The sequence below is a fragment of the Mesoplodon densirostris genome, chromosome 11, assembly GCF_025265405.1.
Source record: "Mesoplodon densirostris isolate mMesDen1 chromosome 11, mMesDen1 primary haplotype, whole genome shotgun sequence".
NCBI lineage: Eukaryota > Metazoa > Chordata > Mammalia > Artiodactyla > Ziphiidae > Mesoplodon > Mesoplodon densirostris.
The window spans coordinates 14,174,254-14,462,611 of NC_082671.1; the positions used below are offsets into that span (position 1 = coordinate 14,174,254).

General features: G+C 39.5%; 2 protein-coding genes, 1 long non-coding RNA gene, 2 other non-coding genes and 1 pseudogene across 6 annotated transcripts; 4 read left to right on the plus strand and 2 right to left on the minus strand.

Moving 5' to 3' along the window:
* Nucleotides 1-21,769: 21,769 nt before the first annotated feature.
* Nucleotides 21,770-37,895, minus strand: LOC132499273 (uncharacterized). The gene is made up of 3 exons (XR_009533835.1): nucleotides 37,654-37,895; nucleotides 24,328-24,506; nucleotides 21,770-21,963 (listed from the first exon to the last, which is right to left on the minus strand). It is a non-coding gene; the product is annotated as an uncharacterized LOC132499273 (long non-coding RNA).
* On the plus strand, nucleotides 37,852-57,301 carry STRAP (serine/threonine kinase receptor associated protein). 2 transcript variants are annotated; one of them, XM_060113764.1, is made up of 9 exons: nucleotides 37,852-38,289; nucleotides 39,016-39,151; nucleotides 45,625-45,706; nucleotides 46,514-46,586; nucleotides 49,216-49,312; nucleotides 49,981-50,118; nucleotides 53,424-53,560; nucleotides 55,221-55,370; nucleotides 56,683-57,301. In XM_060113764.1, the coding sequence occupies exons 1-9, from the start codon at nucleotides 38,178-38,180 to the stop codon at nucleotides 56,805-56,807; spliced, it is 1,050 nt and encodes a 349-aa protein (XP_059969747.1). In that variant the 5' UTR covers nucleotides 37,852-38,177; the 3' UTR covers nucleotides 56,808-57,301. The 2 variants fall into 2 exon arrangements, with proteins under 2 accessions (XP_059969747.1, XP_059969746.1); XM_060113763.1 differs by having other exon boundaries at nucleotides 37,853-38,289; nucleotides 56,680-57,301.
* Nucleotides 48,254-48,438, plus strand: LOC132499634 (small nucleolar RNA SNORA23). Its single transcript, XR_009533872.1, has one exon. It is a non-coding gene; the product is annotated as a small nucleolar RNA SNORA23 (small nucleolar RNA).
* Nucleotides 57,302-67,023: 9,722 nt separating the features above from the next.
* On the plus strand, nucleotides 67,024-180,621 carry DERA (deoxyribose-phosphate aldolase). The gene is made up of 9 exons (XM_060112765.1): nucleotides 67,024-67,120; nucleotides 99,642-99,739; nucleotides 100,869-101,016; nucleotides 104,508-104,603; nucleotides 106,820-106,954; nucleotides 123,912-124,040; nucleotides 174,661-174,773; nucleotides 179,261-179,410; nucleotides 179,717-180,621. Exons 1-9 carry the CDS (start codon nucleotides 67,090-67,092, stop codon nucleotides 179,771-179,773), a joined length of 957 nt encoding a protein of 318 aa, XP_059968748.1. The 5' UTR covers nucleotides 67,024-67,089; the 3' UTR covers nucleotides 179,774-180,621.
* LOC132499708 (U6 spliceosomal RNA) lies at nucleotides 102,900-103,003 on the plus strand. The gene has a single exon (XR_009533935.1). It is a non-coding gene; the product is annotated as a U6 spliceosomal RNA (small nuclear RNA).
* Nucleotides 180,622-229,710: 49,089 nt separating the features above from the next.
* Nucleotides 229,711-236,976, minus strand: LOC132499466 (large ribosomal subunit protein eL18-like; annotated as a pseudogene).
* Nucleotides 236,977-288,358: the final 51,382 nt, after the last annotated feature.

Below are 288,358 nucleotides of genomic sequence, written 5' to 3' on the forward strand. Positions count from 1 at the left end.
ATAGGCACATAGATTGCTAAACCAACTGAGAACTGGATTTAACCCCACTTGCCCCCTTAGTAGGTACCCTTGGGTAGTGCACACACACACACAAAAAGCCAGGCAACCCTCAGTTTCTAGCTACATTTAAAGTGAATTTGGGAGGCTCCATTCCTCTTTGCTGCCTGACTTAGAAATAGATAGACACTTCAAATGACAATTAGCCTATTTTCTGGCACAAGACATAAACCTGGATTCCCCACTCCCACGCCTATTTTTCCTGCTCTTTCTCTTTGAGATTGCATTACTTGTAGTCTTTAGTGTTGAAAAGGGAAGATCAAACCCGTTTATTTAATGTCACAATTAATATTGATCCCAGGTCTATCTACTGGAATAGACTCTCTGTAGGCAGTGCTTACTGGGGCTCTCAGGAGTTCAGGGAGAATTTATGAGCACAAATCTTTTTTCAGTTAGAGAAGAAGCAGATTCAAGATGTACTAAAATAGCTGACAAGACGTGTAGTGCCCTACTTTATGAGCACAAGATGAGCCAGTATTTACTAGACAAAGAATTTATAGCTGGGAGAAGTAGATTTCAGCTTATAGGAATTTCTAACTGTCTTTCTCCTTGCTCCAATAGCTCATTGTAGAAAACTGGTTTCTGAGAGACTCTGAAAAATGATAAGGTCATAAACAATTGGATAATAACATTCAATTACTAGCTTTCTCAACGAATAATATTGCCTTATGGTTTAGTGCAATTGCAATTTATAAATAGCCACTTAAACTACATTCTTCTATTACATACAGTGAAATATAACTTTTTAGATAGGTTATTACAGTAGAAAGTAGCTACCTATAAACCATGCTTTCTTTTGAAAGATTTGTTGTAGGAATCTAAAGAAAGTGTGGACTGGAAAGTACTTTTTCAACTTACATAATTGTAAGACAAGATGAAGCATTTTATACTTTATGAGATCTTTTAATTAGATGAGAAATTAATACCCTGTTTTGTTGTCTCTGGTATTCATTTGCAATTACATGCAAGGCTAGCCACCTTTTTTTTAAGTTATAAAATATGGAAAAGATTCACAGTAGGGTTTTCTGTTTCAAACAACAAAGAAACTAGACAACTGAATCCTACCTTAACATCCTGTAGTATGACATTGAGCATGTCACTTCACATTTTGGCATTTTCATGTTTCAAATAGGTGTTTTAACTCCCATTACCCTAAGGTCTACTGTCACAAAATAAGAACAATGATCACCTCATAAAGATTAGATAGAGTAAAAACTCTGCTGCTCTCTCCCTAACATAAATCCCTATTCTGCTCTCCTTGTTGTCTTGTAAGAGATAAGGGTCAGTTCTAACGGCAAACTAGTGCTCAAAATATCTCCCATCCCTGAAGGTGTGTTTCATTATTTTCTACCTCTCCAAATTCTACTTATAATCCAAATCCTCTCTAGCAAGCTCTCTCTAATCCATCCTCCCTCCATTGAGACCTGGCATCACTTATACTCATATACTCATCTATCTAATTTTAATGTAATCCTATGCCATCTTACAGTATGTCTGTCTAATATGCATGAGCTTTGTTTCCCTAGCAACACTGTAAGCCTCAGAATAGAAAACAAGGTTTATCTCATTTTTGTTCTTGTATAGAGCTTGGTGTAGAGCTGAGCACAGAACTAGTGCTACTCAATTTAATTCAGTAAAATTGATTCAGCTTCCCTCCAACATACAGACTGTGTAAATTCCCAGGATGTTTGTTTTTGTGATCAATGATCACCCCCATATATATCTCCTCACCCACCACTACAAATTGTATATAATATATATATATATATATTTTAACGACCAACACTCACCAGATTTAATCACCATTTAACCATAGTCTACCACTGAATCTCATCTAAAGAACAAGACACATAAAATTAAAATATGTCAAAGGAAATTTACATTAAGATTCACTTCCCTCAAGAGACTTATTAATAGTTTGAAAATTAAAAGTGTTTGAGAAAACATAATCAGCATCATAATATGTGAACAGAGAATGAATGTGGATTACCTCACCAAATGCATGAAAAGAAGTAAAGAGGAACTCTTAAAGTTGAAAAGACTGAATAAGGATATATCAAGAACAATACATAGGGGACTTTCCTGGTGGCACAGTTGTTAAGAATCTGCCTGCCAATGCAGGGGATACAGGTTCGATTCCTGGTCTGGGAATGCTGTGGAGCAACTAAGCCAGTGTGCCATAACTACTGAGCCTGCGAGCCACAACTACTGAAGCCTGCCCATCTAGTGGCCATGCTCTGCAACAAGAGAAGCCACCGCAATGAGAAGCCCATGCACCGCAATGAAGAGTAGCCCCCATTCGCCACAACTAGAGAAAGCCTGTGCACAGAAATGAAGACCCAACACAGCCAAACATTTAAAAAGTCAAATAAAATAAAAATTAAAAAAAAGAAAGTTCTGTTTAAAAAAAATAAAGATCAAAAAAAAGAACAATACGTAGGTTTAAGAATAGATTTAGATAAATTCATGAATGAAAGATGCAATATAATCATCCAGAGGGAGAGCAGGAATATAAAATAATGTCTAATACTTACTGAGCACTTGCTGTATATCAGGATCCATTTTAAATGATGTCTCCTTAATCCTCATAATGATCCTTGGTGGGCGGCGGGGGGGGTGTACTGTCATCTTCATTTTGTAGAGGAAGAAACTGAGGCACAGAGAGGTAAAGTTGCACAGTTAATCCATGGAAGAACTGGGATTCAAACAGAAAATCTGATATCAGGTCTGGAGTTTGAAAACAGGATACCCATTTAACCATGTGGTTACATCTGATGGCAACTACTGCACATTCAGCAAGGCCCTGTTCTCTAAAAACCTGGAAGCCACTTTGATCTGAACTCCTTCCAAAGTTGCTCTGAGCACAGACTATTTGTGGCAGATACAATGTAAGGTGACCCTCAGTGAGTCATATAACCTTGTATAATTTCTTTCCTTTGACTGCAGGATGGAAACTGCAACTTGCTCTAACTAAAAGACTATGGCAACGATAATAGGATGTCACTCCCATGATTAGATTACATCATATAAAATTCTGTCTTAGTAGACTAGACAAAGATACTCTCTTACTGGTCTTCAAGAAGCAAATAGCCATGTTGTGAACTGCCTATGGAGATGGCTACATGGCAGGGAGCTGTGGGTCACTGCTGGGACCAGTGAGTGACTGTCAGCCAACAACCAACAAAAATCCAAGGTCTTCAATCACACAGTTACAAGTATATGAATTCTGCCAACAACCTGAATCAACTTGGAAGCACTTACTTCCCCAATCAAGCGTCCAGATGAGAGCACAGCCTAGCTGACATTTTGATTACAGACTTGTGAGACTGATAAGCAGAATTCTAAGATTGTCCCCAAGACTCCCTACCCACTGGTGTACACACATCTTCCCCCAGTTATTCAATCAAACATTAAGCTAAGTGCTATTGTGAAGGGATTTTGCAGATGCAGTTAAGATCTGAAATCAGGTGACCTTAAAATAGGGAGATTATCCAAGTTTGGCCTAACCTAATTAAGTGAGGCTAAAAGAGGGACTAGGTCCGTCCTTGACAGATTTGAAGTGTGAGGAGTATTCGACACAAGGGAGATCCTCCATTGGTGGCTTTGAAGAAGGAGAGGGCCACGTGGCAAAGAATGTAGGAGGTCTCTATGAGCTAAGAGAAGCTCCCTCCTGACAGCCAGCAAGGAAGTGCAAGCCTCATTTCTACAGCCACAGGAACTGAATTCTGCTTGGAAAAAGGATCATGACATCCAGTTGAGAACACAGCCTGGCCAACACCTTGATTTTAGCCATGCGAGACTCTAAGCAGAGAATCCAGGCACACCATGCCCAGACTGTCCAGACTTCGACACAACAATAAGCTAATAAATGGGTGGTATTTGTCATAATTTGCTTAATTTGTTGCACAGCAATAGAAAACTAATATACTTCTCATACTTAGAGTTGACATAAATTGAATTCATAAAATGAATTTCATAAAATGAAACTGAGTCATTTGAATTAAGCAAAAATGAAAATAGCCAGTAAAATTGCCTGGAACATAGAAGATGCTAAGCATTTGTGGGACTTCTTTTCCTAACAAGCCTCTGAAATAGAGAATTTCTTCTATCATTGTCAAAGTGACCAGTAATGTTTGTAAGAAAAAAATGTTCACCATTCAGAAAAAGTGAAAAATACTATGCAATAGTCTATGGAAACACAGTGTAGCCAAACTATCCTTTGGACATCTGTGCTTACCCAGGAATGAAAACCAAGAGAATAAAGTCACTAAACTTTACTTGCACATCTCAGAATTGGAATTCAAAGAATTCAAGTTATTATCCTGGTATTTGAAAGGTAGAATTTTAGGGGGAATTCCCTGGTGGTCTAATGGGTAAGACTCAGCGCTCCCAATGCAGGGGGCCCGGGTTCGATCCTTGGTCGGGGAATTAGATCCCACATGTATGCCACAACTGAGAATCCATGGGCTGCAACTAAACATGCCGCATTGAAGATCCCGCATGCCGCATCTAAGACCCTGCACAGCCAAAATAAGTAAGTAAGTAAGTAAATAAATAAATATTTTTTAAAAATAGTAGAATTTTAATATTTCATATTTTAAATTATTCCACCACTTACTGTTTCTCCAACTTCCCAGCTTTTCACAGTAAAGTCCAAGGATACTGAGATCATGCAGAAAGTTTCAATAAATTATCTCCTGACTGAATCATAAAACTTGGCGGCTGTGAATTTGTTTGTCATCTACATAAGATGATCTCTGTGCTGAGAATTCAAGTGCTTAAATTCTGGCCTATGTGTCATAGATAATTTGAGTATCGGTTCCAAGGTCTTGGAATACATTCCAATGTAAGTCTGTGTTGTCTGAAATTTGGAAATTCTCCTGCAGCTGAAAGCTTCTCACTTTCTGCTTTAAGAGAAATTACGCACCAATTTAGTTCTATCCGAGACTATGTGGCCTAGAGGTGATTTCATGTCACTGGTAAAAATCAATGATTCTCACATACATGTTTGTTGGCCATTTTAGCCCCTTGGGTTTTGAAACCTGTAAGTGATCTTGACCATTTCAGGATCCCAAGTATTAAGACTGAAATGAGGGCATCTAAATTTTATTCTTTAATAAGCAAGAAAGATTCAGCATGTTGCATGATGACTTCAGGAGGGTTATGATTGATATTTGAGCACTACAGAAAGGTGCCTTGTAAAAGAGTTCTTTTTCATTAGAAACAAGTTTGAATAAGGAACAAGGTACTTTTCAAGTTAGTGCTGGTAAGGGACAGGATTGGGTGCAATCTCCTGAAATTTTTACTCATGTAAAAAATGTATGACCCCCATAAAGATAAATTTATCCTTTAGAAGATAAAGTAAATTTCTTGAGACCGTGAGCTGCTTTATGTTGGTTGTGAGTTTATCATACGTAATACTTCTCTTTTTTCTGCAGGCACATTTGCTTTTGTGTGTGTGTGTGGTGCACTGCTTGTAGAATCTTAGTTCCCTAATCAGGGATTGAACCCCTGGCCCCAGCAGTGAAAGTGTCAAGTCCTAACCACTAGACTGCCAGGGAATTCCCACATTTGCTTTTGAATGGAGAAACAGGTCAATATTCAGTTAAGTAAGAATATTTTCTTTCTTTCTTTCTTTCTTTTTTTACTTTAAACATCAACTAAATTTGCTATCCAAACCTCTAGTCCTGTCCTTAGAAATAACTCTCTGTTGTGAAAGATAATGTACTGCTTTAGAAATGTAGAGGTTCATTGTTTTTTTCTTTTTTAGGGAGCATGGTGGCATCTTTTGCTTATGAAAATACTATCTTCAGAGATTCTGACTGGTACTTAGGAATTCACAAATTCAATTTTACAAAGCTTTATACTCATGCTCACCAAAAACGCTGGTTCACGATTTGATACCAAAAAAATATAGGAAAAGTGCTACCCATGAAGTATTCTGGAATGTCCAAGATGTTCTCAATACATGTTGAAAAATAATCTCCTGTTAGAATGACCTAGTGGCCTACCAGGTTTTAATCTAAATTTTATCCTTGGGGTAAAAGGGATGGGGACGGGCTCTATAAGATAAGTGAAATACATGAAACATACACCAGGTCAAGGAGCCTTACATATGGGAAAAAATAGAGGATTCTGAAAGCAATCTTCTATACAGAATATGAATATTAAGAGATTCTGGAAGCCTGAAAAAATTATTAGAAGGGAAGAATGATGGCCCAAGGTATGGAAAGATAAAGCACAGTTAAGTGCAATGTAATAATCAGCGCTCTCTCGGCTCTCTAGCTATCTCTTTTTTTTGCAGTACGCGGGCCTCTCACTGTTGTGGCCTGTCTCCCACCGCCGAGCACAGGCTCCGGACGCGCAGGCTCAGCGGCCATGGCTCACGGGCCCAGCCACTCCGCGGCACGTGGGATCTTCCCGGACCAGGGCACGAACCCGTGTTCCCTGCATCGGCAGGCGGACTCTCAATCACTGCACCACCAGGGAAGCCCTCAAGCTATCTCTTGAATCACATTTCTTCGATTTGCTTATGAGTCCCAACTCAGGTCCCAAAGCAGAATTCATTATCTTTCCTAAAACACTGCTCTCATGGATGGCACCACCACCAAATATCTAAGACTCATCCTCCTACTCTTTCACGGCCTGTGTACAGTCAATTAAAAAGTCCCTTTGCTTAAAGCTTCTAGATACTTATCAGATTCCTTCCACTGCTTCATTCCCATTGCTTTGGCTTTAAGACAAACCCTAACCGTGTCTTGTCTGAAATATTGTAATAGCCTCCTCCTAACTGGTCTCCCTGTCCCCACTGTCACCATGTCTATCCCTTCCCCACACTCCCAGCCAACCTCTGCTCTGCCAGAAAGATCTGTCTAAAAATCTTATCTTTCCATTTCCTTGTATGATCTCCCTTGGCCTAAAGAATACAGTCCAAACTCTTCAGTGTGACATGGGAAGTTTTTGTGATTCGGCTTCTACTTGTTCAGCTGCTTTTCTCACGGTACCTCCATATACTGAGTTTCCTGCTCACACGAGGAGGCCTTCCCCACGTGCTCTTCTCAGCCTGTGATTCCCTTTTCTCCCTCGTCTGTCTGATCAACCTCTACTTGTCCTTCTATTTCTTCTGACTACCTATCAGGCGATCTCATTTCTTTCATTCATCCATGAGCAAATAACTGTGAAGATATAAAGTTGAATTAGCACAGAGCCTACCCTCAAGAATCCTAGTCCAGTAGAGTTCAGTGTAAATACAGTAGCAGGTTGAAATGGACCCATGTACCGAGAGATGCCTGGCGCTGTGCTGTGAGGGTTCAGAAGAGGGAAACAAACAACGGTTTTTGCATTTGCATCCTATTGTCATCTTTCTTAGCAAAAATTTAAAACCACAGACTGCAGGCTGATCCAATATAGTGTCTCAGTTATTCCCCAAACATTACATATTTAAATTTATTCCTAGCATAAGCCATAGCTAAATGCAGTAATGGTGTTGCTGTAATATCATGTACAAGTGAATGTATTTCCTTTTTTTACTGTTTTTTGCTAGGTACTAATATTCAACAAACATTTCACGTATAAACACGATATTGAAGTTCGTTCAGCTGTATTATTGTGGTTTATCTTTTGTTCTGGTTCATAATCAATGATTTTTTCCTAAATGTACTTCAGCTATCTGTATAATAATTCAGCCACATTTACTTTATATTGTGGCTTGGTATTAGTTAAAGTACTTGCTGAAATACTGTAGTGGCATTTGCTCTACTGTATGATGTGATCTCCAGTTACCAGTAAACTTGCTGTGTGGCTGCCTGCTATATGCCAGTATTCCAGGAAATCAAAGCATTTCTTTTGAAATTTGCAAGTGCCATCTTTTAGGGTTAAGAGTTCTGCATACCCAGAATTGATGCCTTCCTGCTGGATTACAGTATTGGTATTTGCGTGAACCAAATAATACATTTTTCCTCACAAAATCAATTTCAATACATGTTTGATAATGTGCACTCATCCCCACATCCCATAACACAAATTTCATTACAAACTGGAGGCATATTTTATATACCAGCAAATGTCAGCAAATAGAGCACTTCCAGTTAAGGGATTTGGGGAAAGATCTGTAGAGGAAGTAACATTTCAGCTGGGCTGTGATGGATGGTTTTGTAGCAACACAGGACTTACTGAGAAAATAAAAGCAAGTCTAGGAGGAAAATTCATGAAGGTAGGAAAGTTCAGGGTATAATTGTGGCCCTGCTGTAACTCAGGAAGACTATGATTAGTGTGTATAAAAGGAAGTTTAGGAGGAAATATTGAAAAGCTAGATCGTGGAGCCAGATCATGGAGGCCCTGAATGAAAGGCTGTGAGTATAGAAGTTCATTCTGTAAGAAATTGGGAGCCATTTAAGGGGTTTTTGTTTTGTGTTCATTGAACTTTAATTGAAATATAACATCGTGTAAGTTTGAGGTGTACAGTGTGTTGGTTTGATAATTTATATATTGCAGTATGATTACCACCATCATGTTAGTTAACACCTTTATCATGTCAAATACTTATTATTATTTTTTGTGTGTTGAAAACAGTTAAGATTTAGCCCCTTATCAACGCTGAAGTTTATAATACAGTATTGTTGACTATAATCACTATGCTGTGCATTAGATCGCCAGGATTTATTTATCTACTTGTTTTGGGTTTGTACACTTAAATATCTCCCTACCCCTGGGCCCTGGTAACCAGCATTCTACTCTCTGTTTTTACAAGTTCAGTTTTCTCCTGTTCCGCATATGTGAGATCATACAGTATTTATCTTTCTCTGTCTGACATCTCACGTAGCGTAATGTCCTCAAGGTCCATCCATGTTGTTGCACTTGGCAGGATTCCCTTCTTTCTCATGGCTGATTAATATTCCACATCTTCTTTATCCATTCATCTGCTAATGGACACTTAGGTTGCTTCCATATCTTGGCTCTTGTGAATAATGCTGCAGTGAACATGGGTGTGCAGATATCTCTGAAGGGTTTTTATTTTAAGAATGGAAATAGTATAATAGCTGCCCTTTGAAAGAGATTAACCTGGCAGCAGCACTTTAAATGGATTAAAGAGGAGCTCTGGGAGGTGGGGGACACCTGTAGAGAGGCCAGCAGTGCATATAATGTACCATAAATATGATGAAGGTCTAAACCTGAGCAGTAACACTGGGAGCCTGCAGAAAAAAGAAGAGAAAGAAAAATAAGGTAGAGGTTGGATTGAGAGAATTCATTAGTTTTTTGGATGTGGAAGGCAAAGAAAAGAAGAGGTAAAGTTTGCTGTTGGTACTTGGGAGAATGGTGGTATGAGTTAGGACAGCACTAAATGTACACTTTGGAATGCACTGAATCACTGAATTTGAGATGTCAGAGGTCTTTCAGATGGAGCTTTCCAGTAGACAGTTCACAATTTAGGAGCAGGAAAGAGGCCAGATTTGGAGATGCCGATTTGGTGGCTGTGTCAGCCACCAGTGTCAGGAATGTGCCTGACAAATGTCCTACTGTAGGGAAAGTAATTAACTGAAGGTCCCAGCTATTGGACTGTAAACTCACCTCAGTATCTGAGCTGAGGACATGCATCTCACAGGTGACTTCGAGACAATGAGTAGGTGCAGTAGCAATACTAAGGCAGACCAGCTCAAGAAGACAAAGCATTCCATGTAAATTTGTGCAGCTGCTATGGAAAGCAGTAGGGAGTTTCCTTGAAAAACTAAGAATAGAGTTACCATATGATCCAGCAATCCCGCTCCTGCGTAGATATCTGGAAAAGATGAAAACCATAATTCGGAAAGATATATGCACTCCAATATTAATAGCACCACTATTTACAAAAGCCAGGACACGGGAGCAGCCTAAGCATCCACTGAAACATGAATGGATAAAGATGTGGTACATATATACAATGGAATATTACTCAGTTGTAAAAAAGAATGAAATAATGCCATTTGTAGCAACATGGATGAAGCTAGAGATTATCACACTAAGTGAAGTAAGCCAGACAGAGAAAGAAAAATATTATATGATATCACTTATATGTGGAAACTAAAAAATAATATAAATGAATTTATTTACAAGATAGAAATAGACTCACAGGCACAGAAAAAAAACTTATGGTTACCAAAGGGGAAAGAGAGGGGTAGGGGTGAATTACAAGTATGGGATTAAGATACACACCACTATATATAAAATAGAGAAACAACAAGGATTTACTGCATAGCATAGGGAACTATACTCAATGTCTTGTAATAACCTATAATGGAAAAGAATTGGAAAAAATATGTATATGTATATAACTGAATCACTTCGCTGTACACCTGAAACTAACACAATATTATAAATCAACTACACTTCAATTTTAAAAAATAAGAGAAAAAGAAAGAAAGAAAGAAAGAAAGAAAGGAAAAGAAAGAAAGAAAGAAAGGAAGGAAGAAAGGAAGGGAGAAAGAAAGGGAGAAAGAAAGAAAGACAAAGCATCCCAATGTCAGCCAACTTTGGTTCAAGGACTCACCCATAGCTTTGCTGAACCTTCCACTGACTGTAGTGAAGTCTACAAGGTCCCAACCAAACTTCCTTCTTCCCATCTTCTTCTCTCTTCCTCATTTGGGATCAGACTTGCATCAGGGTCTGACTTGTCTCCCAACCATATCTGACCTCTCCCCATTGTTTTTTAGCACAAGCATTTTACGCTGGCCATAATTTCCTTATTTAACCCTGTCTTGGCATCTGCTTCTCAGAGCACCTAGATTAACACAATAGTTATTTGAAAGAGATGATATATATTCCATATGCCATTTTGTTCAATTAGAATCAATGTTCAAAATAGTGATCTTAAAATTTTCTAAGATCTTGAATCATTAAAGCAATATAAAAGTATCAGATTTAACTCGTAAGTTATAAAATTATATTTAGTAGGTTATAGCTTTATGTGAGGATATTATGCATTTATATTTAAAAGATTACTTTAAATGGAAAGGGGGGGTCATTATAAGAAATTCGAGCAGCTGATTGTATTAACCTCCAGTAAATATTCCAGCATTATAAATCATTGAGTTGGAGTCACAGATAAGAGTGATCTTTGAGGCAATGCAGTACCCCAGGTAATTAAAATCTTTATTTTCCAGCTACTCAGAAAGATGAGGATCCATTTATGTTGTTCTTTGGAACCCTTTTCCAACTTTTTAAAACTTTTGAGCAACATTGCTGCTTCTAATATTAAAAAATAAATTCTGATAATAGATGTATTTTATGAATAAGATGGATAAATACATTAAAAAACTATCTGACTAACCAATCACTATAGCATATTACAATAAGTTTAGCAAACACTGTATGTCTTTTTGATTGCAGGCAGCAAATAATCTAATGTTTCTCTTACACCACTGTTTCAAAAGAAATCCATACTCTCTAAAAAGGAATTACTTAGAATCAATCAAAACAAATGATTTAATCAATATAATAATTAGGTTAGCAATTGAATTATTCAAGCAGTTATGGTGTTCAGGTTTGTTGATGTGAGTATTCTAAAGGCCAGTGTAATTTGGGAATTATAGCTTTGCTAGAGAATGGTAGTGTATCTCTTTACAGTTTAGAATTTGACTTTGAAGAAAATGTCGTTGGATAAGCCTTTACTTGAAGGACTTGTGCTTCTTCACATTCTTAGGAATTGTTTACTTTCTTTTTTGCATTAAGCTGTGGTTCAGAAATCAAGTTTGCTGTTAATTCTATCTCTGTTGGATGGTGTTTGACTCAGGAGACTAACAGACTCCTAAATGTTAGCAGGAACATCAGTTGATCTTTTGAAAGGTAACCAATGAATTTGGAGTTTTCTTGGCCAGACAAGTCAGGGGATCACAGCCCAGTCCTGAGCTAACCTTAAGGACAATAAGATTAGTTCTGATATCTAGAAAAAGAATGGAACGTATGGGATAATGCTAGAAAACTTAATATTTGCTGATTTTTCTCCACAGTTAAAATGAATGGAAAGTTAGAAAGGCTAGAAACGTTGTAAAAACTTATATATGCACAATTAAAGAGTTGAATAATTATGTGGAAAGTTTGGATTATATAAAATTTTGCTATGAAAAAAAGACCCAATACAGATCTTTTTTTTTAACATGTTGATTGGAGTTTAATTGCTTTACAATGGTGTGTTACTTTCTGCTTTATAACAAAGTGAATCAGTTATACATATACATATGTTCCCATATCTCTTCCCTCTTGTGTCTCCCTCCTTCCCACCCTCCCTATCCCACCCCTCTAGGTGGTCACAAAGCACCGAGCTGATCTCCCTGTGGCTATGTGGCTGCTTCCCACTAGCTATCTATTTTACGTTTGGTAGTGTATATATGTCCATGCCACTCTCTCACTTTGTGACAGCTTACCCTTCCCCCTCCCTGTGTCCTCAAGTCCATTCTCTAGTAGGTCTGTGTCTTTATTCCCATCTTGCCCCTAGGTTCTTCAGAACCATTTTTTTTTCTTAGATTCCATATATATGTTAGCATACAGTATTTGTCTTTCTCTTTCTGAGTTACTTCACTCTGTATGACAGACTCTAGGTCCATCCACCTCACTACAAATAGCTCAATTTCGTTCCTTTTTATGGCTGAGTAATATTCCATTATATATATGTGCCACATCTTCTTTATCCATTCATCCGATGATGGACACTTAGGTTGCTTCCATCTCCTGGCTATTGTAAATAGAGCTGCAATGAACATTGTGGTACATGACTCTTTTTGAATTATGGTTTTCTCAGGGTATATGCCCAGTAGTGGGATTGCTGGGTCATATGACAGTTCTATTTGTAGTTTTTTAAGGAACCTCCATAATATTCTCCATAGTGGCTATACCAATTCACATTCCCACTAGCCATGCAAGAAAGTTCCCTTTTCTCCACACCCTCTCCGGCATTTATTTTTTCTAGATTTTTTGTTGATGGCAATTCTGACCGGTGTGAGATGATATCTCATTGTGGTTTTGATTTGCATTTCTCTAATGATTAATGATGTTGAGCATTCTTTCATGTGTTTGTTGGCAGTCTGTATATCTTCTTTGGAGCAATGTCTATTTAGGTCTTCTGCCCATTTTTGGATTGGGTTGTTTGTTTTTTTGTTATTGAGCTGCATCAGCTGCTAGTAAATTTGGAGAATAATCCTTTGTCAGTTGCTTCATTTGCAAATATTTTCTCCCATTCTGAGGGTTGTCTTTTGGTCTTGTTTATGGTTTCCTTTGCTGTGCAAAAACTTTGAAGTTTCATTAGGTCCCATTTGTTTATTTTTGTTTTTATTTCCATTTCTCTAGGAGGTGGGTCCAAAAGGATCTTGCTGTGATTTATGTCATAGAGTGTTCTGCCTATGTTTTCCTCTAAGAGTTTGATAGTTTCTGGCCTTACATTTAGGTCTTTAATCCATTTTGAGCTTATTTTTGTGTATGGTATTAGGGAGTGTTCTAATCTCATACGTTTACATGTACCTGTCCAATTTTCCCAGCACCAGTTATTGAAGAGGCTGTCCTTTCTCCACTGTACATTCCTGCCTCCTTTATCAAAGATAAGGTGACCATATGTGCGTGGGTTTATCTCTGGGCTTTCTATCCTGTTCCATTGATCTATATTTCTGTTTTTGTGCCAGTACCATACTGTCTTGATTACTGTCACTTTGTAGTATAGTCTGAAGTCAGGGAAACTGATTCCTCCAGCTCCATTTTTCGTTCTCAGGATTGCTTTGGCTATTCGGGGTCTTTTGTGTTTCCATACAAATTGTGAAATTTTTTGTTCTAGTTCTGTGAAAAATGCCAGTGGTAGTTTGATAGGGATTGCACTGAATCTGTAGATTGCTTTGGGTAGTAGAGTCATTTTCACAATATTGAGTCTTCCAATCCAAGAACATGGTATATCTCTCCATCTATTTGTATCATCTTTAATTTCTTTCATCAGTGTCTTATAATTTTCTGCATACAGGTCTTTTTCTCCTTAGGTAGGTTTATTCCTAGATATTTTATTCTTTTTGTTGCAAAGGTAAATGTGAGTGTTTTCTTGATTTCACTTTCAGATTTTTCATCATTAGTATATAGGAATGCCAGAGATTTCTGTGCATTAATTTTGTATCCTGCTACTTTACCAAATTCATTGATTAGCTCTAGTAGTTTTCTGGTAGCATCTTTAGGATTCTCTATGTATAGTATCATGTCATCTGCAAACAGTGACAGCTTTACTTCTTCTTTTCTGAGTTGTGTTCCATTTATTTCATTTTCTTCTCTGATTGCTGTGGCTAAAACTTCCAAAACTATGTTGAATAAGAATGGTGAGAGTGGGCAACCTTGTCTTTTTCCTGATCTTAGTGGAAATGGTTTCAGTTTTTCACCATTGAGGATGATGTTGGCTGTGGGTTTGTCATATATGGCCTTTATTATCTTGAGGAAAGTTCCCTCTATGCCTACTTTCTGCAGGGTTTTTATTATAAATGGGTGTTGAATTTTGGCGAAGGCTTTCTCTGCATCTATTGAGATGATCATATGGTTTTTCTCCTTCAATTTGTTAATATGGTGTATCACGATGATTGATTTGCATATATTGAAGAATCCTTGCATTCCTGGAATAATCCCCACTTGATCATGGTGTATGATCCTTTTAATGTGATGCTGGATTCTGTTTGCTAGTATTTTGTTGAGGATTTTTGCACCTATGTTCATCAGTGAAATTGACCTGTAGTTTTCTTTCTTTATGACATCCTTGTCCTGTTTTGGTATCAGGGTGATGGTGGCCTCATAGAATGAGTTCAGGAGTGTTCCTCTCTCTGCTATATTTTGGAAGAATTTGAGAAGGATAGGTGTTAGCTCTTCTCTAAATGTTTGATAGAATTCGCCTGTGAAGCCATCTGGTCCTGGCTTTTGTTTGTTGGAAGATTTTTAATCACAGTTTCAATTTCACTGCTTGTGATTGGTCTATTCATATTTTCTATTTCTTCCTGATTCAGTCTTGGCAGGTTGTGCATTTCTAAGAATTTGTCCATTTCTTCCAGGTTGTCCATTTTATTGGCATAGAGTTGTTTGTAGTAATCTCTCATGATCTTTTGTATTTCTTCAGTGTCAGTTGTTACTTCTCCTTTTTCATTTCTAATTCTGTTGATTTGAGTCTTCTCCCTTTTTTTCTTGATGAGTCTGGCTAATGGTTTATCAATTTTGTTTATCTTCTCAAATAACCAGCTTTTAGTTTTATTGATCTTTGCTATCGTTTCCTTCATTTCTTTTTCATTTATTTCTGATCTGATCTTTATGATTTCTTTCCTTCTGCTAGCTTTAGGGGTTTTTGTTCTTCTTTCTCTAATTGCTTTAGGTGCAAGGTCAGGTTGTTTGCTCGAGATGTTTCCTGTTTCTTAAGGTGGGATTGTATTGCTATAAACTTCCCCCTTAGAACTGCTTTTGCTGTGTCCCATAGGTTTTGGGTCGTCGTGTCTCCATTGTCATTTGTTTCTAGGTATTTTTTTATTTCCTCTTTGATTTCTTCAGTGATCGCTTCGTTACTAAGTAGTGTATTGTTTAGCCTCCATGTGTTTGTATTTTTTACAGATCTTTTCCTGTAATTGATATCTAGTCTCATAGCACTGTGGTCAGAAAAGATACTTGATACAATTTCAATTTTCTTAAATTTACCAAGGCTTGATTTGTGACCCAAGATATGATCTATCCTGGAGAATGTTCCATGAGCACTTGAGAAAAATGTGTATCCTGTTGCTTTTGGATGGAATGTCCTATAAATATCAATTAAGTCCATCTTGTTTAATGTATCATTTAAAGCTCGTGTTTCCTTATTTATTTTCATTTTGGATGATCTGTCCATTGGTGAGAGTGGGGTGTTAAAGTCCCCTACTATCAATGTGTTAGTGTCGATTTCCCCTTTTATGGCTGTTAGTATTTGCCTTATGTATTGAGGTGCTCCTATGTTGGGTGCATAAATATTTACAATTGTTGTATCTCCTTCTTGGATCGATCCCTTGATCATTATGTAGTGTCCTTCTTTGTCTCTTCTAATAGTCTTTATTTTAAAGTTTATTTTGTCTGATATGAGAATTGCTACTCCAGCTTTCTTTTGGTTTCCATTTGTATGGAATATCTTTTTCCATCCCCTCACTTTCATTCTGTATGTGTCCCTAGGTCTGAAGTGCCTCTCTTGTAGACAGCATATACATGGGTCTTGTTTTTGTATCCATTCAGCCAGTCTGTTTCTTTTGGTGGGAGCATTTAGTCCATTTACATTTAAGGTAATTATCGATATGTATGTTTCTATTCCCATTTTCTTAATTGTTTTGGGTTTGTTATTGTAGGTCTTTTCCTTCTCTTGTGTTTCTTGCCTAGAGAAGTTTTTTTTAGCATTTGTTGTAAAGCTGGTTTGGTGGTGCTGAACTCTCTCAGCTTTTGCTTGTCTGTAAAGCGTTTAATTTCTCCATCAAATTTGAATGAGATCCTTGCTGGGTAGAGTATTCTTGGTTGTAGGTTTTTGTCCTTCATCACTTTAATTATGTCCTGCCAGTCCCTTCTGGCTTGCAGAGTTTCTGCTGAAAGATCAGCTGTTATACTTATGGGGATTCCCTTGTGTGTTATTTGTTGTTTTTCCCTTGCAGCTTTTAATATGTTTTCTTTGTATTTAATTTTTGACAGTTTGATTAGTATGTATCTTGGCATGTTTCTCCTTGGATTTATCCTGTATGGGACTCTCTGTGCTTCCTGGACTTGACTATCTATTTCCTTTCCCATATTAGGGAAGTTTTCAACTATAATCTCTTCAAATATTTTCTCAGTCCCTTTCTTTTACTCTTCTTCTTCTGGGACCCCTATAATTGGAATGTTGGTGTATTTAATGTTGTCCGAGAGGTCTCTGAGACTGTCCTCAATTCTTTTCATTCTTTTTTCTTTATTCTGCTCTGCAGTAGTTTTTTCCATTCTTTTATCTTCCAGGTCACTTATTCGTTCTTCTGCCTCACTTATTCTGCTATTGATCCCTTCTTGAGAATTTTAAATTTCATTTATTGTGTTGTTCATCACTGTTTGTTTGTTCTTTAGTTCTTCTAGGTCCTTGTTAAATGGTTCCTGTATTTTCTCCATTCTATTTCCAAGATTTTGGGTCATCTTTACTATCACTATTCTGAATTATTTTTCAGGTAGACTGCCTATTTCCTCTTCATTTTTTAGGTATGGTGGGTTTTTGCCTTGCTTTTTCATCTGCTGTGTGCTTCTCTATCTTCTCATTTTGCTTAATGTACTGTGTTTGGGGTCTCCTTTTCGCAGGCTGCAGGTTCGTAGTTTCCGTTGTTTTTGGTGTCTGTCCCCAGTGGCTAAGGTTGGTTCAGTGCGTTATGTAGGCTTCCTGGTGGAGGGGACTGGTGCCTGTGTTCTGGTGGGTGAGGCTGGATCTTGTCTTTCTGGTGGGCAGGTCCACGTCTGGTGGTGTGTTTTGGGGTGTCTCTGGCCTTATAATGATTTTAGGCAGCCTCTGTGCTAATGGATGGGGTTGTGTTCCTGTCTTGCTGTTGTTTGACATAGGGTGTCCAGCACTGTAGCTTGCTGGTCATTGAGTGGAGCTGGGTTTTGGCGCTGAGATGGAGATCTCTGGGAGGTTTTTGCTGTTTGACATTACATGGAGCTGGGGGTCTCTTGTGGACCGGTGTCCTGAACTTGGCTCTCCCACCTCAGTGGCACAGCCCTGACGCCTGGCTGGAGCACCAAGAGCCTGTCATCCACACGGCTCAGAATAAAAGGGAGAAAAAAAAGAGAGAAAGAAGAAGATAAAATAAAATAAAGTAAAATAAAATAAAGTTATTAAAAAAAATTATAAGAAAAAAAATTTTAAGTAATAATAATAATAATAAAAGTATAGATAGGACCCTAGGACAAATTATAAAAGCAAAGCTATACAGACAAAATCACACACAGAAGCATACACATACACACTCACAAAAAGAGAAAAAGGAAAAAATATATATATCGTTGCTCCCAAAATCCACTGCCTCAATTTGGGATGATTCGTTGTCTGTTCAGGTATTCCACCGATGCAGGTACATTAGGTTGATTGTGGAGATTTAATCCGCTCCTTCTGAGGCTGCTGGGAGAGATTTCCCTTTCTCTTCTTTGTTCACACAGCTCCCAGGGTTTAGCTTTGGATTTGGCCCCGCCTCTGCATGTAGGTTGCCTGAGGGCGTCTGTTCTTCTCTCAGACAGGATGGGGTTAAAGGAGCAGCTGATTCAGGGGCTCTGGCTCACTCAGGCCAGGGGGAGGGAGGGGTACTGATGCGGGGTGAGCCTGTGGTGGCAGAGGCTGGCGTGACGTTGCACCAGCCCGAGGTGTTCTCCCCGGGAAGTTGTCCTTGGATCCCGGGACCCTGGCAGTGGCGGGCTGCACAGGCTCCCGGGAGGGGCAGCGTGGATAGTGAGCTGTGCTCGCACACAGGCTTCTTGGTGGTGGCAGCAGCAGCCTTAGCGTCTCATGCCCGTCTCTAGGGACTGCGCTGTTAGCCGCAGCACGTGCCCTTCTCTGGAGCTCCTTTAAGCGGTGCTATGAATCCCCTCTCCTCACGCACCAGGAAACAAAGAGGCAAGAAAAAGTCTCTTGTCTCTTCGGCAGCTCCAGACTTTTTCCCGGACTCCCTCCTGGCCAGCTGTGGCGCACTAACCCCTTCAGGCTGTGTTCATGCCGCCAACCCTAGTCCTCTCCCTGCGCTCCGACCGAAGCCCGAGCCTCACCTCCCAGCACCCCTGCCCCAGCGGGTGAGCATATGAGCCTTTCGGGCTGGTGAGTGCCGTCAGCACCGATCCTCTGTGCAGGAATCTCTCCGCTTTGCCCTCCGCACCCCTGTGGCTGTGCTCTCCTCCATGGCTCTGAAGCTTCCCCCTACGCTACCCCCTTTCCACCCCTGTGGAGACCGTTCATCCTTCACAGCTCCCTCCCACTGGTGCGTGTCCTGTCCCTATTCTTTTGTCTCTGTTTTTCCTTTTTTTCTTTTGCCCCACCCAGCTACGTGGGGAGTTTCTTGACTTTTGGGAGGTCTGACGTCTTCTGCCAGCGTTCAGTAAGTGTTCTATAGGAGCAGTTCCACGTGTAGATGTATTTCTGATTTATTTGTGAGTAGGAAGGTGATCTCCGCGTCTTACTCTTCCGCCATCTTAAAGCTCCTCCACCGTGGAGGTTTTAAAATACAGCTGCAAATTCTTTAACACTTCAACACTGTCACATTATTGGGATTCCAATAATGTTACCTGCATAGGAAATACTTAAATCCTTGATATTCACTGGCTACCACTTTCAGGGATCAAAGCAGAGCTATTTTCCAAAATCATGTTCTAATGTAACTTTTAGGTCACTACATCAGTTATCTAATGCCCCATGACAAACCTTACTAAACCATAGTGACGACAGTCATTTAGTTTGCTCACATATCTGCACACTGGAAAGGGCTCAGCCAGGTGGTTCATCTCTTCTCCATGTGGTGTCAGCTGGGCTGGCATGACACGAGGCTGGAGGGTCCAGTTTCAATGTGGTTCAATCAAAAGTTGGTGCTGGCTGTCAGCTAGGAGCTCACCTGTGGCCAGGGGCCTCCGTTCCTCTTCACATGGGTCCCTTCATGGTTTTCTTGGGCCCCTTCATAGCACAGTTGTTGCTCCAATAGTGAGAATCCCAAGGAGACAGGTGGAGATGGAAGGCATGTTTATGACCTTACTTTGCTTGAAACAGTCACAATGGCTTTCCCAGGTTCACAGGGAAGAGACTTACACATTTTGGGTAGTGGCAAGGGTCTTGAAGAGCATATGGATAAGAGATACTATTGTAATTGTCTTTAAAAAATCACAGTCTGCTACAGTGACAAAAGTGCCAAGTGACTATACGTAAGATAATTCTGGATCATTCACATAATACAAATGCCAACCCATATGCCTCTCCAATTCTGATTAGTGCAACTATTTTCTATCTCTCCCCAAATGTTTGAAGGTAGTAGGAATCATACAATCCAGCTATTTCACTTCTGGGTATTTATCCAAAGAATAAGAAAACACTAATTCAAAAGGATATATGCACTCCAGGGCCTTCCCTGGTGGCGCAGTGGTTAAGAATCCACCTGTCAGTGCAGGGGACATGGGTTCGAGCCCTGGCCTGCCATGGAGCAACTAATCCCATCCCCACAACTACTGAAGCCCAAGTGCCCTAGAGCCACGTGCCGCAACTACTGAGCCTGTGTGCTGCAACTACTGAAGCTTATGTGCCTAGAGCCCATGCTCTGCAACAAGAGAAGCCACCACAATGAGAAGCCCATGCACCACAATGGAGAGTAACCCCCGCTCACCACAACCAGAGAAAGCCCTCAGGCAACAACAAAGACACAATGCAGCCCCCCCCCAAAAAAAGATATATGCACTCCACTGTTCATAGTCGCATAATTTACAATTGCCAACATATGGAAATAGTTAACCTAGGTCTCCATCTTTGGATGAATGGGTAAAGAAGATGTGGTATATGTACACAATGGAATACTACTCAGCCATAATAAAGAATGAAATCTTGCCATTTGCAACAACATGGATGGACACTGAAGGTATTATGGTAAGTGAAATAAGTCAGAAGGTGAAAGACAAAAACTGTATGATTTCACTCATATGTGTAATTTAAAAAAACAAAAACAGAAATGAATGAACAAACAAAATAATACTCATAAACCCAGAGAACAGATTGGTGATTACCAGAGAGGAAGGGGATTGAGAGGTAGGCAAAATGGCTAAAGGGGGGTCAAGTATATGGTGATGAATAGTACCTAGACTTTTGGTGATGATCAGTGTGTAATGAACACCAACGTCAAATCATGGTATTGTATGCCTGAAACTTACATAATGGTATATACCAGTTTTACCTCAACCTAAAAAAGAGAGATAGTAGGAAATTGCTTTTATGTATTAAAATACCAAATCATTATACATTATATCATATATTATAATAATAATGTATTATTTTATATAATATATGATATACATTAATATGCATTATATTAAATATTATATGTGTATTACATATAACATATAATTATCACACTTTATAAGGTAACAGTGCATAACATGCATATAATTTCATGTATTACCATATCACATTAGATCCCATAGCAGTATCTAGGTTGAATGCTGATTGATTGTCAAATCTATATTCTGTCAATGTATCATCTTTTTTTCCCAGCTTTTGAAGAGGGAAGAAAAACAAGCAAACAAAAATAATCCCCCAACATGTCTTCAAAGAATGTTTCACAAAAGTGAGACAGTCAAATTGACAATCTTATTCAGTTTATATCCTCTCTGCTGAGATGGCCAATTTTTAGAAATAGGCATCAATTTCCTAGAATACAAACTGTGCTCCTCAATTTATTATGCTAGAACATAAGTTGTAAAGGGCTGGGAAAAATCACAGCCAGCACCTAGGTAAACTTAAATCAGAGACCCTCAAAATTAATACTCAATGCCTTCTGTTCAAATTTCATAGTCTTATCTTTAACTCAGCGTCACTACCTAGAATATAGCAGAATGTAACTTTTAAGATCATCCATCATCTATCACAGGCAGAAAATAACAAATAAATCAACGTGTGACAATTTTACATCTCCAGGGTCACAAAAATATTATTGTTTCATAAAAGACAAAAGAAAAGAAATAGATAATATAATATGTGCCAGAGTAATTTTATTTCCTTCCAAATACAAACTATATAAACTACCGTCTTGTTTTCCCAAGAAAGCATAACGCAAGTCTAAAGACCACACATTAGGTTTCCAGTAAGAGTCCCATTTCTATCCACTGGCATCCTACTCAGGTTATGGATCTTTTGCTGGCTTTGTGGGTTTACAGAATTGCTGTTTGTAGCTTGATGGTCTGCAGAAAGAATTTAAAAAGTGATTAACTTCCATTTTTGTTTACACATAAGCATTTACTTTAAACATCAATTTCAGGTGAAATAAATAAAATTAAACTCTGTTTAGAAAACGGTAAACCAAGACATTTGTGATGCACTTTATCCTAATAACTTGTGCATTCTTCAGTTTGGGGAGCTATCAACTCTGCCTCATTGCATGAAATGTTTTTATTATGTTCATGTATCTTGGGAATGATACTATGACTCAGAATTATGTGGTAAGAATTGTTTAGATGATACACAACACCAAAAGAATAAGTTAAAAAGCGAAAACACTGCTAACCAACTGATTATCTTATTTAGGTGCATAGTATCTGTATAAGAATGAGCTATACACTTAGACGAACTGGGTTCAAACCCCATTTCATGTATTTATTGTGAAATGAGGCTGATTAATAGTATCTACCTTTTAGGGTTAGTGAGATTAAGTGGGAGAATTCCTGTAAATCCCATTAGCATAGGGGCTGACACATAGCCAGGGCTTGATGACTATGAGCTATATTGTTATTGCCAAGCTCAGCTGTCACCTCATCTGTGAAGCTCATCTCCCAAATCCTCCAAATACTTTAATGAGAACTATCCCTTTCTTTCTGTACTACTTTGGCATTTTGTTTACATCTCTCGTATAGCACTTCTACTGTGAATTATGGTTATTAACATATACTATACCGGTCTTCTGCATTAGATATTAGGCTCCAGATGGCAAGGAGCATGTCTTCTTCATCTTTATATTTTAATCTCAGTACCCCTTTCCCAAGACCTAATACCAGGTTTATGCACACTGGACTTTAAATGACTGTATATTAAGTTAACATGACATGTTCCTTGGCACCCTTCGGGTCTCATATCAAATGTCATCTCTCTGTTGACTGATTCCAAGAAGCCTCCCCAGCCCTACCCACCCCCTAACCAAAGTACCTCTACTACATCGCACTGTTTATTTCTTTCACAGTCCTTATCATTTGGGGAAATAATGTAATTAACATATATACTTGTTTGTTGCTTGTCTCTCCTCACAGAATGTAAGCACCATGATAGTGGAGCTCTTGTTCACACTGAATCCTTAGCCCCAGGACAGTCAAGAGTCAATTTAAGTACTCGGAAAGTACTTCTTAAATGAATCATACCTCTTCTGAGGGCCAAGGTATGACAGTGGCAGTAGAAGTGATGTGTCCCAGTGCCCCTCGTTTAAAGAGCTAGTAAAGTTGCTGATGGCTTTTGAATGTTTAAAAAGGTGATATTCAGGAACAACTGTGATAAGGCACCAGTCCCTACCTCACTCCCTTTGTCTTTGCCATCCCCAGCCCCCTCTGATCACAGAGAGGCCCCACCTGCAGGCTTAAGCCCCAATGAATTCCCAAACCAATAATGGCCTGAGGAAGGAAAGCCTCAAACAGCTGTTGGAGCCATGACTGAAAGAGTTAATGAGGCCCCAGTCATTCCTGCACGGTTTAGACGAGGTTTGTCTACATGCGAGGGTCTGCCAGACAGTACTCCCCAGACAAGCATTGTCTCTTCGTATAGGTAATGCAAAACTCTGGTTCACTAGAGTCTGGAACATTGCACCATTTGAATGATGCAACCAAAGTTTTGAATTACTTTTATTAAATGTAGTAGATGAACATGGTCTTCCACTTGGCTCATTCCCAAATTTGTATCGGGGTCTGGTGAATGACCTGGGGACTTGAGAACAAATCCAAAAGATCTGGTAGGATCTTCCATAGAAATAGTGGTGGAGCCTGATCGTCATTACAGAACAAGGCCTTTTTGTTCTTTTTCTGATTGAAGAATACAGGAGTCTTAACCAATTATACAGAGTGTTTCATATATTATGGCTTGGAAAGAAAATAAACCCTTTTTGGCAGAATCTGTGACCTTGGTTTTTTTGTTTTGTTTTGTTTTTTATTTTTGGCTGCGTCAGGTCTTCGTTGTGGCGTTCGGGATCTTTTTTTTGTTGTTGCCGCACACAAGCTCTTTGTTGCAGTGCTCAGGCTTCTCTCTAGCTATGCGTGTGGGTTTTCTCTCTCTAGTTGTGGTGCGCAGGCTCCAGGGTGCTGGGCTCTGTGGTCTGCGACAGGCGGGCTCTCTCGTTGAGGCACGTGGGCTCAGTAGTTGAAGCACACAGGCTTAGTTGCCCCGTGGCATGTGGAATCCTCGTTTTCCGACCAGCGATCGAACCCGCATATCCTGCATTGGAAGGCGGATTCTTTACCACTGGACCACCAGGGAAGTCCCTGTGACCTTGGTTTTAAAGAAATTACATGAGCTATGCCATAGTATAAAATTATCAACTCAGCTTCTCATTAACTAAAAAATGATATTACCTGGACCAGAAATCTTGACTCTGGAGATTCCAGGTTGGTGACCACGTGGAGGTGCTAGGATAGTGACACTCCCAGAGAGGACAGAGAAGCACCACATTCCTTCCCACACACCTTGCCCTGTGCATCTCTTTTGCCAGTTGTTCCTGAGTTATATCCTTTTATAATGAACCAGAAGTAATCTAAAACACAAGACACACAGACAGAACATCACATGGGGACAGAGGCAAGGACTGGAGTGATGCATTTACAGGCAAGGAACACTGAGGATTGCTGGGAACACCAGAAGCTAAGGAAATAAAACAGATTCTTCCCTAGAACTTTGAGAGAGAGCACAGCCCTGCCAACACCTTGATTTTGGATGTCTGGCCTCCAGAATTGTGAGAGAATAAATTTCTGTTATTCTAAGCTACCCAGTTTGTGGTACTTCGTTTTGGCGGCCCAGAGAAACTAATACGGGCTCCTCTACAAGCTGCCATGCCCATCTATGGATTAACCAAATAGTAACAAAATTTTCCTCTGAGCAAAGCATTCACTACATAGGGAAAGAAGCACAAAAATTGTTTGCTTCTCAGAGGGTTTATTATAGTGTCTAGGTTGTTGCTTACTGGAGAAGGATTGAATACATTTTCAGTTGTGATGGATTCCTGTAATAAGATTAAAGGGTACATGTTCTCTTCTGTGAAAATTGTAGAAATAGGCATGAAAAGAGGAGACCTCAATGTTCATTATATAATGCTGGGTATTAATGAGAAGAGAATTGGTTTATTTGCTTTCCAGAGATAATTTGATGAGTCAGGATTTTAAATTATATTGTCTTTTCAGACAAAATTTAGATCCCCATGTGCTCAATTGTATTCCATTGGAATTGCAAAGTTTTGCTGTAGGAAGGAGGACTTAGCAGGACAAATGAGTGATAAAACCATAAGAAATTCGGTTTTAGAAAAATGAAAACTAACTTCTGGGAAGTTGCTGGAATAACACTGGTCAAAGAATAATGCAAGTTGTATTTTACACAACAGAATAGGGGCATTTCATACATGTTAATATGTCTCTTTTTCATTTTTGGCCACACTGCATGGCTTGCGGGGATCCTGACTAGGGATGGAACCTGTGCCCCCTGAAATGGAAGCATGGAGTCCTAACTACTGGAGCACCAGGGAATTCCCAATATGTCTTTATTAAAAAACAAAACTTGACTCTCTCTCACAGCCTCCATCCAATCCATCAGCATATTTTGGCTATGTGTCCTTCAAAGCATATCTAGACTCTGACCATCTCTTCTCACCCTCACTGCTCCCACTCTAGTACAAGTTTCCATCCTTTTTCCTGGGGGTTATTGCACTATGCTCCTAATTTGTGTCCCTGTGTTACCCTAGATCTTCTCACTCTTTCATTCAAAACTCTCCAGTGGGCTACTCAATTCATTCTAAGTGATGGCCAAAGTCCTTACAATGCTCACAAAGACCTACATGGCCTCCCCCTGTGCCTCTGCCAGCAACCCGCTACCTCCCTTATGGTTACCTGCTACCGTCTCCACCTTGATCACTCCACTCAAGCCTCGGTGGCCTCCTTGCCCCTCCCATCCTCTGAAATGCTCTTCATGCAGGTAGCCACAGGGCTACTCCTTAATTTCCCTCAGGACTTTGCTAAAATGTGACTTAATCAATGACCCTCCCTCTATCCCACTGTTTTTCTCCATATCTCTCATCACCACGTGCCCCATCATACATGTTATTTGATTAGTCTGCCTCTCCGTACCCGCAAGGTTCTGCATCTGCAGATTCAACCAACCTTGGACGGAAAACATTTGAAAAACAAAATTCCGGGAAAGTTCCAAAAGCAAAACTTAAATTTGCGTCGCACCAGCAACTATTTACACAACGTTTACACTGGATTTACAACTATTTATATAGCACAAAAATACCGTGCTATTTTATAAAAGGGACTTGAGCATCTGCCGATTTTCGTATCTGTGGTGGGTCTGGGAACCCATCCCCTGCTGACACCAAGGGACCCCTGTATTTACCTACTCTCTGTCTGCCCCCGCTGAAACGTAAGTGCAGTGAAAGCAGAATGTTTGTATGTCTTGTTCACTGCTCTACCCCCAATCTTTAAGACAAACCCTGGACCACAGCAGCACTAAACAGATATTTTTTGATACCTTTCACTCTACATTTTTCTGACTCCTTCATTAGACTCTAAGTAAAGACTGTGTTTTATTCACCTATCTCTGTGCTCCACATATGTTCTTTGAATGAATTATTATAAAACGTTTTGAAAGAAATTTATAGCTCCATTTATTTTGAAATTCACTTTACACTTACAGCAAATAGAAACTAATAGGCACAGATGGTGTTACTTTTAGGTTTATTTGTTTGAATAAAAGAGGAAAATAATTGAAAGCAACCAATGTTCATTTTGAATATTGATTTCTAATCTTCTTATTTTAAAATTCAAATTATGCTCTGAAATGTCCTAAAGAATTGAAGCAGACATTTTCAATTCCATGGACATTGAATCCATATTTCTTAGGTTGATGCAAAACTGAGGCTCCCTGTTCTCTTATTTTAATTCTCTCTCTTTTATTCCCCATTTCTATACACAGGGGATAAAGGGAAACATTCATCCTCGCAGAATGGCATGGCACGCAGAAGTGATGAGGGTTGCACTCTAAGAGGATTAAGCACACAAAGAAGATAATTAACTTGCTGAGGCCCTACAGAAAATTGTGGAATAGTAAGAACAGCATTCAGAGTTTCTGTTATCCTAAGAAAGATCGATTCAAATAGCTACAGTGCATGCCTCAGAGTTCATTTGTAAGCCCCAAGTGTTAATATAAATGAGAAGAATATTTAACCTTAAACGTAAGGCAGAGAAAATAAAATGTTAATAATTTAAAAGTGGCTTGCTTTTAAATATAGGCTGACATCTAGTTTAAAACCAAAACAGACTATATTTTTGTTACTGTCTTTAAAATCATTCACAAGAGCAATAGAACTCCACGTAATAAAATTTCACTAGGGAAAAATGATGAGAATGCAGAGATACTAGACTTACTTCTCTAAATGCAAACCCTTATAGGTGGTTTAAATAGCCTCTTATAGGGTACTTTCCCTGGCTGGGGAAATTATGAGCAATTTTAATTTTCCTTCTTTGAGCTTTTAGAGTCTTTCAAAAATTTTATAAAGAACGTATAGTTTTTAATCAGAAAAAATTATGACAATTATAATGTGCTTAGATATTTTTTCTAATACATATAATGCTCAGCCTTTAAATGTAGACATTAGAAGTGTACCTCATGTGTTCGAAAGCAAAACGCCCAGTTGATTGGGCAGAAAAACAGCTCCAAGGCTACCGAATTTGACTCATTCCCTGAGTGCTGTTTATTGGAAATTGAAAATGTAGTGCCAGGCAGATAAGTCATCATCTAAGGAAAGTGAGTCAGAGAGCGGAACCATTTTTGACAGGCAATTGGACTTCGGAAAGAAAGGGCTAGAGAAAGAGAAACTAACTGGAAAGAATCGGATATTTCTTTGATGCCTGTAATACCCTACATGCAAACATCAGTGAGAAATGGGCAACAGTTAATGTTTTAGATTTTGCCTAATGATCTATTATCCTCTAAAATCTTGGGAATATTCATTAATACTCTTGAATATATTATTTCAGACAAGATTTAAAATCATTCTGACACAGATATGTGCCTTCAGGACATTCCCCACAGGAATATCTTTTCTCCTTCCACTCTCTGGCTTTGGGAAGTTTGGTTCAATTTGACCCAACTCTTAGGTCTCTGCCAATGCAGAGTTGCTATACGCAGAAGGTTGGTGGCGGTCTCTTAGTCTTGATAATACCAGCTAGACTAAGTAATTCCTCTGGGTATCATCTGCAAGCCTAAAGGTGGAAATCAAGGGAAAAAGCAAAAGGAATTCAAGGGTGAAGGGAATTTCTGCCACCTTTTAAGTAGTGAGATGGGGCTAACTGCAGCAGAATTGGTTGGGACAATACAAATAAATGTAAGGTGTTTATAAGGAAATTGATGTAAATTTTAGATAATTAAAAACCACAATTTTCTTAGTGTGTAATCAAATATCTTATAAATACAAACAATATATTATAATGTGTCAGTTTAAAAATAAAAATATTTATGTAAACCATGCACAATCCCTTCAAAGTTTCTTCAGCATTATAAATGGGCAATACATGGGAAGAGTGTGCCATCTAGTGGATAAAGGAAAAATACATTTTTGTGTAGGAAGTGGGGGGCAGGGTTAGAACTCTTTAAGCAAAGGTTAGCATTCCTCATTATACTATTTTATTAATCAAACACTTGTTTCTTAATTCAGAATCAAGTAGATTCAGATATTTTGATATATACAGTGCTTTAAAACACATAAATGATTTTGCCAATACATTCTATTACTTTTTTTCTGTTTAAAAGTGTAACACATGCCATTGTAGAAAATTTCTAAACTACAGAAAGGTACAGAGAAGAAAGTAAAATCTATAACCCTGCTGCCTAGAGACAACACAGTTAACATTTTAATGAATTTCTTTCAACTCATTTTCTACGTATTCACAAATGTTCATATAACTGACATCTCAGAAAGTAATGTTTGAAGGGTGCTTTAAAACATTAAAGTTACACTATGTGTTTTTAACCATGTGATTAAAACTTGCTATTGTTCGGGGAGGTTCCTTTCCTGGAGGGAATAAACTATGCATTGCATGGATAAATGAGAGAATATCTTATGTTTAGGAAATTGCAAGTGGCTCAATACTGTTGGAAAGTGAAGTTAGAAGTTTAACTTCAGTGAGAAGAATGAACAGGAGTTGGAGAGGTATGTGGAAACTGGGCCAAGAAGAACCATGGGTATGCCAGTTGGGTATGTTGTCTGTTGATAGGGATAACTATTGAGGAATTTGGGGTAATGGACTGATGTTATTGGGTTTGGATAGCACACAATAATAAAAACAAGTAATGTGATACTAATATGGAGAGCAGACTGAAATAATGGTTCTCCAAGCTTGCTGCACTTTATTATTTATTTATTTATTTATTTATTTATTTATTTTTGACTGCGTTGGGTCTTCATTGCTGTGTGTGGCCTTCTCATTGCAGTGGCTTCTCTTGTTGTGGAGCATGGACTCTAGGCTCGCGGGCTCAGTAGTTGTGGCTCACGGGCTATAGAGCACAGGCTCAGTAGTTGTGGCCCATGGGCTTAGTTGCTCCGCAGCATGTGGGATCTTCTCGGACCAGGGCTCGAACCCATGTCCCCTGCATTGGCAGGCGGATTCTTAACCACTGCGCCACCAGGGAAGCCCTGGCTGCACTTTAGAACTACCTAGGGAGCTTTAAAAATACTGATCCCCAACTCCAGTCCAAACCAATTAAATCAAGATCCTTGGGAATGAGATCTTTTAAATAGTTTCCCAGATGGTATTATTATACAGCTTGGGGTGAGAATCACTAGACTAAAGAGAGATGAAACCAGAGACAGAAAATACCACTAAGAAGGGAGTTGCATTAGGTCATGTGAAAAATTAGGTGTGCTTAAACTAGGTTAGTGACAGTACAGGCGTGGAGAAGTTGTGTAAGCGGTAGAATTGATGCGAGTTGATAATTAATTGAACACAAAGTATGAAAAACAAAAGAATCAAAGATTATTCTCTAATGGTATCTTGGTAGATGGTGTCAGTAGGAAATACAGCTGATTGGGTATGCGTGGGGGAATCAGAAAGTGTGTTTAGAAGCAGCTACAGGGACTTCCCTGGTGGCGCAGTGGTTGAGAATCCGCCTGCCAATGCAGGGGACACAGGTTCAAGCCCTGGTCCAGGAAGATCTCACATGCCGTGGAGCAACTAAGCCCTTGCACTACAACTACTGAGCCTGTGCTCTAGAGCCCGTGAGCCACAACTACTGAGCCCGCGTGCTGCAACTACTGAAGCCCACGTGCCTAGAGCCTGTGTTCTGCAACAAGAGAAGTCACCACAGTAAGAAGCCTGCGTAACTCAGCAAAGAGTAGCCCCAGCTCGCCACAACTAGAGAAAGTCCATGCGCAGCAACGAAGACCCAACACAGCCCAAAATAAATAAATAAAATTAATAAATTTATTAAAAAAAATAAAAGCAGCTACAATTTTCCTTTAGGTTCATCATCGATGACACAAAAACTTAGATACATTTTCTGTTTGCCTGTTGGGCCAGATAATGTCTCTCAGCTCCACCCCACCCTCTAATTGTCTCCTTTGGTGACCTTGGGACCCAGACTACAAATCACATCTTTCCTCCACCAGGCTCTTCCAGCAGGGGCATGAGAGGAAAACTGCAACACTGGTGAAGAAGAGGGATTTGCTCTTCCCCGTTTGCCTTTTTGGTGGCTTCCTGTCTGATAGGGGTTCTACCGAAAATCGCTTTGGCCACACGTTTTTCACCCCTGTAGACGTCATGCCTTATCTGTAGCCACCACTGACTCCAATTTGCAATTTTTTCAGCACTTGTAGAACCAGCCTCATCCTTACCCCACCCCCGCACAGAAACCAGCGGCCAACAATCCGGTGTCTCCTCCTCAGAGGTCTGGGTTTCAGCACCCCAGGGACCCCTCTATAAATTTCTAAGTTTTTCTCTCTGTTCCCTTTGCTCCTTCAGACCTAGGGATGGTACACGCTTCCAGAAGTTGCTATTTCCACGATTCCTTAGAGTTCTCTTTTTACTCATTTAGTTGTTATCACCTTTATATCTATATGACTATTCCTTATATTAAGTTCTTTCTACTCAAATAACTTGTATAGTTTCTATCTCTTGTGTAGTTTCTATCTCCTGACTTGACCCTAGAGGGGTTGGGTGAAAAAGTGCACCTTCAGCCCTAATTTGGCCTGACCCTCTTTCTAAGGGCCACCACTCTATATTCTAGACTAAATAAACACTGAGCTACAATGGCCGTTTCAGCAGCTCTTTTTAGAGAAGAGTTAAATAAGCATTTCCCAGCAGTACAAAGTATAAAAACCTAGAAGTTGTGGCTTTACCTAATTCTTTCTCTTGTGCCACACAAGGGAGAGAGGAAAAGGGAAAGCCTCAGGGCTTCAGATTGTTGTCCTTTGTTTCTGAACTCTATCTCCCCAAACTCTAACCCTCTTCCTGCAGACCTTGCTCAAGCCTCCACCATCAAGGGTCTCCACCCATTTTCTCAGGGAAATTCAACTTCTCGCCACTTGAGAAAGGAGCCACGTTCTTGTGTGTGGTTAACTACACAGGCTTTGTTCACAAGGTGACGGGGTTTTCCTGGGCCTGAGGTTTCCCAGAGGGACAGAGGAGCTCGCCTGTGGCCCTGCGGGCTCTGGCTTTGTGGGGTAAAGGTGATGAGTGCTCTGATTCCAGATTGGTCGCTTCGTCAGTGGGCACTCCTACCATTTTCCACTTGATTTATAAAAGAACAAAGACAACTCACTTCCATGAGTTTTCTTCCCAAGACAACACAATCTAGCATTATATGAGGAAGGTATAATCTTCATATTGATGTGACTTTTTTTTTTTTTTCGGTATGCAGGCCTCTCACTGTTGTGGCCTCTTCCGTTGCGGAGCACAGGCTCCAGACGCGCAGGCTCAGCGGCCATGGCTCACGGGCCCAGCCGCTCCGCAGCACGTGGGATCCTCCCGGACCAGGGCACGAACCCGTGTCCCCTGCATCGGCAGGCGGACTCTCAACCACTGCGCCACCAGGGAAGCCCTGATGTGACTTTGACTCTACTTTTTTGGGAAAACGTAACCTTTCAATTCCTAGATATGGATCTTCTGGCTTTTTCCTGAGCATGTCCATGTTACTAGAACCATCACTTTAGTTTGGAATTGCTCTGTATGAATCACTTAGGGAAAATGCCAGCTTCAAATGGATTCTTTCTAACAATGTAATATTTCCTCTCAGAAAAGTTTTAGTGATGGTGGAGGAAGGGGATCTTTTTTATTCCATCAAACTGTCTCTAACTCTATCTCTATCTCCATCACTTTCTATCTCTGTCTCCACCCACAAAACCACCACAGAGGGTGGGATAGGGAGGGTGCGAGGAAGACGCGAGAGGGAGGGGGTATGGGGATATATGTATACATATAGCTGATTCACTTTATTGTACAACAGAAACTAACACAACATTGTAAAGCAATTATACTCCAATAAAGATGTTATTAAAAAAAACCCCACCACAACTGATCTTTTGTCCAAAACACTAAGGTAGAAGCAATATCAAAATTATCCATATTGGGCCTCCCTGGTGGCGCAGTGGTTAAGAGTCCGCCTGCCGATGCAGGGGATACGGGTTCGTGCCCCGATCTGGGAGGATCCCATATGCCGCGGAGCGGCTGGGCCCGTGAGCCATGGCCGCTGGGCCTGCGCATCCGGAGCCTGTGCTCCGCAACGGGAGAGGCCACAACAGTGAGAGGCCCGCATACCGCAAAAAGAAAAAAAAAAAAAAAAAAAAATTATCCATATTAACTGCCTCCCTTCTCTTCACTTGGAATATAATTTGAGATTTCACACCCTACAAGCAGTGGATTTCATTCTAAAATCATAAACTAAAAAGCTTCTGCACAGTAAAAGAAATAACAAAATGAATGGGAGAAAATATTTGCAAACCATATATCTGATAAGGGGTTAATACCAAAATATATGAAGAACGCATACACCTCAATAGCAAAAACTCAAACAATCTAATTTTAAAATGTGCAGAGGAACTGAATAGACATTTTTCCAACAAAGACATACAATGCCCCACAGGTACATGAAAAGGTACTCAACATCACTAATCATCAAGGAAATGCAAATCAAAACCACAAGGAGATATCACTTTATACCTGTTAGAATGGCTACTATCAAAAAGAAGAGATAACAAGTGTTGGTGAAGGTGTGGAGAAAGGGGAACCCACGCGCACTGTTGTTGGGAATGTAAATTGGTGCAGTTACTATGGAAAACAGTTCGGAGGTTCCTCAAAAAATTAAAAATAGAACTACCATATCATCCAGCAGTCCCACTTCTGAGTATATATCCAAAGGAAATGAAATCAGTATTTCAAAGAGGTATCTGTCCTCCCATGTTTATTTAGCATTATTTACAAGTAGCCAACATATGGAAACAACCTAAGTGTCCACTGATGGATGCATGGATAAAGAAAATGTACCATATATACATATATATATATGTATATATATATATTATATATATATATATACATATATATATGTATATATATATAAAATGGAAAATTGTTCAGCCATAAAAAAGAATGAAATCCTGACATTTGTGACAACATAAGTGGACCTTGAGGGTATTATGCCAAATGAAATAAGTCAGATGGAGAAAGACACTGTATGCTTTCTCTTAAATGTGGAATATACATTTTTTAAAAAAAGCTCATAGATACTGAGAACAGATTGGTAGTTGCCAGAGACGAGGGATGGGGGCAAAAGGTACAAAATTCCACTTATAAAATAAATCAGTGTTGGGGATGTAATGTACAGCATGGTAACTATAGTTAATAATACTGTATTGCATATTTGAAAGTTGCTAAGAGAATACATCTTAGAAGTTCTCATCACAAGAAGAAATATCTGAACTTTGTATGGTGACTAATGTTCACTAGACTTATTAAGGTAATCATTGTACAATATATACAAATATCGAGTCATTATGTTGTACACTTGAAACTAATATAATGTTATACGTCAATTATACCTCAATACCTTAATTTTTAAAAATTAACAGCTTAAAACACCACACACACATCTGTTATCCCAGTTTTTCTGTGTGTCAGGAGTCTAGCGTGTTTTAACTGGACTTCTGCCCAGCATTTTACAAGGTTGAAATCAAGGTGCTGGCCAGCTGTGTCCTCATCTGGAAGCTTAAATAGGGAGATATCCACCTCCGAGCTCCCTCAGGAGCTTTACTGAAATTATTCTTTTCCAGCTGATCCACAGTGCAGCTTTGCCATTGATTGGATTTCTATCTATATGGACTATTATTTTGTCCCTTTTTTCTTTTCTAAGCCCTGTGCCATTGCCACAGTGTTTATTATAACATCAAAATATCTGTGATATCTAGCTAGAGAAGTCTTCTTTCCTTGTTTTTCTTCTTTTGGGGTGTGTCAGGTAGTTTTGGTCTTCTGCCATTCTATGTAACTATTAACATGAGCATGTAAAGTTTTAAACAGTTGGGGCTTTGGTTTGGAATTCTATTGAATCTGTATATCAGTTCGGGGATGTGTTAGTTTGCTAGAGCTGCCATAACAAAATACCACAGACTGGGTGGCTTAAGCAACAGAAATGTATTTCTCACTGTTCTGGAGGCTAGAAGTATAAGATCAAGGTGTTGCAGGGTTGAGAATTCCCTGGTGACCCAGTGATTAGGACTCCATGCTTCCATTGCAGGGGGCACAGTTTCGATCCCTGGTCAGGGAACTAAGATCCTTCAAGTCGTTTGGTGCGGCCAAAAAAAAAATGTGTTGCAGGTTTGGTTTCTTCTGAGGCCTCTCTCCTTGGCTTGCAGATGGCCGCCTGCTCACTGTGTCCTCATGTGGTCATCCAGTGGTCTGTATTGTCTGTGCCCTCTTCTAAGAAGGCACCAGTTATATTGGATTAGGGCCCACCCATACGATCTCATTTTGCCTTTATTGCCTCTCAAAAGGTCTTACCTCCAAAAACAGTCACATTCTGAGGTACTGGTGGTTAGTAATTGAACATATGAATCTGGTGGGGGACACAGGCCATAAGAGGAGAGCACTGACATTTTCCCAATATTGAATCTTCAAATACATGAACACAATATAGCCATCTCTTCATTTATTTTCATATTCTTAATGCCTTTCAACAAAATTTACCATGCTCCATAGAAGCCTCGAAAATTAATTGAATATTCTCACTTTACTTCACCAGATCCTCCCTTTTTCCTCTGCACTATGGTTCATGTCCCAGAAGGCTGACATTTCTGGACTCCATCAGAGGGCTCCCTTGCCTTCTGGCCTCTGAAAAGGTTTGGCCAATGGGAAGCATGGGCAGGAGATCTGAGTAGATACACGTTCCCTGCCTTCTTGTGCACCACACTGATGATGGTTGGCTGCAGCTATATTCCTCTCTGGAGCCTTGTAGCTCCTGACCATAGCCTTCCCCTGCAGCCAGAGTTCTGTTCCCTTTCAGTTGCCCATTCATATCTATGCTTAGTACTCTATTTTCTCCCTGGGTTTCCTCACCACTCCTTGTTGGTTGCTTTTGATCCTGACCACTTAGTAAATGATCCGTTCATTAAACTCTCCTCAACTCCCACCTTTAAGTGTGCCAGCTTTTTCCTGCTGGGATACATACTTTGTCAGACTTATTCTCAAGTACTTTTTATCTCTTGATGCTATTTTATATGGCATATTTTTAAATTACATTTTATGTTTGTTGCTAGTGTATAGAAATGCAATTGCTTTCACTGCACTTTTTAAAAAAGATCGGCAACCTTGCTAAACTCTCATTAATTCCAATAATTTATACTAGATCTTTTAAAAGGATCTAAATATAAAAATATGTATAGATTTTTCTTTATATGTAATTTCCATAAATAATCTTTAAATAATCACAGATTTGTAATTTTCTTTGCAATGTTTATGCCTTATTGGGTTACCTAAACATCTAGTTCAATGCTGTATTGGAGTGATAGTGGTAATCATTCTTATTTTGACCTGACCTAATAGAGAGTGATTAAGTGTTTCATCATTATGTGTGCTGCTTCTTTAGATATTCTATCAGGTTAAGGAGGGCCCTTCTAGTTCTGGTATCTAAGTTTTTATCATGAATGAATGCATATTAAATTCTGTCTAAAATTTTTTATACAATACAATGAAATACATATTGATATCATTTTTCTTTTTTAGTCTTTTAATGTGGTTAATCATATTAATTGCAGTAATCTGTCTTCTAATGTTAAACTGACTTTGAACCCCACACAGTTGATCATGATAATAATACTCTTAGAACTCAGAATCCAAATGAGTAGGAACTATATATTCTTTAGAGACAACGAAGTTTTCAGTTGTAAACTTACCTACACACAACAAGCAACAAATGGACATATATTAATATTTTACTGACTAGTTCTAACTTGAGTTGTGTCTTTATTTACCTCCATCAGTAATGCATCTATTTATTTAATAATCATTTGTTGAGCATTCACTAAATCTCATTCACTCTTCTGGTAATAAGAGTACAAAGATGACAAAGACATAACCTTTCCCATTAAGGAGCTCATAATTTAAATGTGAATGGAGTGTGTGTGTGGGCTGGACCACAGGGTGAGGTTGGCACAGAGAGAACAAAAGATAATGGAAAACATATACAGTAAGTGCTCTACTATAGATGAATGAACAAAATGCTAAGGAAATAAAATGGGGAAGTACTTCAAGTCTTCATTCAAGTAACTAGACCTGAATCTTGAATGAAGATACATGTTTATCACCAAAAGACGATGCAGAAGGAAACACTGAGAGACTTTTGTGTGGATAATAATGTGTTATATGCCAAGATATTATGGCCTGGGGGATAAAGCAGTGAATAGGCCACAAAAATCTCTGCTGTTTTCGATTGACTTTCTAACCAACATCAAAGGAAAGAAACAACTTGCCCAGAGAAAGGAACTTTCCCGCTCAGGACAGCTTTTGTATGAGCACTCCATCAACAGTTCTGGATGCCACACGACGCAGCGATATCCAAAGTGGGCAGCCTGCTGGAAGATAATACCAGTGTTTCTATTTATATTTAGTTTTTAGATTCTTCTAGTATTTCTATTTTTGTCTATGCACTAACATGTACGTAATTTACAAATTATTATCCATAGACTTGGAGTGCGGACTCAAGTTTTATTGATGTGGGTATTTCATCCAAAAATTTGAGGACCACTGCTCTAGAGTCCTCCGAAGTCCTCAAAACAAAAAGTAATTTGAATTTAACTGTCTTGAAAGTTACATAACACTTCTAGAACACTAGCAATGGAAGAATGTTACACAGCATTAGGGGTGGCTGGGGAAAGTACTTTTCTTAAGGACCTTGTAGACAATCCCGGAGGAGCTGCTTATATAATTGTTAACAAAGACTGAAGAAAAAGTTCTTAGTGTTTGCAGGTTGGGGCCGCCGCTGGAAACAACTCTGGTTGTTCAGCTTAAATGTTCTGATACTGAGCATAGTCCAACTGGTTGGACAGCTCGGTGCGTAATCCACATGGGCCGCCAGGTTTAGGGTCTGAGCGGAGAAGGACCCGCTTTCGCCCCCCGCGAACTCCGCCCGAGAACAGAAAGGCCGCCACTGACCGCTCAAAGTTGCTCGCCGGGACTTTTTGATCCAGAGCTTAAAGCGCCGCCAGGGGCCGTGCGTAGCGGGCACAGGGCCAGCGTCACGTGCTCAACGAACGCTGATCTCGCGCCAGCGCGCTGCCGTCCTTCTGGCTCCACTAAGCCTCTTCTCCCTGACAAACCCGCCTTCCCGCCGGATCGTCACTTCCGGCGGACGCTCAGCGTCTTGGTGTCGTCACTTCCTGCCGGTACCGGTGTGGACGGTGTGGGTTGTGGCCGCGGGTTTTGCGGTTCTCCCCCTCCCCTACTCTCCTCCCTCCCTCCCTTTCCCTCCCTCGACGGCGGTCGGTCGTCCGTCGCAGACTCCCTGACCCGTCCCTAACCCCTTTCTGACCTCGGGGCCACCGGATTGGCCTTTTCCCGTTTCCCGGCCCAACCCCAGAATCAGGGCTGGGGCCTTGAGGCGGAGGCGGTGCCACGGAGGAGAGAAAAGACCAGAAGACCCTCGGCTCCCCCGCCGGATCGCACGGCTCGCAGCCGCCATGGCAATGAGGCAGACGCCGCTCACCTGCTCGGGCCACACGCGGCCCGTGGTGGATCTGGCCTTCAGTGGCATCACGCCTTACGGCTATTTCCTGATCAGCGCTTGCAAAGGTGAGCAGGGCCGCTGATCGGGCCCCTGACGGCTGGGACTGGGCGGAAAGGGAGTGGGGCCGGCACTCCCCTTTGCCGAGCGGACTGCGGCTGTCGCAGCCTTTGAGGTTAGGGTCCACGCTGGGCTGTTGGGGAGAGGAGTAGTGTTAGGGTTTCCTCAGCTGACGCCGAGGGGCTTTGCTAAGTAATGCCCCTAACCAAGGTCTCTCATTTTAGCTTTATTGCTATTTCTGGAGAAGCTGAACTGTGCACTTACTTAGACGCCCCGGCCAGCAGATACCGTAAATAATCTTTCAAGGATTCGGGGAATGCAAAACTAGGCCAGGCCTTGTGTTACACCTTAGTTTACAAAGACTTGCTACTCCTGTTATCTCATAGGATATTGTTTTGTTGTATGGAATTTTTCATTTCCATTTTTCATTTTTAAAATGGAAGCTGAGACTTACTGTTAAGAAGTTTGTCCAAAATAAGACGCGAATCTAGATTGTTTTGACGCAGATCAGTAGTCTTCTCACCGAATTACAAATGCTTCCCAAAGGGTATGTCCAGCTCGGTTCTTCAGTTAATTTATTTCTGGACGTTCCTTAGTGATCCCTGTGAGTGAGAATAGTTAGACAACAAAAGCAGTTTTCCACCTTGTTTTTCAATATGATCATTTTATGTTTGAATCTTAGATTTTAAGTAATCTAAACTTGTAAATCACATGTCTTCTTAAATATCTTTTAGATGGTAAACCTATGCTACGCCAGGGAGATACAGGAGACTGGATTGGAACATTTTTGGGTCATAAGGGTGCTGTTTGGGGTGCAACATTAAATAACGACGCCACCAAAGCAGCTACAGCAGCTGCAGATTTCACAGCGTAAGTGCCGCCAAAAATGGCCACCTTTGGAGTTGTCTGTGGACTGTGTTCTGAAATGATCAAAACTTCAATACAAGTTATTCATGGAATTCTCACTGCCTGCCATATAGAACACATGGTGTTTGATCTCACCAAAATTCCACCCTGATCCTGCCTGCTTCTTTCTCTTAAATGGTTCTCAAAATGTTCAGAGACTTAAATGACTAAATTCTGCATGTCTGGATTGGGACCCAGGAATCTGCATTATTAACAGACACTTCAGATAATGAATGTTGGTGGTCATGCTTCCAAATACTGCCCCACATGTGCTGGCTGAGTGGTATCATTGACTCCTATGACTTCCTAGTGCTAATGACCCCACGTTTTTAGCCCAATTTCACTCTCATTTTTGTTAGACATATTTAAAACTCCCCAACTCAATTATTCTTCATATTTTAAGTTTTTTAAGGCTGAAATCTAAATCATTCTTGATTTTTCCCTTCCATCTAGATTATCATTTTTGTTGATTCTACCAGCAGAATGTTTCCTGACCACATTGTTTCTTATGCCTCGGCCACTGCCCTAGTAGTTTAGGTCCTACCACTTGTCCTTTCCCATCTGTTCATCCTCCCTGGTGCTGCCAGTTGTATTCGTGAACACAGATAAAGATGTCATCATGTCACTTCTCTATCTCATGATCTTCGTGTCTTCCCTGTGCTTTGTCAGTGGTCCATGATCTTGGGTGTACATTGGAAGCTTTTAAAATACTCAGATGCATGTGTCTAGAAATTTTGATTTAATTGGTCTGGGCGTGCAGTCCCGAACATCAGTTCTTTTCCTTTCTTGAAGTTCTAGGTGATTCTGATGTGCAGCCTTTAACCACTGGCCTAAAGGTTAAATTTCACTTGTTGGCTCTTGCAAATTTGGTCTCATCCTAGTTCATCATTATCATCATCTGGCACTGCACGCCGTATGCCCCACAGTCTAGTTATACTAATATTGTGGCCAGAATACATCTTACCTAGTCTGATTTTTGGCGTTTGCGTATGTTATTAAAGTGATTTGCAGTGACCCACTTTCCCCATCTGAGCATGTGTCGTATATAACCTTGGTACCTCTAGTTCCTAATTGTGTTTGTGATTTAGCAGGCACTTGAATGCTTAAACTAAGGAAGGCAGTGTCAAGGGCTATTACACATGTAATACTCTATTAAAAGATTTGAGGCTCTGGAGAGTAAGAGTGGTCTTGTTGATTTTTTTTTTTTAACAGAATTTCACACTAGGGAGCAATTGTAAATGTGTTTGTTGCTCCTTTGTATTAAGCAAATTAAACATACTAAGTTTATTATGAGAAATGAAGGCAGATTGATTGAGTGGTGGATACATGACTATTTATTTGTTGAAACTCATAGACCTCTATATCATGGAGTTAGTTTTACTATATGTAAGTTTTTAAAAATAAAATTTTTTTAAATGAGAGGGAGATATAATCCCATGCTTATGTGGGATTAAATTTGAGATGATGAGAGAGCAGTAAGAAAAGTTATAAATGTCAGTATGAACTTTTTTTCTGTGCCTTCAATGAATAGATGTTATTATGTTCATGAATAACCATTGTAAGGCTTTGCACGCTGCCCTATTGTGATTGTATGAAATTCTGATAAAATAAGGGACTGCTTGGTTTTATGTCAGTCCTTTAATGTCAACAGCTTCAGGTCAAATGTTGCTGTAGATGTCAGCATGTGTGCTTATAATGTGACAGAGACTCCTTTGATTGTTAATTATGGGAGGTGAAAAATAGGAAGTAAAAGTGATTCTCAGACAAGGAAGACTTGTGGAGTGTTGGAAGGTGAAGGTGCCCATTCCTTCTTTTTGCTCATACTGTTCCCTGTGTTAAACTTCTGGCTCTTACAGTACTTATTGACTTCAGTGTCATTGCTTTTTGAGGCCAGGGGCCATGTTTTATATTTTTTTGTATCCCTGGTTTGTTCAGTACTTTATGTTTGTCAAATAAATAACTTAAGGAATTTTTCTAAAGTAGAAGGATAAAGAATGGACGAATTATAGGTCTTGGTTTTGCTTCTAAGACATTTGTGTCTGCCATGAGTTCAGCTTTTTTTTTTTTTTACCCTTTATCTCCTCCAAAGTTTGTTTTTTGCTCAGTTCAGTAGGAACATTGTCATTGGGAATGAATGTCATTGTTTTTATAACAGAGATAGAAAATTGGAATTAAAAGCTCTAGATTTCAGATATTTGGTAAGTGGATTTAAAAAATGTCGTTATTGAAACTAGGTCCCAGTTTGGTGGTAAGTTAATAGTTAATAAAGTAGTATTTTAAGTTAAATATAATTAGGTAATAAATGTAACAAGATCTTAGACACTATAGACATTAGCATTAAAAGAGACAAGCTTCTGAATTGCAGTTCTGGACAAATATATTTCTGTTAGTCTCAGTTCTGTGTTATCTGGCCCTAACAATGTTAATTACATGAGCAAAATGCTTTCTCTCCTCCTGCTTGACGGACGGTCTTGTTCTGATCTTTAAGAGACCTGTGCAAAAGCTTGTTAGGAAGGATGCCCATCTCTGTAAAATCCGTGAAGACTCCTGGTTTGTACATTTAGCCAAATTGTAATGCCAGTCCTCTGGAAAAGAATAAAGCACATTAGATAGAAATTACTGTTCATGTGATAATTACTCTGAAATAGAGAGAGAAAAGTGTGTGAAAAATATGGCAGTTTAACTACTTAAGAGAGTTCTGAAAAGAGTATTCAGGATTTTATCTTGCTGCCAGAGGCACAGCTATCTTTGTTTAGGTCACTAACAGCATTAATGGCCCAAACCATTCATTTGAGGACTTGTCTGTGTGTGGGTATTCAGTGTCGCTTTTGTGCTTTCTTAACGTTTCAGGTCTCAGGGTCTATGTTTACAAGTGGTTATTAAAAGCATTAATTTTTTTTTTTTTTTTTTTTTTTTTTCTGTACGCGGGCCTCTCACTGCTGTGGCCTCTCCCGTTGCGGAGCACAGGCTCCGGACACACAGGCTCCGCGGCCATGGCTCGCGGGCCCAGCTGCTCCGCGGCATGTGGGATCTTCTGGGATCGGGGCACGAACCCGTGTCCCCTGCATCGGCAGGCGGACTCTCAACCACTGCGCCACCAGGGAAGCCCAAAAGCATTAATTTTAATGGGGCCATATTGTCTGTGTTTGAACCCAGGCACCATCCTTTAATAGCTCTGTGACCTTGTGAACTTTATTTAATCTCTTTTTTTTCAGTTTCATTATCTATAAAAATGAGAATAGTAATAGTGCCTACCTCTGGTTGTGAATATTAAATAAGTTGATATGTTTCTAACATTTAGAATATTGCCTAAAATCTAATAACTGTGTAAGTGTTACATGTGTAAGGTAACACTGGTAGCTACCAGCCCTACTAGACCAAAACCGTGTTATTTTGGAACTTCTGTGCTAAAGCCATGAAACCTTTTGTTTTCATGCAAGGAAGTTTGAGTAGATTTAAATGACAAGAGGGAATAGTTTTGGGTGTTTTCCCCCTCAGTTAAGGCTCTAAGGTGCCATCATATAGTGAGAAAGATGTAAGCATTTACATTAGCCAGGCCTGAGTTTATGTGCTAGCCATGCTGTGTATTTTCAGTTTGATCATGGGATGCTTCTTAAACTTCGGTTTTCACATCTGTAAAATGAGTGTAAGTCTGATTTTTGTGCAAATCAGAGAGATATTTCTCCAGTTACATGCCTGGAATCTAGCATAGTGTCTGTTACATAGTAGGTACTTGGTTAATGGATGCTGAGTCTTACCCTTCAATTGCTCTGTGTCTGTCTGTGAGGTGTGGGAGTGTGTGCATTCTTTGTTTATATTCTTCTCTTTTAATGACTTGTATGGGGTCTGCTGTTATGGAACTTGACCCAACTAAAGAGCTCCCCAGCTTACCTGATTAATCATAGTTGGTATAAATTATTTTTAGGTGATTGTTTTTGTTCCCTCATTCTTAGGTTTCTCAGAAAATTCATTAATTTCATGTTTATCTAAAGGATAATTTTGTTCCTATTTCTTGTGGAGAAAATATATTCAGCAGAGCCAGTCCGTGGGTCAGTTTAGAATGTTAACGAGGTAATTCGGGCAGTCGAGTCAGCTGATGTGTACACTGTCCCAGAAACACCATCCTCTTTATACCTTTTAATTCATAGAGCTAATGTTAGCACTACATCTCCTGATCCTCTTCTCAGTCCCTCTACGGTCTTCATCTGGAGAGTGCCAAAAGTAAAGAAGATGCCTGTGCTCTGTCCAGAGAGGGCTTAAGTAGATCTAGTACAAGTGACTAGAACATGCTCTGTCGAGAGTGCCGAGCTCAGTTTTACTAGTGTTTCTAAATAGGAGGAAAACAACTAGATACATGGGCCTTCTGGATGATGCGATTAGAGTCACTCCAGTGCCTTCCTCCTCACCAGTGAATGGACATGGTCTAAGCAGCGTATTAAGATTTTAAGGAGTTTGGGGAAGATGATTGAATATACTTGAAAGTAGTATTTCTAAGGACATTGCCCAGAGTTCCTTTGAGACATGGCATCATATGAACAGGATAGAGATTTCAGGTATATTTGATGTTTTCTTCACTTTTGACACCTTCTGTTATTGCAGCAGTCTAATCTTTGTGAACTCTTATCGCTGATTTCCCTGTGATTAATAGTAAGCATATGTAAACAAAAGTACAAGCAAAGCAAAATTAAACACAGTAATCAGTATAAGCTGAGCTCTGTGGAAAAAACAGAAAGGAATGGTTAATGGAGGCGAGATGAATAGAAGGTTTAGTGAAAAGATACCATTTGCGATGAACCCTGAGGATGAGTAGAACTGTGATAGCTGAGAATATAAAATACATGCTTAATAGAACAATATGAACAAAGACAGAGGAGCCTGGAAGAAAATACATTGCTTGTTTGAGGAATGGTCTATAACCTGGTGTGACTAGATTAAGAGAAATAATACAAAATGAAGTTGGGGAAGTAGGGTTGGACCAAGAGAGTTGAATTGGAAATGGGAGAGATTAGAACAGGTTTCCTGTGCAAAGAGAAATTAATATTTGAGAGTTTAGTAGCAGTACCACTCATAGTTGACATTGTTTCTCTCAGAACATATTTACTCAGCCACTCATGACTCAAGTATATAATTTGCAAGGTTTCTGTTGTATCATCAGCATTTATTCCTGTTAGATGGTTCATGTTTCTTTACCGTTGCACATGCTATTAATGCTTATCTACAATGGCCTTTCCCATTTTTTTCCCCTGGCATATTTCTCCGTGCTCTTTAAGGCTACAGGTTTTGATGCTTAGATTTTCTGGACTTTCTGGCATAATTAGTGGTGTGTTTTTTGTTTGTGTTTCTATAGTCATGTGTGTTTGTCATTTAATTATATTTCTTAAATGTATTATTTAATGGATATTTTTTTTCATCTCAGCTAAAGCTAATGCTCTACTAAGGCAGGAACTTTCTTTGGGATCATTTTTTTTCTCCCTTTTGTGCCCTAGTATTGAGTCTAGAGTGATATACTTGATATATGTATTGTGTGTTTAATGAGTAAATGAAGAAAAGATACTCCTTGCTTTTCTCTGTTTTTCTTTCTCCACTATTTCATTGTTCACTTTTTTCCTAAAAATAAATGTCAATTACATTAAAATGGAAATCTTTAGGGAGCATAGCTTGTTCCTCATAAGTTTCTTTTCCTGCGTGGAAAGTTTTCTTGTTTATTTTTCAATGACCTCTTCTGACCTAAAATGAATTGTTTTTTTTTCTTCTTCTTTACTGTTTAAGCTTTTTTATTTGGGGAACCCCTTACAGTATTTTTGTGAACTATTATTTCATCATTATCCCCCAACATATACACACACATATGTGTGTGTGTGTAATCACATATATATTTTGGGTTGGGTTAGGGGAAATAACAGATGAGAGATTTAAAATCATCTCAACATTAGCATTATATAATCAAAGGCTGTTACTTTGTGTAGAAGTTAATTGGACTAGGATTTGAGAATTTAAGAGTCAACTTTGAGGAAGAGATGGGGAGAATATTTTCTTCTCTGCTGTCCTGTTTTAAAATTTCATGTAACCTCTGTCAAGGCTTTTCATTCTCCTGTAAAATTCTTCTAAAGGACTTCTTGTTTTTCATTTCTTGTTTCTCGTGTACACGAGAGTAAAGAATAGAGGAAAAAAATTGGAAAGGTGAAACTGAACTGGTTAAAGTGTTTACAGTCTTGCTAAAAGGATATTATGGCTACAGGCTAAAATGAAAGTAAGGATGGATTGGTTCATGAAACTTGTTTATTTAAAATTTGATATTTTCCATTGTCAAAATTAGATTGTTATATTGTTTTTACCTTATCATGTAGTTATATAACATTTTAAATATCTTACTTATTCGGTAATTAATTGTCCAAATTACCACATGTTTATCTTTTAATTTTACTTTTTATTTTTAGCAAAGTGTGGGATGCTGTGTCAGGAGATGAATTGATGACCCTGGCTCATAAACACATTGTCAAGAGTGTGGATTTTACGCAGGTATCAGAAAATGGAATTTGTTTTAGGAAGTTAAATTGCTGTTATTATAGGATATGACAGTGGTTTTCTATTTGATTGGGTTGTATATTTGGTTTTCTGGGGGAATATGTGGTGTATATCGGCTTATATTTGATTTGACTGTAGATTAAACTGTACACCTTTACAGTTGACTCTTGAATAACACAGGTTTAAACTGTCTAGGTCCACTTAACATGGATTTTTTCGCTGATAAATACTGCATACTGCAGTATCACATGGTCCACAGTTGTGCAATCTGCACATGTGGAGGAACCACATGTGGGAGGAACCACATGTATAGAGGGCTGACTATAACTTATACGTGGATTTCGACTCTGGGGAGGGTGGGTCCCCTGATCCCTTCGTTGTTCAACTCAACTGTATTTCTTCTTAGTTGATCCTATGAGGCTTTTAAGAACCCTGGAACTCTTGTATCAATACTTCAACAATAGCAACAAACATCTGAAAAGCCCAAATAATGTTTCCCAGCCACTTTCAGAAGGGAGAGGATAAATTTGAGATGATCACAGATGTACTCCCCCGTAGGCAGCCAGATCAGGGCCGACTAAGAGAAGCCATGTGGAGGTGGTATGACATTTGAACTGGGAAGCTTACAGGGCTTTGGCTATTAAAAATGCTCTACAGTATTTTCTCAGGAGTAATTGGTCTGTATCATCTCCTTGTGACATCTGTGAGCCTTATTTGGATTCTGTTTTGTGTTGAAGTTTCAAAGAGATGTAGCTTTTAAAATGGTTAATCTAGTAAGATCTTACTTATGTGTGTTTTCAGGATAGTAATTACTTGTTAACCGGGGGACAGGATAAACTGTTACGCATATATGACATGAACAAACCTGAAGCAGGTAAGTGTAATTTATACATACTTGTGGTTTTGTTTTCTTTTAATTTAAGTAACTTTTCCTGATTAAAGGAATTCATATTTAGTACTCAAATTAGGAAAATAAAGATAGTCACAAAGAAAAAAATTAAAGTATAGTCCATCATCCAGTATTATTAATTGCTGATAACGTCTTTAGCTTTCGGTTCATGTTTTTCCAGTTCTTTTTTTTAATGCAGATATCTTTTGAAATATTGATTTATTTACTACATTGTGCTTGTATAGCCTTCCTACGATTTAAAAAATTATGGTAAATTTTTATTATGATACTGAGTCTAAAAAGGTGTATAACAGTGTTAACTACCTTTTGGTTAGAAGGAGTGGTTATTATCTGTAGAAGGTGAGAAGGGTAAGAATTCTCAGTGTGTATACATACTTAGACTTTTGAACCACATGGGTATATTAGCTATTCAGAAGAATTTTAAAAATCTGTAATAATAGTTTTTTCATGTCTTTAAATATTCTACTCATTCTTTCTAATGACTGTGTGGCTCTCTATTCTGTGGGTAAGTGAGCTAGCCAATCTCCTATTATGGCTTATTTGGTTATTTACAAATTTTAAAGATTATAAGCAGTGTTGTGCTCAGCATCCTTATAGTTGCATATACTTCCACGATTGTTTCTGTAGGATACCTACATAGAAATAGAATTGTTGGGACAAAAAGGAGGTACGCTTGGAAGCCATTGATAGATACTACCAAAGGGCCCTCCAGTGAAGTATAAAAATGTATCTATAGCTAACCTGTTCTAGCAAACACTGATAACTAGCTTTATCTTTGCCAATTTAATAGAAGAAAAATAATTCTGTCTTATTAATGTGCACTTGAAAAATTATTCACGAGATTAAAATACTGTTGAATACCATTTTAATGTACTTCTTTTGTGAACTAAGCACCTGTACATCTTTTTATTGCTCGTTTTAAAGTTTCTTTATTGTATTCTCATTAGTTATTTGCTTTTAAATTTTGTCAGTAAGGTTTATGGTATGCACATTTAAAAAAATTGGGTGGTAAAACCTATCATTTCCTTTATGAATTCTCTCATTGCACAGAAGTTGTAAGTTATACCTTTTCTTCCCTAGTCAGACATTCACCTCTATTTTGTAGTATTTCAGTGCTTTTCTAGTCACATACTATGTATTTTAAAAGCTACCAAAATATGACAAAAAGAATTTTGTTTTATTTATTATATATTAGTTAGGGTCTTAAATTTTGTATCTTGGGTACTACTGTTCATAAGTCAATAAACTTTAGAAGTTTGTAAGAAAGTCAAAGCTACATTGGAAATTAAACCGTTGTTCTTGAAATAGCTTTTCTAAAAGTACTTCTAAGGTGAGGAAACAAACTACCTTTGTGGATTATTTTCCTTTGGCACCTGGTAATTTTTCTTTTCATTCTCTCTAATAACTTTATGCCCAAACATAGCAAACTACTCTGACCTCACTGAATCAGTGTATCTGTCTGACTCAGCAAGATAGTTCAGGGCTCAGGTAGACAACTTTCGTCTTCTTTTACGTTTCTCAAAGCTGCCTTTTGAAAGTGGCTCTTCCACTGTCTTGCATTGGAAAGAAGAGCAATTAACTGAGCTTTTACTGTCTGTCAGAAACCTGATTAGAAACTTTAGATGATGGCTGCTGTAACGTGTGCGTGATTTTCATCTGTGTCTTGGTAGCAGTGTCTGTCTGTGTTTTGCATTCAGCTCTTGCTATCCACTCAAACATCATGCAGCCAAAGAGTAAGTTGGGATCATAGTACTGGTGTAGTGTTGTCTCTTTGGACATATCCACCACTGGCCAGCCTCCAAATTCCCACACACAGAACTTTGGGAATAGAAATATTGTCGCTTGGGGGAATTTAATGTGAAATACCTCTAGTAACTGTATTTTTTTTTTTAAGGAAAAAAAAGGGCAAAAAAAAAAAAAAGAAACTGTGAATGTATATTCTCATTTGATTCTTACACTCAAATTCAGGGTATAGTGACTATTGTTAATCCAGTTTCCAAGTGAAGAAATGTAGTCTTCAGAAGGTTGTGACTTGCCCAAAGTCAAAGTTGTGTTGAATGGTATTGCCTCCAACTTCTGCTTTTGCCCAGAGATAATAAGTGGTTTTGTTTTGTTTTTTAAGTCTTTGGAAAGTCTCGAACAGAGACAGGTTCCCACCTTTTTGATGCTTTTCTCTGCCAACAGTGGCTTGGAAGAGGGTCCTAGCATTAGTGATAGCACTAGAATTAGCTTAGGGTGTCTTGTTCCTGGGTCCATATTCTAATTAAATTATGTCACCTTAGTTATTCTTTTATTTCACTGAAGTACAACAGTTCTTTCAAAAGCAGAAAAGTAGGCTGGAGGGAGTGGTGTATTCAGTCCCATCTACATGTATAGTTCTTGGGTTCCTTGTCCCACAGGTAAATTTTTGTTTCAGTGTGGAAAAACTAAATGTATCCTAGGTAAACATCAAGTTTAAAATGTGGTGGGCTTTGAAAAGTTGCAGTCTAATTTAAAACATAGTTTTTCTTTTCTTTTTACATAGTTGTTCAAATATTGCTTAGTTTTAAAAATCAAATATTAACAAATGTATTTTAAATTGTTTTATCTTAAGAACCTAAGGAAATCAGTGGTCATACCTCTGGTATTAAAAAGGCTCTATGGTGCAGTGAGGATAAACAGATCCTTTCAGCTGATGATAAAACTGTTCGGTAAGTAATTCTTCTTTAATAATTTAAAGTTTGAAAGATATTTGACCTTAGAGCTTATATTTGAAAGTTTTTTATAACTACTATATAGGAAGAATTGTGTCTGAACATTACAACTTTGGCTGGGCAGGGGTCAGATTTTTCTGAAGCTATCCATTTACTGTTATAAACATAGAGCAGAATTCAGAAGACAATTAAGACTACGGACACCTTTATAAGCAGATGCTCTTAACCAGGGTCAGTGGGCAGGCTGGCCATAGGGTGTCCAGTAAACCCCTGAAATTCTATACATAGTTTTGTGAGCTGACACCTAATGTATTTTTCTGTGGAAAGATAACTATCAGACTCACAAAAATCAAGTGTAAGAACCATTATTTAGAGCAACGCTGAAATTGATTAGATTAGGAGTGTCTTAATAGCACAGTTTCGCTGAATCATTTGGGAAGTATATTTAAAGTATTAGTTTTGATTTCACCAACAAGCTACCAAATAATTTGATGTTTTATAGGATCTCCAAATTTCTCAGTATCATCTGTAATTTATGAGTTGGAGGTTGTTTTACAATTGTGGTTATTTCACTGGTTAATCTGCAGATGTAATTTAAGCTGTAAGCGTTTTTCTTAAATGAGTAAATACCTCCTTATTGTCCTCTTTTTCTTTTTTTTCTTCAGCCTTTGGGATCATGCTACTATGACAGAAGTGAAATCTCTAAATTTTAGTATGTCTGTTAGCAGTATGGAATATATTCCTGAGGGAGAGATATTGGTAATAACTTATGGACGATCTATTGCTTTTCACAGTGCAGTAAGGTATGTCTAAGAAATACCTTCATTTTCTTTTCTGGTAATACAGGGGCAGTTTAAGGAACTTAAAAATTGGAAGGCATATGCTAAGGTATTTAACTCTTTTAAAGGCAAATTTTGGCCTATATTATGTAATATGGAGGGAAGTGTTTCCATACCCGATAATAATGAGTTTTTTAAGAATTTGGTATACTTTAATCAGAGGAATTAATCAAATTAATTTCCAGATATTTAGGACATTTATTGGTAAAATTCACCAATTTTTAATCAGTATTTTTCTTAAAAGGATCACTAGACTGGTGCTGTAGTTTATATTGTTCATTACTCTATAAAACCTCTGTGATCTTGATTCTGCTATTTATTTCACTTTAAAATTTCAGAGAAATTAGTGATTTTTTTTTCTGCTTCCAAGTATGGTATAGACCTAATGATTTTTTAAAAAAGAGACTTAATTTTTGTGACTGTAAATATATTAAATGCTGATGTTGAAAATTTGGAAAATATAATTTTTAAAAACCTACAGTCCTACAGCCAGAAGGTTCGTGATAGCTATATTATTTGCTAGTCTTTTTTCTTCGTGTGTGTGTGTGTGTGTGTGTGTATTAGTGTGGGTTTTTTTCTTTAGTTACTAGTACCCTAATGAGTATAATTTTTATTTTTTTATTCTAAAATACTCTTAGCCATTAAAATTCTTTGCAAACAGTTTTACTAGGTGTTTTGCATCATAGGTTATACTAAATCGTGTATCAGTTCCCCTGTTTTAACACTGCAGTGAGATTTGTGGTACATCTCTTGAATGTTTCTTTACAAGAGAATCCTGTAAGTAGAATTACCAGTTCAAAGGTTAGGAATGTCATGGCTGGAGCAGTCTGCAGCCTGTGTGCTGCTTTGTCACCCTGCCTGCCACAGCCCTGGGTGGGTGCCTTCCACACGCTGTGCACTCTGCTCTCCAGTGGGTAGATTCACAGAGAAATGTGACAACAGAAAATGGTGTTGGAACAGTGGAGATCAGCAGTTTTTCACAGGAAGCTTTGGGAGATGTTGTTTACTGTAGTCTGCCTGAAGTTGGAACACAGTTGAACAAACAAGATGAGTTTGATGCTTTGGAAAGTGTGAAAACTGCTAGTGAACTCTGTTCTCCGCTATCAGGAGAAGTAAGTGAAATTAATGAAGCCCTTGCAGAAAAACCAGGACTTGTCAATAAATCTTGTTGTGAAGATCAAGAGGACACTGAGTAAACCCTTCAGAATTAGATGAACTAATGGGTGAAGAAGCATGTGAGAAATACAGAAAATCTATTGAGGAGTGAAAATGGAACCCCTAAATAAACTAGTTTGAAACAAACAAAACAAAGGGTGGCAATGTGTTTAAAGTTCTTAGTAAACATGCCACTTACTTGATTTCCATAAGGAATATACCACATTATACTCTGACCAGCAGTCCTAACCTTTCCTCTAAAGGACCATCTGCAGAGCTAAGCTTCACTGAATGGCAGAAGGAAAGAGAAGGCAGTCGTAATGGAGATGAGCAATTAAGAATGTAAAAGAGTTCATACACACACAGTGAATTGATGATAATAGTAATGTTATTGATAATAATGTTATTGCTCGGAACCATTAAATTGTACAACTGTGTTCATTACTTCTGGATTTGGGCAGCGTGCAGCCGTGCTGTAGAACGTTGCCTGAAATGGTGGTGGTGGAGGTTTGCTGGCCTGTTAAAATATTCTAACATTTAAGTCAGAAGTTGCTATTCAGTGATCCTGCGTAAGTCAGCCTTAATTTTCATGCTTTGTAGTGTGTGATGATGGGAATAGGATGGCAACATTTTGGAGCTGAAATACTCTAATGTTGTGTGTTGGAAGCCTTCCAGGATTTTTAGGGTTAGACTGGAAAAGAGCCGATGTCCAAACTCATTGATATTCAGGTGATGCTACTGTTAATGCATTGATTTTGGTTATGTAGCTGTAGTCTCAGATTTAGTTATTGTTTTATAGCCTGATAGTTAAAAACTGATCCATTTTTAGCAGTTCCATATTTCACAGTATTAAAGGTTTTTCCTGTTGCAGAAACTTATAAATTCTCAGCAGTTGAAAATAAGATACAAATAGTCCTTTATATTAATTACTTACTGTAAAAACTTTTCTGTTTACAAAGATAATGCACGCTTATCCTAGAAAAATTAGACAATGCAGAATTAAATTTTTTTCAAAGCAAAAATCCCAGTATATTAGCCCTACTGTTTTAATTAGCCAGCCCAGTCATTTTCAGGAAGGCATTCGCTGCACAAAATGTGGATATCCCTCTATGGAAGTATCTTTGTATTTTGCGGATGAACTTCACTTGGGCATAGTATCCTTCTGAATTTTTAATTTTTTTGCTAATATTATTTAGAGGGTTTTTTTTAGGTGTTTTTACTCTTATTTTTTAAAATTGAAGTGTAGTTGATTTACAAGGTTGCGTTAATTTCTGCTGTACAGCAAAGTGATTCAGTTATACATATACATACATTCTTTCTTTGTATTCTTTTCCATGATGGTTTATCACAGAATATTGAATATAGTCCCCTGTGCTCTACAGTAGGACCTTGTTGCTATCCATTCTCTGTATAATAATTTGCATTTGCTAATCCCAGACTCCCACTCCATCCCTTCCTCCCCGCCCTGCAACCACCAGTCTGTGTTGTGTCTGTGAGTCTTTCTGTTTTGTAATTTCATTTGTGTCATATTTTAGATTCCATATGTAAGTGATATCATATGGTATTTGTCTTTCTCTTTCTGACTTGCTTAGTATGATAATCTCTAGGTCCATCCATGTAGCTACAAATAGCATCATTTCATTCTTTTGTATGGCTGAGTAGTATTCCACTGTATGTATGTACCACATCTTCTTTATCCATTCATCTGTCGGTGGGCATTTAGGTTGTTTCCATGTCTTGGCTATTGTGAATAGTGCTGCTGTGAACATAGGGGTGCATGTAGCTTTTTGAATTATAGTTTTGTCTGGATATATGCCCAGGAGTGAGATTGCTGGATCATATGGCAACTGTATTTTTAGTTTTTTAAGTAATCTCCACACTGTTTTCCATAGTGACTGCACCAAGTTACATTCCCACCAACAGTGCAAGAGGGTTCCCTTTTTTGCACACCTAGAGGGTTTTTTTTTTTTTTTTAACATCACTGTGATTGACCAAATGAATATTGGATTATTCCTTGAGTTTCAGAGTTTAGGAACAGTTTAAATGTATAATTGTTTCCTTATATTATTTATTAAATATTAAAAATTTATAAATATTATCTAAATTTTTTCTAGTTTGGACCCAATTAAGTCTTTTGAAGCTCCTGCAACCATCAATTCTGCATCTCTTCATCCTGAGAAAGAATTTCTTGTTGCAGGGGGTGAAGATTTTAAACTTTATAAGTATGATTATAATAGTGGAGAAGAATTAGGTGAGTTGTCCTCTTTTTCTTAAAATGATGTAGGTACCTTGATCAAATGTTAGGTTTCAGTGATTAACACCTCAGCCAGTTTTTTAGCTGCTGCTTTGCTTTTAGCTGTCTTGCTTTACCGTCCAATGAACTTAAACTTGTTAGAATTATACACAAAGAATAAAAGACAATTTTATGTTTTGTTTCTTTGGGAAAACTGATGGATTTGGGTTGGGTAAATCAAACCTTGGTGAATAGACTAAATAGAATCTATTTTAATTGTTTATGGTTCATCCTTTATTGCTTGAATGTAAGTGACTTAAAAAATTTTTATTTATTTTTGGGTGCATTGGGTCTTCGTTGCTGTGTGTGGGCTTTCTCTAGTTGCAGTGAGCAGGGGCTACTCTTCGTTGTGCGTGGGCTTCTCATTGAGGTGGCTTTTCTTGTTGCGGAGCACGGGCTCAGTAGTTGCAGCGTGTAGGCTCTAGGGCACGCGGGCTTCAGTAGTTGTGGCACTTGAACTCAGTAGTTGTGGCTCATGGCTCTAGAGCGCAGGCTCAGTAGTTTTGGTGCACAGGCTTAGTTGCTCCACAGCATGTGGGATCTTCCCGGACCAGGGATTGAACCCGTGTGCCCTGCATTGCTAGGCGGATTCTTAACCACTGCGCCACCAGGGAAGTCCCTATAAGTGACTTTGAAATAAGAGATTCTTTTCCATTGTTTTTATTTAATGTCACTTTTCAAAGTTTTAGAATGTTTTGGCCACATGTTTTATGCTCTGAAAAAGAGAAGTAAATTATTTGCCTGGTATCTGAGGTCACAATTAGTGAATACTGAACCTTAGACCCAGACATTCTTACTCCAAAATCTCATATTCTTTCTATTCTCATGATAATTTTTTACACTCATGGTAACATGATCATGATGTTCTCTGGGGGAAGCTAGTGCGTGAGTGTCCTTGAGTTGAACAGACATGGAGACAGAACAGGATCACTGGTCTAGTAAACAGCTTTGAAAACTGATAAGGTGATAAGGCAATAGAAAGTAAATGAGAAAAGTTCATAACTAAGGATGTGCCTTAAACAGAACAACACCACTACTAATCTGAACATTTTCTCTTTAAACTCCATATAGGATCAGCACTGATCCTGTATCTTCATGTTCTGTGTGACAGAACGGCTAGTGGACTCTAGGTAGACGGCTGGGAAATGAAGAGGCAGTGTGTAAAAGAGCTCCATCTGGTGGCTCTCTATAGTCATAATAACAATTGGTTCCCTAGTAAACAGACAGTGAGTTTGGGGTTTGGAAATGGGGATTGAATTCACAGACTTTAGATCTGCTTTCTGTAGATTTTAGAGGGGTTTTCATTTACTCCCTTTCTTTATTTTTATTGGGACACGACGCCTCAGTTTTTTGTATATATATATATTTTTTAGAGACAGTCTGAAACCATAGTGTGTGCTAGGATTGCAAAGGAGTAATCTTTCAGAGATAGGGTAGACATGATGAACCAGTTTGTGATGAGAATCACTTTATTTTTAATTAGGTATAGTTCTTTGACTTTGCCCTCATGAATTTCACATCTTCCCAATAATGTAGACAATATTTTCTCTAGTATATCAATACTTAAATGTCATGTTTAAGTATTAAACTATCTAAAAGCCCTTCTCTTCTTTTTCAGAATCCTACAAAGGACACTTTGGTCCCATTCACTGTGTGAGGTTTAGTCCTGATGGAGAACTCTATGCTAGTGGTTCTGAAGATGGAACGTTGAGACTATGGCAGACTGTGGTAGGAAAAACGTACGGCCTTTGGAAATGTGTGCTTCCTGGTAAGAATTTTTATTCATGATTTTGTATCATTTTGCACTGTTAATTTTGTTTCAGTATTTCTTTTTTTCTTTTTTTTTTTTTTGCTGGGAAGAAATGACATTTTATTGTCATCATAATTTGCAAATAAACTCATTTACACTTTTATAAAATTTAATAGTTTTTTTTTACATCTTTATTGGAGTATAATTGCTTTACAATGGTGTGTTAGTTTCTGCTTTATAACAAAGTGAATCAGTTATACATATACATATGTTCCCATATCTCTTCCCTCTTGCATCTCCCTACCTCCCACCCTCCCTATCCCACCCCTCTAGGTGGTCACAAAGCACCGAGCTGATCTCCCTGTGCCATGCGGCTGCTTCCCACTAGCTACCTATTTTACGTTTGGTAGTGTATATATGTCCATGCCACTCTCTCGCTTTGTCACAGCTTACCCTTCCCCCTCCCCCTATCCTCGAGTCCATTCTCTAGTAGGTCAGTGTCTTTATTCCTGTCTTACCCCTAGATTTTTCATGACATTATTTTTTCTTAAATTCCATATATATGTGTTAGCATACGGTATTTGTCTTTCTCTTTCTGACTTCACTCTGTATGACAGACTCTAGGTCCATCCACCTCATTACAAATAGCTCAATTGCGTTTCTTTTTATGGCTGAGTAATATTCCATTGTATATATGTGCCACATCTTCTTTATCCATTCATCCGATGATGGACACTTAGGTTGTTTCTGTTTCAGTATTTCTGTCTTTATAGATTTTAAAGTATATAATATGGTTACAGCAAAGAGAAGCCCGTGACTAATAAATCATCCACTGTGTCTTTGGTTTAAATTTTTTTGTTGTACAATATATTCTGTTCCTAAATTTGTGTGTGTGTGTGTGTGTGTGTGTGTGTGTGTGTATGTGTATGTGTGTGGTTTTTTTTGTTGTTGTTCCTAAATTTTTACCCTAGATCATTTGGTGAATGGAATACTCCTAATGCAAAATTTGCTAGAGGACAGTATAAAGAACTTATAAGTAAATGTATTTAATCTCTGAATAATACTACTTAGTGATTCTTACTAGTAAAGCAGACATGTTTTTTAATAAAAATACTTAATGATCCCAGAGTAGTTGTAGTATGGATCTAAAAGTATGAATCTAAAAGACATACTTTTTTAGAATCACAATTATTAAGAAAGCTGTTCCTCTTATGTTTTGTAGCTCATCGCTTGGCATAGTCTCGGCGTACTCTTCTTGCTTGTTAAATGCTAGAAATTGCTAGTGATATTATAATTCACATAATCATCATTGGTTTTATTTTCATAGAAGAAGATAGTGGTGAGCTGGCAAAGCCGAAGATCAGTTTTCCAGAGACAGGGGAAGAGGAGCTAGAAGAAATTGCTTCAGAGAATTCAGATTCCATCTATAGTTCAACTCCTGAAGTTAAGGCCTGAGCATCAGGCAGATGTACACAACTTATGGACTAAAACAAACAGAGAAAAGCATCAGCCTCCAGAGTTACTCTCTGCGTAAGGCAAACATGAGCAGTAAATAATGAGGAATATGAATTAGCTCCAGTGCTGGAACTAACCAACTTGGTGATACCTGTAAGTGAAAATGAAAGAGTATCAGCTGAAGGCAGATGGAGTTATGCTCTTGTAGTACGATAGTCTGTTGTCTTTTTAATGAATATGTGCAAACCAACATCCAATTTCTCTTATTACAGGTAGATTTTTTGTAGCTGTTTATGTTATTATGAAGAGGGAAAATATATTGGCCTATTTTTCTGACTTTTCCCTTAAAGCAGAAAGCCATTTTTTTTGCTTTAGTTATAAAGAAGAGGGGGAATACATGATAAAGTAACTGGTTTGATTTCTCTCTCATTGTACACTGCTTCTGAACATCTAATTGTTTTTAGTTGTCTAAATAAAATGCCTCTAAAACAGAACTGTGTTTGTTTCTTGAAGCATTGATAGGTTTGAGTTTTATAAATGGAAATTGCCAGAAAGTTTTTCTACATCATAACTATATTGAAAGACAACCCGGTTAAAGATTCTGTAGTGAACATAAATTGTTTCCTGATTTTGAAATTCAGTTACTTGTACTGGATTTTTGAAATTTTTATGTGCTTTGGTAGGGTTGTATATACCTTTCTCCCTCCTAGATTGGATAGGGATACTTGACCTGCCTTTTAAAAAAAACTTTCAGAATAATAACTTATTTAAATGATACTTGCTGGTTAAAAGAAAAAAAAAAGTAATTCAGAAATAGCAGAAAGGTGTCAGAAAAATCACTCAAAATCCCACTACCCCAAAAAAATCTATTAAAATTGAGTGAACATTAACACACATGAGTGTACCTCTGAATGTGTATATGCAGATAGATAGGAAAGATTTTATAAAAATGGGGTAATTGTAGACCTGCAATGTTTGTTTTACTTTATCCTTTTAAGTTCAGGTGGTATTCAGAAAGCCTTTTTTTTTTTTTTTTTTTAACCAACCTTTTAATAAAATGAATCAACTGAGTTTAGATTTGTGATACATTTATTTTTTAATATGGAAGGAATATTGAACTAGTAGTTTGGAAATACTTTAGAGAAATGAATAACATCTCTGCCAAATTGCTTTTTCTCTATCTTGTGAATGACCCTTGATAACTTTCCTTAAAAGGAATAACCAAGCAAAAAATAAGTTTTTGAGGATTTCTGGTAAAGTGGCAGAAAGCACAGTAGGCTGTGACTGCCTTAGAGGGCCAAGAGAGGTGTGTCATGGGGAGAGCCAACTGATAATTCACACAGGGTCTCAGCGTGAGGGTATTTTCTTGTCAACTTGCTACATGCCTGGTTCTCTGCTTTGCAGCAGCAGTATTGTCAGTGTACCACAGACTCTAATCCTAGTCTGATTTATCTTAAATACAGTTGAGATTTACATGCACCAGATTGGCATTATGAAATTGCTTGGTATTTATGAAGTTTATGACCAAAGGAAGTTTCTTCTATTCAGGTTTCATAAAAGTCAAAAGAAAATACAGATGCATACTTACACCATCACTGGGTGGCATATAGCTTGAAATCTGTAAAAGTTGTTTTAAGTTTATGAGTTGAAGAATTTCAGGCCATGGAGCTCTGTCATACCATAGCTTATACTTGTGTGATTAGTGAGTTCATGTTGGTCAGATCTCTGGTTGACCATATTGTATTAATTGTCAAGTTCTTAGGTTTTTAGATTCTGGTTACCCAGTCAAGTCATTTTAGGTTTTGGCTTTTGCCGGATTAATAAGAGTTGCTTATGATCATTAGCTAAAATCAAGGTGTTGGCAGAGCTGCATTCCTTCTGGAAACTGTAGGAGAGAATCTGTTTCCTTTTTCCAGCTTCCAGAGGCCACTGGCATTCCTTGGCTTGTGGTCCCTTTCTCCGTCTTCAAAGCTGGCAACATAGCATCTTCAAATCTCTGAGTCTCCTGCCACCCTCTTTAACTTATTAAAAGGACATTTGTGATTACATTGGACCCACCTGGATAAACTCCTCAATTCAAGATCCTTAACTTACTACCATCTGTAAAGTCCCTTTTGCCATGTAAGGCAACATTAGCAGGTTCCAGGGATTAGGATATGGACATCTTTGGGGGGCCATTAGTCTGTTTACCAGACCTTCTAATGGTAGAATCCTATAGTAGAAATTTAACAAAAAGTTCAAGTATATATTTACGAAAATTGCATTTGTCAAAGTCTCAAGTGTCCTGCGTGTTTCTAACCCAGTGGTCACTTTTCTCATCTTACTAAACCTTCAGCAGCATCCAATAGTTGTCTACTTCCTTGTTTTTGAAATACTTTATTTTTTTCACTTCTCTGCAACTTCTATCACACTCCTGGTTTTACTTAAATCTTTGTGACTGCTTCTGAATTTGCCAGTTCCTCCTTTTCAGCTTCAGGTCTGGTCTATACTTTCTAGCTCTGCTCTCCAAAGGGAAAACTCACTGTGGGATTCATTGTTTTCTGAAATCTTTCAAATTCATAGATCCAGCCTGCTGCCCTGAGCACCAGAGTTTAATGGCATAGTTGATGTTCTACCTTAACCTTTAGTAAGCGTCTCAGACTTAGCTGTGGAAAACAGATCTTAATTTCTCAACCAAACCTATTTCCCCCTCAACTTGTTACCCATTCTGATGACGGGCACTGCCTAAACTGAAAGACCTAAAGTCCTTGAGTCTGTTCTCTTATCCCTATTTTTAGTCTATATGTAAGTCCTGTGGGTTCTCCTGAGTCTGTACTTGCCTCATGTCCACTGTTACCACCCTAGGCCAGACTCCCTCTATTTCTCACGTCACGTAGACGGCTGCAGTGCCTTCCTAACTGTTCCCTCTTGCCCCTACTCCCTCACCCTGCCCTCATACCATCCATTTTCTACACAGTAGGAAAGGTAATTGCTTTAGGACTTGAAGAGGCTGGGTGACTCTTGTTTAAATCCATAGTGTCTTCCTATTATACCATGTTTTTACTGTTTTCTGACTCTTGCTGCCTTTATGACTTTTTATTTTTCCCTTGCTTGTACTGCTCTAGCCTCAGTGGCTTCATTTCACAAGGCCTTTTCACTTGGCTTGCTATTTCTGCTACTTGAGCCACTCTTACTTAAATATATGCATGGCTGACCCTTTCTTGGGATTCAGGTCTCAAGTCCTGTGACCCTCTTGTCACTTGCTATTTTGCCCTGTTTTATTCAGAGTTCTTACCAGTCTGAAATTACCTTGTATATTTTTTGTCTTCACCAATATTGCTTTGCTTAGAAAGGTGGCTGGTACATCATAAGTGCTCAGTAGATGTTGAAACAAGTCCCTAAATGAGCACCAGATCTTACCAGACCAGTAAGATTATTTTTCAGTTATGCAGCAGACCATCCTCTCCACTGAAGACTCAGAGATGTGGCCGGAACCTACTCAAAGCACTTGCCTCTCCAGTGAATTCATGTACAGCTTCATCGGACTTGAGATCCAATAACCTAGGAGGACTTCAGCTTGTGTGATACAGTCTCCCCATCTCCACCCTGCTTCCCATTCCATTCTTGCTCTGGCGCTTCCTCTCTATGTCCTAACGTCATGGTAGCTCAAATCCTGCCTAAGTTTTAGTAATTTATCCTACGAATCATTGCATCTCTGTGTCATCTAGAGGTTTCTTCTAAGAAACCAGGATTGAGTGCAGTCAGTTCTCTTGAGAATTTTTCATGTCAGTAAAGTTCAACACATTCGTTTTAATGTCTACAAAATAGTAAAGATGTACCATAATAACTTAAAGGTTACATGTTTTCATAGTTAAATTCAGTGGAATTATTAACTTAGCTGCCTGTTTTTGAGACCAAGGTGGAGGCAGATGGATGTAACTGTTCAGGATGGAGCAACAGAACGGGGAATTGAAAATGCAGACCAAGGGAAAATATTTCTCTTGTAGGAACCTTTTGTTTTACACCTGAATATTATCAGACAAACAGTGATTCTGTCGAGTTACATGTGGGTCTCACACTAGGGGGATTCCTGAAGAAAAAGAATTACTGGAGCAAGAACATTCTCAGATAGGCTTAGCTTTGCTTAGCTATAGGGATGCACAATTGCCAGTGTGACAGTGTCAGCTAGATCAATGTGACTTTAAAATCAGCAGAGTTCTTGAAGAAACAAATGAGGCCTCTAACAAATTTACCTGTGGAAACAAGGCCGGAGTATGCATCTAAATGATAGCTAGTGAACAGTAACCATACTTTATAGGTTGAATCATTTTATATAATTAATGAGAGAATGGAACTTGGTCAAGTGGAAAATAACTGGTTAAAGTTTACAGATGTGTATAGAAATAGTATTTATTAAGTGCCTTATGTTAGATTTTCTGCTTGGTTTTAAAATACTGTTACTTTTTAATCTCTCCAATAACCCAGTGGAGATAGGTAGTATCTCCATTATACATATGGGAAACTATTTCAGAGGTTAAATGACTTGTCTAATGAGTTTGGCTTCAAAGAAATAGTTGGAACAGTAAGTGTGTGGTCTGTAGGTTATATTGCCTGGGTTTGAACAGATTTGGTGGGGAGGGATCAAATAATTGATGGAATGGGCTTAACTCATACGAAGCACTTATTAGCTAGTGTTATGTATTTATCAGTGATTCCCCAACTTTGGGATTTGGTGGAAAAATAGATTAAAAAGGCGGGGGGAGGGGTTAGGTGGGGGTCGGTAGCAAGACTGAGTGGTCTGCCTCTAATTTTGCCAAGTGAGGCTATGGAAACATCTACCAGCACAATATTCATGAAAGGTCATTTTAAAATCCAAGTTGGTAGTGAAGGGCATGGTGTCAGTACTGTTCTTTAAATTGAATAAAACGTCATAAAAGACTCAGTATAATTCTTATTTTTCTTATTTCACCATGAAGTAGGAACTAGATGTTCTAGAAGTCTCTCTGCAGTTCTGAAATATTTTGATTCTAATATTCATACTCTCCCCTAGTCCTCCCTGTTTCTACACTTTCCCCCATCCGATTTAGAAATACTGTCGACAGTCCATAATCTAAGTGAATTTTTACCTAAGGAACCTGTGAAGGACTGCTCTAAGAAATCATAAAGACTACAGTCGAATAAAATTGGACTTGTTAAAACAGTGGGCATTATAAGAAAGTAGCACAAACATTAATATACGATCATTCATCTAACAAATACTGTAGTAGGCCCTGGGCGTATGACCAAGCGAACACAAGTATTGGGTTGGCCAAAAAGTGCCTTCGGTTTTTAAGTAAAAATAAAAGACACAGCCTTCATTTTCACCAAGAACTTCATTGAACAACGTATTCACCCTTTTGTTCTACTACCTTCTGCCATTTTCCAGGCAACTTTGTAATTCCATCTTCCCAAAACTTCTTATCTTTTTGAGCAAAGAACTGTTCCAGGTGCCTTTTACAGTCTTCCAGGGAATTGGAGTCTTTTCCATTAAGAGAATTTTGTAAAGACCAAAATAAATGGAAATCCAAAGATGTAACATCTGGTGAATACGGCAGATGAATCAGAACTTCTCAGCCAAGCTGTAACAGTTTTTGCCTGATCATCAAAGAAACATGCAGTCTTGCATTATCCTGATGGAAGATTATGCGTTTTCTGTTGACTAATTCTGGACGCTTTTTGTCGAGTGCTGCTTTAAGTTGGTCTAACTGGAAGCAGTACTTGTTGGAATTAATCGTTTGGTTTTCCGGAAGCAACTCAGAGGGCTCCCTTCTAATCCCACCATATATGCAATATCACCTTTGGATGAAGACCAGCCTTTGGTGTGGTTGGTGGTGTTTCATTTCACTTGCCCCACGAGCTCTTCTGTTCTACATAATTGTACAGTATCCACTTTTCATCGCCTGTCACAATTTGTTTTAAAAATGGAACATTTTCATTACGTTTAAGTAGAGAATCGCATGCAGAAATATGGTCAAGAGGGTTTTTTTTTTTTGCTTAACTTACATGGAAACTAAGCATCAAAGCGATCAACATAACCAAGCTGGTGCAAACGATTTTCAGTGCTTGATATGGATATTTTGAGTATGCCAGCTATCTCCCACATGGTATAACGTTGATTGTTCTCAGTTAATGTCTCGATTTGATCACTATCAACTTCAACTGGTCTACCCGACTGTGGAACATAGACCAGGGAGAAATTCACAAACTACTTTTGACGCGTTCCATCAGTCACAGCACCTTCTCCACACACTGCACAAATCTTTTTTTTGCATTTCAGTTGCATTTTACCTTTCTTGAAATAATAAAGCATATTATGCCAAAAATGTTGCTTTTTTTCTTCCATCTTTAATATTAAAATAGGTATACAAAAATTCACCAATTTTGGAGCTTCCCTGGTGGCGTAGTGGTTGAGAATCTGCCTGCCAATGCAGGGGACACGGGTTCGAGCCCTGGTCTGGGAAGATCCCACATGCCGCGGAGCAACTAGGCCCATGAGCCACAACTACTGAGCCTGCGCATCTGGAGCTTGTGCTCCACAACAACAGAGGCCGCGATAGTGAGAGGCCTGCGCACCGCGATGAAGAGTGGTCTCTGCCTGCCACAACTAGGGGAAGCCCTTGTACAGGAATGAAGACCCAACACAGCAAAAATAAATACATTAATTAATAAAAATTCCTAGCCCCAACATCTTTAAAAAAAAAATTCACCAATTTTGATGTCTTTTTTTAAATGCATGCTGATAGGACAGCTGTCACATACAATCTAAAATGTGTTTTTTTAAAATTAATTAATTAATTTTGGCTGCATTGGGTCTTTGTTGCTGTGCGCAGGCTTTCTCTAGTTATGGCGAGCGGGGGTTACTCTTCGTTGCAGTGTGCAGGCTCTAGATGCGCAGGCTTCAGTAGTTGTGGCATGCGGGCTTAGTAGTTGTGGCTCACAGGCTCTAGAGCGCAGGCTCAGTAGTTGTGGCGCACGGGCTTATTTGCTCCACGGCATGTGGGATCTTCCCGGACCAGGGCTCGCACTCATGTCCCCTGCATTGGCAGGCGGATTCTTAACCACTGCGCCACCAGGGACGTCCCACAAAATTGTTTTGCATGAAGTTAAAGACAACTAAGTGCTACTAGAGCCATCTTATGGAAAAAACTGAATGAACATTTTGGCCAACCCAATAGTTCAGGCCCTTTGGCCTTTAACTTTTGGATTATTCCTGTCTCCCAGGCCAGGTATGTTCTTGAGGTTTCAAGATAAATATGACATATCCTTAGAGCTTTAGTTTTCACTGAAGGAGAAGCGGGGGTGGGAAGATAAGTAATTTATCCGGTAACTTTTTATTTAAAAACATATCCACAAAAAGGAATGGCATGCCAAATGGGTTAAAAGAATACAATAAAGACAATTTTACTCTTGTAAGAGCCAGTTTGGTCTTTAGCTCCAGATTGCATGCATAGTTTCTCTGCCTCTAGGTCGGTGATTCTTTGCATTTAGCTTGCATAAACATCATCTGAGGGAATCTGTTAAGAATACAGATTCCAAGGTCCTAGAGATTCTGATTCAGTAGGGCTGTGGTGAAGCCTAGAATCTGTTTCAGGAGAAAAACTTTTGGGTGATTCCAATGTAGTAGTGGTCCAAAGAGCTGAGAGGCCTTACCTTAAGGATGGCTACTTCAGAAGTTTCAGAAAGCAATAAATTTAAAAGGGAAGTCCACAAAGTGAAACTTAGCAACATTTCTTCATTAAAAAAACCCCTCACTTTTTGCATTCCATCCCTAGTGTCTCTGAATGCTGCCAATTTGACATACGTTCAAACTGTAGAGATTAATTCCAGATTAGTACTGTGCAACAGGCCAGTTTTAGAAAAAGTCCTTGAGAAATTCTTGTCAGATATATTGCAAAAATGTTTGCTAGAGGAGGCTGTCCTGATTCTGGTTTTCCAACTAAATTAGGATCTCACAGCTTTTTATAGTTTGTTTTAATACATTTACATTATCCATGAATGCATAATGAATGGCTTGGAATCTGGCTTAGAGTTGTTATCTGCCTCTAAAAAATAGAATTCCATTTATTGTCCTTGTATCTTTTAGGGATTTCAGGCCTCTCCAGCCAAAGATCACCAGGAATAAATTTGGGTTTACTGACTTGCTGCAATAAGGAAGAATACTCACCAGGGGAACTGTGAGATGTCTCAGAGGGTGTCAGAAATGACATAGGATTTGGGCTTGTGTTTGGTGATTTGGGGAAAGTTCAAGGAGGTGGGCCATTGCTCTGCACTGATGCTGGCAGGAAGGGGTGATAATTCCGACAGGGCATTTTAATTCTTATCTAAAATACAAGAAGAATGGGGTGAGGCTAAAACTGACAAGTAAAGAGGTGACAGTCACTTATAACAGCCAGGATTAGGGGGCTGTTTGGTCATTTTTGTGGTTTGGACAATGTTCATTTTTTGTGTTCAGACGTGATTACAAGGGGGCTTGTTTTTGTTGATTTATCAGGGGCACAATGGCCTTGGCTGATGTTGGTGTTCTGTGAAATTGTTTTACGTTCTACTGGGGAACACGGTGGTCTAGCTGTGAATGCTAGGCCAGCTCGGGGCTTTCAGGGTGAAGACAGAAATAGGTAAAATGCTATTATATAAATGAATGGGATGTAGACACTTCCAAAATGTTTGGCAATGGCTTTGTGCTGACAAGGCTGAGAGGCAGCTACGTGTTGGGGGAAAAGACTGGGATTACCTTTCCTATGTAGCCTATAATTGCTGTGTGAAGCTGACAGTAACATTCGTAGCTTCCATTTGTTGAGCACCTACTATGTGCCATGATGTGTGTTGTACTAGATGCTTTACACATGTACAGCACCTTTGCAAGTCAAATCTATTTTGAACATCCCCATTTTACAGGCAGTAACATTCCTGGAACCAGCTAGTCATTAGGTGGAATTGCTGGTGTATTGAGTTGGACCCGTTTAGAGTCTGTTCCATTACACCAGGATGCCTCTGTTCATAACTTTGGTGTCTGTAGGTAGAGCAATGGAGATACAGTACATACTTGGCAGGATTGTTCTGGGATTCGAATGCTATCATCTCTCTGAAAGTACCTAGCATAGTAACTGGCTCATGGTAAACAAGCCATAACTAAGAGATTTCCTTCTTTCAGCAGAGTGGAGCTGTCTCTGACCGTGAGTACAGAGTTGATTAGTAGCCTGTGTTGAGTGACTCCAGACAACTTTAACCTCCTGCTCACAAAAAAAGTCAGGCTGAAAAAATTCTTAGTATCACAGAATCAGAATTTTAGAGCTCCAAGATGTTGTCAAGGGACTTCCCTGGTGGCGCAGTGGTTAAGAATCCGCCTGCCAACACAGGGGACACAGGTTCGAGCCCTGATCAGGGAAGATCCCACATATCGCGGAGCAATTAAGCCCGTGAGCCATAACTACTGAGCCTGCGCTCTAGAGCCCGCGAGCCACAACTACTGAAGCACGCGCGCCTAGAGCCCGTGCTCCGCAACAAGAGAAGCCACCGCAACGAGAAGCCAGCGCACCGCAACGAAGCGCAGCCCCTGCTTGCCGGAACTAGAGAAAGCCCGCGCACAGCCACGAAGACCCAACGCAGCCAAAAATAAATAAATAATTTAAAAAATATGTTGTCAAGGTGCTTGCTTACAGATAAGGAAAATGAAGCTTAGAAGGGCAGTTGATGGCCCAGTGTCACACTTAATCGCTGCCAGCGCAAAGCTGAGACCCCAGTTCTTCCCACTCCTAGGCCCCCTGGTTTTTCAGGCCACAGAGTCTTCAGGAAGCCAAGCGTAGAAGTCACAGGGCACCGGGCCCCAGTTTGCTGATTGGCCGCCCTTACCAGGCTAAGGGATCACCGCTCCCGGTTCAGGTGTCGGGTCCTCGAGCTCTGGTCTCAGGCAGTAATTGGAAGGATCCTCTCCCTTCTTGTTCTGTAATCCTACTGTGAAAAGTCTCCAAATTCTTTTATTCAGTACAGTCAGCAACTTAAGGCTTTCACCACGAGTTCTGGCAGCATGATTTACGGGAGTTAGTATGCGAGCTCCGCACCTCGTGGAGAAGACCGAGGAATGCGCGCAACGGATTTTCCCGGCAGAGGAAAGGACCCGGGATCCCGCCTCCGCGGCCCGGCCGGGGGCTCCGCCCCCAGAGCGGAGAGGGCGGGGCGTGCAGCGCGCGCGTGCGCGCGGAAGCAGGAAGGGCAGAGCTAAAGCGGGCGGGCGCGCGGGAGCCGGCGGTGCAGTGGTGGCCCTGCCATGTCGGCGCAGCAGCGGGGCACGGAGCTCGGTAAGGGCCTGCGGTCGCTCCCTCCCCTCTCCGTTGCTCCCGGTCCCCTGTCTCTTCGAGCCTCGCGCCGCCCGGTGCCCTGGCCAGAGGTCCCCGGGGCGCGTGCTCCCCGGGGCGGGAGGCGCAGGCTCGGCGGCCGCACCTGGGAGACGCCGCACTTGGGAGACAGCCCCTGCGCACCTGGACCCCGCAAACCTTGACTCCCAAGCCTTATATTTATAAGCGGAAGGAATAGGAAAGGATTAGACTTTTATCTTCCAACTCATTGCGAAAACAAAACAAAAAACAAACAAAAAAAACCCCCAAAGACCCCCGGACAAACCAGATGAAAACCTCCCTTCCACGCTCCTAATAGAATTATCTTGTGCGATTTAATGCCGGGTTTCCATAGGTAATTGTTAACACAGCCGTATCCCCAGAGTGAGCGTGCTGTTGGAAAAGTTGTCTCTGGACTATATAACTTAATATAAATTGTATGATTTTTAGAAGTACAGCGACTTCTAAAAGTGCTTGGATTATTTCCTCATTTATTTCATTTCATTGATGTTCTAAAATATTTCTGGCAAGAAAACTTAGTTTTGATTTCCCCAAATGTGAAAAATTCGCAGTTCAAACATAGCAAAAGCATGATGGAGCCAAAGGTTAAGGATCTCAGATTAAGTATTATAGCTTCCATATCGGTATCCTGGATCTTCAGTTTAGCTCTGTGACATCGGGCAAATAACTTAATCACTCTGTGCTTAAATTTCTTAATCTGTAAAATGATTATAATAGTAGCACTTACCTCATAAATTGGTTTGGAGATTAAATGAGAGGATGTTAATTGTTTGGCACATTGTGAGTACGTAGTAAGTATATAATAGTATTATATATATATAGTAAGTATATAATAGTTTACTAGGTACTCACAATGTACCAGGTAAGTATGTACAGTAATAGTATTAAAAGGAGAATTCTGTTTTTAGGGGCCAGTTTTGAGAAAATTAGCTATAAATTGTATGTAAGTCATACGGGTACACTTTTTTCTTTAGAAGTGACTGTTCTAACTAGAGTCTAGGCTTCATGAGATGGTCCAGAACTTTTGTCGAATGGTAAGAGCTTGTCTTTATACAGGCAGGTGATTTCCTCACCGAACTGATTCTCCTTTACTCACTGCCCTTTAGCAGGTTATATTTTAAACTCTAGTTCTATCTTTGGAATATGGACTTTAGTAATAAAGGAGTTCCCTAGATTGGAAGATCCAGAAAGATGATGTATGGGGGATAGGGATGGGCTGTGAGTCTTAGTCACCTTGGTATCTTCAGGGTATGGCTGCGTGACTTTGTTTGCCATTTGATGCACTGTTATTTCCCCAAAACTTAGCAGTTTATTTTTCTTTCAAGAAACACAATCCTCTTTCTCTTTCTTATTGAGGTATAGTTGACATAGAACTTTTTAAACTTTATTTGCAAGAATTAGAATCACATCCATTCATTTGTTGAAAAGTAACAGTATAGACAAAAATCAATTGCTATGTAGAATAATAGTAAATGTGATTTTTATGCAGCTGTTTAAATGATCATAGTTTTGTTTTATTCTCTTTGTTTAAATAACATCAGATATATTTCAAGGGTGTTTTTCCTTCACTGGTATTAACCATTAATCCAGACAGATTTGGCCTAAAATAAATTATTTGAAATATTTATGTACTAGGAAAAAAAATCATTCAGTATTAATTTATGCAGTTTATTAGTTGATGCCTTTTATAGTTTTCTAATTAAAAGTTTTTTAAAATAAACACTTTTTTAAAGAAATAAACTTTTATTCCCTTATTACGAAGGAATTCATGTTTATTGTAAAAATTTTAGAAAATACAATTAGAACAAAAAACTAAAATTATTACTGATACAGTCACTAATTTATATTGTAGTGCATGTATATACTTCTAGTTAATAGACTTTTTTTTTAATAAATAGGTTCATTTGAGACTGAATCTGACCTTCATGATAAAACCTTCAAGGAAAACATTCTTTTATGGACTCATTGGACCTGAGAAAGAAAGAACAGACCCTCTAATGTTCATTTTTATGTCAGTGTTTAGTGATCAATCCTATGTTTAAGATATTTTCTACTTAAAACATTAATTTCTCATTTTCTCCAACTTATACATAAAGCTAAGAACCTCTTTGGGCAGTGTTTGCCGTTAAGTGGGTAGGTGACAGCTGTGTCCTCCTATGGAGAAGGCTTGACCAGTTTGGAATCAGAAGGAAAAAGAACCCTAAATCTGGTCTAGCTCCAGCCTGTGGCTTTGGCCAGGCTACTCGCTTTCTTTGAACAGTAGATCAGCGGTTCTCAGAGTGTGGTTCTGGGACCTACAGCATTAACATTAGGTGACAGCTCATTAGAAATGCAAATTCTCAGGCCACATTGATCTCTTAATGAGTCAGAAACTCTGGGGGTGGGGCCTGGCATTCTGGTGGTTTTAAAGTGGTTCTGAAATGCACTCAGATTTGAGAACCACTGGCTTAAAGATCTTTATGGCTCTATGGAGTGCTTCTGGCCCTTTGCATTCTATTAAAATGGACCGATGATGTTCTTTTCCTTATTCTGCTAGATGCCTGTTAAGTTTTCCTAAAATGTAGGTGCAGCAGGGGCAGCGATCTTTCTTTTCTTTATTGATGTATCCCAGGCAGTTAGGATAGTGTCCGGTACACGGAAGGCCCACAAACATGCCTGCTGAATGCAGGAGTGAATTTAGAACTACTCCTTGCTTGGGAGCATTGGGGTGTCCACCTGGGCCCTTGTGTGTGGACAGGTGCTGTGCAGTCTCTACCTTCTCCCTCTTTTCTGAATAACGTTACAATTCAATTTTGTTACTTCTGTCTTTAAAGAGATCTCAAGAGGCTTACGAAGCATGTTGGCAGTGTGGCTTCCTTTCAAATGTGATTTTCTTTGGAGGCATCTGGAAAATGGGAGTGTTGTATTAGGTGACTTCTAAGGGTCTCTGCTCTGTATCTGTCTGTATATCTGTAAGGTCTTGTGTTCAGAAAGGAAATTTACAAAGATATCTGAAAAACAGAAAAAACCTAATTGAAAACTGATTTTTTTTTTTTTTTTTTTTTTTTTTTTTTTTGCGGTATGTGGGCCTCTCACTGTTGTGGCCTCTCCCGTTGCGGAGCACAGGCTCCGGATGCGCAGGCCCAGCGGCCATGGCTCACGGGCCCAGCCGCTCCGCGGCATGTGGGATCCTCCCAGACCGGGGCACGAACCCGTATCCCCTGCATCGGCAGGCGGACTCTTAACCACTGCGCCACCAGGGAGGCCCGAAAACTGATTTTTAACTGGGACGGGATGGGGACAATTCTACGAGTTTCCTGTGTTGCAGTAAAAAGAGATTGTTTTAGGCATATATCCACAATTGGAATGATCAGGGACCAGGATTACTGAGGATTGTTTTGCTCTGTAGGGGCATTTTTTGTAATCCAAGTCAGAACAAACAGAAAGGGCAGTTTATTTGCTTAAAATACAGATAAACGAGATCAGTTTTGGATTAGTTGCCAAACCAAGAAGCAAAACGGGGATTTTGTATTTTACGAAAGCACTGTTACGCATCCAAAAAGTAGTTATTGAGTACCGATTGTGAACTGGATAGTATTACCCTGGGCTCTGGGGATACAAGATGGACAAGGGTAGTCCCTGCCTTCACAGAGCTAGGTCTGATCCCTAGCTGGGCATCGAGCCAAAACTACAATTAAAATAAGTGCAAATGTGATATGCAGTTACTTTGCATTTAGTGTTGTCTATTTAAGAAATTAGATAGTTGTGCCTAAACTGTACCTTAAATGAGTTGCCATAACAGAGTTCTGGCCCTCTTGGCCTTATAACTTTTATTTTCCCTTTAAGAACTTAGATGAGAATTAAAATGTAAGTAGCTCATTTCTGCCACTTGTGCTAAGGCATAACTTTGGTGTAGAATGCTTCTGATTTTGGTGGTGGTGATTTTTCCACTGCAAAGTTATCTTAGAAAAGTTAAAAAAAATTTTTTTTGACTGGAATCTTAAACTTTCAAGTTAGGCAAAGCATGGGTTGCTTGCACAATAATTCTTTATTTAACACTAGACACTATGCCTAGGTGCTGGGTATAATGATGGTGGTTACCATAGAGCTTTAGTTTTGTGCCAGGTACTATACTGAGTCCTTTTTGCATTATCTCATTTAGTCTTCACAACAGCCCTGTGAAGATTTTATTATGATCTCTGTTCTACAGATGTGCAAACTGAGGTATAGAGAGTTTGAAGTAACTTGCCAAAAGCCAGTTAGGCAGAGCTAATGTGGCAGAGCCAGAATTCACACCTAGATGGTTTGGTGCTAACACTACAATGCTTCCCCACTGCAATTGGTCTATTGGTGCTGCCTGGGGCACTTGATCTGTGATGTAAGAGAAGGCAAGTCGATAGCTAGTGAGTAATTTTACTGTGACTTTCTTAGCTTTGATTTGCCTGTGTCTATGTGAAAGATTTTTGTTTTATTACCATAACCTATATCTTTTTTTAAATTTTTAATTTGATATTGGAGTATAGTTGGTTAACAATGTTGTGTTAGTTTCAGGTGTATAGCAAAGTGATTCAGTTACATATATATATATATATATATATATATATATATATACACACACATGTATCTATTCTTTTTCAAATTCTTTTCCCATTTAGGTTGTTACATAATATTGAGCAGAGTTCCCTGTGCTATACAGTAGGTCTTGTTGCATAACCCACATCTTAACCATTGCAATTTGTTTGGGGGAAGATGAAGTTTATCCTGAGGGAGAATGGAAATATCCAAACTTTGGTGGATTATGAGAGTAAGCTTAGATGTAACTGAATAAGAAATTTTCTGGGGTGGCATCTTAAAGCCAGCCTTCCTCTGGGATTTCTTCAGGTAGGTGCGCTGATGTGCCTCAGAGCATCATGGGGTGGGGACCTGGGAGTGAGCTCCAAGTGGTCAGGGTTTTTTTTTATTGGTTGGATTGTTTTCTTTTTCTTGTCTCTTTGTATTTTTGAAAACCCCAGCTCTCATACTTATGAAATGCCTGCATTAGTACCTGTTTTCACTAACGGAAAGAAATTCAAAAGAATTTTTGCTTTTACGAAAAGTTATTAGACCTACTAATATAGGTCTTCCATAAAAGCGAAATGGCATAATGAGAACTTTCGGAAAGTGGGTGATACTTTTCACTTTGTGCCAGTTCGGCTGACCGAAGTTTTCCTAGGAGCCTTCTACTTTCAGATAGTAGGGGAAACCTGTATTGATTATAAACCTGAATAACAAAACTTTTTTGCTGTACTTTTTTTTTTTTTTTTTTGTCCATGGCTCATGGTCCTAACCGCTTCGTGGCATGTGGGATCTTCCCGGACCGGGGCACGAACCCGCGTCCCCTGCATCGGGAGGCGGACTCTCAACCACTGTGCCACCAGGGAAGCCCTTTTTTTTTTTTTAAACTTTAAAGCAATGTCAAACTTTTAGGAAAGTTGTAAGTGCAGTAGAAAGAACTTTTTCCTTTGAACCACCTGATGAACACGGTTGACTGACATGATGCATCACCACCCCTGGATACTTGAGTATTTCCTATGGGTAAGGACAGTTTCCTCAAAGGCTGCAACAACCCTGCAGTCCTCAAAGTGAGACCTTTAACATGGATACATTACTACCATCCAATCCACCAACTTCATTCACGTTTGGCCAGTTGTCCAAACAGTTTTTTATTTCAAAAAGATCCGTTTCACAATCATATGTTGCCTTTAATTGTTGTGTCTTTTTAGTCTTCGGGCTGAAATGATTGCTCAGTGTTTCACTGACTTTTGCAGCATACGGGCCAGTTAGTTTATAGGATGTTCCTCCGTTTCTGTTTGGAGTGTTTTTTTCGTGGTTAGATTCAGATTATGCATCTCTGGCAGGAATTTCACAGAAATGCTGCTGTGTTCTTCTCATTGCATCCTGTTAGGTAGCACATGATATTGATTTGTCTCATTATTGATGGTGTTCATGTTGATTATTCGATTAAGGTGCTGTCTCCTAGGCTTCACCACTGTAAAGTTACTTTTTAACCTTTGTAATTCACATGTATTTTGTGTGGTGGCACTTTGAAACTATTTAAGTACCCTGTTTCTCTGCAGATTTTCAATTTATTTATGTTTGTTTATATTAGTATATATTTGAGGTTTCCTATTTTTTCCAAATGGGTTGTTATTGTTACTATTATTATTTAATATTCAAATTGTTTAGATTTTGCTAAGGGGAGCCCCTTCATCCTAGCTTCTCTCGCTGTCTGATGTGTACCATTATTTTTGAAGTACTTCATTCTTTTTTGGATTAACAAGGTGTCCCAAGCTCATCTTATACTTTCCCTGCCCCAGCACTAGAGTCAGCTCTTTCTCCAAGGAAGGTTTCTTTCAGTGGATAATGGTATTTAGATGCCATGATCTGGGCGGTAGGTATGCGCATGGTGACTGGAATGTCTCTGCTCCGAATCCCCTGATTTGGTAGAGCTAGAGAATGTGTACACACACACACACACACACACACACACACACACATGTTTACTTCTGTAACTGTCTACTTACCATCTATCTATATCTCTCTATATAGTGAAAACCAGGAGTTCAGACTGATTCCTCCAATTCCAGTACAATACCACGGATTTGTTCCATTTTTCTCTCTTTGCATATTTGAAACCCTTCACATGCTGGGCTGTACATACTCCATGGCCAGTAGACATTCTTCTGGACTTGCTCAGGTTCTGACACTCTGAGCTGGCTACCTTCATCCAGCCTGGGCTCCAACTGCTTGCATCAGGCTGCTGCCCACATTGATAGCCCCCAGCAGGTCTATGGCTCTCTGGGCCAGGCTGCCCATCCATGTAGATAGCGTCCTTTTCCTGCTTGTCTCGACTTCCATGTCTGTCTCCCCCTTCCCTTTGTGCAGACACCCTCTGTGTTGCAATTGGACTCTGACCTACCCCCCGTGCTTAAGTGCCCCCCTAGCTTGTTGGGCTCCCATAGCCCACTGTGGGCCATAGTGAGTCCCCCTCCTGACCTGGCTCAAATGACTCCCACCCTCCCGGGGTGGGGGGTTAGGACAGTTGTTTAGGAGGGGAGGGGACCAGAATGCATTTAAAAAATTTATTCTTATGTATTATAAACTTATACACATTTAAAAAAAAAAACCCAAACAAAGTAGGGTTCCTGCTATTCCTGGCACTGGTTACTTGTTGCTCATGGTAATGGCTGGGATACCAGAGTGACCATAGCCTGGTCTCTGCTTTCCTGAAGCTCACAGTCAACGAAGGGACACTGTCATGTACATCATCACAGGAGGATACAGGTGACCATATAGAAGTAATCAGATTGGAAACTAATGGAGGAATTTACAGATAGTCCAGGGGAGGTTTTTGGAAAGGATGTTTTTGACAGGGAGTAGTTTCTGCAAAGGAACTTACCCAAAACAGCCTGGAATGTTTCATTAACTATAGGAACCCAATTTTCAGATTTCTGATGTAATCTCATTCTGTAATGGCTAACAGTGATATTTTAGTGAAGAAAGAAGAAAAAAACCCTTCGTATTCTATGTATGAAATTCATCCACAGAGTCAATATAACGATCATCTACACTTTTAGGTTTTAAATTGGGCATCCTTTTCTGAACTCAAACTTTGATTTTACCTTAGACGTCTTTTACCATTTGCTTATAAGCATGAGTGATGAGTCTGTGTTTTATTATTTTGATACTGTTTTGGTAAACAGAAAGAACTATAATCATTTGGGTTTGTTGTATAATTAAATAATTAAAAGTTTTCCATGGTGCTTGCTAATTAAAAAAAAAACAAACAAATTTTTTTAAAGCATCTGAGCTCTGTGGATTTTAATTGTTAGGAGGGAACACGAAGTTCAGGCGCTCATTTGAAATGGGATACCTCTGCCGGGAAAGAAAGATTAGTCAACGAGACAGCGGAGAGAGCCCTGGAGGATGCGATTTAGACGTGTCACTAGAAATTGTTTAAGTGGAGAGCGCTGGCCCCTTTAAAACGCTGCCTGTCACTGGAGGATTGGGTCACCTTGAAATGTGTTCATCTTTGAGTTAAAGGCATAAAAAGGCACTTTGAAATTTTTCAGTTAACTTTGGTGTGTGGTGTGTGTGCATCTGTGGATGTACCTCTCCTCTGCCTGCCTCAGCCATGAATAGTCATTTCCCTGGAAACCGAAGTGGTCGCACAAGAAGGATAAATGTTTCATCTCTGCTCCAGCAAACTATACAGATTTGTAAGTGTTGAGACTCTCCCGGGCTGCAACTTCTGTCTTTGTAGAGTCAGGCCTACTTCCCCTAAAGCAAAGTCTGAGATAAGAGCAGCCTCTGATAATTGCTTCCTAAAAAGGTGCCACTTAAGTGGTGCTTTGGTTCTCCTGGAATGTGGTTAATAATGTCAAGATTGTGGTGTTTAATGTCTGGTAAAAATATTCAAATTAACTGCTCTTGTAATTCAGATTCAGATAAGCTTTGCAACTGAACACCTAGTGGACACAACTCCTGCCCCATGGCCACAGCGTAGAGGTGTGTTTGTGTTTGTGTAAGTGTGTGATTTCATTCAGTGTCTAACATTTGGCATTGAACTAGGTGTCTGGCATGTTTAAGGTCTACAGACTATTATCTCTGATGTAGAGATCCTTGTATAAACATTACTTAGGAATATGTCAAACACTGTTTCCTAGGGAAATAAATAGTGTCCGCATTTATAAAGCTACCTTTTTTTTTTTTTTTTTTTTTTTTAAACATGTCACAGTTTCACAGCAGGAAGACATCTTAGGTATCAGTCTTTCAGATAATACCTTGTATTACAGACAAGTAAATGGGGACCTAAGGAAGGTAAAGCTATGGTCACAGGGCTGGTTAGAGACAGTACTGGACTTGAGACTCAGGCTCTGTCTTTGCTGATTTATTCCAATACATTTGCGTTACCTCCATTTACCGTTAGCTTTGTAGGAGCTCGGCTGGGCTCTGGCCCTGAATCAGGATCACCTGGGATGCTTGTTAAAAATGCAGATTCCTGAGCTCCACAATAGCTTGCGTTACCTGTATGAGAGGAGGAGCCCAGGAATCTACATTTCACAAGCTCCCCAGATGGTTCCCATGAACACTGCAGATTGAGAACCCTGCAGTAAGCCAGAGTGACCCAGATCAATTAGAGTTTCAGGGAATCTTCCGTTACTGTATTCAGTTGGCTTGTATCTGCGGGTTCCGCATCCCTAAAGGGCTGATTGTACTGTGCCATTTTCTGTAAGGTATTTGAACATCTATAGATTTTGGTATCCGTGGGACTCCCGGGACGAATCCTGTGGATACCGAGGGACGACTGGATTACTTTGTTGAGAAATCCTTTCTCTGTCACTTTTACCTTTACGTTAATATCTTTTATATGTCATAGTTTTTTTATATTTTGTTACCAAAGCTTCTGCAAGCAAATTTGGGGACAATTTAGCCTTTTATTTTCTAGTCGAAATATGTCACCAAACGTGCAAAGCATATTGTGAAGGCATATTGGAAAAATCAGGAGTGTAAGGCAGTTAAGTAGGTGTATATATCTGAAAAGTGCATTGTATCTGAAATGGAGCATATTTTATTCAAATAATGCCAGTAGCTAAATGGAAAAACATAGTCAAACAGTGGTCCTGATGATGATTTTGGAAACTTATCCGAGAGTATCTTCTCCATGGTCTCAGAGACTGGAGGGGGCAGACCCTGAAGATCCCAATGCCTGCAGATGTGATGTTGTCCACCGGAAAGAGTAACTTAGTTAGTTTTCCGGTGGGAGAAAACATATTCATATTTCCTTGGAGATTATTAAGTTTGTATTGTGGACTCGGGGAGGAAGGGCACAATCCTCTATATATTTGTATTTGGCAAAGTAGCTCCAGCTCTGTATATTTTGGCGTTTTGGGGGGAGATTTTTTTTCTTCAGTATTTAGGGAGAAACTGAAATGCTTATGATAATTTTCCAAAGAAACAAGAAATGTATTTTAGTCTTGTATCTTTATAAGCAGAGTTTATTTTCCTTTTTCAAAAAGTTTTGACTCTTCAGGAGGTAATTATTATTATACTCTCAAACCCTTCCATCCAGCACATATATGTAGAGTACCTAGTGTGTACCCGGCACTATCCAGACGAGGGCCACAGAAGTTGGGAGGCCCCGCCCTTGAGAAACTTCTCTTCATCAAACTTTGAAGTGTCACTGGGAAAGCACAGAGCTTTACTCTTGCCAAGGAAAGCAGACTTTGCTCATCCTTGGGATATGCAGTTGCCCTGTTTCAAACAATGAACCCGTCAACATTGTATTGATATTTATTACTAACATTTAAAAATACTGTGGGAAATCTCTTGCGTGAGGCAGAGATCTCGTATGGGTTTTATCAGTGAAAACACCTCATGGATCTGGCTACGGGAAGAAAAAAATCACAGTTTCATTCTGCAGATGAATATTGTTTGACTGGTTGTAATATTATGCCAGTAACTACATAAAATAGAGAAGCTGGTGAGACTTAGTGATTAGCATGTAGAGTCTAGACATTAGGCATTGGTGCTAATAATACGGAAGATGCCTCAGGGAAAAAACAGACTTCTCTCTGCTTCTGAAAGAGAGTTAAATTGTTTTGGTGCTGACAAGAGTACGTTTACAGGTCCAGTGAAATCAGGCATCCTGTGTAGTGAATGTCAGGGGATCTGTACTTGGCCATGTATGCTTCACCCAGTGCATTGTGGTTTATCAGGAGAGGATACAGGATTGGGACCCAGGCATTTTGGTCCTTTCTCTGACAGCATCTGGCCATGTGACCTTGGATAGGGGACTCCATTGCCCTGGCTTGTGCTTTCCAAATTGGTGAAACAGACATATGACTGTTCGTTGATCTGTTGTAACAGATGTATCAATGTTCGTTGATCTGTTGTAACAGATGTGCTACTCTGGAGGGGGACATGGATAATGGGGAGGGTATGCCTGTGTGGGGCGGGGGGTAAATGGGAAGTCTCTTCCACTCAGTTTTGCTGGGAACCTCTAGAGAATGAAGTCTATTGAGAAAACAAAACAAAATACAGACACATGATCTCTGAGAGTCCTTCTGGTTCTGAAGTTCTTTGAGTCTTCTGGTCATTACTTAGAGTTACCATTTTGTGGAACTGTAGGTCTGCGATGGTCGCTGTGCTTGGAATTCATACCTTTCCCTCCTTCTCTGGTCATCACAGTCCTCCCGGGCTTTCAAGGCTCTAAGTTCCAGTGATCAGTTTTTATCCCCTGCCCCCCGCATTCTGTGATGATTGGACATAATGAAATACATTATTATGTATTTTTTTTCTCTCTAGATGTTTCATGAATGTACATCTGGACTTCACAAGTCTTTCATGCAAGCAGAGCCTTTTATTTTGTATTCATTCCTCTGCATGGCAGAGTATTGATCATAGTCTTAGTGTTTCATTAATAAAAAGTACCTTGTAGATTCAACTCTTCCTCTTTTCTTCTGTTCCTACACTTCGCTCATTCTATCGCATATCTAAGTCATGACAGTGGTCTTTCTCATCTGCCCCAGGAAAATCCATATTTGATTAAACTTTTCTGTACAGTTTTTTGTTCAAATAGAACAAATTACGCTTATCTTCTCATATTTGCTATTTTGATTACTTGGCTCCTTTAAGATGTATTTCCATTTCATGAAAAATATAAAATCTGACTTAGTCACATTAATGTAATTGCGGTCTTTAGTAGAAAGGCATAATTGAATTGGGGGGACAATCAAATAGTGCTGTCACCTACTGTATGGCTCAGGGAACTCTGCTCAATATTATGTAACAACCTAAATGGGAAAAGAATTTGAAAAAGAATAGATACATGTATATGTATAACTGAATCACTTTGCCATACACCTGAAACTAACACAACATTGTTAATCAACTATACTCCAATATAAAATAAAAAGTTAAAAGAAAAGAATGAATCCTTTTAAGTAACTGAACCATATATTAAAAAAAAAAATAGTGCTGTCAGGAGGTGATGAATGGGTTTAGCCACATAGGAATTCTTACAAGACTGGAAGTGGAAATGTCTGTTAAAATCTGTTAAAGTTGCATGTCAAATAGTTGAATTAAGTAAATATACTTTTCACTAAAGATTTTATATATAGCATCATAGAAATAGCTTGAGTTTGGAATCATAGAGACCTGTTTGAATCTTAGCCCTGACATGTGCTGTGTGACCTTGGATAAGTACTTTAATCTCTGAGGTTCACTTTCCTCATCTATAAAATGGACCTGATGTCTTCGTGGCAGAATTAGTGTGAATATTCAATGAGAAATATAGTTACATCACGCTTAACTTGATGAGTGACCAATAAATGGTAGCCATTAATACAGGAATCTTCCGAAAATACAGCTTTCATTATTTCACCTCCTCTGTTAAAGGCTTGCTTCATTTCCTCTACTGTTCACTACTCATCTCCCGAGGTCCTTTGCCTTGTCTTATGGCACCTACTGATTTCTGTCCTGTGTTTGCATGTTGTAGTGATGCTTTACATAATAAGCTGCTCGAGGGTAGCATCTGTGTTTGTTGGGTCTCTGTGTCCCTCATATTACATAGAACAGTGGTTTTCATGGTGCCTGTAATTGTTTTTATTAATGTTTGTTAAGTGAATGAATAAAGACACATTAGTGCCTCTTCTAGCAACTTACAATGCCTGTTGTGTGAAGCCCAGACATTTTGCTCTCTCTCTTTGAGGATCCTGGATCATTTGGCCTGTTCCTGTTACCCACACCGTCCCACTTGGAGGTCAAGCTTAAATCCCTCCACTCTCCTGAAACCTTCTCTTATTCCTCTTGTTTAGTAGATGTCTTTTAAATTATTTTGATTTTTTTTTCTCTGTAACTTTGCTTCTCACCATGCTGATTACCTGTTCCTTAACACCAAAGATAACTCCTACATAAGAGGCATACCTAACTGAAAACTTTTTGGAAAATGAATCAGTGTGGAGGTTTTACTCTTTCAAAGTATGAATGAAAAATATTTAAAATTTATGCCATTTAGGATGAAATTTTCCTAAACTTAAGAATCTTTAAAAGATGTTTTTGTCTAATAGGTAGTATATAGTCATCATAGAAATTTAAAAAAACGTATAAATAGAATGAAATTAAACTTGCCCACTATCATACTGTGGAGAAGCAGAACTCTGAAGGTTTAGTCTCTGTGTGAAGTAGAGTGCACTGGGTAACATTTAATTGTTTTTTAGCGACTTGGAGGATCGTCATTACAAGCATGTTAAGTCCTTGTAAGTACTCTGTATCATAAGTACTCAGTAAATATTAACTTTTAGTAATAAAAGGTATAAATGGACTCCTGAGGCTTTTAGAGCCACTTTTCTCTAAAGTGCCTGGGCTGCTCTGCTTTTTTGGTTCACTGAGTATATCTATATATATATATTTTTTTTTGCGGTACGTGGGCCTCTCATTGTTGTGGCCTCTCCCGTTGCTGAGCACAGGCTCCGTACGTGCAGGCTCAACGGCCATGGCTCACGGGCCCAGCTGCTCCGTGGCAGGTGGGATCCTTCCGGACCGGGGCACGAACCCGTGTCCCCTGCATTGGCAGGCGGACTCTCAACCACTGAGCCACCAGAGAAGCCCTGAGTGTATTTCTAATAAAGTTTTTGATTCCTCTCGTGTGATCAGGACGTCACTCTTCTGCTATGGAGATCTCCACCTTCTGATTTGCTGTTTTGAATATGCACTAGGCTAGAAACAAGAGCATCGAGGTTTCTAGAATTGTGAGAAAACTAAGAGCAAGAGGGTTCTGAGTGGAGGTTCCAGCGGCCTTCCACAGTTGGGGTCTGCAAGAGAATTAAGCCTTAATGCCTAAGGCATCATGTATAATGAAACAGTTTTTCTCTGATGCATTTGGAAGGGTACTAGTTCTCTCCTGGGAAGAATGAGAGTCACTCAGATTTATTATTTGTTCTCTGGTTCAGATGAGGAACTGTGGTTAAGAAAGGCTAAGGCTCTCCAGTAAGTCGGGTGCATAAATGCCATCTGTGATGCTGTGAGATCTCTATTCACAGATCAGAGCCCTTCTCTTTACTTAGCCTGTGCTTCTTGGTGACATGCCAGAAAGGTACAGTTACTGCTTGCCTGATTTTTTTTTTTAAACAATAGTTAGTTTGTCTCATGGCACCAGTTCTGTGTTGAGCTCCTGGAGTGTTCTTAATAAATATCTGTTGACAAACCAATTGACTGTTTTTTACCTTTTTATTATGAAGGTTTTCAAACATTCGTAGAGATGGAGAGGTTGCGGTAATGAACCATATACCTATCCCCTAGATTCAACAGTCATAGTTTGCCGCACTTGCTTTACTAGTCCCCCTTTTTACTATAGTATTTGAAAGTAAATCCAAACTGACGTCATACCATTTTGCCCCTACTACTTTGATATTTATCTCTAGAACACCGTATTGTTACAGAACTACTTGATCATTATCATGCTGACAAAGTTAAACTTGATTTGCTTAGAATATTTTGAAAGGGAGATGCTCTTGCTTTCATGAAGATGGCACTATGAATACCATTACAATAAAAGTTAATATTGATTGAGTCCTTAAAATATACAAAGTCATATAGCTAAGTACATGCATTAGCCTGTACTTTCTTCCTCCCAACAATTTTATATAGTCAGTACCATTTTTATCCTGATTTTACAAAGTGAGGGGGCTGGGTTTTGAGAGGTAAGGCATCTTACCTATAATCGTATAGCTGGCAACAGTGGTGGGCTGGGACTCAGCCCTAGTCTGTGTGACTTGGGAGACTGCTCTTAACCTCAGAACTACCTTGCCTCTTTATATACTTATTTTTAATTTTTCATACTTATGTTTGTTATTCTTCATATAACCTCACATTCCATATATGACCAACTGCTAATTACCAGTCTTAATTGGAAACCAATGAAGGTAGACAGGAAATCTATAGATAATCTCCAAATGTTATTATTTATTTATTATTATTTTTTTGCGGACGCGGGCCTCTCACCATTGCGGCCTCTCCTGTTGCGGAGCACAGGCTCCGGACGCGCAGGCTCAGTGGCCATGGCTCACGGGCCCAGCCGCTCCGCGGCATGTGGGATCTTCCCGGAGCGGGACACGAACCCGTGTACCCTGCATCGGCAGGCGGACTCTCAACCACTGCGCCACCAGGGAAGCCCCGGGAAGCAGTGTTTTGAATCAGCACGTGGTGATTGCCACTCGAATTCAGTTTTGAACAGAGGTTCCCAGGCATTGTTGGCAGTCACGGTGCTCCATAATGTGATGGGGTTGGTTTGTTGGTTTTGGAAGGCTGTGTCAACTGGAGCCCTGTCTGCTTACAATCAGGGTGTTTTATTTTATTTTTTTAACATCTTTATTGGAGTATAGTTGCTTTACAATGGTGTGTTAGTTTCTGCTGTATAACAAAGTGAATCAGCTATACATATACATACATCCCCATATCTCCTCCTTCTTGCGTCTCCCTCCCACCCTCCCTATCCCACCCCTCTAGGTGGTCACAAAGCACTGAGCTGATCTCCCTGTGCTATGCAGCTGCTTCCCGCTAGCTATCTGTTTTACATTTGGTAGTGTATATGTGCCCATGCCACTCTCTCACTTCGTCCCAGCTTACCCTTTCCCCTCCCCGTGTCCTCAAGTCCATTCTCTAGTAGGTCTGCGTCTTTATTCCTGTCCTGCCCCTAGGTTCTTCAGAAGCTTTTTTTTTTTTCTTAAATTCCATATCTATGTGTTAGCATATGGTATTTGTTTTTCTCTTTCTGACTTACTTCACTCTGTATGACAGACTCTAGGTCCATCCACCTCACTACAAATAACTCAATTTCATTTCTTTTTATGACCGAATAATATTCCGTTATATATATGTGCTACATCTTCTTTATCCATATTTTAGCACATGTTAGATGCCTGCTGTTTTAGGGGTACACCTACATCCCAAGCTCCTCCTGCATGTGTTTAAATATATGTATTTAAACACAGATAAAGGCATTACTGGAGAGCGGGAGACTGTGGTATGCAGGAATGTGGAAAGCGTTTGATATTTTCTGTAAATAAGAAGGTAGTGAGAAGGTGATAGAAGGCATGTATGGTACGTACAGTAGCTATGCAATAAATGTTTATTTTTAAAATTTTTATTTTTCTTTCAAAACTTAGTTCACTTTGGGTTCAAAGGTTGATCTCTTGTCCCAGTTTGAGAATTTGGGTATGTAGTTCGAGACCACCCAGATTAAACCTTTCTGCAAATAAATATATATGTTGTGAAGTATAGCTTTTTATTTATTTTTAAAATTTTTTTCTGTCTGCGCCACATGACATGTGGGACCTTAGTTCCCCAACCAGTGATCAAACCTGGGCCCCCTGCAGTGGAAGTGTGGAGTCCTAACCACTGGACTGCTAGGGAAGTCCAGTATAGCCACTTTTTTGAAAGGAAATTGGCCTTTGAAGTCAGACTGCCTGGGATTCAAATCCTGATTCTTCTACCCATGATGTTTGAGTTTTCACACCTAAAAAAACATGGTGAATAAAAGCTAGGCCACAGGGTGAAGATTAAATGAGGCATTACATGTAGAGCAGCAGGCATGGTGCCTGGAACGTTGTGAGCTACAATAAGGATTACTTACCCTTCTCTTTACACAGGATATAATAGGAATGTTGGAAAGTTCTCACCTCAGCGCCGAAGAATAACTGATTGTGAACAAGGATATTTCCCAACTGGAATATAATGCCAGAATGCCAGAATGTCAGAATGCCAGTGTATGCTAGAGTGTAATGGGGTTGAAGTTTGTACTCAGTACTACCCTTATAGTGATTTGCTTCCCTTCATATGGAAACTTTAAAGGTAGTTATCATTAGGGGCTTTTCCCCCCAATGGGAATTTATCCATCCTAAGTTCTTTTATTTTTTAAATTTTTATTTATTTATTTATTTATTTATTTTGGTGATCAGCGTTTTTGAAAACTGATAAATAGCCAGACTGTAGTGTTTATTGGATAAGTCTCATTGGTGCCATCCTATGACTATTTTAGGTAACTAATCACAGACAAGTGCTCATACACTATTACTTGAGAATGGCGATATTTTTTGGTAAAAGTGGACATTGGTTTCAAAATCGAAATAAACAAACTTTAACAGCAAAATTGTAGTGATTCTCCAGAGGTCATTTAAAAAGTATTTGCCTAAAAGGTGAAGTGTCAGGAATAATATGAACTCATAAACTTCCATTAACATATTTATTCTTTCTTTTTTGGGGGGAGATTAACATACTTATTTAAATTTAAATGAAGTAGTTTTTATTATTATTTTTAGTTCTATCATGTAGCCTTTAAATTATGCTTATGATATTTTGATAGGATTAGTCGTGTGCAGGTCTGTTCTAGCATGTAAGGATACTTGCAGACTCTAGCTTGTGTGACTAGCACGACGTCCAGCATGGGTAGCAGCTTTATGAATAATGTTTTCTATTAAAAAAAAATGCCCAGAGCGTTTTGGGATGCTTTCAGATTTTAATTTAGGAAAGTCTGTAATCAAGTCTGTCATCGAGAGGAAAGAGTTAAATAGGTTTTCTCTGAGGCTCTTAGCTCCTAGAGTAATTAATCAGATCTTCTCAAAGGACTGAGAGATGGACCTTTACCAATAGGAGGCCAAAGTTTTCCAGCTGCTTGATGAATTTCTCTGAGGTCTAACGATTGCTTCTGAACATTAGGCACACTTAGGGGCTTGGAGAAACTGTTTAGAAGTTTTCTCAGAGTACATTGAATTGAAAGGCTAAGTATTTGGAAATCCAAATGTGGTTTAGTAAGTTTTATGATGTGTCTTTACGAGAGTGTACAGTAGAGTGGTAAAACCAAGATCTTGGCAATGAAGTGTCTTGTATTATGGGAAACTATTAACAAATTTATTTAAGATGTTAATTTGTCTGAAAAGCATGTGGTTTCCAAATTCGACAAGCATATATGAGCCCATGAAGGTTCCTAACTTGCTTTGCATGGAAAAGTAACAGGTATAGAGACTGAAGAACCAATGCTTGATTTAGGCTGATAGAGTGAATCTGTTTTATAAGGGCAAAAAATAGGCTAGGTAGAGTGTAAAAGAAAATGTAAAGGACTTTTTGTCTTCCTGCTTCTTAGATTTTTTTCTGCTATGCTTACAAAGCAAAGCGTCTGGGATATGGTGAAATGTCAGTTATATTATAAGTCCATATGTTAAGTCTGAGTCCAGAATGTAAGTTCTGGTGGTCTATAGAAGGGAGATGTTGCGCCTTTTAGGAGTATAATGGTATACTTTCTAATGACATTTCTGAAATAGAGGGAAAATGAAATACAGGAATGCCTTGTTTTATTGCACTTTAGTGTACTTGGCAGAAGTTGTGCTTTTTATAAATTGAAGGTTTGTGGCAACCCTGTGTTGAGCAAGTCTATCCTCACCATTTTCCAACAGCATTTGCTCATTTCTTGTCTCTCTGTCACGTTTTGGTAACCCTTGCAGTATTTCAAACTTTTTCATTGTTATTATATTTGTTATGGTAATCTGTGACTTGGGATCTTTGATGTTACTGTTGTAATTGTTTTTGGGCGCCACGAACCACACTCATATAAGATGGCAAACTTAATCAATAATCGTTGTGTGTGTTCTGACTGCTCTACCAACCTGCTGTTCCCCCATCTCTCTCCCTCTCCTCAGGCCTTCCTATTCCCTGTGGCTCAACAGTATTGAAATCAGGCCAATTAATAACTCTACAATGGCCTGTAAGTGTTCAAGTGAAAGGAAGAGTCGTGCATCTCTCATTTTAAATCAAAAGCTAGAAATGATTAAGCTTAGTGAGAGAGGAATGCTGATAGGCCTCTTGCACCAAACAATCAAGTTGTGAATGCCAAAGAAAAGTTCTTGAAGGAACTTAAAAGTGCTACTCCAGTGAATACACAAATGATAAGACAGCGAAGCAGCCTTTTGCTGATATGGAGAAGATTGTAGTGGTCTGGATAGAAGATCAAACCAGCCACAGCATTGCCTTAAGTGAAATTCTAATCCAGAACTAGGCCCTAGCTCTCTTCAATTCTGTGAAGGCTGAGAGAGGTGAGGAAGCTGCAGAAGAGAAGTTTGAAGCTAGCAAAGGTTGGTTCATGAGGTTTAAGGAAAGAATCCATCTCCAAAACATCAAAGTGCAAGGTGAAGCAGCAAGTGCTGATGTAGAAGCTGCAGCAAGTTATCCAGAAGGTCTAGTTCAAATAATGCAGGTGGCTACACTAAACAACAGATTTTCAGTGTAGATGAAATAGCTCTATCTTGGAAGAAGATGCCGTGTAGGACTTTCATAACTAGAGAGGAAAAGTCAGTGCCTGGCTTCAAAGCTTCAAAGGGCAGGCTAATTAACTGTCTTGTTAGGAGCTAATGCAGCTGGTGACTTTAGTTTGAAGCCAGTGCTATTTACCATTCTGAAATCCTGAGAATTATGCAAAATCTACTCTGCCTGAGTTCTATAAATGAAACAACAAAGCCTGGATGACAGCACATCTGTTTATAGTACGGTTTACTGACTATTTTAAATCCACAGTGAGACCTACTGCTCAGAAGAAGAAAATATTCCTTTCAAAATATTACTGCTCATTGACAATGCACCTGGTCACCCAAGGGCTTTGATGGAGGCGTACAATGAGATTAATGTTGTTTTCATGCCTGCTGACAACAACATCCATCCTGCAGCACATGGATTAAGGAGTAATTTTGATTTTCAATTCTTATTATTCAAGAAACACATTTTGTGAGGCTGCCATGTGATTCCTATGATGGATCTGGGCAAAGTAAATTGAAAACCTTCTGGAAAGTATTCACCATTCTAGATGTCACTAAGAACATTCATGATTCATGGGAAGAGGTCAAAATAACAACGTAAACAGGAGTTTGGAAGAAGATGATTCCAACCCCCATGGATGACTTTGAGGGATCTAAGACTTCAGCGGGGAGAAGTAACTGCAGATGTGGTGGAAACAGCAAGAGAACTAGAAGTGGAGCCTGAAGATGTGACTGAATTGCTGCAGTCTCATGATAAAACTTGAACGAATGAGGAGTTGCTTCTTATGGATGAGCAAAGACAGTGGTTTCTTGAGATGGAACCTACTCCTGGTGAATATACTGTGAAGAGTCTTGAAATGACAACAGAAGATCTAGAATATTACATAAGCTTAGTTGATGAAGGCGTGGCAGGGTTTAAGAAGATTGAGTCCAATTTTGAAAGAAGTTCTTCTGTGGGTCAAATGCTGTCAAACAGCATTGCACGCTACAGAGAAATCGTTGGTGAAAGGAAGAGTCAACTGATGCAGCAGACTTCATTGTGGTCTTATTTTAAGAAATTCCCACAGCCACTGCAACCTTCAGCAACCACGACCCTGATCAGTCAGCAGCCATCAGCTTCATGGCAGGACCCTTCACCAGCAAAAAACATTACGATTCACTAAAGGTTCAGATGATGGTTAGCATTTTTTAGCAATAGTTATTTTTTAATTAAGGCATATTCATTTTTTTAGAAATAGTGCTATTGCACGCTTAATAGATTACAGTACAGTATAAGCATAACTTTTATATACACTGGGAAACCAAAAAATTGTATGACTTTATCGCGATATTCACTTTATTGCAGTGGTCTGGAACTGCACCTGCAGGATCTCTGAGGTCGGCCTGTAACAGGATGGAACTTAGAGAATTACTAGAGAGAATTTAGTCTTATCTAAAGAGAGTTCTAGGGGCTTCCCTGGTGGCTCAGTGGTTGAGAGTCCGCCTGCCAATGCAGTGGACGCGGGTTCATGCCCCGGTCTGGGAGGATCCCACATGCCGTGGAGCGGCTGGGCCCGTGAGCCATGGCTGCTGAGCCTGCGCATCCGGAGCCTGTGCTCCGCAACGGGAGAGGCCACATCAGTGAGAGGCCCGTGTACCGCAAAAAAAAAAAAAAAAAAGAGAGAGTTCTAGTTTTTGCCTTTGGCTTTGGGAGGTAATCTCGAAGTCCTTGAAATGTCCTGCCTGATAAGAGCGGTTTGGGGCCACACCAGATGACCTAACAATGTGGTTCATGGTGAATGCTTTGGGTCATGGGTATCTGGGCACGGTAACCATATCTTTGTGACCAAACCCTCATAAAAACTCTGGATGCTGAGGCCCAGATGAGCTTCCTTGGTTGGCAGTACTCTGCATATTACCATGCATTGCTGCCAAGAGGAGTTAAAGCTGGTCATTATTCCACTGAGAGGGGACAGCTGGAGTCTCTGTGTTTGGAACTCTCCTGGACTCTGCCTCGTATGTCTCTTCCTTGGCTGATTTTAATCCATATTCTTTTGCTGTGATAAACCGTAACTGTGAGTATAATATTGACAGCTTTTTAGCTTTCAGTGAGTTCTAGAAGTCCTTTTGGTAAATTATCAAACCCGACGGTGGTCTTGGGGGCCTCCCCACCCCACTACTTATAATTGATGTGAGAAATGAGTGTTGTCCTTGGAAAATTCCTCTGATTTTTGTATCAGTAAAAAGCTCATTAGATGCTTTTTGGGCATGAGTGGGGCTTATCAACTATAGGATGATCCTGCTGGGACATTTCATGGAAAGACTCCCAGCTGTTCATTAACTTTGGGTCTTTCTTCTTGGCCTGGTCCATTTCTGCAGAGTTGAATCCTCCAGTCTTTTGCCTGGGGGAACAGAGGCTAGACTGCGCCTGTTCTGAGGGTAGAGGAAGGGAAGGGAGCTGGTGGTAGCTCTGGATTTCAACTGTCACTGTTCCTTCTGTTTTCTCTATGATAATCTTGACAGCAGAAGTAGTACAGGGTGTTGAGAGAGCATGTTATTAGGGGCACCTAATGTATATGGGGTGTCAGGGGAAGCTTCATAGAGAATGATTAAACTGATATCTGAAGGATAAGAAAGGAGCTTGCCACGTGAGAATGAGGGAGTAGTATTCTAGGCAGAGGGCTTATAAATTTGAGTAGATATATTAGTATTACTTGGGAAAGGGGAGCAAGTAAGTTGTCAATTTGTTAACAACCGTCTATATAATCAGAAAAATAGCACCAGGGATGTAATACCAAAGGCGATTTGTAGATTGAAGGGAATCCCTCTTTTGGTGGTTCGTTATATTAACTGATGAATACCGTGTCTTTTTCAGATATGTAAATAAAGGCAGTGAGGTTCTAAATGAAATTCTTGCTTAGGAGTCAGGATTTAAACTTACCACATTGGGTGTGAGAAGTTGGACTTTGTGAAGAGTTGAATGTTTACATTAGTCCTAAATTTTCTTGTTAATTTGTCTTAAGTTGCTTGTTGACTTTGTCTTCTAGATGTCACTTGAGGTTTGTTTGTTTTTTTTAGTGGTAATATGACCAATTAGAGTAGTTTTAAGTAGATGGTGAAATTTAGATTAGCTATTACTTGTACCTAACTATTCAGATGGCAAACTAATGGTTTGCAAGGACTTTTGAATTTGCCTTTAGAATCCTAGGGCAGATTATAATGACACTTCCCAGGTTTAAAACTTTGAAATGTCTCCCGTTTTTCTGTTGAGTTAGATATAATTGTCTCAGTCTACCAATCTTCATCTTTCAGGCTTTGTTTCTGTTTCTCTCTGATATGTACTTGATTCTTCAGAAAAGAAAGAAAAGTTTGATTTTTCCTGAACTAAATTTGAGTTCTTCCACCTTAGGGTCTTGCTTCAGATTCTGCTCTTTGCCTTCTCAGCTACCCGCCACCTCCATCGCTACCTCTTCATAGCCATTGGTGCAGTTCTTCCAATGTGACTTTTTTTTTAGTTCCCCCACCAGCAAACCCTCACTTTCTCTTAAACTTCCATAGCACTGTGCCCCTTGTTTGCTCATTAAAAAGGCAGAATAAGACTTAAGGTCCTTATTTCTACTCTTATTTTCACATCTCTTGGTTGCAAGTTATCTAATTTTGGCACCTGGTGTGATAGGACTTACTAAATCTGTTTATAGCTGACTTGAATTCAGATTCCTGTTTATTTTCCCGATGATCTGTTTTCAAGTTTTCTCAGTCTGCTTTAGAGAATGCGTATGTGTTCTAAGTTATCCTTGTTCTGAGTATCTCTTACATCTGTATTTGACATTGTAATTTGATACCAAAGGCAAAAGAGCCTACCCATTTGGCCCTGTTTTTTTTTCCTTTTAACTATTTCTTTCAACTGTTTTAAACTAACTTATTTTTTTCCTCCCAGGTTTTGAGAGAAGTAAATGTTCGTTATACAGAATTGGCAGAAACTGGGCTGTAGCTTTCCCCCCTTTCCATTCTGTCTTACATACCAGCTGGTCAAATCAATTAACAGGGGTTCTCCAGAATCTCACATGTGGGGTCCTCTGTCTAAATTTCAAGATTCTCTGTGACCTGCTACCACCTTATGCCACCTTATGCCACCATATCTTTACTCCCAAACACAACTTTGGTCATTGTTATTGTTCTGTGAACAGACCATCACCATTCCTATATTGGTCTTTATTCCTATTATACCCATTTGAGATGTCTTCCCTCTCCTTGACTTGCAGTTAATTTCTGCTCATCTATCAGGGCAAGTAGGATTGTTGAAAGCTTCCCTGGCCGGCCTAGCCTTCTCAGAGTGACGGAGTATAGTGACGGAGTTGGAGCCAGAGCCCAGTGTCCTGCCCTTTTCTGTACTGTCATGTCCTCTGTTTACCACTCCTGCTCAGATCCACTGAATGATGACTGTCACACCAAGCTGGCTGGTTCTTTCCTCCTTGGCAATGATGGCTTTCTAACCTGGTGGGTAAGTTAATCAGTGAAGACCTATATCATCACACCAGCTTTACTATAAAAACATTGTAAAAGTGCCTAGCACAGTCAGTGCTCCATAAACAGTTGTCTGTGGTTTTCCAACTCCAAATCCAATAATGCCCATAGCACAGAACCAGAATCTGGAATTCCTTTCTTCCAGGGCAGTGCTGTGTATCCAGAGCTGGTGCCCGTCATGCTCCTCTGAAGCTCCTAACGTGGCAGCCTAGTACAAGGCCTCAGTAGATGGCCTGTGGGTTCAGTCATGTTACCACTGTGCTGTTAAAAGTTTTACAGTAAATTCACTTGGAACTCTAGTAAATTAAAACCAAAATGGGTGGGAACTATTGAATATTTTAACCGCCTCTGTCTTTTACTTTTTGGTTCAAGCCAAGAGTACATTTCTCAAACAGCTTTGATAAGTGGACTGCTGAGAAAAACTATACAGTCCCAATCTGGCAGGTTAACAGTTCTTTGAACTAGTTAATGAAATGCTTCCTACTGGAAACCCGGAGAAATACTTAGTTTCTGAAAAACCTTTTGATAATGCTTCCCCTAAGAGTGTAAGAAAAATGCCAACAGAGTAAAAAGTACTGCTTTTTTCATAGATTTCAACATGTTTAAACAATAGCAGAAAAGAGTACAAGGGAAATAGCTGCTGTTTGTTCCCTAGGGAGGTCAGTCATTGGTTGACACCAGTTTTATAATGGCAAATAATATTTTCAGTGCTAACAGAACTCTTTGCAGGAGAGCTTAGAAAAATAACTGATGGACATCAAGTTAAAGGTAATTTTGAAAAGTGAAAAATATGTTAGCTTTGTAAATAAATTGAGGTGAATTTAAAAACATGGGCACCCATTGCTATGCTATTTTAACCTACAGAGTTTCACTGTCATTTTTAAAAACATTTAATTGAGGTATGTCTTAGTCTATTCAGGCTGCTGTAGCAGAAATATCATAGAATGTGCAGCTTATAAGAAACAGGAATTTATTTCTCACAGTTCTGGAGGCTGGGGAGTCCAAGATCAAGGTGCCGGCAGATTCGATGTTTGATGAGGACCAGCTTCCTCGTTGGTGGCTGTGTTTTCACTGTAACCTGACAAGGGAAAGGGGCAGGGGATCTCTCTGGGGCCTTTTTTATAAGGGCAGTAATCCCATTCATGAGGGCTCCATCGTCATGACCTGTTCATCTCCTAGGGGCCCCAACCTCCAAATACAATTACTTGGGGAATTAGATTTCAATGTATGAATCAGGGTAGAGGGAGGGCACAAACATGCAGAGCTAGCAGGGCATAATGTATACAGTAAAGTGTTCTAATCATAAATGTATTGTTTAGTTTTTACATACCTATATAAGTGAGTTTCAGTGTAATTTGATTTACATATTTGTGTTAGTGGAATGTCAAATATTTACATTTTAAAGTTTGAGAAGGAGAAAAATAGTTCTTAGTCTGCCATTTTGTACTTGTGAAGCAGTTTGCTATTACAAGCTTTTCATATTGGTTTCTTATGTTATTTATCGCTATACAGTAAATTACCGCAAAACTTAATGACCTAAAACAACAATAAACATTTATCATGTCACACAGTTTCTGTGGGTCAGAAATTTGGGAGTGGTTTAGCCGTGTGGTTCTGGTGTGGGGTCTCTCAGGAGGCTGCAGTCACCTGCAGGTTTGACTGGACCTGGGGATCCACTTCCAAAGCATCTCCCTCCAGTGTTTGCAGTTAGTGTTGGCAACTGGTGAGAGCCCTCAGTTCTTGGCCATGTGGACCTCTCCTTAGGGCTGCTCGAGTGTCCTTATGACATGGCCTCTGACTTCTCCTAGATCCTAGATAGTAAGGCAAAAGCCTCAATGTGTTTTATTACCAATTGTTGGAAGTCACACACTGATATTTCTACAATATCTTATTGGTCGCAGAGGTCAGTCCTATTCATTGTGGAAGGAGCGTGAATATTGGGAGATAAGAATCACAGAGGGTGATTTTGGAGGCTGACTACATTGGTTTCCCTTATTCATTGTGTTATTTATTTAGCTTTTTTTTTTTTTTTTTTTTTTTTTTTTTTTTTTGCGGTACGTGGGCCTCTCACTGTTGTGGCCTCTCCCGTTGCGGAGCACAGTCTCCGGATGAGCAGGCTCAGTGGCCATGGCTCACGGGCCCAGCCGCTCCGCAGCATGTGGGATCTTCCCAGACCGGGGCACGAACCCGTGTCCCCTGCATCGGCAGGCGGACTCTCAATCACTGCGCCACCAGGGAAGCCCTTTAGCTTGTTTTTGTATATAGTTTCTTCTTTTTTTTTTTTTTAAGATTTCAAACATTCAAAAAAGCAGAAGGTCTAATATAAAGAACACCCATATATACCAATCACCTAGACTTAAGAGCTGCTAATAATTTGCTGTGTACTTCGGCAGTTTTTTTTCTGAAACATTTTAAATGAAAAGTACAGACATTGTGACATTTCACTTATAATTTTTGCATCTTTAAGAAATAAAGGTATTTTCTTGCAATACCGTAATACCATTGTGACAATAACCAAATTTTTTAAAAATTTATTTATTATTTATTTATTTTTATTTTTGACTACGTTCGGTCTTCGTTGCTGCACCAGGCTTTCTCTGGTTGCGGCGAGCGGGGGCTACCCTTCGTTGTGGTGCCCGGGCTTCTCATTGCGGTGGCTTCTCTTGTTGTGGAGCACGGGCTCTAGGCGCGTGGGCTTCAGTAGTTGTGGCTCGCAGGCTCTAGAGTGCAAGCTCGGTAGTTGTGGCGCACGGGCTTAGTTGCTCTGCGGCATGTGGGATATTCCCAGACCGGGGCACGAACCTGCGTCCCCTGCATCGGCAGGTGGACGGACTCTCAACCACTGCGCCACCAGGGAAGCCCAGTTTTCATCATTTTTCAACTGAAAGATTCCTAACTGATGGAACCTGTGGGATCAGTTGGGAACCGCTGGTTGAAAGCATTGCTTTTTGCTCTCATGTGTGGGCTTACATTTTGTATTATTCACTTCCTTTCCTCCCCAAGCTTTTTCAGGAGAGGAACAACCTATTTACTGCCATTGCATTCCTCACACCGTTTAGCACAGTGCCTGTACTGAGGAAACGCTAAGTGGAGAGGCCGTAGGACTTGCATGGGGGCACTTTGTTCCACCAAGGATTTATGTTCATCTAGCTACATAACTGCAGCCACCAACTGCTGCTAAGCTTTTGAGGCTGATAACCAAGTGATTATGGGAATCCTGGGAACAAGTGGAGCTGAAATAGCCAACTGAGGACTGGACCAAACAGTATTTTAGGTGCCACAATAAACGATTGGGTTCTCCTTTCAGTGTCCAGAGTAACCTGCTGACAATAGCTAACAAATCGAGGAGTATAATTGACAGAAATAGCAGCTGATTACTAAAGAGCAGCAATAGTTGAGAAATGGCTGATGTCTCAAGGAGGTATGAAGGATAAAAAGAAAGTGAGGAAGCTTTAAAATCCTGATGTGACACTGCTGTGCGAAGCCAGGTGCAGGAACGCACACACCTTGTCACATGAACCCGAACTATCTTCCTCTGTGATGATGTATTCTGAAAGAGTGTATAACCCATGTAGCTGGGGATGCAAGACCGCCTGATGGAAGAGGAGTGTAAGCAGAGAATAGACAAGACCGGTGCAGAGGAAACCAATTGGCAGCTCAAGTTGGCCTTCAACTTGGTGCCAGCAGTCTAACTGAAGTATTTCAGAGGGTGTAGTAAACTCATCACTCACCTGGGCTTGGATCGGTAACCTTAAGAATGGTCTGGTTGGTGAATGTATGTGGGTTGGGACTTAGAGATTTAGGAGCAGAGTTGCTGTGGGGAGATACCATAGTAGCAAGGCTTTGTGGGCTGTGGCAGTATAAGCTGCTAGGTTGCTGCTAGGTTGCTGCTGTTTTAGTTTCTGGACTGTCCATCTGGATTCTGCGCTTACACAGTAGAACGTTAGAAGAGTTGGCTAATGCCCAGTGGGGACATGGATGCCCTGGAGGGCTCACCCAGGGTTTATTGGATGCTAGACTAGACCTTGGGAAGAAGACTCATTCCAGACCCCACCTGCTGGAAAAGATGAGGCTCCCAGCACACTCTCTATCTTGTATCTTTATGGCTTAGGACCTGGGCAAGGCTGAGTCTCCTCACTTATGTAAATTGCGTATCTTCTTAGCTTGGCTGGATCTGGCATATACTGACCTTCAGGGTTCCTTTTTTTTTTTTTTCTTTTTTAACAAAGTTAACCAAGGCTAAGGTTGAAAGACCAGACATGATGAAGTTGATACTTCACCAGTTTCAGTGTCTGTGGTAAAAAATAAATTTCCTGTGATGCAAGGGGTTTATTGAGCACCTATTTCTGTGCTAGGCACTTGTAACTGATTCCTGGGAAGCTGCAAATTAGAATTGAAAATAAACAACACAGAAATAATAGACATCTGGGTGCCTACAATAGGAAGGGGTTCTCAGTAATAGACTCTGGGATTAAAAATGTACTGCACAAGAAAGGTGTGGGGTGGGAGGAATTGGGAGACTGGGATTGACACATATACATTATTGATACTATGTATAAAATAGACAACTGATGGGAACATACTGTATAGCACAGGGAACTCTACCTTATGCACTGTGGTAATCTAAATGGGAGGGAAGTCCAAAAGGGAAGTTGATATCTGTATGTTTATGGCTGATTCATTGTGTTGTGCAGTAGAGGCTAACACAGCCTTGTAAAGCAACCATACTCCAATAGAAATTAATTAAAAAAATGTACTGCACAAGTGCATATGAAGAAATGACTGGAGACAACACTAAGGCACAAATTTGGGTGGTACAATTAAATGTAAAAACCCAGAAAGAATGAGAAGTAAAAACATGGGAGGTTTAATTTTTCTTTTCCAAATTTGGGCAAGTCTTGATGAATTATCACAATTGATTTTTCTCCATTGAGAACAAAGGTGAAATCAAAGTACAACATAAACCTCCTATCATGGAGTTGTCATTGGTGTTACACATTTTAGGAATATTGTACAGAAGTACAGGAATGTCCCTGAAGACAAATGGAAATGATGGAAAGGCTACGAAGTAGGTTTGCAGGGAAAATGATCTCTGTCCCCACTGAGACTTAAATAGGAAAAAAAAATAATAAAAAATTGTGAGAGGAGTATTTGAGAACAAATTTATAACTGAAAGAAGGGCCTGAAAGCCACCAAAATGGCATACTAAGAGGAACACTGGGATTTTCTTCTTGGGAGAGTTTTCAGAAAGGAGTATCATCACCTTCCAATTGTGGCTTCACGTCTTTTCTCCCCAAAGGCCCGTGTACTTGAAACCCCTCCTGGCCCCATAAGAGAAGCTTCTATGATCCTGATGAGATTGTGTGCCTTAGAATCACTTCTCCTGGAAAAAAAGACGCTAAAGGGTACTCGAATAAAATATTAAAAATGGTGAAGGATATAACAAAGGCCAGTCAGTTCTTTCTTTTCCCCAGACCCCATAATAGGAGAACAAGGGTTATTTGATGAAATTAAGGAGTAGCAAATTCAGTGCTAATAAAATGGGATAGTCCCTTATATAATTCATTACCATGGGAGATCACAGAGGCAAATTCTGTGGCTGGATTAACTATGGGGCTGGATGATTTTGTGACCACTAAAGATATTTTTACCAGTGATACTGTGGGAGAAGTAATCCTGTCACATTCTCCCAGAGATGGTTTGCAGGGACCTCTCTGTCAAGTGGTGTCTGAAACATGTGAGGGCAGGCCTCGTGGGTTCTAACCTTTGGTGAGGAGTTGTACTAAAAATTAGTTTTTAAGGGGAATGTCCTCAGGTATTCCATTCCTGTCTCAGTCCCACCTTCTCTTGTGGAGATCCAAAAGCCTTTAATCAGAAGCAATTGGGGTACAGAGTTTCATTATACAAGTTGAGGAATTCCTGGAGATCTTTTGTATAGCAATGTGACTATAGTTAACAGTGCTCTGTTGTATACTTTAAATCTGCTAAGAGAGTAGATCTTAAATGTTCTCAGCGTACATAAAAAACAAAAAGAAAAAAGGATACAGTAAATGTGTGAAGCAATAGATAATGTTAATTAGCTTGACTGTGGTGATTATTTCACCGTGTGTACATTTATCAGGACATACACCTTAGATATATACTATTTTTATTTGTCAGCTATACCTCAACCAGGCTGGGGGGGCAAAGTAAGCAGTAAAAAAAAACAAAAATAAGAAGAAGCAATTTGGAAAGACATCGCCCAGATCATTTCTGGTCTTTGGGAACCCTTAGTTTATTTCTTGAATGCCACCTGTGTGTCAGGTACCTTGCTTGGAGTTTTAAAAATCTGTTGGGGGGCTTCCCTGGTGGCGCAGTGGTTGAGAGTCCGCGGAGCGGCTGGGCGCGTGAGCCATGGCCACTGAGCCTGCGCGTCCGGAGCCTGTGCTCCACAACGGGAGAGGCCACGGCAGTGAGAGGCCCGCGTACAGCAAAAAAAAAAAAAAAAAAAAAAAATCTGTTGGGAATACGAACATCTGGACAAATCAGTGCTATTCAGAATGCACTAAAGATGGACTGTAAGTATTGAAAGCATGGAAGCACAAAGAAGCAAAGGAATAGCTCAACCTGTGTAGTTCAGGGAAGGTTCACAGAGAAGGTGGCAAAGGAACTGTCAGGATAACGGAGGGCATTCCAGGCGGAGGGAGCAAACAACACACACAGGTCCAGAGACAGAACACGATGTGACGTGTCAGTGAACTCCCAGGAGTTTAGGAAGGCTGTGCCTCAGGGTTGGGGTGGGTGGAGAGGGAGAAAATGGCACGTGAGAGAGGATGGAGCCTGATGGTGAAGAGTCCGGGGGTGGCCTGAGACCTCCCTCCTGCAGCAGGGCCTGGGGGTGGGGAGGGGAGCTTCTAGGAGGTGTCATGTGACTGATTAAGGACCACCCCTCAAAGCCTTGCCCTACCGCCTAGGCTTCCCTCTTTTGGCCACTGTCAGCAGTGGCTTGGCGGTCAGCCTTGTATTTCACGCCACTCCTTCAGTAATTTTGACTGTTGGCAGGGAAACAATCTTTACCAGGAACCTAATCACCATTATTAGTAGTTAAAAAAAAAAAGACCTCTCCAGCCTTTGGGTAGAGAGGGGTTGTTACAGGTCTTAGATAAATTGGGAAGAGTCTAGCGTGTCTGTCTGGTCTGACTCTCTTGGGCTCTACCTAGACGCAAATCAGTCTTTGGGTGGAGAAGCAGCAGATTTCATGTCCCTGACCATAGACTCCCATTTCCTCTGTGAAGATGGGTCAGCAGACAAGCTGGAAAGCATACAGTGTCTTCAAGGAGCAGATGGATTGAAACATTAAAAATCTGTTTTGTTACAAGATTTTGACTAACAAAATAATTTAACCAGAAAAAAAAGCGCTCAAACTTTGTTCCTTCTTCAGTGATATTTATTTATTTAATTTTTAAAAATTCTTTTTTTTTGGCTCCACTGCCCAGCTTGTGGGATCTCAGTTCCTTGACCAGGGATTGAACCTGGGCCATGGTAGTGAAAGCTGGGAATCCTAACCACTAGGCCACCGGGGAACTCCCATTCTTCAGTGATACAAGAATATCATTATTAATCACTCAGACTCTAATTTGGAATTTCTATACTGTTAATATTGATAAGAAGAATTGAATGAAAATGAGAGAATGTCTTTGTAGAAACTGGTTTTCTTGGTGGTCTTATCTTTGAGGTGGATGCAAATACTTTATTACTATTATGATATGTGTTGTTACATAGTACAGTATGCATTCAGCAGTTTTCTCCATCACATTGTAAAGAATTGTGTAATTGTGACATGTTTCCTAATGAATCACCTTTCCCACGGCAGTCTTTTTTTTTCTTTTTTTTTAAATAAATTATTTATTTATTTTTGGCTGCATTGGGTCTTCGCTGTGGTGCACGGGCTTCTCATTGCAGTGGCTTCTCTTGTTGCAGAGCACGGGCTCTAGGCACGCGGTCTTCAGTAGCTGTGGCTCACGGGCTCTAGAGCGCACGCTCAGTAGTTGTGGCGCACGGGCTTAGTTGCTCCACGGCATGTGGGATCTTCCCGGACCAGGGTTTGAACCCGTGTCCCCTGCCTTGGCAGGTGGATTCTTAACCACTGCGCCACCAGGGAAGCCCCAGTGCACTAATTTCTAATACACCTGGAAAAATTCTCCTTTGAGGAAAGAATGGGCTGTATCCTATCAGCATCTAGTAGTTATTAATTTTATCAGCAAGGAGGTAGTGATCAAGGATTCCTTTAAGCCCCAATATGAATTCACCTGTGTGTTTATTAACCGTTCATTCTCCTGGACTGGACACTCACAAATAAGTCTCTGCTGGCAGAAGTGAGGCCCGTGGCATGAGTAGCACATTTTCCTCCACGGTTAGACGTATCTGTGTAATGAATCAGTACAGGTTCTTCTAGTTCCAAATGTACTTGATTGTACACGGAGTAGGCCTTTTCATGGCTGGGCTTCCTTCAACGAGGTTAGTTATTTGTAGTTCAGCAAAAAAGAAATAGAAGGCTTAAAAGAGCTTTGCTACTTAGTGATAAATCTATCCTTTCAAGGACCATGTAAAAGCAGGTGAATATGTTTAATAAAACTTTTAAAGTGTTCTTCTTTTGCCTTTAGACCTTAGCTGGATCTCCAAAATACAGGTGAATCAACCGGCAGTTCTGAGGCGTGCAGAACAAATCCAGGCCCGAAGACCCGTGAAAAAGGAGTGGCAAGTAAGGGCTCTTCCTGAGAATTCTCTCCCTGTAGTTTACAGCCCTGGTCCCTTCCCTTCCCTCAACGCCACGAGATTGAATTTTGCTCAAGATGCATCTAAACTTAAAAGATTGCAGCTGTCCATGACTTATTTTAATAATTCATATATGATGATGATGGGTTGGAGAAAGATAACACATTTATCCAAACAAGTTAAAAATCTTATCACTCTTGAGTGGCAAAGCCACAAATGAATTTGAGGCATCTTTATTCATGAGTGAATTAAATGGCATATTTTCTCAACGTATTTATTCAGTTTCTTAGACATACCTTCTTTGGTTGGCTTCTATTTTAATTTTAAAACCGTAACACCTAAACCTGGTGTGTCCGCTGTTGAGGCCCTGAGGTATGAGTTGACCTTCTTTGACCATCATGTTTACCATACTAATTAATTTTCCTAAATCATTTTTCAAAATTCGAAAAGTGATGTTTCATAGAGTACTTGTGGTCAGCATATTCTTCAGTGTGTACCAACGAAAGACGTGCTATGCATCTCAGGACTAAAAGGAATTCAGAGTCTGTTTCACAAGTGATTGAATCCTTTAGGATGACAGGTCACATTTTGCTCATCCTTAGAAATAATCTGATTGAAAAGATAAAAGGCATTCATCAGAATGAGTTGTGAAATATGAATATTGTTTAAAAATTATAATTGGATTAAATTGAAAAAACACAAAAAACAAAGAAGATGGAGACTCTTTTTACAGTGTCTCATTCCAGACCCCAGGCTGGAGGTAAAATGTACGATAGAAAATCTTGTTCCCAAGTTCTCCCCTAGCGGGTGGCCCTCTGAGGCTCCTTGTGAATGAAATGGAAAAGTCACATGTGGGGAGACTTGATCTATTAGGGATTTCAATTTGGGTTATCTATGGGAGAAAAACATTTATAAGCTATTTTCTCCCCTTTTATTTTATTCTATGTAACATTCATTTTTTTGGTCACTCTTGAGCATATATCAGAGCATATGCCTTAGAACAGCATAGACAAGAGATTTTAGCACCCATATGTGCCTAATGGTTCTTTACTAACTAACTGGGTTGGAGATTAATTATTTTTTTAAACCTTGTTTTTAACTTTTCTTCAAACCAGGCTGCTTGGCTCCTGAAAGCTGTTACCTTTATAGATCTTACTACACTTTCGGGCGATGACACATCTTCCAACATTCAAAGGCTCTGTTATAAAGCCAAGTATCCAATCCAGGAAGATCTCTTAAAAGCTTTAAATATGCACGATAAAGGTAATGTGTACAGTCTGTCTGGTGTTTACCTTTTTTACAATAACAGTCACTAAATCTAAGAGGGCTTAAGATTCAGCTGTTAAAATGATGGTAGCAATAAAATCCATGATAGAATTGTGTATATAGAGAAATAATTGAGATTCTTCTCTGAAAAGCAGCAGAGGAAGAATCTGAGTCTCATTTTTAGGTCAGTTCTTTCCCATCATGGATTAAAGTTGCCAGTATTGAGTTTCTTTATTTTTCTTTCTAGTTCTTCAGTTTTGGAAGTTTTCTATCTAGTGACTCTCAAGTACTGATTCTGATTCCCTAGCCACATATGAAAAAGCCAGGCTCATTACTTAATAATCACACCTCATACATAAAGTATTTTCTGTGAGTAAATGAAATACTTTTGAGAATAAAATACAAATGGGAAATATTGCAAGCTTGTATATGAGGTTAGATCTTTTGAAAAAAAGTTACACTCACTCTCTTCGTATACATGAAAGAAAAGACTTTCTAAAGTTGCCGTAAGTTTAGAACCTTAACATTTTAGAAATGGAGGAGATTTTAAGAGTCAATGCCCTTGTTTCTAAATGAGGAAACTTGAGACCTGGAAGGCAAAGTGGTATTTCCAGGACAATGTGTGTTGTTACTCAATGGGCTGGTTTTAGGAACCAGATCTAAACCATGAAGGGATCCTTCGTGGTTCCCAGGTGCCTGTCTATAATGAATGCAGCTAGAGATGCTGCATTGGCCCAATGCAGGTATTTTATCCCAAATAGTTTGTAGATAACTTATAGACCTAAACAAACCTACAGCTTTTGAAAAGTAGTATTTTTCTTTTGAGTGACAATAAAACACCTACCATTTATACCACTTAAAAGCAACAGCTTTATATGAGTCTTATGCTATTGTTTTACAGTGGCTATTTGATTTTTCAATTTAAGATCTTATTCCTCAAAATGAGGGCTTCAGATCCAGATTTTATTATTTTCTGCAAAAGAGGGAATAGAATTAGTTAAATGTCGTTTTGCTAAACAGGTGTAACTTGTTTTATTGCACTTTGCAGATACTATGTGTTTTACAAATTGAAGGTTTGTGGCAGCCCTGCATTGAGCAAGTTTATCGGCGCTGTTTTTCCAACAGCATTTGCTCACTTCATGTCTCTGTCACATATTGGTAATTCTTGCAGTATTTCAGACTTTTTTTTTTTTTTTTTTTGCTGTACGCGGGCCTCTCACTGTTGTGGCCTCTCCCATTGTGGAGCACAGGCTCTGGACGCGCAGGCTCAGCGGCCATGGCCCACGGGCCCAGCCACTCTGCGGCATGTGGGATCTTCCTGGACCGGGGCACGAACCCGTGTCCCCTGCATCGGCAGGCGGACTCCCAACCACTGCGCCACCAGGGAAGCCCCTCAGACTTTTTCATCATTGTTATATTTGTTATGGTGATCTGTGATCAGTGAAGTTTGATGTTACCATTGTAATTCTTCGGCATTTTTTAGCAATAAAATATTTTTAAATTAAGGTATGTACGTTTTTTAGACATAATGCTATTGCACAGTTAATGGGCTACAGTATAGTATAAACGTAACTTTTATATGCACTAGGAAACCAAAAAATTCCCGTGACTCGCTTTATTGTGATATTGGCTTTATTGCGGTGGTCTGGAACTGAACCCGCACTATCTCCAGGGTCTGCCTGTACTACCCTGTAAGGTGCACTTACATTTTTCTTCATCCGCTGTCCTGTTTGAATGCTGTAAAAACCTGGATTTTATTATCTGCATGAAATAAAATAGTTTCATTGGATCAAGGCCACCAAGTTTACTATTTAGGAATTTTTTTACAAATGGCACTATGTTAACCTCCAAGAACAATGTATCAAAAATATTTTATTCTAGTGCTTGCTTTGGCAGCACATATACTAAAATTGGAACAATACAGAGATTAGGATGGCCCCTGTGCAACAATGACACGCAAATTCATGAAGCGTTGCATATTTTTTTAAAAAAAAGAGTTAAACATAAAACATGACACCGTAAAACTCCTAGAAGAGAGCATAGGCAAAATATTTTCTGACATAAATTGTACCAATGTTTTCTTAGGGCAGTCTCCCAAGGCAATAGAAATAAAAACAAAAATAGACAAATGGGACCTGATCAAACTTGCAGGCTTTTGCACAGCAAAAGAAACCATGAAAACAACAACAACAACAAAAACAAAAAGACAACCTATGGAATGAGAGAAAATATTTGCAAATGATGCAACAGACAGGGGTTTAATCTCCAAGATACACAAACAGCTCATACAACTCAACAACAGAAAAACAAACAACCCAATTGAAAAATGGGCAGAAGACCTTAATAGACATTTCTCCAAAGAAGACATATGGATGGCCAGTAGACACATGAAAAGATGCACACCATCACTAATTATTAGAGAGATGCAAATCAGAACTACAATGAGGTATCACCTCACACCAGTCAGAATGGCCTTCTTCAAAAAGTCTACACATAACAAATGCTAGAGAGAGTGTGGAGGAAAGGGAACACTCCTACACTGTTGGTGGGAATGTAAGTTGGTGCAGCCACTGTGGAAAACAGTGTGGAGGTTCCTCAGAAGACTAAAAATAGAATTACTGTATGATCCAGCAATCCCACCCCTGAGCATATACCCAGACAAAACTATAATTCAAAAAGGTACATGCATCCCTATGTTCATAGCAGCACTATTCACAATAACCAAAACATGAAAACAACCAAAATGTCCATTGACAGATGAATGGATAAAGAAGATGTGGTACATATATACAATGGAACACTACTCAGCCATAAAAAGAACAAAATAATGCCATTTTCAGCAACATGGATGCAACAAGAGATTATCATTCTGAGTTAGAAAGACAAGTATTACGTGACATCACTTATATGTGGAATCTAAAATATGGTACAGATGAACCTATCTACAGAACAGAAACAGACTCATGGACATAGAGAACAGACTTGTGGTTGCAAAGTGGGAGGGGATGGGGGAGGGATGGACTGGGAGTTTGGGATTAGCAGATGCAAACTATTAATATATAGGATGGATAAACAACAAGGTCCTACCTTATAACACGGGGAACTTTATTCAATATACTGTGATAAACCATAATGGAAAAGAATATTAAAAAAAAGAATGTCTATGTGTATAACTGAGTCACTTTGCTGTGCAGCAGAGATGGGCACAACATTGTAAGTCAACTATACTTCAATTAAAAAATATAATAGAATTTAAAAAATATATATTTTATTCTGTAACTGTGATGATGAGAAAATGATCTATGTTGTCAAGAGCCAGAAGGGAATGTGGAAAGTAAAAACCTTTTAATTTGTTGCAGCATCGTAGGGAAATTATTTTTTCTCTCATTTTGATTTCTGCCAATGTTGAAGTATAAATAATAATTAAAAGCATATTGTGTGACTTGAACTTCACATAAACTAGGCTGTTATGATTTCTTTCTTCATAGGCATTACTACAGCTGCCGTTTGTGTTTATCCTGCCCGGGTATGTGATGCAGTAAAAGCACTGAAGGCTGCAGGCTGTGATATCCCAGTGGCATCAGGTAAAATTTGTGGCTTCTGTTGTCGTTTTATTAACATGTTTCCAGTTCTTCAACTCAGACACTTCGGGGTATTATCTCTGTGGTTTTATACTACGATTTTAATTAGTTTTATGTATTTAATTGGTTGTATTTATCTATTATTTTCAAATTTATTAATTGCCTGTATTATATATATATGTATTATATATATATTATATATGTATGCCTATATTATATATGTATTAATTCCTAAGAATATAGAACTGTATCTCTGTCCTTAAAGGAAACTTAGCTGTTTAGGAGGAATAGTCAAGTTTTAAAAAAAGTTGTAACACAGGACATGTAATATTATTTATATGTAAAATATAACAAAGATATGCAGAAGGTACAGTTGTAACTCTGAGTGGGTAGTGATTTATTCTGCAGAGGTTGATGACACTCAGTGGGTAGGCGGATGCTTCATAGAGGAGATGGTAAGACCCCTGCATTGGGTCTTAAGGTTAAGGACGAGTTTAGAGAGTTGATAAGCTAAGAAATGGCATTTTAGACAGAGGAACTAGCACATGTGAAGGTGCAGTAGCACAGTTCAGGGAACTGAAATGGGTTTGCTGTTGTTGGATCCTAAGGTAGGACAAAGGCGGAGCTTGGGGGTTGAAGCTGGAGAGGTAGATTGGGGCCAGATCCCACGGGGAAACCATACCAGGCCGTGGCATCTGGGTTTTATTTTGGTGACGGGGAAGATACCAAAAGATGTTAAGCAGAGATATACCATGATCCGCCTCATGACGTAGTTAAGTTAGGGGGTGGTAGTGGACAAATTATAGAGGGGTGAAATGGAGTTAGTTAGACTCATCACAGGCCACGTGGGAGATGATGAGAGCCACCCCCAAGCCTGAAAGATAAAGAAAAGAGAGTGTGTTCAAGAGTTTTTGACTTAAGATAGATGTAGGGACTTACCTGGTGGTCCATTGCGTAAGAATCCGTGCTCCCAGTGCAGGGGGCCCGGGTTCGAACCCTGGTCATGGAACTAGATTCCACATGCTGCAACACAAGGCAGTAAAGATCCAGCGCAGCCAAATAAATAAATATTAAAAAGAAAAAAGAGTTACTGACTTAAGATAGATGTGGTAGGAGAATGAGGCATGAGGGAGGGAAAAGTCTTACTAAAAGCTTCCCTGTATGTGTGTGTGTGTATTTACATATGGATAGATACCTATAAAATTAGATTCTCCTTTTAAAAGATATTAGAGGAGTATCCTGGTGCTTTAAAGAAGGAAGCTAAGAAAATCATTATTTTATTAGGGATACATCAAAAGAAACAGACTATACAGTATTTATACACAACCTATTTGTGAAGATTCCCAGAGTATTTGGCAGCTAGCTACACCTTTATCAACCTTCATTTTTCATTAGCCTCAGTCAATTCAGCTTTTCCTTTATACAACAGGGAAGCATGCTTTCCTCTAAGGTAACGTACCCAAGGAATTTAATAACATCAAGGAAACATGAAAGGTTATCTTCAGACACAGGAATGGAATTAATGATGAGCATGTTAAAAATGTTAATACTTTTTCCAAAGTGTCATTGTGTGTTTATTTTCCTTTTGTTTATGCATGGCCCTGCTCTTCCCAGTTTACCCCTGCCCCAGTTTTGTGGACGAATTAGGTGCTTTTCCATCGTGCAACATCTCCCCTTTATTCTCATCTGCTTGGCTGTTCATTTTAAAATGGGCAGTGGGAGGAACCTATATTACAATTTGGTTACAACAGCTCTAAATGTGAATGAGTAAATCATGACAGTGATAGCCAACTTGGTCATGAGTAGGATCCAGAATTAACGAGTGTCCATCAAGACAGGGCTGTAGCTACTATCTTATGACTTTCACTTTGACGATGACATATCTTCTTAATTGCTATTTACTTAAAGCACCCCCATGAGCATCTCTGTAGCAACTTAATTTCAGGTCTTCCAAAGGACATAATACTAATATTTATCCTAACGTCAGTACTATATAAAGTTGCATTCAGTTTCTTTACACTTCACTTTGCAAGGTAGGCATGAAGTTCTGAAGTGTCATTCATGCTTTGGTCTAAACGCTAATTTTTTTGGTCTGAAATTCTTTGATGAGATACTGACCAATTGAAATTTGTCTCCCTCCCTCCCTCTCTCCCTCCCTCCCTCCCTCCCTCACTACCTTCCTTCCTTTCTTTTTTTTTTTTTTCTTCTTTCTCTACTAGTGGCCACTGGCTTTCCAGCTGGGCAGACTCATTTAAAAACACGATTAGAAGAGATCAGATTGGCTGTGGAAGATGGAGCTTCAGAAATTGACGTGGTAATTAACAGGACCTTGGTGCTGACAGGCCAGTGGGAAGGTAAGTGCACACACATCCTTACCCAAGAGGGAGACTTGGTTCTTCCCTGGTCAGTCAGATGGCAAGGATCTGATAAGAGGCAGCATGGTGTGGAAGTCACTGTTCTAGATTACAAGTCACTAGATCAGAGGGTGAATTGAGAAAACTCAACCAAGATTGCTCATCCTGCCCACCTGCATGAACTTTTTAGATCCCTTTAGGTGATTAGTTATTTCCATGCAGTGGATTATTAACTTTATTCTATTCTCTACTGTTTTGCTACTCAATACAAAAATCACTCCAGGCAAGTCTTTTATGCAGAGTTTATTTTAATATGATGGAGGAAGCTTCCCTTTTTTATGTTAATCTTTGTGGATTTGGAGGATGTGGGATTATTAATTAGTCTGCTAAGTCTGTTTTTACTCCTGTTCTTGAACGTAGCTCCTCTGGGTATTATTACTTATTCATCTTCGAGATTCATGATTTACTATCATGTCAATTACAATAGGACATTTCCCATTCCAGTAACAAGCTATTATTTTTTTGAAGGAATTGATTTTACCTCTGCCTTAAATGTATTTTGTATACTTAGAGATTGTTGATAGCTAAAATAAGTACAATTATGTATTTCAAAAAAATCATTGTAACAAGTAGTTTAACTAAAAATTTTTAACACAGTCATAGGATAAAGCCAGAATAATGTGTTGTCTCTTTAGATATGTGAATATCAAATAATTGGCATATTTTATTCTAATTACAAAGGTTATACCTTCTTGCTGTTAAAAACAAAAGTTCTAACCAGTAATAAAGAAGTGGATGTTCCACATCATCTCATCCCCTACAAATAACCCTTGATAACACTGCAGTGCACAACTTTCCAAACTTTTTTCTCTTCATATACACACATGCAACTCCCATCCTTCTGTTAAGTTTAAAATCAAAATTTTTTAAAAGTGAAAAAATTAAAAATAGGATTATATTTAATGTATTTTTTCTTAACTTACCTATTGGTCTTGCCAATATCTCATAGATATCTATGACTATCCATCAATCCATCTATCTCATCTTCTGTAAATTCTAATTCCATTGTTTATCCATTAAGAATTGCTTTTGGTTATAGAGCAACAAAGATTCAGTCAGTGGTTTAAACGCTCAAGGATTTACTCTCTCACATAAAGTTGGGAAGTAGGTATTTCAGGGGTTTTGTGAAATACAAAGTTCTTGGAGACCTGGACTACTTTTATCTTCCACTTCCAAAGAGTGTGGCTTCTGTCCTCATACTCAAGGACACTCCATTGTCTGTGATGGCTTTTGAAGCTCCAGCTTTTACATTCATCTCCCAGACAACAGGAAATAGGGGCTTGTCCTGTCCCCAAATCTCACACACCATCTTTGCTTACACCTCATTGGCCCTAAGTGAGTTCCATGGTCAGGCTTGGCTGCAAGTGAAGCTGGAAAAGGTAGTCTTTTGGCTTGGAATATTAGCTACATTCCCATACATTCTTTTTTTCTTTTTTTTTTTTTTAATTTATTTATTTTTGGCTGCTCTGGGTCTTTGTTGCTGCGTGCGGGCTCTCTCTAGTTGCTGCAAGCGGGGGCTACTCTTCATTGTGGTGCGCGAGCTTCTCACTGTGATGGCTTCTCTTGTTGCAGAGCACGGGCTCTAGGTGAGCGGGTTTCAGTAGTTGTGGCACACGGGCTCAGTAGTTGTGGCTCATGGGCTCTAGAGTGCAGGCTCACTAGTTGTGGCACATGGACTTAGTTGCTTTGCAACATGTGGGATCTCCCCGGACCAGGGCTCAAACCCGTGTCCCCTGCATTGGCAGGCAGATTCTCGACCACTGTGCCTCCAGGGAAGTCCCCCCATACATACTTAATATGTTAGATGGTGCACATTTCTGTGCCTTAACGGAAAGGAGTTGGCAGGGAAAGAGAGTGGGCTGCGTGAGCCAAACAGGATGTGATCATAAAAAGCCTCACAGCAAAGGTTGAGGCAAAACAACAATAACAACAAGTGTTTAAATAAAAAGATTTATGAAGTCAAAAGGCACAGCTGTCTGGACCGTGAGCTATGAGGCAGGTCATCTCAGAGATTCCAGTAGCCCCTAGGAGCATCCCTGTATTCCAGGAGAATCCAGTCACTAGTACAGCAATTCTGAAGGATCTAGGAAAAAAAATGTCAGGCCATTCCCATTGCCTGATACTCCCATCTGTACTTACCAACATTTTTTAAGCCTTGCCAGTTTTAAATTCTTGACAGTTCACAAATATCTTTTTGTGCTTTTGATTTTTGGTCCTTTTCTTATAATTCATGTGTGCCTTGGGCAGTTGCAGTCATTCTTAAATGGCTTATTTTAAGTAGATGTGCCTTGTCCCTGTGTATTAATTCTGCTTGTCAGTTCCTTGTCATAGATTTCAGTTAAGATTTAAGGCCTAGAGTAAGAAAAAAATTAGTAAGCATAATAACTTAAAACAAATCTAGAAATAAACTCTATGTCATTTAGTTGGATAAAAAACTATGTCCTTTGTCTTTTATTAAGTAGTTACAGACATAGAAGTGTAGTTTATATTATAACTTGTGCTCTTGTCTCTAGAATACTACTAATTGGAAAATAAAATACAATAGGAGATGAGATTTGATGTAACTGCCTTTCCCTTAATGAACTAGGAATGGTTGTTTTTAAGAACTGATAATTTCCCAATAACAGACATTCATGCAAAATATAATAACACATCTTTGTCCCAGACCATACTTTTCTATTAACTCTTTTTATGGTGTTAATAACCTCTTGACCCAAAACAAATTGAAAAGGAACATTTAATACTAGAATTTAATTCTAACTAGAAACCTGCAAATGTCTTAGGCCTTTTTTCACTGCAGTGTTTTATCTTAATTTCAGTTCTCAGTTTGATTACATATTGTATTTTTCGGTGTCGTGTTTTAATATTAGCTGTTTACTAAAATATGAGCCTAACATTGATTTCTTGGAATTTACTGATGGAAGTATCTGTGAGGCTGTTACACCTTCTAATCCAGGATCCTCTGTGCACTGAGGTGTGTAGGACACTGGTTAAAGCACAAAAGAAAGAATCTTGTTTTCTAAACCTGGCCATTCAGAGTGTATCTTCACCATTTCTCATGGTCACAAGGGTCCACAGTTTAGGGTATGAACTCAAAGGGGAGACTGGAGAGGGCTCGTATTCCTCTTCTTGGATTCTCCTTGACGACCATTTAAAATCTACTTCCTCAAACTTCTAACTTTTTCACCCACCTTGAAGCTCCTTAAGTACTGGCAGACAACCTACCTGCTGCTTCTCGGGAAAAATAGAATCTGTTACGCAGGAACTTCTCACTGTCCTCGCATCAGATCTACTTCCCTTGCTCCTCCTCTTCTCCTTCCTCCTGAACCCAGTCCCTGGGCCGTGCTGTAGCTCCCACCTCCTCCCATAGTTTCACAGCCTTGGGCCTTTTTTTTTTTTTTTTTGCGGTACGCGGGCCTCTCACTGCTGTGGCCTCTCCCGTTGCGGAGCACAGGCTCTGGACGCGCAAGCTCAGCGGCCATGGCTCACGGGCCCAGCCGCTCCGCGGCATATGGGATCTTCCCGGACCGGGGCACGAACCCGTGTCCCCTGCATCGGCAGGCGGACTCTCAACCACTGCGCCACCAGGGAAGCCCACTCTAGGTGATTTTAATTCCACCCCTTCTTCCCCTGCCATCTCATAGTCCTAAGGAGAAGCACTAACTTGGAGCATCTTTTTTTGTTGTTTGTTTTTAATATACTTCTAGTTTTTTTTTTTTTTTTTTTTTTTTGGCTCTGCCAAGTGGCATGCAGGATCTTAGTTCCCTGACCAGGATTGAACCTGTGCCCCCTGCATTGGAAGTGTGGAATCTTAACCACTGGACTGCCAGGGAAGTCCCCCAAAGCTTCTAGTTCTTGATTCTACATAGTTTAGGTGCCGTATAATCAAAGCATTGCTGGATTTACATATTGATTACTTAGTACAAATCGTATCCTCACGTGTTGCCATTTATTTAACCTGGCTCTGCAGTTAGCCGTTAACAGGAGGCTTCAGGAACAGTGTTACTCTTGTGCATTTAGCCCGAAAGACATGTACTTCTGTGCTCTTGGGCGGATAGTTCTCCTCTCCCTGGGAAGACTGTGCTCTGAGATGAAGAGAGCAGCTCTCCTGTGCTGTACCGGGACGGGGTGGGTACCTAGCCGTCCAGATGGGTCAAGTGTCATTGGAGTCACAGACCCAGAACGTACCCAGAAGGGATACATCGTGGAGGAAGAAGTGGGGGTCACTCTAGGAGATCCGAAACAGTTGGTCTGTGCAGGGTCTTTGCATTAGACAGAACTTGGTTGGAATCCTGGTGCTGTCGTCAGTAGCTGTTTGCTCTTAGACAAGTTACGTAACTTCCCTGTACCTTCTGTTCCTTCTCTGTAAAATAGGAATAGCGGTATCTACTTCATGGGGTCATAATACGGATTAAATTAGATAATGTGCGTAAGTTGGTGATCCTGTTGCTTGGCCCAGATGAATCCCTCCTTGCCAACTGTGGTTTCTTCTCTTTGCCCCTCTTCCTCCTGATGAGGATAGTATGTTGTCAAGGGAAGTATCGACACAGCACATGCATTGAGTTAATGAAGAGGAACCCGCACGGGTTTTAGTATTTATAATTTTGCCAATTTACACTGAGTCCTTGGGCAAATGCTTCACTTCTCTCTGCCTCCATTTAAATAAGCTACCAGTGAGGGGATAAGACGTAAGGACTTCTGCAGTCTTTTAGAGCTACAACGGCCTGTGATTTTATATTTGGTGTTTTCATTGTCTGTGTGTATTATTCCAACAATAAGGACTTGTAATACGGTGTTTTTTAATGATGATATTGAAGTTGACACCTCAGTTGCATTTCATAAACAGTTCTTTGAAGAAAGAATTCACCAGAAGAGGTTCATCATCTTATAAACCTTATTGAGCAGGTTTTGAAAATTAAATGCATTCCATGTTCCGTAAATGCACAAAGGTGTTCATTTTTTACTTTTTTATGACCTCTCTCTGTCTGCTGCATATATTTACCTAATACATTACCAGTGACATGGAAATTCTATCAGATTCAGGAATCTTCCAGGACCTTGAGCTTATTATCAGGACCTAGAACTGGCTTTACTAGTTTTTGGAAACCCATTCCACACTGGAGTACCAGCACACATGACTCCAGAGGTGGCTACTTCTGTGACATTTTTCCAGCATTGTGTATTCAGAATCACAACTGGAAATATTGTTTGTCTTCTGTATCCAGAGCCTCACGTACTTTTTTTTACCCCATTCAGTTCTTCAGCTTTGACTTGCTTTCCCAAATTTGGTTTGTGGAGTACATGTCTCATGACTCTCAAGAGCTTTAGGGTGAGAGAATGAAATATTCCAGCCAAAGCCACAGTATCGATCATTGTGTTGCATGCAAGTAGATCTTGAAAATCTTGACTCTGGGCAACAATTTACTTTTCTTATTCGCTTATTTTTACAAAAGAAGGGTGGTAGAAAGAACATCTCTTAAAAGAAGTTAGGATTTTTCTTTGTTTTAGAGAGCTGTTAATCATAGTATCTTATGAGAAAAGCAATCTCTAAATCTATAGACACTTTTGGGGAGGAATCACATAACCCATAATCTGTGCTTTCTGTTTTGAGGGTTGTTTATAAAAGAAAAAATCTGGAGATACTTACGACAGCTGTATGCTTTTATTTTATTATTATTATTTTTTAATGCTATGATTCTTCAGAACTTCAAATACTATTGACAAAAATGTGTGTGTTTTATCTCTTGCAGGTTATTTGACTACCTCATGTTTTAGCTCATCTCTGTTTTAGTCTTACAAGATTAATTAGTTGCCTTAGTGGATGAAAACTGTTCTTGAACATTTTGTGGCTTTTTTAGATTAAAAGGTTGCTGTATAATTTTATATTAAGTGTTTGACTGTACATATAATTATCTTAAGAGTTATTTTCAGGCCACTCATGTGCAGTGTTGAACATCTTTCCAGTACTCAAAAAATAATTGCTTAGATATGTTCGTTAACAATTATTTTTTAAGTGCCTTTGAATAGCATGACATATAAAGGGAAATCTACTTCATGGCTTCTAGATAGGAGATATTGTCTTTAAACACTTGGATTCTTACTCAGTTCATAATTCCTATACATGAAAGCTTCACTAACATAGTTTTCTATGTCTACAGCAGTGCTTTTTCCAGAAAACTTAACAAGTTGCCAGCAGCCACAAAATTAGGAATCTGTTTTCCTTTTAGGTGGGAGCTGGAAAGAAAGAGGACAATTTTAGGTAGAGAAAAGTAGAATGCTTTAGATGAGAGTTCCTGCTAACACGGGGAGGCAGAAGGTAGAGCCAGTGGTCACCCTGTTTTGGATGCTGTTTAAAACTGATGCAGTGTGAGCCCCTCCACCCCTTGGATTAGCATCCTCGTGCACACAGCCTTTCCCAGAGTGGCTGAGTTCTCTGAGTCCTACCAGGGACCCCTCCACCAGCACAGCCCCGCTTGTTGTTCCCACTGGCAGTGGCAAGCTGAAGGTTAGGCTATGACCTCCGTTTCTCTTCCTCAGTGTAACTCCGGTAGGAGGGATGAGACGGGATAGACAGGAGAGACCACATCTCTGCTGGTTGTGCCGTTGTATTGATTAAGCATCTACAATGTAATCCATCCTGGGTTTCTCGTATAACCACTCTCACTACTCCTGAAAACCTCGTTACAAGTCAAAACATTTATTATCAGGTTTTTAAATGTGACATCACTATGCCAGCCACTTCTCTGCTGTGTGTGTTTTGTTAAATTTTGCATTATTCTGACTAATTTGCAGTCGTGGTATTTGAATTCCATTTTCATTTGTCAGTTATCTTTTATAATAGTCTTCCAAATTATTATTTTTCTGGTACGTGAAAAAATTGTTCTTTCTTTTTTTTTTTTTAATTGGGGAATTTTCTGTTTCTGTAATGTTTGAATTTTTTTTTTTTTTTTTTTTTGCGGTACATGGGCCTCTCACTGTTGTGGCCTCTCCCGTTGCGGAGCACAGGCTCCGGACGCGCAGGCTCAACGGCCATGGCTCACAGGCCCAGCCGCTCCGCGGCATGTGGGGTCTTCCCGGACCGGGGCACGAACCCGTGTCCCCTGCATCGGCAGGCGGACTCTCAACCACTGCGCCACCAGGGAAGCCCTGAATTTTTAACAATGAATATGTATTATGAGTATGTGAGCAGAAAAATTAATAAATGCTCTAAGGAATATGTCATGATGTATGCAAAGACTTGACTATAAGGGTGTTTGCTTAAGTATTGTTTATAAGAGCAAAAAATCTGAAACCTTAAATATCCAATAATAGAAAGATGATTGAATACATTATTTACGACCATGCAATGGAAGATTGTACAGCCATTAAAAATTGTGCTACAGACCTGTATTTATTAATTTGGAAAGATGTCTATGATATATCAAAGGGAAAAAAGCAGGTTATAAAATAATACGTGCCACATATAATCACACATTTTTTTTTTTTTACAAAACAGTAGAATGGTTGATAGTTTCAAAAGCCCTCCCATGAGAAAAATACCTGGATTCTAAATAAATTACAACAGCATTTGTTGTAACTTTTTGACTTTTGTTTTTGAATAATTTAAAACTTACAGAAATAGTACACAAAACTCCTGTTTACTCTTCATTCAGATTCCCCAATTATAAAACTCTACCCCGTTTATCTTTTTGCCTTCCCTCTCTCTCTCTCTGTCTCTCTCTTTGTGTGTATGCAGATAGATATCAATAGATAGATTGATAGAGATATAGATATAATTTTTCTTCGAATTATTTGAGATTAAGTTGCAGAGCTCTTGATCCATTACTATTAAATACTTAAGTGTGTATTTCCTAAAAACAAGGACGCTCTTATATGAAGCCACAGTACACCATCAAAGTCCAGAAATTAGCACTATCATACTACAATTAAATCCACTGAATTTGTTCAGGTTTTTCAGATTATCCTAGTAATGTTTTAATTAGGTCCAAATTCAATTGTTACATGTCTCTTTAGGCTTCTTCAATCTGGAATAGTCCTCAATCTTTCCTTGTGTTTGAAGAATAGAGGTCTATTACTTTGTAAAGTGTACCTCAGTTCGGGTGTGTTGCATGTTTTCTCATGATTAGATTCAAGTTAGGTATTTTTGACAGGAATAACACTGAACTTTTGCTCTGTTCTTCTCAGTGCATTATTTCAGGAGTCCCAACATGTTGATTTGTCCCATTATTGATGATGTTACTTTTTTACTTGGCTAATATGGTTTCTGCCGAGTTTCTCCATTGTAAAATTAATAAGTATTTTGTATTTTAATAGGTAATTAACATCCATTATGAATGGAGATATTTTGAGACCATGTTAATATCCTGTTCCTTATCTAACTTTTACTCAGTTGTTTTAGTGTTCATTGATGATTTTTCAGTTATTGCTCCGATAGTTGCCAAATGGTGATTTTCTAATTCCATCATTTCTTCTATACTTATTAGTTAGCATTACCTTCTCCTCCCTCCCTTTCTTCCTCTCTGTAAGAACTCATGGATGCCTGTTTTACTCAGTTGGTTATAATCCATTACTGTCATTATTTATTTTGGTACTCAGATTGTCCCAGATTTGGCAAGTGGCAGCTGCTTCAGACTGGCTCCTCTGTCCTCTTGACATGTTTCCATTTTTCTCCAAGACCTTCCTTGTAATTCTTATACAAGATATTTCCTGCTTATTTTCAGCTTTCTCTGCCCCAGGCTTGGAATCGGCCATTTTCCCAAGGAGCTCTGCTTCCTTTTATTGAAGGCTGGTATTTAGAAACCAAGATCTGGGTGCTAGGTGTACTCATTGCTACAGGGTTGTTGTTTCTAGGCCTTCTCAGTAGAAAGCTCTACAAAATATGTGAATGTATACAGTACACATACAAACACGCATACATCTGTCTGTATCTCTCTATCTATCTATCTGTCTTAGAAACATGAGTTCACGTGGATAACTTCCATTACAAGCCAACAGCACATGGTTTATTCTTGCCCTCTCCTTTTCTATATTTATGCCTCTTTTTCTTGTCAGTGAGAAATTTTCATCAGTATAGTTACTTATTTGCTCAATTCCCTTGTATGTAACAATCTCTTGACCGTGCAGGCTGTCTCCCTGGCCCAGTACTGCGTACTCAGGCTGGCTGTGCTTACCAAGTTTTCCAGAATTCCCAACCCTCACTGGTAAGAGCATCCCTCAATGTGTAGAAAACACTTTGAGAATTTTTGAAGGAAGATGCTTTGAAAACTTGGAGGATTTTTAATTCTTTTGGGTAATGATTCCTAATGAGGAATTTTTTGGAAGGAGGATCTCTTGAACTTATTACTTCACTTGTAATTTCCTCCACATACATAGTCCTGTAGCAATTATATAAATCTACATCCTGCTGCTGTCCTTCCCTGCAGATGTAGGAGGAAACCCACCCATTAGTTTTTCCATTGTTTTGCTTATTCATATTGAAAGGAAAGTGAAAGTTGAGTATGATAAAGGACATTATGATTTGAGATTGACTAGGTTACATTTCAGCCATCAAGTTGCTTTGATTTGCATATGGCATTTATCTAGTTTCCAGGGTGACTATTACTGCAATGCCAGGTGTTCAAAACTACCTGTGCTTCTTGTGGCTTCCATGGTGTGTGTTGGAGTGAAATGGTTTATTTATTTATTTATTTTGTAAATAAGATCTGTAAATTCTCAGTATATTTTTATAAGTATTAGGACAGTACTTGCTTTGGTTTGTTTTTTAAAGTTATTTTTGGATTTCAGAAACTACATAAGGAAAAATATAGAAAACTAGTATGGATAATTAAATGCTTAGCAAATGCCTGGTACTCTTCTAGCTACATGTATTCTTCTATTTAATCTTACCCAAAATATGTGAGCAAACTGAAGCCCCCTAAGTAATTTGGGCTTAGAAAAATTGTAATTCCTACAAGTTTACATGACTAGCAAGTAGCCAAAACTGTCTTATACCAGCAGTCTCTGCTATCCAAAGGAGCATGGGCTCTGAGTTAAAACAAACAAAGCTAAAAGAAGTTTGTGATATAGTAAGCTAGACTTCTGCTCTAGTGCCCCAAAGAGGTCGTATCTTATGTTCTTTAGGAAACGTAGATCATGGTGTCCTCTGCTTTTATCAGTCCCTTTGTGCTCTGAACTTGATAAGCACTCAGCAGAAACTGTAACAGCATCACCGTCGCTACCAGCAGCAGGAGAACAAGTGACTGACATTCCCTGATTGTTAACCAGGTGCTGGATACTGTCCTTAGAACTTTTAATGTATGGTAACCTATTTAATGCTCGAAATAACTCCACAAAATATGTGAACCTCTATTATCCCCATTTTACAGATGAGAAAACCAAGGCAACGGTTAAGTAATTTTGTGCAGATCAAACAACAAATTAGTTTAGAACTAGGATCTGAATCCAGGCCGTCAGAGCACCCACACTGTTGCCTACTACACCATACTTCCCCAGTCTTCTGTATGTGTTATACTGGAGTTGTGGGTTAAAAACTAATGAAAACAATTCTGATTAAGCTGAAAAGGGATTTATTAGGAGGATGTAGAGTAGCTCACTGAATCAGTGGGAAGCCTGGAGAACCGCTTACAAAACAAGCAGGACCATGAAAGAGTGGGGAGCTGAGAATAAGCCAGCTGTGCCACAGGAAGAGTCTGCTTACAGGGCCACTGCTGGAGTTGCTTCCACCGGCCAGCACGGGTACCATGCTGCTGGCTGGTGGCCACTGGACTCTTGGATCTGCTGCCATTGCTGATGCTGCAGTACTGATGAAAATCCCTAACTGTTCTTCATCTTTGCATCACTCAGTAAGATTCAAAGGACCAAGGAGAAGCATTCATTTGATGGAGCCCAGGCAACGCTTTAATAAGGCCAGACTTGGTGTGTGCTTCTTGATGTAATTGTCCTGGTATACTCTGGGCAAAATGGTAACAGAAACAAATAACAACTTTCCCAATGTTGATCTTTAAAGATTTAAGTTATTTGCTTAGAAAACCTTGATCCTGTTATTTGGTGAAATAGGTCAGTAAAATGATTTGAGGAGTTGGCCGTTAAAGAATCAGAAGGCACTAGTTCCATATTTGTTAAATCCAATTAAGCTTGAAGTGACCATTTTTGGTTCATTCTGTTTGGATCATGGATTAAAAAGCGTAAACTCCAGGTGGCTGATAATTGAGTCATAAAATACATCTGGTTTTTCTGGTTAATTTTAACTGTAGGTGAAGAAATTCACTGAGTCAAAAGGTAATATGTTTCAGAAAAAGGCTGGTGGTAATTTTGTTCATAAACATGCTCAGGATCAACGTTTTAAGAATTTCGCGGGGGCTTCCCTGGTGGTGCAGTGGTTGAGAGTCCGCCTGCCGATGCAGGGGACACGGGTTCGTGCCCCGGTCCGGGAGGATACCACGTGCCGTGGAGCGGCTGGGCCCGTGGGCCGTGGCCGCTGGGCCTGCGCGTCCGGAGCCTGTGCTCTGCGGCGGGGGAGGCTGCAACAGTGAGAGGCCCGCGTACCGCAAAAAAAAAAAAAAAAAAAAAAAAAAAGAATTTCGCTATACAGGCCAAAGTTCACTTTAACAAATGCTGTGATAAAATATTTTCAAGCCTTATCTGATGGCTCACTGGTTGTAAACACTAATCCGTATAACAAAATTTCGGTGCAGTACAAAGAGTTGGCTGGGTCAGGCCATGCAGCACAATTTGACTTTTATCACACAACACTTAGTGAAAATTCATTTTACTAGAATTCTGAGCTTAATGATTAAACTTTTTGAGTGCTTACAGTAAGACAGGCAATGTGTGAAGTACTGTATATATATCTTCTCTTTTAATCCTCATATAACCCTATAAAATAAATACTGTTATTGACATTTTAAGGATGGAGGTGAGGCTGAGAGAAATAACTTGCCTGAGGTCACACAGGAAGTGACAGAGTTGGGTTTTAAATCCACATTTGTTTCACTCTTAAGCTTGCTTTTGATGGCAACATTGTACTAGGAAGAAAAATCATTAATTAAATCATAAGTTAACTGCACATTAGCCTTTTTTTAAATTTTTAAATTTTATTTTTTTTTTGTACAGCAGGTTCTTATTAGTCATCAATTTTATACACATCAGTGTATACATGTCAATCCCAATCGCCCAGTTCATCATACCACCACCCCCATCCCCCTGCCGCTTTCCCCCCTTGGTGTCCATACGTTTGTTCTCTACATTTGTGTCTCAATTTCTGCCCTGCAAACCAGTTCATCTGTACGATTTTTCTAGTTTCCACATATATGCGTTAATATACGTTATTTGTTTTTCTCTTTCTGACTTAACTTCACTCTGTCTGACAGTCTCTAGATTCATCCACGTCTCAACAAATGACCCTATTTCGTTCCTTTTTATGGCTGAGTAATATTCCATTGTATATATGTACCACATCTTCTTTATCCATTCGTCTGTCGATGGGCGTTTAGGTTGCTTCCATGACCTGGCTATTGTAAATAGTGCTGCAGTGAACATTGGGGTACATGTGACTTTTTGAATTATGGTTTTCTCTGGGTATATGCCCAGTAGTGGGATTGCTGGATCATATGGTAATTCTATTTTTAGTTTTTTAAGGAACCTGCATACTGTTCTCCATAGTGGCTGTATCAATTTACATTCCCACCAACAGTGCAAGAGGGTTCCCTTTTCTCCACACCCTCTCCAGCATTTGTTGTTTGTAGATTTTCCGATGAAGCCCATTCTAACTGGTGTGAGGTGATACCTCATTGTAGTTTTGATTTTCATTTCTCTAATAATTAGTGATGTTGAGCAGCTTTTCATGTGCTTGTTGGCCATCTGTATGTCTTCTTTGGAGAAGTGTCTATTTAGGTCTTCTGCCCATTTTTGGATTGGGTTGTTTGTTTTTTTAATATTGAGCTTCATGAGCTATTTATATATTTTGGAGATTAATTCTTTGTCCGTTGATTCATTTGCAAATATTTTCTCCCATTCTGAGGGTTGTCTTTTCATCTTGGTTATGGTTTCCTTTGCTGTGCAAAAGCTTTGAAGTTTCATTAGGTCCCATTTGTTTATTTTTGTTTTTATTTCCATTACTCTAGCAGGTGGATCAAAAAAGATCTTGCTGTGATTAATGTCAAAGAGTGTTCTTCCTATATTTTCCTCTAAGAGTTTTATAGTGTCTGGTTTTACATTTAGGTCTCTAATCCAGTTTGAGTTTATTTTTGTGTATGGTGTTAGGGAGTGTTCTAATTTCATTCTTTTACATGTAGCTGTCCAGTTTTCCCAGCACCACTTATTGAAGATACTGTCTTTTCTCCATTGTATATCCTTGGCTCCTTTGTCATAGATTAGTTGACCATAAGTGCGTGGGTTTACCTCTGGGCTTTCTGTCTTGTTCCATTGATCTATGTTTCTGTTTTTGTGCCAGTACCATATTGTCTTGATTACTGTAGCTTTGTAATATAGTCTGAAGTCAGGGGTCTGATTCATCCAAGTCTGTTTTTTATCCTCAAGACTGCTTTGGCTATTCGGGGTCTTTTGTGTCTCCATACAAATTTTAAGATTTTTTTTTTTTTTTTTTTTTTGCTGTACGCGGGCCTCTCACTGCTGTGGCCTCTCCCGTTGCGGAGCACAGGCTCCGGACACACAGGCCCCGCGGCCATGGCTCGCGGGCCCAGCTGCTCCGCGGCATGTGGGATCCTCCGGGATCGGGGCACGAACCCGTGTCCCCTGCATCGGCAGGCGGACTCTCAACCACTGCGCCACCAGGGAGGCCCAATTTTAAGATTTTTTGTTCTAGTTCCGTAAAAAAATGCCATTGGTACTTTGATAGAGATTGCATTGAATCTGTAGATTGCTTTGGGTAGTATACTCATTTTCACAATATTGATTCTTCCAATCCAAGAACATGGTATATCTCTCCATCTCTTGGTATCATCTTTAATTTCTTTCATCAGTGTCTTATAGATTTCTGCATAGAGGTCTTTTGTCTCCCTAGTAGGTTTATTCCTAGGTATTTTATTCTTTTTGTTGCCATGGTAAATGGGAGTGTTTCCTTAATTTCTCTTTCAGGTTTTTCATCATGAGTGTATAGGAATGCAAGAGATTTCTGTGCATTAATTTTGTATCCTGCAACTTTACCAAATTCATTGATTAGCTCTAGTAATTTTCTGGGGGCATCTTTAGGATTCTCTATGTAAAGTATCATGTCATCTGCAAACAGTGACAGTTTTCCTTCTTCTTTTCCAATTTGTATTCCTTTTATTTCTTTTTCTTCTCTGATTGCTGTGGCTAGGACTTCCAAAAATATGTAGAATAATAGTGGCGAGAGTGGACATCCTTGTCTCGTTCCTGATCTTAGAGGAAATGCTTTCAGTTTTTCACCATTGAGAATGATGTTGGCTGTGGGTTTGTCATATATGGCCTTTACTATGTTGAGGTAGGTCCCTCTATGCCCACTTTCTGGAGAGTTTTTATCATAAATGGGTGTTGAATTTTGTCAAAAGCTTTTTCTGCATCTGTTGAGGTGATCACATGGTTTTTCTTCTTCAATTTGTTAATACGGTATATCACATTGATTGATTTTCCATATATTGAAGAATCCTTGCATCCCTGGGATAAATCCCACTTGATCATGGTGTATGATCCTTTTAATGTGTTGTTGGATTCTGTTTGCTAGTATTTTGTTGAGAATTTTTACATCTATATTCATCAGTGATATTGGTCTGTAATTTTCTTTTTTTTTAGTATCTTTGTCTGGTTTTGGTATCAGCGTGATGGTGGCCTCATAGAATGAGTTTGGGAGTGTTCCTTCCTCTGCAGTTTTTTGGAAGAGCTTGAGAAGGATGGGTGTTAGCTCTTCTCTAAATGTTTGATAGAATTCACCTGTGAAGCCATCTGGTCCTGGACTTTGGTTTGTTGGAAGATTTTTAATCACAGTTTCAATTTCATTACTTGTGATTGGTCTGTTCATATTTTCTATTTCTTCCTGGTTCAGTCTTGGAAGGTTATACCTTTGTACGAATTTGTCCATTTCTTCCAGGTTGTCCATTTTATTGGCATAGAGTTGCTTGTAGTAGTCTCTTAGGATGCTTTGTATTTCTGTGGTGTCTGTTGTAACTTCTCCTTTTTCATTTCTAATTTATCAATTTGAGTCCTCTCCCTCTTTTTCTTGATGAGCCTGGCTAATGGTTTATCAATTTTGTTTATCTTCTCAAAGAACCAGCTTTTAGTTTTATTGATCTTTGCTATTGTTTTCTTTGTTTCTATTTCATTTATTTCTGCTCTCATCTTTATGATTTCTTTCCTTCTGATAACTTTGGGTTTTGTTTGTTCTTCTTTCTCTAGTTCCTTTAGGTGTAAGGTTAGATTGTTTATTTGAGATTTTTCTTGTTTCTTGAGGTAGGCTTTTATAGCTATAAACTTCCCTCTTAGAACTGCTTTTGCTGCATCCCATAGGTTTTGGGTCATCGAGTTTTCATTGTAATTTGTTTCTAGTTATGTTTTGATTTCCTTGATTTTTTTTTTTCTTTTCACCACAAAGCACAGCATGTGGGATCTTAGTTCCCCGACCAGGGATCAAACCACTGTCCGCTGCCGTGGAGGCACAGAGGCTTAACCATTGGACCACCAGTGAAGTCCCTAGCCTTCGAAGTTTTAGATCAAGAGATTTCCTTGTCATTAGTTCTTAGAGGACAACTTTCTCTTTTTAGATTTGGTAACTCAGTAAATGTCATTCCATCCAAGATTCATACTCTGAGTTAAAAGAATATAAATTGTTATTGCCACATAGTCTTTGGCTGTTTATACCATTCTCACATGTTGTCATATTGGATGTGTGGGTAAGATGATTTTCTCATAATTTATGTGGGACGTACAGGGTAAGGTGGGAGGTGTGGCATCTCAGATGGTCTCTAATACTCAAAACTACTGATTATTAGGGATTTGTGAAAATATTCAATTCTTTCTTTAAAAGCCTGTGGGTACTTCTTGGAGGCAACGAACACTGGACTTTACTGTGCATCTTGTGATAGAATCCTTGCCTTTATTTGTGTTCAGTTTTCACTGTTGAGGTTCAGGTTAAGTTCAAGTTTTCTAGGATTGAGAAGACAAGTTTTGTTTATCTTGTTATAACTTTCATGGTTTCACTGAGTTTGCTGACTTGAGACTAATTTTTTTTTTTTTTTTTATCCAGCCACTTTCAGAGTGCTATATGAAGTTCTAGAAAGCCAAATGTGCTATTGGCGTCAGAGGTTAATAGATTCAAAGCTGCATCTCTGAATTCCTCTACAGCTGGATTTGTGTACATACATCCATCACTACCTGGCCAGGCTCAACACTTTTTAGTCCAATATATAGACACATACCCTGGCAGATAGTGGGGCAAGCTCTTATGTCTTTATTACAATTAGCTGAGCTCTCAGGAAAGGCCTGCTTTATATTCCAACAAGAGAACTTATTTTGTGTGAATGTGAGAATTAATAAGGACCTGAGGATTTTTTCTTTAGTTTGCAAAGTAGCATACCCCTGTGTATCTGGTAGATGGATTTCTTTTTTATTCTAAGTAACCATCATATGGAAGCAGCAAAAACTATTTGTAATTTCCATGTCATTTTAATATTTTAAAAGCTCCATGGCTCAGGACCTTGGGCCAGGGCATAGAAAGAGTTTCATGATAGCAAACTAAGCATTCCTTGTAACAGGATGTGAACTGCAACAGAATGCTTGAGGCAATATTAAATTGGGGTGATTTTTAGAAAGTGACAAATGGTTTATGTTTCCTAAATCTGAGATGGGTTCTACCAGCTCTGAAGGGCTGCCAAGTTATGTTATCACTTGCCTGCTTTGTAACTGCCTCAATTATTTCCTTCCCCAGCCCTATATGATGAGATTCGTCAGTTTCGCAAGGCCTGTGGGGAGGCTCATCTCAAAACCATCTTAGCAACAGGAGAACTTGGATCTCTTACGAATGTCTATAAAGCCAGCATGATAGCAATGATGGCAGGTAAGCCAGGTTTTATATTGAAATGATGGTGTATAGTGAATTGATGTTTTTAGAAGAAATAAGTGAGTCAGAGCATTTGGCTATTAGCTGCAAGTGCTAACCACTTGGAGTTTGTTTTGGTGGGGCGTCAGATACTTTATGAATACATGTGCAGTGGGAAATGTTCGCAAACTTGGCTTTCTTCCACATTTTTTGGTGGCATTTTATCACTGCACTATCCTTGTAAGGCAGTAGATGGCTCTCTTGTTAGTGACTTGCCTTCTGTGTTATTCTTTGATTATTCATTCATCAACATATGTTAGACAGAAATTTCTTTAACTGACTTATTCCTCTGTGTGAATTTAAGGTTTGATTTTTCTCAGAGATCCATATCCATACTGTCTAAGGCAGCCTGTGCTTTGTTTGTGTTAATTTTTTCTTCTTAAATTTAGGGCAGTGTCATCGTTTTTTATATTTTGAAATGTAGCTTGACTTATTCTTTATCTTTACAAACAGCATGTCTAGCCAGTCAGTCATACGCCCAAGCTTGAAACTTGGGAGTCATGCTGGATTGCTTTTTCTCACCTTCATATGAATCAGTGAACAAGTCTTGAGAGTTCTACTTTTTTACCGTATCTAATATGTCCTCGCTCCATTCTGTGTGCTGTTCTCTTAGACCACTGTCATTCCCCACATGGATCACTTCAGCGGTCTCCTAACTAGTTTTCCCTGTCTCTACTTTTGTCCCCTTTCAATCTGTTCTCCACACTGTTGCCAGAATGATCTCTTTAAAATGCCAATTTGGTTGTGGTACTGCTTGCTGAAAATCCTTCAGTGGCTCCTCTTCATTTTCAAGATACAATATAAATTCCTTCAGCCTGACTTTAAAAAAGGATCTTCCCAGGGAATTCCCTGGTGGTCCAGTGGTTAGCACTCCACACTTCCACTGCAAGGGGCCCAGGTTTGATCCCTGATCGGGGAACTAAGATCCTGCAAGCCGTGTGGCACGGCCAAAAAAAGAAATAAAAAAAATAAAAAATGTCTTTCTCAAGACCCTGCCTGTGCCTCTGCCATCACCTCATTTTCACTGCATACCATATGCTCCAGCTCTATGGAATTACCCGCTGTGCTCTGCACGTGGCACCGTCCAATCCTTTGGAGTCTTTGTACCTGCTGTGTCCCTGCCTGGAATGCCTTTTGCCCAAATAACTCTTGAACATCTTTAGATTCAGCATAGTTGTCACTCTTTTCGAGGATATTTCCCCAATACTGCTTCCTCCCCCACCACTTGGTTTATTATCCCCTCTGCATGCCCTCGTAGTGTTCTGTTAAAACCTCTATCAGATAACTTATCATACTATACTGTGACTCAGTATTGGATTTTTTGGGGCCCTACTACTGGCTCCATGTTTGGAAGATACGTGACTTCTCAGGTCTTAAATCTGGGCCTTTGTTGTGGTCACCCTCTAGATTTTTCTGCTCATGTGCTTTTTGAAGACTCAGACGAAGCATCGTTCCCTGGAACTCTACTGAAAATCAGCCAACTAGGCATTAATGAAGCTGTTACTCTGGTCACTGCTGCTATATCCAAAAGATCTCTACTCTGCTTGTTTTATTTAGAGCGAAATCTCTGAAAACCCAAGGATAGGGAAGAGTGGAACACTTTAAAGGGTGGGTCATTAGTTATGTTGGCGTTTCAAAGGCCCCCAGTAATAGAAGATGCTGCAACTCTCAGGAACCTGGGCAAAGCCCATGGGAGTCTCAGGTAGACAAGTAGCCTCCCTTTTCATGCTCCTCACCAGAACAAGGGAGTTAGCCCAGAATGCCGGGATCCAGGTCACAGTGAAAGTATACTCGTTCTGGGCCGGCAGCTAACCCTCTCCTACTCCCTGCACCTACTGCATAGGATAGGAACATGGTATTAGGTCCTCATGCTTGGACACTTCTGTTCCATCCTCCATCCCACCCATCGCAGCCACAGACAGAAATGTGACTAGAAACACACTCTCCCCTGTTCCTGTTGTCTTGTATCCATGTCCACGTCATTGTTTATCTCCTTCATTTCTTCATCTATTACTGTGAGTAATATGACTTTGTCTGTGAAGTGTTTTTACTAGATACTTTAGAATAATATTTCTTCACCTTCACACCAGCCCTGTAGTTGATGAAGAAACTTAAGATGGAGAGACTTGCCTAAGGTTCAAAGCTAATTGATCACATAAGTCATTATTTGAACCCAGGTCTTCTGGCTTCAGGTGTATTGCTTTTTCAGTTGTAACCCAGCTGTCTCCCAAGGCACTGTGCTAGATCTTATCATGAATTAAAGGCACATCTTTGTGAAGTATCATGCACTTCCTGGCCCACAGTTTATGCTTTCTATTTTGTTAAGAGGGTATATAGCATAAATGAAGTATGTTTTGAAAGATTTTTTAAATTAAAAAAATTTATGGACTAAACTCATGTTTCATCCTATTTCTGTAGTATTTTTGAAAACTGTTTTTGTTTTCTTCAAAATCAACTTCACTGAGGTAAATTTACATTCAGTAAAGTTCAAGTGTTAAGTGTACGATATGATGAGTTTTGACAGTTTGTATATTCCATCATACCAGAAATATCCTTTGTTCCCCTTTGCAGTCAGTTCCACTCTTTTTACCTTCTGCTCCAGGTGCAATAGCTGATCTGATTTTATCACCATAGATTAGCTTTGCCAGTTTTAGAACATTATACTTTTATAGTATGTACTCTTTTGTGCTTGTTCCCCTTCCCCTACCCCTGAGGTAATAGCTGTGAGATCTGTCACGTTGTTCTATGTATAAGGAGTTTGCTTAGTGGCTTTTCATTGTACACATATATGAGTTGCTAAATTTTTGGTCTGAAGTGTTTGTAATATTCTCTTATTAGTCTGATGTCTGTAGGGTCTATGGTTATGTCTCCTTTTTTATTCCCGATATTGGTCATTTTTGTTTTCTGTTGTTATTGTTGTTGTTCTTTGTTTCATTTTGGTAGAAAATAGAGTCTTTCTAGGGGTCTGCCAGTTTTATTAGTCTTTTCAAAGAGCTCAAGTTGGTTGATCATACTTTTTAGATCTGATTTGCTTGGTTTCACTTTGGTATACTTTTTCTATTAATTGCTGAGAGGGCTGTTAAAATTTCCAGATATGATTGTGGACTTGTATACTTATCCTTTTAGTTTTGTCAGCTTTTTCTAACTTTATTGTGGAGCTCTGTTGTTAAATATAGACACTTTTAGGATTGATATGTTTACCTGTTGAATTAGCATATTCATCATTATGACATGTCCCTTGTTATCTCTGGTACTAGACCTTTGTCTGAATGTCCACTTTGTCTAATATATATATATATTTTTTGCGGTACGCAGGTCTCTTACTGTTGTGGCCTCTCCCGTTGCGGAGCACAGGCTCCAGACGTGCAGGCTCAGCGGCCATGGCTCACGGGCCCAGCTGCTCCGCGGCATGTGGGATCTTCCCAGACCGGGGCATGAACCCGTGTCCCCTGCATCGGCAGGAGGACTCTCAACCACTGTGCCACCAGGGAAGCCCCCACTTTGTCTAATATTAGTCTAGCCACACCGGCTTTCTTGTGCTTACCATTTGCATGGTATATCTTTTCCCCATCCTTTTATTTTCAACCCATCTGTGGTTATATATTTAAAGTTATCCCTTAGAGACAGATTTTTTAAAAATTCATTGTGGTGATCTCTGCTTTTTAATTGAAATGTTTTGTCCATATACACTTCACATATTTATTGATATGATAAGATTTAACTCTATCGTCTTGCCATTTGCTTCCTCCTTGTTCTGATCTATTTTTGTTCCTCTTTTCCTGCCACCTTTTGGCTTCATCAGATACAGCACTTCATTTTTATTTTTTCTCTTGGCTTTTTATCTTCAGCCTCTTTGTATTTTTCTAGTAGTTGCTCTAGCAAATTACAGTATGCATTCTTAACTTATCACAGTCTACTTAGAATTAACATTACAGATGTACCATAGAGATAGTGCAAGTTTGGGTCCAGACCACTGCAATGAAGCGAATATTGCAATAAAGCAAATCACATGAATATTTTGGTTTCCCAGTTCATATAAAAGTTATGTTTACACTGTACTATAATCTATTAAGTGTACTATAGCATTATATCTTAAAAAACAATATACATACCTTAGTTAAAAAATACTTTATTGCAAAAAATGCTAACCATCATCTGTGCCTTCAAAGAGTTGTAATGTTTTTTGCAGTAGTAACATCAAAGATTTCTGATCACAGATCACTATAACAAATACAATAGTAATGAACATTTTTGAAATATTTCAAGAATTACCAAAATGTGGCACAGAGACACAGAGTGAGCAACTGCGGTTGGAAAAATGGTGCCAATAGACTTGCTTGATGCAGGGTTGCCACACACCTTCAATTTGTAGAAAATGCAATATCTGTAAAGTGTAATAATGCAAAGCGCAATAAAGCAAAGCGCAATAAAATAAGGTATGCCTGTATTCCACTTTACACTTCAAATGGCAGAAATGTAAAAACCTTACAGCAGTTCCATTTACACCCTCATGAGTCCTTTGAATTATTTTAATGTACTTCTTCTTCCAACTGTTTATAAACTATTCCTCAAAATGATGTGATTTTTGTTTTGACAGTCATTTGTCTTTTAAGGAAATTAAAAGGAAAAAAAACTAAGTAAAACTAGTCTTTTACATGTCATTTCCATCTTTTATCCTTCCTGTAGTCTGCTGGTGATTAATTCTCTCAGATTTTGTTCATTGGAAAATGTCTTTATTTCGCTCCCATTTTTCAAGGATGGTTTGCTGAATATAGAGTTTCAGGTTACAGTTTTATTTTTACTTCGGCACTTAACCATATCATTCCATTTCTTGGAATTCTATTTCTTCTTGTTTTCCTATAAGTAATGTTTTATTAAATACCCAGTCAGTATTTTCTCTTTATCTTTGTTTTTCACTAATTTGTCTGTGAGGTGTCTAAGTGTGGGTTTCTTTGTATTCATCCTGCTTGTAGTTTGCTGAGCTTCTTGGATTTGTAGGTTGTTGTTTTAAGACTTCTCTGCCCAACTCTCTTTCCTTCTAGGACCCAAGCACCTGAGTGTTAGATATTGTCTCACAGCTTACTGGCGCCTATTCATTTTAATTTTAATCTTTCTCCCCCACCTCTGTTTTTCTGCTTGGCTAATATACGTGGATCTTTCTTCAAGTTCATTGACCCTTACTTTCCACCTTAAATTTACTTTTATGCCCATCCATTGAAATTTATGCTCCTGAACATTATTAGTTTTAGAATCCATTTATTCTTTTTTAGAATTTTAATTTTTTTGCTATTTCCCATTTTTTCACTCATTGAGATCATTCTTTCTTTAAAATCCTTGAACATATTTGTAACAGCTGATTAAAGTCCTTGTCTGCTTATTTGTATATCTTAATTATCTTAAGGTCTGTATCTTGAGCTGCCAATTTCCCAATGCCTAAAAATACTTGCCTTATATATTTTGCTCAGTTATATAGTTATTTATAGCAGGAGGGCAAGTCTGGTAACATTTCTTCTCTCATGTCTGGAATTCTTCATGGCTTTTGTTTTCCCATTAATTTAGCATCATAAATCTCAAAAGGAAAGGGGTTTGTCATTTACATTCATAATAATTTTCATCTTACAATTTTGATAGCCATTTCGATTATTCTCTCAAACACAATTCTCTAAAGAGAGAAAGGTGGAAATACATAACTACGTTAGTCTAGTATCATACATCATTGTAAGTAAAAACTTAGCCAGGGTGTGTTTACATTTTTGCTCAAATAAGTGATTCATAGCCTACTTTTGGTTTAATCTTGTTTAGGAATCTCTCAAAATGTTTTAGGGGAAGGAGCCATGTTCATAGGAGTTAGAAGACCTGGACTCTTGTTCTATCTTGCAGAATTTGTGACCTTGAACAAATAAATTAATCTGATTATAACTTCAAATGAAGTAATGTATATGACCTTTGGTGTAACTGTAGGAGATAAAAGCTATTGAGCTGGATTACATTCTGTACTGATCCCAAAGCTTACTGTATTAGTAGGATTGTTCAATGAATCTTACGTATGAACTTGTTTTGCTGGCTTTTGACTCTGTCTTAAAAAAGAAAGGTGCAAAAAATATCTGATTCGTTAAGAATCACAATTAGATGTGGCCCAGTTTATTTTTCTTATGGTACAGTTCTTAGCTGTGGTTGTCATTGCTCCTGATTCTTTTACAATGGAAGCTGTAGCAGCCACCTCAGCTCTTCAGACATGTATAAGATCACTTATTCAGCAGCCACAATGATCCAGAACCAAGCCAGGAACCAGAAAAAAATACGTAAATAAATAAAATATTTTGAATAGATGAAATATATGTGATATAATCTATAATACAACAGTAATAATAGGTAACATTTCTTGAGCATTTACTGTGTGACAGGTACTATTTTAAGGGCTTTATATATATTTACATTTAACCTTCACAACAACTCTACGAGGTAGGTACTCTTCTATGTTAAAATAAGAACATCAGTTAAAAGGATATCTTTGCTGCTATTCTGTATGGTCATTTTTGCTATTTGTAAACATTCCAGGTATTTCTGTGTTTGTTATATCATTTTCTGTGTCTGTTGTAGCCTTCTCCCCTCCTGTTAGCTGTTTTTAAAGATTTAAGTGAAATTTTCATACTCTGTCAAATCTATGATCCTTTAAAGGCAGAATTAATTGTTCATACTGTCCTTCTCTTAGGTATGTAATACCAGGAGAATTAATACTGGTATATAAATACCAGTAGCATTTGTCACATAGTATCACCATCAGTTGTTTTACCTCTTAGTTTTTTTTTTTATAAAACTATGAACCTCCTTGAGGCCAAGAATTATCTTACTTATCTGTATTCCCCTGTGATTGCTACCCTGCCTGACATCTAGGAGAGCCTAAGGAAATATTTCAGAATACACTAATGAGTCAGTGAAAATGACAGACAGAGGTAAGGAAGAGTGAAAATAGGCAAAGTGAAATTAGATTAGATTAGGTCTAGATTCATCTTCCCAGATGTGCCACCACCTTGTAGAGTTTGGACATGTTATTTTGAGAGTTTTTATTTTAATTGAACAAAAAGAAAATGTATACCTTTGACAAGGAGATTATATATGCAAAGTATGGCTTAGGCAATCCAAGCAGTGGTATGATGTATAAAAGTTTTGTTAGGATTTTCAGAATGTTCTAGAAGCAAGGAAAAGACCAAGGAGAACTTTTTGCCTTGGCTTTTTGGTCATTTGAAAATGGATCTTACTTTTACATTAGTGGAAATGTGGTGAGAGAAATATAAATAAAGGAGAAGGTGAGGTGGGAATAAACAGTTTGAAGGGAAAATAATCAGGGAAGAGAAACGAGAGCCATATTTTTTTCATCAAACAAGCCAAGAACAAGGTGATAGGAAGTAAGATAGAAAGGGAAACATGCTTATAGAAAAGAGAAGTCAAAAGCTGACCTGCTAAGGGATTTCAGCCCAGCAATGCACACATTAAGAATAATGCTGGAATGTAGAAAAGTGGCTTTATCTTTCAGTAGCCTGGACTGTTTGCACACATGCAACAGCTAACAAGCTCTGCTCTGAAGTTATGCTAGACCTTATCTTTGGAAATAATGCAGGCATGATAAATAAGGTTGGAGTAGAAAAGCACTAAAGATGCAATCATAATGTCATCAGGTTTGAATTGCTGATGAAGATCTGTGGGAAGAGTACTAACATAAAAATATGGGGCTTGAGAAAAGCAGACCTTGAAGGGAATGCAAAATGAGTTTTGAACTTGGCTGGGATTTTGTAACATATAGGAAATGAAAAATGAAAAAAGTAGGAACCAGGGGAGGGAATACTCGAAATTCAACCCAATAAGATCAAAGTAGTACAGAAACAATGAGATGAAGCAAAGAAATAGACAAAAATAGGAGGGAAGCCATTAAGTAAATAAAGGGGAAAAATAGTGGGAAACTTGCTATGACTAAAGGAAACCAAAATCCTAAAAGAATGCTGTGATTAATAGCAAATTAACATCTAAGATTATTTTAAAAACGTTTTAAAAATTTAAAAATATGAATCAAATAGTAGAATAAAAGACTGTGTAGATTTATTTTTCTAAAGATTGTCAGAAGTCACACTGAGTCCTTCATCTTAGGCTGCAAATCTTTGTATTCTCAAGGAGTATTGATCCAGATGGCACATACAGACCCCTGGGGTGTTCCAGCTTGTTTTTTGGGTTTGTTTTTTTGTTTTTTAAGTAAGATCTTTCCTTTCATAGGAAAGCATTTAATTTATGAGAAAGTATGCTTCAGTTGAAAGTTTATCACTGGGGAAAGCATAAGAATATAGATGTGCATTAGGTTAAGAGGTAAAGAATTTAAAGTGTAAATTTATTTACAGTTCCTTAAACTAGCCCTGAAAATTAAACCACTTACAGGGTAAAAACTAATTAACTTGCCATCTCATTCAAGGAGTCAATTTAAATTCAAGGCCCCAAGCAAAAATATCAGGAAGTTTACCTTCACTCACCCATGCCCTCCCCATCCTTTCTTGAGTGCAAAATAAAAAACTGCAGAAGAGAGGAGTTATCATGTTTTCTGGCCTCCCAGCAGTACAGGAACTACTGATGGTGCATTTTGGTCTATGAATGTCATTTTTATAAAAGGTTAAGTCTATACATTTAAGCATAAAGCATTTTCTGTGGCTCTTCATGGATGGGCTTCTGGAGGGGGAAAAAAAAAAGGAAAGCTTGAAAGCTTAGTTTTTTTGTGTTGTATATGCCTGTGTAAAATTTTACTGTGTGAAATTTTTTTAAAAATGTAACCCACCTTATTCCAAAAGCACATAACTGCCTTCTACAGACCTGGCTTGCCTAGAGAAATTCCCAGCACAAAGGCTTGCAAATAACAAGTGCCTAGAAAATTTTCATTGATGGGTTAGGTTATCAGGTACAAGGACATCAATAGATATATTTGTAAACAACATGCATAAAATTCATTTTTTTAAAAGAAATTTGTATTTTCTCAGCAAAAGAATAAGTAAGGGATTTTTCTTAATGAAATTCTGGTATACGATATAGAGAGGTGAGATCTATAGTTAGTTGCTCATGTCTCTGAGATTCTGTTATTCATTTGTCTTTAATTCCTAACACGTTAACTTTTGTTACTTTTTAATGTCTGTGCCAGGTAGTTACTGATCTTTTAGCAAACTCTTAAATGCTGGGAAATTGGAATCCTTGAATGGGTCCCTCAGTACTTTGTACCAGGTAGATACTTGATAAACATATTTGTTGAATGATTTTGTGAATAAAGGTTAGTAAATCACGTGAAGTTAGTAGTTTACTGAATTCTTTTTGCAGTTGTTTTAAGAGGGAAGTAGGGGAGGTACCTTATCAGCGTTGAGTGGCTGGAGACCTGAAGCTCGGAAGTTAAGTGACTAGACCAAGACCACGCATTTAGGATGTGGCAGAATTCTGAAGGACTCTTGACTCCAAATTCCATGCTTTAGTTATCGTGCAGTTCTGCTCTCCACCCTGCAATTGATCTGAATTATGTAAGATATGTTTAAGCTGTGTTTAACCTTTGGAGGCACAGATGTCTTTCTAGAGTCACTGAATGAGATTTATATATTGAGCTGTACTTTTCTATTGAGGACAAGAAAAATAAGACAATAGACTGTTTGGAGAAAAACTCTAGGGGGTGGTGGACATGAAGTACACATGAAAGAGCAAGTTGAAAGCAAGCCTAGAGCCCCGCCTATGATAGGCCCACAGCAAATCCGCGTTGAAATGAAAGGGAAGGTTGCAAGGGGACCCTGACCTCAGGCAGCTTCCACTTTAATTTTGTGTCCACCTGCGCTGCTGATGGTTCCATGATGATACACTTGGCATGTGAGCAGGGTCATGCTTATCAACTGCTACTTGAGTTCTGTACTGAGGTTCTTGTTTGTTTTCAGATTCCCCTCCCTGGGGTGCCCGGGGAACAGCTAGGGAGGGACAGTGGAAGTGGACCTTTTCTTGTCCACCTGAGGAAGGAGAAGGAGAGAGGTCAAGGCTGAGGACAGTGTAAGAATGAAGGAGCATAGGGATGAGGTGGAAGGGTGCGGAGGACGGGAATGGTATTGGAGCGTGTGTAGAGGGTTGTCCCAGCGTGGGATGAGGGAAGTTGAAACCTTCCCATGAAGAGTGATGGAAAAGACAGGGGGCGTCTTATTTAGGATAAGCACGATCACTGGGGCTGTGGTATTGTGTTCAAATACTTGTACACACATATATACACAAAAAATGATGAAAAAGCATGATTGTTGTCTATTACTCCAAGATAGGAGGGCTGGGATCATCTTTTAGAAGTTATAGGAAGATGGATTTTGGCCTGGTATAAAGCAGAGTTTTGTTAAAGTTCAAATATTCTGGAACTTGGATGGGCCACTTCAGGAGGTAGGAGGTGTTCAAAGCACAGGCTGGGCGACAGCCCGATGGAGCCAGTGTTAGATACATGATGCTCAGCAACCATTGGGGTGCTTTCTGCTTTGGAGTTAAGTGTGATCCTAGAAGAAGGAACGTTTTATGTGAATCTTTGGACCTAAACATTAAATGTGATCCTTTGGAGTTGAGTCTGATCCTAGAGGAGAAAAAATATTTAACACGCACGCACACACACAGGTTGTGTGTGTGTGTGAAATTTCTGGGTAGATTTCAAGCCAGGATAGACAGGGCCCCCAAATATGGAATTAATGGGAAAAGAGGGAGGGTGTTGGTTTTCTAGGATTGCCATAACAAAGTACCTCAAACTCGGTGGCTTAAAACAACAGACATTTATTCTCATGGTTCTGGAGGGTAGACGTCCAAAATCAAGGTGTCCACAGGGTCGTGCTGCCTCTGAAATCTGTAGCGGATAATCCTTTCTTGCTAGAAAGCTTCTGGTGTTGGCTGGCAATACTTGGCATTCCTTGGCTTATAGATGCATCACTCCAATCCCTGTTTCCATCATCACATGGTCATCTTCTCCCTGTGTATTTCTGCATCTCTTCTCTTCTTATAAGGACACCCATCATGTAATGGCCTACCTTACTTAGTAAGACCTTACCTTTACTTAAGTAATTGTGTTTGCAATGATGCTATTTTCAAATAGGTCACTTTCTGAGGTACTGGGGTTTGGAACTTCAGCATATATTTTTAGGGGGCACAGTTCAACCCATAACAAGGGAAGTGGGGTTCTTGCACTGTGGTTCTATTATTTCCTGTAAAGACCTGAAGAAGTTCGAGAAAAATACTGTGAGTCAAACCAGCAAACTTAAATTCAGGTAGAAAAGATTGATTTTTCCCTCTAAGCAATGTTGGATGGCTTTGTGGATAGGGGAAATCTAGTAGATATTAAATATTTTTATCTGCAAAAGGCATTTGGTAAGGTTCTCAATGGGAGATTAATGGCTAAAATAAAGAATGAGGCATTAGGAGATAAATTTGCTTATGAGCAAGAGACAGAGACTAACAGTAGAAAGAAATACTTTTTAGATTGGAAAGGAGTGACATACAGCACAAGCCAGGAATCAGTTTTGGGACCTATGGGCTTTTCACTTTATTTTTATTGGACTTTGTAATAAAAATACAGATCTTCAAACAGTCCAAGACACAGAGTGAATAATACTACAAGCATCAGTAATCAAAAGTTATTCTCTATCATAAACTAAATGACTGATAATAAATACTGACACAAGACTACACAATGTGCCGTAATATTATAAAATGGAGCAAGCAATTCTCCTGTGTTCTCTTTTCTTCTGCATTTCTTTATTTGTTTTTCAAAAAATATTTGCAAGTTTCTAGGTTTACTTTATAAGCCAAATCAATGAAAAAAATATATTTTAAACTTGGAAAGATGTGTTAACTAAGAGAAAAATTGGTTGAAGCAGGACAAAGGTTATAATGCCATCCCTAGAATAAAGAAATTAGGGACCCTGTATGTTAAATTGCTCAGTGAGCTATTGAATAAAAAGATTTCAGGAGTGAGGGGGCGTTATTGAAATCATCAGCTTATTCTTCAGTCATGGCTTTAATGGAAGCATGTGCAAAAAAGTCATTGTTAGAATGATAAAACTACATATCTGAGGGAGTGAAATATTATAGTATGGAAACTTTTTTCTTTTCCTTTTTAAAAATTTGAACATAATGGCTCTAAAAAAATCTATAATATCGAGTGATTGTATATGTAACTTTTGTCCTCCCAGGAACTAGTTGAGTATGTGGGAAACATACTTTTCAAATTGGAATTTTGCCTGCAACTCCTTCTGTCTCAGTCACTAAAAGGTCTTTGCAGATTCTTGTCTGTTTTTTTCTTGACTTGTACATTGTCAGATAAGCCAAGAGAAATAGAGCAACTAAACATTAAAAAATTAACTCATAAAAGTTCTAAATGCTTTGAAAACTGGAAAGGATTATAAAGAATCTTGTTCATCTCAAAGCTTTCATTTTGTAGGTGAGAAAACTGAGATCCAGAAAAGTCAGATTCAGAAGGAATTTACTCCAGAACAAATAAGTCAAAACACAGTCTAGAACGAGGTTCTCAACCCGGACTGCAAATTAGAATATCATTGAAGAGCTTCTTCCATAAACTGTTGAAAAGATCCTACCACCCAGAGAATGTGATTTTAATGGTCTTGAATGAAACCAAGAGAATCAGTACTTTTTTTGGCAACTGATTTTTTTTTATTTTACAAATTTAATCAGTTATACATATACATATGTTCCCATATCCCCTCCCTTTTGCGTCTCCCTCCCACCCTCCCTATCCCACCCCTCCAGGCGGTCACAAAGAACCGAGCTGATCTCCCTGTGCTATGCGGCTGCTTCCCACTAGCTATCTACCTTACGTTTGGTAGTGTATATATGTCCATGCCGCTATTTCACTTTGTCACAGCTTACCCTTCCCCCTCCCCATATCCTCAAGTCCATGCTCTAGTAGGTATGTGTCTTTATTCCTGTCTTACCCCTATGTTCTTGATGACATTTTTTTCTTAAATTCCATATATATGTGTCAGCATACAGTATTTGTCTTTCTCTTTCTGACTTACTTCACTCTGTATGACAAACTCTAGGTCCATCCACCTCATTACAAATAGCTCAATTTCGTTTCTTTTTATGGCTGAGTAATATTCCATTGTATATATGTGCCACATCTTCTTTATCCATTCATCCGATGATGGACACTTAGGTTGTTTCCATCTCCGGGCTATTGTAAATAGGGCTGCTATGAACATTTTGGTACATGTCTCTTTTTGAATTATGGTTTTCTCAGGGTATATGCCCAGTAGTGGGATTGCTGGGTCATATGGTAGTTCTATTTGTAGTTTTTTAAGGAACCTCCATACCGTTCTCCATAGTGGCTGTACCAATTCACATTCCCACCAGCAGTGCAAGAGTGTTCCCTTTTTTCCACACCCTCTCCAGCATTTATTGTTTCTAGATTTTTTGATGATGGCCATTCTGACTGGTGTGAGATGATATCTCATTGTAGTTTTGATTTGCATTTCTCTAATGAGTAAAGATGTTGAGCATCCTTTCATGTGTTAGTTGGCTGTCTGTATATCTTCTGTGGAGAAATGTCTATTTAGATCTTCTGCCCATTTTTGGATTGGGTTGTTTGTTTTTTTGCTATTGAGCTGCATGAGCTGCTTATAAATTTTGGAGATTAATCCTTTGTCAGTTGCTTCATTTGCAAATATTTTCTCCCATTCTGAGGGTTGTCTTTTCGTCTTGTTTATGGTTTCCTTTGCTGTGCAAAAGCTTTGAAGTTTCATTAGGTCCCATGTGTTTATTTTTGTCTTTATTTCCATTTCTCTAGGAGGTGGGTCAAAAAGGATCTTGCTGTGATTTATGTCATAGAGTGTTCTGCCTATGTTTTCCTCTAGGAGTTTGATAGTGTCTGGCCTTACATTTAGGTCTTTAATCCATTTTGAGCTTATTTTTGTGTATGGTGTTAGGGAGTGATTTAATCTCATACTTTTACATGTCCCTGTCCAGTTTTCCCAGCACCACTTATTGAAGAGACTGTCCTTTCTCCACTGTACATTCCTGCCTCCTTTATCAAAGATAAGGTGACCATATGTCCGTGGGTGTATCTCTGGGCTTTCTATCCTGTTCCATTGATCTATCTTTCTGTTTTTGTGCCAGTACCATACTGTCTTGATTACTGTAGCTTTGTAGTATAGTCTGAAGTCAGGGAGCCTGATTCCTCCAGCTCCGTTTTTCGTTCTCAAGATTGCTTTGGCTATTCGGGGTCTTTTGTGTTTCCATACAAATTGTGAAATTTTTTGTTCTAGTTCTGTGAAAAATGCCATTGGTAGTTTGATAGGGATTGCATTGAATCTGTAGATTGCTTTGGGTAGTAGAGTCATTTTCACAATGTTGATTCTTCCAATCCAAGAACATGGTACATCTCTCCATCTATTTGTATCATCTTTAATTTCTTTCATCAGTGTCTTATAATTTTCTGCATACAGGTCTTTTGTCTCCTTAGGTAGGTTTATTCCTAGATATTTTATTCTTTTTGTTGCAATGGTAAATGGGAGTGTTTCCTTGATTTCACTTTCAGATTTTTCATCATTAGTATATAGGAATGCCAGAGATTTCTGTGCATTAATTTTGTATCCTGCAACTTTACCAAATTCATTGATTAGCTCTAGTAGTTTTCTGGTAGCATCTTTAGGATTCTCTATGTATAGTATCATGTCATCTGCAAACAGTGACAGCTTTACTTCTTCTTTTCCCATTTGGATTCCTTTTATTTCCTTTTCTTCTCTGATTGCTGTGGCTAAAACTTCCAAAACTATGTTGAATAAGAGTGGTGAGAGTGGGCAACCTTGTCTTGTTCCTGATCTTAGTGGAAATGGTTTCAGTTTTTCACCATTGAGGACGATGCTGGCTGTGGGTTTGTCATATATGGCCTTTATTATGTGGAGGAAAGTTCCCTCTATGCCTACTTTCTGCAGGGTTTTTATCATAAATGGGTGTTGAATTTTGTCAAAAGCTTTCTCTGCATCTATTGAGATGATCATATGGTTTTTCTCCTTCAGTTTGTTAATATGGTGTATCACATTGATTGATTTGCGTATATTGAAGAATCCTTGCATTCCTGGAATAAACCCCACTTGATCATGGTGTATGATCCTTTTAATGTGCTGTTGGATTCTGTTTGCTAGTATTTTGTTGAGGATTTTTGCATCTATGTTCATCAGTGATATTGGCCTGTAGTTTTCTTTCTTTGTGACATCCTTGTCTGGTTTTGGTATCAAGGTGATGGTGGCCTCGTAGAATGAGTTTGGGAGTGTTCCTCCCTCTGCTATATTTTGGAAGAGTTTGAGAAGGATAGGTGTTAGCTCTTCTCTAAATGCTTGATAGAATTCGCCTGTGAAGCCATCTGGTCCTGGGCTTTTGTTTGTTGGAAGATTTTTAATCACAGTTTCAATATCAGTGCTTGTGATTGGTCTGTTCATATTTTCTATTTCTTCCTGATTCAGTCTTGGCAGGTTGTGCATTTCTAAGAATTTGTCCATTTCTTCCAGGTTGTCCATTTTATTGGCATAGAGTTGCTTATAGTAATCTCTCATGATCTTTTGTATTTCTGCAGTGTCAGTTGTTACTTCTCCTTTTTCATTTCTAATTCTATTGATTTGAGTCTTCTCCCTTTTTTTCTTGATGAGTCTGGCTAATGGTTTATCAATTTTGTTTATCTTCTCAAAGAACCAGCTTTTAGTTTTATTGATCTTTGCTATCGTTTCCTTCATTTCTTTTTCATTTATTTCTGATCTGATTTTTATGATTTCTTTCCTTCTGCTAACTTTGGGATGTTTTTGTTCTTCTTTCTCTAATTGCTTTAGGTGCAAGGTTAGGTTGTTTATTCGAGATATTTCCTGTTTCTTAAGGTGGGATTGTATTGCCATAAACTTCCCTCTTAGAACTGCTTTTGCTGCATCCTATAGGTTTTGGGTCGTCGTGTCTCCATTGTCATTTGTTTCTAGGTATTTTTTAATTTCCTCTTTGATTTCTTCAGTGATCACTTCGTTATTAAGTAGTGTATTGTTTAGCCTCCATGTGTTTGTATGTTTTACAGCTCTTTTCCTGTAATTGATATCTAGTCTCATAGCATTGTGGTCGGAAAAGATACTTGATACAATTTCAATTTTCTTAAATTTACCAAGGCTTGATTTGTGACCCAAGATATGATCTATCCTGGAGAATGTTCCATGAGCACTTGAGAAAAATGTGTATTCTGTTGTTTTTGGATGGAATGTCCTATAAATATCAATGAAGTCCATCTTGTTTAATGTATCATTTAAAGCTTGTGTTTCCTTATTTATTTTCATTTTGGATGACCTGTCCATTGGTGAAAGTGGGGTGTTAAAGTCCCCTACTATGATTGTGTTACTGTCAATTTCTCCTTTTATGGCTGTTAATATTTCCCTTATGTATTGAGGTGCTCCTATGTTTGGTGCATAAATATTTACAATTGTTATATCTTCTTCTTGGATTGATCCCTTGATCATTATGTAGTGTCCTTCTTTGTCTCTTCTAGTAGTCTTTATTTTAAAGTCTATTTTGTCTGATGAGAATTGCTACTCCAGCTTTCTTTTGGTTTCCATTTGCATGGAATATCTTTTTCCATCCCCTTACTTTCAGTCTGTATGTGTCTCTAGGTCTGAAGTGGGTCTCTTGTAGACAGCATATATATGGGTCTTGTTTTTGTATCCATTCAGCCAGTCTGTGTCTTTTGGTGGGAGCATTTAGTCCATTTACATTTAAGGTAATTATTGATATGTATGTTCCTATTCCCATTTTCTTAATTGTTTTGGGTTCGTTATTGTAGTTCTTTTCCTTCTGTTGTGTTTCTTGCCTAGAGAAGTTCCTTTAGCATTTGTTGTAAAGCTGGCTTGGTGGTGCTGAACTCTCTCAGCTTTTGCTTGTCTGTAAAGGTTTTAATTTCTCCATCAAATCTGAATGAGATCCTTGCTGGGTAGAGTAATCTTGGTTGCAGGTTTTTCTCCTTCATCACTTTAAGTATGTCCTGCCACTCCCTTCTGGCTTGTAGAGTTTCTGCTGAGAGATCAGCTGTTATCCTGATGGGGATTCCCTTGTGTGTTATTTGTTGTTTTTGCCTTGCTGCTTTTAATATGATTTCTTTGTGTTTAATTTTTGACAGTTTGATTAATATGTGTCTTGGTGTATTTCTCCTTGGATTTATTCTGTATGGGACTCTCTGTGCCTCCTGGACTTGATTAACTATTTCCTTTCCCATATTAGGGAAGTTTTCAACTAGAATCTCTTCAAATATTTTCTCAGTCCCTTTCTTTTTCTCTTCTTCTTCTGGAACCCCTATAATTCGAATGTTGGTGCGTTTAATGTTGTCCCAGAGGTCTCTGAGACTGTCCTCTGTTCTTTTCATTCTTTTTTCTTTATTTTGTTGTGCAGCAGTTATTTCCACTATTTTATCTTCCACCTCACTTATCCGTTCTTCTGCCTCAGTTATTCTGCTATTGATCCCATCTAGAGTATTTTTTATTTCATTTATTGTGTTTTTTATCGATGCTTGATTTGTCTTTAGTTCTTCTAGGTCCTTGTTAACTGTTTCTTGCATTTTGTCTATTCTATTTCCAAGATTTTGGATCATCTTTACCATCATTATTCTGAATTCTTTTTCAGATAGACTGCCTATTACCTCTTCATTTGTTAGGTCTGGTGGGTTTTTATCTTGCTCCTTCTCCTGCTGTGTGTTTTTCTGTTTTCTCATTTTGCTTATGTTACTGTGTTTGGGGTCTCCTTTTTGCAGGCTGCAGGTTCGTAGTTCCCGTTGTTTTTGGTGTCTGTCCCCAGTGGCTAAGGTTGGTTTAGTGGGTTGTGTAGGCTTCTTGGTGGAGGGGACTACTGCCTGTGTTCTGGTGGATGAGGCTGGATCTTGTCTTTCTGGTGGGCAGGTCCACGTCTGGTGGTGTGTTTTGGGGTGTTTGCGGACTTTTTATGATTTGAGGCAGCCTCTCAGCTAATGGGTGGCGTTGTGTTCCTGTCTTGCTAGTTGTTTGGCATAGGGTGTCCAGCACTGTAGCTTGCTGGTCGTTGAGTGAAGCTGGGTGCTGGTGTTGAGATGGAGATCTCTGGAAGATTTTCGCCGTTTGATATTATGTGGAGCTGGGAGGTCTCTTGTGGACCAGTGTCCTGAAGTTCACTCTCCCACCTCAGAGGCACAGCACTGACTCCTGGCTCCTCAATTTGGGATGATTTGTTGTCTATTCATGTATTCCACAGATGCAGGGTACATGAAGTTGATTGTGGAGCTTTAATCCGCTGCTTCTGAGGCTGCTGGGAGAGGTTTCCCTTTCTCTTCTTTGTTCTCACAGCTCCTGGGTCTCAGCTTTGGATTTGGCCCCGCCTCTGCGTGTAGGTCGCCAGAGGGCGTCTGTTCTTCGCTCAGACAGGACAGGGTTAAAGGAGCAGCCTCTTCGGGGACTCTGGCTCACTCAGGCCGGGCGGGAGGGAGGGGCACGGAGTGCGGGGCGAGCCTGCAGCGGCAGAGGTCGGCGTGACGTTGCACCAGCCCGAGGCGTGCCGTGCGTTCTCCCAGGGAAGCCGCCCCTGGGTCCCGGGACCCCGGCAGTGGCAGGCTGCACAGGCTCCCGGAAGGGCGGTGTGGACAGTGACCTGCGCTCGCACACAGGCTTCTTGGCGGCGGCAGCAGCAGCCCCAGCGTCCCACGCCCGTCTCTGGGCTCCGCGCTTTCAGCCGCGACTCGCGCCCGTCTCTGGAGCTGCTTTACGCGGCGCTCTTAATCCCCTCTCCTCGCGCACCAGGAAACCAAGAGGGAAGAAAAGGTCTCCTGCCTCTTCGGCAGCTCCAGAGTTTTCCCGGACTCCCTCCCGGCTAGCTGTGGCACATTAGCCCCCTTCAGGCTGAGTTCTCGCCGCCAGCCCCAGTCCTCTCCCTGCACTCTGACCGAAGCCCGAGCCTTAGCTCCAGCGCCGCCCGCCCCGGCGGGGGAGCAGACAAGCCTCTCGGGCTGGTGAGTGCCGCTCGGCACCGCTCCTCTGTGCGGGAATCTCTCTGCTTTGCCCTACCCAGGTATGTGGGGAGTTTCTTGCCTTTTGGGAGGTCTGGGGTCTTCTGCCAGCGTTCAGTAGGTGTTCTGTAGGAGTTGTTCCACGTGTAGCTGTATTTCTGGTGTATCTCGAGAATCAGTACTTTTTAAAAACTTCTCCTGGTGTGTCTACTGTGTAGGCAGGAATGAGAGCCTCTGTTCTGGAATCTAGGTTTCCTGGTGTTAAGACAAGAATTTTTTCCACTCACCCTGATAGTTTAGAAATTATTCAGAGAGAGAATTTCAAGTTCAAGGGGAAAAACCTTTAACAAAGATACTCCACAATGAACAGGCTGATTGTCCCTGTAGTTACAGATGGCTTGTTGGGAACTCTGAACCTATATTCCCATAGAAACAAGATCATAAGTGGTTATTTGGTCTCTCTGCCAGGCCTGAGTTTAGCAGACAGAATAACTGAAGTTTAGCTCTGCAGCAGTAGTTCTGTAGGTCCTAACTGACACGTGACGATGTTTTTTCTTGGAAGGACGTGAATTTGTATTTCTAATTAGGTCTCTAAGAACATTTTTCATCCTTCTGCCGCCTTGATAGTATTGAGGTCTCTCCTCCTTCCATCTGCAAGTTATTAGGTTTAGGGTTTCAATGGGGACTCCCCACAGTTCCAGGCTGTGCTGGGGGGATGGAAGGAAATGAGGGAGTGAGGGGTGGTAACAGCTGTGGTGAACACGGAGGGGCTGGGGGAAAGGCTAGTTGGGAAGAGAAGGGCTAGGTTTTCTGTCATCCTAATACTAATACCTAGGGTGTTTGTTTCCCTCGAATGGGCTCATCCAGCAAGTATTTTTTATGAACATCTAATGTTTATCAGTGCTATTCTGGGCATTGGAGAAGGATGAGACGAGAGAAAAGGGAGAGAAAAATAAGTAAGATGTAGCTCCTTCCCTTTAAACACTGACAATCTTTTAGTCTGGTGATAGGTGAAAATGGGGTTTATGGTTTGCCCTGTTGGGAACCCAGGGGCCAAAGGGACACTTGCGCTGGGGCTGCAGGAACCTGGTGAACCCTCCAGAGGACTCATGGATGTGTTTGCAAAGCAAGTGGCCTTTATGGAGGAGTCATTAGGTGCAGAGGTAGAGGAAGGGCGTTTCAGGCAGAGAAGCACATGCCCTTTTATACCCGTGAAGAGCATGTCATGGTGAGAACGCTGGTATGATTGGGCTGGAGAAGTGGTGGGAGAAGCGGAGGAGGAAGCAGGTAAGCTGCCTGGGGCTTATGGCCATGCTGTAGAGTTTGTGTTCCCATCTGTGGGTGTGGAAAGTTTTTAGCCTTTGAAAGTTTATAGCCGGGAAATGAGCAATCGCTTAATTCATTCATCCATTTATTCCTCCACTATGTGCCAGGCACGAGGGATAAAGATCAATAAGATATCCTTACGCCAGACTCCTCTTCCTCCCTTACTGCTCTCTGTGGTGATGGAGCAGTGATCAGATTTCCACTTTAGGGGCAGTGGATTTGAACTGGAGATGGGGAACCTGTGAGGAAGCTGTTGTAGCAGTCTGGCCGACCAGGATGAGGAGCTGAACCGGGGCAGTACGGTGGGGATGGAGAGGAGTGGACAGCCGTGGGGGGTATTAAGGGGGCAGAATGAATAGTACGTGGTGAATGGTTGTCTGCTGAACAGGGAAGGGAGAGGACAAAACAACTCATAATGGTGCAATTTATCAGGTTAGGGAATTCAAGAGAAACAAGGCTTTTTCCAGCCCAGGAAGCTGAGCCTCTGCTTCCCATTACAAGACCTCCACCTGTTCATTCTGTTGTCGGCTTGTTGCAGAACCCACCGTAGTCTCACCACTTTTTCCCTACCCTTCTGTTCTTGTAACAAGGAAAAGAATTTTTAAGGAAATCTGAGTAAGACTATGAAGATAAAAGAGAGGCTATTTTTCTGTTTAAAAACATTAGCAAGACAAAGCACATAAAGCAAAATGGAGAATGAATATAGTAATTTTAGTGATTTAGGAGGAAAAGGAAATTCATGTTTTTACTTGAATTATCAGGATGATGCTTTGCTTTCCTAGTGACCCAAGATTGAGTGTTATAATATGCTTTTTGTAAAAAATTTATCATTAACTGGGGCATCAAAAGTTAAGTTTCCTATGTTACAAAGCTGCTAAATTGGGCAGGGACAACGGGGGAGGCACAGAACAGTCAATGAAATGGGAAAGAATTTAGATCATCCATGTCACATGAAGCCAGCAAAAGGCTGTTTGTAGAATGTTAGCTGCTATCACACTGGTTTTATGTTAACATTCTAGTGAATAATTAAAATTTTCCTGTTTATTTTTTAATAAAAAGGAAAAGCACATAAATTACCTCAGAGTTTATAATATTATCTATAGTCGCATTCACAGATGTAGAGGTTTCTGAGTAGGATTGCAGATTAGATAATTTAGACAGTTAAAAAGCAGATTTTCTTCTGCCATTCCGGGTGTTCTCATCTCACTGTGTTCATTATTAGAATGCCTTTCAAAAATACAAAATGAAAATCCTTAAAACTACTACTTTGAGACATTTTCATTAGAGGTGGTATTTTCTAAATTGAGTGGTTATTAAATATATTTTTTCTGCTGAATTATTTTTGAAGTACATTTCTCATTTTCATCTTCTGTCCATAAGCACATACCCAGGCATGGTGGATTCTCTCTTCCCGCTTTGCTTTTTAACATCCGGACTCTCATGAGCTGATCAGGGACTCCCTTATAATTCATATAGTTTTTAGTTAAATCCACCCTTCTCCACTACTGTTTTCCTTGGTTATTCCTTCAGGGCTAGACTGGAAAAGCTCGGGATTTTTATTCAAGCAATTGACTCAGAGAAAAAGCAGCTCATGCAGAGATGGAGAAGAGATTCAGCCTCAGAAACAAAGAGAAGGAGACAGACGTTGGGAAGCCACAGTCTTACGGTCTTGGTTGATGCTGTATTTGATGCTTTTAAGGATGTATTCACGGTCCCAGAAGAAGAAGAGAAAAAGAAAGGAACTGAGAAAATATTTGAAGTAATTATAGTTGAAAACCTCCCTAATATGGGAAAGAAAATAGTCAATCAAGTCCAGGAAGCACACAGAGTCCCATACAGGATAAGTTCAAGGAGAAACATGCCAAGACACATATTAATCAAACTATCAAAAATTAAATACAAAGAAAAAATATTAAAAGCAGCAAGGGAAAAGCAACAAATTACATACAAGGGAATCCCCATAAGGTTAACAGCTGATCTTTCAGCAGAAACTCTGCAAGCCAGAAGGGAGTGACAGAACATATTTAAAGTGATGAAAGGGAAAAACCTACAACTAAGATTACTCTACCCAGCAAGGATCTCATTCAGATTCGATGGAAAATTAAAATCTTTACAGACAAGGAGAAGCTAAGAGAATTCAGCACCACCAAACCAGCTTTACAGCACATGCTGAAGGAACTTCTCGAGGCAGGAAACACAAGAGAAGGAAAAGACCTACAATAACAAACCCAAAACAATTAAGAAAATGGGAATAGGAACATACATATCGGTAATTAGCTTAAATGTAAATGGTTTAAATGCTCCAACCAAAAGACGTAGACTGGCTGAATGGATACAAAAACAAGACCCGTATATATGCTGTCTACAAGAGACCCACTTCAGACCTAGGGACACATACAGATTGAAAGTGAAGGGATGGAAAAAGATATTCCATGCAAATGGAAATCAAAAGAAAGCTGAAGTAGCAATTCTCATGTCAGACAAAATAGACGTTAAAATAAAGACTAATACAAGAGACAAAGAAGGACACTACATAATGATCAAGGGATCAATCCAAGAAGAAGATATAACAATTGTAAATACTTATGCACCCAAATAGGAGCACCTCAATACATAAGACAAATGCTAACAGCCATAAAAGGGGAAATCGACAGTAGCACAATAATAGTAGGGGACTTTTAACACCCCACCTTCACCAATGGACAGATCATCCAAAATGAAAATAAATAATATAGGACATTCCATCCAAAAACAACAGAATACACTTTCTTCTCAAGTGCTCATGGAACATTCTCCAGGATAGGTCATATCTTGGGTCACAAATCAAGCCTTGATGAATTTAAGAAAACTGAAATCATATCAAGTATCTTTCCCAACCGCAATGCTATGATACTAGATATCAGTTACAGAAAAAAAAAACTGTAAAAAATACAAACACATGGAGGCTAAACCATATGTTACTAAATAACCAAGAGATCACTAAAGAAATCAAAGAGGAAATCAAAAAATACCTAGAAACAAATGACAGTGAAAATGCGATGACCCAAAACCCATGGGATGCAGCAAAATCAGTTCTAAGAGAGGTTTATAGCAATACAGTCCTACCTCAAGAAACAAGAAACATCTCAAATAAACAACCTAATCTTACACCTAAAGCAATTAGAGAAAGAAGAACAAAAACCCCCCCAAAGTTAGCAGAAGGAAAGAAATCATAAAGGTCAGATCAGAAATAAATGAAGGAAATGATAGCAAAAATCAGTAAAGCTAAAAGCTGGTTCTTTGAGAAGATAAATTGATAAACCATTAGCCAGACTCATCAAGAAAAAAAATGGAGAAGACTCAAATCAACAGAATTAGAAATGAAAAAGGAGAAGTAACAACTGACACTGCAGAAATACAAAGGATCATGAGAGATTACTACAAGCAACTCTATACAACTCTATGCCAATAAAATGGACAACCTGGAAGAAATGGGCAAATTCTTAGAAAAGCACAACCTTCCGAGACTGAACCAGGAAAAAATAGAAAATATAAACAGACCAATCACAAGCTGAAATTGAGACCTTGGTTAAAAATCTTCCAACAGGGGGCTTCCCTGGTGGCGCAGTGGTTAAGAGTCCACCTGCCGATGCAGGGGACACGGGTTCGTGCCCCGGTCTGGGAAGATCCCACATGCCGTGGAGCGGCTGGGCCCGTGAGCCATGGCCGCTGAGCCTGCGCGTCCGGAGCCTGTGCTCCACAGTGGAAGAGGCCACAACGATGGGGGGGCCCACGTACTGCCAACAACAACAAAAAATCTTCCAGCAAACCAAAGCCCACGACCAGATGGTTTCACAGGTGAATTCTATCAAACATTTAGAGAAGAGCTAACACCTATCCTTCTCAAACTCTTCCAAAATATAGCAGAGGGAGGAACACTCAAAAACTCATTCTACGAGGCCACCATCACTCTGATACCAAAACCAGACAAAGATGTCACAAAGAAAGAAGGCCAGTATCACTGATGAACATAGGTGCAAAAATCCTCAACAAGATACTAGCAAATAGAAAGCAACAGCACATTAAAAGGATCATACACCATGATCAAGTGGCGTTTCTCCCAGGAATGCAAGGATTCGTCAATGTATGCAAATCAGTCGATGTGATAAACCATATTAACAAATTGAAGGATAAAAACCATTTGATAATCTCAGTATATGCAGAAAAAGCTTTCGACAAAATTAAACATGCATTTATGATAAAAACCTTCCAGGAAGTTGGCATAGAGGGAACTAACCTCAACATAATAACGGCCATATATGACAAACCCACAGCCAACATCGTTCTCAGTGGTGAAAAACTGAAACCATTTCCACTAAGATCAGGAACAAGACAAGGTTGCCTACTCTCACCGCTGTTATTCAACATAGTTTTGGAAGTTGTAGCCACAGTAGTCAGAGAAGAAAAAGAAATAAAAGGAATCCAAATTGAAAAAGAAGAAGTAAAACTGTCACTGTTTGCAGATGACATGATACTATACATAAAGAATCCTAAAGATGCTACCAGAAAACTACTAGAGCTAATCAATGGGTTTGGTAAAGTAGCAGGATATAAAATTAATGCACAGAAATTTCCTGCATTCCTATACACTAATGATGAAAAATCTGAAAGAGAAATTAAGGAAACACTCCCATTTACCATGGCAACAAAAAGAATAAAATACCTAGGAAGAAAGCTACCTAAGGAGACAAAAGACCTGTATGCGGAAAACTGTAAGACACTGATGAAAGAAATTTAAGATGATACAAACAGATGGAGAGGTATACCATGTTTTTGGATTGGAAGAATCAACCTTGTGAAAATGACTCTACTACCCAAAACAATCTACAGATTCAGTGCAATCCCTATCAAACTACCAATGGCATTTCTCACAGAACTAGAACAAAAAATTTCACGATTTGTATGGAAACACAGAAGACCCTGAATAGCCAAAGCAATCTTGAGAAAGAAAAACGGAGCTGGAGGAATAAGACTCCGTGACTTCAGACTATACTACAAAGGTACAGTAATCAAGACAGTATGGTACTGGCACAAAAATGGAAATATAGATCAGTGGAACAGGATAGAAAGCCCAGAGGTAAACCCATGCACATATGGTCACCTTATATTTGATAAAGGAGTCAAGAATATACAATGGAGAAAAGACAGCCTCTTCAATAAGTGGTGCTGGGAAAACTGGACAGCTACATGTAAAAGAATGAAACTAGAACACTCCCTAACACCATACAGAAAAATAAACTCAAAATGGATTAAAGACCTAAATGCAAGGCCAGACACTATAAAACTCTTAGAGGAAAACATAAGCAGAACACTCTATGACATAAATTACGGCAAGATCCTTTTTGACCCACCTCAGAGAAATGGAAATAAAAACAAAAATAAACAAATGGGACCTAATGAAACTTAAAAGCTTTTGCAAAGCAAAGGAAACCATAAGACGAAAAGACAACCCTCAGAATGGGAGAAGATATTTGCAAATGAAGTAACAGACAAAGGATTAATCTCCAAAATATGCAAGCAGCTGATGCAGCTTGATATCAAAAAAACATGCCAGCCCAAAAATGGGCAGAAGACCTAAATAGACATTTCTCCAAAGAAGATATACAGATTGCCAACAAACACATGAAAGGATGCTCAACATCACTAATCATTAGAGAAATGCAAAATCAAAACCTCAATGAGGTATCACCTCAGACTGGTCAGAATGGCCATCTTCAAGAAAATCTAGAAACAATAAATGCTGGAGAGGGTGTGGAGAAAAGGGAACCTTGTTGCACTGTTGGTGGGAATGTGAATTGATACAGCCACTATGGAGAACAGTATGGAGGTTCCTTAAAAATGAAGAATAGAGCTACCATATGACCCAGCAATCCCACTACTGGGCATATACCCTGAGAAAACCATAATTCAAGAAGAGTTATGTACCACAATGTTCATTGCAGCACTATTTACGATAGCCAGGACATGGAAGCAACCTAAGTGTCCATCGACAGATGAATGGATAAAGAAGATGTGGCACATATATACAATGGAATATTACTTAGCCATAAAAAGAAATGAAATTGAGTTATTTGTAGTGAGGTGGATGGACCTAGAGTCTGTCATACAGAGTGAAGTAAGTCAGAAAGAGAAAAACAAATACCGTATGCTAACACATATATATGGAATCTATAAAAAAATGGTTCTGAAGAACCTAGGGGCGGGACAGGAATAAAATCGCAGATGTAGAAAATAGACTTGAGGACATGGGGAGGGGGAAAGGTAAGCTGGGACGAAGTGAGAGAGTGGCATGGACATATATACACTACCAAATGTAAAATAGATAGCTAGTGGGAAGCTGCCGCATAGCACAGGGAGATCAGCTCAGTGCTTTGTGACCACCTAGAGGGGTGGGATAGGGAGGGTGGGAGGGAGATGCAAGAGGGAGGGTACATGGGGATATATATATATATGTATAGCTGATTTACTTTGTTATACAGCAGAAACTAACACAACAATGTAAAGCAATTATACTCCAATAAAGTTGTTTAAAAAAAAAGGATGTATTCAATCATTGTTCGGGTAATTGTACACCCATATGGGATTACTGGACCCCACCAATTTCCAGAGGATTTGCCTGAATTTAGGTCTGTTTGAACGGTGTTAGTAGGTAGGAAGAAGGAAAATGCAGCTGAGGAAGGAGAAGAACAGAGTAAATGGTAATAGAGGAAGAGTCTTCTGAAGAGGACGAGATAGTGAGTAGGAGAATACTAACACTGAATGCTGTGTCTAGTGCTCCCCAGGGTCAGAAATCGGGGGAGGAGGCATTTGGCTGGAGCCTTGTGAAGAGTTCAGGTGCTTTGGGAGCTTAGAAAGGAAATCCCAGTGTGGACTTTTCAGACAAAACATTCCTTTCCTTAGTGCCCCAAATAGGTCCAATCAAATAAAAGTAGGATAATTGTTACTGGGCACTTTTTAACAGCAAGGTTATGAACTCTGAATTATTTGCTAGAGAGATTCCAGTTGGAGGAGGAAATACCAGGTAGGACCCAGTGTATATAACCTTGACTTCAGTGTGGCTGTTATGCACAACCAGGAACTAGCAAGCACAATGGCAGGGCACATGGGGACACCCTGGCTCTTCAGAGCCTGCTGCCCTCTGGGAGTGGCCTTTTTCTCCCCTTCTCCTACCTCCTTAGCTACTCCCTGCCTGTGACTATTTCCTTGTCCTCTCCTGAAATTCCTGAAATTCCACCTTGTCTTGGGCAGGACAGCCCATCCTTCTCTTCTCTTCCTCTGCATCTGATGCTCTGCACAGCCCAGTGCTGCTTTGTTGGCTGTGCCATCCTTTCTCATCTCTTTATTTGTCTCCTACCTCGCCCTGGTGAAACACCCTGGAGACTTGTTTGGATTTGTTCTGAAACATAAGTGACCTAATCTTAGTCTTTGAACTGTTCAAGACCCACTTCTTATCACCTGTGCATGTGATGTCTTTTTTTTTTTTTTTAATGGATTCTGATATCAGTTTCCTAGGGTTGCTGTAATAGTACCACACACTGAGTGGTTTAAACAGTAGAAATCTATTGTCTCACAGTTCTGGAGGCCAGAAGCCTGAGGGCAGGGTCTCGGCAGAGTTGTTTCCTCCTGAGGGTGAAGAGGGAGAATCAGTTCCATGCCTCCCCCTAGTTTCTGGTGGTCTGAGGGAGTTCCTTGGCTTGTAGAAACATCCCCCCAGTCTCTGCCTTCATGTTCACATGGCATTTTCCCAGTGTGTCTTCACATGGCATTCTTTTTACAAGGTCGTTAGTCTTATTGGATTAGGGGTCCACCCTACTCCAGTTACTAATTATTGATACATCTGCAGTGATTCTGTTTCCAAATTAAGTCACATTCCAGTATGCTGGGCTAGGTTAGGACTTTGACATATGAATTTGGGGGAAGACACAATAAATCCCTAACAAATGAGTTCTAAATAAGGAAAGCAAAGCTAGAATTTAGGGAGATACACTATTTCATTGAACACTACTCTGATGAAGGGGTCTCATGGTCAGACAGCTTTGGGGACATTGCATTATATGTACCCTGTAAGCCATTCACAGTGCACACGTGCTTAGCAGAGACCTCGAAAGTTCACAGAAAGGACAGATTTGCGTTTTTGTTTAAACCCATCATACAAAACTTGTGTGGCAAAGTTTTTCTTGTGTATCATTATTAATATTGAACCAAAGAATAGAGTCAGTGAATGCTCACTAGGTTCTGTGAGGTCCTGTAGACACAGAAGATTATACTCTGTGGCACTGGGAAAAGATTTCAGTGCACATTAACTGCGGGAGCGTTAAGCATTGCAGTGTAAGTGGTCCAGTTTTAGAAAACGTCCCGTGCAATCTCTTTAAACATTGCCCCCCTCCCTGCTTATGTGGCTAATGTCTGAAATCCCCCTCTTAGAGCCTCATTTTTTAGTTTAAGCCTATGAAAATTTAAATCCATTTGCAGAAGGCCACAGGTTCAGTAACTGTGTACATTACTTGTGCCAAACTAGTCAGTAGAAGAGCGCTGGATGTGGACTTCTTTTTTTTTTTTTTTTTTTGCTGTACGCGGGCCTCTCACTGCTGTGGCCTCTCCCGTTGCGGAGCACAGGCTCCGGACGCACAGGCTCCGCGGCCATGGCTCACGGGCCCAGCCGCTCCGCGGCATGTGGGATCTTCCGGGATCGGGGCACGAACCCGTGTCCCCTGCATCGGCAGGCGGACTCTCAACCACTGCGCCACCAGGGAAGCCCTGTGGACTTCTTGAAAATATTTGACTTAAAAAAAAATCCACTGAGTTGAAACCTGAGGTTACAGTCCCCAATCCCTTCTTCACTGTGTGCGTGCACGCGCGCGCACGCGTGTGTGTGTGTGTGTGTGTGTGTGTGTGGTGGGACCTCCCACTGAAGAGATGTCAGGACATTTGTCCAACCAAAATCAGAACCTCTTCAAGAAAAGAGAAAATTTCTCCTTAGGCTGCAACAGTGTTGCCAATCAAGATATTTTACGTTAATGCTCTGACTAAATAAAAAGCTTAGAAACGGAGAGCAGAAAAAAAAATTTAATATAAATTTGCTTAGTTAAACTGAATGAAACGAGGACTAAAATCAGAAAAACAACATACAAATTTCACCAGTGAGTTAGTGGAAAGCCCTAATATAGAATGTGCTGGAACTAACTGGCTCTCTCCCCATTCACTGCTCCTCTGACTTCACCACCGGCCGAGGACAGAAACCTCAGCCATTCACTTCCTCACGTTATAACCTCTGTGGATGGCAAATCTGCTGCGGCACCCTGATTGCACCTGTTGACTGCTCTGTGCTCCCCAGCACTGTTTACACACCACCCAGCACATATGCCTGCCTCTTTCTCAGAAAGGAGGGTATTAATCATCGCTGAGCACAGCCTAGAACACAGCAGTCATTCACAAGTACTTGTGCTGGGACAGACTAGGTAAAGGCAAGTTCCTTGGAACCAGAAGCAGAAGCTTTGTGCTGCCGCCAAGGATTTCTCAAGATTTCTTCTTGGATACTTTAGCTTTACAAATATGTCTCCTCCTTTGACTCCTGAACTTCCTCAGCAAGATAGCTTCAGTTGAGTTGAAGTGTCAAATAACTGATTTATTTTTCAGGATATGCCAGGTGACTTATAAAGCTCTTAGGATGATGCCCAGCACATGGTAAGTGCTGTGCAAGTGTTTATTAAGGAGATGAAAGAAATAAAAACCCATTTATTTATACAAGTAGGCAGCTGTTGAAGAGTTTAGTTACGTTCAGTATAGACATTACGCTTTATTAAAGCTTGCCTAGCACTGAATTCATTTAGCTTTTGTATTTATTAAATTTATGATTTGACCGCTGTGCCACCGAGATGTGGTCAATATCACGATGATGGATGGGTGTGTAGTTCACTCGGATGGGGAGTGAGGGGAAGGCCCATAGAGAAATTTCTCAGCTTATTCACTTCCAGCATCTTCTCCAGTTAGATTTAAAGACTTGAATTTTAGTTCCTTCCTCCATATTTTAGTCTTGCTCAAGCGCCTTGTATTTTCTCTTTGTTAGTAAAAGTTCTTTTCTGTCTGTTTCTTCAGTAACTTGTTCAGACGGATTGGTGTATAGAGGCTTTGTTCACGAGTCTCTTAGGTGGTTGCTTCTCCACCAGAAATCGCTGCTGTTCTGTGACTTTGTCCTTTTAGCTTTTCTTAGTAATTCCTGACAGCTTTCTCGGATCCCTGTTTACCTGCTACTTTTCCTTCCTTTTTTTCAGCTAGACTCTGACTCCTTCTATCTGATTTGCCCGTGTGGATAGAGTGGAGAGTTAGGGGCCCGGGTAGGCATAGGTGGTAGTTTCCTAGAGGTCTCAGCTCCACAGAGCAGAGCATGTGTAAGGGGTGATACTTTGTGTCCTTGGCTGCAGAGAGCGATTGCAGAGGGAGTGACATTAACAGATGTAAGATGTAGTGCACCATTGAATTTCTAGGTCAGCAGAGTGAAAGTTAATAGTCTAGAGACTGCATCAGTTAGGATGGAGTGTTACAAATAGCACAGAACTTGACAACGATGGCTCAAATAAATAAGGAATTATTTTTCTCATGTAACAAGAAGTCTGGAGGTGTAGCCAGCCACTGCTGTTGGTTCATCGTCATTGTCAAGATTGGTGCCTCTCTTATTCTCTTGACTTTTCCCTCATGGTTGAAAGATGGCTGCCACAGCTCCAGTCATCACATTTACATTCAAAATGGGATGAAAGCAGTATCAGTGCCATTTCATATTGAAGGAAACAGTTGAACTGGGCCAGGTAGGATTTTGACGGAGAGAAAATATGGAGAGTAGAAAGTTGATAAGGTAGAGGGTGTTTCTGCAAAACAATAATGAGTCTGATTTAGGAGGTAGAAGTGTGTAGTGGTGAAACGCTTGGACTTTGAGTTAGGAAAAGCTGCGTTACTCCATTTATGAGACTTAAAAAATTTTATTTATTTATTTATTTATTTATTTATTTATTTATGGCTGCGTTGGGTCTTCGTTGCTGCGCGCAGGCTTTCTCTAGTTGCAGCGAGCGGGGGCTACTCTTTGTTGTGGTGTATGGGCTTCTCATTGCGGTGGCTTCTCTTGTTGCGGAGCATGGACTCTAAGCGTGGGCTCAGTAGTTGTGGCTCATGGGCTCTAGAGCTCAGGCTCAGTAGTTGTGGCACACGGGCTTAGTTGCTCTGCGGCATGTGGGATCTTCCCAGACCAGGGCTTGAAGCCATGTCATCTGTATTGGCAAGCGGATTCTTAACCACTGTGCTGCTAGGGAAGTCCCCATTTATGAGACTTAAAAACTGTTGTCTTAGACAGTTTCTTCAATATCTATGTCCACTGGTTTCATCATTTGTAAATGGAGATAATAAGAATACCTGTCTTTCAAGTTATTGTGGAGATTAGATGAGAATAGATACATAAATCCAAGCACATAGTAAGTTCTCAGGAAAAAAAAAAGACTTCCTCCTCCTCCTCTTGTTGTTATATTATCATCATCAGAATTAGCTAGAGTTCAAGATACTTTAGGGCGAGCAGCAGAAGGAAACAATGGACTATTAGGCTAAATTCAGATCCTGGAGAGCAGAAATTCTAGGATTTTACTCTTTAAGCAGTTGAAGGTTTTGAAATGAAAAATGCCACAATTAAACCCGTCTTACCTGTTCATTCCATATTTCAACACTTTTTAGCTCCTCATACTTAAAATTTTTTGTGCTCTTTTGTTTCCATGTATTAAATATAAAAACCTGGGCCAAGTCAACCCAGAGAACCTTATTCTTTCTCAAGAATAAATTTATGATATTTGTGACAGAAGCACATGTAAATGGATCTCCAGCATAAGCTGACATTGTTAGCTGTCTCTAACCCAATTTTCTAAATGCCTTTTTCCCTTATAGGTTATCATTGTGAATCCCATTTCCCACTTTTGGTAATCAACAGCTGAAATGTTTTCTTCACTGAGGTTTTACATTTTAAAGTTACCTATATATTCACTTTGAATTTTGACATTTAATAACTCCCCTGAAATACCTGGGAGAAATTACATCTATGATAAAACGTACTTTACGGGGAGGAAATAAATGCTACACTCAAGGCAATTATACAGGCAGTATTAAAAACATTAAATACGTGTCAAAATTTTTAAATATAGGTCTAAAAGGAATGTAGATGAAGACCTAACCTATACATATTAAGAAACTATTAATATTCTGCTTTTTGGGGGAGGAGATCTCCTAAAAAAGGAGCAGCCTTAAATCAGACTTATTAGTTTTGTAATAGGAAGTTTTGTGAAAGACAGATAAAGCCCCTGTATTTAGTATGTAGTGTAAACTATTTGTCTGAAATACACATTCTTACCATGTGGTTATATGCAATTTCTATTTGAGAGTTTTGGAAAAGGAAACCGTAGCCCTTCTGCTATGAGGGGAATACAGGATATGAGCATATAGATTTATTTATTCCCTGTCAAAGCAGTGCCTTGCGGGGGAAAAAAACGTGTGGCATGCAGGGAGGTCTTACATGAGTTCTGGTTAATATGTAAGATGGATCCAGCATGCAGACACGTTGTATTAACTTATGACTTTTGCACAGTCTAGGTCAGAACTATTCTTCCTGCCCAGTTCACAGACTTCTTCTTCCTCCTTTTCCCTGCCTGGTGTGTTTTCAGGAATTTGTGAATGACCCTAATATCCTGATGGTGCATATGACTTGGCAAAAGTTTATGGTGACCGGTTCCGATTAGACCCTCACCCACAGATGAGATCTGCTGGGCTCTGTCACTTTTTCTTTTACCAGCATATCTGTCTTTTGTTGACAACTCAAGGTCTCTGGTGGTGGCTGAGTGAAAGGGAATAAAGATAAAAATGAAGGTGTGACTAGTTGAAAAATAGCGAGAATTTAAACTTGAAAACGATTTGTGAACAGAGGCGGCATTGTCTTTGTAAGTGGTTGGTAAGTGCTAACTGCATAACCCGGGTGGTTGGCCAGAGAGCTCCAGTGGTAAATACTTCCCATTCAGAGCTTTTCAACGTTCACCCATCTATGAATCTGCTAATGGGAAGCAGATGAATCTCCAGGTACAGTGAAACAGTCACCTAGAGATAACACCCCTTAGAAAAATTAACACAACTTCTTTTATGAAAGACAGGTCACTGTAAAAAGTCACTCTACATACTTATCATCAATTGTTGGAAAAAAAAAAAAGATTTATGACAACATTGAGGTATGATAATCTCAAATATACTCTGCATTGTTTTTTTTGTTTTTTTTTTTGCGGTACGCGGGCCTCTCACTGTTGTGGCCTCTCCCGTTGCGGAGCACAGGCTCTGGATGCGCAGGCTCAGTGGCCATGGCTCACGGGCCCAGCCGCTCTGCGGCATGTGGAATCTTCCCGGACCGGGGCACGAACCCGTGTCCCCTGCATCGGCAGGGGGACTCTCAACCACTGCGCTACCAGGGAAGCCTTCTGCATTGTTTTTAAAAGCTTTGTGTTTAAAATTCATAGCACTTTCTAATCCTGATAAAGTAGCCTAATTTTCTAGCTTGCTTTTGTTCAGTAAAATGTATTTCTGAGTCCATTTTAAGCAGCCGTTTCTTCAGTTTGAGTAATTTTCTCTCGAGTTAATAGATTCCACACAAGCATTTCTGACTTTTAATGTTAATATATATTCTATATATTCCAAACTTGTTAGTGACAATAGAAAGCGCAATCAGAATGAAATCCAGCTGTTATTTTGTTAAAACACCTCTTCATTTTACTCTTCTTTGCCAAAGTATAGTGATACCAAATCACATTTTACCCTGTATTCAGGTTCCATCTGCCTCTTGCCTCCCAGCAGATAGGAAGGAGAAAAAGATGTGTTAGGTATGGTTGTGTCATTTTAAGATAAGATGGCTTTAAAACTACTATATCAGTAGGGGACATTTACTTACCATAATAAATCCCTACATCATAAGTTCAGCTGTAGCTGGCCCAAAAGGAAAGCATTTTGATTTTGAGGCATTTGGCATTGGTAACTTGATCTATAGATTGATGTTTTCATCTTATATTGACTCTAAAACATTTTACTATTTTATCCAAACTATTATACCTCTACAGTGACAATGCCTGTGCATATTTTTGGTGTCTCCTTTTGACCATAGATAGGCTACTGGCCTAATGTCATGAATCTCTTTTTTTTCTTTTTTTTTTTTCTTCTCACAATGCCACCAGCTTTCTGAAAAAGAGCGTAATGTGATGGAGACAGATAAAACATTTTTTTAGGTAGCCAGACCAAGAGAAAGAGAAAAACAGGTATAACTTATATAACTAAGTCGTTGTTGCCACTAATGGTGCAGAGCCCCATAAAGGAGAGCCTTGTCTTGTACTCTGCTGTGTCCCCCATTTTACAACAGTACTAGCACATAGTAGGTGCTCAGTAAATATTAGTTGGATGGCTATCGAAGGGTTGGGATAGAGTGGTTGGACTGAGCACTGTCCTGAGTTTGTAAGTGTAGTTTTAGAGTTACTCCCGTATGTTTGAAAACTAAAAACAAGGCCAGTTTCAGACAGGATTAAGGGACTAGTCACCTGGCCAGTTTCCCGGGGTGCTAATCCATAAAAGGCATTTATAACACTGAAAACATTCAAGACAGAGAAAATAGAGTTTACTAGAATTCCTCTACAATGTGTGATTGGGATTGGGCCTAAGACATTCTAGGGACATGCTCTTTTGTTCTCTAAACAGATCTTCTCTGTTTTCTAAGGAGGATGGGTCCAGTTAATTACAGAGTTTTTGTTTGGCTGAGTGAAGTATTCAAATCGGGAGGGGCAGAACCAAAGTTTTTGGACAAGAGAGAATGTAGTTAAGTGCTGTTACCAGAGATCTTCTTATTCTACTTTTAGGCAGAATTAAGCCTTTTTTTCTAAATGAATTTAAAGCAACATTTAAAGAATATTAGTTTAAAAGGATATCAAATTGTAGCCTACACAAGGTGATTACAAATTTTGGTGTCTTGTTGAAGCTCTGGACTAGTGCTGTCTTATAGAGATAAATAATTTTTAAGAAATTTGATAGCTACACTAATAAAGTAAAATGAAACAGGTAAAAGTAATTATAAAAATATATTTTATTTAACCCAATAAATCCACAATATATCATTTTAGTGTATAATCAATGTGAAAATTATTGGTGAGATATTTTACATTTTATTTTTTGTATTAACTCTTCAAAAACCCATGAGTATTTTTGGACTTAACTCATGGCACAGCCCAGTTTGGACTTAACCACTTTTCTGGTGCTCAGTAGCCACATTGGTTAGTGACTACTATATTGGACAAAGCAGTCCTAGACTATGTCCAGGATAAGAGTCAGTGACACCAGCAGGTATCACTGAGCTGGTCGTAAAAGGTCTTTTAAACAAAATTCTCTCTTTGGCCCACGTGAAATTCTCGGTGGTACCATTCTTTAAAAAAAATTTTTAAGGAACTATAATGATAAGTGTGTTGAAGTATTTTCCTTCATTCATGATGCTGTAGGTTGTTTAATGCTTCAATAAAATGAATGTCGTTCATTTGGTTAACCTCATCTACAGAGTAAAGCAATACCAATTGATAACTACATCTGTTTAGACCAGTGATGGCTAAATGTTATGTTACAGTAATTAATGGCGATGAGAGAGGAGGCCTGGTTTATGGATGTCATACTTGGGAGCTAGTGGGAAACTACTTACGGAGATGACTGGGAGTAGCCTTTAGATGTGAGTTCAGGAAAGGGGTGAGGGTACAAATGATTATATGTACTCAATTTGTCAACTGATTGATAATTTTACCTAGAGTTTAGTTGTACTAGTTTTCCTTTTTCTCCTCCTTTCTCCGTCATTATCACACATCCTTTGTTTTCTTTTTTTGTTTTAAATTGAGACGTAATTCCTATAAGATGAAATTCACCTTGAAAGGGTGCAGTTCAGGGGTTTTTAGTGTATTCACAAAGTTGTGCAACCCACCTCCACTATCTAATTTCAGAACCTTTTGTTTTAACAACATAACCTTCTAGGGTTTACTTTCCCAACTCTCCTTCCTTGGTAACTTTACTCAAAGGAGGGAGAAGGAAAGAGAGAGGTGAAAACTAGGAAGGACAGCATGATTTTAGGAAGCCCATTTCTGAACTCTTGACTGTATGTGGAAACATCCTCAGGAGCATTAATACAATGGTAGAATTGGAGGAGGTTTAGAGGTTGGTTTAGGAGATATTCTGCTGTTTCCCATTTCCCATTTCCCATCTTGGCCCACAATGCTGACAATATGGTCTTATAAACATTTGAGTTAAATAATCCTTTGATCACATTGGAAAAAAAACTATTTAGAGTTGTTTGAAAAATTACACAATTTAAATCCACTATAAAATAGATGTTATTTGCATTGATTGGTTACTCATCCTAGCATTATTCTAGTTCTAAAGCTCATTTTAAGTAACCTAAGTTTTAGAAGTGAAAGGAAACTTCTGGCATATTAGACATAGCTCAAGGACTCTTGTTTGTGTCAAGCCATTCTACCATATATCTTTGTATGGTTACCATAATTGTTTAGAATATTCTCCTAGGGACATTATTGTCAATTACCAAGGATTATATAGTCAGTTCCCACCTTGCATTTCATTTGAATCATACTGTTCTGCATTGTTTTAAATGGCCACATTTTTATTTTTATTGAGGGGAAGGCAACTGCAAGGAATGTGGTTATCATGAGCGAATCTTACCTTTAGGGTATTTGAGATATTTTCCAACTCTGAGATTGTGGTTGCTTTCTGATTGCCATTCTGCTTGAACATGCCTTACTGCTTAACTGTGATGCTCTGTTGCTTTTTTCACGTGATGGACTGGACCAAATGAGAAGTATTTCCAGAGCTCACTCTTCAGATTGAGGGAAAGAACTGAGAGAGCTTGTGTTTCTATTTTTTTCTTTCCTTCTTAGGCTTTCGTCTTTCTTCTGGAAAACATTTCCGCCACTTTTCACAAGATTAGCCAGTATCCCTGGATCACATAAGGATGGCTTTGTAGTGTACTTCCAGACTGAGCAGGAGCACCATGTTGATATCTCCACAGGGGCCTTCTGCTTCCATCCTTACTCTGGCCAGTTCTTCAGCCATAGTCTGGATCTTTATATCTCACCCCAAGTTATTTTCAAGCCTATGATGAGTGAAAGAATACAATATCTAAGAATATGGTTTTAATTGGGTGCTTCATATTTTTGTACAGTACATTTGTTTGTTTTTTTTAAGTGTCCCATTTCAGATTGAAAGTATAAATTAGTGTCAGAATTACCATACAAAACTCACTTGCTAACTTGAATCAGTGGTTTCTTACAGAGCAATAGAAAACATGGTGCTAATGAGTAATGTGCCCAGAAACTCTTATTATAGGGTTGGCATGAATTCCACTTAATGACAAGCTTTCTCAAGCGACAGTTGATTTTAAATCCTATTTTTCATTAGTGAGGAATAAAATGTTCATAATACCTTCCTTTGTGCTGTTCTTTTGTAGCCTAGTAGCATATATCTTCCATGTTCACCAAGACGCCCTTTAAGATCCTACCAGTAACTTCCTATTCATAAGTAAGATTTGTTCAGGAAATAAAAATGTATGTTTTCCCATTGTTAGCTGTATGTTTTTCTAATAATCACATCTGAAGCTTATTATGCAGTAATAGCCTTAAGATATTATTTTTTAAAATGTACTACTTTGGTCTTAATACTAGTTTTTAATCTCTTCTTGTTTCTATGAAGTCTGAATGAGATTTTCAAAATTGAATAATAATTTGATCCGTTAATCTTTTGAAGCTAGTAATTTTATTTTCTTCTCTTTGCAGTCTCTGAGGTTCGCAAATGAATAGAGCTTCATTACTGCAGTCTGCATTTAATAACCATTATCCATTATCTTGTAATTAAGACTCCCTGTAACGAATCATGAGGACAATGCAAAAATACATAGTACATTTCTTTAATGAACTGGAAAATGTTCATCTTGTTCTATTTAGTAATGAGTTGCTGAATAGTCATTAAATCCACTGGAGAATAGAGCTAGATGGATTTTGAAGACTGTCTTGAGTTTGTGGTTAATCTATTAGAATTAGAATTTCATCTTCTATTTTTATCAACAGCTGATTAGAAGTCATTCTGTTTGACCGAATTGATTAGAAGACCGTATACAAGGGCAGCTGTTGCTTAATGAAAGTTTTTAATGAAACTGTACCATGGAGACTTGCAATTATAGGCCTTAGAAAAGCTTTGAGTTGCTTTAGACCACGAAAAAAGTCTTGTGCTAGAGATTTCAAATTAGGAAAATAAAAAAATACAATATAATATCATACTATAAATTTGTTATTAATTTTAATTTCAACCAATCACATTTGAATACTAGTCTATTTAATGTGTTACTTTTGACTTTTCAGGCCTTTCATCTCCTAGTTTAGTTATTTCATTGAAATTATGGGCACTGATGAAAGAACATTTATACGGACAGCTATTTTAATTGTGAGATATTTTCTCATATTCTCATAAGGTTTTTTTCCACAAGCTGAGCAGAGGTGAGCTTGGTTAATGTTGGATTTACATGAGCTCTGAGGAGAATCTGTGGTGCTCTGTGGTGTTAGTAATTCGAAATCTAGCATTTATTTCTCTAAGGTAATTTTGTTTTAGCAGAGGGGGCAAGGGAAGCAATATTAAAGTAAGTAAAACAAAGTGTGTGCCTACCTAGTCCCACTGGAAAATCCATTGTTCTTTTGACAGTTGTAAAATACGAGTGTACTTTCTAAAGTATTTTGTGTAATTGAAGCTCGGCCTTATTCCTGGATTTAAAGAGATAGCCAGGGGTGCCTACCTCCCTGCTTTTTGAATCTCTTATGTGGTCTCTGATTCTCAATTGTCCTTCCTCAACCTCTCCAGCACAGACACCCAATTTAGTATCTTAAACACTGATCTCAGGTGATCAACAGATTTTTAGTCAGTTTTTAAAACACGCATTGACACACGCGCCCCAAATATCACCACTCCCTGTCTCTCTGCTCCCTGTCCCTCACAGAGATTCCTTAGATGCATCCATTTATTATTGTTGGGATGTGTCTTGCACTTTCTATGCTTTTGGCGTTTCTTCTAATGGTGGTTTTCTTCCATCTGCCCTCTCATCTTCACATTTTATCTCTCCTTCAAGGTCTCTCCCAAATTCCCCATTCTATGAAACCTTCCCTTGTTTTTGCTAAGTGAATCTGAACCTTCCCATTTCTTGTTGACTATAATACTTACTTGGCATCTGTCCAAAACACTGTAAATGCTGTATATAATTTGTATCTTTATCCATATGTGATTTCTAGGCAATAAAGTCTTGCATTAAAATTTAAGGACTTCTGGTGTCAGCTTTGACATGTGAAGAGCTTGGAAACTCTCATAACTGTCCTTGAAGCAAGGAAAAGCCAAGTATACTGAAAATCAGTGACTTTTCTCAGACCCATTAAGGAGTTTAAGTCCCAGGGCAAAATGCCACCTTGAAATCTGTAGAGACAGGAAGACCCTGAGAGTCACAGCTGAGATCTGCTTACCCGCTAGAGCCATAAACTGGTAGGAACACTTACACGGTAATTTTGACAAAGTGCTGGAGGCTGCATGTGGCCCCCACACTTTTGTGGCTTTTCCCTCCAGGAACCCCAGGTTCTCACAGTGAAGAGCCAAGAAAGATCCTCTCTTGGCTGTGGCAGGGGAAGGGGAAGATAATCATTATGAAATATGCCCAGAGCATTCTCCCTGTCAAAGGTCCACTTTCCAGGGCAGAAGACTTTATTAGAACCTTATCCTACTGGGAGGGCATTTCACTCTAGTCTTCCTACCTCACCAAAGTAGGGGAGAAAAGCCAAGACATACTTATGAAGGTTACAGCCCAAGGACAAAGGCCCACTTAAAAACTGAAATTTAATAAGACTATAAAATACTTCCTCTCTCCCATACACTATCATCACAGCAATAGGGCTCCAGTAATCCAGTGGATTACGGCTGACATAGCTAAAAGACATAGCCTGTCTCTAAGTAGGAAGACTTAGGAAGCCTGAAGTAAACATGAGAGACAAAAACCAGGATGTTATAGGACTTGAGGTCTCCAATACCTGTGGCTACAACAGACATTAAACACAGCCCAACTCTTAGCCAGATTAACATAAAATCTCACACTGAAGTCCTATCTATCTCAATTCCTATTAGCTAAAGTCACTACTGGCATTCAACAGAAAATTACAAGAGAGGGACTTCCGCAGCAGCACAGTGGTTAAGAATCTGCCTACCAATGCAGGGGACACTGGTTCGAGCCCTGGTCCGGGAAGGTCCCACATGCTGTGGAGCAACTAAGCCCATGCACCACAACTACTGAGCCTGCATTCTAGAGCCCACGAGCCACAACTACTGAGCCCACGTGCCACAACCACTGAAGCCCGCGTGCCTAGAGCCCGTGCTCCACAACAAGAGAAGCCACCGCAATGAGAAGCCAGCACACTGAGACAAAGAGTAGCCCCTGCTTACCGCAACTAGAGAAAGCCTGCATGCATCAACGAAGACCCAGTGTGGCCAAAAATAATTAATTAATTAATTAATTAAAAAATATTAAAAAGAAAATTACAAGAGATGCTAAAAGGCAAGAAAAAATCTGTAGAGACAAACAGAACCAGTCAAATATGACAGATATGTTAGAATTATCAGAAAGAGAAATTTAAAATAACTATGACTAATATGTTAATGATTTGAATGGGAAAAGTAGACAACATGAAGGAATGATACGTAATATAAACAGAGAAATGGAAACCCTAAGAAAAACTCAAAAGGAAATGCTAGAAATCAAAAACACTGAAACAGAAGTGAAGAATGCCTTATCAGTAGACTGGAAAGGGCTGTGGAAAGAATCAGTGACTATGAAGATAGGTCAAAAGAAATCTCTTAAATTGCAATGTGAAGAGAAGAATGGATGAAAAAAACCAGAACATTCAAAAACTGTGGAACAACTTCAAAAGGTGTGGCACACGTGACCGAAATACTTGAAGAAAGAGAAAATTGAGTAGACAGCATATTTGAAGTAATAATAGCCAAGAATTTTCCAAAATTAATGACAGATACCAAGCTGCAGATCCAGGAAGCTCAAACACTTAGCAGAATAAATATCAAAAACAAACAGACAAACACAAACAAAAAACACTACATCTAGATATATAATGTTCAAACTGAAGAAAACCAAAGACAAATAGAAAATTTCAGAAAAAAAGCTAGAGAAAAGGAAAAGGAAACAATTCCAGTGGCCTTCTCATTGGAAACCGTGTCTGCAAGAAGCAAGTAGAGTGAAATAATTACAGTATCGAAGGAAAAAAACCCACCAACCTAAAAATCTATATTCAGTGAAATTACCCTTCAAAAGTGAAGGGCTTAGACACATTAAAAACTGAGGGAAATCATTGCCAGCAGATCTGCCCTATAAGAAATGTTAAAATGTTCTTCTGGAAGGAGGAGAATTATATAGGTCAGAAACTCTGATTTACATTAAAAAGGAAGGCTGTCAGAGAAAGGATAAGTAAAGAACAAAAAGAAATTATGTTTCTTTCTCAGTTGATCTAAAAGATAACTGTTTAAAGATTATACCATATGGATAAGTGAAGATGAATTACAGCAGTGTTTTAGGGGATAGGAGGGAGAAATTAGGAATACTTGGTTGAAAGGTAACTGCAGTACTTGTGTAGCAATATAGTGTTATTTGAAGGTAGATTAGTTAAAAATGTATATTGAAAGCTCTAGGGCAGCCACTAAAAAAATATACAAAAGAAGTATAATTGATATGCTGAGAGGAGATAAAATGGAATCATACAAAATGCTCAGTTAAAACCAGGGAAGGTAGAAAAAGGTGTAACAATTAATAAAAAATACAACAAATAGAAAAAGGTATAATTAATTATAAAAAATAAAACCCTATTATATGTCATCTGTAAGAAAGCCACTTTAAATATAAAGACTTTGAAGGTTCAGAGTAAAGGGATGGAGAAAGATATGCCATGCTAACATCAGAGTAAAGCAGAAGTAGGGGTATTAATTTCAGACAAAGCAGACTTCAGAAAAAGGAACATTTTCAGGGGTTGGACAAAGAAGGACATTGCATAATAATAAAGGTGTCATTTCTCCAAGAAGACATCCTAAACAATCCTAAACATGTATGCACCTAACAACAGAGCATCAAAATATGAGGCAAAATCTGGTAGAACTGAAAAGAGAAATAGACAAATCTGCTATTATAGTTGGACTTCAAGACCCCTCTTTCAGTAGTTGATAGCTCAAGAAAGCAGAAGTATCAGCTAGGATGTAGTTGACCTGAGTAGCCTTATTAATCAACATAATCAAATTGATGTTTATAGAGAACTCCGTCCAACAGCAGCAGAATACATATTTTCGAGTTCACATGGAACATTCACCAAGAAAGGACACATCCTGGCTCTTAAAACACACTTTATGTTTAAAAGAATAGACACCATACAAAGTATGTTCTTGAACTGCAGTGGAACTAAACCAGGAATCAATAACAGAAAGACAGCTGAAAATCTCCCAAATAGTTGGAAATTAAACAACATACTTCTAAATAATATATAGTTCAAGACATTCTCAAGAAAAATTTAAAAAATTTCTTTTGAATTAAATGAAAATTAAAATACAACTCATCAAAATTTGTGAAATGGTGCAAAAGCAGAGCTTAGAAGGAAATTTATAACAGATGCATATATTAGAAAAGAAGAATGATCAAAAATCAATAATCTCAGCTTCTACCTTAGGACATAGAGAAAGAACCATAATTTATGTCTCAGGCAAGCAGAACAACAGAAATAAAAATTAGAGCAGAAATGAAATAAAATGGAAAACAAAAACAATAGAGAAAATTTTAAAACCCTAAAATCTGGTTCTTTGAAAAGATCAATCAAATTGATAAACCTCTAGTCAGAATAACCAAGAATCAAAGAGAGAATACTAATATCAGAAACAAGAGTTCATAACTGTTCCTATGATCATTAAAAGAACAATAAAGGAATACTATGAACAACTCTTTGCCCACAGTTTGATAATGTAGGTTACAGGGATCAATTTCCTGAAAGATATGAACAACCAAAACTCCCACAGAGAGAAATAGTCTGAATAGGCCTATGCCTATTAATGATGTTATTTTAATTTTATTTATTTTATAAAATGTTTTAATTATAGTGTTATAAAATAATAAATTTGCTTATTTATTTAATAATATAATGATATTTAATACTTTAATAATTATTAAAGAAAAATAATTAAAACCTTCCAAAAAGGAAAGTACTAGCTCTAGATGGTTTAACTGATGAATTCTACCAAACATTTAAGGAAGAGAATAATACCAGTTCTCCACAGTCTCTTCCAGAAAATAGAAGAGAGAACACTCACTCTGTGAGACCATCATTATCCTAGTACTAAAACTAGATAAAGACGTTACAAGAAAGAAAAACTATAGATAATTGTCACTCATGAACATAGATGTGAAAATCCTCAATAACATAGTAGCAAAATGAGCCCAGTGTATAAAAAGAATAATATACCACAGCCAACTGGGATTTACTCCAGATATGCAAGTCTGGCTCAATGTAATGTAATCCACCATATCAAGCTAAAAAAAGAAAAAAACGTATGCCAATATCAATTGGTACAATTTTGGCATTTGACAGATTCCAACACCTATTCATAATAAAATCTCTCAGCAAACTAGGAATAGAGGGAACCGCCTCAGCTTGATAAAACATATCTACAAACAGACTTTAGCTAATATGCTGGGAAACTGGATGCTTTTCCCCTAAGACCCCTCTAAGAACAGGGAAGGATATTCTTTCTCACCACTCCTACTCAACATTTTACTGAAAGTCCTAGCTGGTGCAATAAGACAAGAAAAGGAAATACAATGTATAAAGATTGGGAAGTGTGGTAGACTGATAATGGCTCCCAAAGATAGGTTTACATCCTAATCCCCAGAAGCTGTGAATATTACCTTTTTTGAGGGGGAAAAAAAGAGCCTTTGCAGATGTGTTTAAATTAAGGCTTTTGAAATGAAGTTATTATTCCGGCTTATCCAAGTAGACTCAAAATGCCATCACATACGTACTTATAAGAGAGAGGCAAAGGAATATTAAGCTCACACACAGAAGGGAAGGCAATGTGCAGGTGGAGACAGAGATTAGAGTGATGCAGCCGAGGAATGCTGGCAGCCATAAGAAGTTGCAGAGACAAGGAACATGTTCTGAGAGCCTCCACAGGGAGGGCAGCCATGCTCACACCTTGATTTTGGACTTCTGGCCTCCAGAATGGTGAGAGAATAAATTTCTTTTTCTCTAAGCTACCAAGTTTGTTATAATAGCCACAAGATATTAATACAGAAAGAAAGATATAAAACTGTTTTTCTCTGTAGATGACCTCCCTGTCTATGGAGAAAACCTCTCCAAAACAACAAACTCCTGAATCTACGAAGTGAGTTTACCAAGGTTTCGTGATAGAAGATTAATATACAAAAGTCTGTTTCTTTCCTGTTTACTGTAATGGGCAAACAGAATTTGAAATTTAAGAAAACTACCATTTACAAGAGTAATTCATAATTGACATACTTAGGTATAATCTAATCTAACAAAATACAATCTGTACTTGATCTGTATGCATACCCATTAGATTGCCTAAAGTTCAAAAATTGACACCACCAATTGCTACTGAGGATGTAGAGCAACAGGAACTCTCATTCGTTACTGTTGGGAATGCAAAATGGTGTAGCTACATTGGAAGATAATTTGGTAGCTTTTTTTCAAAGCTAAATATGGTCTTACTGTAAAATCGAGCAATTTCCCCCCTAGTTATTTACCCAACTGATTTGAAAATTTATGCCCACACGAAAACCTGCATATGAATGTTTATAGCAACTTGATTCATATTTGCCAAAAACTGAAGCAACCAAGATAGCCTTTAGTAGGTGAATGGATTAACAAATGGTGGAACAGTTATGCAATGGAATACTATTTATCAATAAAAAGAAATGAGCCAGGAAAAGACAGAAGTGAATGTGAAGTGCATGTTGCTAAGTGAAAGAAGCCAGTCTGAAAGGCTGCATGATTCCAATTATATAACATTCTGGAAAAGGCAAAACTTTTGAGTTAGTAAAAAGTTCAGTGATTGCTGGAGTAAGGGGGAAATGAAAATGTGAAGCATAGGGGATTTTTTAGAGTGGTGGAAGTATTCTGTATGGTACTGTAAAGATGGATATATAACACTATACATTTTTCAAAACCACTAGAAGATTCACGACGAGTGAACCTTAATGTATGCAAATGAACACAGCCATTTAGGGGGTCAGGGGATTCCAGGATGGAATGCACACTGTGGCCAAAGAATCAAACTGTATTACAAATGTACAAAACAGCCTCACTGAAGGAGGTGGGAGAAAAGGTGCTGACCTACATATCTTTATAAATGAATTTAGTCTGTAAAGCTTAGAGGCCAATGAAACTGCACATTAGCACTAGACAGTCGTTGATGCAGTGGTTTTCCATAATGGTGTGGTTAACAATTCAGAGAACGCGATACATGCATACTGGATGTGCACAATTAAATAAATGGATCATGGATGGTGGGTACCAGGTTCTCACTGTTGGGGTGGGAGTTTACAGATAAGCAAGGGGAGAGGGCTAGAACAATCCTTGTAATGGGTCAGAGTTGGAGGCATCAGTATAACTCGTCTTTAGTTTAATATAAACGAAGATAGTTAAATATGGAATTGTAAATATATATGTGTATATAAATGGGTTAGAATATACACACACATTTTTCTTTGCTCAGTCAGCTGAGAAGGCCTAAAAGCAAGATCCTTACAATAGCAATGAGTACACCTACCACCAAGATCTTAGTTTCTAACACTGTTTTCCAATAAAAGGAACCAGGGCTCTTTGGAGAAATGGCTTATTCTTGGGGTGGAAAACATATATGACGAGCCTGGAGCATCTGGTAACCAGAAAGTAAGTGCTTAAAAAAACAAAAAATCCACATTATGGTGGTGTGTCAAAGGAAAACAGGAAGCAACTGAAAAGAACTCCCAATGGCCAAACCTAGAGCCATTGGAGCAACAAAATAAATTAAGTAATATTGGATTATAAACCCAAGTAAAGAATCAATATCTTTGAGTCTATACTCATATAAATAAATGAATAAATGGAGAAGAGACAAGTCTCCCATGCAAAAACATCCAAAGAATGTATGTAACTGCTCCTCCCTGAAGGAAGTGGCTTGCAGCTCCCATTCCTAGTGTGGGATACACACTAAGGACTTCTTTCCAAAGAGTACAGCATGGAAAATAGGAGGAAAGAAGTGACTTTTCACTGGAGAAACCTAGCAAATACCACCTCCACCAGTGTTCAAGGTCAACTTCAACAGTGGGAAGTGATATTGTTAATATGTACCCTTGATGTGATGTGATGAAAATGGCACATTACCTCTGTGGTTTTCTTCCCCAAAAAACATGTAACCCCAGTGTAATCATGAGAAAAATGTCAGACAATACCAGTTGACAGAAATTTTATGAAATACCTGACAAGTACTCCTTAAAATTGTCAAGGTCATCAAAATAAGGAAAGTCTAAGAAGCTGTCACAGCCAGGAGGAAAACCTATGGGGACATGACAAATGTATTATAGTACCCTGGATGTAATTGGATTCTGAGTAAAACTAAGGAAATCTAAATAAAGTATTATTTATCTAAATAAAGTATTATTTTGGTTATAATAATACATCAGTATTGGTTCATTAATTATAACAAATGTACCTTACTGATATAAGTTGCTAACAATAGGGGAAACTGAGTGTGGGGTATGTGGGAACTCTCTGTAATGTCCTCGTAATGTTGCTGTAGATCTAAATCTGTTCTGAACTTAAAATAAATAAATAAAATGATATTTTCTTCTAAGCCACCTGCCCAATTTTGTTACTGGGACTGGAATGAAACCCCAAACTGTCTTCCTTTCCCCATTAGTCAGTTAAACATGGAAAATATTATAATTTGCTTTTTCTTGGTAACTGTGGCTACCCACCCATCCACCCATCCGAAATTTATTAAGCTTCTCATGTGTGTCACGCTCTGGGGATACAGAAGTGCACAAGAAAGGTATAGCACCTGTCTTCAGACAGTACAGTCAAGAAAGGGGCACAAACAATGTGTAGGCCACCATTACAGCTCCTGGGCTGCTATTGCTACCATGGTAGGTGTTTTCTTCTAGGTGTATTATGAAGACAGTCTCCTCCACAAGGGAGTTTGGCTCTTTTGGTTAACTTTAGATGGTGTGATTTTTAAGTGACCGTACCTTTTTTTTAGGCCTCTAAATATGGCCTTGGTCTTTTGTCTTAATGATCTTCTCTTCTGAGATGCTTAGAAGAATTCAGATAGATCCAGTGTTGTACCCAAAAGCCTTCTAGTGAATCAGAAGACAGTGTCACCTATTAGGAAAACACATCATGGTTTCAGTGTGAATTGTTTAGTAATGTTCCTCTCACCTCTTACATCTATTTGCGGGCTTTCATTTCTTCTCTTTGCTTGTTATTTCTGATGTTGTAGGGACCAGGCATTGGTTGTGGAGTCCCATTTATTCACTCATTCATCAACTTAGCACATGCCTACTTCAGGGCCTTCGCACTTGCTGTTTCCCTGCTTGTGGTGCTCTTTTCACAGATTCCCTTCATCAGTCTCTGAATTTTACTCATCAGAGATGCCTTTATGATAACTATTTAAATACAGCTACCTCTCCCCAAATCCGTCGCTCTCTTTCTCATTATGTTGCATTATTTTTCTTCACCACACTTCACTCCACCTGGCCTTTGTTATATAGTTCTTTGCTTATTGTCTTTTTCTTCTAGAGAATCTAGTCACAAGGGCAAGAACTTTGTTTTGTGTCATGATCTGTTCCCAGCATGTAGTACAGAATCCAGCACATAGTAAGCACTCAGTAAATACTTCTTGAATGAATGCAGGCATGACAGGCACATCTCCATTTCCCCAAATGGGCCTACAGGCCCAAAGGAAAGAAGGCTTCCAATGACGTGCTTGGATAGGTCAGAATTCCTGTGGATCTTACACAGATTGAAACCCTACCTAGGTCCTTGCTCCATTTCTGTTTGTATAACACTTGACAGTTTTCAGTGTTTTCACAGAGATTGTCTCTTTTGATTCTTCATATAACACTGTGAAGCAAGTAAGAATTTCCAGACATGTTTTATAAATGAGAAAGGTTAGGCGATGGAATTTGCAAGGTAAATACAGTATCTGGCAGAGCTGGAAACCAGATCTCCTGACTTCTGGCTCATCAAGTGATTACCCAGGATTTATGTTTCCTCTATACCTGCTCATAGCATGTATGCTTTTGAGGGAAAGGGCTTGAATGATTTGTGTTTATATTTCCCACTGTGCCTTTCACACAGTGTGCTTGCTGAAAGCGTGTTGATTTGAACCTTTCTATCCACAGGGTAGTCCTGGGCATGTCTTTTGCAGTTGAAACCAGAGGGGAAAGTTTTGGCCACTTCTTGTCTCCACTTCTTTTGACCATTTCTTTGACAGACCTGGGAGAATCTCAGAGATTAGCCTTACATAGAGTTCCACAGATTCCTTGCGCGAGGGCCATGCACTGGCCCAGGAATCACCTAAGAACCTTGTTTCTATTAAGATTATGATTCAGTTGGTCTGGTGTAGGGCCTGAGAGTCTACATTTTATTTTTTTTTTATTTTTTAAACAAACTTAAAAAAATTTATTTAATTTACTTATTAATTTTTGGCTGCGATGGGTCTTCGTTGCTGTGCGCAGGCTTTCTCTAGTTGCAGCGAGCGAGGGCTACTCGTCGATGCAGTGCATGGGCTTCTCATAGCAGTGCCTTCTTGTTGCCGAGCATGGGCTCTAGGCACGCGGGCTTCAGTAGTTGTGGCACGTGGGCTCAGTAGTTGTGGCGCACGGGCTTAGTTGCTCTGCGGCACGTGGGATCTTCCTGGACCAGGGATTGAACCTGTGTCCCCTGCATTGGCAGGTGGATTCTTAACCACTGTGCCACCAGGGAAGTCCGAGAGTCTACGTTTTAAACACGTTCCCTGGTAGTGCCTGTGCTGCTGATCTGTGGTCTGCATGGAGCATTGCGAGGATGGTTCACCACCTGAGGGATGGAGTCTGTGTTTGGCTGTCTGACTGTGTGACCCTCAGTAAGTTTCTTAGAGACTCTATAGCACATGGGTTAAGCTATATTGCTTTGGTTAGAATTCTGCCTACCCCCTGCCCTTACTGTGTGACCTCAAGCAAGTTACTTTATATTTCTGTGCCTTCATTTCCTCTTTAAAAATGGGGATCATATTAGTACTTACACAGTTATTGTGAGGATCGATTGAGTCAGTACTTATAAAGCACCTAGATTAGTGCATAGTGCACAGCACTCAGTGACTCTTAACTATCATTATCCTCTCTTTGTCTCCTTGTGCTATTTTGTTTTGGGTTTCTATTCAGCAGAAACCTACATCTATAGGTTTAAGATACATTTGAGAGACAAGAAGTGTTTAAGATATTTGCAAGTTGAAAATGCATGGTGTCTTTCATGAAAATCACAATCTGGTTGGAAGACAGAGCTTTCGTTAACGAACAATGCAATAGGAATCAGCTAATGGTGGTTCTCCTTGTGTTGTCACAGCTGTACTGTGAACTTTCTATCACACGTAAGAACATGAGTAGGCCCTCCGGTTTTGTTGTAAAATGTTATGATATATGATGCTAAGCACAGGGCATGAAATTGTTTCTATTCCTCTCAGTTTTGCATTAAATAAACCAACTTGGTTTTAATTGCTGATATGGAAATATAGAGACAAGAGATCCAGGGATCAGTGAGAATCCATTTGGTGCCTAATTTAATCCATCGTATGGTCAGGGGGAAAAAAGTGTGGACAGGATGATTTTAAAGAGAGATTTGGTTTTAGTTTTTCAAATAATTGATGAAAAATAAAGTTGTGTTCCTCAGGAAAAAGAATTTACACAACTCGTTTCTTCCACCGACTCAAAAGTGTAAAAAATAAGTTTTTTAATTAACATGGAGTTTTTTCTTCCTTTTGTTTTAGGATCAGATTTTATTAAGACCTCTACTGGAAAAGAAACAGTAAATGCCACCTTCCCAGTAGCTATAGTCATGCTACGGGCCATTAGGGATTTCTTCTGGAAAACTGGAAACAAGGTATATTATTGCCAGCAAATCTTTCTTTGGAGTAAAGATAATTTTATTTACAATACTTGTCACAGCCATGATAACTGTCTTGATAGGCATTATAGGCAGATGGTGTGAGTGTGTTACCTGTATTAAGATAAACGTTTAATTTACCTTTCACTACAAAAGAATACATTCGGGGGGAAACTGTGCGATTCACAGAAAGTGAGTATGAGTGTGGGCGTTAGGATGTGTGATCAAGGTGTAAACTCACTTTGTGTCCTTTTATTAACCGAAGACAGTTTTATCACTGACGAGAGATTCCTAAATGGGTTCCTTAACGAACTAATTCTGCTGCAACACAGAAGCTTTCTGGTAAGGCGCTGGCCAGAGAAAACAGGTTAATGCAGAAATTAAACTTTCTGAGGAATGGAAAGAATTGCAGAGTAACATTTATTGAATGATAAGCTGTGGTGGTGATATGAAAAGTATGCAATATAATGGGAAATAATCTTTTCCTGTCATTATTGAAGGACACACATAAATTGGTTTTTCTGTTGGGAAACCCCCGGTCCAGAAAAACTTATTACTTTTAATAATATGAGGTGAAGAGAAAATTCTCGAGGAGATGAACTTATTAAACAAAATAATGAAATGCTGTGAAACAGCAGGGAAAAGGTAGCTAGACGTTATATAGTTCTTGAATTAAATATCCATTTTTGCGTTTTATGGCAGCTGGAGGTGCTCTTTGGAAGACTGTTAAGCTGAGGAGGGTATATGCTCGCTTTTGTCAGCTTTTCAAAAAATAATACATATTTTTTGAAACATGAATTTAAAAGGAAAAATGCATATGAGGTGTTTTTTTTTTAAATGAGTTTGGATTTTCCTTTTCACTTCAAGTTGCTTGTTTAGCTGCAAATTATCTCAAAGGATTTTTTTTTTTTAACATCATTGGCGAGAAAGGTAATTTTTATTTTTAAATGAGACTTTCCCTTCCTGAAAGGCATCTTTTAAAACCAATCTCTTGATTTCTGCTGAATAGAAACCCCAAAAAGAACTTTAATCCTTTGCCAGCTGGTTGTGATGACTTTATATGTGACTGTATTTCAGTTTATTTTGGAATCGGAGACCTTTTTAAGAAGGTACCTGGGTTTGAGAGGAAATGAACTCCTTGCAGCATTTGCTCCTTCAGAATACCTTCATATCTTAGAAGAGTACAAATAGGATAAATATCTACACGGTGACCTACATATGAAAGTTAACCCAACTTGAGTAACCTCTACTTGGTAGCCTTTCTGCAATGGTCCAAATTAAAAAAAAAAAAAAAAAAATATATATATATATATATATATATATATATATATAAGAAAAGCTGTAAAAATGAGAACTCCAGCTTTGGCCCCCCACATGAGACCATCACCACTCCCTAGATCAGTGGTTCTTATTCTCAGCCAAAGAACATCACAATAGATGTGAAGCTTTTTATACTTCCAGATGCCTGGGTCCTCACCCCGGCAATCCTGGATCAGTCTTCAGGCATCTCTGCGTTTCATAAGCTCCATAGTTGGGGCTAAAATTCTCCAGTGGGGACCCAGTCCTGTTTTGTTTTCAGTAAACATTCATTGAGTCGTTACCTGTGTGCTATGTTAACCTATACAAAAGTGAACATGCCCCTTCTTAAAAGAGCCCTTACACAAGAATTTCAATAAAAGTTTTAAGTGTTCAGTGTTCTAGATCAGGGTAGTGAGGGAGGAACATTTTGCTGTCTTTCATTACTTTCGTTTTAATTGTATCCCCCCTTTCCTCAGCTAATAAATAAAGTTCATCCTGGTTTTATTGAAAAACAGGTACAAGTCAATTCATATTCATCTTGATCACATTTGGTTTCACATAGGACCTGTGTGTGTGTATCTGCAAATCAGGGGCATTTTTTTGGATTGTTGACAAGCTGCCCGGGCAGCCCTTAGACTGTGAAGCTTCCACATCATTGATTTAAGGGGTGTTTTAAAATGTGACAGGCCGCCTTCCAGACCATGATTAGTGTCACTCTTGAGAAGCAGAGGCTTGATATTTCATAGCTGATTTCACTGCAGATTTATGTTTTCCATATTCTCTCCCTTAAAAAAAAAAAAAGGATAAACTTACGTTAGAAACTGTCTTTCGAAACATTGCCAAATAGATTTGCTGACACAACTGAATTGTATAGAAAAATCTATATGCAGCACGGCCTAATTGACAGAAAATGCTCCTGTGATTAACATGTATGCTAATATGAGCTAAAATTTATTCTTTTTTTTTTGCCTCATCTCAATAAATAACCTGACTCTACCTATCTCCCCCTACTCCCTACACCTCCCCTCACTCTTTTTTTTTTAATTGTTCTTTTGAAGAAATTCCATTTTATTTTATTATTTATTTAATTTTTGGCTGCGTTGGGTCTTCGTTGCTGCATGCAGTCTTTCTCTAGTTGCGGCTAGCGGGGGCTACTCTTTGCTGCGGTGCATGAGATTCTCATGGCGGTGGTTTCTCTTGTTGCAGAGCACAGGCTCCAGGCGCGCAGGCTTCAGTAGTTGTGGCTCGTGGGCTCTAGAGCGCAGGCTCAGTAGTTGTGGCGCATGGGCTTAGTTGCTCCGCAGCATGTGGGATCTTCCCGGACCAGGGCTTGAACCCATGTCCCCTGCATTGGCAGGCATATTCTTAACCACTGCACCACCAGGGAAGTCCCTCCCGTCACTCTTACAGGGTCACTTGGGCTCCAGAGCGATAGGCAGATATGGTTAGAATCTCTGCATGGCTGTTGCTTAGCTGTGTGATGTGTGACCGAGGCAGGGAAACCAGTTAGGAGGCTTCTCCCGATGTTCCAGTGAGGGCTGACGAGGGTCTAAACTAAAACAGTGGAAGGGAGAGTAGAGAGGAAGGTACGTGTGGAGATAGACGAGGTCAGAGGGTGGTATCGGTGAGATTTGACTTGGTGGGTCACTGGATGTGATGTGAGGGAGGTGGTGGAGTCCAGGTTATCTAGGAGTTTCGGGGTTGGGTTTGCTGACCTAAAGCAAGTAGACCGCTAGCTATTTCTCCGCCACAGATAGGCTTATTTTGGATCAGCCACCATGGCGAGCCACATGCGAGTCCCTGCAGGGCAAGGAAAGAAACGTGCTTTATAAAGAGGAAAAGGAAGACAGCGTATGCTAAGCAAGGAGTTCGGGGCTTTTCACTGGCTGAGTCCTTTGCAGAAAAGGAGTCTTTCTTCTTCCTGTCAGGCTCTGTTATCCAGGAGTAAGAACCCCCTGCTTCTGGTCTCCCGACTCTATTTAATCAAGGTTTCTGTTTAATCATTTTTTACAAGTTGATAATGGGACCATTCATTTATCGTGTCGCTTCTCTGGCATTCTGTTAGCAATCACCCCCTGCTGGTACCACCTGTCAGAGCAGCCAGACTCTGAGTGGTCGAAGGCCTGAGCTTTAGTTCTTGGGCTTTGGGTGTTTACTGTACCGGATAGTCAAGTTCTTGAGACAAGTATATCCAAAGAAGCAGGTTTTACTGTATATAGGACACGTTTATCATTTTCGAATGGACCCAGGGACATCATCTGTAAACATCAGATATTGGCCGAATTGTGCTGTTTTGTGGTCACCTTCAGAGACTACTGAAGTGTAAAGGTCCCCTACACCGTCTTTTTCACCTGTGCTTTTTTAACTGTTCGGCTGCTTTATGTAACTTGGTCTACTTACAACTTAGAAAGAGAGTCCCTGCAGTTAAGTTGATTAAAGTAACTGTCACCTCTCCTTGCTGGTTTCTGCTGGTTTGTTCAGTGTGGCCTCACTGAGTCTCTCCTCTTGTTTTAAATCCACATATGTCTCTTTTGCAGCTCAGGATGGAGGGCTGAAAGGTGTACATTTCTTCTGGCCTCCTGGTAGAAACGGAGAATGAATGGGCTTTTGTGATATGTTTTCCTGTTTATTGACACCTCTCTTGTTTATCCCAGGTTCACAGCTATGGTCTAGATGGTTGAGGTTTATGACTTTCCAGTAAGTGAAATGTTAATGAGGGTTATTAACTCTCATTAGTGTCTCAGAGGCAGTGACATTCTTCCCATTAATCTTGGAAAAGTCGTTTTATAGTGTAAATGGGCATGAGTCAGTGCTCTAAGGTCTTTTGCGGGGCGCGGGGGGCCACGCAAAAATAGGCTTTAGAAAAGAGAGGATGGAGACCCCGTATTAACACAGGACCAGTTTTTTTTTTTTTTTTTTTGTGGTACGCGGGCCTCTCACTGTTGTGGCCTCTCCTGTTGCGGAGCACAGGCTCTGGACGTGCAGGCTCAGCAGCCATGGCTCACGGGCCCAGCCGCTCCGGGGCATGTGGGATCCTCCCGGACCGGGACACGAACCCGTGACCCCTGCATCGGCAGGCGGACCCTCAACCACTGCACCACCAGGGAAGCCCAACACAGGACCAGTTTTTAAAGCAACCCAATAACAATGCTAAGCATTGCTCTCTTTCCCACCTCCCCTTTTAGATAGGCTTTAAGCCGGCAGGAGGCATCCGCAGCGCGAAGGACTCCCTTGCGTGGCTCTCTCTTATAAAGGAGGAGCTAGGGGATGAGTGGCTGAAGCCAGAACTCTTTCGAATAGGTGCCAGCACTCTGCTCGCGGACATCGAGAGGCAGGTGAGGAGCAACCCGTTGTCCTTGGAACAAACTGACAAGTATTTTTGAGAAAGAAATAAAAAGGCACTTATTGGGTTGTGAGAACTGGAGATGAAAACTCATCTGATGACCTCATTGTACACAGCCTCTGCCTTCTTCCAAGCAAACCTCCACCTCAATAGGTTGGATGGAGATTCTGCTGAGTGCATAACAGTGGGGCTTTATAATGAAATGTTAACTAAAATTATTATGTAATACTGTAATTAGTAATTGATATGTATAGTAATACAATAATTAATGACTAGTTAAACTCTGCTTTCCCCACAGATATACCATCACGTGACTGGAAGATATGCAGCTTATCATGATCTTCCAATGTCTTAAATCAGTGACGAACTCCAGAAAAGTCCTTTACTATTTTTCTGCGTGATTGCTAAAATTATTTCATTAAAAAAATGGGGGAATAGGTAACTGACTTTTTTCCCTTAAAATTTCCATTGAATTTAACTCAAAGAATGAAAGGGAAAAGCCAGGTACACACATGGTGTGTACACACATGGTGTGTACACACATGGTCCCCGTTTCAGGCATGTCTGAAATGGTCTTGATTACTAGAAGATCTCCATTGTTAATTTTGTGAAGGTTTTCTCTTAAGAACTCTGAGTAAATTTTTTTTTTTTTTTTTTTTTTTGCGGTATGTGGGCCTCTCACCGTTGTGGCCTCTCGCATTGCGAAGCACAGGCTCCAGATGCGCAGGCTCAGCGGCCATGGCTCACGGGCCCAGCCGCTCCGCGGCATGTGGGATCTTCCCGGACTGGGGCACGAACCTGTGTCCCCTGCATCAGCAGGTGGACTCTCAACCACTGCGCCACCAGGGAAGCCCTGAGTAAATTGTTAATGATAGCTTTGACAACATTAAATTCTAAGGAAGCAAAATGTTGACTTGCCCAAGAACCATGCTGTAGCAAAAGAAAATGCAGCACCCCTGAACCGCTCTTGTTCTCCCACTGACTTCAGGATTCACTTACTCGGCACTAATTTCCTGCCCTGAAAATCCGTCTTTAATTTTTGCAGCATATACGCCCTTTTACTAATTGTTTTGCTAATGAAATTTCTGTCATTGTTATGTGAAACTATGGATATCTCTGAATTTTTTAATTAAAAAAATTCCTGTAGTTGTTTATTTTTAAAAAACCTTTCCATTGTAATAACACATATTGAAAAGTTAACCCATTAAACATATAAAGAGGTTTTATCAATGACGTTCTAGTAGAGTCCTTGGGTATTTATCTCAGATAAAGCATCTCAGTACATTATTAATAAATACAACTTATGCCTATATTCTGAAACTTTCTCTGATAGAGTGAATAGGGGAGAAACAGCAGACACTAACAGCACTTAGTATGTGCCAAGCTCCTTATGTATATCAATTTATTTCACCCTTATTTAATCTCTGTTACAGTAAGGTTAATACAGTAAGGTTTTTAATCCTCACAGCAGTCAGTACTGATGTTATCATCCTTTTATACAGATGAGGGACTGAGGCACAGAGAGCTTAAGCAACTTGCCAAAGGTCACAGAGCTCAGAATTAGCAGAGTCAAGAATCAAGCTGAGGCAGGCAGTCTGGCTCCTGAGTCTGTGCAGTCACCCCAGGTACGTAAAACTGTCCTCCGGCACCCAAAGACACGTAGACGGAGCCCCCGGTCAGCTATGGGGAATGGTCATCTGCTTTGTGGGCTACCGGTTCCTTTACTGTCTCTCTCAACTGCCCACCTCCACCTTTTTGGCTTGCTAGCACCTCTCCCACATTATAGGACTTAAATGTTCTTAAATGGTGATTTTCACGGAGAGCATCTTTTTTTTCCTCCCTGAATAAGTCTCCAGCTACTCATAAATGGAAAACTCTGGACTGAGGAGTTGATTTTGGTTTCATCTTCTCATCTGCTGAATTCTAGCCCAGCCTCTTCCTCTTTCTAGCTTTGTGACATTAGTCCAGTCTATTCACATCTCTGGACCTCAGCTTCTTCATCTGTAAAATAAAGGGGTTGATGCAGGTGATATCAAGATTCACTCAGAGTTCAATTTTTTTTACCCTAAAGATAATGATAACACATCCAAGAAAATGGTACATGGCTCTAAAGAGAAAACACCTTTGCAGCAATCTAAATTAGAATTTGCCTCTCAGTAGTCAATTAGGCACATCCCTCAAAGCACCTCTCTAACTGTGAGTGAAATGATTAAAAATAAGAGCAGAAAAGAAATTCTGCTTTCCCCTAACACCCTCGCAGAAAGCGAACTTTTGACTTAGGCCTTTGGATGTGGTCAGTGGCTCTGAATGCCATTTCCACCTTCATAACATGCTGGTCCACGTGCCCACCAGCACAATGGCCAGTCACCTTTGGAGAAGAAACTTTTCAGAACAGTAATTACATTCCATCACCTTTGAAGCTATTCCAATTTCACAGGGGTTTCTGTTTTCCTCCCTTTAAACCCAGCTGGTCATTTCAGTTGATCAAGTGAATAGGCATCATTATCTTCAGTTCTAATTTATATGAGGCATCCACTGAAATTGACCTCTGTGGACAATTATAGATTCACATAGGAAATTAAGACCAGTGAGCCCCTCAAACCTATTAAAGGCTGATGAACATGGCCTGATCTAAAGGTAAGTAATCATATATTTGGGAGGACAGTTTATTCCAAGGACTATCAGACACTTCATAGGAATGTCTGCCCCTTACCTGGCTCTTGAAATCAAGTGTAACACAGATGACTTCAATAGGAAGACAGTAGTAAATGTTGGTTGCTATGAAAACATAAGCGGAAGAGGTCATTTCTGAGGTGACCATGATTTACTACAAGCCAATTTGGATACTTCAGGACACGGGGACCAGATGCCTTATACAATCAGGAGATGAGTCACCCTATTCTGTGTTTAAAGTTTCTAAGTTAATATAAGCAAACCCCAGCCCTTCTCACAGAAATCACTGCAGTTGTTCAATAAGGCATATTTAAGCCTTAAAGATGTTTTTAAACAACCAATTTTATAGTTTAGGGGTCTAAAGAGACTTTAGAGAATATCTAGTTCTATGTTTTCATGAGAAAAGAAACTCAAAGTGGGGATGTCGCTTATGCAACGTCACACAGAAAGTCAGAGCCGAGCCCAGAACCTAGATCCACCTCATGCCATGACATATTTTACAAGACAGAGCCAGGGCTTTGGAATTAAAAGTGTCTTACTTGTTTATACACTGTGCCATACCAAATATTATGTTTGTTGTCATGTGAATTTCAGACTTTCAAGACTCAACTTTTATCTCTAGTCATCTTCTAAATGGTGTCTTGGAGAAGACCAACAATCAATCTAACCGATAGTGTGGTTAATTTAATCTGTTAGACTTTCACAATCTTGGGTGATCTCAAGAATTGACTTTTTTTTTTTTTAAAGAGAGTTGAATGTTGCTTTGTGAGTTATTATTATTATTTTTTAAATTTTATTTATTTTTGGCTGTGTTAGGTCTTTGTTGCTGCGCGTGGGCTTTCTCTAGTTGCAGTGAGTGAGGGCTATTCTTCGTTGCGGCACGTGTGCTTCTCATTGCGGTGGCTTCTCTTGTTGCGGAGCTCAGGCTCTAGGTGCGTGGGCTTCAGCAGTTGTGGCACGTGGGCTCAGTAGCCGTGGCTCACGGGCTCCAGAGCTCAAGCCCAGTAGTCGTGTTGCACGGGCTTAGTTGCTCCACGGCATGTGGGATCTTCCCAGACCAGGGCTCGAACCTGTGTCCCCTGCAATGGCAGGCAGATTCCTAACTACTGTGCCACCAGGGAAGTCCCTTTGTGGGTTATTTTTGTTTGTTTTGTTTTTAAGAAAAAATAGGGAGCACTTATTTGAATTCTAGTTGGTCTACCAGTGGAGAGAAAATGACTAGTGTAATCACAAAACAATTTTGTAATTACAGTATCTTTGCCTCTTTCTGGATTGTTTCAGCACTAATGGGAAATATAGGCAAATTAGTTTGCATGAACTATAGCTCCTAAGGAGACCTGTGCAAAAGCAGGAACTGTTATAATATCTATCTGGACGGGCAGCCTCACCGTGACACAATGGAGTCTCCATCCTAATTGAGCAGAACAGTGGCTATGTCACACACATATGTCTTAAACCAAATCAGTTTCTTTGGAAAAGTCAACTTACACTTCTAGTACAGACAAAACCAACACTAATTTTTCTTCCATCCACTTGATCCTTTTTTGACACAACATAAATAGGACCAGGATGCAGAGTTAGAGGAAGAAAGAATTTGAATAGATCCTACTTTCAAAGGAAATGAAATGTTATGCCCATTTTGGTACTAGGGAAAAGGTGTGAGGTGAAATCCATTTCTACATTTGTTTTCCTGATCGTGCTCAAGAGTCTTGCTTCCCAAAGGAAAATATATATTTTATAACCGCCACCAAATGATCCTTTCCAGAAATGACCGCAGGTAACATCTGGCTGATATATAAAATACATAGTAAAAATAATCATTTTTAATTAACTAAACCCTGCTCAGGAGAGAGAGAGGAATGTCCATCTGGTCAGTTCTTATTTAATGGGGCAAATGAGGATTAGAATGTTTAATCCAATATATATGAAATACTTAGTGACCTTACGATAAACTAAAACTTTTTTTAAGAGGAATGGGGTGAAGAGGAGGAATCAGAATATGTAGAAAGGACAGACCTAAAATTAGATATTTTATTTTAAGAAGTACATCTCATACTGTAAAACATAGGTAGAATATAAGAAACCTAGGTTTTTTGGCATTAATTTCTATGGTTCCGTGATAGAAAATGTGTTTCAATTAAACTGAACAGTGAAATGAGGTTATGTTTTACTCTAGGTTGACAAGGATGATGAGTTTTTAAAAAGGTAAAAGGGACTGAGGTTATTTAGCCTGAGGAGAAGACTGAAAGGTGCTTGATGTCTAACAGTCCCTGGGAAAAGAAACTTCCCTATGGGATCTTAGTAAGCAAGAGTGCTGTATCCCCTCAATGAAGAAGAAATGAGTTTATGCTACATGTGAAGTTAAACTAGTTCTAGGGAAGAACTTTAGTGCTCTGAAATGTGTAATTGAGAAGGTACATCTTGCTATTCCATCCTCAGAAGTAAGTTCTCCTTTGATTGGAGTGGTTTAGTTGTGCTGCCAAAGAAAGTGGTTCTCAAACTTCAGCGTAGAAAAGAAATACCAGGAGAGTTTATAACACAGAATTCTGGACGCCACCCCCAGAGCTTCCAATTCAGTAAAATTTTCATTTCCAAGAAATTCTCAGGTGATGTCGATGCTCTGATTCAGGAACCCCACTTTGAGAACCACTGTATGCAGCTCCTAGATTCCAAAGTAACTGTATCCGTTCAGTGGTGAAGTCCACCAGCAGCAGCCCTTCTTTACCATGAAACTCCAGGATAAATGTGTATATTTTATTGCTTTTCATAGCCAAGAACAAGAGAGGGAACAATGGAAGTAACATTATCCCTTAATCCTTTCATAGTAGGCAGTGAACTTGATCCGCACTTTGGGCTTAAAAGCAAGCTTTGGAGATTAGTATTAAACATTTTAGATGAGTTTAGAATCATCATCCATGAAACCTTCCAAAGGATTTCAGCAAGTCTAGATAGTAAGATTCAGCGGTATTTGATTTTACCTCTTCGGAATACTTTAACTTTTGATGCTTTTCGTATAACTGCACTTAAAACCAAGACCTATTTTAACAGAGCCCATTCTTTAACTTATATTTAAAACAGATATAATGTTCTAGGAGAGGGACATATCACAGATACTTGGTATCTTAGTGTGAAGTTACTGTGTATACATGATCTCTAGACTGGGAGCTAATGAAAACATTAGGTCCTTGGTCTTTTCAAGGTTAATGGTGTTTTAAATTTTTTTGGTTTTGGGTTTTTCTTGTTTGTTTTGTTTTTCAAATGTGTGTTCTGCCAGTACTATACATAGTCAGGCATGGTTCTTAGTTGTAAATAACAGAACTCCCTGCTACCTAGATTGAGCAGAAAGTAAGTTTTTTAAAAAAATTATATTTATTTATTTTATTTATGTTATTTTTGGCTGCGTTGGGTCTTTGTTGCTGCGTGCAGGCTTTTCTCTAGTTGCGGCGAGTGGGGGCTACTCTTCGTTGCAGTGTGTGGGTTTCTCACTGCGGTGGCTTCTCTTGTTGCAGAGCACGGGCTCTAAGCGCGTGGGCTTCAGCAGTTGTGACTGACGGGCTCTAGAGTGCAGGCTCAGCAGTTGTGGCACATGGGCTTAGTCACTCCGCAATATGTGGGATCTTCCCGGACCAGGGCTCAAACCCGTGTTCCCTGCATTGGAAGGTGGATTCTTAACCACTGTGCCACCAGGGAAGCCCAGAAAGTAAGTATTTTTAAAGCATGCTGAGTACCTTACAGAATATCTAGGAAGGCCAGATAGGCACAGAGACAGCCAGCTTGGAATAACACCCAAGACATTCTTTAGAACTGCTCCAGTGGAGGCTCACTCCTACCACCTCTGGGCACTTGAACCCAGAACCTCTGCCTTTGCCACCCCTGAAAGCTGAGACCCTCATTTATCCCAGTGGCCAAAGATGCACTCTTGGTTGTCAGACTACGGTGTGGTTGTGTCTGATGGTTGGAGCCTCAGTCACATGCCTATTCTAGCTGTAAAGGAAACTGGGAAAGCAACTTTGGCCTTTTTCTGGAGAAGTGGCACATAGTATTCAAAAGATGTTGGATGGTCACTAGTCATAATAGTTGTCAACTACAGTATAACAAGTTGGTACTGGAGAGATGGTTTGTGGTAGGGAAGGACTCATTCTCCTCAACTGTATTTTCACTTCCAGTCAGTCCCTAAAGCTAAACCCTGCAAAGTTGCCCCTTATCTGTTGGGCCCATACAACAGGTCTAGAGATGTCCTATCATGTCCTTTTCACACTCTTTCTCACCAGCAATAAACATATGACAGTGCCCCTTCCCCCAAATACTTAAACTTGTATTTCTTTAGACAGCTGTCTGTTGACTTCCTGACATGAGTAATGATAAAATTAGTTTTTTCCACTTTCTCCCAAAGTCACCTGATTCTTGATGATTACATAATCTTTCACATCATATTCTTTAGACTTTGAGATGTACGTACGTGATCTATTACGTGATTTATCAGCTTCAATAATCTTTCAATCCCCTGCTCTACCAGACGAGAAAATCATCACGTTGACATTACTATCCACCATCTGTCCTCTTCCCCTCCAGACCTTTGCTGTATTATTTCTACATCATTAGCGTTTATAACATTTAAATTCTGTTCTGTGACCATAATCGCCAAAATTGTTTTAGTTTTAGTCCTACAGTTAAATGAGGTCAATACTTAGGACCAGTATTCCATTTACCTCTGTTCTTCAAAGTTTGGCTTGTAGTAGTTTCTTCAGGAAGGGTTTGGGGTATATTCCCTGAGTTTTGCAAGTTCAAAAATGTTCATTTTCATTACTCTTTGATGACTATTTGACTGTGCACAGTTCTTAAATCATGTACTTTATATCCCCGAGGACTTTGTACCACTGCTCCAATGTCTTCTGGCATTAAACGTTGCTGTGCAAAGTAACGTTCTGACTCAAACTTTTTGCCTCAGTGCATAACAGTTTTTTTTTTTTTCTTTCAATTCCAGTAACTTTACTAAAATGTGATTCAGTGTTGAATGTTTTGTGTCAATTTTTCCTAGGGTTCAGCATGCCCTCTCAGTCTGTAGATCTGTGACATATTTCTGGAAAGTTACTCTGAAGTATATCTTTAACTTTTTTCCTGTTTTGTTATGTTTTTACCTATTCTTCAGGATACCAGTTATTGCATATGTTAAGACCTTTTTAATAGTCCTGTCTCACTATTACTTTTTTCTAATTCTTTTGAATTCCTTTTTTTCTACTTCTTTGAATTTTCTACTTCTTTTTCCATTTCTGACATTCTTGTTTCTTTCCATGTCTTTAGCAGAATCTGGTTGCTGCCAGTGAAATATTTGTTTCTTGGGCTCTGCCAAATCACATTTCACTTCCTGTCATCTTGCCGCATCTTCCCTGAGCTCTTGTATATTTGATATGATCTCTTGCTTTGTAGATATGGTAGCTTTATTTTGGTCTTTTTCTTTGTTTTAAAGTTTATGGCAATATGTTTGGCCCAAATTTTTATCTGCTGTATGGAAACATTTTTTCCTGGTACTTACCTGTCTTACATTTTTTTTTTTTTTTTGTGGTACGTGGGCCTCTCACTGTTGTGGCCTCTCCCGTTGCGGAGCACAGGCTCCGGATGCGCAGGCTCAGTGGCCATGGCTCACGGGCCCAGCCGCTCCGCGGCATGTGGGATCTTCCTGGACCAGGACACGAACCTGTGTCCCCTGCATCGGCAGGCGGACTCTCAACCACTGCGCCACCAGGGAAGCCCCTGTCTTCCACTTTTTCTGGTTTTCTTCTCTTATTTTCTTGTAGTAGCTATGCAGAGATGCTCATTTTTGAATGAGATGAGGTTTTTTTCTGGACCAGCTACTGGCAAGAGATTTGTGTGGGAGAGATGTCATGTCCAGGTTCTTCACAGACACATAAGTTCTTCATGACACAAGATTGTGTTTTTGATTGAATTCTTTTGGCCTGAACTCTCCCTAGCCACCAGAGATCAATGACTTCCGGGCTACTCACATTGCATTCTTGTTCTCTGGCACTGCTTCAACAACAGACTGCTTCCTGCAAATATGGGGATACTATGTGATTTTTCTTTTAGCCCTATCTCCTCTGCTTTCTTTATGCCAAACTGGGTCCAGGAAAACTCCTGCTGACAGTTTGTGCACCTACCCCTGTTGATCCATAGAAGTTATGGATGGATATGCCACCTTCTTTGATCTGCTGCCTTTGTCTGAGGCCAAAGATTTGAAATTTATATATGACTATTACATTTGAAGAGGAAGAGTTGTTAATTGTGTTTGGGATGAATACACATTCTGGTTCACTTTAAAATCTGCACTCTAAAACTGAAAGTGCTAGGAAATGGGAGTTGAAGTTGTAGCACCTGAGGCATCTAGTATTATTCACTATCTCACCCTTAGATAAAACATCTTCCCCATCAGAAGATGGAGGGGAATAATAAAACCAAACTTGGAAAGTGCCTGGCATGTAGAAGCCGTTCAAAAAGTTCTAGTTCTCTGTTACCATGATGACACTACAAAAAAAGGTGGAAGATCACATGTGTGAAAATATACTATTTTGGTAAATACAAATCTGATCTTTTTTGAGTATAAACATGCCCCTTCTGCTCCAGTTCCTCCTACTGGGATCCTTGAAAACCATCACTAAGCAATGTCAGAAGATTCAAAATCAGAAGCCATGTCTCACTCTTATAACCTACTGTAATGGCTGGTTCCTGTCATTCTTATAATAAAATTATTGCTTTGTGTCTTTTTATTTTTCCTTTTATGGCAGGCAGGTTTTGCAGGGAGGGAGAAGTAAGGGGTGGGGAGGGGTCTAGGCTGGTACAGTTGGTCCTCTGGGTCCAGGGGCTCTGCCTCCCTGCATTCAACCAACTGTGGGTCAAAAATGTTAGGAAAAAAAGGACCAGAAAGTTCCAAAAAGCAAAACTTGGATTTGCCATGCACTGGCAACTACAGGCGTACCTTGTTTTATTACACTTCACTTCGTTGTGCTTCAAAGATACTGTGTTTTTTTACAAATTGAAGGTTTGTGGCAACTCTGTATCAAAGAGTCTTTCGGCACCATTTTTCCAACAACCTTTGCTCACTTTGGGTCTCTGTGTCACATTTTGGTAATTCTTGCAATATTTCAAACCCTCCACTAGAGAAAGATTAAGATTCGCTGAAGGCTCAGATGACGGTTAGCATTGTTTGGCAATAAAGTATTTTTTAATTAAGGCATGTACTTTGTTTATTTATTTATTTATAAACATCTTTATTGGAGTACAGTTGCTTCACAGTGGTGTGTTAGTTTCTGCTTTATAACAAAGTGAATCAGCTATACATATCATATATCCCCATATTAGACTTAATGCTATTATCGCACACTTAATATACGGTGTGGTGTAAATATAACTTACATGCAATGGGAAACCAAAAATGTTTGTGATCCACTTTACCGCAGTGTTTGCTTTATTGTGGTGTTCTGGAACTGAACACACGGTACCTGAGGTATACCTGTATTTACATAGCATTTACATTGTATTCAGTATTATAAGTAGTCTAGGGCTGACTTAAAGTATACGGGAGGATGTGTGTAGGTTATATGCAAACACGACACCATTTTACATAAGGGACTTGAATATCCTCGGATTTTGGTATTCTGCGGGATCTGGGAACCAATCCTCTGTAGATACCGAGGGAAAAAGCAGAACTGGCAGGTCTCTTACCTGGAGTTTTGCAAATCTGGGACTTGAGAGTGGAGAGAAACCCGAGCGAAGAGGCTCTAAATGTGTGTGTCACCAAACACACAAGCCTAGGGTGGGTATAGGGAGCCAGATTTTAAAGTAGGAGGTCACGGAATAAGAAATTGGGGGTGTGCGGCAAACAGGTCAAGCAGGGATGGTCTAGGACAGAAGTGTGGTTAGCCTGTGGGTTCTCCCTTCCTTATGGTGACCCATGGCCTGGAACTTGTAAAGTGATGGGGACAGAGCAGATTGTCTTGAATTCAGTCTATTTGTCAGCATTGCCTTTCTGCCCACCCTGAGTGGGAACCCTCAGGGGTAACACTGTTGCAGCCAGCTTTAAACCCCGTACAGTATCCAACAAAGTACCTTACACAGAGTAGGTGCTCCAGATTTATTTGTTAAATTATTTTATTTATTTTTTTTGGTAGATTTTTTTTTAGTAAGTGTATTTCATTTATTTATTTATTTATTTAGGCTTTGTGTCGTGTTCTGTTTGTGTTCTCTTTGTGTTGTGTCTTCGTTGCTGCATGGGCTTTCTCTAGTTGCAGCGAGCGGGGGCTACTCTTTGTTGCGGTGCATGGGTTTCTCATTGCAGTGGCTTCTCTTGTTGCAGAGCTCGGGCTCTAGAGTGCAGGCTCAGTAGTTGTAGTGCACAGGCTTAGTTGCCCCACGGCATGTGGGATCTTCCCAGACCAGGGATCGAACCTGTGTCCCCTGCATTGGCAGGCAGATTCTTAACCACTGTGCCACCAGGGAAGCCCTGTTAAATTAATTTAAAAGATAGTTATCACTTTGGATAAATACAGGGAAGGTATGATTATAAAATAAGGCTTATCCACAAGATAAAAAAAAATCAGTACCATTAGGTAGACAAAAGTACAGCTTGGCTAGTGACTGAAATTCCAAAGTAAATGCATGATACATATTTTTAGGGGAGTTTTTCATAGAATAACCACACCTTGAGTTTAATGTATTTTAATTTTTTGTAACAATGATCCATTTTACCAATGGTTTCTGTAATTTCAGACTTAAAACTGGCTGGATGAGTTGCAAATGTATGAAAAGTGGTTTGGGAAAGCAATTTTTATTCAAAGTTGTTTGTTTTGATGGGTTAAAAAAGCATGTATCTTTTTAAAGCAATGTTTATTTCATGTTTTGAGTGGCAGCAAAAATAATTGCATGTTTGAAATCTTTGAAATATGTTTTAATGCTTTTAAAATGACTTAAGAGCAAACGTGCCAGGTTTACCCACTGCTTTAGCCATTCCATGGTTGAAAGTTAGCTTCACTTTCCATGTTTTATGGAACTATTTAACATGCTCTTCGATTATGTCTTTTAAACTGCAGTCAGTGTCTGTACCTGGTGGACTGATTAGAACATTTGATACACCTACAGCAAGATTTTGTGAAGAAGAGATAGTACAGTTTTGTAGATGCTTGATTCTACTGTAAAAAAATGGATATGTGTATTTTTAATATAATATAAAAATTATGCAAACATGGTCTTATAATAGGATTTTATTGGTAGATTCAGTACGTATATGCCTGGTATATATGCTGAGAATTCGTTTTCAAAAAAGACTAACTGCCTTTCTAATTTAAAACCTTTTCATTTTAATGAGACAGGCATTTAGAAGGATTTGGATAAATCTATAAAATTCAGACCCAAGATCGCTCTCCAGCATTTCCCGAGTGCCTAATAAATGTATATTTTAAGTTACTGGGAATTCATGGAATTGTAGAATTCTTTGAACACATATTCGCTGGTACGGACTAGTAATTGACAGTTGATTATACACTTAGTATGTGGTAGGCACTATTCTAAAGTGCTTTACATGTATTAACTATTTGATCCTCACAATATGCCTATGCGATAGGTGTGGTTATATTCATCATTGTATCGATGAGTTAGCTGATGGAGGCATAGAGAAATGAAGTGATTTGTTTTAAGGGCGCACACAGAGCTGGAATGGGAGGCCAGTTACTCTTGGCTCCAGCATCCGTACTTTTTTTTTTTAACATCTTTATTGGAGTATAATTGCTTTACAATGGTGTGTTAGTTTCTGCTTTGTACTTTTAACTACAGTGACAGAGTATGTGCCAGGCACTTTGGTAAAACGCTAACTTTGTGCCGTACTTCCAAGGAAAGGAAACTCAGTAGAATTATAGAATTTCAGGGGATAAATACAGACCCCCAAAGGTCATTTAATCTAACCATCCAGCCAATGACAGTGCTCTCAAGCAGTCTGCAAGCTGCCATGGGGATGGGGAGGAATAGTAAGGCAGTAGAATCTCTATAATGAGCTGTTCAGGGACAGAAACAGTGCCCTCCTTATAGGTTAAACATGTTATATCAGGCTTTTATTATATTTACTGCTGGGTCTTAGATCTGGAATGTGGCCCATGTTGTTTCCGAATCCTTATATAACGAGCTGTGTTACTGCAGGTTTCTACCATTATAGCTATAAATTCAAAACCCACAAACACACAAAGGCATCCATCCAAGTATAAAATTACTAGGGAAATGGGAAGGACAAAAAATGAATTGTTAGGTTTGGGGGATAATTACTGGTGGCACTGGTGTGGCTTGATCTTGATAGGAAGTGAAAGTAGTTTGGAAAGATTTCAGGGGCATCGTGAAAGTCAAGTACAGATTCATGAGGGTCAAATGATGTAGACAGATTTCAGATGCTGCGATGACATGCCTAAATTATTCCATAGAAAAAGGGTGCCTGTGTGTTTTGTGCTTCCAAATTTGTCAACAGAATGAACGTAGGGGATAAAAATCTGAGAGTATATTGGAGCTGCTCTTTTTTTTTTTTTTTTTTTTTTTTGCGGTATGCGGGCCTCTCACTGTTGTGGCCTCCCCCGTTGCGGAGCACAGGCTCCGGACGCGCAGGCTCCGGACGCGCAGGCTCAGCGGCCATGGCTCACGGGCTCAGCCGCTCCACGGCATATGGGATCCTCCCAGACCGGGGCACGAACCCGTATCCCCTGCATCGGCAGGCGGACTCTCAACCACTTGCGCCACCAGGGAGGCCCTGGAGCTGCTCTTGTAGATATTGTTTCCCCAAGTTTTTGAAAGCAGAAATAGTACCTTGTTTGTATTTGTATCCTTTGTCCCTTGCCTGTTATGGTCTTTTTTTTTTTTTTTTTTTTTTTTTTTTTGCGGTATGCGGGCCTCTCACTGTTGTGGCCTCCCCCGTTGCGGAGCACAGGCTCCGGACGCGCAGGCTCCGGACGTGCAGGCTCAGCGGCCATGGCTCACGGGCCCAGCCGCTCCGCGGCATATGGGATCCTCCCAGACCGGGGCACGAACCCGTATCCCCTGCATCGGCAGGCGGACTCTCAACCACTTGCGCCACCAGGGAGGCCCCCCTGTTATGGTCTTAATATCACTTGTTGAATTTATTTATATGTACAAAATGTTATGTAAGCAGAGGGGAGACTGTGTCAGGAAGTTACATAAAGCTTCATACAGTAATGTTTGAGTATGACTAGGGATTTTATAGGTAGAGAATGTTTTTGTGGTGTGTGTGTGTGTGTGTGTGTGTGTGTGTGTGTGTAGGTGGAGTGGGAGATACTCTTCATCCCCATTCCTGTTTTCTTTTGTATAAACGTAAGCCACTAGCCTACCACTTGTTGTTTCTCATCTGAGTCATCCCTCTTGAGCAAACATGGAAGTGATTCACCTGATTGTTCGTTATTGGATAAGGAACTGGGGATTTGACTGTAGCTCCAGTCATTCCTCCTCTCCTCTTGGGAGTGAGCCCTTTCTCCATTCTCAGAATATAATACTGGAGCAGGGGGCTCTATATGGGAAGAGCTGCTGTTGTCCAGCACCGTGTGTCTCTGGCTGGTGGGTCTGTAAAGTTCTGGGGGTGGAATATGGGAAAGCCCACTGTTGCCATCTAGTAAATTACACTCTTCAAAATCAGCTGCATTGGTAATAAAGGTGGTAACTTGGTTCTCTCTGTTTGCTTTTTTGTTTTGTCTCTCAGTTTATTCAGAACTTAGATAAGGTTATAATTTATTGAGCTCCCTCAAATCCCAATATAGCCACCAGAGACAGGCATTCTTGGAAGAGAATAATACATGTGAAAGCATATAGAACTGAAAATGCATAATGTCAGAATTCTGTCTGGCTGCAGGAATGAGCACAACAGAGGATAATCGAGGAAGGGTTAAGGTTGAATGAAGAAAGGACTCACATGGCACGCTGAAGAGTTAGCCTTTATCCTTTGCATTTTATGGTCCTCAAAGTATGGTCTGGAGACCGCTGAGGTCTCTAAGAACATTTCAAGGGGGGCCCAAAACTACATTCATAATAACACGAAGACATTGTTTACTTTTTTCACTCTCATTTTCTCATGAGTGTACAGGGGAGTTTTCCAGAGGCTACAGGATGTGCAATATTGCCACAAATTGAATAGTTATGGGACTAAAGTAGATATGAGTTTTAAAGTAGATATGAGACTTCAGCTTCTACTATAATAGAACATCTTCTTTTAAGCCAGTAATTAAAGAGATTTGCAAAAATGTAAAGCAATGCCACGTATCTCACTAGCGTTTTTTAAAAAAATACTTACTTTTGGGCTTCCCTGGTGGTGCAGTGGTTGAGAGTCCACCTGCCGATGTAGGGGACATGGGTTCGTGCCCCGGTCTGGGAGGATCCCGTGTGCCGCGGAGCGGCTGGGCCCGTGAGCCATGGCCGCTGAGCCTGTGCGTCCGGAGCCTGTGCTCCACAACGGGAGAGACCACAACAGTGAGAGGCCCGCATACCACACACAAAAACAAACAAACAAAAAACTTACTTTCATTAAAATGTTATGTTAACATGTGATGGATTTATCTTTTTTTTTTTTTTTTTTTCGGTATGCGGGCCTCTCACTGTTGTGGCCCTCCCCCGTTGCGGAGCACAGGCTCCGGACGCGCAGGCTCCGGACGCGCAGGCTCAGCGGCCATGGCTCACGGGCCCAGCCGCTCCGCGGCATATGGGATCCTCCCAGACCGGGGCACGAACCCGTATCCCCTGCATCGGCAGGCGGACTCTCAACCACTTGCGCCACCAGGGAGGCCCTATCATTTTTAATGAATTAAATAAAAAAAATTAAAATTTTTGTTTATATTAACTTACAATAATATATCAATTTATAATACAGCAAATATTAATAAACATAATTCACACAAACAAAAGCTGTATGGGGCCCTCAATAATTTTTAAGACCAAGTTTGAGAATGTGTCCTATGCACGAAAGAGAACCTTTGGAGGTTTTAAAGTAGGGGATCGACATGATCTGGTTCATAGCAGATATTTAATTCTTCAAAAGTTACAAAGAGTGGCCATGCCCAGTGTTGGTAAAGGTGTAGGAAATGAGTATTCCACTGGTAGGAATATGAATTAGTATGGCCTTTAAATAAGGTGTTTTGGCAATATGTACCAAAAGACTGTAAATAAGCATACTTTTTGGCTTAGGAATCCCACTTTCAGCAATTTATCCTTAAGGAAATAACTGAACAAATATTAAAGATATAAACTCTATATTTTAATATTTGTTGTAGTATTGTTTACAGTACTTTAAAAAAAATAGAAAATGACCTAAATGCTCATGTTTTAGGTCCTACAAGTTTTGGAAATCACTCCACTTGCCGGGCCACACTGAGCCTTGATTATTTTAATTACAATGAGATCGAGAGTTCAGCATTTCAAGAGGTAGAGGCTGATTAAAGGATCTCATGTACCCTTTGTTCTCCATCAGATTCAGCACCCAAATAATATCCCAAACTTACTTGCACTGTGTTCAGCCGTCTCCCTGAAGGTGAGAGATTTTAAAGTCCAAAGGGTCCAGACACTCAGAGCGGACATTTTTCCCCCAGAGGCTGAGAGAACATAGCAGTGAATGAGAATCATCCATGGCCCCACAGCTGTACATTTGCAGATTTGACTGGGCTACCTTTCCTGTGATTAAATAAAATTCTACAATAAAATTCTTTTACATCTTCCTGTTGCCATATTAAGGATATAAAAATGTGAGTTTCTCATAAAACTTCATATATATATGTTTAAAAAAGAAACATAGTTCATAAAGTACACAGTTTCTAATCAAAGGATTCACAGCAGTGACTCATTTTCCAACAGTGCAAACCTACAGATTTCTTAGTGTAAGAGTATAGTGATCCTTGACAATTATTAGATTTTTCCCCAAAAGAAGAAAAGAAAGCTCGCATGTTTGGCACCAGAATTTTCAAGCACATTTAGTATTTCCCCAAGAATCTCCAACAATAATCCAACAATAAGGAATTCATAAAGTTACAGTACATAAATATAATGGGCTACTAGTAACCTCAAGAATGAAGAAAGATGTAATTTTTATCTTTGTGCCTCTATAAGTAAGTTTTTTTTTTCCCTTTGGTTTCTTTCAGGATTTTTTATCTTTGATTTCCCATAGTTTGGAAATGATATGCCTAGATGTAGTCTTTCTGGCATTTATCCTGTTTGGTGTTTTCAGAGCTCCCTGGATCTATGGTTTGGTGCCTGATAATAATTTGAGGAAATTCTCGGTCATTGTTTAAAATATTTCTTCTGTTTCTTTCTTCTCTGGCATTTCCATTATGAATATGGTACACATTTATAGTTGTCCCACAGTCCTTGGATATTTTATTCTGTTTTATTCAGATTTTGTTTTCTTTGCTTTTTGGTTTTCAAGGATAGTATTGATATGTCATTTAACTCACAGGTTCCTTATTCAGTCACGTCCAGTCTATTAATAAGTCCATCAAAAGCATTCTTTATTTCTGTTACAGTGTTTTTTTGTATCTAGCACTTCATTTTGGTTCTTTCTTAGGATTTCCATCTCTCTGCTTACATCACCTATCTGTTGTTGCATGCTCTCTGCTTTATCTACAGTGCGCTTACCATATTAATCACAGCTGTTTTAAATTCCTCGTCTGATAATTCCAATATCCCTGCCATGTCTGGTTCTGATGTTTCATCTGTCTCTTCAAATTGTGTTTTTTGCATTTTGGTATGCCTTGTCATTTTTCTTGATAACTAGACGTGCTGTACCAGGTAAAGGGAACTGTTGTAAATAGACCTTTAGTTGTGTGGTGAAGTGTGGGTAGGGGAAGCGTTCTGTAGTCCTGTGGATGGGTCTCAGTCTTTTAGTGCCTCTGGACTGTGAACTTCACAAGTGTTTCTCAGGTTTTATACCCCTCCACCCTACCTGAGGTGGCATAGGGTGGCTAGCGTGGGCTGGAAATTTCCCTTCCCCAGGTCAGTTAGGCTCTGATGATACCTGAGTAAGTTAGGCTTTTGTTAACCAATTTCCCTTGAAGGCAGGTCTTGTTAAGAACAAGGTGCTCTGAGGTATTTCAAAATGGTTCCTCCCCCTCCCACCCCCCTGCAGAAGCCCAAGGGGATTTGTCTTCAGTATTTACTGTGGGAATCTGGTTGAGCTCCTTGGGGTAAATCTCACAATATTGTTGGGGCCTCCCATGACTGGGTCCCTTAGGAATTTTTAATTCTCAGACTTGTCTGCACTGAGACTCCAGCAATTCATTGATTACAATTCAGGTTTTCCTACCCCAGCACTGGTTCCCACAGTGGCTTCTGCTTGTGAGTCTTGATTCTTTTAAGCCACAACTCTTTGTATTCGCCTGTCTCCAGTCTTGGTGGCAACAGTTGGCCTGTTAACTGCTCTCTCTTATGGATCCAAGAATAGTTGTTGACTTTCAGTATCTTCAGTATTTTACTTGTTGTTAAGAGGCAGTGGCAACTTCCAAGCTTCTGTCATGCGGAACCAGAAATGGGAGTGTAAAGAATGAATGCATTAAAATTTATGATTCAAATTTCCATTAATAGATTTTAAAACAAATGAAGAAATCCATATAAGTCTATAGTCTGTTTAACTGTTCTGTACCAATGTTAAGTCTGTTTAACTGTTTTGCACCAGTGTTAATTTCTTGGTTTTGGTAATGTACTACAGTTAATGTAAGATGTTATCAATGCAGGAAACTTGGTGAAGGGTTCACAGGAACTCTGTACTATATTTTACAACTTCTTGAGTATCTATAACTATTTAAAAATAAAGTTCTTTTAAGTAAATGAAACTAGAAAAAACATTTGCAACACAAGAAGGAAAAAAGAATCAAAGCTTTGATATATAAAAAGCTTACCAATCAATAAAAAATACATCCTAGCAGAAAAGTAGACAAAAGGCATAAATAGGTATTTTGCAAATCATGGGTGGCTAAATTTATGAAAAGTTGTTCAAACTCACTCAGCCAAGAAACAGCAAACAGAAGACATATCGCTTTCTATTTATCAGCCTGTTAATGATGAGCAATGAACATAATAATACCAAACACTACCAAGCATGTAGGTAATTGGGCACGCCATCTACTGCTAGTAGAAGGGTAAGTTGGCACAATTTCATAGGAAGCCAATTTGATAACACAAAGTCACAAAGAGTTGCAATTTCATATACAGGAGTTTATTTTTAGGAAAATAGGATGTACACAAATATATATATATATATAAATGTTCATCAAGCACTATTTATAATAAAAATCTTAACAATAATAGGAAAATGATTAGATAACTATAGCAGAATATCATCATTGTAGGAGAATATTAAATGGCATGGGGAAATGATGCCAAGTATAAAAAATCCAATTAAAAAACAATATGAAAGGATATGTATAGTATGATGTCAATTATACTTCCAAAGTTTATACATAATGAAAAAAACATGGAAATAACAAAATAGCAATAATTGGATATCCTGGGGTAGTGGGATCCTGTATGATTTATTTTCTTCTTTGTGATTGTATTAGGTTTTCATCTTTTAATGTTGATCATGTATTACTTTTATAAACAAAGCAATAAATAAAACAGATCATAATAAAATCTGTTAACTAAATTTATTAAACTCCCATTATTCTAGGTGATACAGGAACAATACTCTTTTATACTTTTAAAACTTATAATCTAAAGGATAAGCTAATAGAAGATGGCAGGAACACCTAAACACATATATAATCTAGTAGAGTTATTATAGGAGAGCTAAGAGGAAGTTTGTGTAAAGAAAAGAATGTGAACTTGGCAGTCAGTCAGATCTGGCCTTAAATCCTACCTTTAAAGATTTTTTTAAAATATTAATTAATTTATTTATTTGGCTGTGTCAGGTCTTAGTTGCAGTACGCGGGATCTTTTAGTTGCAGCATGCGAGATCTTTTTTTGTTGCGGCATGTGGGATCTAGTTCCCTGACCAGGGATCGAACCCGGGCCCCTGGCATTGGGAGCATGGAGTCTTAACCACTGGACCACCAGGGAAGTCCCCTACCTTTAAAGATTAAAAAGAAGTTCAGTTTTCTCATCTAAGAATGGGGGTAATAATACTTACATCATCTGACCTATGATGAGAATTAAGTGAAATAAGGTACAGAAGTGCCTGGTATACAGAATATGTTCAATAATTGTTAGTTTCCTTTCCTAAAGAGAGTTTTGGCAATAAAAGAAACATATCTTGAAAAGTTTGGATAGAGAAAAATAAAAACACAGTCAAGAGGAAAGAGGTCATAAGTTATCCAGACTGGAGTCAGATAGGGTGGAATGGATGTTGTGGGAGGGAGAAAGGAGGAAACTAACAAAGACTGAAATGAAATGTAAGAGAGCTGCCCCCTGAGCTCACTAGAGCTTCTCTGGTTAGGAGGGGAGGGAGGGGGATTATAGTAGAAAAGGAGAAGGGAAACTTGCTGAAATATTTATTGCTGTTCCACTGGAATTAAGCTTCTTGAGAGCAGGTACCTGTCTGTCTGGTTCACTCTTTTTTTTTTCTTCCAGTTTTATTGAGATATAATTGACATACAGCACTAAGTGTAAGGTGTGCAGCCTAATGATTTGACTTACCTACATCATGAAATGATTACCACAGTAAATTTAGTGAACACCCGTAATCTCATATAGATACAAAATTAAAGAAATAGGAAAAAAAATTTTTTTTCTTGTGATGGGAACTCAGAATTTACTATCTTGACAATTTTCATATATAACATACAACAATGTTAATTATATTTATTATGTACGTTATATCCCTAGCAGTTTATTTATCTTATAGCTGGAAATTTGTACCTTTTGACCACCTTCATCCAGTTCCCCCTCATCCTGCCACCCACCTTTGGTAACCACAACTGTGATCTCTTTTTCTGTGAGTTTGTTTGTTTGTTTTTGAAGAATAATTGACCTACAACACTGTGTCAGTTCCTATTACACAACGTAGTGATGCGATATTTCTATACATTTCAAAATGATCACCACAGTGAGTCTAGTTACCATATGTCACCATACAAAGATATGACATAGTCATGACCACATTCCCCACAATGTACGTATCTATCTATCTATCTGATTATTTTAAGTTACTGATTTCTTAAGTTCAAATGATTTTAATAACCCTGCATTTTTACTCCTTCCCCACCAACTTTACTGTTTTGACGTCGTATTTTAAATCTTTCTGTTCTGTGTATCTCTCAGCTACTTATTCTGGATACAGATGATTTTTTTACTTTTGTCTTTTAACCCTCCTATTACCTTTATACGTGGGTGATTTATTACCTTTACTAGTAATATATTTGCCTTCACCAATGAGATTTCTCCTTTCATAATTTTCGTGTTCATAGGTGTGGCCTTTTTTTTTTTTTCTGCTTAGACAAGTCCCTTTAACATTTCTTGTAAAGCTGGTTTGGTGATACTGAACTCTTTTAGCTTTTTCTTGTCTATAAAACTTCTGATCTCTCCATCAAATCTGAATGAAAGCCTTGCAGGGTATTCTAGGTCTTTCCCTTTCATCACTTTAAATATATCATGACACTCCCTTCTGGCCTGAGGAGTTTCTGTTGAAAAGTCAGCGGATAGCCTTATGGGAGTGCCCTTGTATGTAACTTGTTTCTTTTCCCTTGCTGCTTTTGATATTCTCTCTTTATCCTTTATTTTTGCCACTTTAATTACACTGTGTCTTGGTTTGTTTCTCTTTGGGTTGATCCTGTTTAGGACTCTCTGTGCTTTCTGGACCTGGATGTCTGTTTCCTTTCCTAGGTTTGGGAAGTTTTCAGCTATTATGCCTTCGAATATGTTCTCTGCCCCCTTTCTCTCTTCTCCTTCTGGGACTCCTTTAATGCAAATGTTAGTATGCTTGATGTTGTCTCAGAGGTCTCAAACTCTCCTCATTTCTTTTTTTCTTTTTTTCTGTTCAATGATTTGCACTGCTTTGTCTTCCAGCTCATTGATCTGTTCCTCTGTATCATCTCGTCTACTGTTAATTCCTTCTTGTGCATTTTTCATTTCAGTTATTGTATTCTTCATTGCTGTTTTTATTTCTATGTACCTGGTAGCTTGGTTACATTTACTTGGAGAAGTGGCCTTTTGGAGGAGATGTCATTTATATCCCAGCAGCACAGTCCCCTCTGGTCACCAGAGCTGTATATTCTAGGGATGCCCATTATTTGGGTTGAGTGGGTCCTTCTGTATGACATCCTGACTACTATGGGCAGTCTGGTAGGTGTAGCTGACCCCCCGGTTTGGTTGGTTGCCAGGCACTACCTTGTGTAGAGGCTGCCAGCCTGTCCGACCCTGGTGGACAGGGTTGGGTCATAAGGCTACTGGCTGTGGCATCCGGCACGTCCCGAAGCTGGTATCAGCCTGCAGGTGAGTGCGGCCAGATCCCAGCGTGACTGGCTGAGGGGTCGTGTTGTCCTGTAGCTGGTGCCGGCCTGCTGGTGTGTGCGCTGGGTCCCGGTGTGGCAGGCTGCAGGGCTGTGATGGTCCTGGAGCTGGTGCCCACCCACTGGTGGGTGAGGCCAGATTCTTGGGCTTGTGCTGGCTCACTGGTATGTCCTGGGGTCTCTGGCTTCAGGGCCATACAGGTCCTGGAGTTGGTGTTTTGACCCTCTTGTGGGTGGTGCTTGGGCCGGGGGTGACTTGAGGCTGGTGCATCCCTATTCGTGGGAGAGGCTGGTCCCGGGGCTAGTGCTGGCCCACTGAAGTACAGGTCTGGGTTCTGGGCCTTCTGGTGGACAGGGCCAGGTCCCAGGGTGACTGTGGGCTCAGAGGGCCTTACGGCAGCAGACCTGCTGGTAGGTGGGGCTGTGTCTCCACCCAGCTAGTTGCTTGGCCTGAGTCATCCCAGTACTAGTGCCAGTAGGCTGGTGGACAGGGCCAGCTTCCAGTGCTCATAAACCAGATGAAGGATTCCAAAGTGGTGCTTGCCAGCACTAGTGTCCCCGTGGTAGAATGAGCTCCCAAAATGGCTATTGCCAGTGTCTATGTTCCCAGGGGGAGCTACAGTCACCTCCTGCCTCTCCAGGAGGCTCTCCAAGATCAGCAGGTGGATCTGACCCAGAATCCTTTCAAATTCCTGCTTCTGCCCTGAGTCCCAGAGCATGTGAGATTTTGTGTGCACCCTTTAAGAATGGAGTCTCTATTTCCCACAGCCCTCGTGTTCTCTCAAAAGAAAGCCCTGGGCCTCCCTGGTGGCGCAGTGGTTGAGAGTCCGCCTGCCGATGCAGGGGATGCGGGTTCGTGCCCCGGTCTGGGAGGATCCCATGTGCCGCGGAGCGGCTGGGCCCGTGAGCCATGGCCGCTGGGCCTGCGCGTCCGGAGCCTGTGCTCCGCAACGGGAGAGGCCACGGCAGTGAGAGGCCCGCATACCGCAAAAAGAAAAAAAAAAAAAAAAAAAAAAAAAGAAAGCCCTGCTGGCCTTCAAAGCCAAATGTTGTGGCAGCTTGTCTTCCCAGTGTAGGACGCATAGGCTGGGGAGCTGATGTGGGGCCCAGACCCCTCACTCCCTGGGGAGAACCTCTGCAATTGTAATTATCCTCTCATGTGTAGGTTGCCCACCTGGGAGTAGGGGTCTTGATTATACTGCAACTCCGCCCCTCCTACCTGTCTAGCTGTGGTTCCTTCTTTATGTCTTTAGTTGTAGAAGATCTTTTCTGCTAGTCTTCTGGGTTTTCTCATCAGTAGTTCCTCTGTAAATAGTTGTAATTTGGGTGTGCCCATGGGAGCAGGTGAGCTCAGGTTCTTTCTGCTCTGCCATCTTGGCCACTCCCTGTCTTGTTCACTCTTGCCACCCCAGCTTCTAGAACAGTGTAAGGCACATGGTAGCTACTCACTGAATATTTATGGAGGGAGTAAATGTTCAGTTGTAATACTTATTTATGTGAAATGTTTATTAGTACAACTTCCAAAGAGCATATCAAACAGAAGCCTCCTTTTAGTGTGTTAGAAGTTTATTCCTTTAATTCTTTGATTGTTATAGGTTTACCAAATGCCTACATGTGCCCTAATGTAGGACTTAACAGTAACGGGCAACAAGGGGACCCATGTCCTCAAGCAGTGGTGTGCTGGAGCCAGTTAGCATTTCCTTGTGAGAGTCAAATGTTTAAATTTCAGGAGTTTTTTGAAAGCTGGTTGTTAAGCAGAGCCATTATTAAAAAATTAAATTATATGACCTTACCAAAACCATAAATTATATTGTAAATAAAGTTAATAAACCCTCAATACTTATTACTTCCCAGTTTATTTACAGCATTTTACTATCACTGATACTTCTGAGATTCTTTATTCTGTTGTATCTGAATAGTAGAAATACTATATATTAAGTGCTGCTGTTTATTTTGTCCCAACTTTATGATAACTGAGGCCATGTTGGTGGCTTGAATTTGTTCATGGTGGAAGTATTTATACCACAGGAGTTGATAAACACTACAAATCAGGGTGTTTTCCTAGGAGAATCCATTTTAAAACATTACCAGAACACCATTGCTCTCAAAAAAAGAGATGCATAGAGACCCATAGAAGGGAACCTAGTTTGTGGGGTTTTATGGCCAGGTGGGCAGAAAAACGTGGCTAATTAGGGGTTCCCCATGTATAGCAAGGCTTGAACCACTATATGAGGCTAAGAGATAAGGCTTTAGTCACCAAAGAAGGGGGGCCAGGAAGAGCAGAAGGAAGCGGGGGGAATCAAAGTGGCAACCCATTCCTGAGACCTGATACATAGGGCAAGGGGAGCTTCTCCCAAGGCTGTATGGTGGATGCCAGTGGTTGCCCCTGGGCCACCAGATCCTAGGATATGGGGGTCAGCCAAGGGACTTGGGAAGTCCCATTGGTCAGCATCAGAGTACATGGAAGAATGTCTAATATGAATCCCCTCTAAGTATACATGGATTTATGTACTTGTGTCCATATGTGTGTATGTACATATATATGTATATATACATGTATGTATGCATTTGTATGTATGTTGTGGGAAGAATGGAGGTGAGGCTATTTAAATGTTTCTTGTACCTTGCCTTAATTCCTAGAGGAACTGAAGTCTGAGTCTTTGAACGCCATGTGGGAACAAAGATGGTTTGACTCAGCTGTGTGGTGTGAGAATGAAGATGAGTTGATGTAGCTGTGACCTCTGCGAGGCAGAAGGTGAGGAACTAAGGTAGGTGGATGCAACCTAGAAACCGGCAGCGCATGGGTGGAATCCAGTTCCTGTATTCGACTACCACAGTCAATTCTCTTGTGCCATCACTTTCAGAACCTTTTCTTGCCAGTGACCTGTGTTCTTTGTTTTCAGATTGGGTGGGACTTTCTCTTTCTTTGTGACTAGTACATCCTGATAAATGTACACATTTATCAGTAGACAGTCTACATTTCATGACTCATTTTCTCTGTCTTACAACGTGATAAATCACCATGGTTAATAAGGGCTGATAGACTAGGTTCTGTATTTCTGTAAATACAAGGCTAGTACTAAACAGTGGAGGGCCAGCTGATGGCACTGGTTTTTCTACAGTTTTTGGACTCAGATTGATGTGATTTTGAGTCCCAGTTCTTCATTTTTATTGTGTGACTTCATTGCCCTCTCTAAGCCACAGTTTCCTTGTCTATAAAATGGTGATAATAGTACCTTACCCATTAAATGATACAATGCATGTTAAACAACTACCATAGTGCCTGGCATATAGAAAGCAGTCAAAAGTTTTAAAACTATTTTTATGGATTTAATCTTAATGTAATGATTCTACATTGTTACATACTACAGTCTGTATCTGTGTGTGTGACAATAAATATGTTTTATGACTGGAAATGGGAAAGAATGTTTGTGGATGTAATAGCAGGATAGTTATTGCCAAGCTGACACATTCCATTATCTGGTTTCTTTCATGCGAGATAATATCTATGAGATGTATCCATATTGTTGCCCTATTAGTTTCTCCTTTTTATCTGCTGAGTAGTATTCAATTGTATAACCATACCACAGTTTATTCACCTGTGCAGAGATGTTTGGGTTATTCCCAGTTTAGGACTATTATGAGTCAATTTGCTATGAACATCCTTGTATAAGTCCTTTTGTGCATGTATGTTTTCATTTTTATTGGGTAAATACCTAAGAAATGGAATTGTGGGGCCATTTGTGTAGATTATGTTTAACTTTTTAAGAAACTGCCGCACCCATTTCCAAAGGAGTCATACCACTTAACACCCCACCAGCAACTTATTTGTGTTCTGATTGCTTCACGTCTTTACCAACTTTGGTAATGTTATCTTTTTGCTTTTATCCATTCTACTGGGTGTGTAGTTACCTCATGGTGGTTTAATTTACGTTTCTCTGGTGACTAATGATGTTAAGTATTTTGTCAGATTTTTGTCTTCTGCACTAATTTGATGTCCTCAAACGAGAATGACAGTAATGTAAAATCAAACACATCAACTGTGTAAAATACCTCCTACAAGCAGTTTGCTTATCGATTCACTTTTATTCCCACCCCAGTTAAAGTGTTATTGTATATACACCTTGAGGACATATGTAGGTTTCTGTCTCTTCCATGCATTATTTTTTCATTATTTAGCTAGATCTAGTACAAAGTAACTGTTCTCTTGGTAAAATCCCCCTGATTATTTATATGATAATCACGAAATGGTGCTTTTCAGATTACTTATTGCTCCATATTTGGAGGCATTCCTTTCTTTAGGAGAATTCAAAGTCTTTTGATGTTGATATTCACAAAATCTTTGTGAAATGGATGGGAAGCACTGGGAGAAGAAACCAAAATTCCAGAAGGCGAAGTGACTTAGCCCAAATCTCAAAGCGAACTGGTGAAATGCAGACTGTAACTTGAATCACAATCATCAGATATGTCATTAGACATACCACAACCTAGCAAACCAAGGTACCTCTCCTCAGGGGGTCAGACTGATAAAGGTTTCAAATAAAGTCAAATTGCTTCATCTGCTTATGTAAAGTTAATATCGTTTCCCCCTAAATCTTTCAGAACTAGAAAGTTATGAGGTGTGCCATGTAGAGTCCCCATGGATTTGTAAAGAAAAACAGAATCATTCTGCCCCATGGAAAAAGATATGTGAGAATGCAGTAATGCAGGAAACAAAAGTTTCAAGGAACAGTACGCAGAAATCTCTTATTCTCTTGTATACACATAACTATTTTCAAATACGAAGACTCTGTGTTTTGAGAAAAACAACAAAGAAAAGGATAGGACGTCTAGCAATAAAAAAATAAAACATACCAGTGTTCCAGGTTGGTTTTTCCTGTATCTGAAAATACTGCATATTTAAAGAGTCACTCTGAAGGAATATGTCTGATGTTTAACAAATATGCCAGAATTCACACACCCAAATATGGTGCTTTTTTCCCTCAAAGTAGGCATCTCGGGATATTTATACACTTATTTCAGTGTCACTTTGTCACTGATAAAATCATTTTTGGAATTGCTATTTTGGAATTGACTTCAAAGCCTTAGTAGCATTCTTTTGAATGTCTTCAGGATCCTGTGGCTCCTTAAGAAAGTATGCTTCAAATACTCTCTCGCCATTTGACTGCTTTAAGTCTCAGACTCCTTATTCTGGTCTCTTCTAACTCCACATCCTCACCCAATTCTGATCCTCCTAGTTTTTGAATCTATTACTTAATCTCACATTTGCATCTCATTTTGTAATTTAGACACGACAGTGAGCTCACAGTCTTAGCTGTAACCTTCCCTCCTTTCCCTGACCACGCTCTAGACCTGTCTGCCTAAGGTGCTATGGGCAGCTCTAGATGGAAACCCTCTTTGTCCACCCTGACTCCAGGAACAATTCTCTCGCCTACCCCCAGGAAACATGACTACACACCCAATGCATCCATCATTCCCGGAATGGTGGCTAAAGACTCGGTGGCAGTGACCCTCATCATCTAAGGGAAAAAGTAATTTGTTAAAATGGCCTACGGTCATTTGGTACCAATGACAGATAATGTAGGGAATGACGTGTCAGCTCAAGCTGCATAAGGAAAATAAAGCTTGAAAAGTGGCTATAAAGTGGAGAGACTGGAGTTGTCCCATGGCTCTGAGTGCTGCATTGAACCCCTCCCCATAGCCTAGGGGATGCTGCCTGCATGGCAGCGTGGGCTCATCTGTTGCTCCCACTACAGTTGGGTCAGCTCAGGCTCTGCTTCACATCTTCATCTTCCTGGGACCCACGCTGCTGGGCCTTGTCTCTTGATGGAGGAAAATGTGACATAGCGAACCACACACTCACAAATATTTTGGGTACCGACGTAGAGTTGGAATAAACACATGGCTTGCCATAGTTGGTTGAAGGGAAAACTCACTTAGATTTATTTCAGAGGCTAAATTTTTATTGGTTTTGTTTTAAATATCTTTATTGTGTGGAGAGCACTTCTGTTCCTATCTCCAGCAACTTTGAAGTATTTACACTGTAGAAGGAAAAGTTATGTAACAGTAAATAAAAACGCCGACAATAAAAATACATTAATGTTTTCTTTAGGATAGTACATTTTTATAGTGGCATTTATCACCTTATATTCCTCATTGCATTTTACCTGAATTGATAGGAACACAAGTTATATTTTCCAAGTGCAGGAAAACAAATTATCCCAAATATAGAAATGAGGAAACTGACTATGTCTGTGTGTTGGTTCACAATCTTAGGAGTCTCCCGGGAGGAAATCTGAACCTGTACATGGAGGGCAAGGAGAGAACAAAGAAAGAGGCAGACCCCTCCAGACTGGTAGGTAGCCGCTTTCACAAGCAAGGGCACTTATAACCAGGCTTGTCTCGGGCAGCTTCAAGATGAGTAGATCTCTGCCCTCACCAGCCAGAATCTTAGGAGTTTACTTAGAGGCCTTAGTGGGGTTCAGTCACATGTATTGTCCAGATGGTCTCAACACCACTTCACTCTCTCAAGGTTGCATCCTTGAAATGGCCCCAGCTATAGGAACGAGGAGCAGAATGTACTGAATACATTCCCAGGACAGGAGGGTGAGAAGCCCCTGATTGCCTGAGTCCCTCCAGCTCATAGGTCAGCCACCAGTCACATCCTCTTCCTGACTTGTTTTCAACACTGTGGTCACTGCTCATGTGCAAAGATGACCTCTTTGTGGGATCCTGGATCCTATGTTGGGGTAAATCAAAATCCAGTGCATGGTTTGCAATATTTCTCACGCCAGCTTCCCCTGAAGAAGCTGACATAAAACCAAAAGAAAACCACCTAATTAATAAAAACACTAAGATCCTAGTGCCAGGATTTCAGCTAATGCCTCAGAAAATCAGATAGTTCTCCGAGCATGTGTGGGAAAGGGGCAACCCTGAGGATTTATGGGGAGGGCAGGGCAGGGAAGCTTAGGCAGGAGAGGGTCGGGGAGCCCGGGCAGCAGGGGCCTTGTCTTCATCAGCAAGGCTGCCACAGACCCACAAGGAGGGAGAGAACAGTGAAGGCAGGAAGTTGTATTGCATTCTGTTTTCTCTGTACACACTGAGCTCGGGGTTCCTGACATGCAGGGGAGAGGATGGAAAGGGCACGCTGTCAAAGCTCCATCATTTTAAAAGCCGTGAGAAGGATTTATGACTTCAGGGACGTTTGTGAGTCCTTTTATTAGCCTAGTACATCACTCTCCTCCCATCTTTATGCTGACAACACTCCTTAGCCCTTCCCTGAATTTCTTGTCAAACTGGGCAAGTATATAAAATGAACAGACCAGAGCTGCAGGAAAGGGCTGATTGATTCCTGTGTGTGCCTGCACATTAAGAAGCAACTGTATTCTGCTAAGAGGTTCTCTTATGCAGGCTTCCAGTGAGGGAATCTCGGATTGTTTCTGACAACTATGTGTTTTTAAAGAGTTTTATTTTTTCTTACAAGGGTCTTCCTGAGAGCATAAATCAACATGTAAAGAGAAGAGCATGCTAGCCTAAACAGTTTCACAGAAGTTATTTGAAAGTTTTGAGAGGGCTCTGATGAATGTGGCTGGCCCATCACAGTGAGTGAATGGTGCAGGCCCTTCCTTTCAAGCCATCTATGTAGCTGGCTTTGCATTTCTACTCTTTATGAACGTGAAGTTCACAAGGGACAGCTCAAATGTCATCTCCTCTATAAAGCCTTTTTTTTTTATTGAAGTATAGTCGATTTATAATATTGTGTGAGTTTCAGGTGTACAGCAAAGTGATTCAGTTATACATATATATGTATATATTTCTTTTTTCAATTCTTTTCCATTATTGTTTATTACAAGATATTGAATATAGTTCCCTATGCTATACAGTATATCCTTGTTGCTTATCTATTTTATATAAAGTAGTATGCATCTGTTTATCCCATACTCCCAATTTATCCCTCCCCCCACCCTTTCCCCTTTGGTAACTATTAGTTTGTTTTCCATGTCCATGAGTCAGTTTCCATTTTGTAAATAAGTTCAGTTGTACTGTTTTTTAGATTCCACATATAAGTGATATCATATGATATTTGTCTTTCTCTGTGTGACTTACTTCACCTAGTGTGATAATCTCTAGGTCCATTCATGTTGCTGCAAATTACATTATTTTATTCTTTTTTATGGTTGAGTAATATTCCATTGTATATATGCACCACATCTTCTTTATCCATTCATCTGTCGATGGACACTTAGGTTGCTTCCATGTCTTGGCTATTGTAAATAGTGCTGCAGTGAATGTTGGGGTGCACATATCTTTTCAAATTAGAGCTTGTAAAGCCTTTCTTGATTTCTCCAAGATTGAATTAATTTCTTCTCTGTATTCCAACAACAAAAACAACAACGAAATTAATAGTTGCAAAAATGTACTGAACATTTACATGTTCTATAGGCTTTATTCTACATGGACTCACTGATTCTCTACAACAACCGTGTGAGTCTGCCTGTTATTTTCCAAGGCTCAGAACAGTTAAGTGACCGGACCAAGATCACACAGCTACAAAGAGGAAGAACATGAATTTTTACCTAGACATAGGCAGTCTGACTCCAGAGTACACATTCTTTCTTTTTATTTCAAACAAGTTCTTGTTCGAAGAGTAAGAATACCCTCTCAGGCTGTCAGCACTGCCACTTTTAGTCAGTCATAGACATAATATGCTCACCATGTACTTGCTTTGAATCTCACTGAACTCCCATGCATGGTGGGTCCACTGGAATTCTGTGATCACGGGGTTCCTGACTGCTGTACGCCAGTGGGGGAGCAGGGTATTCGCACACATTGAATAGCACACACATTGTGCATGTCTCCTCTGCCCACGGGCACGCTCCGTTGTCACCTTGGACTTCACTTACAAAACACAAGCTAAAACAGAAAATTATTAATAATTTCAAGTTAGTGACATCAGAGCATTAAAACCAAGTGTGAGCCCCTGCTGAGCACAGGGTCCTGTGTAACTAACTAGTCAGGTTACATATCCAAGAAGTCCGTCCTGGTTACAAGACGGTGCTTTATTTTTTTGTTCTTCAGACGAGATAGTGATGGTGTGAGAAGTTAAGTAACATACCTAAGCTCAAACCAACAGAAATTGGAGGAGCCTGGATTTGAACTCTGGGCTGTCTGACTCCTGAGTTCACATTCCCAAGAGTTCAGTACTGTAATAACTCAGCTATGCAATTGCCTGCCCATAACCATTAGTGCATTATAAAGAGTGGATGATCAGTTGTGTGTTATAAAGTGTCCAAATTGCTCTCCCTCTCTATTCATTCTCCTGTGTAGCACTTGACCAAAGTACCTTACCTTTACTGCACTTTATATTTTTCTAAACGCCTTCTTTCTCAATACCTTTGATCATCACCACAGTCTTAGGAGAGACTTAGGGTCATTAGTCTTTTTGTAGGTGAGGACATAGAGGCTCAAACGCACAAAGTGACGTTCCAAGGTCACTCCATCAGAGCAGAGACGAGTCTGGAGTTCTTTCCTAACAAGTTGCCTTTTGAGCCAAAATTCAAATAAACAGCAGGACTTGTGACCAGGTGATAAGGGAAGGAAGAGTATTGGCTCATAAAACAAAATGAGGTTTTCCGATTTCCTTTACCTAACAGGGAGCATGATTTAGTGGAAAGAACCTGTGAATTGAGGTCAGAGAGCCTGGACTTTAACACTGGCATCTAATAATTGTATAAACTTGGCAACTTCCACTTCTGAGCACTAAAACCCTCATATGCAAAAAGGGATATTTATGCTTACCCCGAAGGACAGTTTTATCAAATGAGAAAACTTGTGAGACTCGGTAAATGTGAGTTTCCCTGTTCCTACGGGTCATGATCTATTGGTCATAGAGATGGTGGAGAACGCCATCTAACATCCTCTACTCCAGAGAGGTGAGGCTGGCCTAAGGCAAATTCAGAGTGAAGGAGACACCTAGTCTTACTATGTTTCATTCTTCCTCTTCACACAGTCTCTGCTTCTGCTTCTATTGCGTCATCAATATTAGGTATGAAGAAGAGACAGCACCAGGTACTATAATTAATACATAAAAGACGTGCTAAGTGTGTGAGGCCATGGATGTTCTGGTCTTTATATGAAACCAATTCAGATATTTCATTGTGAAGTCATTTAAAAGTATGAACTAATGGGCAGTTTGACCACACTTACCAGACTTGAAATCATTATTAATTTCTTTGGTACCATAATAACATTGATTTAGATGAACTTTTATAACACAGAAAGTGTATGGTATTTAGCAGTAATTAATATCCTTTAATTAGGAAGAATTGCCAAGCAGTTTTCTCTCTTGTGTCTGTTGTTGGCTAAGTGCAGCTGGATGCAAATTCAGCTTAATTACAAAGGGGACAACTTGTGTTTTACGTTAAATTTGCCTTTAATGGATTAAAAAATATTCTTTGGTATTACATTTTGTCATAAAAAGGCACATTTGAATCACCAATGTTATAGAATGTGAATAGTCCAAATGTCATGAACCTTATGTATAAAACCATTCACCTAGAGATGCACACATAAGATATAAAGTGAGTGTAGAAATTTGATATGTCTGTCCATATGCTCATCGAGCTGTGTAACTCTTAATACTGGCTTTGCTATTATTATTCCTCTAGAAGCACAATATAAAATTTCATATTTTCACGTGCATTTATAGCAAATGTTACTCCTTGCTAAACAGAGAGGCATTTAGGCAATTGCTGGGTATGAAAATTGCTGACATTTTCTGAATTTCAAATGACAAATGAGATGTTCCTGTCAGTTTACTGTGTAACTCCATAGCATATGGTGCTTCTGCTGGTGGGTGTTATTTCAAAGTTTGCAGATCACACCACTAGAAAGTCCCTCTGGTGGGCTCCTGGAACACTTAGCAACTGTGAATCTGAAGTGACAGTACAGAGGGAAAAGACTAAAAAAAAAAGGAGTTGTTTTTTTTTTTTGACAGTGAGAAGGCAGTACAAAGTGAATGATAAGTTAATACAGGGAGGTGGGGTGTAGAGACACCAATCTAGTAAAAGAAAAAAAAAAAGAAGCCGTTTTGCCTTTTATAGGACAAACCAGGAAGTTATCTAAATTCTTAAAACAGAGTGTAGTGTCAGGTTTCAGAGAAAGAATAAGAATGAAGGGACTGACTAGAATTAGAATAATTGTCAACTGTGTTACGCAGAAATAGAGGGGAGATTGTTTTGGGGGACAGAGAAGAGTGCCAAAATTATATCTATACCAGAAATCATAAAATAACTCTGAATAAGGAAGATTTGAAAGGAAAGCCTCTGCTATTCAAAATGGGGCAGCTTATTTAAAACCACCTCTCAGCAGAGCCCTGTTCCTTTCATTGCGATCTATTTTAATGGGTCACTCTGTTTTGCCTTGTTCAATAATGCCTGCATTCCAGAGCATTTCTGAACAGTGGTCAAGCTACCAGTCAATTAAATGGAAAAAGCCAGTGAAATTGGTTGCTGGAACTAACTGACTGGCCAATTCCATTACAGTAGTTCCAACTGCCCTAAGGACCACTGCCCAAGACTCATTTTTCTATATGTTCCTCCTTGGAATCCAAAAGCTTTCCATTGTTTATCAACCACCAAAATTTTTATTGATGCCTAAAGAGTGCAGAAGAATGAGTGACTTAAAATGATGTGTTTTTTAAAAGAGTTCAACTTCCCATCCTTCTTATTCTGGAATCTTTCAATATTTTCACCCCCCAAATCTATGTAACACTAGATATTTCACTTAGGAAAGGAGAAATTATCCAGTAAAGTAAAAAGTGTGCTGAATGGCATTGAGTCTCTTGGTTAGTGAACTTACAGGTGTTAGGAGTTGACGCAGACAATAACAGCAGACGTTAATAATAATAGGTAAAACGTATTCTATTCTAAGCATGTCATGCGAATGTAATCACATAATCCTCACACACAAAAAATTTACTATCCCTATTTCACAGATGAGGAAATTGAGGCACCCCGAGACCAACTATCTTACTCATATTCCCTTGGGAAGTAGAGTAGCAGCAACCTTCTTCGAATATTGATGAAAACTAGGTGTTGGTTAACTTGTCTGCAAAACCTTGAGCTCCTCTCTCCCCCATACACTCTTTAGTCCCAGGTGAGCCATTACAGTCTCACATTTATACTTTATGACTCTGACCTCTCAGGTCATAGATAATTGGCTATAAAGGGTGGATCATCCAAAGGCTGGAACGGGCCCAATATTTTCTTTCTCCCAAGACTGCTGGGCTTATCTTAGGGTTGGGGTGGCCCAGAGGCACCTGAGAAAGGAGACGAGGCCAGGAGGCTGACAAGGAGAAGAATCACTGAAGAGAGCAGTGGGAATGAGAGGAACCCTTGGTGAGAAGGAAAGCGCAAACTCTAGCAGCATTTTTACTCCCCAGTTCTTGTCTGCAAGAGACCTGAATGTCCTTGTTGCCTTTGAGTTCCATGGGAGACCCCTATGGCTTTCTACCAAGCCTCTTTTTATATTTTCTTAACCATGCTTGAGTGAGTTCCTATGATATACAAGCAAATGATTCTAAAGAAAACTCAGATTCTTCTTTGAGGGGATTCTGTTCTGCTTCACCCCAAACCACTCTGAATTGCTACACCGAAACACATGTTCATTCGTGGGCTTCCAAAACACCTATTGTATTCCCCCGACACTGGTACTGTCATCAGAAGGCAGGATTGACAGAGGGTAAAAACAAAGATGCTGTGAATTCCCTGGCAGTCCAGTGGTTAGGACTCCGTGCTTTCACTGCCGATGGTGCAGGTTCGATCCCTGGCGGGGGAACTAAGATCCCACAAGCCGGGCGGCACAGCTATGTGGTTTTTAACAAGATAGTATATGTCAAATCACCCATCGTGGTGCTCGGCAGATCAGAGTCCCTTAAATGTTTGTTTTCTTTTTCTTCCCATTTATTCAGTAAACCTTATAGCAACAGTGGGTTCTATATTTTGTAGGTTAAAACCAATGGAAATCTCGTGTTCTTCCATAAATATGTGAATGTGTGTTAATGTGTGAGTCTCTGTTTTCATTTGGGGAAATATGCAGTGGAGCAGTGTGATTAAAGGGGGAATCAGATTGACTGATAATGACAGTACCCACCTGTGATGGTTAATTTGACATCAACTTGGCTGGGCTAAGGGATGCCCAGATAGCAGGTAAAACGTCATTCCTGCATGTGTTTGTAGGGTGTTTCTGGAAGAGACTAGCATTTGAATTGGTAGACTGAGTAAAGAAGAAAGTCCTAATCAATGTGAGGGGGGCATCATCCCATCCCTTAAGGGCCCAAGTAAAACAGAAAGGTGGAGGAAGGACACATTCACTCTGCTTGAGCTGAGACGTCCATCTTCTCTTGCCTTTGAACATCAGCACTCCTGGTTCTCAGGCCTTTGGCCTTGGACTGAATTATACCCTAGCTTTTCTAGGTCTCCAGCTTGCAGAGAACAGGGCATGACACTTTTCAGTCTCCATAATCACTTGAGCCAATTCCTATAATCAATCTCTCTCTCTTTCTCTCTCCCCGCCCCATGGAGAAAGATTTATTATATTAAATAATATATATAATAATTCCCTCTGTATATGTATTTATATCTGTATTTATCAATATATATCTATATCTATACCTATATCTGTTTCAGCGTTCTCTAGAAAAACAGATTGGTTCTATTTTGTCTGGAGACCCCTAACTAATATACCATCTAGAGGCTTAGAACGGTGCCTGGCTCAGTGAAAGAGTTCAGGGAATGTTAGCATTAATTATCACTTTTATTATCATCATTATACTTCTGACCCCTTTCTTTTCTCAATGACATCATTTCCACATCTTTGGATTAGTACTAACCAAGCTTATTCTCTAGATTCTGTGGAAAGATAGTATTGATGAGTAAGTTTGATTTACAGTAGCTGCCTGTGTTTCTTTTCTTAAAAGTAACGGTTATTAGGCCCACTATATCTTATTTGCTTGCAAATCTTATTTTTTCCTCTGTTTCTCCAAGAAATATAACAAAACAAAGCTTGTGTATAAATTTGTTTTGTGTGACACTTTTCTATCATATAAAGAATTGCTTATCAAAGACATTTTAATAGAACTAAATTTAAGTTTATTTTTCCAACTGTTTACCTTTTCTGAGTTTCTTTAGTAAATGGGGGTATATATATCTTAAAATAAAGAAGATGGTTGTTTATAGTAATGCTTCACAAAATCCAGATAGTCAATGGTGCAGCTTTCCAGTTTTCTGCTTTCATTTAATATCAAAGTATCATAGAAAAGAGTGGAAATAATGTAAAAAAAAAAGTGCAGTATACAGAATCCAACAGAAAGCTATGACAGGAAATATTAGGTTGTACATTACTTTTGGGCAAGGATATAATCTCTTCTTCTTTCTTTGTAACTTCGCCAGACTCCATAAATTTTGACTGAACTAACTGACATTTATTCTGCCCTAAATACCTTAGAAAGAGAACCTTTCCTTCAACATATAATTAGTGTATTTCTTGAGATCAGCAGGATAAACAGACTGCTAGGTGTTTATAGTAATGCTATTATTTCATTTTAGAGAAAAGTAATACAAATAAGAAGAAATGACAAGCCATAGTTTCATGCTGTGTAAATCTAGGCCGGTATCAATTCCTATAATGTCCTTATTAGTGGAGATACATTTGTGATTTGATGTCACAAAACATTACCCTTTCCTGACAGATGTTATAAGCCAAACTGCTTTTTAGAACCAGTCAGCCTCAAAATGACAAGTCCTGTGTCCTCAGCAGATTCCGCATGGGGAAGGGTTTCGTCTTTCATCTGTCACACTTACTTGATGTACATGCCGTCAGTTGCAAGGCCTACATTTGTAATAACAAGGTGTCCAGGTGTCCTGTTGACATCAAAGCTCAGAGAGCACAGGCTGCTGTGTCGTTGGAAAGGAAGCCACTAGGATAGGGAACCAGTTGCCACATAGGTCAGTTCAGTCTGATGTGAGACACGCAGGAGTGCCAAGAGGCTACTAAGTTCAGTTTGAAGGCGTGGTCAATAGAAAATAACAAATAATAATCACAATTTTTCTCCAAGAGGCAGCCACCTGAGCAGAACAGTTGCTAAGAGCAAACCAGACTAAGAACAACCTTTGAACACCAGGTACCCCAAAGCGTATTTCCATGACTCTTTCAAAAACCACTAGGGCCATAGAGTGCCTTCATGACAGTCTGAAAAAGGCATCCCTATGGGTGGACAAATTAGAAGAAGGCTGCTGTCTAGCTGGATGTTCCAGTTATCAATCTATGGCCTCTCAGCCACAGATCCACTCTTCCTCCCTCGCCCTGCTAACGACTCTGGCACATTTCTTCCTTCCCAGCTGGCACTAAATTAAGCCTGTCAATGGAGGGTGCTAGAGGGCCACAGAGGAGAAAGCCCCACTTCCCGGTTGGTTGCGGTGTGTGCGCTCTTCTGGCAGTAAGGCACCTCCGCATCGGTATCTCCCTCCACTTCTCCAAAGGGTGGCTTTCTAGCAAGTTCTGCTCTGGCTGCACCTCAGCAGACTTCTCTGCCATTTCGTGGACCCCTGCGGTGCTCTCTCCAGCACAGTCTGTATCTCAGCCCTGGTGGATAGCGGTCTTTCTTCTAGGTTCATTCCTTATTTTGGTGCTTTGCCTCAGTCATCGAGGTAGTTGCTGATGCCTACATCAGTGATCTCTGTATTGTTTTGACTTCTCTTTACCCTTGGTAGCTAACCTGTTACTCCAATCCTCTATTGTCGTTAATTATTCTGTATATTAAACTTTCCCTGTTCACAGTATATATGGTTTCTGTGTCCTGAATGGACCCCAACTGACACAGTGGATGAATTAGAGTGGTGACCCTTTGATAAGATTTAGTGAGTACAAAGGAAAAAGCTCCTCTCTCTCCCATGGCAACAGCCCTCAGCAGGACATTCCACTTGCTGGGTGAGCAAGGGCTGGATTTCTGCACCCGTTTGCTTCAGGACATTGGCAGGCATCTTTGAGTGCTTGCATAACCTGTACAATTATCAGGAATTGCCCTTTGATGAACCATTGACACTCTATAAATCAAAGCATGCGTTGCTGTCTCTGCTCTCAAGATGCCCTCAGGCTAAGTGGGAGAGACAGACAAGTAAACAGACAATGGGAAATAGGCTTTGATGGAGGGAATCACAGGGTACTAAGGAAGTGTATAGGCATAGGTGATTAATATATATTATATATATTCTGATTATATTGCTGCATAGAATACTCCAGAACACAGAGGCTTGAAACAACAGTAACTATTTATTATCTTACAGAGCTTCTATGCGTCAGGAATTTGGGAGTGCCTTAGCTGGATGATTCTGTCTTGGGACCTCTCATGAGGTTACGGTCAAGGTGTCAGCCAGGGCTGCAGTCACTTAAAAGCTCAACTGGGGCTGTGGGATCTACTTCTAGGATGACTCACTTGCTTGGTGGGCAAGTTGATACTAGCTGTTGGCATAAGGCCTCACCATACTGACCTCTCCATAGAGCTGACTGAATGATTTCAAGATGAGGCAGTGGGCTTCTCCCAGAGTAAATGATAGAAGAGAAAGCAAGGTAGGATTTACTATTTTTATTACGACATAGCCTCAGAAGTCACATATTTGACTCAGCCATAAAAAAGAAGGAAATGATGCCATTTGCAGAAACATGGATGCAATTAGAGATTATCATACTAAGTAAAGTAAGTCAGAAAGAGAAAGACAAATACCATATGATATCACTTATACGTGGAATCTAAACTATGACACAAATGAACCTATCTGCAAAACAGAAACAGACTCATGGACATAGAGAGCAGACTTGAGGTTGCCAAGGAGGGTTGGCTGGGGGAGGGATGGACTGGAGGTTGGAGTTAGCTTTTATATATAGAGTGACTAAACAGCAAGACCCTATTGTATAGCACAGGGAACTATATTCAGAATCCTTTGATGAACCATAACGGAAAAGAATATTTAAAAAAAAAGAATATATATATATATATATATATATATATATATATATAATGTATAACTGAGTCACTTTGCTGTACAGCAGAAATTAACACAGCATTGTAAATCAACTATATTTCAATAAAAAAAATCACATATTCGACAATTTCCTATAGGCTACACAGGTCAAGCTTACTTAATTTAGGAGGAGACTGCAAGAGTGTGAATATCAGGAGATGATATAATCAGTGGCCATTGTAAAGACTGGCTACTGCAGACCCCCTACAACAAACCAGCGGGAGGAAAGCTTCCTGCCAGAGAGAATATTGGAGGTGGGAATGGCAGGCTGCAGTAGCAAGTGATGTAGTGTAAAATAATGTCCCAAGCAAAGGTATTAGCATGTGCAAATGTATGGGAAGGTGAAAGGTATGGCAAGTGTTGAAGTATCATTCTGTTACACAATTCAGGGTTTTGAGGTAGGAGGATAATGCTGGGCAAATGCAGTGAGAAATGATTGGATAAATTGTCAGAGGTAAAAATCACAAAGGACCTTGTTCAGCATTCTGCTTGGAGGCTATGGGTAGCCATGGACAAATTTTAATCAGGGTAATGATTTTTAATACTTGTACCTGGAAAGAGAGCCACTCAGATTCAGTGCACCTATTGCAGTGTTAATTTCCAACGCTTCTTAGAAGCACAAATACCTTCAGTGTGGACCTCCTGCCCTTTTCTCTGTTCCTTCTCTCATTTTCTTGTCCTTGAGCACATCTGAAGCATAACGGGCATGGCCAGGATGAATTGAGAGGTCATGTTCCCGGTTTCTACAACCTTCCTGGGAAGCCCCCGTTATGGGCCTGCTGGCTTGCTGGGTGTTGCAGGCACTGTGGTTGAAAACAGACTAAGTGACATTGGCTTCAGTCAGTGACAGTGCTGGAGTCAAGGGGCATCATTGATCTGAAAAGGCCGTTTTATACAAGTGTCTGTGTGGCAGGCCAGCTGGGGATTCTTCAGTCTTTTCCGCAGTAATCATAAGCAAGGAAGATAAAACTGTTGACATGAGCATTTTCAAAGATAAAGAACAACAGTGTGTGTGTATGTATATATAATATTATATTACACAAATATTATATGTATTATATAGTATAATTTTTTATTATATATATATAAATATAAACATATAAATAAATTATACACACACACACACACACACACACACATATGTTAGGTCTGAGACCCTGGATTAGGACACATTACATGTCTCTTTCAGGAGCAGAAGCAATCCACTAAAGTCAATTTCCAATTTTTCATAGAAGAAGGAATAAGACAGAAAATTAATATCCTTACATAATCCTTACTCTCATTTCTATTGTCATAGTCTTCTCTCGAAGCACTTTAGAGGTGTAAGCAAGTCAGTTTACAAGTAACAAATTGCCTAATTTTAATCCCTTCCACTAACTTATTCACTTGCCTTGGCAATTTACTTTCCCTTCTTAAGACAGTTGGCTCACTGCATAGTTAGGGAGTAGGCATGGTTAGCCTTTAAAAATCTCTTTCAGATTGAAAAGATCCCGTTTTATGAATTTCAGTCCTCAAAGCCACACTCTTATTGGAGATGCAAATGGCTGGGAAGTGTGAGATATGAAAAGAGATACAGTAATTCCCAAGCCATATAATCAGTCTCTGAATAATTTAAAATTTCGTGTGCTACTAGACCCTGTGTTTTACTTGCTGTTGACATAATTAACAAAGGGAAAAGTCATCAAAAGCTCCTAATGAAGAGGAAGTCCATCTTGCTGATTCCTGGTCTAATTTTTTTCGAGAAGTACCCTAACTGGATTAGTATAGCTCTTAGGAAAAGATCATACACATTTAAAATTCACTGTCCATTTAAAAGAAAATATAGATAATTTTTTAAGATAACCTGGGGGGCCTTATACCTCCTTATTTAGTCCATTCTTCCCAAGATATCTCTTGGTTCCTTATACGTTTTCTCAATGCTTTGGTACTGACTTGCACTCATGGTCTGTGGAGGCCCAAGGACTGAAGAGACACCCCAGCGGCCAAGAAAGATACAGGAAGCTCTGGCCGACATGGCAAAAATCCCAAACAGGAAAGACACATGAAGTTCACAAAGCAGGGGCAGGATGGAAGGAAAAAGCTCTGATGAACACTGAATTACCCCAAATTTCCTCAATTACAGCTATTTGAATTGACTGTGGATGAAATCTCAACTAGTCACTTATTTTGTTAGCAAATGTGATAGTTAACCTTATGTATCAACTTGACTGGGTCATGGGGTGCCCAGGTATTTGGTGAAACATTATTCTGGGTATTTCTATGAGGATGTTTTTGGATGAGATTAACATTTATATTGGTAGACTGAGTAAAGCAGATTGCCATCCCTACTATGGGTGGGTCTCATTCAATAGTTTGAAGGCTTGAACAGAACAAAAAGTCTGATTCTCCCCCAAGTAAGAGAATTTCTCCTGCCTGTGGGCAGAACTGGCTGCCTTGGTAGAGTATAATTGGGGAGACGGGCAGGGAAAATGTCTCTTTCTCTAACCCCACAAAAGTCTTTATTACCTGCTGATAAATACCTAAAATTCTTCTTCTCTCTTTCTTCTTGATATATTTCCAAAACTTCCAAGAATATAACATTTTGAACAGTTATTTATAGCATTTTGGGGTCAGTTAGCGTCCAGACAGGAAATTAGAAACCACATTATGTATTTCAGTAGAGAGAGTTTAAGGTAAAGAATTGCTTCAGCAAATGTTGGAAGAATGAAAAAGCAAAGGGTGAATATTTATGTTACACCAAGATAGTAATTGTAGGAAGTAGTCCCCTTAGGAACAAAATGAAGAGGTTGGAGTTATCTAAATCTACAAGCTTAGGGAGGAGGCCATGCAGAGTTGGAATTCAGACTTCTTGGTACGGGTAGCTGTCTAGCAGCATCTGGTACCTAGAAGTCAGAGCAGTGGCCCCATGGATACAGGACTCAGAAACTTGAGTGGGAGAACTTCCCAGCTTCACCTCTCAGGTATCTGGGAGTGATGAAGAAGGCTGGGGACTGGGTCCACTAGGCTATTGCCATCAAGACATGAACACCTGACATATAAAAAGCAAGTCCGTGTTCCATCTCTCCTGCCCTCTACTTGGTTATGCATAACAAACAAAGGATAAACAGTTTTGCCAAGTCCTAGTCCTAGCATCTCATAATATAGAGGGATGGATTTACATCTGGGAGATAGTAGTTTAATAACCATTATGAATGGAAAGATTTTAAAACAGGTTTTGATGGAGAAGAAAACCTAAATAGATAGATTCTAGTGGTATTAGAGGGGAGCATGAATGAAATTACAGGAGGGTGGACAGCGGAATAGAAAGGCATCCTTGTGACAGTTTTGTATAGTATCAGCTTTGATGCCTCTAGATAATAATAGTAAGAAAGAAAGGTTAAAGCTAGTGGTAAATAGTAGTAAACCTATAAATAACAAAACAATAATATACACTTATATTTAAAATCTGTATTGTTTATCCAGCTAAGCATGGTGTAGAAATACATTATACCCATGCTGATATTTTGTAATCTTCAGTGACTCTGATAAAAACGATTAAACTTATTGTATGTATAAGAAATAGCTATAGTAATATAATTGAAACATTAAAACATCATCACCTTGGGAAATTATACAATATTCCAAATATTTAAAGAGTTAACATTGGATAATTACAATGTTCCTGACAATGTTTTAAGGGCTTTACATGTATTAACTCACTTAGTTCTCACCATAACCCTATTTCTCTTATTTTACCCATTTTATAGGTAAAAATATCCATGACAGATATGAGTTAAGTAACTTGGAAATAATCACACAGCCCCAAGGGGCAGAGCTAGGATTTTGCCCCAGTATTCCGACTCTTAAGCATTCCAGTTTACACTGTTAGTAAAAACATTTTTGGATTAAAAAAATAAACTCTTTCAGTCATATTGTGCGCTTTAGTTTCCTTATCTATAAATAAGGATAATAATTTCTGCGTGATAGGATGTTTGTAATGATTAGGTAGTACATTTGTTAAAAGTTCTAGTACAAGGTTTAGCATGTATTAAGTCCTTAATAAGTGGTATTTGTCATTTATACTTCTGAATATCTTTATTGAGGTAGGTGAAATGTAAGTCATCTGGTGGCTCACTTGATATTTTGGAAATAAACAAAAATACCTCCTGTAACCAAGATTCATGCATGAGCAAAGGGAAAGCTCATACTAGCCACTAATACAGACTGCTAAACAACAATGTGTTCTAGGAAGGACAGCATGGATTTTCTTATGTGCTTTTTAAGCCGTTAGTTATATTAATAGATCATTATCCGAATAATCATCCTAACTTTTAAAAATCTCAATTTCTTAAATAAATGGGAAGCATGAAAACAAAACAATTACTAGCAGAGACCTTTTGGCCTGCCCCACTAGCCCTACCCAATCTGCACTCAAGAGGGAAAATACCGTTTAGGGACTTGAACAGTGATGGGCTCTAAGGTGATTTATTTTTCTCTTTGCTTTTAAAAAAAGAGAGATGAGAGGATAATGCAGTGTAATGGCTGCACTGTGTAATTGTGGATACAGCAAAGATAATAATATGCTTCTCTAGCATGAAACAATAATTCTGATTCTTTCTCATTATTCTGAAAGTGGATGAACACATATATCCAAATGTTCTAAATGAAAGCCTTGTTTTGTATGGTTATTTATTGAAGAGACCTCGTACAAATACCCATGTAAGACTAGGCCTCCATATTGATTAAAACTAACTCAGATGGGCCACAAAGAAGAAAAAAAAAAGAATGCAACACTTTGCTCTTGGGGTGTTTTAGGAAATTTCAAAACATGGCTAGAACTGTAATAACCAAAAGCACCTCAGGTTTGTAACCAAGGCAACTCTCCCCGCTCTGCATTCAGGCTTCCCTGTTTATCTATTGTAGTGCCAATAATTGCAGCTGAGAGGAGTCTCTGTTTGTTGTGAGAGACAATTAGCACTTGAAATAAAATAACAGATTTAAATAAATTGGGGGACTCAACAGTGTGACCTGATGTCTTAGAAACAAGCAACAGCTTTGGAATAAGATTGTGTTTGCAGCAGCCTCCAGAGTGAGAGTCATCATCCAAAGTAACTTGAGGTCTTATTGGTGATTACTTTAGTTGTTATGGTTGAAAACCATTTGTTTCTCCTTAGATTCTGTTGGAAAATAGTTTAATAAATCCAAACCTTTAAGAAGCCTGCAGGAAGGCGATACTGAATTTCCAATGATAGGCTTCTTCAAACAGCTTGTCTCTACATGTAATGCTTCATTAAAAATATTTCCTCCAATTACTGTCACAATTACTCTTCTCTGTTATATAGGCTGTATTTTAAATGACTGCTTATTTTCATTCAGATGCAAATGAAAAGCTTTGCAACTCTACATCTTTGCCTCACCTGCAATTTTTGCTTTCAAAATGAAACTCACCGTTAGTATTAGGACCATTTACAGAAATCATTCCATGGCACACACTCTCCAAATCAGTGTTAATGAACTCGTGGACCCGTGACTCTTAGAGACTATCCAAAGTCTCAATAAATCTCAATAAAGTGTTCCAAGGACAAATAAGTTTTCCCTGACTCTACTTTCTTTTAGAGTCTCATTTATTGTTTGTTTAACCAGCACTCTGGTCTCCTTTTCCATGTGACGAGATTTCTGCTAGAATGATACTCTTGGCCTCTCCCTTCAGCTCTCCAATTTATGAGTTCAAGAGAAGAAACTGGGCCTCCCTGGTGGCGCAGTGGTTAAGAGTCCGCCTGCCGATGCAGGGGATACGGGTTCGTGCCCCGGTCTGGGAGGATCCCATATGCCGCGGAGCGGCTGGGCCCGTGAGCCATGGCCGCTGGGCCTGCGCATCCGGAGCCTGTGCTCCGCAACGGGAGAGGCCACAACAGTGAGAGGCCCGCATACCGCAAAAAAAAAAAAAAAAAAAAAAAAAAAAAAGAAGAAACTGAACGAGCCGGACTCAACCCATTCTGGAATTTTCTTTTTCAGAGTGAACGTGTCCACAGGCTTCATGAATTCCCAGCCACCCTCAGCCATGTGGTAAAGGCTCTGTTTCTAGGGGGAAGTGGCCTGCAGCTGTCAAACTATCCCATGAATAAAGAATCTTTTAAATTCACCGATAAAGGCAGATCTAAAGCCACATTCTCCAATCAGCTTTAACAGTAATAAAGCTGTTGGTTTGATCTCCATCTGTCTATCTCTTCTATCTCTAAATTGGTTCTGAATTCAACTGGGAAAGAGGGGTGTTATGTATTGGCTGCTCTACACACCTAACATATGTCTTCCCTATCAAATGTAGTTGATAAATATTAACTAATGACAGTCATAGAATGTAAATTCCACGCGAGCAGAGCCCTTGCTTGTGTTATTCACTGCCATTTTTCTAGTACATAGAAGTTATTAAAAAATACCTGTTGAGTGGCTGAAGTTATAGCTTCTTTAGCTCAGATTGCAAAGATTCTCACATTTCAGAAGAAAGCATTTGGGGTATTTCATTTTTTTTTCTCACTAACACCCAAAAGATTGATGAAAGATGGTCTCAATGTAAATGAAAGGACTGGAACCACGGCAGAATTGTTGAATTTTTCACAGGAGAGATTGACAGTCTGGTGTGCCACGGATTGGAATTGAGGCTTATCTAAGGCTTCTTCTCTGGCCCAGGACCACAGGACTGGGAAATCTCAAAGGATGGAAAAGGAACAAAGAGCACTGACATGGGCCAGTGATAAAGGCTGGTCCTAAGGAACACAAGGAAGGGATTTGAGGATATGAAGGGTAGATTCTAAAGTAGATAGGGAGCTCACACAACGCTGGGTATGAAGCAGTGGAAGAGAATGTCTCTGAGCCACTGCCCCCAGCAGGATGTGTAGAGTGATGGAGAATAGGTTGGCACAGGACACTGAGAAAGATGTTTTCAGAACTGGAAGCCATTCCTGATGCCAACGACAGTGGACTTTAAAATCTACACACTCTGATTCTGTCTGCCAAAGAGACAGGAACTGGCTGTGAGAGCTGTAGCAGGACAGACTATGCTGAGCCAGAAGCAAGTGAAGAGGGCGAGTGCCTAAAACTCTACCTACTGGAGGGGAGGAAAGCCTGCCAGAAACTCAGAAAGGGGACACTTAAGAGAACTACCGGCAGCTGCAAATGAAAAGACTGAGAATTTGCAGACCTCAAAACAAAAAAGACAATCCCACAGCACAAGAGTGTAGAACTGGGGCAACACACAGTGAAGAAGGTTCGAGACCAGAAGCTACTCTTTTGCTCACACGAGCTTAAGGTTCCTAAGAGGAATTGGTATGTTATCTCCACCGTATAGTGTTTATAATTTGCTGTCCATAATTAGGCCTAAGAATAGCAAAATGTATATAGCTCTCATTCCTGTGTATAGATTCAGGCATTCCCCAGAAATCTCTTAATGAAGTCCCGAGGCTACCTTTCGGGTACTGTCATATGTAGGACTCAACTATTAGTTAAATTATGGTGCCTAGCATGGGTAAGAAAGTGCAAACAGAAGTGCATCATTCTATTTTGATAAAGCATGTTACTTAAGTGACAAGAGTCCCGGGAGTTCAGGTGTCGTGCCTGATTTCAGGCGCTGCAGTTAGAGCACCTGGGTTTGAACTCTGCCCAGCCACTTACTTGCTAGTTGTAAAAGCTTGGGTCAGTCACTCCTCACTTGTAACTTCAGTTTCCTCAACTGCATAAACGTACACATGGAGATTAGAAGAGTGTTTACAATATAGGACTATAGCAAGAATCCGATAAGGTGCGTCACATACATTAAATAAGTGTTTATATAAAATGAATTGATTACCTGTTTATATAAATTTCATGAGTTTTTCACAATAGATAATTCACATAAAACCCTTTGCACTGTGACTGGCATATGGCTAAGTTCACAGAAATGGTGAGATGTTTCTGTTAATGGATCCTAAACGTGTGCTGAGTCCCTGCTGTGTACTGAGTGACTGTCGAAAATGTGCTGAATATCCAGCTATTGCTATCCAACCATACTTTATATTTCATGTTTGGTCCAGCCTCTTTCAAAGCTGCGAATTTTCCTTTTCTCTACAGTATCACTGATTTTTTTCTTCCAAAGAGCATAAGCAGTATATGATTGGTCTACCTCTCACAAACTACCTCTTCTCTTCACTATTGAAATTTTAGTGACAAGTGACTTGGTAATATGATCAGTAATCCCTGGACCCCCTGCTTTTCCCATCCTTGTATTATTCAAGGGCTCTGATTCCCATTGCCTCTTTCCATCCCCTTTCCCCCTCTTCCTTCTTTCTTCATGTATTTCTAAGCCTCTATTATGTACACTGTATATTGCTAGAAGCTGTGGAAAACCCCAAGAAGCACACTCACGTGTACACACACACACCATGTTCTCAAGCATTTAGAATCTATTTGAGGAGACAAGACATAAAAAGTTAAATATAAGACTTGAATGGCAATGCAAGACAGTACTGTAAGATATGTACCAAAGCTGTTTATAATATGTGATCAGCGATAGTCCTTACAAACCTAGCATATCACACTGTCAATCTCTGTTGTAAATAATTTAGAGTTTCTGATTCCTTCCTGAACACAGAGATGGCTTTACTCTATAGATCATGAAGATGTAGAAATCATCTAATTCCAGTGATGCTAGATGAACTTAAAACCTTAAGCTGGAAGAAGTTAGAGATCCAAATGTCCACGTAAAGGAAATTCAATAGCAGTTATATTTTTGGAATTTGATGCAATTATTTGTTAGAGGGGCTCTCGAAATCACCACCAAATTCCTACTAGAGTGTGGATGAGCATAAAATGTGAACAGAAAATTTGCCCACTAATGATATACAGAGAATTATTCCAAGTAGTGATGTTTTGATAAATGGAGCTATTGTATTTGGAAAATGTGAAATGAAACACAGATATTCAAGTAGGAGGAAAACCTTGGAAAGCAGTAATGCTAAGTGGACTGGGGTTATAACTGGTGGCAAATTCACATGAACATGGAATGCAAGGGGGTGCAGAAAAGAAAGACAATATGACTTTAGACTAAACAAAGAAATCACATTATGCATCAAGGGAAACATAGGCAAGTCTGTTTACATCTCCTTGGTGAAACACTTTTGGAATAATACACATGATCTCGGGATTTCAGCACAAGGAAGACGTTGAAAAACAAAGGAGATTCCTATGTGAAAAGCACAAGTGATTATAAGGACCTGCCAGATTGATTTATGAGGTGTGACTGGCACAGTCACCACCTAAATCTGTGCACACATGTGAGCATCTCATACAGAAACCCAATGATTATCAAAACAATTATAGTCTTCTTTCTCTGTTCTGTTGTCAAGGATAAGCTTTTGTTGGCTTAAGATCCCTTGCCTTGAAAATGAGATTATTTTAAAATTTGTCATCAGGCAGGCCCTATCCAGGAAATAAAAATACGTGCAATTCACATGCAATTGTCAAATTCAAGCTCATTTGTAATGAGCTAAAGAGACTGTAGTTCTAAAAACAAATGGTTCTACAGGCAACAGAAATGAAAAATAACCTTAGCTGATGGATAACTAGTAGTTGTTGCTAGACTTAGTCTTTGCCAATAACCCAAGTGGGAGAGGAGAGCTAATAGAATACAGAAAGAAATGAAAAACAAGCAAACAAGGCTGAAGGATGAGACATGCGCATTCAGTGACATAGTTTCTTAGGAAAGATGAGAGAGCTTGAGCTAACTTAATGATCATCAGGAAGGTGTTAAAATTATCTTACACTTAACAAAAGATAACTATATTGTAAGCCATAAATTACTGAAATTATTATACCAGTATATAAGGAAAACACGAATGTTTTAAATATAGGGTAAAAATAATTCTTGTTGGAGATACTGTTTACTCAAAAGGCTGACTCTGCATATATAAATGTTACAAAAGAAATCACTTTATATTCCTTATGTAGTCAACTGGCATTTTATAGTGATCTGCAGAAAAAGTCAACAGCAAATGCAAAGAATTTTAGAATACATATATCTCAGAAATGATTGCCTTTTACTTATAAATGCACTTTAGAATATATTCGGCATGAATTGTTTTCTGTTTGGAAATAATTGCCTATAAGTGGTATAAAGAAAAGGAAAGTTATGGGCAAACACACAACTTGTAAAACTAAAGTATTTTAATGATTGTAATTCCACATATGCTTGATTTTAGGGGAAGTGTTTTGAAACTCATGCAGAGCACTGAAAAAAAGTTATAGCACAAATGATTCAAGCTGAGGTCAAGCAAATTATAAATCAAGACATAAATGTACCTCAGTACATTTATTTTCAACATAGTCACAAAATAACCTGTTTAGCCGCTGAAACAAAGCTTATATATTTAAAAATTTATTTTAGAATTAACGTCTTTTGAAAAAGTCAAAATTAGCTCCATCTGTACAAAAACCTCCCATTGCTGATCATTGTTTATTGAATCAAATGAATAATTTTCAGCTTATAGGCACCTCAGTTATCTATTCCAGGCTGTTCCACAGTATAGATGACTCAACCTATTTTTCCTATTTCATTAATTCATGGCTTATAACTTAATAGTTGGTTACTTCTTTGTGAAGTGAACAGAATAATTTTAAGCACCTTCCTAATCATAAAGAAATTCTTTTCAGGTTCTTAGAAGATATCTCATATGTTTCTTCTTGACTAGTTGTTGCCCTTTTGTTGCCCTTCAGATGTCTACGCAGGCCATGTAGGTAACATAAGTAGATACAGTGGATCTGGAGGGGACCAGACACATGGGAAAGGACACACCTGTCTGAGGGTGAGCCTCGGCACAACCCTGATTGTTGACATGCAGTCATGGTCTGCCTGGTTGCTAGATCTTCCAATTCTTTAAGAGGAGCCTGAAATCTAACTCTTATGTGAAATTTCCAACTTTTGAAAGTGGGAATTGATTTTTTAAAAAAAATACTATGTAAACTCCAAAAGAAAATAAACAGTTTCCAGGCTAAATATGGTCCTTGGGCTTTCATCATTTTTTTTTTTTTTTCTTTTTCTGGCATCCGAAATCTTTTTCATAACAATGCAGGATCTGGAGTTAGTTTTTGTAGCCACGGCTGGCCTGTTGTCCTTTGGGCCCTTGGAGGATATGTGGCCGTGTGGGGTTTCTGGGGCCTTACCGAGATGCCTGGACACCTCTCGGCCCTTTCAAGGACTGGAGAGGAGGACAGGGCCACAGCCCCTGGGAGGGGGGCGTCCAGGGCCAGCTGGTCAAGGGGGAGGATCTTGCCCCTGGCCTTGGGGATGTGGCTCTGGTGCGGCCGCCTGCCCGCAGTGTCCTGGCCAGGACACTTCATCTTCCAGATCATCCGGGAAAGGGACAGAGGCAGTTGGTGGGTGCAACACACAGACAGCCTCTTCAGGACAACCTGGTTGAAGGTGGAGTCAGTCTGTCTGTCCAGAAGCCTGTGCAGATTGGCCAACAGCCTTAAGGAGATGTCCTGGCTCTTGGGCTCGTCAATGAAAATAATCAATAAACAATCAATAATAAGAATAGAAAAGAGTTTTATATGAGCAAAACTGAGGACTATCCTGGAAGCCCCCTTCCCAGATTAGTCTGAGAAGCTGCTCTGGAGAAGCAGGGTTTTCAGCATGGTTTTATATCTTGTCAGAACACAGAACATTAAACAAGTCAGGGTTAGGACTTCCCTGGTGGCGTAGTGGTTAAGAATCTGCCTACCAATGCAGGGGACACGGGTTTGAGCCCTGATATGGGAAGATCCCAGATGCCAGGGAGCAACTAAGCCCGTGCACCACAACTACTGAGCCTGCGCTCTAGAGCCTGTGCTCCACAACAAGAGAAGCCACCACAGTGAGAAGCCTGTGCACCACAATGAAGACCCAATGCAGCCAAAAATAAATAAATAAATTTATTAAACAAACAAACAAGGCAGGGTTACATTTCTTCAAGGTTTCAAAAAAAAAAAAGAAGCAACACAAAACAACACATACACAGTGCGTCAGCATGGCCATGGCATCTGGGAAGGGAGTCTTATCGTCAAAGGAGGACCAACATTGGTGTCCCAGGAAGAGGGCATTTAATCTTTACTTTTAACATGGACATTCTTTACTTTTGGTCAATGTGCCCTTTTTCTTTAATAATTAAAGCAGATGTATAATGTGTGTTTGATAGGCCACCAACAGGCTATTTTAGTTAGCATAAAATTCAAGTTAATGCATGTATAAGCCAGAATGACTTCCCTATATCTCAGTATGTGAACATTTCTTTTATCAGGCTCCTTGTGTCAAACCTTTCTGTCCTTGTTATGGGGATGTCAACTCCATGACGGCACCCTGTCCTTGGCCAGGTCCCGAAAGAGAGAGCAGAGCCAGGGTGGGCGGGGAAAGCCTTCAGCCAGTGGCATCTTGGTCCTTGAACTTTTGGTTTTAACCTCTATGGCAAACTCTAAACCAACTAACTCCCAACCTCCAATTCAATTTTCTACCCTTGTGTCTTTGTTCACACCAGTTCATGGGCCAGGACAGCTATCTTCCCTTTTTTCCTGCCAATTCACTCTGAAACTTCCCCTGATCCTCTTCTTTATGAAATATCCCTTCTTTTTCTCCAGATCTCTTTTTTATCATCTGGATCTAGGTAATAGTAAACCCTTTCCTACACCAAAGTGTTCCTTGTGTCTTATTCATTTATATATGTATTTTATTCTTACTGCTAACAGTATAAAGTCCTTGAAGGCAGAGATTATTTTACTATGCCTGACACTTAGACCTTCAGTACATGCTTGTAGAACTGAAATGAATTGGATATGGAGGATGTGACTTACAGGTGCCCTGTTGGCAATGTTTTTCATGGATACTCTTTTTTGAGCTGAACCATGTAGAGTTAATATTTACAAGGCTAAAGTCTAGGGAAAAAATCAGTTAAATCATGTTTCCTTAACAGATGGTGCATCTGTGTTTCCTAATGCAATATCCTGACTCTGTATAATTGTCATAATTAAGTAATAGTTGCCTGCACAATCTTTGGTAAAAAAGAATCTCTCCTATATGTGGAGTTTAAGGTAATGTCCCAACCCTGATGAATAAATGCTCCTGCATTTGACTCAGTGTGGGCTTTTTCTGGTAGATTTCCTTCTTTGACCCCAAACAATTGATGAAGTCCTTCTTGGTTTCAGTTTGTGAAGGTAGGTAGTTTAGAGCAAACCAGGCCTATGTGGTTAAATTCTGAAATGATCCTGGGACCCAGGACACAGAATTTTCTGGCTTTCTGGTCACTCACAGCTTGGTCTAATGCTTGAGTTAGTATTGGGGGGACTCAGCAGAGCTTGAGGAGTGTTGATGGATTTTTTTTTTTCACTCACTTGAGCACTAAGTACATTTATCCATAGAATAATGATAAGAATTAGAAATTGTTATCATTCATACTTCTTTCTGTTTGATCTATATAAAGTGCATTGTTTACAGGACAGTTGGGTGTGTGGTAGAAAGATCATTAAAAGAGACCAGCTGTTTGAAAAGCAAGGAGGTTACCTGAGCACCCCAGGACTAGTTTTCTCACGTGTAAGATAAAAAAAATGATATGCCTGCCTCTTAGAGTAATCCTCATTTCAGGATTAAATGAAATAATGTACGTGAAAACAACTTTGTGAACATGCTTTCCAAGTGTTCACTGTTGTTTATTTGAAGAACCTACGCACTGTTCCTTTGGTGGTGGATATCTAATTTCTTGGGAACCCTTTTGAGTCAACAAACAATAGCAGGACCAAATCAGGCCAAACCCACTGGTTTACTTATTGTCTAAGTCTGCTTCACTCAAGCACGGCAACGTTCAGTAGTGACAACAGAAACCTTAGGTCCCATAAAGCAAGAAATATTTAATATCTAGTTCTTTACAGACAGAGTTTGCCTACTTCTGCATAGTTTTTCACTTGCAGGAGATATTCAGACATTTGGCTTCAAGTGTGAACTTGAAGAGTGCCCCACCTAGACCTTCTTAGGTTTACTGTTTATTTTTCCTGTGGTCACAGGGCAGGAATGAAAACACCTGTGGGATTTGGGACCAGAACAATAATTACTTCTCAGTCTTATCTGCTGAAGCCAGAAGAAAACATCTGCTTTTTTAATTTTGCAGAGGAGGGCAGAATTAATACTCTCTGGGGACTTCCTCTGTATCTCTGGCACAGAGAAGGAAGGGTGGAAGGCAGGTGAGAACATTTCCGGTGTAACAATGCAAACTTAACACAAATCACATTAGCTGAGGGTGAAGCCTGGGCTTTAAAGTTTAAACCTAAATAGGTCTCATTGCTGTTCTTGAACCACTGGATGTATGTTGGCAAAAGTCCCACTAATTCTTCGATTTGTTTAATAAAAGTCATTTAAAAAAAATCAAATGGATCACTGGGCAGAAATTTGACCAGAAGCACCTTCCAAGTGATAATTAGCTAGCCAATTTTTTTCTGAGTTTTATGTTACCATAAGTATTCATGACACATTCCCCATCAAATTGTAAGTTCTTCAGGAAACACTGTTATCAGTTTAAGAACATGAATCAGACTGATAAAGCTAATTGGTTAGGCTTCTTTTTTCTCCTTCATTTTAAATAAAGCTGTCGAAGGTTCCCAGGGTAATGAAGAGCTTTGTTGTTATGACAACTGCTTATTCCTTTCCCTTTGAAGAAGCTTGTGGTGTGATAGGCAACACATCAGGAATAATTAAAACAAATGATAAGCGAGACACATCCGCTTAGAAGAATAAACCAGCACAAACTTAAATCATTTTACTGGTTTTCAATTACTGTTTTCATCGCAGGCAATTCACATCATTTGAGCTGGTCATTTGTGCCAATTTCCATCATTTCTTGATCCAAAAATCTTGTCAGTCAGGGGGGATTTGGTTATATACCGAGACCTTTTTTGCCCAGTGCTTCTCACTGTCTAACTTACTCTTCTCCAAATAGTCTGAAACACCAGAAGTGATGGTTTATCAGGGCAAAGGGGCACACTTTAAGATGATTCTGAAAGCTCACATGATTTACGTGCTCTGATTTCTTCAAGGAAAGGGCAGTTGTAGTACTATGGCTTTAGAGCTAACTTCCTAGAACCATAACACAGCTTTCACTTGTTGCTTTGTGCCAAGTTCTTTCACATCCCTTTCTCCTTTAACTTTTACTTGTTGATATCATGTCCATTTCACAGCAGAGGACTCCAATCCCCCAAAGTCCAAGGGACACGCTCAAGGTAATTTGGCTGAAAATAATTAGGCGAGAATTCAAACTCAAGTCTTTTGACTCTAGTTGCTCTTTATAAGATGCTAAACTGAAGGAAAACATTGATTTGAATAATTAAAATATAATTCTCTACTGAGGTGGGCTATTACTCGTACTCCAGTTCCTCCTCATTTCTTTGCTAACCACTTTGACTAGCTAGCTTAATGCATTCTTCCCCCAACTGCTGGGCATGAACCATTGGGGGGTTATAAAAATTTTAGGGATAAAACACAGATTCTTTTCTTTTTAAAAAATTAATGAGAGACTAGGATATAATGTGTCAGGGTTTCTTCACACGTATGAGGGTTTTATGTATGGTTTTATGACTTTTTTTCATTTTATATATTCTCGTATATACTTGGTTGTAAGTCATGGTCTAAAAAGCTTGAAAGTCACTTCTCTATACTATCTTTGTTCACCTCTTAATTCTCTAATTTTATTTCACTTCTCTTTTTCTGCCTTTTTTGATGCTGATAGACATGAAATGCACTGTTAAATATTTGTCTTTAATAAATGGTAACTGCAAAATCAGGCTTGTCTATCTCTCTCTAAAATAGTAAGAAAACAAAGAAAGCTGTCCTTCTTACATGAAATTTAAGACTCCGTTTTTCCTTTATGAGAGTCGGGGAACTAAGACCTCAATGAAAAAAAAAATGATGCTGCAGCTGTCTAAGTTAAATGCTATACATATATTGACAAGATTTTCTTCCATACTTTCTGTGAACCTCTTCAGTTTTACTGTAGGGTTCCTGGCTTAATTGCTACTCTTCTTGGAAAGAGCCACAGAGGATTGGGAAGGAATTTATATGAGAAGAGTGAATATGAAAGTGTATTGGAGAGATGTAAACATAGGATAGACTTCTATAAAGTATTCTTGCCAAAAATATTTAACCCAAATTCATCAAGCCTCTAGAACTAATCTGTAGAGTAGAGGAAATACAGTGGATGGAGGCACAAGTTAAGTGACACCATAGAGAAACAGACAAATTCAGAGTGTGTGTTGCTTTAAAGACAAATTTGTCTAGACTTTCTTAAAAGGAAAGGTCATGGAGGGAAAAAGAGTGGGCTTAGGTACTAGATTAAAAGAGGCTAAAGAGACAGTTAACAACCAAATGTAATAAGAGAGAATTGATTGAATACTGCATAGAAAATGAATTTATAAAAGTCATTTTTTGCATAATTGAGGAAAATTAAATATGTACTGGATATTAGATATTATGGAATTGATAATTTTCTTAAGTGTGATTATATTATGGTATGTAACTGAATGGCTTTATTCTTAGGACGTGCATGGTGAAGTATTTAAAAATGAGGTGTCATGTCCATAATTTGTAATTTACTTCTTAATCATTCATCTATCTATCTATCATCTATCTACCAATCCTGCATCTATCAAAAGAGAGAGAGGTAGATTGAGCAAGTGTGGTCAAATATTTACAGCTAGTAAATCTAGGTTAATGATATATGGATTTTTTAAAATGCAGTCATAACTTGTCTCTAGGCTTAAAAAGTTTTCAAAATAAGAAGTCAGGAGAACAAAGAATACATATGGTATGATTCCATTTATATAAATTTCAAAAATAGACAAAACTAATTTATGGTGTTAGACATCAGGATGTAGGTTGCCTCTGGGAAGGACTGAAGGGATTATGACTGGGAAGTGACAGAAGTGGATTGAGGTCTAGGACTATTCTAATCCTTAACTTGGGAAGTGGTGATATGGGTATGTTCCCATTGAGACAGCTCACTGAGCTGCATATTTTGTATAGGCCTTGTGCTTAAAAAAGTAAAAAGACAGAGTAGATACTTCACATTCGAGAGTAGTTTATTTCTGCTGGGGTTGAAGGGATTGATTTTTCAGTGTGAGAAAAGGGAAAGTAAAAGGCTGGACTTATATCAAAGGCCATGTCTGAGTTTGGGCAAGGCCTTCAGAAATCTCTTGAGTTTGGGGAAAAGGGGGCTTAAGCTAATTTGTATAGTTTCTGCATGTGGCTAATTAAAAAATATTTTGCTGTTAAAATTGCTTAAATGTAAAAAAAAATTACAGTAATTAAAAATTATTGCTTCAGATGTTGAATTTGAAGGCCCTGCTATACCATATATGGTTGTCATACTGCTTTAAGTTCATTATTATACAGTTGTGTTTTAGCTATTTCTGTAAGATTTTTACAGCAAGATCCAAAATACTATGTATTTTTTATGCTAAGAGAGTATGTGCTTATCTTCCAAAGGTAATGGTACTGCCAGGCAGAATGGAATCTGGTTTATGGGCAAAAATGGCTATTTCTGTTGGTATGTCTCTAAGCTTTTAACTTTGGATTAGGAAGAGAATCAATAATTCTCCCCACTTTCTACTACTTCTCTTCTATCATGGGTGGTTGCAGGTTTCCTGGATGGTGGTTTAGAACTCATTCATATACTGGGGCATTTGCTACCCAAAGGGGGTTATGAATCAAAAAAGTACTGCTAAGCTCCTACAGTGGTATAAGATGGTCTTAACTGATGTTATGGTGATTCTTATTTGTCACGACAGTTTCTGGGAAGTAAAACCAGCCACTCTGACCTGGGTGCTTTTTATTTTTCTTCTGATATATTCATCTCTTCTTTCATTCATTTATTCAACAGAGTCCTTCACTTGAATGTACGTTTCATGAGGGTAGGGGCTTCATCTGTCTTGTGCACTGCTGAATCCCTAGTACCCAGTAGCTGGCACATGGGAGGTGCTTCGAAACTATCTGTTGAAATAATGAATGGATAAATGTGCTTTAAGAACCTAATATATGTTCAAAGCAGGCATAGAACAGAGAGGAGAATTGGAGGTTGAGACAGTATGAGCAGAACAGTGGACTCCTCTGCCTGTCTTAAGGGATTTCAGCTCAGAATTTTATCTCCTCAACTCTTGTATTAGTTAAGTCATCGCTGGCTGCCATAACAGGAAACTCCCAAGTCTTAGGGGCTTATGATATCAAACATTTATTTTTTACTTAAGTAACATCCAAAGTTTGTGCTTGGTACCAGCTGAAGTGGAGGGTGGGGAAAGCAGGATCCGTGGAACACAGTTATTCTGAGATCCGGGACCATGGAGGCTCTGACATGCACAGCCCAGGCATCCGAGCTCACTCTGACCAGTGATATTCAGCTGGTGGAAGAGAGAGGATGGAGAAGACACACGTGTTTCTTAACGATCTTGGCTTGAAGTGATATCTACCACTTCTGCTCACGTTCTGTTGACAAAAACTAATCACACCCTTCTTTATCCCCTACTCCAGATGCAATGGCAGCTGAGCAGGTATAGCTTCACGGGCTAATGACCTGTGCAGCATAGGGCCTCATGCCTAGAAGGGCACCATGCTGGGTTTAATGCTCTGTTATCATTATCTTGAAATTATTGATAATTTTTTAAAAGTGGGGTCAGCATTTTTATTTTACACCAGGCCACACAAATTATTTAGTGGGGCCTGAGGCTGAGAAATGTACTCTTTGACAGGGCAGCCTCTTCCCAACAATTGTTCTACATTATGGAAGGGAATCATAAATATTTGGTGGAAAGCTAGCTATCTCTGCCAGCCCTAAGCATTGTTTCCAAGTTTGAAGCAAATAAGGGTCCGTGTGATATTTTAAAAATCCAATATTTAGGAATCCCCAGTAACCAAGTGAAAAGAATCAAAAAAGTACTGCTAAGCTTAAAGCGTTTTTAAATGACAAAATGCCACTAGCTTGGCTAGGAAAAATTTACAGCAAGGGCGTATCTTAATAGAATGGGCATCTGTGGAAAAGCAACATGGCACAGATATATGTGACAACTGTAACCACATGCCAGTTTTAGTATTTTGGATTCAAGAAATATTTAATAAGTATATAGTAAGTGTCAGCCATTCATCTATGGTTGGGAACCCACAGTTAAGATAGACCAAAAAGAAAAAATCCCTGCCAATAAATTTATATTTAGTACCATTCTTTTATATGTATATATATGAATATATGTATATACATGTATATATAAAAGAATGGCATTAAATATATATTTTATATATTTAATTGTATATATATATTTAATTGAAGTATAGTTGATTTACAATATTGTGTTTCAGGTGTACAACAAAGTGATTCAGTTATACATGTATTTTTTTTCAGATAATTTTCCATTATAGGTTATTACAAAATACTGAATGTAATTCCCTGTACTATACAGTAAATCCTTGTTGCTTATCTATTTTATGTATAGTAGTTTGTATCTGTTAATTTCATACTCCTAATTTTTCCCTCCACCCCTCCCTTTCCCTTTTGATAAATTTCTTTTCTATGTCTGTGAGTCTGTTTCTGTTTTGTAAATAAGTTCATTTGTGTCATATATTAGATTCCACATATAAGTGATATCATATGATATTTGTCTTTCCCTGTCTGACTTACTTTACTTAGTATGATAATCTCTAGGTCAATCCATGTTGCTGCATATGGCAATATTTCATTCTTTTTTATGGCTAAGTAATATTTCATCATATCTATCTATCTATCTATCTATCTCACATCTTCTTAAACTGGTCATCTGTTGATGGGCACTTGGGTTGTTTCCATGTCTTAAATGCCATTCTTTTATATTTCAAAAACAGCTTTATAGAAGTATAATTGGCACAATAAACATATATATATATATATAAAGCATATAGTTTAACTTTAAAGTAATGTAATTTAGCATATGTAATACCTGTGAAATCCCCTTCCCACCCCATTCAATCTCCAAACAACCATTTATCTGCTTTCTACCAATATGGATTAGTTTGTATTTTCTAGAAGTTTATATATATATATATACTATTTTTTGTCTGACTTCTTTTTCTCAACATAATTATTTTTATATTCATCCATGTTGTTGCATGTATCAGTAGTTCATTTCTTTTACTGCTGAGTAGAATTCCATCATATGGCTATACCAACTTGTTTATCCATTCGTTGTTAGACATTTGAACTGTTTCCAGTTACTGACAATTACAAATAAAGCTGCAGTGGACATTTGTTTACAAGTACTTATGTGGACTTAGGCTTTCATATATCTTAAGTAATACCTAGAAATGAAATGGCTGGTAGGTGTATGTTTAACTTTTTAAGGGATTGCTAAACTGTTTTTCAAAGTGGTTGTACCATTTTACATTCCTGCCAGCAGTGCATAAGAGTTACAGTTGCTCTACACCATTAGTATTTTGTTTAATTTAATTTTATTTATTTTTTTATACAGCAGGTTACCATCAGTATTATTAATTTTAGAGATTTTAATAGGTGTGTAATGGTATTTCATTGTGGTTTTAATTTGCATTTCCTGAACTACTAATGATGTTTAAAATCTGTTCAATACATTTTTATTATTTTTGTTTTAAATGCAAATTATCTCTTAGGGAGCATTGCATAATAAGAAAAAAGTTTTTATATTATCCACATAGTTTATAAAATATTATTTCAGCTTTTGCATTTAAAAAATATTTGCCTTTTTTTTTTTTTTTTTTCGTTACACGGACCTCTCACTGTTGTGGCCTCTCCCGTTGAGGAGCACAGGCTCCGGACGTGCAGGCTCAGCGGCCATGGCTCACGGGCCCAGCCGCTCTGCGGCATGTGGGATCTTCCCCAACCGGGACACGAACCCTTGTCCCCTGCATCGGCAGGCGGACCCTCAACCACTGTGCCACCAGGGAAGCCCTGCCTTCATTTTTTTTTTTTTTTTTTTTTTTTTTTTTCCCTTTTGCGGTATGCGGGCCTCTCACTGTTGTGGCCTCCCCCGTCGCGGAGCACAGGCTCCGGACGCGCAGGCTCCGGACGCGCAGGCTCAGCGGCCATGGCTCACGGGCCCAGCCGCTCCGCGGCATATGGGATCCTCCCAGACCGGGGCACGAACCCGTATCCCCTGCATCGGCAGGTGGACTCTCAACCACTTGCGCCACCAGGGAGGCCCCTGCCTTCATTTTTGAAGTACATTTTTACAGGATATAAAATTGTAGGTTGACAGTTTCATTCTTCCAGTACCTTAAACTTGGCTGCTCCACTGTCTTCTCACATGTCTTATTTCCAGTGAAAAGTCTGTTATCCTCCTTATCTTTGTTCTTCTGTACATAACGTGTCTTTTTTTCCTCTGGTTGCTTTACATTTTTTTCTTTTTATGACTGGTTTTAAGCATCCCAATTATGATGTTCCTTGGTGTAGTTTTCTTCATGGCTATTGTGCTTGGGGTTTGTTGAGATTCTAAGACTTGTGGGTTTATAGTTTTCATCTAATTAGGAAAAAATTTGATCATTATACCCTTAAGTATTTTATCTGCCCCATCTCTTTCATGGATACCAATTACATGTATATTAAGCCACCTGAAGACTTTCCACAACTCATGGAAGATCTGCTCATTTTTTTTCAGTCTTTTTTCTTTCTTTGTTTCTTTTTGGATAGTTTCCAGTTCTTTGTCTGAAAATTCACTACTATTTTCATCTACAGCATCTGATCTATTATCATCCCCATATGGTGCATTTTTCATCTCAGGGATTATAGTATTCATGTCCAGAAGTTTGATTTGCATTTTCTATATATTTTCATGTTTCTGCTTAACATGTTCAGTCTTTCGTCATAGTGAACATAGGAAATACAGTTGTCATAACTGCTTCAGTGTTCTGGTCTATTACTAATCCCATCACCTGTGTCATTTCTGGGCAGAATTCCATTATGGGGTATAATTCTTTTATACTCCAGGGCGATCCACTGTAGATCTTCAGAGCTCTGTCTGCAGCTCTCTCCTCTCTGGTTACCCTTCTTTGTGAATTCTAGCTGCCTTGGCCTATGTGGACTTCCAGCTTTGTTTCCTCAACTCAGGCGCACCTCAGGGTTCTACCTGGGGTCTCCTCTCCTGTGCTACAGCCTGGGAGCTCTCCCCAACTAGGAAACTGGGACAACTGTTAGGCTCACCTCATTTCTTTCTTGTCTCTCAGTAATGGTTGCCTTTAATTTTCTGGTGTCCAATTTCTTGAAAACCTATTTTTTTTAGTTGTTTCAGGCAGGAGGCTAAGTCTGGTCACTGTTATTCATCTTGGCTGGAAGTGGATATCTCTATGACATACTTTAAAAAAAAATTATTGTATAATGGAGTATAGTTGATTAACAATGCTGTGTTAGTTTCAGGTGTACAACAAAGTGATTCAGTTAAACATGTACATGTATTATTCTTTTTCAAATTCTTTTCCCATTTAGGTTATTACAGAGTATTGAGCAGAGTTCCCAGTGCTATACAGTAGGTCCTTGTTGGTTATCTGTTTTAAATGTAGCAGTGTGTACATGTCAATCCCAAACTCCCAAGAGTTTGGTAGACATTCTTGACTACCTCTTAGAATCTCACAGCCACCACCAACAACAGCACACACAAAAAAGGCCCTGTCAGAGAATTGAATCGTAGTGAAGAATATAAATTTCTTGTACACAATTGATGCTCAATACGTATTGCACAGGTAAACGAATGAAGTACTGGAAGGGATACCTCTGAGAAGAAATACAAAGAAGGAGGAGAAGCAGAGTTGTATTTGCCTTCTTCATACCACACCTTGTTGGTGGGGATAACAGAAATGAAGCCTTCAGTTGTGTCGTTTGTCAGCTATTGCTGGTTCAGAAAGCAACAGTGGCAGGTGTAAGTGCCAGGGAAATGAAGCATTGCTACTTAGCAGAATGGGAACACTTCAGTTCCTCATGCTAATGTCGTCATAGGGATAAAAGCAAATACATTTTAGCAGATGCTAAAATAACAGTGGGGTGAAATTGATAGTGTCTACAGTATGAAATATCTTTAGATGGAGATACACAGTTTGTGAAATAATGTCATAGCACTTCAAAGTCTCTTGCTGCCCTGATCCCACCCTGAAATTTCTCTTTCCTCACCAATGAAATGACATATTGCATAAATGCCGTGATGTTTGGGGAGCACTCAGTGTATCTGTGCAAAACATTATCTTAGCTGTGTGTAACGAGGAATCCTGTGGCCTGAAAAACTGAGAGACTGCTGTGCCTGCTAGCATTACTATTATTCTCCACATAGAGCTGGGGGCTATTTCGAGTTTGGAAAAACTAAAAAACATGGACTAAACCAACTGAGTATAATATAATTCTTGAAATACAAACTGTCCTACACTTTTCTTTTAAATCCACTTAAGTACCTGAAAAGCTTTAAGGAGGGATTTTAATGACTTAATGCAAGACCTGTGCACAGAATTAGCATGTCTGAAATTTTTTTCTTTCTCTTTAAACTATTGAAGAAAGGACTGTAAAGAATTTCTGAGATTGGGATATGTGGCTTATTGACATAAAAACCATGTACCACAGGGGCAGTTTAGACAAAGTGAATGTGGCTTCATTTTTAGCCCTTAGGGAGAGGCTTCCTCTCCACCAACTTTCAGAGCACGACCCCTGTCGCTGAGTTGGTGACACAGAGGATGAACCTACATCCATGGTTTCTGTCTAGTGGATGATAAACACTAAATCCCCTTGTCACTGATTTGTTTTTGTGAAATTGTGTGGTCTCATTGACCTCTCAACATGCAAATATTCCTAGGAGAGGTACCACTATCGGATCATTTCTTCTCTTTCACAAAAGAGACTGGTCAACATGAAAGGCCTGAGGACGTTGAGAGAGGAAGGAATAATAGAAGGGATGCAGAAAAAGAAGGCAGGACCCAAGGATGTACCTCCAATTTCAGAATTTTGCTGAGGAGCAGTAATGTCATCACTCATTCATCCATTCCTGTATTCAAGCCAACAAGATTTTACTGAGTGTAAACACATAATTTATTATTTTCTGGCCTTCCTCATACTTAAAAGGATTTTTGTGTTTATGATACACACCCAGTTCCCAGTGTGGACATGACATAGACCCAAAGGCCACAGAAAAACAGTTTATAGAAAAATGTAAACAAAAAGGCCAATCATATATCAAAGTGTAAAGTGCTGTATAAATGAAGGTATTATAAGTTATGACAGGCACCGTTCAGAGGAAAGGAGAACTCTAAAAAGAAAAGGGATAGGGTTTGGTAAATAACTAGAAGTGGATATGGCCCCAAGATCTCCAGTTTGGGCAACTAAGAGTTATCATAACTGAGATATAAAATGCTGGCAAAGGAACTAATTTGGGGGAAAGATAATGAGTTCAATTTTGGAAATATTGAGTTTGTCTATTCTATAGGCAACATCCAATGGTGGTTGGATATACTGATCTAGAGGTAAGAAGAGGCCTTTCTAAACTGGAGGTAGAGATTTTGGAGTTACCTGTTTTTATGTAGTAGTTTACTATGTGAGTTGATAAGATTGACCAGGAAGGTCAAATACACTGAAAAGAGGGTAAGGGCAGAAGAACAATTTTAACGGGAAGCGTAGGCAATGTCGGAAAACTGAATTAGGAGGTAGGGGCACAGAAAGGCAAGAAAGAAACCAAGGGACAGTGATGTGACAGAAACCAGGGGAGGAGAAAATTTCATGGGGTTGGGGAGTGGTTGTCAATGGTGCCAAAGGCTTTAGAGGGGTTAGAGAGACCAATATAGGAATTAGACAGGACAATTCAAAAAAATCCAATAATGTGATGGAAGTGGAAGCTAGACTTCAGTGGATTGAAAAATGAGTGTCATGGAAGCAAACTACACGTCCATTGACAGATGAATGGATAAAGATGTGGTACATATATACAATGGAATACTACTCAGCCATAAAAAAGAATGAAATAATGCCATTTGCAGCAACATGGATGGACCTAGAGATTATCATACTAAGTGAAGTAAGTTAGACAAAGACAAATATATGATATCGCTTATATGGGGCAACTAAAAAATGATACAAATGAACTTATTTACAAAACAGAGACAACTCACAGACATAGAAAACAAATTTATGCTTATGGTTACCAAAGGGGAAAGGAGGGATAAATTAGGAGTTTGAGATTAGCAGATACAACTACTACATATAAAATAGATAAACAACAAGGTCCTACTGTATAGCACAGGGAACTATATTCAGTATCTTGTAACAAACCATAATGGAAAATAATATGTAAAAGAATATATATATATATATACATATATACGTGTGTGTGTGTATATATATATATATATATATATATATATATATATATATATATATATCTGAATCACTTTTCTGTACACCAGAGACTAACACAACATTGTAAATCAACTATACTTCAATAAAAACAAACCAAACAAACAAATAAATAAAGGGTTACATGGTTAGTTTAAAAAAGAAAAGGAGTGAATGTAAGGGAAAGAAGTGTAGATGCTAAGTTTACCCTTTCAAAGCAGGTTAGCTGTGAATCTATTAAACCCCTCCAAAATGTGGTCTCTGGCCAAGAAATTGTATTGTGTTCCTAAGGAATTTAGATAAGCAGAAAAATGTACATATACCAATACTGATCACAGCATTATTTATGATGATACAAAATTGGAAACAACTTTAATGCTCAATTATAAGGCGTTGGTTAAGTAATTTATGGTTCAGTCATATAAAAAATACTACCATTAAATTTATATTGAAAGGAATATACAGACAAGAAGTACTTACAACATGTTTTCTAAGACTTCTGCACTGAGACTATATTCATTTTTTAATTTTGGGAAAAGTCACTAAACATGCTGTCTCTACCCAAAATAAGCCTGGCTGTGAATGCAGAACAGAGATAAGGCAGCTAGTGGAGGGAATCAGTCAAGGAATGGTTTTCCTTTGCTTCGTCTTCCTCTCCTTCCTCTGTTCCCCTTCTTCCTCTTTAGTTAATTAGAGACCCTGGAACATGCTTATTTGCTCAGAGGAAAGAGCCGGCAGTGAAAGGATTAAAATACTGGGGACTGGTTGTGGGACAGGGAGGAATAAGACAGGAAGCAAGATTCATCTGAAGTTGGGAGAACATCAGATTCGGAGAGGACATGAAGAGTATAATGGTAAGAAAGAATGAAGAGAGGACGGGGGAGGGAGAGAAATAGATGGGACGTAAATGTGTAGATTGATAAGGAACGGGGGCGGGGAGACGATTTGAGAAATGTTCATACAATATGCTTTACTTTTTCTGTGAAAGAAAAGCTAGATCACCCATCTGCAGAATATAAGGAGGTCATGGGTGGTGCTGAAAGCTTGAGAAGGGTTAAAGTTTAGTAAGGAGACCGTTTCTAGGGAATGGTAGAGAACACATCAGTACCTGGAATGAAAACTTATAATGCTAATGCGTGCCTTGTTTCCTTTCATGTCAATTCCATGATGAGACCAAAAAAAGGGGGAACAGAGTGTGAGTGTATTAGTGATAGGAATTTAACTGTAAGTGTGTGAATGAATAAGCTTCTGCCTCTCCATCTCATTACAAGCATTAACATGTATTTATTAAATTCTTATGATTAAGGCACCAAAGGAACTACAATGATGAGATATGGTGCCCATCCTTATATGGAACTTACATCTGGTTGGGGAGATGAATCACAGCCACTTGAAAAATTAACTGCATTACAAGGTAATTTTGCCATAAGTGATGAAAGCAGCACAAAGAATCAGACAAATGATTGATCACTTACAACTGGAAGAGTCAAGGAAGAGTTCATATTATTTTTACATTGCCTTTGTGTATTTATTTATTTCTCCTTTCTGATAGAGTAGGCACTGCCATGTTCATCTTTAACCCCTGTCACATTTCTTGGTACATGACAAGCACTTAATAACCATTGCTGAGTGAATGGACTAATGAATCAACAAATAAACAAGTCAAGTAAGATTTGACTAACTTGAGGGGAGGAAGGGTGGAAATTCATTTCAGTTGGGTTATGGTAACATAAGAATGTAGAAGAAAGGGGAAAAGAAGAAAGGAAAAAAACAGCATTTACTGAGTATTTATACACCGGCACTGTGTTATATGCTTTTACCTACATTATAGAATCATTTAATTGTCACAATAACCCTGTGAAATAGCTATAAATATCTCTGCTTGAAAGGATGAAGAGTTTCAGAGAGATGAGGTGACTTGCTCAAGTAGTGAATAAATGTCAGCGCTGGGCCCAGAACCTCAGAACACGAGGCTGGTCCTAGGGCAGTGAAGAGGTGGGTTTGCAGTGAAGAGGTGGGTTTTCATACACTCCCTTGTGAGGACGTGGCTCTCTGCAAGTCCACTACAGCACATGTTATTCCTCTAGCCTTAAACTCCTGTAACTACTGGTTACGTCTCAGTGCATGGTGGTGGTGTTGACCTGAATTCCCATCTCCCGAGTCTTCACTCTGGCAAAAGGGTCCCAAGTGTCCAGGTCCCTGCTCTCTCCAGCCTCATCTCAGGTGACCAACCCTATTCACCAACATCCACGCTCCAGGTTCCCTGAACTATACTTGCTCATTCACCCTTTTCCACCTTCCCTCATGCTATTCTCTGTGTCCCAAAGGCCCTCCTTGCTTTGGTACCTATTCCTCTTTCACAATCTAACTCCCTGGCCACTTCCTTTTTTTCTTGACTTGCAAATAATGTTGGTTGCATGAACTGATTCTTTTGTCTTCCTAAGTTTCCATAATATTCTCGTCTCTTTTCTTTTCCTGAAAATGGCTATGTTCATGGATCCTTCTCTTCTCTCTCCTTCCCTAAAGAAGCCCCCCAGCCAAAGTGCAGCTTAATATTTCTACCGTGACTTCCAGTTGTGAAAGACAAGGGAAATTTGGGCACTTGTCCCTAAGGCCAGGACTCTGAAATATTGTACCTTCTGTAATTACAGGACCTACTCCCCTAATTCCATGGGATAAAGGAAAAAGAGAATTGAAGTTATGTATATGTGTATTGATTCATTCGGAGCCCATAAAATTGTTCAGTTTTATCAAGTTCTGGAATTCCTAAACTGTTCTATCTGCATCCTGTCTTGCCCCTATATATATTTCTGTCCATATTGGGGAGACCTGCTCAGCTGCTCGAGAAAAGTAGAGAGGCCACTTCTGTGGTCTCTGCCCCAAGGTGGTGGCCAGCATGCAACTCCGCAGGCTTCATTGAGCATTTGAACTTTGGAGCTGGGAGGAAAGTGCTGGCGCCTCGAGAGAGGCTTTCTCAGGAACAGCACGAAACAACACACGTGTCTAGCTTCAGGGATTAATTAACACTATTCTAAAATAAATCCTTTAAAAGAATTTCCCTTCTCTTCGACAGAAATCCATTTTCAAATGTAGACTAATTTTCTGTTAAATGAGCCTAAGGCTGGTCTCCTCACATAGTCTTCTGGAAGTAGCTGATGACGGCAGAGCTAAATACCACCCTTACTACCACTATGACCAGGGCATGCAGAGGGTGTGGTGAGTGTGGTCTCTGCCACAGGCTGGGCCTGCAGTTAAATGTTCCTGGTAGTGGTGCCAGGAGAGATTGGGGTTGATACACAATTTAACCTGACTCCAGTTCCAGAAGATTTAGAAATAGCCCATGGCAGTCACCTGGGCCAGAAGGGGAAAGAGGATTGTTCTAGGAACTCTCAGGAGAGTCTGTGCTGATCCCTTTCTCTATAGTTAGATGACAGCTGGAAGAGGGGAAGCAGCCACCTGTGCCCACAGTCCACCAAGAAGTTAGTCCACCAGGATTCCCAGCTCGTCCACTCCTCCGGGCCTTCCATCTCTCCCTCATGGGTGCGGAGGGACTCCCTAAGGGGCCCCAGCCTGCAGCTCTTCTGCCAACTTGCTCTAGTGAAGTGGTATCACAGAACAATGGCAGGTCACCTCTTGCACCTCATTTTTACAAAATCATATGAACGTTGGCTTCTTATCAAAGAGAACAAGTACTGTCTTCCAACAAAAACACAGGCCAAATCAGGATGTCAAACTAAGGATAGTGTGACTAGAGAAGGGAAGGACAGGAGGTGGGAAGGTAGAGTAAGAGGCCATTGTCAGAAAGGATCAACATTACACCTTTTTTGTTTGTTTGTTTGTTTCTGGAAAGATAATCTATTCAGTAAGTATTTTCTGAATGTTTACTATTTTTCTTTTTTTAAAATTTTTATTGGCGTATAGTTGATTTACAATGTTGTGTTAGTTTCTGCTGTACAGCAAAGTGAATCAGTTATGCCTATAAATATATCCACTCTGTTTTAGATTATTTTCCCATATAGGTCATTACAGAGTATTGAGTAGAGTTCCCTCAACAATACATCTTTAAGTGCTCATTCATCAGTTTCTGAGAATCACTTATTCCTAAAAATCTCTGTGTATTGAACAACTAAAAGCCATACGTTACCTAAATAAATACCTAACCTTTTTGCCAGAAGTAGAGTTTTGGTTTGTTTTGTTTCTTTTTGAGTTTGGAAAATGAAAATTAGTTCATGCTGGAAACCCTTTTTCTATACAAAATATGTTCTCTAAATTAGAGGAAGTGCAGTGACTAAAGATAACATGGACCATCCAAGTTTGTTTATTAGAGAAATAAACAAAATTAAAAACTCAAACATCATTTTGCCTCCATATTTGTGTACAAGTAAGATTATTTAGGATAAATTCTTAGATGTGAACTTGCTGTGTTAACGTATGTAAATTTCATAGATATTACCATCATATTGCAGTTCTGTGTCTTCAAGTTTAATTCATTTTAACATGCTTAACACATTAATATTTAGCACACTTATGGAGTCCTTCCCATCTTCAAGGGACCACATTAAGACTGGAGATAAAAAGGTGAATACAATGCAGTCCCTACTCTGGAGGAGTTCCTGATAGCGTGGGGGACACTAACATGTAACTCAATCATGACAAAAAGCCAGAGAGGGTGTCCAGTATATGGGTAGTTAAAGGAAGCAGTGACTGATTATACCTGTAGGTGTTGAGAAAATCTGTTCAGATAAAGTGACATTTTAGTGAGGACCTTGAAGGATGAGTAGAAATTCACCAGATGGAGAACAAGTTGGCAGAGGGATGGCGGAGTCACCGTGAAAGAGCAACAGCCATGAGTAGCGGGTTTGGCTGCATGTGGGGTGTCTGGTGGGGTGAAGTGAGAGGTAAGCTGGAAAGCACGTTGGAGTTAGAACGTACGTTTTGTTCTTTTGACTGTGGGGAACCTTAGAAGACATTTAAGCAGAGGAGGGATACTATCTTGTCTTTGTTTAGAATAACACCTCTGTTGTCAGTGTTGTGATGCAGGAGGTGGGAGGTCATTGTCATAAAGGATGAGAAATAAGGCAGAAGAGTGGGGAGGAGGGGATGAATCTAAATGATGCCAGTTGGGTAAAATAGTAAGGATTTGGTAATCACTGAATGTAGGGTACTAGTAAAGAAGGGTTGAAGCCACTTTGTGTTTTGGATGACTGGGACGATGATGGTGATGATGATGATGATGATGATGATGATGGTGATGATAATGATAATGATGGGAATAATGTGCTTCCTCTTTTTTTAACATCTTTATTGGAGTATAATTGCTTTACAATGGAGTGTTAGTTTCTGCTTTATAACAAAATGAATCAGCTATACATATACATATATCCCCATATCTCCTCCCTCTTGCATCTCCCTCCCTCCCCACCCTCCCTATCCCACCCTTCTAGGTGGTCACAAAGCAGTGTGCTTACTCTTGAATGCATTAAATCTGAAGTGCATGCAGGCATCCAGAGAGAAACACCTCCTAGACGACAGGGAGAATGCATATGGATCAGAAGTATGAATACTTACAAAGATGAAGACTTGAAAGACAAAGCAAATACACAGTAGTTGAAGTTGAAATAATATTCCACTGGGGAACAGAGTATGGAAAAAGAAAAAGGAATCACTTTAAAATATCAACTTTAGTGAACATTTGAGAGGAGGAGAGCCAATGAATTGGAGTCAGAAAGATAAGATAAGAAGTAGAAGAAAGGGGTGTGGCAATACTAAGAGAGGAAAGAGTTTGAAGAGGAAGAGTTTGGTGAATGACTTCATATGCCATAAGGATGTGAAGCAGAACTAAGTTGGACCCAGTGATTGTATTAGTTGCGGTCTCCAGAAACACAGAACACTGTGTGTGTGTGTGTGTGTGTGTGTGTGTGTGTAGGAATTGGTTGATGCAATTATGGAGAATGAGAAGTACCAAGATCTACACTTGGCAAGCAGGAGACTCAGGAGAGCCGAGGGTCTAGTCCAGTCTGAGTCTGAAGGCAGGAGAAGACAGATGCCCTTGTTCAAAGATAGTCAAGCAGAGAGAGGGGCTTCTTTCTTACTCAGCCTTTTTGTCCTAATCAGGCCTTCAATGGATTGGATGTGGCCCGCCCACAGTGGGGAGGGCAATCTGCTTTGCTCAGTCTCCCAATTCAAGTGTTGATTCTGTCTAGAAGCATCTTCCCAAGACACACCAAGAATAATGTTTAATCAAATATCTGAGCCACCCCCCCACACCATTGCCCAGGCAAGTTGATACATAGAATTTACTATCACAGCAGAGAATAGTCACTGGTGACCAGAGACCTTACCAAGAGGAGTTCCAGATGAGTGGTTCTGGTGATATCCAGATACCAAAGGACTGAGAAATAAACAGAAAGTGAATAAATGGAGACACTAGGTATGGACTGCTCATTCAAGAATGTTAGTTGACTGCAGAAGGAAGGAAAGAGAGAAAGCAACACATTCAGCAGAAAGATAAGTTGAGGAGGATTTTTTTAAGGTGAAGGAAATTCGAGTATGTTTAATATTTATTGGCTGAGATGGATGCATTTGTGAAGAGCAAATCATTGAAGTAACAAATGGGAAGAAGAATTAATAGGGCAGGATATTGAAAAAGGCTGAAAGGAAAGTGATGTGTATGCGAATAATTAGAATATAGTGCAATCTGAAGTAATAATAATAACATTACAAAGTGAGAAATATGTTCCATTCCCCAAGTATTAGATTTAGGCTTTAAACCTACAGAAAGACCCATAGAGAATTATATCCTAACATATGTTCTATGCATTTATGCAAGAAAGTGAATAATATCAGATGATTACAAACACAGGTGGTGATTATTTTTCAACTGTCCCAAAGAGTGAAAGTTGATCATTATAAAGGTGTCAGGAACACTATCCTGAATTGCTGTCTAAAGCCCCTGCCTAATTCATCTGCCTACTGCTTCAAATAGACATCAAGTCAAAGACTCCACTTCGCTCCGGGAAGAAATGTCTCAGAAGAATCTTGTCATGGATTTTTCAAGAATGACATAATTATCTTCTGTAGCATCCAACCCCAGAAGGGAAGTAACATGAAGAATTACTCTGTACAGATGCAGAGCATCATCATTACGCAGAATTGAACAACACTGAATGACAGGTAGCTTTAGCCAAAAGGCGACTCTATTCTATTCACCACTGTGGTCCTCCTGCATAGCTCCCAGGACTTGGCACCCAGAAAGCATTCAATAAATATTGGTTGTATGAGTGGATGAGAATGCTGTGATCCTAGGAATGCACTGTCAGTCTTCACTTGAAGGTCAGTATGCAAAGAAAATTCTTTAAAGGCCAAATTCCCAGGCATCTTTGGAACTTTAAGACAAAACTCTTCTTCTGAACATAAGGCCAAAGGCACTGAAGAGGCCAAATGAAATGCAAGCTTGTAGAGACAAAGTATGCATGATCCACGGGTTGACTGAAGAGAACTGAGGTGATGCTCTGGCCCTATCCTCCTTAGGACGGAGGCACTCCTGTCCTTGCACCTGGGGATATTGGTGACTAACAGCTCTTACCTGAAGGACTCTCAGGGAATTACCTCAAAGGAAGACAGAGCTACTTAGCCTAAGGTCACACCGCTTCCCCAGGAGCAGCCCACATCCAATGAGTGGTTAACAGCAGGGATGGTAGGGGTGCTGGTGTCCGTGGTGGGAGTGAAGTCCCAAGGTGAGACAAGTGAGACAAGTCTGAATAGCTAGCCCAGCTCCAGAGTTTTCTGTGGGATTGTCTGTGGTCTGTATTTTGCCTGCATCACAACTCCAGTCTTTTCTCTGCCCCATTCTTCTCCTTCACTCCCTCACAGATGGTGGTCCCTGTGGGCACTCTCTGTAAACCTCATGCATGCAACTCTCGGTTTCTGGGTCATCCTGCCGTGGAGACTGACCTGAGACATTCTATGTCACTTACTGTTTCTAGATACACGAGAGGGCAGTCTTCTAAGAGCTAAAACGTTCCAAGGAGCATTAGACCGAGGGCCTTGGTCCCAGCTCAGTGCTAGGCACCTGCATGTCCCAAAATACTAAAAATGGGAACCAGAGAATCAAGGAGGCCTGGCTTGGCTTGCGTGGGTCAGAACAAGTGTCTTTGTCCTGTCACATAGAGGAGGTCACATCCTCGCACCTGCAGCATGCATCTGTTGGCTGCTCCACATCCGTGCCTTTCAGCGCCAAAACATACCTTGCTGGGTTTTGACTGATTATTTCAGGTGTTCCTAAGGTTATTCCCCTTTTGTTCCTATTGTTCCCAGCACTTAGAGTTAATTTTTTCATCCTTTCGAGAGCTCTAATCCTGAAGGATAGTCAACTTCCCCTTCCAACCCAGGAAGAAAACAAAACTCTTCGATTTCATATCTTCCCTAGAGTCAGTTCCCAAGATTCAAGCCAAATCTAGGTATTTCTTGAGACTTTCTCAGAATGTCTTAATTTTGAGTCTGTTTTCCCCCACTTGGCTGTTTATTATGATGTTAGGACATTTAAAGATGTTTTCAGTTTAATTTTAAGTATAGCTCATATTTATTTAGCACTTATTATTTGGTGGACATTTCTATTGTAAAATATAACACGGATACAGAAAATCACACAGAAAAGCAAAGAGTAATGAGCTGTGTGTATGTTTGCAACCCCTCCTCAGGTTTAGAAATATAACCTATCTGGGCTGCTACTCCAGCAGCCCCTCTGTGCACCCCACCCCAATCTCAACTCTCCTCCTTCTCTCCAAAGTAACTGCTACCCAGATTCTATAATAATCACCTCTTTGCACTTCTTTAGAGTTTTATCAAAAAGTGTGCATCCCCGGGCTTCCCTGGTGGTGCAGTGGTTGAGAGTCCGCCTGCCGATGCAGGGGACACGGGTTCGCGCCCCGGTCTGGGAAGATCCCACATGCTGCGGAGCGGCTGGGCCCGTGAGCCATGGCCGCTGAGCCTGCATGTCCGGAGCCTGTGCTCCGCAATGGGAGAGGCCACAACAGGGAGAGGCCTGCGTACCGCAAAAAAAAAAAAAAAAAAAAAAGTGTGCATCCCCAGACACTGTACTTTTGTCTTACCTGCTTTTAAAAATTCAAATTTCTTTGAATCTGCAATTTCCCCCTCCATCCCTCTCTTTTCCCCACACAATATCTGTTGAAGAACTTGGGGCATTTGATCTGCAGCTTCCCAGAGTCTGGATTTTTCACTTTATCGTTTTCTTCTCTCTTCTGTATTCCCTACAAATTGGCAGCTGGATCCACACTTGACCAGACTTGTGTTTGATCCCTTCTGCAAGTGAAGGGATTTCAATCCCCATTCTATCCATTCAGATATCTTTATTGAAGCTCAAATTGTCCTGTATTTGGCTAGTGGGGCCCTCTTCAAGTTGGCTTCTGAGTCTTCTTTACATGACTCTTTGGTAGGTTCTTTGCTATTGGGTGTGTCAAGATTTTCCAGGCTTATCTTGTACATTTCTGGCCCCAGATATGGAAATAGCTACTTCTCTAAGAAGCCTTGGACATTTTTTCAGGGAAAATGATATTTCGAAACCACAATCTCTTTGCTTGGGATGATTATTGTTTCAAGGCTTCTTCAGTGGACACGTTACTTTATGACTAATAGTTCAAATTTAAATTCAGGAAGACAGGGCTTTTTAACTTCTGTATTGCATCTCTATTTACTTTCTTTTAAAAAATATTTATTTATTTAATTTGTTTATTTTCCTTATTTTTGGCTGCGTCTGGTCTTAGTTGCAGCACACGGGATCTTTGTTGAGGCATGCGGGATCTTTTTCGTTATGGCGCGCGGTCTGCTTGAGCTTTAGTTGTGGTGTGCGGGTTCTCTCTTCTCTAGTTGTGGCGCGTGGGCTCTAGAGCACGTGGGCTCTGTAGTTTGTGGCACGTGGGCTCTCTCGTTGAGGCATGAGAGCTCAATAGTTGTGGCACGTGGGCTTATTTGCCCCGTGGCATGTGGGATCTTAGTTCCCGGACCAGGGATTGAACCTGTGTCACCAACATTGGAAGGCAAATTCTTTACCACTGGACCACCAGGGGAGTCCCTCTATTTCCTTTCTTCCATACCAAAATCCTAGTTCTCAAGGACACAGGGAATGATAGAATCAGAATATTGCATCATTACTCATCATCTTTACTCAATTCCAATAATATATACACAAATGATACTAGTACTACCACTGGCAATAGGATCATTGAAAATAACCACAAATTTTGTTGCATGTACTTTCCCCATCTCCCATTAATTTTTATAGCTGTACTGTATCTATATTGCCTAAGCATATAGCCATTAATACTCTACTTTCCCCTTTTAATGCTCATTTGCTTATAGTTCTATAATAACTGTATGTTTTATATATTTAGTTCTCACCATCAGTCCTTGTGTCTATGTCTCTAGTGATTTTGGCTCTCTGAAGCTCATTTCTAGAATATTCCTCAGGCAGGCTCATGGGAGTAATATTCCTTGAGTTTTTACAGGTTGATAACAGTTTGTGTATGCTCATTATGTCTGAAAGTCAGTTTTGCTAAATAAAAATGCTTTTCTTTATATTTCCTTTAGACACTTCTTTCCTTGAGTATGTTAATTAGGTCACTCTATTTTTTTCCTGTCGTAAAGCATTGCTGTCATAAAGTCTTATGGTAACTTAATTTTTTCCCTTATAAATCACTTGCCCTTTTCCCCTAGATGCTCAAATAATTAATTTTCTTTAAAATCCAATGACTTTATTAGAATATGCCTTGGTGTTGGTCATTCTCAGTTGATATTCTCAGATGTGTGGTGTGTTCTTTCAATATATAATTTCAATTTTCTTTTTTAATTTCAGGAAAGTTTTCTTAAATTATTGTTTTTAGTATTTGTTCTCTTTCTTGCTTTGGTTTATTTCCTCAGGGATTCTTATATTGTGTAATTTGAATCTGCTTTGCCTATATTCCTTTGCTACTTTCTCTTTAATCCTTATCTCTTTATTTCTTTTTGATTTTTAAAACCTTCCTTCTTTTCACCTCCTATTTTCTTAAGGTGTGTTTTGTGCTTATTTGCTTTTGTGTTCCTTCCAGTTTAGTCTTTGTTCTAGAAATGTCTTTTCATTTATTTATAATTCTTTCCTATGCTCTGTCACCTCATTTCTGAGTTTTTCTAATTCTGACTATACTGTTCTTTTACATCTTGTATCATTTTCGTAATGTCTTTTAGTTTATTTGAAATAGGTTACAGTTTTGATCTGTCCCTGTCTTTCTGATATGCTTTTATTATCTATAGTGATGTTATTCTGCTTTCTATTCTCTTTTATCATGTAATAACTTTGCATAGGACTTGACTTCGATGCTTTTCTGCAGCTCATTTTTATGTGAAATCAGTTTTCTGAAATTGTAGAGGCCTGATTCAGGCTAGCTTTTCTAACTTCAGAGAATCCCCTCTTCTGCTGTTTTCCAAGACTTCTTGGTTCTGTTCTCCACCTCCACTTTTATCTGGATCTTTTCTTTCCTTTGTCTCAATTGGGCCAATTCTGTTCAATTTTCATTACATTCCAGAAGTTTCTCCTTAGTGCTGGGCCCTTTCCTGAAAGGGACCCCTGTCCTAGAAGAAAGCTCATAAGTGCTAAATTCTTCTAGTCCCAGTTTCTACCGAGAGCCCCCTTGCACTTGCCCATCACTGGATTGCATAAAGCCCTCCTGGTTTCAGTGGCTGTTCCCAAGTGGGTCCATGGTGCTTTGTCTTTGCTTCTCTCTGCTTTCTGCTGCCTAGATGCTGGTGCCACTCTCGTCCTCTGACTGGTGATTTGTCCTCCCTGGCTGATATTTTGAGGTTTCTAAAGAAATCTAGTCATCTAGTTTCACAGTAAATGTTGACCATGGATTTTTGGTTTACTACCTAATTGTCTTATCTGTTTTAATATAACGATTCAGAAAGAAAAAGAAAATTATGGCATGTCCACTGTCACCATCTTCTCTGGAGCACTAAGTGTTTGCCAAGCACTCTACATGTATTGTCCCATTCAACTTTCAGGACATCCCAGTGGGATAGGAATAATTATTATTCTTATTTGACATACAAGGAAACTCAGGCTCAAGAGGTCAAACCGCTTCCTAAGGTCACCAGCCAGTAAATGGTAGCTTTGGGATTTGAACCTATGTCTCTTTGACTCCTATGTTGGCTAAACTTTATATCAAAAATGTTATAAGATCATGCCTTTAACATTTAAAATGTGCATTCCCATAGAATGTTTTCCTAACCAAAATGTTGTAATTTATGATTAACAAAATATTAGAAAGTATTCAGCTTTAAACATAGAATTTGGATGATTTTTTTCCTTTCTCTTCTTTTGTGCATATCCCCAAATTTCCCTAATGAGAGATACTAAATTTAAATTGGGAAACCCAATACACCTTATTTAAAAAATTAAAATGAGCATGGTTGAAAGGTTCTTTGGCTAGTCCCAAAAGTCTATTTAACTTATTATATACATGAAATACAGTACAAATATGTGTATGCATGTGTGTATACGTATACATGTAATACACATATCCAAATTTGATTAACTCAGCAAAACATGCATCTGCAGTATTAAATTATAGCACAATTGTTAGGCACATAATGGTTAAAGATGTAGTATCTGTGTTCAGAGAAACCTGAGTTTGAATCCTAGATCTTTATCTTATTTGGGTTAACTGAGACAAATCTTTCAGGTCATTCATTCAAACTTCAGTCTCCTTATCTGTAAAATGGAGATAATTTCATAGGGTTGTCCTGAGCATAAAATGACATAATGTGTGTGAAGCAAAGCACCTAAGACAGTGCCCAGCAAGAATAAGCACTCACTAAATATGAAAGGTTATGAAATACAACCAGGACAGTAGAGAAACTAGGCTTAGTTAGGGGAAGTAGATGGAGAATTATAGCCACTCTGAAAATAATTTCTGCATATTATCAAGCCTTTAGAAACAGGTGGGTTTTTTGTTTGTTTGTTTGTTTTAGAAGGGAGGGTTTTTTAATTTATCAAAGATCAGTGAGTGCCTTTAAAATTGTTTCACAGCTGGAAGAAACAATAGTTATAGTAAGTAGCCTTAGAGGAGGTGGTCCAGTGTGGAAATGACAACTCACACATCACATAAAAAGCATGTATAGGTCAGATACTTGTTGTAACTTGGAAATTGACCTCCTGTAGTATTCTGGGGCCAGATTGAAAATTGCCCGGCTGGGCCAGTACATACTTGACAGAAAACTTTGTCAGACCTCCCCAGGATGTACTTGGAAGGCCATTTGTAACCCTGATAATTGTAAACAAATTGTACTGAGGTGGTAACTTGAACTGTGCACTGGTGACAATTGTTAGAATATTCAACAATGAGTTGAAATGAGTTTAATCGGTTATAAAAGAGTGGTTCCTCTTGGACGATGTAATACACATCGTCCTTCCTGCACTGAGTTTGCTGTTTTGTGACATTTGCTGTAGAGATAATAGAAGCATTTAATTTTATTGAGCAAAAACGTGTGAGTTGAAATATGTAAACCGTGATGCCTCCCTCTGTAATTTTCAACTGTAACATCATTTGTTCAGTGATGAGATGCCAGTTAACATCCAGAAGCTTACCTAGAGGTCATTTTCTGTGCTTGGAACCTGGGGAAGATGGAGAAGGGGTGGGGATGGTGCTTGTACTGCCATTGCAGTCACCTGGTGCCTTAGGCAATGGTGTCAGTCGAGGTGCATTTTTGCCAATTAAAGATTGCATTAGTACAGGTCCAGCTTCCCCTCACCATCCCCTCTCCCTGAAACCAGCTGGGAAATTTGAGTAGTGGTGACAGTAAGCAGGGGTGAGAACAACTGCACCACTGGCTCCAGTGCATCCTACGAAGGGAAACCATAATGTGAAAGAACTTCTTAGCTAATGTTTGGTGTAGAAAACCTCTGGCTACAAATGTTAATTGCAGTCTATACACAACAGATGATTTTCAGCTCCAAGAATTGAGAATGGATTCTTCTCACGTCCCGGTTTCTAGAAAAGGTGATTTCTCCTGAGCAACTAGTAGTTTTTATTTTCTGATAGGCACTTTGTGATTTTGAAACAAATAATGCTTTTCTCTTTGTTTAGGTTACTAGGCAGTCACATCTGTGGCATCTCTACAAACCCTACAAGATCTAAGCCCTAAAGATATGAGCTTTCATGTAGTCAGTTTTCTGGAGAACAGCACTACATGTCTGGATATTTCTCTCTTCATTTTCCCTTCATCTAGCATTTATTCCCCAGTATATATATATATATGTATATATATATATATATATATATATATATATATATATAAATTTCTTTAAGTCATTTCAAATCCTTTTTGAATCATGTTCAATTAGATCTACACCTAAAATTTTTCAGGCCAAGACAAGAATACAGGAGGACTACATTCCTTCTCATTGTTTGATCAGTAATGATGTCTTCACTTAGTAAAGAAGATGAATGGTCTGTTGCATTTATTGTCTTTTGAAAAAAAAACTTTCTTACTCATTTAATTGTTATGATCAGTAATTGCATCTTTATCAAATGAGGAATTTGCAAGGTCCTGTCCCTGAATTCTATCTGTGGGTGTAATATAGTTTTAAAAAATTCTGTCTTGACCTAGCATTGAGGCTTTGGCTAGAGGCTGGCCAGTTCCTCTTCTTGAGAAGCTAAGTCCATGCCCCCAGTCATCTGCTTTATCTGGGCCACGTATACTCATTCTCATTGCCCCAGGGCCAGGTACCAGGCAACCAGGGACAGTCCCTCTGTTCCAGAGCCCACTGAATTTATTCAAATTAGCCAATCCTCAACCTGCTTGCTGGGCTTCATCCTTTCCTTCCCATAGAAATTACAATGGAGACACTTGCCCCCCACCCCACCTTCTGCCTCGTGATTGACCTGTGCTTCCGCTGCTGTATTCTCCTCAGGGAACTGGGACCACTCTTTCCGGCTTCTCTCTCTCCATCTGCATCTGGCCTCACCACATCTCACCCAAGATAATGTGGTTCAAACAGGGGTCGATGCTAGACAGAGGTCTCCTTACTTTCAGTGCTCCTAGTTTTTAAAAATTTAAGCAGTCCACCTTTTAAAGATTTTCCATTTATGCTCTTAGGCTCTTTGTTTGGTTTTATTTTCTGAGATTTGCTTTGGTGTTTTCTATTTCTCTCATAATCAATTCATTCGAAAAATTAAAAATGTAATCCATGCAAAGTATATTTCAGTATATTTTTTTATCAAAAGATGTAAGCCTAGGTGAATGTAAAACCAAAAATTAAAACTTCTTTTCATATACGCTTTATATTCTCCTAAAATATCCAAACTAGTCTGTTAAACATTCAAGGTAGTCTATTAAAAAGTAAAGTACAGAATATAGTGAATAAATATCAAAATTTTAAATGTAATTTAAGAGAGCTGACATTTTAAATTAAATTTTAAAACATTTAATTCAATCGTATTAAATGTTTTTATAAAGATAGAGCAATGCACAATTCTAGAGTTCAATATCCATCAGGTTACCAATGTAGTGAAACCATGTCATGTTTCACAAGTAATCTCAAGCCTAGTGCTTCTCATGTGGGGAGATCTGGCAATTTCTGGAGATATTTTTGGTTCTCACAAGTGTTTCTGGGGAGAGAAACTATTAGCATCTAGTGGAGAGAAGCTTGAGATGCTGCTAAGTAGGTTACAATGCACAGGAAAGCACCGGCCCTCAACAAAGGAGGAACCACAGCAACAAAAGCAAAGAATTATCCTATCCCAGATGTAAATAGTTCCAAGGTTGAGAAATCTGAGTATGCGTGTGTATGTATATATTTGTATTTATATATCCAAATTATATACACACAAATGTAAGAGTAGTGTGAACATTTAAGATTGTAGAATGTTTCTCAGCTACCAGGTGCAGTGGTTGCACATATTGTACTAATTTGTGAATACCTCTGGAACCATGAATTGGAACACAAAAGCAAAAAAAATAAAAACCCCCAAAACAACAACAACAAAAAAACCCCAAAACAACATTACTGGGAAATGATACTTTGTTATTCAATAATCTGTTGCATTCACATTCCCTCAGAGGAAAGATTTGACAGGCTAATTAATTTGTCTCATCTCTTAAGTACTTTTTGCCACTGGAATCTCCTCCGTGCTCTAAAGCAGTGTCCATTCATCAGCAGTGGCACAACCCACAAACTTTTACAGTAATTGAATGAAGTCACCTTTTGTGTGGAAGTTGCGGGCAGGGGATGAGTGTTTCTCTGGGATCTTAACAGCGTTGGTCACGAGGGCGGATGATTAAAATACAAGTTGTCCTGTGCCAGTGCCATATCCCGGGAGACAGAAGCACCCATGCAGTCCTTAATAAATGTGCGTGCGTTTGTGTATGTATGTGTGGGTATGTGCATTCTTGTGTATGAACACAGTGTGCTATGGGGACCCTCTAAAGCCCTGACCCAGCACTGTGGTCCCTTGTGCTCAGATCTGAGTACTGACATAAATACTTTTTAAAAATGTGTAGAATTTGAGGGCTTGGATTTTCAGCTTGAAGCCAGAAAGTGTTTAGGTGGGAACCAAGTCAGAAGTAAGTTGGAGCACGAGGTACTATTAGAAGAATTCGCTTACATTAATACTTGAATGTTGTAATAAAGGACAAGCATTTCTGTATGTCTGATAGACTCCTGGGTAAAGGGTAGCACAGGTGTAGCTGAATCCCAGGTGAAGCTGTTTGTGCCTAGAGCAAGATTAGAGGTGAAACAGTTGAATGTGGGTGAGGCCTGGGGGCACAAGGACCCTGATCCTGAGGCTGCCTTTGCTTAATTCTACCCGGGGGATAGCAAAGGCAAGAAAACTTAGGTTTAAATACTTTCACTTTCCAGGATCTTATTTCCCTTCCCCACTCCAATTTCCCTGGTTCATTTTCTCTTAATTGGTCCTGATTGGAAGTCATCATAAATCAGAATAATTTCTCTTTCATGCTCTTCAAATTTTAACTCACCAAAAAAAGTCTTTAGCTGGAAATGTCCATAAAAAATGAATGTCAGTGGTTTCATCTTTAACAGGGAGAAAATGAAACTCAGACATTTTGGAGTCACAGTCAAACTATCTGAGTATGATTGTGAATTGATTTATACAGGGCCTTTAAGAAACTTCATGTCCTTTTTGGAATATACTAAGTAGGAAGCACTCTTTCACAGATCCAGAAATTATAGCCACCCGTGAAGTTAAATGCTATATCTGTCTTAGCCTAGGTCTGTACCAGGCTGATAATTTACTTCGAGACTCAAAAAGGCGATTTGACTCTGCTATCGAGTTCTCAAAATGACTTATTCAATACTGAGTATTTAGATAAAGACTAAAGATTTCTTTCTTTTTCCCTTTCCTTCCTCCCTCCCTCCCATCCTTCCTTCCTTCCTTCCTTCCTTCCTTCCTTCCTTCCTTCCTTCTTCTTCCCTCCCTCTTTCTCATCATTTCTCCTTCTCCTTCCCATCTTTACTTCCATTTTTTAAATCCACATGCTCTGGAATGACAGCCTGGTGACAGCCCGCTATCACACAGGAGCTGCATGAGAAATACTAATTTATATATGGATAGAGATTACACATGTTCCCTTAGCTCCAAAGTTGTAAATGGAACGACCTGCTTTCTAGTAATTTCTAGTCCTTATTTGAATAATTTAAAATCGAGTATGTTAAAGATCTTTATACATCAGTGTTTATGAGTTTGTTCGACACCAACTACCAAATCTAGGTTGTTGAGATAGAAGAGGGGTAGGGTATGGATAGTTCCTTCATTTCATTTGAATAGCCACTGGATTCATTTGATCTCTCCTGTTAACTTCTTCAGGTAGTAGAATCTGGGCATGAGCATCATAAGAAATTGAGAAGACATTTCAGTGAAACAAACCCAAGTACCCAACATAATTCTTAGGGTAGTTTATTTTTTGGAGCAATTTTAAAATTTTTAAAAATTCACTGTATTAATGCTGTAGAGATAAACTGAGAAGGTCAGCCAGAAAGGCCTAGAAAAGATGACAGTCAAGAGAGTAGAACTTTCATGTTGGAATCATGTTTCACTCTTTATGGTGCAATAGAGACCTTTCCAAACAAAGCTCCTTTCGTGCTGTCGTCTCAGTGAAGGCAAATAGGAAGCCTACCTTACATTACTTTTTACTTTATGGCCATATGACCTTGAAGAAGCCCTGAGCTTCACTTTATCTATTTGTAAAATGGGGGCAACTGCTTTCTTTGTTTTGCAGAGTTGTGAAGCCCAAGAGTGGTAATGATCAGTTATAACCCTGGTCAAACACTGAAGCTTTATATTGATGTAAGGCAGTAGTATTGTGACAGACATCAGTGGTTTTAAAGAATAACAAAGAAAGGATAGTTCTTATTTTATGGAAAGCAAAGGGTGCAGGATAGACTCCCACGATTAGGCAGGCGGAGTGCTAAGGGACATTGTAAGAGGAGAGGTAAAAATGTGAAATATAAGTTTTTCCCACTTCATATTTTGCTCAGGCTTTGTTTGGCATTTAGTCATTCTTCTAACCTGATGTAAGGCCATTCCATCTACTGAAGGAAAAACAGAGATTTTAGGGTCTTCAGATTTGGGGAGTGGCATCTACATGAGATACAGAAATATTTTCTCCTGCAGGATGCATAAAATGCTGCCTGGCCAAGAAACTATGTTCCTCCCTTAGCCCTCCGACACTTCTTTAGAAGAGTTTGAAGTCTTCTAAGTATTCATGTCTTGAATAAGACTTCTCATCTTACTGAGCTAAAGTAATTTGGCTTCGGCCTATTTTCTGCCTGTTAGTCATGCACAGCAAGGTAGTAATAGAAACAGATGGAAAGGGAAGGAAAAGGAGGGAACAGAGAAGGAAGGGGGGAGAGAAAGGACCAGAACATTTACTGAGTATCTGCTCTGTGTCAAACACTGCATCAGACATTTTATAGTTTAGAAAGTTAAACCATATAGTCTGGTACTTTCTTTGCCTACTCCAGTGACTATTGGACATTTGGCATTCATTTATTATTTTCAGATGAAGGGGTAATAACTTAAAAATGTACTTTCTATCTCTCTGAGCCAAGTGGTATCTTTGGACAGTGTCTTAGTCAGTTTGGGCCGGAGTAACAAAAATACCATAGACTGGGTGGCTAAAACAACATTTATTCCTCTCAGTTCTGGTGGCTGGGAAGTTCAAGATCGAGGCATAGGCAGATTTGCTATCTATTTGGTAGCTGATGAGAGCCTACTTCCTGGGTCAGAAATGACCGTTGTTTACCTATGTCCTCACATGAGCGTAAGGGCTAAGAAATCTCTCTGGAGTCTCTTCTATAAGATCACTTCCCAAAGGCCCCACCTCCTAACACTGTCACATTGAGGGTTAGGATTTTTTTTTTTTTTTTGCGGTACGCGGGCCTCTCACTGCTGTGGCCTCTCCCACTGTGGAGCACAGACTCCGGACGCGCAGGCTCAGCGGCCATGGCTCACGGGCCCAGCCGCTCCACGGCATGTGGGATCTTCCCGGACTGGGGCATGAACCCATGTCCCCTGCATCGGCAGGTGGACTCTCAACCACTGCGCCACCAGGGAAGCCCGAGGGTTAGGATTTTAACCTATGAATTTGGGAGGGTGGTCACAAACATTCAGTTCATAACAGATGGGGAAAAAGAAATTCTCCCTGCCATGCTCTTCTCTTCAACCAGAGTTTGGTCCTCTTCAGTGTAACTCCGCAGCTGAGTACCATAGGCACTGACAGAATGCTAAAAGTCCTGATAAAGCTACTCACCAGCTCTTGAGAATTTTTCTGTGTCTCCTCTTTAGGAGCAGCAAGTTTAGTGATAAGAGATAGGAGAATAAAGCCTAGAGACCAATTAACAGGCTAGATGTGTCTTATCAAACCAGGCTGTGACATTCAAACCAAAGCTTTCCTTGTGTGTCTGCCTAGAAGGTGTTTGGTGGAGAACACAGATGCTTACAAATGAGCACCTGCTTTTTAGATGAACAGAGTGGGATAACATGGTTTTTTTTTTTTTTTTTTTTTTTTTTTAAAGAGTCCTAGCTTTGGGCTAAAGGGGTTTGAAGTCCTCAGTGAAACTTTTTTTTTTTTTCACATTTTAGGTAGGCTCTCACTTGACTCTACTGGCCTGCTGAAATTCATAGACCAAGCAGAAAAATAAGAGAAAGAAAGAGAGGGATCAAGCTGAATTTGGCAGTCCAAAGGATTTTTTTTTTTTCAGTCAGCATGGTGGGGTGCTTTTGCATGGTGATCCACACAGTCTGCTATTGAAAGTGTTTAATAAGACCAACTCTCTGGTTAAAAAGTCCCAAATCTCCCCTTCTTGTATGAGGATGAAGAGCTTCTGTTAAAGCAATAGAATTCTGGGACCAGGGTTATTTTGACTTTCCATCGGTCCTTTACTTTAAAAGACCGCTCTCCTCCAGTGAACTAAGATCAAGAATGCAAGAGATGGCATGGGTTTAGGAAAGGGTGAGTTGGGAGAGGGGATGAAAAATGAATCCTGTTTGGACACATCAAAATTGTACAGCTCCACATGGAGATACCTAATAGATGGGTTTAGAAATAATTCTGGAACTCAGAAAAGAGGTATGAAGAGAGAGACTTGGCTTATTAGGCCTAGATGGTAGTTGACGCCATGAAAGTAAATGAGATTTTCTGGAACCAGTGATGTATAAAGTAAGAAATGGAATCTAGGGTAGGACTATGGAGGGAACGCCAACTTCTTGTGGTGTCGATGGCAAAAGAAAACCAGTACAAGAAAACTACCACTAAACACATGATACCCAACTGAAATAGAAATGGAAAACTTCTGCTTGTCTAAGTCATGATGATGACATTTTAGCCCTCTTCATAACTTATACTCTGAGATGGATGGTCCAATTAGTGGTGGTTGGTAGCGAAACAGGGAATCTGTCATAGTTAAAGGTTGGGGAGAGATATGTGTGTGAGAGGGTCAGGGGACCAGAGTATGGGAGAGTGAGAGAGGGAGAGAAAAATATGCTTAAAAGGAGGGAAAAAGAGAAGTATATGTTTATGTATGTGTATGTGCGTGTTGTCAACTACAAATTGGCCCTTGCCATTGGCACTTGCCATCTACCTCTATAAGGATTTAGTTATGTGTTGCTGCAGCTGCTGATTTTCAACACCCCCTGAAAGGAGTTCAGGGTGGAGAGCTGAAATGAGGCACTCCGTGCTCTGGGAGAAACTGGCAGAGCAGGTCTTCAGATAGATATTTTCAGGTGTCAATTTTATGAGCCCAATTCTTGTTTCTCCTCATATCTAGAAAAACACTAAAATCCTTCATGGTGACAACTGTTCCTTGTGACTAACAGAAACCTTCTGCAAAAAAATATGTGCTCCATTGCATGGACTCCCCCTTCACCAAAATCACATATATACTGACCTTCCCCGCTACCTCTTTGGAGCAGTTTCTTGGAGCTATCTGAAATGCTGTCTCCTCGGCTGCAGTCCTCATTTTGCCCCAAATAAAACTTAACTTGCAACTCTCACGTTGTGCTTTTTTTTTTTTTTGAGTCGACAGTGTATATGCAGAGTTCGAGCTGCAGACTATTCAGTGAGTACCCCTTTATGTTTATCAGAGATTTATAAAACTAACTAATAAGTTGAACAGAAATATACTCCAGAAATAACTGATTATATACTTGATTCTTTGGTCGTGTGCATCGTCTACCTAGTAAAAGCATTGCTGTGAGGTTTAAAATTCTGTCTCCAATGTTCATCCCTGTCAACAACATGCATTTGAAATTTCAGAAATTCACAATCTGAGGGTGCCTTTCCTTCCTTGGGTTCATTTATTAATTTTCAATTTTTTACTTCTTTTTTTTTTTTTTTTTTTTTTTTTGCGGTATGCGGGCCTCTCACTGTTGTGGCCTCTCCCGTTGTGGAGCACAGGCTCCGAACGCGCAGGCTCAGCGACCATGGCTTACGGGCCTAGCCGCCCCGCGGCATGTGGGATCTTCCCGGAACCGGGGCATGAACAAGTGTCTCCTGCATTGGCAGGTGGACTCTCAACCACTGCGCCACCAGGGAAGCCCCAATTTTCAATTTTTTTATCAGACACTTATTGACTTTGATCTTTGTCCAACGTGTACTTAAACATATACAGGATCAGGGAAAATGATTTCTTCTTTTTGCAGGGCAACAGGGGCACAGAGCAAAGCAGTACCTGGGCCTGGAGGTGAGAGCCGTGGGGATGCCTCTTGTGGACTCAGCAGATTTCTCCTCAGATAGGCCTCCCTAGAAGGTCATCTCTAGAGCCAAAATTCAGATCTTTGGGCAACTGTATACAGTTGGCCCTCTGGAACCTTGGGTTCCATATCCACGGGTTCATCCAGCCATAGATCCAAAATATTTGAAAGAAAAATTCCAGAAAATTCCCCAAAGCAAACTTGAATTCGCTGCAAGCTGGCAACAATTTACATAGCATTTATATTGTATTAGGTATTATAAGTAAGCTAGAGATTATTTGAAGTTTACTGGAGGATGTGCACAGGTTATGTGCAAATACTACACCATTTTATACAAGGGCCTTGAGCATCCTTGGATTTTGGTATTCCCCAGGAATCCTGGAACCAATCCCCGTGGAAACTGAGGGGTGACTATAGTCTGAACCAAAGCCACCCAGAGAAGCTTTAGTCCCAGCACATCAAAAGCAAAGTATCTAAAACTTGATTCTTCATCTTCCCTCCTTTGCTGCAACTTCTCCTCCTGTGTTTACTTTTGTTGTGACAGTGTTATCATCCCCTCAGTAAGCGATTTCCTAAACACTTTCTAAATTGTGACACATTAATGGGCTGTGAAATTAATTTAATGGATTGTGACCAGTATTTATTTATTCATTTATTTTTATACTGTAGGAACAGTAAAATGTGTGTTTTTTTAAAATTGAAGTATAGCTGATTTACAGTGATTCAGTTGTACAACAAAGTGATTTAGTTATATATATATGTATATTCTTTGTCAGATTCTTCTCCATTATAGGTTGTTACAAGATATTGAACATAGTTCTCTGTGCTATATAGTAGGTCCTTGTTGTTTATTTTATATATAATAGTGTGTATCTGCTAATCCCAAATTTCCAATTTATCCCCTCTCCCCTTTTCCCCTTTGGTAACCGTAAGCTTGTTTTCAATGTCTATGACTCTATTTCTGTTTTGTAAATAAGTTCATCTGTATCATTTTTTTTTTAGATTCCACATATGAGTGATATCATATGATATTTGTCCTTCTCTGTCTGACTTACTTCACTTAGTATGATAATCTCTAGGTCCATCCATGTTGCTGCAAATGGCATTATTTCATTCTTTTTTATGGCTGAGTAATATTCCATTGGATGCATATATATATAAACACACACACACACACACACACACACACACACATATATCACATCTTCTTTATCTATTCATCTGTGACCAGCACTTAACAACAGAAACAGAATTGAAAATATCAGAGTGCATTATATATAGTAAGGCTCAGTATTGTTTTGTGAAACTTTAGTCTCAGTTATTCATAAGTGTGAATGCAAGTGTGGTATGTGGATGTGTGTATACAGTGTCTCAATGTAAAATGCGTCCTAATATGGATCACAGTCAAAATGCTCAAAGCTGCTGCTCTTGGTCATCCAGCTGAGAAAACTGGGGGTTGTATTAACTTTCTCCTTGTGATTAGATATATTTCCTTTCCATCCCTCCACGACTGTCTTCCTTCAGGTCTCCATTGTTTTAGGGAGATTTATTGCAGTAATCTAACTGGTCTTCATCTCCAGTGGTGCCTTTCTCACACTCCCTTTCACGTACCTGCTGGAGTCATCCTTCTGATATCCGCGATCTGGCCACAGCCCACCTCTCTAGCCCCATCTCCTTCACTTCCTCATACAACTCTTACATCAAGTCATACTGCAAGAATCCCAGTGCCCTGAATACTCTTACTTGACTCTGTGCCTAAGCTCATGTGGTTCTCTGCCAGGAAGGCCTTTGCATTTTTCTTATCTCTTATTGCTGTACACTTAATTTTTACTCTTCCTGAGGGGCTTAGCTTAAGGCCACTACTTCTGAGAAACACTTCCTAGGCCCTCAGTCTGGTTTCCCTGCTCTTCTTTGTGCTTCAAAAATATTTTGTACATCTCAAATGTATTGTCATGTGTCTGAATTTCAGTCCACTACCTAGGAAAGCAAAATGTATAAGGAGGCTACAGCTCAATTTATATATTAAGACCCTGTTTTCTCCCAAGGTGATTGATACTTAATGTCAGTCCATTGGAGATTTAGCCTTCTTTTTCTGGAATAGAGACTGAGTTTTAGGGCCCTTACATTGTGCTCAAGCTTGGACAGGGGGGAGGGTCTGGAGAGGCAGAACGTGATGTTTGTTATGGACTGAATGTGTCTTCCCTCAGATTCATGTGTTGAAGCCCTAACACCCAGTGTGATGGGATTTAGTGATGGGGCCTTTGGGAGGTAATTAGGGTTAGATGAGGTCATGAAGGTGGGGCCCCCATGATGGGATTAGTGCCCTTATAATAAGAGCAAGAGAGTACCCTCTCCCTGTGCCATGTGAGGACACAGCAAGAAGACATCCATCTACAAGCCAGAAAGCTTGCCTTCACCAGAAACCAAGTCTGCTGGCACCTTGATTGTGGACTTCCAGACTCCAGAACTTTAAGAATTAAATGTCTTTTGTTTATAAGGAAAAAAAAAACAGCATCTTCTAAATATCCATCACCCCATGTGTGGATTGAATTCTGTCGCCCAAGAGATATGTTAAAGTTCTAATCCCTAGTACTTGTGAATGCCACCTTATTTGGAAATTGGATCTTTGCAGATGTAATCAAGCTAATATGAGGTCATACTGGATTAAGATGGGACCTAAGTCCAATGACTGATGTCCTCATAAGGAGAGAGAGATTTGAAGAAACAGAAGAGACATAGGAAGAAGGCCAAGTGAAGATGGAGGCAGAGATTGGAGTGATGTGTCTACAAACCAATGGATACTAAGGAATGCCAGCACCACAGCAAGCTGAGAACACAGAGCAGACCCTTCCCTAGAGCCTTCAGAGGAAGCACAGCCCTGCTGACCCATTGTTTTTTTTTTTTAAGATTTTTTTGGCTTCCCCGGTGGCACAGTGGTTAAGAATCCACCTGCCAATGCAGGGGACATGGGTTCGAGCCCTGGTCTGGGAAGATCCCACATGCCACGGAGCAACTAAGCCCATGCACCACAGCTACTGAGCCTGCACTCTAGAGCCCACGAGCCACAACTACTGAGCCTGTGTGCCACAACTGCTGAAGCCTGCATACCTAGAACCCGTGCTCCGCAACAAGAGAAGCCACCGCAATGGGAAGCCCATGCACCACAACTAAGAGTAGCCCCCGCTCACCGCAACTAGAGAAAGCCCACGTGCAGAAATGAAGACCCAACGCATCCAACAATAAATAAGTAAAATATATATATGGAAAGCAGATGCCTGCAACATTGCTAAAAAAGAGATTTTTAAAATGTGGACCATTTTTAAAGTTTTTATTAACTTTGTTACAGTATTGCTTCTGTTTTATGTTTTTTTGGTTTTTTGGCCACAAGGCAAGTGGGATCTTAGCTCCTCGACCAGGGATCGAACCCGCATCCGCTGTATTGGAAGGCAAAGTCTTAACCACTGTACTGCCAGGGAAGTCCCTGACCCATTGATTTTGCTCTTCTGGCCTCCAGAACTGTTGAGAGAATATTTTTCTGATGTTTTAAGTCACCTAGTTTTTGCTGTTTTTTCAGGAAATTCCCAGAAAAAGAATCCACTCCATCATCCACATGGCCCCTTCTGGCCACGGCTGCTCTCATGCCTTGCTAGGTAAGAAATCTTTCTGATTTCTTGTGGCTCTGTGTAGATTTACCATACAGGTCTCACTGTCTCTCTTCATCCTTCCAGCATTTTACTCCAATTTGAGAAAGTTATTAAAAAAAATAATATCCTGCCACATAATTAACACACTTCCCTATAGTCCATGACTTACTTGACTATTTCTTGAGGAGACACATTATATCTTTTTGACATGATAACTGCAGTGCCCAACCCACAGTGTGTGTTTAATAAGCGAGTCTGGTCGACAGTGTGTCTGAAGGAGAGAATAATGAGCAGAGGTTCTCATAAACCTGTGTCAACACCCTTCGTAATACTGGAATTTCTGGCAACACACTTAAGGGGATTAAAACAGAAAAAGTTGTTTAAATAAGCAAATTGGGAAAACTGAGAAAACAATGTGCCTTGTTTTCATGCATTCACTTGCTGCCATTCAACCACATAGGACTATTTACTGCCCTGACCATGTTTTCTTATTTACCTAGGAAGCAAAATTCTGACAGTTTGAGTAATCACATGATGTGACGTCACAAATATACTCACACTATAGTCAGATGCACAAAGAAAATGTAAATTCTTCATTTTTCAATAGTAAGCTGACCTTCTTCACAAGCTCCCACCCACTGGATAGTGGGGGAAGAAAACGCCAGCTATTTTTTAGTCTAGTGTTTAAATAATCTCTTTATGTAAATCAGCCTCTCTGTAGATTGCTCAAATAAAATGCTCAGTCTTTCAGAATTCCATCTCCAAGCCATTAGATTAGTTTCCTTGTTGCCTGCTACAGCAACGTACCAAAAACTAGGTGGCTTAAGACACAGACATTTATTGTCCACAGTTCTGGAGGACAGAAGTCCGAAATCAAGGTGTTGGCAGGGCCATGCTCCGCCCAGAACTTTTAGGGGGCTCCTTCCTTGCCCATTCCTAATGTGTGGTAGTACACTAGCAATCGTTGGCATTCCTTGGCTTTCAGCTGCATAACTCCAGTCTCTGCCTTCATCATCACGTGGTGTCCCCCTGTGTAACTCTGTATTCATATGGCCATCTTCTTATAAGGACACCAGTCATATGGATTAGGAGACCACCCTACTTCAGTATGACCTTGTTTTAACTAATTACACCTGAAACAACCTTATTTCCAAATAAAGTCACACTCTGAAGTACTGGGGGTTAGAATTTCAACATATCTTTTAAAAAAAATTTTATTGAAGTATAGTTGATTTACAATGTTGTGTTAATTTCTTCTATACAGCAAAGTGACTCCGTTATATATATATATATATATATATATATATATATATATATTCTTTGTCATAGCCTTTTCCATTATGGTTTGTCACAGGATATTGAATATAGTTCCCTGTGCTATACAGTAGGACCTTGTTGTTTATCCATTCTATATATAATAGTTTGCATCTGTTAATCCCAAATTCCCAATCCATCCCTCCCGCATCCCATTCCCCCTTGGCAACCACAAGTCTGTTCGCTGTATCTGTGAGTCTGTTTTTGTTTCGTTGATATGTTGATTTGTGTTAGATTCCACATATAAGTGATATCATCAATGTATCTTTTTGGGGGAACACAATTCAAACCTTAATAACCATCTTTTCTTTACCATGGCATTTAGGTACATGAAAGAGGGTAATTGCTTACCTGACCATGAGTCACTGTGTTTTGTATCTTGCTGATCTCTGCCAAGGGATGGCTGTTCTGAGCTGCTCCTGGAACTGAGTGCTCAAGTACAACTTTTCCTATTCTTGTTCTAATAGTACCAGAGCTGAAGTGTGATACTGGTGTAACCCATCCCCCATTCTCTTCCGCTTGGTTAAGACTGAACTAATTTCTAATTTGCAGTTCAATTTCTCAATCCCATCTCCATCATCAGGGACTGAGGGCAGTCAGGGGAGCTGACTTCTGGCTTTCCTTTTCCCTGAACATAATGAGCCATTGAGATTACATTACTGTTGCTTCTCGTAGGTAAGGAGAATGCGTAAAGCAGCCTCTTTCAGCTTTCTTTACATCTAACCCCTTTAATTCTACAAAGTCATGAGGAAGGTAAGGTAGGAGAAGAAAATAATAAAAGACTCTGATATCTGCTTTCTTTTTCTACCTCTGTCTTCCAAAATTTTCCCACAATCCCATGGACTGAAAGGGGTGGGCCTTTTCCACTATGTATCAAATGGGCCTTCTACCTTAGGTCAATAAACCTTGTTTCCAGATCATCATGGAAGAAGGCATATGCCCTTTTCATTTTGGAAGGAACCCTATGATTTGAGTCCTCCTGACATGGGTTTAATATAGGAGATTTAAGATGTCTTTGAATTGGGAATAACCAAATAGATTGGTTTAACACTCTTCCCCCGCAAATCATCTTATGTGCTTATAGCTTGCATTGCAGTGTATACATTCAGAGAATAGGGGTTGGAATGAGACTTTCTGGGTTCAAATTCCAGTTCTACCACTTACTGTTGAAATTGGGAAAGTTACTTAATCTCAACAAGTCTCTTTTTCCTGGTCTTGAAAATAAGAATAATAACAATACGTCCCCTGAGGGTTATTGTGAAGATGAAAAGAAGTAATAGAGTTCCAGAAGCACCTGATACATAGTGCTTGCCCAGTAAACATTGGCTGATATTACTAGTAGCATTTATTTGGCATTACCCACTTGGCCATTTTGCTATACCTTTTACTTTTTTATTTCCAGCACACTGTAGTCCTCTCTATAAGGCATTTTATCTGATAAGACATTGCCTTTCACACAACAGTTTCTATCCTCAGTTTTAACCCAGACACATTTCACTCTTGGATCACAAATTGCTGATATGTCCGTGGAAGGTTGCAGCCCCTCAGCACGTGGTAGAGGTCTTATTAAGAACCCTTGATCCAGTGTTGAATCACTCCATGCCCAAGCTTAACCATGAACTTTCTAAGCCAAAGAGGAAAGGTTGGCCTCTTCAATGCTAAAACAGACATAACATAATTTACTTAAGTTTTTTTGTTTTATTTTGAAGTAGTGCTTTTCTTTGTATTCTGAATACATAGAAAAGATGACATTGGAGGACAGTTTTCATCTTTCTGTGTGATGTATGTATCAATTTAAAATAAATATAGTAGAAAATTTTATGAAACAAATCTTCTTCCTGGTGGAAAGAAGATACTTTGATGTCTGATTTCTAATTCACATTTTTATATGGAACCCCCCCGATGATTTATTGATCTTGAGAATAGAAGCTTAACTGAGAGAGAAAGTTCTATAAGGACAGGAGGCTGCCATAGCCACATTTATATTTAATGTATTACTTTTTACAAAGGACTTTTACTTCATTAGTACCATTATGTGGGACTCTACCTCGCAGATATTCCTGCAGCATATTTTGAAGAGTAATAGAACCTAGTCTGTGAGAGCTCTTTATCTACCTCTGTGCTATTAAATGCTTATTGAAATGTAGCCAAGACTACTAGTTTTCTTACTGGAAATTATAGTGTTTGGAAATTATTGAAGTGAGAATTAGTGAGGTTCTGCTCTATTTAACCCATGTTTTCCCTACTACAGCTTAAAAGCCATTAGTTCTTGTTCTGTCCTTTTGACTAATGAGAATAATTGATTCCTGTCTTTGTTTTACATTATTCATTTATGTATTTTTGTCCATTAAGCTTTCCCTTTTAAAGTAGTGTTTTCAAGAAATGCCATATAGATGACCTGTGAGTAGAGATTCCTGGTTATACTAATATGAAAAGGTGAGTAACCTCATTTCTGGGTCATTAAACCAATTGGTGGATTTGGAATTAGACAGACAGATCTTTTCCATCTCTAACTTTAGCATGTCTATCAGATTGGAGTAAAATGCTTTGCTTAATGCTTTTCATTTCCCTATTTACCCACTAATTACTTGAGTCTGTTCTTTATAGAATTTTAGAGCAGGAAGTATCATTTGAAAGCATGAAGTTCGATTTCATCATTTCATAGATGGCCCAGGATGGTTAAGTTCTTTCCAGCCCCAGGCTTTCTCATATACCTGTAACACCGTCTTACCCATCAGGTCTTAGCTGAAAGCTTAAATGTTAAATGTCACCACTTTAAAGAGACCTTCTCTGACTCTCCTGAGAAGGCTTTTTCCTTCCTTCCCCTATCACTGTACCTCCTTGATTTTCTTCCCAGTACTTACTATATGAGTCATGATATGTTGTGTACTTATTTATTTTCTGCCTTTTCTGCCTTTTCATGACAGCAAGGTTGGTGATACCACCAGGAATTGCCAGGTGCCCAGTGCCCAGCAAGGTGCCTGATGCTGTGTAGGCACTTGATATGAGAGCTGGATCAGAACTTCATCTTCTCTCTTTTCTTCTTTAGTTACACACACACACACACACACACACACACACACACACCCCTGATATAAACCAGCAATACTGTTTACATAAATTCGTGGTCTTGTGACAGCTATTAGGCTTTTGCAAATATGGTGGCATACTTACGCCACGCAGGAGTTCTTACATTAGTGTTAAGTGCAAGGGACTAATATGATTATGCAGAAATCCTTAGCTGTAGCATCTGGGAAGTGCAGTGTTCATGACTTTTCTCCCAAAAGGGAATGTAGATTCTGAAAGTGGAAAATGCAGGGTAAGCTAAAGACCCAACTTTTGAAACAGTATGTAGACATGCTAAAGTACTGAGTTGAAGCCAGTGATTTTGGAAATTGTTGCCATAAGAAACTATGTTGAACCATAGTCTGCAATTTTAGTGCAATTTAGGGTCATCTGTAGAGTTTCTGAAAACCACTGATGCCTTGCTATACCCCTGGATCCATTGGAATAGAAACTCCAGTGGTGGGTCCTGAGAGTGCATATGTTTAAAAATTGCCACTCGCCATTCTGTTGTGTATCAGAGTTCAGAACAAAATACAGGATTCACTTTGGTCTTGGGTAACCCAATTTGTGTTCAGTGTGTTGAGTATGTCTTTCCAAAAATCGATCAGCCAGTGACTACAGTGAATGCAATATTACTCATTACACTGAAGTTTCTTAACTGAAGATATTTCGTAGGTAATTATTGATGGTGTTACTTTAGGCTGCAGTCTATATAATTGGTTATAGAACAGTTCTGAAAATGGTTCTGACATTTTAAATGTCCATCTACATGGTAACTTCGTTGCAGCGATTCCTTTTCCTGGAAATAGGCCAATTGTGCCTTCATGTAGATTTGTAGCCTCTCTCTGCCCACTCACCATATGGATTCCTTCTTCTGTTTTAAGTCAGAGTTCAGGGCTTGTCTCCTTCAGAAATCTTTCTATAAACAGCTCCTCTATCCTCCTGTAGCATACAGTTGGTCCAACCGATCCTGGTTCACCTTTGTAAACCACTATGTCTTAGGCACGTACTCCTGTGGGTTGCCTATTGGTTACAATGTCACCTTAATAGCCATTCAGCAACTTTTAAACATGAATTACAAGGATGCAAAGACCTGATGACTGTCCAGTCAATATTTGTTGACTAAATGAGTAGCCAGGCCTTTCCTTCCATGCAAGCATTCTTACGAGCGCAAGTTTAAAGAAAAAGTGGGGGGAGGTCATTGGCAGTTTGTTCCTGTGAAATAAAAATGAAATAGAGTTTTTCTTTTTCTTGTGGCTGATTTCCTTTAACAGGTTTCTTCACCAACTGGCTAGTGTCCAACTTTGTCAGAGCTGAAACATCAGACAGCTAGAAAAGAGGTTCTCAGTTGATAAATATTTGATTTACAAGGTATTGAGAGGTTTAAAGAAATGGAAGGGAGTTTGCCGAATGGGAGTCGTGTTTAATACGGTGAGGAAGATCCCCAATAACCAGGTCTGTTTTTCCTTGCAACGGCCAGTGGGTACCTAACTTTATCACCCTGGTTGCACTACAGATTGTTCTGGGTTGAGCGGATGACTAAACAAAACGAGGAAGACTGGTATGCTCTGGTTCCACAACATAAATACAGCTGAAGGGAATATTCTTAGATTTTTCTTTTCTTCTTTGCTATAACCTGTGATAAATATTATATGTCTCAGCAGCATAGGGAAAAAATGATTGATCCTTTCTCAGTGCTATAGATATGTGGCTGTGTGTGTTATATGCAGAATGAATGATTGAGAGAGAATGGGAGAGAGGGGCGAAGAGAGAAATGCAAGGTACTATGTATAGAATTGCCAATAGCAATCTATCAAAGACATGTCAGGAGTGCTCAAATAGATAGTGAATTTTATCTCTAATTTAATCATTTGCTGCTTTTCTATTGTCAAAGTTTTCTCTTCTTTCAAAATTTTACTTCTCACTACCCCCCACCCACCCCCAAGTTTCAAAGAAATAGGAACCTTTTGGAAAAAATAATAAACTGATTGAATGAAATGCTTAAGAGAATAATGTGCTGCCTTTTATATATGCTGTGAATCTTACATACAAAGATAATTCTACAGATCTGGCACTGCATTTTAAGAGCATTGCACTTTAAATAGCTTTTTTCCCCATCAGATTTAGTGCAGACCTTTCATTCTCAATGGGGATGATATTGCCCCCAAAGGAACAAAACTTGGTTCGGCCAGGGTGGGATGGGGGAAAAATTATTGGATATCATAGTTTATGACCCTCCAAAGGGCTATAGTACATAAATAGATATACAGTATTTCTGTCATTTGTCTTAATCTCGCCTTTACTGAAATTTTTTCTTTGCTGAATGTATTAATTTGGAAGATCTTTAACCAGGTAATTTTATAAGACCTGTGCTTTGTTGGAAACTTGGTGTCAAGGCTAACAGCTGAACAAAAAAGAGTTTGAGTCGGTTAGCAGGTGTAAATCCAAATTCTTCATCAATAACTTAGCTACGTTCGTCTTCTCAAACTGTTGGAGAGAGTAGGTGTATGGGTGGGAGAGGTTTACTGCAATTTCCGGGACAATGTGCGAACCTTTGATCATGAATACTATATATCTCTTGAAGGGTTGGTAGCTAATATACTTGGGTCTGTTTATTCAAGCAGTGGAGATCGGTTTATGAGTTTTCGCCAGGACGTTTCAGATCTCTTCCCCCACCCCTCCACCTCCCCACAGTGTGAACATGATGTGGTACTTCATTATAACTCTCAGAGTTCTCTGCACTGACCCTCCAGCAATTCATCAGTTATAGTTCACGTTTTCCTGCCTGCCATTGGTTCCCACAGAGGTTTCCATTTATGTATTTCTGCTCTGGCAGTCCATGAGTCCCTATATTCACCTATCTGTCTTTCCAGTCTTGGGGGCAGTGGTTTGCCCTCTGTCCTCTCTAATGGATCCAAGAGGAGTTGCTGATTTTTCAGGTTGTGTAGCTTTTTACCTTTTGTTAGGATGGAGTGGTGACTTCCAAGCTCCTTACCAGAGGGACTGGAAACAGGAAGTCAGTGAAGCCTTGTAAAGAGTCTTCTTTTGTTCACTCTTGTTACATGTCTTTATCCTGTCTTCACATCTTAATTGTATATTCCAAAAGGGTAGAGATCACGTAGAACTATAAAGCGTTAGAGAAAGAGAAAGGGAATTTCAACAAGCGAAAATTCACTTGTTCCTTCATTCATTTATTCACCAAATATATGTATATTTTTTGTGCACATATCACATGGCAAGCACTGTGTTGAAATTTGGGAGTTACAAATATGAGTTAATCATCAATTAATCATGTTTTTAGAGAACTTAAGTCCAGTAACAGGAATAACACATTTCCCATGCCTTATAATTTCCTCAAAAAACCCCCCATTTTTAATGGCTGCATTTTGTATGAATATACTATCATTTATTCAATTATTCTCTTATCATCGGACTTTTAAATTTCTTGTTTTAAACAATACTGTAAGAAACACCTTATACATAAAAAGCAATTCATAAATCGCTATTTCTAGCATAAATTTATGGACATCGGATTACTAGGCTCAGAAGTATGAATTCTTTAGAATGTCTTGATTTTAATGCTCTTTTTTTATATTGCTCTCCAGCAAATTTTTACCAGTCTGCATTCCTGGTAGTCATGTGTGACTGTGACTATCTCACTATACCCTCACTGGCGTTGAGTATTATTATTGTGAGAAGCTTAATTATTTAATAAAAAAGATTTAAAAATATATACTTAAAGCCCAGACTGATTGCAGCCATTTCTGCTTTTCAAAGGAGGTGGCATAATTCAAAATAATGGGAAAACAAATATCTCAACCATTCCATTCTTTTCAGAGAATCTTTTGAAGTGGATGGAAGGTCAAGGCAGGAGCTTTCAAAGTCTTGTTGGTTCAGTTTTTCTGGGCAGAGGGTGAGACACAGAAGAGAGATTTATTATTCAGGGGAAAATATCAGTGTCCCAGAATGCCTGAGCCAAGTAGGGGGTGAAAAACTACAGGAAAAAAATGACGGATGTTGCGTTTTGATGTGTAGGTAGGAGATTCAGGGCAGAGGTGGGAGCACGGGCGGGGCTGAGTCCCGGGACAGGTATTCAGAAAACAGAGGAGGCAGGACAGCCCTTAAAATAAGTAGGGCTTAGAGAAATCGGACTCGTAACCTTTCTGCCACCATAAGCCTTTGGTAAATCTGTTCTTTGTATGAAAATTAAGGAAAGGGGATATGGTCCATGTTTGTGGCACGTTGTTTACCAAAAAAAGGACAGCATTATGAAATAACAAGATGCTCCATCCACGCGTGCAACTCATTCAGCCAAAGTGAAATAAGACGTGAAAAGAATTATAAGTGATTCTGAAGAATTCCAAAGGCATTAGGAAGGATTTAGGCTTTCCCCTGTGAAGACTAAATTGGGTTATATGTCATTGATGTTTAAAGTTGGATGTTTTAAATTAGTTATGAGGCTGAACATTTTTTCATATGGCTTTTAATTTTTTTTTGGCTGTTCAATTTTTCTTCTGTGAATTGACTGCTCAGATCCTATGCCACTGGCATTCACAACTTACATAAAAATATTGTAACTGGGCTATATGGAATAAGACAAAGCAAACTTCTCTCATGTCAAGACCAGGATAGGCTTTATAGTGATAAATAATATTTGTCAATATACTGGCTAGATATTCTTCCTTGAGGACGAGGGCTAACAAATGTCTATACCATTATGGGCCTCCAACAATTATTTGTTGTGTGTCTAAGAATGCTAGTTTGACTCTGCTGAATGCCTGTTGCTAGAGGAAGGCTAGGAATATCTCACTCATATTCCAATAGCAACAAGAAATTCCTTCTCTACCACTCCCCCTCAAAACATTGTCTCAGGGCCTCCCTGGTGGCGCAGTGGTTAAGAGTCCGCCTGCCGATGCAGGGGATACGGGTTCGTGCCCCGGTCTGGGAGGATCCCATATGCCGTGGAGCGGCTGGGCCCGTGAGCCATGGCCGCTGGGCCTGCGCATCCGGAGCCTGTGCTCCGCAACGGGAGAGGCCACAACAGTGAGAGGCCCGCATACCGCAAAAAGAAAAAAAAAAAAAAAAAAAAAACATTGTCTCAATTTCAAAATGGTCATGAGGGTTCAGAGATAAAATGAACATTTTCTCAGCAGGCTGAGTTATAATGTGCATTTTTCTAGAAAGCAGGAGTGGAGGAAAAAACACTGCCAGTGCCTTAAGACAATGCTTGGGACCGGGTTTAATGGCATACTAAAGTTTGGAGCCTGGGTTATGGAGACCATCAGACTCTACCCAGGAGCGCCCAGTTTTGGAGCTAAATGCCAGACTACTTTGTTGATCTCTTTTTTCCATGCTAATGAGGTGCTCAGTTTTCAGTAAAGTATACTTCACAAAAAAGAAATCCAAAGGTGACTTTGTTTTGCTTCCGATTTGAACACTATCAGAATGTCCATTAAAAAAAAGTCAATCTCAAAAGGGCTTATCATCATAAGAGCAATATTTTAAAAGTGATAAACTTCAAAAGTAGGATGGGATTCTGTTTGTTTTCCTGCTGGGATAAATAGTATCTCCCAGGATCTTCCTTTGGGAATCCTTGTCAGAGGATGAAAAGAACAAGGTTAATATAGGCAGCGCCAGCTCCTATTCCCTGCGGGGTGGGGGGGGGGGGAAGAAACAAAAACAAATAAACCAAAAAAAAAAAGTTACCTCTTCCAGTAGTTTGCCATGTGGATATAGTAAAATTTTACTTGACCTGCTGTTAATTGATCACTGTAAAAAGAAAATAGATTTATTTTTAAAACTTATTTAATCAACACATTTTGTTAATTTTCTGCTTAAATGGGAGGAGGCTGATGGAGAAAAATATTGAGATCAAAATCCCTTTGGGCCCAGATTATTGATAAATTGATTATGATGCTAATCAAACCCCCAAGCTGGAGAGCAGGAAACCTGGGGACAAGTTTATTAGGTTTACTTAAGTAAACCTAGGTCTTGGAATTGCAGTGGCATTGCTTATAGCTATAACTTATTCTAAGGAGCAGAACAGAGCTGGCAACCTGATTCAAATTGTCTTGCTGTCTCTAAGGAAATCCTGATCTTGTATTCCCTGGGTTTGTGAGAGCAGAACAAATCTTGCCTCTAGTAGATGGGGACAGATTCAAAAGTGCCAATTGCACCTGAAAACAATAAAATGGACTTCCTTCATCAACTTAACCCTAAAGAAACTGAAATGTAGATTCAGAGTTCATGGGTAACCCTGATACAGACCTGGCTGTGGGAATGATGTAGGGGGTTTGTCTCCCCACAGATTATCTCAGATTGATTGTGGTCTGGAATTTTCTTCTTACAGGTGTCTTAACTCCCACCGTCTTCTCTGTGTTAGACTCTGATTTACAAATGACAGAAAACCCAATTCAAATTGGCTTAAGCAGAAAAAAAAGAAGACAGTATTGGCTTGGGAATGGCAATATGTCAGGCCAAATCTAACTGCAGATTGCCTTGATCCAGGGGCTAAAATGATACCACCAGAACCAATTCAGCCATCATCTCTTCATTCTGCCTTCTTTAGTGGCTTCATTCCCAGTTCTGTGTGGAAGCAAGTGGGAAACTTGGAGCTCCAACCCAGCATCCTTCAAGTTCACATCTCATGGGGAAATAGAACTCCATTCACTAGATAGTCCAGATGCAAGCTGGAACTGACTCCCAACAGCCCCGAGGTCATAAGCTCACCCCCAAATGAATCACTGTGGCCAGGAGGATGGAATTTTCTTCTCGTGCAGTCTGAGTCAGATACCCATTGCTGGGATAGGGTGGTGGTGTCCACTACGCCAGAATTTCATATTAGAAGAGTGGAGAAAGGAGGTTTCATATTAGAAGAGTGGAGGCAAAGGAAATGGAGGATGCGTTGATACCCCAAAGAGGCAGTGGATGCTGCATGGCCAAAAGACCACAAAGTCCAGTATGTGGTTCTGCATGCTTACTGGTGAGATTGCAAAGCCCACCTCCCTCCAAAGACAGACATAGATTTAATTGGAATAGGAATTAGCACAGTAAGCTTTTCGTTGAAAGACCCAGTGTCCCATGCCTCATGGAAGCCACTGCAAGACAGTCACCTTTTCTTGCTAGCCCCTTGGAAAATAGAAATTTCACCTCTAAGAAATAGGCTGCTGATCTCGAAAGAAGTGAATGTATGAAACGCTATCATTTCTTGTCATACATTTTTCTTTTTTGTTTAAAAATAAAGCATGAAAGTTGAGGGCCAGCTTACTGGGATGTTGTTTACTGGGGAGAGTTATCCAGGTTTCAGAGTCAGAGTTGGATCTGAGATAAATGTGATACTACCATAAAGATATTTTCAGACACAAGGAACACCATTAATCTGGTACCAGTATCAGTAAACAGTTGAAGTTTCTTAAGGCTTTTTCTTGGTCTTCTTTGTGTGATACAGTTTCTCTAAAGGAGATCATCCACTTCAAATGCAGTCATAGGTTGGTAGATACTACTCACATCTTTCACCAGATGAGATTCATTTCCTAGACCCAAACTATAATTCAATTCTTACTGGCATCTCAAACCCATTATATTTAGTATTGAACTCATTATCTCTAGTCTTGTTCTACTGACTGTGTTCTCTGTCTCAGTTTATCATATCATCATCATCAACCCAGTCATCCAAGCCATAAACTTCCCTCTGCCTATTGACTTCCTTGCATCTCTCAAACCATCTTTTATAGGATCCCCACTTGAGTATTTGTCTACATTCAAACAACATTTCATGTGTCTAAATTTCAAACCCATTATGTGCCAGGTCTGTTTTAGGTGTTGAGGATACCACAGTAAACAAAACAAAAGTTCTTCTCTTATAAAGACTATATTTTAGTGGGAAGAGAGAAACAATACCTGAAGAAATATAAATAAAATGGGGAAGGGATAGAGGGAGAGCTGAGAGTAGGGAATTGCTATTTTCTATAGGGCAGTAGCGGAAAGTTTCCTTAATAAAATAGTATTTGACCAAAGGGAGTTTACGGAAGTGAAGGAGCCAGCAGTGTAGATATTGGGGTAAAAAGAGATGAAGTTTATGGAATAGCAGAAAATACAGAGGTGAGAGTGTGTGCGAAGAATAACGGGGTTCCTTGTAGCTGGAGTGGAGGAAACAAGGGGCATAATGGGAGAAGGTGAGGCCAGAGGGGATGGTGGGAGTAGGGTGGGGTCAATCAGGGGAGGGCAGTGTAAGGTTTTGGCTTTTATGGAGTGAGATGAGAAGCCATTGGAGAGTTTCAGGTTAAAGAATGGGTTAATGCCATCCTAAAAAGAATCGTATTAAAACTAGGTGGAAAACAGACTATAATTTTAAAGTTGTTATGGACTGAATGGTATCCCCCCAAATTCATATGCTGAAGCCCTAACCCCCAGTGTGAATGTGTTTGGAGATAAGGCCTTCAAGGAGGTAATTAAGATTGAATGAGGTCATAATATTGGGGTACTAAGGACTAGTGTTCTTGTGAGAAGGGGAAAAGACACCAGATATCTCTCTCTCTCTCTCTCTCTCTCTCGCTCTCGCTCTCGCTCTCGCTCTCGCTCTCGCTCTCTCGCTCTCTCTCTCTCTCCCCCGACAGGGGCACAGGGGAAAGGCCATATGAGGAAACAGCAAGAAGGCAGCCATCAACAAACTGAAAAGAGAGGCCTCTCCAGAAGTCAACCCCGATGCCACCTTGATCTTGGACCTCTAGCATATAGAACCGTAAGAAAATGTATTTCTGTGATTTGAGCCACCCAGTGTGTGGTATTTTGTTATGGTAGCCCTAGCAGGTTGATACAAGGGTAACATCTGCTATTATAACAAAGGGAAGAAGTGGCAGACATGTCAGATGTTGCTGATGTTTCAGTGAAGTTGAAATGGACAATGATTGGCAATTTGGAAAACCCTGGTGACCCTGATATAGCTGTTTCATTGGATCAGAGTGAGCTGAAGAGAGAATGGGAAAAGGGGAAGTAAAGACCAAACATGGACACATTTTAGAAGAGTTGGAATATAAAAAGGAAGAGTGAAATGGAGTAGTAACTCGAGGGTGGCTGTTGGGAACACGAGAGGGGTCCTTTAAGATGAGAGATCCTAAAACAGGTTTTACATTGATAGGAACAATCCAGTAGAGAAAGAAAAAAAATGTGTTGATCTGTAAGAGTGGGGGAGAATTGTTGAGTGGCCCTAGGAGATAAAATCTGTGTTCAAGTGTGGACCTTGGCCTTAAATAGGAACACAGACAGTTCATCCACTGTACCAGGAAAAGGTAGGGTAAATGGGTACTTATGCAAGTCAGTCAGTAGGCATGACAGTAGAAGAATGTGGGCACTCTTTTTTGATGGCTTCTACATTATCAGCAACACAGGAAGCAGGGTCATCAGCTTTGTGCAGGGACCAGGAGAAAGGTATAGAGGGTTGAGGAGAGATGAGAAGGTGTGAAAGAGTCTTCTAGAAGATGCGGGGAGGGGTGTGAATACAGTCAGCAAATGTAGAATTGTTGCTTGCCCTCCACGATTATGGGTTTAGAGTGAGATAGAAGAACTAAGGGCTTTTCTTCAGCCTTGTTCAGCTTTGAGGTTCTAGGTGCAGAGGAGACAGAGTTGGTTTAACCAGCACTGGGGTTTTGCAAGGTCTGTCAATCAGGCTACAGTCAGAAGACAGGAACCACATCAGGAACTGGAACAGGAAACATTTAAGATAAACAATACCTAGGTGAACCGTGGCTAACTATTAAAGGGGTAAGAATAACTCTAAAGTATGCAGAGTTTGCCACTGAAGAGTGGCTTCCAGGTCTCAGGCTGAAGGAAAGGTGAACACAGAAGGAATCTGGAAACCTGGAGGAGGGCCACCCAAGACTGAGGTTCAGGTCTCTGAGGAGAGAGCATGGCCACTGTAGGAGCGGTGTGCTGAAGAGTGGTGCTGACCAGTGAATGGTGCCACCATGCTGGATGCTGCTGGGATGTACAGGAGCCAATCCGCTTGTGTCACGAAGTAAACACGACACCAGAAGTGCCTTCTTCCTCCTCCAGCCTTGCACGCTCCCTCCAGGGCTCTCGATTGGCAGGGCCTGTCTTGGAGCAGCAGGTAAAGAAGAAATGAAGTCTGCAGAATCCAGCTCCCACATCATAGAGCAGGGCAACCAAGGATGGGTTTGGACTGAAAGGCAGGAACAGTAACTGGGCCAACCAGGTGAGCCCAAGGGAAAGGGAGAGGGGGCAAGAAAGTGGAGGCTGTTTGCCAGAGAGGGATTATAATAATGAATCATGGAATCTTACCAGAGAAAGGAGGGAGGAGAGGAAAAAGGAGGTGAGGGGCAGTAGAAGGAAGTAGGATTCGGGGTCACCATGTACTGCAGTCCATGTGAATGACAGTCTCTAGAAGTCTGCAGAGCATGACCTGCTCCACTGTTTGCCAAGGCCCTGGAAGGCACCACGGGACTCAGTGGGACCAAAGAGAGAGTGGAGGAAGGTTCTAGGCACAAGCAAATCTGGTCTTGCTCTGCCACTTTCCAACATCTCCGTAAAGCTCTACTAGACTAATCCAGTTGAAGAAAGTCAGCCGATAAACTAATTTCCAAGATCTTTCCATTTACTCTAAGGAACATGGAGAAGGTCAGTGTCCACCCAAACTGTTATTCAACATTGCAAAACTCAGGACTCTTTCAGTGCATTTCTCCTTTATTTTCTAAGCCAAGACAAAACCAAGAGCTTTAGTTCCAGTAATTGTATAACCAAGCCATGAAGTATTAGATGTTTTCCAAACCCCGTGAAGAATCTCATCTTCCGCTGCACCTTCATTTCCTCCACGTCTCCCTGTACCCTCCCTCTTTAGAATCACTGACCTAAACATATAATTGTCTAATAGGGGAATTTCAGCTATCTGTTAGAAGCCACCCAGGAAGAAATCTCAGGCTCGAAGCGTTTTACCCCTAAAAATCATAGTAGTAACTGACTGCCGACTCTGCCTGTGGTAATTATAACCTGTCAGGGTTCACAGGTGCTTGCATATCACAAGGATGCATGAATCACACAAGTCTCACATTTCTTAGTAGGGGCCCACCCTCCAGCAATATTTTGACAAAAGGACAGCTTTCAGGAAGGTATAGGATCTTATTTAAGTGAAAAAATAAGTAATAATAATAATAGTCATTTTTCACTCTAGGACCATAAACGAGGCTGAAATGAATGAATCTGAAGAGTCAGGAACACTGCTGATGGCGCTAGGTCAAGTTTGGTTTGGAGCTGTTTATTGACTTGGCATTAGCAGACCCCAGACTCATGGGGCAACAAGTGGTGTGGTCTTAATTTCTTTATCTGCCTTTAAAAAAAAAAAACAAAAAACCCTACTCATCCAGATCTCTTAAGGGTAAGCTGCCTCCTTTTTTTTTTCTTGGCAGCACCACATGGCATGCAGGATCCTAGTTCCCCGACCAGGGATTGAACCCGTGTCCCCTGTAGTGGAAGTTCAGAGTCTTAACCACTGGACCGCCAGGGAAGTCCCTTGCTGCCTCTTTTTAATCTACCTATGCAATATGAAATTCAGAACGAATTACACCACCGTCCAATAAAGGTGGGCTTTTAAAGGAGAACTGGAGAGTGATACACAGGGTTTCCTAATCACTACACCTAATTGCAAAGAGGGGTGAAGAATTTTTCATGAGTATCTGAACTATAATTAAGTACAAATAACTATGAACTTTTTGTTATTTTAGCAGTGTGTTCTGAGACTACCACAATTTTCCCAGGAGGACGTAGATTACTGTTGGTGGTAAATCAAATGTGTATGAAAAAAACCCGGCATACAACCAAGTGGGAAATCAGGGAGATAAGACTCCAAGAAAGTAGTTCTAGGAATTCCTGAGTCAGGAAGAGGTAGGAGACATTTTAGAGGCTAAATGGAGAAGAAGTAAATAAAAAGAAAAACCCAAATAAACGTGAAATGGAGGAAAGGGCAGGTGGGGAGGCACGACTAAAAGGCAGGTATAGGGATCATATCTCTAACCAGCTGGGGAGAAGGTCAATCAAAAGCAATCACTTTGGGCTTCCCTGGTGGCGCAGTGGTTGAGAGTCCACCTGCCGATGCAGGGGACACGGGTTCATGCCCCAGTCCGGGAAGATCCCACATGCCACGGAGCGGCTGGGCCCGTGAGCCATGGCTGCTGAGCCTGCGCATCCGGAGCCTGTGCTCCGCAATGGGAGAGGCCACAACACTGAGAGGCCCGCGTACCGCAAAAAAAAAAAAAAAAAAAAAAAGCAATCATTTCCCAACCTAGACTTCATTAGAAAATTCTTCACTCCATGGGGACAAATTCAGCTTCTAATTTTTTTTTACCCACAGCAATTGATTACTGGATGAGCAAGGTACACGCAGAGTAGGATTTCTTATTTTGTGGGAGTAAAGATTCTAGAAGGAAGGCTTTTCATTGGGGGGTGAATATGGAAAGTGGAAAAGTGTTCTTGCCCTTCTAAGGTCAGGGGGTTCATTCATTTTTCTTTAATTTCACATTTCTTTGGCATATCCTAGGTGTTTGGCAAAAACACTTTTTCACAACTGTGAGCCAGACCAATAACTTCACTCCTTTCATGGTACTTATATTTTGGCTAAAGAGAAAGACAATATACACATAAGTAATCAAGATAATATCAGGCAATTATATCCCCCCATGAAGAAATTACAGCAGAATGGTGGGATAGAGTATCTGTTTTCTTGCATAGAATGAATTATTAGACACTTTTATCTTTCCTCCCTCCCTCTCTCCTGCTGTCCTTTTCTTCCTCCTTTTCATTCTTCACACATTTTATTAAGCCTGTATTATGTGTCAGGCTTATCTGGTTCATATTTTTATACTCCCTAACCCTCACCCAAGATAGTGTTTCACACCTAATAGGCACTCTGAAAGTTGTTTGAAAGATTTAGTTATTCACAGACTTCGATTTTAGTAAATGAAGAACATAAGATGTCAAAAGACAGGAAAGACAAAAACTAAGCATAATTAACACAGAAACAGGTTAAAATTAGATGACAGTGAGCCTTATTGGCACAAATAATGACTATATCAATATGGCATTTGAAATAGCAGGACGGCATCATTTATTCTCACTTTTGTGTCTCATCTGTCTTATGAATTCGGAGAAGGCAAGGCATTTTGCCAAATTTAGAAGCAATTCAAATTTTACGTATTAAGAGTTTCTACAGAAACTTGTGTATGTCTGTATTTGATTGCTGGCAGGTTAAAACTTTCCTAGTTAAAAGAAAATCAGTTCTTAAAACAATGAGAATGGGAGGGAGGGAGTGAGACAGAGAGACAGTGACAGAGAGACAGAGAGAGAGCGAGAAACCCAATGTGCACAGTTAATTGTAAATAATCAGAATCAGATGGTCTGACCTCTTCTTAAGAGACAGAAGAGAAAACAAAGGGAAAACAGTGATGAGCAGAATGCATTTTGGAGGTCGTTGCCTTTCATCACAGAGCCTTCGTATGTTGGGTGACTAACAAGTTTAGGCCGATTTCCCCTGGTAAAGTAGCTTTGGATGACACAAGCCAAACATTTTTCCTCTTAATTCTCCTGGTAATAGCAATTTATCTTTTTCAAGCAGTGTGAGAATGGAGGAAGGCACACGAATGCAGATGCCAGACCTTTCTTCCCACCTCATATGTAAATGTTATAATAGGATTTACCTGACTTAGCAGTACAGTAGAGTGAAGGCACCCAGAATTCATTTTGATTCCTACTCCTGCTCACAAAGGCTCCATAGGCCTGTAGAAAAGATCAGCATTAAGCAGAAAAAGTCACAGCCCCACTAACACTTTTAGGAAGTGTGGGTTTACCGTAACATACAAACCAATCTGAAATCTAAGTCAGAAAGTTATGGGTGTCTAAGGGTGGAAGAGGCTGATACACAACTGACGTAGGCAGATAGATGTTGCAATTGGTATTATGTTGCATTTCAACATTTTTGCATAAATTCCCTCAACCTAAGGCATATAAACACATATTCATGAAAGAACCCACATGACTATTTTCAGGAGATTACATAAAATATTTATGTCCCGCTGTCCT

Coding starts and splice junctions, on each gene's coding strand:
- DERA (XM_060112765.1), top strand. CDS start 67,090: ATGTCGGCGCAGCAGCGGGGCACGGAGCTCG. Junction 101,017..104,507: donor TTTAAATATGCACGATAAAG/GTAATGTGTACA, acceptor CTTTCTTCATAG/GCATTACTACAGCTGCCGTT. Junction 104,604..106,819: donor TGATATCCCAGTGGCATCAG/GTAAAATTTGTG, acceptor TTTCTCTACTAG/TGGCCACTGGCTTTCCAGCT.
- STRAP (XM_060113763.1), top strand. CDS start 38,178: ATGGCAATGAGGCAGACGCCGCTCACCTGCTCGGGCCACACGCGGCCC. Junction 45,707..46,513: donor AGAGTGTGGATTTTACGCAG/GTATCAGAAAAT, acceptor GTGTGTTTTCAG/GATAGTAATTACTTGTTAAC. Junction 53,561..55,220: donor TAATAGTGGAGAAGAATTAG/GTGAGTTGTCCT, acceptor CTTCTTTTTCAG/AATCCTACAAAGGACACTTT.